Source organism: Rattus norvegicus, chromosome 9 (assembly GCF_021556685.1).
Source record: "Rattus norvegicus strain SHRSP/BbbUtx chromosome 9, alternate assembly SHRSP_T2T, whole genome shotgun sequence".
Classification (NCBI taxonomy): domain Eukaryota; kingdom Metazoa; phylum Chordata; class Mammalia; order Rodentia; family Muridae; genus Rattus; species Rattus norvegicus.
In genome coordinates this window covers 79,616,563-79,898,005 of record NC_141542.1, presented here as the reverse complement: position 1 = coordinate 79,898,005, position 281,443 = coordinate 79,616,563, and the positions used below count along the sequence as shown (strand labels likewise).

The 281,443-nt window shown below is 43.4% G+C and overlaps 4 protein-coding genes, 2 long non-coding RNA genes, 2 other non-coding genes and 1 pseudogene across 19 annotated transcripts; 4 read left to right on the top strand and 5 right to left on the bottom strand.

The window, feature by feature from the left end:
• Positions 1-105,154: 105,154 nt before the first annotated feature.
• On the top strand, positions 105,155-139,311 carry Cmklr2 (chemerin chemokine-like receptor 2). 2 transcript variants are annotated; one of them, NM_012961.2, is given in 3 exon segments: positions 105,251-105,374; positions 109,425-109,574; positions 136,365-137,892. In NM_012961.2, a coding segment is annotated over 1 exon segment (1,062 nt). In that variant the 5' UTR covers positions 105,251-105,374; positions 109,425-109,574; positions 136,365-136,394; the 3' UTR covers positions 137,457-137,892.
• A 1,007-nt stretch (positions 139,312-140,318) lies between these two features.
• Eef1b2 (eukaryotic translation elongation factor 1 beta 2) lies at positions 140,319-142,819 on the bottom strand. The gene is made up of 6 exons (NM_001108799.3): positions 142,665-142,819; positions 142,093-142,215; positions 141,457-141,583; positions 141,104-141,170; positions 140,615-140,740; positions 140,319-140,517 (listed from the first exon to the last, which is right to left on the bottom strand). Exons 1-6 carry the CDS (start codon positions 142,742-142,744, stop codon positions 140,363-140,365), a joined length of 678 nt encoding a protein of 225 aa, NP_001102269.1. The 5' UTR covers positions 142,745-142,819; the 3' UTR covers positions 140,319-140,362.
• Positions 140,855-140,986, bottom strand: LOC148003760 (small nucleolar RNA SNORA41). The gene has a single exon (XR_015630020.1). It is a non-coding gene; the product is annotated as a small nucleolar RNA SNORA41 (small nucleolar RNA).
• Positions 141,248-141,325, bottom strand: Snord51 (small nucleolar RNA, C/D box 51). The gene has a single exon (XR_015630015.1). It is a non-coding gene; the product is annotated as a small nucleolar RNA SNORD51 (small nucleolar RNA).
• A 446-nt stretch (positions 142,820-143,265) lies between the features above and the next one.
• Ndufs1 (NADH:ubiquinone oxidoreductase core subunit S1) lies at positions 143,266-177,462 on the top strand. Of its 2 annotated transcripts, none has more exons than XR_015628538.1 (19): positions 143,266-143,361; positions 147,968-148,033; positions 148,627-148,718; positions 149,417-149,524; positions 152,128-152,204; positions 153,140-153,221; positions 153,311-153,441; positions 154,403-154,588; positions 156,318-156,452; positions 157,275-157,389; positions 160,096-160,241; positions 161,049-161,177; positions 163,817-163,946; positions 165,101-165,261; positions 168,165-169,610; positions 169,726-171,456; positions 173,799-173,933; positions 174,035-174,107; positions 176,934-177,462. XR_015628538.1 is itself a non-coding variant. In NM_001005550.1 (19 exons), the coding sequence occupies exons 2-19, from the start codon at positions 147,973-147,975 to the stop codon at positions 177,023-177,025; spliced, it is 2,184 nt and encodes a 727-aa protein (NP_001005550.1). In that variant the 5' UTR covers positions 143,305-143,361; positions 147,968-147,972; the 3' UTR covers positions 177,026-177,257. The 2 variants fall into 2 exon arrangements, 1 of the variants encoding a protein (NP_001005550.1); NM_001005550.1 differs by having other exon boundaries at positions 143,305-143,361; positions 168,165-168,319; positions 171,281-171,456; positions 176,934-177,257.
• LOC148003759 (uncharacterized) lies at positions 157,296-160,096 on the bottom strand. Its single transcript, XR_015629153.1, has 2 exons — positions 158,379-160,096; positions 157,296-158,266 (listed from the first exon to the last, which is right to left on the bottom strand). It is a non-coding gene; the product is annotated as an uncharacterized LOC148003759 (long non-coding RNA).
• A 7,860-nt stretch (positions 177,463-185,322) lies between the features above and the next one.
• LOC148003758 (nucleolar protein 16 pseudogene) lies at positions 185,323-185,988 on the top strand (annotated as a pseudogene).
• Positions 185,989-197,035: 11,047 nt separating this feature from the next.
• LOC148003757 (uncharacterized) lies at positions 197,036-209,384 on the bottom strand. The gene is made up of 3 exons (XR_015629152.1): positions 208,879-209,384; positions 200,466-200,613; positions 197,036-197,379 (listed from the first exon to the last, which is right to left on the bottom strand). It is a non-coding gene; the product is annotated as an uncharacterized LOC148003757 (long non-coding RNA).
• Positions 209,149-276,030, top strand: Ino80d (INO80 complex subunit D). 10 transcript variants are annotated; one of them, XM_087566236.1, is made up of 13 exons: positions 209,149-209,617; positions 218,163-218,266; positions 228,386-228,477; positions 228,583-228,829; positions 236,040-236,770; positions 242,464-242,572; positions 247,382-247,606; positions 253,473-253,582; positions 256,301-256,434; positions 261,708-261,925; positions 262,666-262,823; positions 264,767-265,873; positions 270,810-276,030. In XM_087566236.1, the coding sequence occupies exons 4-13, from the start codon at positions 228,612-228,614 to the stop codon at positions 270,821-270,823; spliced, it is 3,024 nt and encodes a 1,007-aa protein (XP_087422362.1). In that variant the 5' UTR covers positions 209,149-209,617; positions 218,163-218,266; positions 228,386-228,477; positions 228,583-228,611; the 3' UTR covers positions 270,824-276,030.
• The last annotated feature ends 5,413 nt before the right edge of the window (positions 276,031-281,443 follow it).

The following is a 281,443-nucleotide window of genomic DNA, read 5'->3' as shown; positions in this document are numbered from 1 at the left end:
ACTGCAAGTAAAATAATTAGAAAAAGCACAGCCAGCTCCAAAACTGAGCACTTCATCAACTCGTTGCCGATACTGTAAGGAATGCAGAAAGCTCATTTAACTTTCTTTTCCTTTTCGGTTCAGCCGCTACAAATATTAGCAAGACACATTCTCGGGAATTTTCCTATGGAAATTCATTTCACCCTAATACGTTGCTCCTCGATTCAGACCTATGGCATCTTTGTCTCTCAATGGCTTTGTGTGGGTTCCCCAATTTCCTCTTTGCCCTTACACTCTGCTTTAATTGCACTAAAGATGTAAGTCAGGCTGGAGCGATGTCCCCACGGTTAAGAACACTGGCTGCTCTTCCAGCATCAAGTGGCCGGTCACAACTGTAACTCAAGTCCAGGGGATCCTATATCCTCCCGCAGACATATATGCAGGCTACACGCCAATGCACGTGAAATAATTAACAAATATTTCATCCAACTATTGCAAAACCCCTCTACTTAGTCTACAAGGGGCACAGGTATCGGAGGCCGAGGCATGTGGTTCCTGAAGACGTAACTCTGCTTTTCCCCAACAAGCAGGTCGGCCAGAAGATTTCCCCCGCCTCAACCTCCAACAACTCCCCAGAGCCCACAGTTGCCTCTAACCTGGCTTTGCCAAATAGTCCATAGCTTTTCTTTACAGCCATTTTTGTCTCAGAGAGCCAGGGAACAATCAGCGCCGTGAACTGCTGTTTTCTGGACATGACGTGGATGCCGCACACACTAACACACAAAATGCAAAAATGTAATTTTTATACTGAGCCAGCAAGCCGCATGGTGGCCCTCACCTTTACTCCCAGAACTGAGAGGTAGACGCAGGAGGGTCTCAGTGAGTTCAAGGTGAGCCTGCTCTACAGAGAGAGTTCCAGGACCGCCAGGGCTACACCGAGAAACCCTGTCACCAAAAACCAAAAGAAGGGCTGGAGAGATGGCTCAGCGGTTAAGAGCAAGAATTGCTCTTTCAGAGTACAGTTCCCAGCAGCCACTGCAGTGGCTCCGAATAGCCTGTACTCCAGTTCCATTGTATCCAATGCCCTCTGACCTCTGTGAATACCTGCATGTGCATGCTGCACATAAATTCAGGCAGGTACACATACACACACATAATAAAATTTAAAAACCAGTATGGATGTACACCATAGTATACCATAGGCAGTATCTGTTTCCAAATAATTGTAAGGGCGCTTTTTCCCCTTTGGCGACAACAACAAGACCTACTGTGAAAACCGCTGCAGGGTCTCAGAACTGATCTTCATTCACATTTGCCCTCGTACACACAGCCGCTGATGTCCTGCTCCTCCTCGCAAGGCTGCTGGCCAGTTTCCGGGCTCTCCCTCCTAGTTCTGTGCTCCCCACTCCATCTCTCCTCTGTGTGGGCTTCTGGGATTCTCAGGGGTGCCGAAAGGAGGGTCTTCCCCAGGCCCTGATATGGGGACAAAGAGGGAAGAGATGGCTAGCTGACCTAAAAATGCTCATACTCGAAACACACAGCTAAAGAACCAAGAGCGGTGCCGGCGATGCACGGAGCAAGCGCTGTCGAGCATCACTGGACTGCTGTCCAGATGCTTCCACAACCGCCTGGCTCTGCTGACCGCCCTTCACTCCTCTCACTCTCCTGATGGGTATGCCCTCAGATTTACTCTCTGCATCGCTTTTAACATTCCCTTCCACGTAAGGAAGATCTTAGCTCTTTCCTCTCCTATCCACGTGTACTGAAAAAAATCAGTTTCCATCGCTTTAATTATTTTTATAAGTGTTTATGTGTTGTGGGGGGACTAGACTCACTTGCGTAATGGTGCACTGTGGAGGCCAGAGGAAGTCCAGTGTCTCCTTCCACAGTGAATTCTGGGGATCAAGCTCAGGTTGTCAGGCTTGGCCATTATTGCTGAGACACTTCCAGGGCTGGGCTCCCTCCACAAGCTACAACACTAACTTGAATCTGAAACACCAACCTTCTAGCAGCCGGCATGAGAGGGATTGCCCCCAGGTCACCGCTTGGACGTTTAGTGTCCAATCCTCTGCCCAGCACTGTCATTCACGGTAGGGGTGCACTTTGACTCGCGTTACACTGGGTGTCTCTCGAAAGGCAACTCATGAACTAAGTTCTTCTTTGGAGCTCCGAGTGCTGAGTAGGTTCCCTCCCTAACCCTGAAATGTTTTTTTTTTTTTTTTCCTGAATCCCTGTGAGGGATTTCTGGCTTCTCCCTGAGAACATGAAATCAATTCAAAATCTTTGTTTCTGTAACATTTACCACTGCTACCTTAACACCATTCGTTTCCTTTTCTCCTGGTCAAACATCGAATTACAATGACCGTTCTGGGGCTCAAAAGTTATCCTTCAATAATGCACCTACAGAGAGACAGGTTCACCCAATCGAAATCTTCACCCAGGGTGGTCTGCTTACTCTATCTGGTTTGAAGAACGGGAGAAGTGGCTGAATACCCCAAATATCGTTTAAACTGTTAAGCTTTTGAGCTCTAGTTTCAAAACTAATTGTTCTCCGCGACAGCAACTCTGCCCTTGATCTTAGCCAAAAGGCCGGGAAGCGATCCGACAGCAACTATGTAGTTCATCAAACACCCTTCTCCACTAAACACAGACATGCACGCACCCATGCACTGGTGCCCTCCAACCCACGTACACACACGCTACCACTCTCCACTCTATGATCAGCTCTGCCAAGCCGATCCCACCACAGTACAAACTAAGCCCTTTATACCGTTGACGATGAATTTGAGGCCAACCAACTAAATTTAAACCTTCCTACTGCTACGACTTTCATGCCGGTCACCAAGGATTTCTCCAAAACCACGATAGTAAACGAAAATCTACGGAACGATTTAATGGAGTCGTTTTCTCGACAAACTTTTCATGATTTTTTTTAATTCATAGCAAATGTAGTCAACTATCGGGAGCGGGGATATCTTGAAATCTTCCGTTTGTATCAAAGAAGCCAAATGCGTCCCCATTTGTGAGGATGTTGGGGATCAAGAACTTTTCCCGGCTCCTGTAGAAGACTTGGCAAACGGAAGACCCGCTGAGGAAACATCCTCAGATATAGTTCAACGAAACTGATGGATAAATAGTTAAAATTATGGACAGACAATACAGACCTGCGCACATTATCTGGCATAACTAACAAAAATTTGGAAAGAACACTGGCTTAGAAAAGAATTCTCAAACTGTTGTTGTAAAAATAAAATAATAAAAAGTATGGTGTCTTTTCCGCCGCTAGGTCTACGCCGCGGTTTCTCAAAGATATCTGCTAGATATCTTTTTTTTTTTTTTCTTTTTTCAGAGCTGGGGACTGAACCCAGGGCCTTGCCCTTGCTAGGCAAGCGCTCTACCGCTGAGCTAAATCCCCAAGCCCTCTGCTAAATATCTTGGCGGAAACACAGCCCAGCCACACACTTTCCTACACTCAAACCCTCACATAAAACAACACACAACACAATAATCTTAGATCCAATCGGTAAGATAATTACCCACTTGAACATACAAAGCCCGGTACTATCCATCCCTTGAGAACATTCATAACAACCTGTAAATACACAGAGCAGAATCTGAACATCACCTGCCATGGCTTCTCCCCTCTCAGTCCCTCTCTCTCCTTCCAGTCTCCTCCTCTTCCTTCAAACTTCTCTCCCGCCCATCCTTCCTTCTCCTCCAATGACAGGCCTCCTTCTATCCTGTACCTGCCCCGCTTGTGACATCATCCTACGTAAAACAACCTTGGCTGTGGCTGCAACTGTTGCAAATGGTCTCAGATCAGAGCACACACCCATAAATGTACACAAATTCATGCACTTGTGTGTGTGTTTGCCATGAAAGTGTGCACACCCATATGCTAACATTAACTAACAAAACAACAGGACAGTAGATGATAGAGTTACTCCATACCATGATGGTAGTCGTTTACGAAAAAATTAAATAGAAGAGGTAGGCTTTGTGGCACTGCAAGTAAAATAATTAGAAAAAGCACAGCCAGCTCCAAAACTGAGCACTTCATCAACTCGTTGCCGATACTGTAAGGAATGCAGAAAGCTCATTTAACTTTCTTTTCCTTTTCGGTTCAGCCGCTACAAATATTAGCAAGACACATTCTCGGGAATTTTCCTATGGAAATTCATTTCACCCTAATACGTTGCTCCTCGATTCAGACCTATGGCATCTTTGTCTCTCAATGGCTTTGTGTGGGTTCCCCAATTTCCTCTTTGCCCTTACACTCTGCTTTAATTGCACTAAAGATGTAAGTCAGGCTGGAGCGATGTCCCCACGGTTAAGAACACTGGCTGCTCTTCCAGCATCAAGTGGCCGGTCACAACTGTAACTCAAGTCCAGGGGATCCTATATCCTCCCGCAGACATATATGCAGGCTACACGCCAATGCACGTGAAATAATTAACAAATATTTCATCCAACTATTGCAAAACCCCTCTACTTAGTCTACAAGGGGCACAGGTATCGGAGGCCGAGGCATGTGGTTCCTGAAGACGTAACTCTGCTTTTCCCCAACAAGCAGGTCGGCCAGAAGATTTCCCCCGCCTCAACCTCCAACAACTCCCCAGAGCCCACAGTTGCCTCTAACCTGGCTTTGCCAAATAGTCCATAGCTTTTCTTTACAGCCATTTTTGTCTCAGAGAGCCAGGGAACAATCAGCGCCGTGAACTGCTGTTTTCTGGACATGACGTGGATGCCGCACACACTAACACACAAAATGCAAAAATGTAATTTTTATACTGAGCCAGCAAGCCGCATGGTGGCCCTCACCTTTACTCCCAGAACTGAGAGGTAGACGCAGGAGGGTCTCAGTGAGTTCAAGGTGAGCCTGCTCTACAGAGAGAGTTCCAGGACCGCCAGGGCTACACCGAGAAACCCTGTCACCAAAAACCAAAAGAAGGGCTGGAGAGATGGCTCAGCGGTTAAGAGCAAGAATTGCTCTTTCAGAGTACAGTTCCCAGCAGCCACTGCAGTGGCTCCGAATAGCCTGTACTCCAGTTCCATTGTATCCAATGCCCTCTGACCTCTGTGAATACCTGCATGTGCATGCTGCACATAAATTCAGGCAGGTACACATACACACACATAATAAAATTTAAAAACCAGTATGGATGTACACCATAGTATACCATAGGCAGTATCTGTTTCCAAATAATTGTAAGGGCGCTTTTTCCCCTTTGGCGACAACAACAAGACCTACTGTGAAAACCGCTGCAGGGTCTCAGAACTGATCTTCATTCACATTTGCCCTCGTACACACAGCCGCTGATGTCCTGCTCCTCCTCGCAAGGCTGCTGGCCAGTTTCCGGGCTCTCCCTCCTAGTTCTGTGCTCCCCACTCCATCTCTCCTCTGTGTGGGCTTCTGGGATTCTCAGGGGTGCCGAAAGGAGGGTCTTCCCCAGGCCCTGATATGGGGACAAAGAGGGAAGAGATGGCTAGCTGACCTAAAAATGCTCATACTCGAAACACACAGCTAAAGAACCAAGAGCGGTGCCGGCGATGCACGGAGCAAGCGCTGTCGAGCATCACTGGACTGCTGTCCAGATGCTTCCACAACCGCCTGGCTCTGCTGACCGCCCTTCACTCCTCTCACTCTCCTGATGGGTATGCCCTCAGATTTACTCTCTGCATCGCTTTTAACATTCCCTTCCACGTAAGGAAGATCTTAGCTCTTTCCTCTCCTATCCACGTGTACTGAAAAAAATCAGTTTCCATCGCTTTAATTATTTTTATAAGTGTTTATGTGTTGTGGGGGGACTAGACTCACTTGCGTAATGGTGCACTGTGGAGGCCAGAGGAAGTCCAGTGTCTCCTTCCACAGTGAATTCTGGGGATCAAGCTCAGGTTGTCAGGCTTGGCCATTATTGCTGAGACACTTCCAGGGCTGGGCTCCCTCCACAAGCTACAACACTAACTTGAATCTGAAACACCAACCTTCTAGCAGCCGGCATGAGAGGGATTGCCCCCAGGTCACCGCTTGGACGTTTAGTGTCCAATCCTCTGCCCAGCACTGTCATTCACGGTAGGGGTGCACTTTGACTCGCGTTACACTGGGTGTCTCTCGAAAGGCAACTCATGAACTAAGTTCTTCTTTGGAGCTCCGAGTGCTGAGTAGGTTCCCTCCCTAACCCTGAAATGTTTTTTTTTTTTTTTTCCTGAATCCCTGTGAGGGATTTCTGGCTTCTCCCTGAGAACATGAAATCAATTCAAAATCTTTGTTTCTGTAACATTTACCACTGCTACCTTAACACCATTCGTTTCCTTTTCTCCTGGTCAAACATCGAATTACAATGACCGTTCTGGGGCTCAAAAGTTATCCTTCAATAATGCACCTACAGAGAGACAGGTTCACCCAATCGAAATCTTCACCCAGGGTGGTCTGCTTACTCTATCTGGTTTGAAGAACGGGAGAAGTGGCTGAATACCCCAAATATCGTTTAAACTGTTAAGCTTTTGAGCTCTAGTTTCAAAACTAATTGTTCTCCGCGACAGCAACTCTGCCCTTGATCTTAGCCAAAAGGCCGGGAAGCGATCCGACAGCAACTATGTAGTTCATCAAACACCCTTCTCCACTAAACACAGACATGCACGCACCCATGCACTGGTGCCCTCCAACCCACGTACACACACGCTACCACTCTCCACTCTATGATCAGCTCTGCCAAGCCGATCCCACCACAGTACAAACTAAGCCCTTTATACCGTTGACGATGAATTTGAGGCCAACCAACTAAATTTAAACCTTCCTACTGCTACGACTTTCATGCCGGTCACCAAGGATTTCTCCAAAACCACGATAGTAAACGAAAATCTACGGAACGATTTAATGGAGTCGTTTTCTCGACAAACTTTTCATGATTTTTTTTAATTCATAGCAAATGTAGTCAACTATCGGGAGCGGGGATATCTTGAAATCTTCCGTTTGTATCAAAGAAGCCAAATGCGTCCCCATTTGTGAGGATGTTGGGGATCAAGAACTTTTCCCGGCTCCTGTAGAAGACTTGGCAAACGGAAGACCCGCTGAGGAAACATCCTCAGATATAGTTCAACGAAACTGATGGATAAATAGTTAAAATTATGGACAGACAATACAGACCTGCGCACATTATCTGGCATAACTAACAAAAATTTGGAAAGAACACTGGCTTAGAAAAGAATTCTCAAACTGTTGTTGTAAAAATAAAATAATAAAAAGTATGGTGTCTTTTCCGCCGCTAGGTCTACGCCGCGGTTTCTCAAAGATATCTGCTAGATATCTTTTTTTTTTTTTTCTTTTTTCAGAGCTGGGGACTGAACCCAGGGCCTTGCCCTTGCTAGGCAAGCGCTCTACCGCTGAGCTAAATCCCCAAGCCCTCTGCTAAATATCTTGGCGGAAACACAGCCCAGCCACACACTTTCCTACACTCAAACCCTCACATAAAACAACACACAACACAATAATCTTAGATCCAATCGGTAAGATAATTACCCACTTGAACATACAAAGCCCGGTACTATCCATCCCTTGAGAACATTCATAACAACCTGTAAATACACAGAGCAGAATCTGAACATCACCTGCCATGGCTTCTCCCCTCTCAGTCCCTCTCTCTCCTTCCAGTCTCCTCCTCTTCCTTCAAACTTCTCTCCCGCCCATCCTTCCTTCTCCTCCAATGACAGGCCTCCTTCTATCCTGTACCTGCCCCGCTTGTGACATCATCCTACGTAAAACAACCTTGGCTGTGGCTGCAACTGTTGCAAATGGTCTCAGATCAGAGCACACACCCATAAATGTACACAAATTCATGCACTTGTGTGTGTGTTTGCCATGAAAGTGTGCACACCCATATGCTAACATTAACTAACAAAACAACAGGACAGTAGATGATAGAGTTACTCCATACCATGATGGTAGTCGTTTACGAAAAAATTAAATAGAAGAGGTAGGCTTTGTGGCACTGCAAGTAAAATAATTAGAAAAAGCACAGCCAGCTCCAAAACTGAGCACTTCATCAACTCGTTGCCGATACTGTAAGGAATGCAGAAAGCTCATTTAACTTTCTTTTCCTTTTCGGTTCAGCCGCTACAAATATTAGCAAGACACATTCTCGGGAATTTTCCTATGGAAATTCATTTCACCCTAATACGTTGCTCCTCGATTCAGACCTATGGCATCTTTGTCTCTCAATGGCTTTGTGTGGGTTCCCCAATTTCCTCTTTGCCCTTACACTCTGCTTTAATTGCACTAAAGATGTAAGTCAGGCTGGAGCGATGTCCCCACGGTTAAGAACACTGGCTGCTCTTCCAGCATCAAGTGGCCGGTCACAACTGTAACTCAAGTCCAGGGGATCCTATATCCTCCCGCAGACATATATGCAGGCTACACGCCAATGCACGTGAAATAATTAACAAATATTTCATCCAACTATTGCAAAACCCCTCTACTTAGTCTACAAAGGGCACAGGTATCGGAGGCCGAGGCATGTGGTTCCTGAAGACGTAACTCTGCTTTTCCCCAACAAGCAGGTCGGCCAGAAGATTTCCCCCGCCTCAACCTCCAACAACTCCCCAGAGCCCACAGTTGCCTCTAACCTGGCTTTGCCAAATAGTCCATAGCTTTTCTTTACAGCCATTTTTGTCTCAGAGAGCCAGGGAACAATCAGCGCCGTGAACTGCTGTTTTCTGGACATGACGTGGATGCCGCACACACTAACACACAAAATGCAAAAATGTAATTTTTATACTGAGCCAGCAAGCCGCATGGTGGCCCTCACCTTTACTCCCAGAACTGAGAGGTAGACGCAGGAGGGTCTCAGTGAGTTCAAGGTGAGCCTGCTCTACAGAGAGAGTTCCAGGACCGCCAGGGCTACACCGAGAAACCCTGTCACCAAAAACCAAAAGAAGGGCTGGAGAGATGGCTCAGCGGTTAAGAGCAAGAATTGCTCTTTCAGAGTACAGTTCCCAGCAGCCACTGCAGTGGCTCCGAATAGCCTGTACTCCAGTTCCATTGTATCCAATGCCCTCTGACCTCTGTGAATACCTGCATGTGCATGCTGCACATAAATTCAGGCAGGTACACATACACACACATAATAAAATTTAAAAACCAGTATGGATGTACACCATAGTATACCATAGGCAGTATCTGTTTCCAAATAATTGTAAGGGCGCTTTTTCCCCTTTGGCGACAACAACAAGACCTACTGTGAAAACCGCTGCAGGGTCTCAGAACTGATCTTCATTCACATTTGCCCTCGTACACACAGCCGCTGATGTCCTGCTCCTCCTCGCAAGGCTGCTGGCCAGTTTCCGGGCTCTCCCTCCTAGTTCTGTGCTCCCCACTCCATCTCTCCTCTGTGTGGGCTTCTGGGATTCTCAGGGGTGCCGAAAGGAGGGTCTTCCCCAGGCCCTGATATGGGGACAAAGAGGGAAGAGATGGCTAGCTGACCTAAAAATGCTCATACTCGAAACACACAGCTAAAGAACCAAGAGCGGTGCCGGCGATGCACGGAGCAAGCGCTGTCGAGCATCACTGGACTGCTGTCCAGATGCTTCCACAACCGCCTGGCTCTGCTGACCGCCCTTCACTCCTCTCACTCTCCTGATGGGTATGCCCTCAGATTTACTCTCTGCATCGCTTTTAACATTCCCTTCCACGTAAGGAAGATCTTAGCTCTTTCCTCTCCTATCCACGTGTACTGAAAAAAATCAGTTTCCATCGCTTTAATTATTTTTATAAGTGTTTATGTGTTGTGGGGGGACTAGACTCACTTGCGTAATGGTGCACTGTGGAGGCCAGAGGAAGTCCAGTGTCTCCTTCCACAGTGAATTCTGGGGATCAAGCTCAGGTTGTCAGGCTTGGCCATTATTGCTGAGACACTTCCAGGGCTGGGCTCCCTCCACAAGCTACAACACTAACTTGAATCTGAAACACCAACCTTCTAGCAGCCGGCATGAGAGGGATTGCCCCCAGGTCACCGCTTGGACGTTTAGTGTCCAATCCTCTGCCCAGCACTGTCATTCACGGTAGGGGTGCACTTTGACTCGCGTTACACTGGGTGTCTCTCGAAAGGCAACTCATGAACTAAGTTCTTCTTTGGAGCTCCGAGTGCTGAGTAGGTTCCCTCCCTAACCCTGAAATGTTTTTTTTTTTTTTTTTCCTGAATCCCTGTGAGGGATTTCTGGCTTCTCCCTGAGAACATGAAATCAATTCAAAATCTTTGTTTCTGTAACATTCACCACTGCTACCTTAACACCATTCGTTTCCTTTTCTCCTGGTCAAACATCGAATTACAATGACCGTTCTGGGGCTCAAAAGTTATCCTTCAATAATGCACCTACAGAGAGACAGGTTCACCCAATCGAAATCTTCACCCAGGGTGGTCTGCTTACTCTATCTGGTTTGAAGAACGGGAGAAGTGGCTGAATACCCCAAATATCGTTTAAACTGTTAAGCTTTTGAGCTCTAGTTTCAAAACTAATTGTTCTCCGCGACAGCAACTCTGCCCTTGATCTTAGCCAAAAGGCCGGGAAGCGATCCGACAGCAACTATGTAGTTCATCAAACACCCTTCTCCACTAAACACAGACATGCACGCACCCATGCACTGGTGCCCTCCAACCCACGTACACACACGCTACCACTCTCCACTCTATGATCAGCTCTGCCAAGCCGATCCCACCACAGTACAAACTAAGCCCTTTATACCGTTGACGATGAATTTGAGGCCAACCAACTAAATTTAAACCTTCCTACTGCTACGACTTTCATGCCGGTCACCAAGGATTTCTCCAAAACCACGATAGTAAACGAAAATCTACGGAACGATTTAATGGAGTCGTTTTCTCGACAAACTTTTCATGATTTTTTTTAATTCATAGCAAATGTAGTCAACTATCGGGAGCGGGGATATCTTGAAATCTTCCGTTTGTATCAAAGAAGCCAAATGCGTCCCCATTTGTGAGGATGTTGGGGATCAAGAACTTTTCCCGGCTCCTGTAGAAGACTTGGCAAACGGAAGACCCGCTGAGGAAACATCCTCAGATATAGTTCAACGAAACTGATGGATAAATAGTTAAAATTATGGACAGACAATACAGACCTGCGCACATTATCTGGCATAACTAACAAAAATTTGGAAAGAACACTGGCTTAGAAAAGAATTCTCAAACTGTTGTTGTAAAAATAAAATAATAAAAAGTATGGTGTCTTTTCCGCCGCTAGGTCTACGCCGCGGTTTCTCAAAGATATCTGCTAGATATCTTTTTTTTTTTTCTTTTTTCAGAGCTGGGGACTGAACCCAGGGCCTTGCCCTTGCTAGGCAAGCGCTCTACCGCTGAGCTAAATCCCCAAGCCCTCTGCTAAATATCTTGGCGGAAACACAGCCCAGCCACACACTTTCCTACACTCAAACCCTCACATAAAACAACACACAACACAATAATCTTAGATCCAATCGGTAAGATAATTACCCACTTGAACATACAAAGCCCGGTACTATCCATCCCTTGAGAACATTCATAACAACCTGTAAATACACAGAGCAGAATCTGAACATCACCTGCCATGGCTTCTCCCCTCTCAGTCCCTCTCTCTCCTTCCAGTCTCCTCCTCTTCCTTCAAACTTCTCTCCCGCCCATCCTTCCTTCTCCTCCAATGACAGGCCTCCTTCTATCCTGTACCTGCCCCGCTTGTGACATCATCCTTCCTAAAACAACCTTGGCTGTGGCTGCAACTGTTGCAAATGGTCTCAGATCAGAGCACACACCCATAAATGTACACAAATTCATGCACTTGTGTGTGTGTTTGCCATGAAAGTGTGCACACCCATATGCTAACATTAACTAACAAAACAACAGGACAGTAGATGATAGAGTTACTCCATACCATGATGGTAGTCGTTTACGAAAAAATTAAATAGAAGAGGTAGGCTTTGTGGCACTGCAAGTAAAATAATTAGAAAAAGCACAGCCAGCTCCAAAACTGAGCACTTCATCAACTCGTTGCCGATACTGTAAGGAATGCAGAAAGCTCATTTAACTTTCTTTTCCTTTTCGGTTCAGCCGCTACAAATATTAGCAAGACACATTCTCGGGAATTTTCCTATGGAAATTCATTTCACCCTAATACGTTGCTCCTCGATTCAGACCTATGGCATCTTTGTCTCTCAATGGCTTTGTGTGGGTTCCCCAATTTCCTCTTTGCCCTTACACTCTGCTTTAATTGCACTAAAGATGTAAGTCAGGCTGGAGCGATGTCCCCACGGTTAAGAACACTGGCTGCTCTTCCAGCATCAAGTGGCCGGTCACAACTGTAACTCAAGTCCAGGGGATCCTATATCCTCCCGCAGACATATATGCAGGCTACACGCCAATGCACGTGAAATAATTAACAAATATTTCATCCAACTATTGCAAAACCCCTCTACTTAGTCTACAAAGGGCACAGGTATCGGAGGCCGAGGCATGTGGTTCCTGAAGACGTAACTCTGCTTTTCCCCAACAAGCAGGTCGGCCAGAAGATTTCCCCCGCCTCAACCTCCAACAACTCCCCAGAGCCCACAGTTGCCTCTAACCTGGCTTTGCCAAATAGTCCATAGCTTTTCTTTACAGCCATTTTTGTCTCAGAGAGCCAGGGAACAATCAGCGCCGTGAACTGCTGTTTTCTGGACATGACGTGGATGCCGCACACACTAACACACAAAATGCAAAAATGTAATTTTTATACTGAGCCAGCAAGCCGCATGGTGGCCCTCACCTTTACTCCCAGAACTGAGAGGTAGACGCAGGAGGGTCTCAGTGAGTTCAAGGTGAGCCTGCTCTACAGAGAGAGTTCCAGGACCGCCAGGGCTACACCGAGAAACCCTGTCACCAAAAACCAAAAGAAGGGCTGGAGAGATGGCTCAGCGGTTAAGAGCAAGAATTGCTCTTTCAGAGTACAGTTCCCAGCAGCCACTGCAGTGGCTCCGAATAGCCTGTACTCCAGTTCCATTGTATCCAATGCCCTCTGACCTCTGTGAATACCTGCATGTGCATGCTGCACATAAATTCAGGCAGGTACACATACACACACATAATAAAATTTAAAAACCAGTATGGATGTACACCATAGTATACCATAGGCAGTATCTGTTTCCAAATAATTGTAAGGGCGCTTTTTCCCCTTTGGCGACAACAACAAGACCTACTGTGAAAACCGCTGCAGGGTCTCAGAACTGATCTTAATTCACATTTGCCCTCGTACACACAGCCGCTGATGTCCTGCTCCTCCTCGCAAGGCTGCTGGCCAGTTTCCGGGCTCTCCCTCCTAGTTCTGTGCTCCCCACTCCATCTCTCCTCTGTGTGGGCTTCTGGGATTCTCAGGGGTGCCGAAAGGAGGGTCTTCCCCAGGCCCTGATATGGGGACAAAGAGGGAAGAGATGGCTAGCTGACCTAAAAATGCTCATACTCGAAACACACAGCTAAAGAACCAAGAGCGGTGCCGGCGATGCACGGAGCAAGCGCTGTCGAGCATCACTGGACTGCTGTCCAGATGCTTCCACAACCGCCTGGCTCTGCTGACCGCCCTTCACTCCTCTCACTCTCCTGATGGGTATGCCCTCAGATTTACTCTCTGCATCGCTTTTAACATTCCCTTCCACGTAAGGAAGATCTTAGCTCTTTCCTCTCCTATCCACGTGTACTGAAAAAAATCAGTTTCCATCGCTTTAATTATTTTTATAAGTGTTTATGTGTTGTGGGGGGACTAGACTCACTTGCGTAATGGTGCACTGTGGAGGCCAGAGGAAGTCCAGTGTCTCCTTCCACAGTGAATTCTGGGGATCAAGCTCAGGTTGTCAGGCTTGGCCATTATTGCTGAGACACTTCCAGGGCTGGGCTCCCTCCACAAGCTACAACACTAACTTGAATCTGAAACACCAACCTTCTAGCAGCCGGCATGAGAGGGATTGCCCCCAGGTCACCGCTTGGACGTTTAGTGTCCAATCCTCTGCCCAGCACTGTCATTCACGGTAGGGGTGCACTTTGACTCGCGTTACACTGGGTGTCTCTCGAAAGGCAACTCATGAACTAAGTTCTTCTTTGGAGCTCCGAGTGCTGAGTAGGTTCCCTCCCTAACCCTGAAATGTTTTTTTTTTCCTGAATCCCTGTGAGGGATTTCTGGCTTCTCCCTGAGAACATGAAATCAATTCAAAATCTTTGTTTCTGTAACATTTACCACTGCTACCTTAACACCATTCGTTTCCTTTTCTCCTGGTCAAACATCGAATTACAATGACCGTTCTGGGGCTCAAAAGTTATCCTTCAATAATGCACCTACAGAGAGACAGGTTCACCCAATCGAAATCTTCACCCAGGGTGGTCTGCTTACTCTATCTGGTTTGAAGAACGGGAGAAGTGGCTGAATACCCCAAATATCGTTTAAACTGTTAAGCTTTTGAGCTCTAGTTTCAAAACTAATTGTTCTCCGCGACAGCAACTCTGCCCTTGATCTTAGCCAAAAGGCCGGGAAGCGATCCGACAGCAACTATGTAGTTCATCAAACACCCTTCTCCACTAAACGCAGACATGCACGCACCCATGCACTGGTGCCCTCCAACACACGTACACACACGCTACCACTCTCCACTCTATGATCAGCTCTGCCAAGCCGATCCCACCACAGTACAAACTAAGCCCTTTATACCGTTGACGATGAATTTGAGGCCAACCAACTAAATTTAAACCTTCCTACTGCTACGACTTTCATGCCGGTCACCAAGGATTTCTCCAAAACCACGATAGTAAACGAAAATCTACGGAACGATTTAATGGAGTCGTTTTCTCGACAAACTTTTCATGATTTTTTTTAATTCATAGCAAATGTAGTCAACTATCGGGAGCGGGGATATCTTGAAATCTTCCGTTTGTATCAAAGAAGCCAAATGCGTCCCCATTTGTGAGGATGTTGGGGATCAAGAACTTTTCCCGGCTCCTGTAGAAGACTTGGCAAACGGAAGACCCGCTGAGGAAACATCCTCAGATATAGTTCAACGAAACTGATGGATAAATAGTTAAAATTATGGACAGACAATACAGACCTGCGCACATTATCTGGCATAACTAACAAAAATTTGGAAAGAACACTGGCTTAGAAAAGAATTCTCAAACTGTTGTTGTAAAAATAAAATAATAAAAAGTATGGTGTCTTTTCCGCCGCTAGGTCTACGCCGCGGTTTCTCAAAGATATCTGCTAGATATCTTTTTTTTTTTTTCTTTTTTCAGAGCTGGGGACTGAACCCAGGGCCTTGCCCTTGCTAGGCAAGCGCTCTACCGCTGAGCTAAATCCCCAAGCCCTCTGCTAAATATCTTGGCGGAAACACAGCCCAGCCACACACTTTCCTACACTCAAACCCTCACATAAAACAACACACAACACAATAATCTTAGATCCAATCGGTAAGATAATTACCCACTTGAACGTACAAAGCCCGGTACTATCCATCCCTTGAGAACATTCATAACAACCTGTAAATACACAGAGCAGAATCTGAACATCACCTGCCATGGCTTCTCCCCTCTCAGTCCCTCTCTCTCCTTCCAGTCTCCTCCTCTTCCTTCAAACTTCTCTCCCGCCCATCCTTCCTTCTCCTCCAATGACAGGCCTCCTTCTATCCTGTACCTGCCCCGCTTGTGACATCATCCTACGTAAAACAACCTTGGCTGTGGCTGCAACTGTTGCAAATGGTCTCAGATCAGAGCACACACCCATAAATGTACACAAATTCATGCACTTGTGTGTGTGTTTGCCATGAAAGTGTGCACACCCATATGCTAACATTAACTAACAAAACAACAGGACAGTAGATGATAGAGTTACTCCATACCATGATGGTAGTCGTTTACGAAAAAATTAAATAGAAGAGGTAGGCTTTGTGGCACTGCAAGTAAAATAATTAGAAAAAGCACAGCCAGCTCCAAAACTGAGCACTTCATCAACTCGTTGCCGATACTGTAAGGAATGCAGAAAGCTCATTTAACTTTCTTTTCCTTTTCGGTTCAGCCGCTACAAATATTAGCAAGACACATTCTCGGGAATTTTCCTATGGAAATTCATTTCACCCTAATACGTTGCTCCTCGATTCAGACCTATGGCATCTTTGTCTCTCAATGGCTTTGTGTGGGTTCCCCAATTTCCTCTTTGCCCTTACACTCTGCTTTAATTGCACTAAAGATGTAAGTCAGGCTGGAGCGATGTCCCCACGGTTAAGAACACTGGCTGCTCTTCCAGCATCAAGTGGCCGGTCACAACTGTAACTCAAGTCCAGGGGATCCTATATCCTCCCGCAGACATATATGCAGGCTACACGCCAATGCACGTGAAATAATTAACAAATATTTCATCCAACTATTGCAAAACCCCTCTACTTAGTCTACAAAGGGCACAGGTATCGGAGGCCGAGGCATGTGGTTCCTGAAGACGTAACTCTGCTTTTCCCCAACAAGCAGGTCGGCCAGAAGATTTCCCCCGCCTCAACCTCCAACAACTCCCCAGAGCCCACAGTTGCCTCTAACCTGGCTTTGCCAAATAGTCCATAGCTTTTCTTTACAGCCATTTTTGTCTCAGAGAGCCAGGGAACAATCAGCGCCGTGAACTGCTGTTTTCTGGACATGACGTGGATGCCGCACACACTAACACACAAAATGCAAAAATGTAATTTTTATACTGAGCCAGCAAGCCGCATGGTGGCCCTCACCTTTACTCCCAGAACTGAGAGGTAGACGCAGGAGGGTCTCAGTGAGTTCAAGGTGAGCCTGCTCTACAGAGAGAGTTCCAGGACCGCCAGGGCTACACCGAGAAACCCTGTCACCAAAAACCAAAAGAAGGGCTGGAGAGATGGCTCAGCGGTTAAGAGCAAGAATTGCTCTTTCAGAGTACAGTTCCCAGCAGCCACTGCAGTGGCTCCGAATAGCCTGTACTCCAGTTCCATTGTATCCAATGCCCTCTGACCTCTGTGAATACCTGCATGTGCATGCTGCACATAAATTCAGGCAGGTACACATACACACACATAATAAAATTTAAAAACCAGTATGGATGTACACCATAGTATACCATAGGCAGTATCTGTTTCCAAATAATTGTAAGGGCGCTTTTTCCCCTTTGGCGACAACAACAAGACCTACTGTGAAAACCGCTGCAGGGTCTCAGAACTGATCTTCATTCACATTTGCCCTCGTACACACAGCCGCTGATGTCCTGCTCCTCCTCGCAAGGCTGCTGGCCAGTTTCCGGGCTCTCCCTCCTAGTTCTGTGCTCCCCACTCCATCTCTCCTCTGTGTGGGCTTCTGGGATTCTCAGGGGTGCCGAAAGGAGGGTCTTCCCCAGGCCCTGATATGGGGACAAAGAGGGAAGAGATGGCTAGCTGACCTAAAAATGCTCATACTCGAAACACACAGCTAAAGAACCAAGAGCGGTGCCGGCGATGCACGGAGCAAGCGCTGTCGAGCATCACTGGACTGCTGTCCAGATGCTTCCACAACCGCCTGGCTCTGCTGACCGCCCTTCACTCCTCTCACTCTCCTGATGGGTATGCCCTCAGATTTACTCTCTGCATCGCTTTTAACATTCCCTTCCACGTAAGGAAGATCTTAGCTCTTTCCTCTCCTATCCACGTGTACTGAAAAAAATCAGTTTCCATCGCTTTAATTATTTTTATAAGTGTTTATGTGTTGTGGGGGGACTAGACTCACTTGCGTAATGGTGCACTGTGGAGGCCAGAGGAAGTCCAGTGTCTCCTTCCACAGTGAATTCTGGGGATCAAGCTCAGGTTGTCAGGCTTGGCCATTATTGCTGAGACACTTCCAGGGCTGGGCTCCCTCCACAAGCTACAACACTAACTTGAATCTGAAACACCAACCTTCTAGCAGCCGGCATGAGAGGGATTGCCCCCAGGTCACCGCTTGGACGTTTAGTGTCCAATCCTCTGCCCAGCACTGTCATTCACGGTAGGGGTGCACTTTGACTCGCGTTACACTGGGTGTCTCTCGAAAGGCAACTCGTGAACTAAGTTCTTCTTTGGAGCTCCCAGTGCTGAGTAGGTTCCCTCCCTAACCCTGAAATGTTTTTTTTTTTTTTTCCTGAATCCCTGTGAGGGATTTCTGGCTTCTCCCTGAGAACATGAAATCAATTCAAAATCTTTGTTTCTGTAACATTTACCACTGCTACCTTAACACCATTCGTTTCCTTTTCTCCTGGTCAAACATCGAATTACAATGACCGTTCTGGGGCTCAAAAGTTATCCTTCAATAATGCACCTACAGAGAGACAGGTTCACCCAATCGAAATCTTCACCCAGGGTGGTCTGCTTACTCTATCTGGTTTGAAGAACGGGAGAAGTGGCTGAATACCCCAAATATCGTTTAAACTGTTAAGCTTTTGAGCTCTAGTTTCAAAACTAATTGTTCTCCGCGACAGCAACTCTGCCCTTGATCTTAGCCAAAAGGCCGGGAAGCGATCCGACAGCAACTATGTAGTTCATCAAACACCCTTCTCCACTAAACACAGACATGCACGCACCCATGCACTGGTGCCCTCCAACTCACGTACACACACGCTACCACTCTCCACTCTATGATCAGCTCTGCCAAGCCGATCCCACCACAGTACAAACTAAGCCCTTTATACCGTTGACGATGAATTTGAGGCCAACCAACTAAATTTAAACCTTCCTACTGCTACGACTTTCATGCCGGTCACCAAGGATTTCTCCAAAACCACGATAGTAAACGAAAATCTACGGAACGATTTAATGGAGTCGTTTTCTCGACAAACTTTTCATGATTTTTTTTAATTCATAGCAAATGTAGTCAACTATCGGGAGCGGGGATATCTTGAAATCTTCCGTTTGTATCAAAGAAGCCAAATGCGTCCCCATTTGTGAGGATGTTGGGGATCAAGAACTTTTCCCGGCTCCTGTAGAAGACTTGGCAAACGGAAGACCCGCTGAGGAAACATCCTCAGATATAGTTCAACGAAACTGATGGATAAATAGTTAAAATTATGGACAGACAATACAGACCTGCGCACATTATCTGGCATAACTAACAAAAATTTGAAAAGAACACTGGCTCAGAAATGAATTCTCAAACTGTTGTTGTAAAAATAAAATAATAAAAAGTATTGGTGTCTTTTCTGCCGCTAGGTCCATGCCGCGGTTCCTCAAGATATCTGCTAGATATCTTTTTTTTTTTTTTCTTTTTTTCAGACCTGGGGACTGAACCCAGGGCCTTGCCCTTGCTAGGCAAGCGCTCTACCACTGAGCAAAATCCCCAAGCCCTCTGCTAAATATCTTAGCGGAAACACAGCCCAGCCACACACTTTCCTACACTCAAACCCTCACATAAAACAACACACAACACAATAATCTTAGATCCAATTGGTAAGATATAATTGCCCACTTAAACGTACAAAGCCCGGTACCATCCATCCTTTAGGAACATTGATATCAACATTAAAATACACAGAGCAGAATCTTAACATCACCTGCCAAGGCTTCTCTCCTCTCAGTCTCCTCTCTCTCCTTCCAGTCTCCTCCTCTTCCTTCAAACTTCTCTCCCGCCCATCCTTCCTTCTCCTCCAATGACAGGCCTCCTTCTATCCTGTACCTGCCCCGCTTGTGACATCATCCTTCCTAAAACAACCTTGGCTGTGGCTGCAACTGTTGCAAATGGTCCCAGATCAGAGCACACACCCATAAATGTACACAAATTCATGCACTTGTGTGTGTGTTTGCCATGAAAGTGTGCACACCCATATGCTAACATTAACTAACAAAACATCAGGATAATAGATGGTAGAGATACTCCATACCATGATGGTAGTCGTTTACGAAAAAATTAAATAGAAGAGGTAGGCTTTGTGGCACTGCAAGTAAAATAATTAGAAAAAGCACAGCCAGCTCCAAAACTGAGCACTTCATCAACTCGTTGCCTATACTGTAAGGAATACAGAAAGCTCATTCAACTTTCTTTTCCTTTTCGGTTCAGCCGCTACAAATGTTAGCAAGACACATTCTCGGGAATTTTCCTATGGAAATTCATTTTACCCCAAAAAGGTTGCCTCTAGATTCAGACTTATGGCATCTTTGTCTCTCAATGGCTTTGTGTGGGTTCCCCAATTTCCTCTTTGCCCTTACACTCTGCTTTAATTGCACTAAAGATGTAAGTCAGGCTGGAGCGATGTCCCCACGGTTAAGAACACTGGCTGCTCTTCCAGCACCAGTAACTCCAGGTCCAGGGGATCCTATATCCTCCCGCAGACATATATGCAGGCAACACGCCAATGCACGTGAAATAATTAACAAATATTTCATCCAACTATTGCAAAACCCCTCTACTTAGTCTACAAAGGGCACAGATATGGGAGGCTGAGGCATGTGGTTCCTGAAGACGTAACTCTGCTTTTCCCCAACAAGCAGGTCAGTAGGAAGTTTTCCCCTGCCTCAACCTCCAACAACTCCCGAGAGCCCCCAGTTGCCTCTAACCTGGCTTTACCAAATAGTCCATAGCTTTTCTTTACAGCCATTTTTGTCTCAGAGAGCCAGGGAACAATCAGCGCCGTGAACTGCTGTTTTCTGGACATGACGTGGATGCCGCACACACTAACACACAAAATGCAAAAATGTAATTTTTATACTGAGCCAGCAAGCCGCATGGTGGCCCTCAACTCACCTTTACTCCCAGAACTGAGAGGTAGACGCAGGAGGGTCTCAGTGAGTTCAAGTTGAGCCTGCTCTACAGAGAGAGTTCCAGGACCGCCAGGGCTACACCGAGAAACCCTGTCACCAAAAACCAAAAGAAGGGCTGGAGAGATGGCTCAGCGGTTAAGAGCAAGAATTGCTCTTTCAGAGTACAGTTCCCAGCAGCCACTGCAGTGGCTCCGAATAGCCTGTACTCCAGTTCCATTGTATCCAATGCCCTCTGACCTCTGTGAATACCTGCATGTGCATGCTGCACATAAATTCAGGCAGGTACACATACACACACATAATAAAATTTAAAAACCAGTATGGATGTACACCATAGTATACCATAGGCAGTATCTGTTTCCAAATAATTGTAAGGGCGCTTTTTCCCCTTTGGCCACAACAACAAGAGCTACTGGGAAAACGGCTGCCGGGTCTCAGACCTGATCTTCATTCACATTTGCCCTGTTACAGACAGCTGCTGATGTCCTGCTCCTCCTGGCAAGGCTGCTGGCCAGTTTCCGGGCTCTCCCTCCTAGTTCTGTGCTGCCCACTCCATCTCTCCTCTGTGTGGGCTTCTGGGATTCTCAGGGGTGCCGAAAGGAGGGTCTTCCCCAGGCCCTGATATGGGGACAAAGAGGGAAGAGATGGCTAGCTGACCTAAAAATGCTCATACTCGAAACACACAGCTAAAGAACCAAGAGCGGTGCCGGCGATGCACGGAGCAAGCGCTGTCGAGCATCACTGGACTGCTGTCCAGATGCTTCCACAACCGCCTGGCTCTGCTGACCGCCCTTCACTCCTCTCACTCTCCTGATGGGTATGCCCTCAGATTTACTCTCTGCATCGCTTTTAACATTCCCTTCCACGTAAGGAAGATCTTAGCTCTTTCCTCTCCTATCCACGTGTACTGAAAAAAATCAGTTTCCATCGCTTTAATTATTTTTATAAGTGTTTATGTGTTGTGGGGGGACTAGACTCACTTGCGTAATGGTGCACTGTGGAGGCCAGAGGAAGTCCAGTGTCTCCTTCCACAGTGAATTCTGGGGATCAAGCTCAGGTTGTCAGGCTTGGCCATTATTGCTGAGACACTTCCAGGGCTGGGCTCCCTCCACAAGCTACAACACTAACTTGAATCTGAAACACCAACCTTCTAGCAGCCGGCATGAGAGGGATTGCCCCCAGGTCACCGCTTGGACGTTTAGTGTCCAATCCTCTGCCCAGCACTGTCATTCACGGTAGGGGTGCACTTTGACTCGCTTTACACTGGGTGTCTCTCGAAAGGCAACTCGTGAACTAAGTTCTTCTTTGGAGCTCCCAGTGCTGAGTAGGTTCCCTCCCTAACCCTGAAATTTTTTTTTTTTTTCCTGAATCCCTGTGAGGGATTTCTGGCTTCTCCCTGAGAACATGAAATCAATTCAAAATCTTTGTTTCTGTAACATTTACCACTGCTACCTTAACACCATTCGTTTCCATTTCTCCTGGTCAAACATCGAATTACAATGACCGTTCTGGGGCTCAAAAGTTATCCTTCAATAATGCACCTACAGAGAGACAGGTTCACCCAATCGAAATCTTCACCCAGGGTGGTCTGCTTACTCTATCTGGTTTGAAGAACGGGAGAAGTGGCTGAATACCCCAAATATCGTTTAAACTGTTAAGCTTTTGAGCTCTAGTTTCAAAACTAATTGTTCTCCGCGACAGCAACTCTGCCCTTGATCTTAGCCAAAAGGCCGGGAAGCGATCCGACAGCAACTATGTAGTTCATCAAACACCCTTCTCCACTAAACGCAGACATGCACGCACCCATGCACTGGTGCCCTCCAACACACGTACACACACGCTACCACTCTCCACTCTATGATCAGCTCTGCCAAGCCGATCCCACCACAGTACAAACTAAGCCCTTTATACCGTTGACGATGAATTTGAGGCCAACCAACTAAATTTAAACCTTCCTACTGCTACGACTTTCATGCCGGTCACCAAGGATTTCTCCAAAACCACGATAGTAAACGAAAATCTACGGAACGATTTAATGGAGTCGTTTTCTCGACAAACTTTTCATGATTTTTTTTAATTCATAGCAAATGTAGTCAACTATCGGGAGCGGGGATATCTTGAAATCTTCCGTTTGTATCAAAGAAGCCAAATGCGTCCCCATTTGTGAGGATGTTGGGGATCAAGAACTTTTCCCGGCTCCTGTAGAAGACTTGGCAAACGGAAGACCCGCTGAGGAAACATCCTCAGATATAGTTCAACGAAACTGATGGATAAATAGTTAAAATTATGGACAGACAATACAGACCTGCGCACATTATCTGGCATAACTAACAAAAATTTGGAAAGAACACTGGCTTAGAAAAGAATTCTCAAACTGTTGTTGTAAAAATAAAATAATAAAAAGTATGGTGTCTTTTCCGCCGCTAGGTCTACGCCGCGGTTTCTCAAAGATATCTGCTAGATATCTTTTTTTTTTTTTCTTTTTTCAGAGCTGGGGACTGAACCCAGGGCCTTGCCCTTGCTAGGCAAGCGCTCTACCGCTGAGCTAAATCCCCAAGCCCTCTGCTAAATATCTTGGCGGAAACACAGCCCAGCCACACACTTTCCTACACTCAACCCTCACATAAAACAACACACAACACAATAATCTTAGATCCAATCGGTAAGATAATTACCCACTTGAACATACAAAGCCCGGTACTATCCATCCCTTGAGAACATTCATAACAACCTGTAAATACACAGAGCAGAATCTGAACATCACCTGCCATGGCTTCTCCCCTCTCAGTCCCTCTCTCTCCTTCCAGTCTCCTCCTCTTCCTTCAAACTTCTCTCCCGCCCATCCTTCCTTCTCCTCCAATGACAGGCCTCCTTCTATCCTGTACCTGCCCCGCTTGTGACATCATCCTACGTAAAACAACCTTGGCTGTGGCTGCAACTGTTGCAAATGGTCTCAGATCAGAGCACACACCCATAAATGTACACAAATTCATGCACTTGTGTGTGTGTTTGCCATGAAAGTGTGCACACCCATATGCTAACATTAACTAACAAAACAACAGGATAGTAGATGATAGAGTTACTCCATACCATGATGGTAGTCGTTTACGAAAAAATTAAATAGAAGAGGTAGGCTTTGTGGCACTGCAAGTAAAATAATTAGAAAAAGCACAGCCAGCTCCAAAACTGAGCACTTCATCAACTCGTTGCCTATACTGTAAGGAATACAGAAAGCTCATTCAACTTTCTTTTCCTTTTCGGTTCAGCCGCTACAAATGTTAGCAAGACACATTCTCGGGAATTTTCCTATGGAAATTCATTTTACCCCAAAAAGGTTGCCTCTAGATTCAGACTTATGGCATCTTTGTCTCTCAATGGCTTTGTGTGGGTTCCCCAATTTCCTCTTTGCCCTTACACTCTGCTTTAATTGCACTAAAGATGTAAGTCAGGCTGGAGCGATGTCCCCACGGTTAAGAACACTGGCTGCTCTTCCAGCACCAGTAACTCCAGGTCCAGGGGATCCTATATCCTCCCGCAGACATATATGCAGGCAACACGCCAATGCACGTGAAATAATTAACAAATATTTCATCCAACTATTGCAAAACCCCTCTACTTAGTCTACAAAGGGCACAGATATGGGAGGCTGAGGCATATGGTTCCTGAAGACGTAACTCTGCTTTTCCCCAACAAGCAGGTCGGCCAGAAGATTTCCCCCGCCTCAACCTCCAACAACTCCCCAGAGCCCACAGTTGCCTCTAACCTGGCTTTGCCAAATAGTCCATAGCTTTTCTTTACAGCCATTTTTGTCTCAGAGAGCCAGGGAACAATCAGCGCCGTGAACTGCTGTTTTCTGGACATGACGTGGATGCCGCACACACTAACACACAAAATGCAAAAATGTAATTTTTATACTGAGCCAGCAAGCCGCATGGTGGCCCTCAACTCACCTTTACTCCCAGAACTGAGAGGTAGACGCAGGAGGGTCTCAGTGAGTTCAAGGTGAGCCTGCTCTACAGAGAGAGTTCCAGGACCGCCAGGGCTACACGGAGAAACCCTGTCACCAAAAACCAAAAGAAGGGCTGGAGAGATGGCTCAGCGGTTAAGAGCAAGAATTGCTCTTTCAGAGTACAGTTCCCAGCAGCCACTGCAGTGGCTCCGAATAGCCTGTACTCCAGTTCCATTGTATCCAATGCCCTCTGACCTCTGTGAATACCTGCATGTGCATGCTGCACATAAATTCAGGCAGGTACACATACACACACATAATAAAATTTAAAAACCAGTATGGATGTACACCATAGTATACCATAGGCAGTATCTGTTTCCAAATAATTGTAAGGGCGCTTTTTCCCCTTTGGCCACAACAACAAGACCTACTGTGAAAACCGCTGCAGGGTCTCAGAACTGATCTTCATTCACATTTGCCCTCGTACACACAGCTGCTGATGTCCTGCTCCTCCTCGCAAGGCTGCTGGCCAGTTTCCGGGCTCTCCCTCCTAGTTCTGTGCTGCCCACTCCATCTCTCCTCTGTGTGGGTTTCTGGTATTCTCAGGGGTGCCGAAAGGAGGGTCTTCCCCAGGCCCTGATATGGGGACAAAGAGGGAAGAGATGGCTAGCTGACCTAAAAATGCTCATACTCGAAACACACAGCTAAAGAACCAAGAGCGGTGCCGGCGATGCACGGAGCAAGCGCTGTCGAGCATCACTGGACTGCTGTCCAGATGCTTCCACAACCGCCTGGCTCTGCTGACCGCCCTTCACTCCTCTCACTCTCCTGATGGGTATGCCCTCAGATTTACTCTCTGCATCGCTTTTAACATTCCCTTCCACGTAAGGAAGATCTTAGCTCTTTCCTCTCCTATCCACGTGTACTGAAAAAAATCAGTTTCCATCGCTTTAATTATTTTTATAAGTGTTTATGTGTTGTGGGGGGACTAGACTCACTTGCGTAATGGTGCACTGTGGAGGCCAGAGGAAGTCCAGTGTCTCCTTCCACAGTGAATTCTGGGGATCAAGCTCAGGTTGTCAGGCTTGGCCATTATTGCTGAGACACTTCCAGGGCTGGGCTCCCTCCACAAGCTACAACACTAACTTGAATCTGAAACACCAACCTTCTAGCAGCCGGCATGAGAGGGATTGCCCCCAGGTCACCGCTTGGACGTTTAGTGTCCAATCCTCTGCCCAGCACTGTCATTCACGGTAGGGGTGCACTTTGACTCGCGTTACACTGGGTGTCTCTCGAAAGGCAACTCATGAACTAAGTTCTTCTTTGGAGCTCCGAGTGCTGAGTAGGTTCCCTCCCTAACCCTGAAATGTTTTTTTTTTCCTGAATCCCTGTGAGGGATTTCTGGCTTCTCCCTGAGAACATGAAATCAATTCAAAATCTTTGTTTCTGTAACATTTACCACTGCTACCTTAACACCATTCGTTTCCTTTTCTCCTGGTCAAACATCGAATTACAATGACCGTTCTGGGGCTCAAAAGTTATCCTTCAATAATGCACCTACAGAGAGACAGGTTCACCCAATCGAAATCTTCACCCAGGGTGGTCTGCTTACTCTATCTGGTTTGAAGAACGGGAGAAGTGGCTGAATACCCCAAATATCGTTTAAACTGTTAAGCTTTTGAGCTCTAGTTTCAAAACTAATTGTTCTCCGCGACAGCAACTCTGCCCTTGATCTTAGCCAAAAGGCCGGGAAGCGATCCGACAGCAACTATGTAGTTCATCAAACACCCTTCTCCACTAAACGCAGACATGCACGCACCCATGCACTGGTGCCCTCCAACACACGTACACACACGCTACCACTCTCCACTCTATGATCAGCTCTGCCAAGCCGATCCCACCACAGTACAAACTAAGCCCTTTATACCGTTGACGATGAATTTGAGGCCAACCAACTAAATTTAAACCTTCCTACTGCTACGACTTTCATGCCGGTCACCAAGGATTTCTCCAAAACCACGATAGTAAACGAAAATCTACGGAACGATTTAATGGAGTCGTTTTCTCGACAAACTTTTCATGATTTTTTTTAATTCATAGCAAATGTAGTCAACTATCGGGAGCGGGGATATCTTGAAATCTTCCGTTTGTATCAAAGAAGCCAAATGCGTCCCCATTTGTGAGGATGTTGGGGATCAAGAACTTTTCCCGGCTCCTGTAGAAGACTTGGCAAACGGAAGACCCGCTGAGGAAACATCCTCAGATATAGTTCAACGAAACTGATGGATAAATAGTTAAAATTATGGACAGACAATACAGACCTGCGCACATTATCTGGCATAACTAACAAAAATTTGGAAAGAACACTGGCTTAGAAAAGAATTCTCAAACTGTTGTTGTAAAAATAAAATAATAAAAAGTATGGTGTCTTTTCCGCCGCTAGGTCTACGCCGCGGTTTCTCAAAGATATCTGCTAGATATCTTTTTTTTTTTTTCTTTTTTCAGAGCTGGGGACTGAACCCAGGGCCTTGCCCTTGCTAGGCAAGCGCTCTACCGCTGAGCTAAATCCCCAAGCCCTCTGCTAAATATCTTGGCGGAAACACAGCCCAGCCACACACTTTCCTACACTCAACCCTCACATAAAACAACACACAACACAATAATCTTAGATCCAATCGGTAAGATAATTACCCACTTGAACATACAAAGCCCGGTACTATCCATCCCTTGAGAACATTCATAACAACCTGTAAATACACAGAGCAGAATCTGAACATCACCTGCCATGGCTTCTCCCCTCTCAGTCCCTCTCTCTCCTTCCAGTCTCCTCCTCTTCCTTCAAACTTCTCTCCCGCCCATCCTTCCTTCTCCTCCAATGACAGGCCTCCTTCTATCCTGTACCTGCCCCGCTTGTGACATCATCCTACGTAAAACAACCTTGGCTGTGGCTGCAACTGTTGCAAATGGTCTCAGATCAGAGCACACACCCATAAATGTACACAAATTCATGCACTTGTGTGTGTGTTTGCCATGAAAGTGTGCACACCCATATGCTAACATTAACTAACAAAACAACAGGATAGTAGATGATAGAGTTACTCCATACCATGATGGTAGTCGTTTACGAAAAAATTAAATAGAAGAGGTAGGCTTTGTGGCACTGCAAGTAAAATAATTAGAAAAAGCACAGCCAGCTCCAAAACTGAGCACTTCATCAACTCGTTGCCTATACTGTAAGGAATACAGAAAGCTCATTCAACTTTCTTTTCCTTTTCGGTTCAGCCGCTACAAATGTTAGCAAGACACATTCTCGGGAATTTTCCTATGGAAATTCATTTTACCCCAAAAAGGTTGCCTCTAGATTCAGACTTATGGCATCTTTGTCTCTCAATGGCTTTGTGTGGGTTCCCCAATTTCCTCTTTGCCCTTACACACTGCTTTAATTGCACTAAAGATGTAAGTCAGGCTGGAGCGATGTCCCCACGGTTAAGAACACTGGCTGCTCTTCCAGCACCAGTAACTCCAGGTCCAGGGGATCCTATATCCTCCCGCAGACATATATGCAGGCAACACGCCAATGCACGTGAAATAATTAACAAATATTTCATCCAACTATTGCAAAACCCCTCTACTTAGTCTACAAAGGGCACAGATATGGGAGGCTGAGGCATATGGTTCCTGAAGACGTAACTCTGCTTTTCCCCAACAAGCAGGTCGGCCAGAAGATTTCCCCCGCCTCAACCTCCAACAACTCCCCAGAGCCCACAGTTGCCTCTAACCTGGCTTTGCCAAATAGTCCATAGCTTTTCTTTACAGCCATTTTTGTCTCAGAGAGCCAGGGAACAATCAGCGCCGTGACTGCTGTTTTCTGGACATGACGTGGATGCCGCACACACTAACACACAAAATGCAAAAATGTAATTTTTATACTGAGCCAGCAAGCCGCATGGTGGCCCTCAACTCACCTTTACTCCCAGAACTGAGAGGTAGACGCAGGAGGGTCTCAGTGAGTTCAAGGTGAGCCTGCTCTACAGAGAGAGTTCCAGGACCGCCAGGGCTACACGGAGAAACCCTGTCACCAAAAACCAAAAGAAGGGCTGGAGAGATGGCTCAGCGGTTAAGAGCAAGAATTGCTCTTTCAGAGTACAGTTCCCAGCAGCCACTGCAGTGGCTCCGAATAGCCTGTACTCCAGTTCCATTGTATCCAATGCCCTCTGACCTCTGTGAATACCTGCATGTGCATGCTGCACATAAATTCAGGCAGGTACACATACACACACATAATAAAATTTAAAAACCAGTATGGATGTACACCATAGTATACCATAGGCAGTATCTGTTTCCAAATAATTGTAAGGGCGCTTTTTCCCCTTTGGCCACAACAACAAGACCTACTGTGAAAACCGCTGCAGGGTCTCAGAACTGATCTTCATTCACATTTGCCCTCGTACACACAGCTGCTGATGTCCTGCTCCTCCTCGCAAGGCTGCTGGCCAGTTTCCGGGCTCTCCCTCCTAGTTCTGTGCTCCCCACTCCATCTCTCCTCTGTGTGGGTTTCTGGGATTCTCAGGGGTGCCGAAAGGAGGGTCTTCCCCAGGCCCTGATATGGGGACAAAGAGGGAAGAGATGGCTAGCTGACCTAAAAATGCTCATACTCGAAACACACAGCTAAAGAACCAAGAGCGGTGCCGGCGATGCACGGAGCAAGCGCTGTCGAGCATCACTGGACTGCTGTCCAGATGCTTCCACAACCGCCTGGCTCTGCTGACCGCCCTTCACTCCTCTCACTCTCCTGATGGGTATGCCCTCAGATTTACTCTCTGCATCGCTTTTAACATTCCCTTCCACGTAAGGAAGATCTTAGCTCTTTCCTCTCCTATCCACGTGTACTGAAAAAAATCAGTTTCCATCGCTTTAATTATTTTTATAAGTGTTTATGTGTTGTGGGGGGACTAGACTCACTTGCGTAATGGTGCACTGTGGAGGCCAGAGGAAGTCCAGTGTCTCCTTCCACAGTGAATTCTGGGGATCAAGCTCAGGTTGTCAGGCTTGGCCATTATTGCTGAGACACTTCCAGGGCTGGGCTCCCTCCACAAGCTACAACACTAACTTGAATCTGAAACACCAACCTTCTAGCAGCCGGCATGAGAGGGATTGCCCCCAGGTCACCGCTTGGACGTTTAGTGTCCAATCCTCTGCCCAGCACTGTCATTCACGGTAGGGGTGCACTTTGACTCGCGTTACACTGGGTGTCTCTCGAAAGGCAACTCATGAACTAAGTTCTTCTTTGGAGCTCCGAGTGCTGAGTAGGTTCCCTCCCTAACCCTGAAATGTTTTTTTTTTTTCCTGAATCCCTGTGAGGGATTTCTGGCTTCTCCCTGAGAACATGAAATCAATTCAAAATCTTTGTTTCTGTAACATTTACCACTGCTACCTTAACACCATTCGTTTCCTTTTCTCCTGGTCAAACATCGAATTACAATGACCGTTCTGGGGCTCAAAAGTTATCCTTCAATAATGCACCTACAGAGAGACAGGTTCACCCAATCGAAATCTTCACCCAGGGTGGTCTGCTTACTCTATCTGGTTTGAAGAACGGGAGAAGTGGCTGAATACCCCAAATATCGTTTAAACTGTTAAGCTTTTGAGCTCTAGTTTCAAAACTAATTGTTCTCCGCGACAGCAACTCTGCCCTTGATCTTAGCCAAAAGGCCGGGAAGCGATCCGACAGCAACTATGTAGTTCATCAAACACCCTTCTCCACTAAACGCAGACATGCACGCACCCATGCACTGGTGCCCTCCAACTCACGTACACACACGCTACCACTCTCCACTCTATGATCAGCTCTGCCAAGCCGATCCCACCACAGTACAAACTAAGCCCTTTATACCGTTGACGATGAATTTGAGGCCAACCAACTAAATTTAAACCTTCCTACTGCTACGACTTTCATGCCGGTCACCAAGGATTTCTCCAAAACCACGATAGTAAACGAAAATCTACGGAACGATTTAATGGAGTCGTTTTCTCGACAAACTTTTCATGATTTTTTTTAATTCATAGCAAATGTAGTCAACTATCGGGAGCGGGGATATCTTGAAATCTTCCGTTTGTATCAAAGAAGCCAAATGCGTCCCCATTTGTGAGGATGTTGGGGATCAAGAACTTTTCCCGGCTCCTGTAGAAGACTTGGCAAACGGAAGACCCGCTGAGGAAACATCCTCAGATATAGTTCAACGAAACTGATGGATAAATAGTTAAAATTATGGACAGACAATACAGACCTGCACACATTATCTGGCATAACTAACAAAAAATTGGAAAGAACAGTGGCTCAGAAATGAATTCTCAAACTGTTGTTGTAAAAATAAAATAATAAAAAGTATTGGTGTCTTTTCTGCCGCTAGGTCCATGCCGCGGTTCCTCAAGATATCTGCTAGATATCTTTTTTTTTTCTTTTTTTCAGACCTGGGGACTGAACCCAGGGCCTTGCCCTTGCTAGGCAAGCGCTCTACCACTGAGCAAAATCCCCAAGCCCTCTGCTAAATATCTTAGCGGAAACACAGCCCAGCCACACACTTTCCTACACTCAAACCCTCACATAAAACAACACACAACACAATAATCTTAGATCCAATTGGTAAGATATAATTGCCCACTTAAACGTACAAAGCCCGGTACCATCCATCCTTTAGGAACATTGATATCAACATTAAAATACACAGAGCAGAATCTTAACATCACCTGCCAAGGCTTCTCTCCTCTCAGTCTCCTCTCTCTCCTTCCAGTCTCCTCCTCTTCCTTCAAACTTCTCTCCCGCCCATCCTTCCTTCTCCTCCAATGACAGGCCTCCTTCTATCCTGTACCTGCCCCGCTTGTGACATCATCCTTCCTAAAACAACCTTGGCTGTGGCTGCAACTGTTGCAAATGGTCTCAGATCAGAGCACACACCCATAAATGTACACAAATTCATGCACTTGTGTGTGTGTTTGCCATGAAAGTGTGCACACCCATATGCTAACATTAACTAACAAAACATCAGGATAATAGATGGTAGAGTTACTCCATACCATGATGGTAGTCGTTTACGAAAAAATTAAATAGAAGAGGTAGGCTTTGTGGCACTGCAAGTAAAATAATTAGAAAAAGCACAGCCAGCTCCAAAACTGAGCACTTCATCAACTCGTTGCCTATACTGTAAGGAATACAGAAAGCTCATTCAACTTTCTTTTCCTTTTCGGTTCAGCCGCTACAAATGTTAGCAAGACACATTCTCGGGAATTTTCCTATGGAAATTCATTTTACCCCAAAAAGGTTGCCTCTAGATTCAGACTTATGGCATCTTTGTCTCTCAATGGCTTTGTGTGGGTTCCCCAATTTCCTCTTTGCCCTTACACTCTGCTTTAATTGCACTAAAGATGTAAGTCAGGCTGGAGCGATGTCCCCACGGTTAAGAACACTGGCTGCTCTTCCAGCACCAGTAACTCCAGGTCCAGGGGATCCTATATCCTCCCGCAGACATATATGCAGGCAACACGCCAATGCACGTGAAATAATTAACAAATATTTCATCCAACTATTGCAAAACCCCTCTACTTAGTCTACAAAGGGCACAGATATGGGAGGCTGAGGCATGTGGTTCCTGAAGACGTAACTCTGCTTTTCCCCAACAAGCAGGTCAGTAGGAAGTTTTCCCCTGCCTCAACCTCCAACAACTCCCCAGAGCCCCCAGTTGCCTCTAACCTGGCTTTGCCAAATAGTCCATAGCTTTTCTTTACAGCCATTTTTGTCTCAGAGAGCCAGGGAACAATCAGCGCCGTGAACTGCTGTTTTCTGGACATGACGTGGATGCCGCACACACTAACACACAAAATGCAAAAATGTAATTTTTATACTGAGCCAGCAAGCCGCATGGTGGCCCTCAACTCACCTTTACTCCCAGAACTGAGAGGTAGACGCAGGAGGGTCTCAGTGAGTTCAAGGTGAGCCTGCTCTACAGAGAGAGTTCCAGGACCGCCAGGGCTACACGGAGAAACCCTGTCACCAAAAACCAAAAGAAGGGCTGGAGAGATGGCTCAGCGGTTAAGAGCAAGAATTGCTCTTTCAGAGTACAGTTCCCAGCAGCCACTGCAGTGGCTCCGAATAGCCTGTACTCCAGTTCCATTGTATCCAATGCCCTCTGACCTCTGTGAATACCTGCATGTGCATGCTGCACATAAATTCAGGCAGGTACACATACACACACATAATAAAATTTAAAAACCAGTATGGATGTACACCATAGTATACCATAGGCAGTATCTGTTTCCAAATAATTGTAAGGGCGCTTTTTCACCTTTGGCCACAACAACAAGAGCTACTGGGAAAACGGCTGCCAGGTCTCAGACCTGATCTTCATTCACATTTGCCCTGTTACAGACAGCTGCTGATGTCCTGCTCCTCCTGGCAAGGCTGCTGGCCAGTTTCCGGGCTCTCCCTCCTAGTTCTGTGCTGCCCACTCCATCTCTCCTCTGTGTGGGCTTCTGGGATTCTCAGGGGTGCCGAAAGGAGGGTCTTCCCCAGGCCCTGATATGGGGACAAAGAGGGAAGAGATGGCTAGCTGACCTAAAAATGCTCATACTCGAAACACACAGCTAAAGAACCAAGAGCGGTGCCGGCGATGCACGGAGCAAGCGCTGTCGAGCATCACTGGACTGCTGTCCAGATGCTTCCACAACCGCCTGGCTCTGCTGACCGCCCTTCACTCCTCTCACTCTCCTGATGGGTATGCCCTCAGATTTACTCTCTGCATCGCTTTTAACATTCCCTTCCACGTAAGGAAGATCTTAGCTCTTTCCTCTCCTATCCACGTGTACTGAAAAAAATCAGTTTCCATCGCTTTAATTATTTTTATAAGTGTTTATGTGTTGTGGGGGGACTAGACTCACTTGCGTAATGGTGCACTGTGGAGGCCAGAGGAAGTCCAGTGTCTCCTTCCACAGTGAATTCTGGGGATCAAGCTCAGGTTGTCAGGCTTGGCCATTATTGCTGAGACACTTCCAGGGCTGGGCTCCCTCCACAAGCTACAACACTAACTTGAATCTGAAACACCAACCTTCTAGCAGCCGGCATGAGAGGGATTGCCCCCAGGTCACCGCTTGGACGTTTAGTGTCCAATCCTCTGCCCAGCACTGTCATTCACGGTAGGGGTGCACTTTGACTCGCGTTACACTGGGTGTCTCTCGAAAGGCAACTCATGAACTAAGTTCTTCTTTGGAGCTCCGAGTGCTGAGTAGGTTCCCTCCCTAACCCTGAAATGTTTTTTTTTTTTTCCTGAATCCCTGTGAGGGATTTCTGGCTTCTCCCTGAGAACATGAAATCAATTCAAAATCTTTGTTTCTGTAACATTTACCACTGCTACCTTAACACCATTCGTTTCCTTTTCTCCTGGTCAAATATCGAATTACAATGACCGTTCTGGGGCTCAAAAGTTATCCTTCAATAATGCACCTACAGAGAGACAGGTTCACCCAATCGAAATCTTCACCCAGGGTGGTCTGCTTACTCTATCTGGTTTGAAGAACGGGAGAAGTGGCTGAATACCCCAAATATCGTTTAAACTGTTAAGCTTTTGAGCTCTAGTTTCAAAACTAATTGTTCTCCGCGACAGCAACTCTGCCCTTGATCTTAGCCAAAAGGCCGGGAAGCGATCCGACAGCAACTATGTAGTTCATCAAACACCCTTCTCCACTAAACGCAGACATGCACGCACCCATGCACTGGTGCCCTCCAACTCACGTACACACACGCTACCACTCTCCACTCTATGATCAGCTCTGCCAAGCCGATCCCACCACAGTACAAACTAAGCCCTTTATACCGTTGACGATGAATTTGAGGCCAACCAACTAAATTTAAACCTTCCTACTGCTACGACTTTCATGCCGGTCACCAAGGATTTCTCCAAAACCACGACAGTAAACGAAAATCTACGGAACGATTTAATGGAGTCGTTTTCTCGACAAACTTTTCATGATTTTTTTTAATTCATAGCAAATGTAGTCAACTATCGGGAGCGGGGATATCTTGAAATCTTCCGTTTGTATCAAAGAAGCCAAATGCGTCCCCATTTGTGAGGATGTTGGGGATCAAGAACTTTTCCCGGCTCCTGTAGAAGACTTGGCAAACGGAAGACCCGCTGAGGAAACATCCTCAGATATAGTTCAACGAAACTGATGGATAAATAGTTAAAATTATGGACAGACAATACAGACCTGCGCACATTATCTGGCATAACTAACAAAAATTTGGAAAGAACACTGGCTTAGAAAAGAATTCTCAAACTGTTGTTGTAAAAATAAAATAATAAAAAGTATGGTGTCTTTTCCGCCGCTAGGTCTACGCCGCGGTTTCTCAAAGATATCTGCTAGATATCTTTTTTTTTTTTTCTTTTTTCAGAGCTGGGGACTGAACCCAGGGCCTTGCCCTGGCTAGGCAAGCGCTCTACCGCTGAGCTAAATCCCCAAGCCCTCTGCTAAATATCTTGGCGGAAACACAGCCCAGCCACACACTTTCCTACACTCAACCCTCACATAAAACAACACACAACACAATAATCTTAGATCCAATCGGTAAGATAATTACCCACTTGAACATACAAAGCCCGGTACTATCCATCCCTTGAGAACATTCATAACAACCTGTAAATACACAGAGCAGAATCTGAACATCACCTGCCATGGCTTCTCCCCTCTCAGTCCCTCTCTCTCCTTCCAGTCTCCTCCTCTTCCTTCAAACTTCTCTCCCGCCCATCCTTCCTTCTCCTCCAATGACAGGCCTCCTTCTATCCTGTACCTGCCCCGCTTGTGACATCATCCTTCCTAAAACAACCTTGGCTGTGGCTGCAACTGTTGCAAATGGTCTCAGATCAGAGCACACACCCATAAATGTACACAAATTCATGCACTTGTGTGTGTGTTTGCCATGAAAGTGTGCACACCCATATGCTAACATTAACTAACAAAACAACAGGATAGTAGATGATAGAGTTACTCCATACCATGATGGTAGTCGTTTACGAAAAAATTAAATAGAAGAGGTAGGCTTTGTGGCACTGCAAGTAAAATAATTAGAAAAAGCACAGCCAGCTCCAAAACTGAGCACTTCATCAACTCGTTGCCGATACTGTAAGGAATGCAGAAAGCTCATTTAACTTTCTTTTCCTTTTCGGTTCAGCCGCTACAAATATTAGCAAGACACATTCTCGGGAATTTTCCTATGGAAATTCATTTCACCCTAATACGTTGCTCCTCGATTCAGACCTATGGCATCTTTGTCTCTCAATGGCTTTGTGTGGGTTCCCCAATTTCCTCTTTGCCCTTACACTCTGCTTTAATTGCACTAAAGATGTAAGTCAGGCTGGAGCGATGTCCCCACGGTTAAGAACACTGGCTGCTCTTCCAGCATCAAGTGGCCGGTCACAACTGTAACTCAAGTCCAGGGGATCCTATATCCTCCCGCAGACATATATGCAGGCAACACGCCAATGCACGTGAAATAATTAACAAATATTTCATCCAACTATTGCAAAACCCCTCTACTTAGTCTACAAAGGGCACAGGTATCGGAGGCCGAGGCATGTGGTTCCTGAAGACGTAACTCTGCTTTTCCCCAACAAGCAGGTCGGCCAGAAGATTTCCCCCGCCTCAACCTCCAACAACTCCCCAGAGCCCACAGTTGCCTCTAACCTGGCTTTGCCAAATAGTCCATAGCTTTTCTTTACAGCCATTTTTGTCTCAGAGAGCCAGGGAACAATCAGCGCCGTGAACTGCTGTTTTCTGGACATGACGTGGATGCCGCACACACTAACACACAAAATGCAAAAATGTAATTTTTATACTGAGCCAGCAAGCCGCATGGTGGCCCTCAACTCACCTTTACTCCCAGAACTGAGAGGTAGACGCAGGAGGGTCTCAGTGAGTTCAAGGTGAGCCTGCTCTACAGAGAGAGTTCCAGGACCGCCAGGGCTACACGGAGAAACCCTGTCACCAAAAACCAAAAGAAGGGCTGGAGAGATGGCTCAGCGGTTAAGAGCAAGAATTGCTCTTTCAGAGTACAGTTCCCAGCAGCCACTGCAGTGGCTCCGAATAGCCTGTACTCCAGTTCCATTGTATCCAATGCCCTCTGACCTCTGTGAATACCTGCATGTGCATGCTGCACATAAATTCAGGCAGGTACACATACACACACATAATAAAATTTAAAAACCAGTATGGATGTACACCATAGTATACCATAGGCAGTATCTGTTTCCAAATAATTGTAAGGGCGCTTTTTCACCTTTGGCCACAACAACAAGAGCTACTGGGAAAACGGCTGCCAGGTCTCAGACCTGATCTTCATTCACATTTGCCCTGTTACAGACAGCTGCTGATGTCCTGCTCCTCCTGGCAAGGCTGCTGGCCAGTTTCCGGGCTCTCCCTCCTAGTTCTGTGCTGCCCACTCCATCTCTCCTCTGTGTGGGCTTCTGGGATTCTCAGGGGTGCCGAAAGGAGGGTCTTCCCCAGGCCCTGATATGGGGACAAAGAGGGAAGAGATGGCTAGCTGACCTAAAAATGCTCATACTCGAAACACACAGCTAAAGAACCAAGAGCGGTGCCGGCGATGCACGGAGCAAGCGCTGTCGAGCATCACTGGACTGCTGTCCAGATGCTTCCACAACCGCCTGGCTCTGCTGACCGCCCTTCACTCCTCTCACTCTCCTGATGGGTATGCCCTCAGATTTACTCTCTGCATCGCTTTTAACATTCCCTTCCACGTAAGGAAGATCTTAGCTCTTTCCTCTCCTATCCACGTGTACTGAAAAAAATCAGTTTCCATCGCTTTAATTATTTTTATAAGTGTTTATGTGTTGTGGGGGGACTAGACTCACTTGCGTAATGGTGCACTGTGGAGGCCAGAGGAAGTCCAGTGTCTCCTTCCACAGTGAATTCTGGGGATCAAGCTCAGGTTGTCAGGCTTGGCCATTATTGCTGAGACACTTCCAGGGCTGGGCTCCCTCCACAAGCTACAACACTAACTTGAATCTGAAACACCAACCTTCTAGCAGCCGGCATGAGAGGGATTGCCCCCAGGTCACCGCTTGGACGTTTAGTGTCCAATCCTCTGCCCAGCACTGTCATTCACGGTAGGGGTGCACTTTGACTCGCGTTACACTGGGTGTCTCTCGAAAGGCAACTCATGAACTAAGTTCTTCTTTGGAGCTCCGAGTGCTGAGTAGGTTCCCTCCCTAACCCTGAAATGTTTTTTTTTTTTCCTGAATCCCTGTGAGGGATTTCTGGCTTCTCCCTGAGAACATGAAATCAATTCAAAATCTTTGTTTCTGTAACATTTACCACTGCTACCTTAACACCATTCGTTTCCTTTTCTCCTGGTCAAACATCGAATTACAATGACCGTTCTGGGGCTCAAAAGTTATCCTTCAATAATGCACCTACAGAGAGACAGGTTCACCCAATCGAAATCTTCACCCAGGGTGGTCTGCTTACTCTATCTGGTTTGAAGAACGGGAGAAGTGGCTGAATACCCCAAATATCGTTTAAACTGTTAAGCTTTTGAGCTCTAGTTTCAAAACTAATTGTTCTCCGCGACAGCAACTCTGCCCTTGATCTTAGCCAAAAGGCCAGGAAGCGATCCGACAGCAACTATGTACTTCATCAAACACCCTTCTCCACTAAACGCAGACATGCACGCACCCATGCACTGGTGCCCTCCAACACACGTACACACACGCTACCACTCTCCACTCTATGATCAGCTCTGCCAAGCCGATCCCACCACAGTACAAACTAAGCCCTTTATACCGTTGACGATGAATTTGAGGCCAACCAACTAAATTTAAACCTTCCTACTGCTACGACTTTCATGCCGGTCACCAAGGATTTCTCCAAAACCACGACAGTAAATGAAAATCTACGGAACGATTTAATGGAGTCGTTTCATGGACAAACTTTTCCTGATTTTTTTTTTAATTCATAGCAAATGTAGTCAACTATGGGGAGCGGGGGAATCTTGAAATCTTCCGTTTGTATCAAAGAAGCCAAATGCGTCCTCATTTGTGAGGATGTTTGGGGATCAAGAACTTTTCCTGGCTCCTGTAGAAGACTAGGCAAACGGAAGACCCGCTGAGGAAACATCCTCAGATCTAGTTCAACGAAACTGATGGATAAATAGTTAAAATTATGGACAGACAATACAGACCTGCACACATTATCTGGCATAACTAACAAAAAATTGGAAAGAACAGTGGCTCAGAAATGAATTCTCAAACTGTTGTTGTAAAAATAAAATAATAAAAAGTATTGGTGTCTTTTCTGCCGCTAGGTCCATGCCGCGGTTCCTCAAGATATCTGCTAGATATCTTTTTTTTTTTTTTCTTTTTTTCAGACCTGGGGACTGAACCCAGGGCCTTGCCCTTGCTAGGCAAGCGCTCTACCACTGAGCAAAATCCCCAAGCCCTCTGCTAAATATCTTAGCGGAAACACAGCCCAGCCACACACTTTCCTACACTCAAACCCTCACATAAAACAACACACAACACAATAATCTTAGATCCAATTGGTAAGATATAATTGCCCACTTAAACGTACAAAGCCCGGTACCATCCATCCTTTAGGAACATTGATATCAACATTAAAATACACAGAGCAGAATCTTAACATCACCTGCCAAGGCTTCTCTCCTCTCAGTCTCCTCTCTCTCCTTCCAGTCTCCTCCTCTTCCTTCAAACTTCTCTCCCGCCCATCCTTCCTTCTCCTCCAATGACAGGCCTCCTTCTATCCTGTACCTGCCCCGCTTGTGACATCATCCTTCCTAAAACAACCTTGGCTGTGGCTGCAACTGTTGCAAATGGTCTCAGATCAGAGCACACACCCATAAATGTACACAAATTCATGCACTTGTGTGTGTGTTTGCCATGAAAGTGTGCACACCCATATGCTAACATTAACTAACAAAACATCAGGATAATAGATGGTAGAGTTACTCCATACCATGATGGTAGTCGTTTACGAAAAAATTAAATAGAAGAGGTAGGCTTTGTGGCACTGCAAGTAAAATAATTAGAAAAAGCACAGCCAGCTCCAAAACTGAGCACTTCATCAACTCGTTGCCTATACTGTAAGGAATACAGAAAGCTCATTCAACTTTCTTTTCCTTTTCGGTTCAGCCGCTACAAATGTTAGCAAGACACATTCTCGGGAATTTTCCTATGGAAATTCATTTTACCCCAAAAAGGTTGCCTCTAGATTCAGACTTATGGCATCTTTGTCTCTCAATGGCTTTGTGTGGGTTCCCCAATTTCCTCTTTGCCCTTACACTCTGCTTTAATTGCACTAAAGATGTAAGTCAGGCTGGAGCGATGTCCCCACGGTTAAGAACACTGGCTGCTCTTCCAGCACCAGTAACTCCAGGTCCAGGGGATCCTATATCCTCCCGCAGACATATATGCAGGCAACACGCCAATGCACGTGAAATAATTAACAAATATTTCATCCAACTATTGCAAAACCCCTCTACTTAGTCTACAAAGGGCACAGATATGGGAGGCTGAGGCATGTGGTTCCTGAAGACGTAACTCTGCTTTTCCCCAACAAGCAGGTCAGTAGGAAGTTTTCCCCTGCCTCAACCTCCAACAACTCCCCAGAGCCCCCAGTTGCCTCTAACCTGGCTTTGCCAAATAGTCCATAGCTTTTCTTTACAGCCATTTTTGTCTCAGAGAGCCAGGGAACAATCAGCGCCGTGAACTGCTGTTTTCTGGACATGACGTGGATGCCGCACACACTAACACACAAAATGCAAAAATGTAATTTTTATACTGAGCCAGCAAGCCGCATGGTGGCCCTCAACTCACCTTTACTCCCAGAACTGAGAGGTAGACGCAGGAGGGTCTCAGTGAGTTCAAGGTGAGCCTGCTCTACAGAGAGAGTTCCAGGACCGCCAGGGCTACACGGAGAAACCCTGTCACCAAAAACCAAAAGAAGGGCTGGAGAGATGGCTCAGCGGTTAAGAGCAAGAATTGCTCTTTCAGAGTACAGTTCCCAGCAGCCACTGCAGTGGCTCCGAATAGCCTGTACTCCAGTTCCATTGTATCCAATGCCCTCTGACCTCTGTGAATACCTGCATGTGCATGCTGCACATAAATTCAGGCAGGTACACATACACACACATAATAAAATTTAAAAACCAGTATGGATGTACACCATAGTATACCATAGGCAGTATCTGTTTCCAAATAATTGTAAGGGCGCTTTTTCCCCTTTGGCCACAACAACAAGACCTACTGTGAAAACCGCTGCAGGGTCTCAGAACTGATCTTCATTCACATTTGCCCTCGTACACACAGCTGCTGATGTCCTGCTCCTCCTCGCAAGGCTGCTGGCCAGTTTCCGGGCTCTCCCTCCTAGTTCTGTGCTCCCCACTCCATCTCTCCTCTGTGTGGGTTTCTGGGATTCTCAGGGGTGCCGAAAGGAGGGTCTTCCCCAGGCCCTGATATGGGGACAAAGAGGGAAGAGATGGCTAGCTGACCTAAAAATGCTCATACTCGAAACACACAGCTAAAGAACCAAGAGCGGTGCCGGCGATGCACGGAGCAAGCGCTGTCGAGCATCACTGGACTGCTGTCCAGATGCTTCCACAACCGCCTGGCTCTGCTGACCGCCCTTCACTCCTCTCACTCTCCTGATGGGTATGCCCTCAGATTTACTCTCTGCATCGCTTTTAACATTCCCTTCCACGTAAGGAAGATCTTAGCTCTTTCCTCTCCTATCCACGTGTACTGAAAAAAATCAGTTTCCATCGCTTTAATTATTTTTATAAGTGTTTATGTGTTGTGGGGGGACTAGACTCACTTGCGTAATGGTGCACTGTGGAGGCCAGAGGAAGTCCAGTGTCTCCTTCCACAGTGAATTCTGGGGATCAAGCTCAGGTTGTCAGGCTTGGCCATTATTGCTGAGACACTTCCAGGGCTGGGCTCCCTCCACAAGCTACAACACTAACTTGAATCTGAAACACCAACCTTCTAGCAGCCGGCATGAGAGGGATTGCCCCCAGGTCACCGCTTGGACGTTTAGTGTCCAATCCTCTGCCCAGCACTGTCATTCACGGTAGGGGTGCACTTTGACTCGCGTTACACTGGGTGTCTCTCGAAAGGCAACTCATGAACTAAGTTCTTCTTTGGAGCTCCGAGTGCTGAGTAGGTTCCCTCCCTAACCCTGAAATGTTTTTTTTTTTTTTTCCTGAATCCCTGTGAGGGATTTCTGGCTTCTCCCTGAGAACATGAAATCAATTCAAAATCTTTGTTTCTGTAACATTTACCACTGCTACCTTAACACCATTCGTTTCCTTTTCTCCTGGTCAAACATCGAATTACAATGACCGTTCTGGGGCTCAAAAGTTATCCTTCAATAATGCACCTACAGAGAGACAGGTTCACCCAATCGAAATCTTCACCCAGGGTGGTCTGCTTACTCTATCTGGTTTGAAGAACGGGAGAAGTGGCTGAATACCCCAAATATCGTTTAAACTGTTAAGCTTTTGAGCTCTAGTTTCAAAACTAATTGTTCTCCGCGACAGCAACTCTGCCCTTGATCTTAGCCAAAAGGCCGGGAAGCGATCCGACAGCAACTATGTAGTTCATCAAACACCCTTCTCCACTAAACGCAGACATGCACGCACCCATGCACTGGTGCCCTCCAACTCACGTACACACACGCTACCACTCTCCACTCTATGATCAGCTCTGCCAAGCCGATCCCACCACAGTACAAACTAAGCCCTTTATACCGTTGACGATGAATTTGAGGCCAACCAACTAAATTTAAACCTTCCTACTGCTACGACTTTCATGCTGGTCACCAAGGATTTCTCCAAAACCACGACAGTAAACGAAAATCTACAGAACGATTTAATGGAGTCGTTTTCTCGACAAACTTTTCATGATTTTTTTTAATTCATAGCAAATGTAGTCAACTATCGGGAGCGGGGATATCTTGAAATCTTCCGTTTGTATCAAAGAAGCCAAATGCGTCCCCATTTGTGAGGATGTTGGGGATCAAGAACTTTTCCCGGCTCCTGTAGAAGACTTGGCAAACGGAAGACCCGCTGAGGAAACATCCTCAGATATAGTTCAACGAAACTGATGGATAAATAGTTAAAATTATGGACAGACAATACAGACCTGCGCACATTATCTGGCATAACTAACAAAAATTTGGAAAGAACACTGGCTTAGAAAAGAATTCTCAAACTGTTGTTGTAAAAATAAAATAATAAAAAGTATGGTGTCTTTTCCGCCGCTAGGTCTACGCCGCGGTTTCTCAAAGATATCTGCTAGATATCTTTTTTTTTTTTTTCTTTTTTCAGAGCTGGGGACTGAACCCAGGGCCTTGCCCTGGCTAGGCAAGCGCTCTACCGCTGAGCTAAATCCCCAAGCCCTCTGCTAAATATCTTGGCGGAAACACAGCCCAGCCACACACTTTCCTACACTCAACCCTCACATAAAACAACACACAACACAATAATCTTAGATCCAATCGGTAAGATAATTACCCACTTGAACATACAAAGCCCGGTACTATCCATCCCTTGAGAACATTCATAACAACCTGTAAATACACAGAGCAGAATCTGAACATCACCTGCCATGGCTTCTCCCCTCTCAGTCCCTCTCTCTCCTTCCAGTCTCCTCCTCTTCCTTCAAACTTCTCTCCCGCCCATCCTTCCTTCTCCTCCAATGACAGGCCTCCTTCTATCCTGTACCTGCCCCGCTTGTGACATCATCCTTCCTAAAACAACCTTGGCTGTGGCTGCAACTGTTGCAAATGGTCTCAGATCAGAGCACACACCCATAAATGTACACAAATTCATGCACTTGTGTGTGTGTTTGCCATGAAAGTGTGCACACCCATATGCTAACATTAACTAACAAAACAACAGGATAGTAGATGATAGAGTTACTCCATACCATGATGGTAGTCGTTTACGAAAAAATTAAATAGAAGAGGTAGGCTTTGTGGCACTGCAAGTAAAATAATTAGAAAAAGCACAGCCAGCTCCAAAACTGAGCACTTCATCAACTCGTTGCCGATACTGTAAGGAATGCAGAAAGCTCATTTAACTTTCTTTTCCTTTTCGGTTCAGCCGCTACAAATATTAGCAAGACACATTCTCGGGAATTTTCCTATGGAAATTCATTTCACCCTAATACGTTGCTCCTCGATTCAGACCTATGGCATCTTTGTCTCTCAATGGCTTTGTGTGGGTTCCCCAATTTCCTCTTTGCCCTTACACTCTGCTTTAATTGCACTAAAGATGTAAGTCAGGCTGGAGCGATGTCCCCACGGTTAAGAACACTGGCTGCTCTTCCAGCATCAAGTGGCCGGTCACAACTGTAACTCAAGTCCAGGGGATCCTATATCCTCCCGCAGACATATATGCAGGCTACACGCCAATGCACGTGAAATAATTAACAAATATTTCATCCAACTATTGCAAAACCCCTCTACTTAGTCTACAAAGGGCACAGGTATCGGAGGCCGAGGCATGTGGTTCCTGAAGACGTAACTCTGCTTTTCCCCAACAAGCAGGTCGGCCAGAAGATTTCCCCCGCCTCAACCTCCAACAACTCCCCAGAGCCCACAGTTGCCTCTAACCTGGCTTTGCCAAATAGTCCATAGCTTTTCTTTACAGCCATTTTTGTCTCAGAGAGCCAGGGAACAATCAGCGCCGTGAACTGCTGTTTTCTGGACATGACGTGGATGCCGCACACACTAACACACAAAATGCAAAAATGTAATTTTTATACTGAGCCAGCAAGCCGCATGGTGGCCCTCAACTCACCTTTACTCCCAGAACTGAGAGGTAGACGCAGGAGGGTCTCAGTGAGTTCAAGGTGAGCCTGCTCTACAGAGAGAGTTCCAGGACCGCCAGGGCTACACGGAGAAACCCTGTCACCAAAAACCAAAAGAAGGGCTGGAGAGATGGCTCAGCGGTTAAGAGCAAGAATTGCTCTTTCAGAGTACAGTTCCCAGCAGCCACTGCAGTGGCTCCGAATAGCCTGTACTCCAGTTCCATTGTATCCAATGCCCTCTGACCTCTGTGAATACCTGCATGTGCATGCTGCACATAAATTCAGGCAGGTACACATACACACACATAATAAAATTTAAAAACCAGTATGGATGTACACCATAGTATACCATAGGCAGTATCTGTTTCCAAATAATTGTAAGGGCGCTTTTTCCCCTTTGGCGACAACAACAAGACCTACTGTGAAAACCGCTGCAGGGTCTCAGAACTGATCTTCATTCACATTTGCCCTCGTACACACAGCTGCTGATGTCCTGCTCCTCCTCGCAAGGCTGCTGGCCAGTTTCCGGGCTCTCCCTCCTAGTTCTGTGCTCCCCACTCCATCTCTCCTCTGTGTGGGCTTCTGGGATTCTCAGGGGTGCCGAAAGGAGGGTCTTCCCCAGGCCCTGATATGGGGACAAAGAGGGAAGAGATGGCTAGCTGACCTAAAAATGCTCATACTCGAAACACACAGCTAAAGAACCAAGAGCGGTGCCGGCGATGCACGGAGCAAGCGCTGTCGAGCATCACTGGACTGCTGTCCAGATGCTTCCACAACCGCCTGGCTCTGCTGACCGCCCTTCACTCCTCTCACTCTCCTGATGGGTATGCCCTCAGATTTACTCTCTGCATCGCTTTTAACATTCCCTTCCACGTAAGGAAGATCTTAGCTCTTTCCTCTCCTATCCACGTGTACTGAAAAAAATCAGTTTCCATCGCTTTAATTATTTTTATAAGTGTTTATGTGTTGTGGGGGGACTAGACTCACTTGCGTAATGGTGCACTGTGGAGGCCAGAGGAAGTCCAGTGTCTCCTTCCACAGTGAATTCTGGGGATCAAGCTCAGGTTGTCAGGCTTGGCCATTATTGCTGAGACACTTCCAGGGCTGGGCTCCCTCCACAAGCTACAACACTAACTTGAATCTGAAACACCAACCTTCTAGCAGCCGGCATGAGAGGGATTGCCCCCAGGTCACCGCTTGGACGTTTAGTGTCCAATCCTCTGCCCAGCACTGTCATTCACGGTAGGGGTGCACTTTGACTCGCGTTACACTGGGTGTCTCTCGAAAGGCAACTCATGAACTAAGTTCTTCTTTGGAGCTCCCAGTGCTGAGTAGGTTCCCTCCCTAACCCTGAAATGTTTTTTTTTTTCCTGAATCCCTGTGAGGGATTTCTGGCTTCTCCCTGAGAACATGAAATCAATTCAAAATCTTTGTTTCTGTAACATTTACCACTGCTACCTTAACACCATTCGTTTCCTTTTCTCCTGGTCAAACATCGAATTACAATGACCGTTCTGGGGCTCAAAAGTTATCCTTCAATAATGCACCTACAGAGAGACAGGTTCACCCAATCGAAATCTTCACCCAGGGTGGTCTGCTTACTCTATCTGGTTTGAAGAACGGGAGAAGTGGCTGAATACCCCAAATATCGTTTAAACTGTTAAGCTTTTGAGCTCTAGTTTCAAAACTAATTGTTCTCCGCGACAGCAACTCTGCCCTTGATCTTAGCCAAAAGGCCGGGAAGCGATCCGACAGCAACTATGTAGTTCATCAAACACCCTTCTCCACTAAACACAGACATGCACGCACCCATGCACTGGTGCCCTCCAACTCACGTACACACACGCTACCACTCTCCACTCTATGATCAGCTCTGCCAAGCCGATCCCACCACAGTACAAACTAAGCCCTTTATACCGTTGACGATGAATTTGAGGCCAACCAACTAAATTTAAACCTTCCTACTGCTACGACTTTCATGCCGGTCACCAAGGATTTCTCCAAAACCACGATAGTAAACGAAAATCTACGGAACGATTTAATGGAGTCGTTTTCTCGACAAACTTTTCATGATTTTTTTTAATTCATAGCAAATGTAGTCAACTATCGGGAGCGGGGATATCTTGAAATCTTCCGTTTGTATCAAAGAAGCCAAATGCGTCCCCATTTGTGAGGATGTTGGGGATCAAGAACTTTTCCCGGCTCCTGTAGAAGACTTGGCAAACGGAAGACCCGCTGAGGAAACATCCTCAGATATAGTTCAACGAAACTGATGGATAAATAGTTAAAATTATGGACAGACAATACAGACCTGCGCACATTATCTGGCATAACTAACAAAAAATTGGAAAGAACAGTGGCTCAGAAATGAATTCTCAAACTGTTGTTGTAAAAATAAAATAATAAAAAGTATTGGTGTCTTTTCTGCCGCTAGGTCCATGCCGCGGTTCCTCAAGATATCTGCTAGATATCTTTTTTTTTTTCTTTTTTTCAGACCTGGGGACTGAACCCAGGGCCTTGCCCTTGCTAGGCAAGCGCTCTACCACTGAGCAAAATCCCCAAGCCCTCTGCTAAATATCTTAGCGGAAACACAGCCCAGCCACACACTTTCCTACACTCAAACCCTCACATAAAACAACACACAACACAATAATCTTAGATCCAATTGGTAAGATATAATTGCCCACTTAAACGTACAAAGCCCGGTACCATCCATCCTTTAGGAACATTGATATCAACATTAAAATACACAGAGCAGAATCTTAACATCACCTGCCAAGGCTTCTCTCCTCTCAGTCTCCTCTCTCTCCTTCCAGTCTCCTCCTCTTCCTTCAAACTTCTCTCCCGCCCATCCTTCCTTCTCCTCCAATGACAGGCCTCCTTCTATCCTGTACCTGCCCCGCTTGTGACATCATCCTTCCTAAAACAACCTTGGCTGTGGCTGCAACTGTTGCAAATGGTCTCAGATCAGAGCACACACCCATAAATGTACACAAATTCATGCACTTGTGTGTGTGTTTGCCATGAAAGTGTGCACACCCATATGCTAACATTAACTAACAAAACATCAGGATAATAGATGGTAGAGTTACTCCATACCATGATGGTAGTCGTTTACGAAAAAATTAAATAGAAGAGGTAGGCTTTGTGGCACTGCAAGTAAAATAATTAGAAAAAGCACAGCCAGCTCCAAAACTGAGCACTTCATCAACTCGTTGCCTATACTGTAAGGAATACAGAAAGCTCATTCAACTTTCTTTTCCTTTTCGGTTCAGCCGCTACAAATGTTAGCAAGACACATTCTCGGGAATTTTCCTATGGAAATTCATTTTACCCCAAAAAGGTTGCCTCTAGATTCAGACTTATGGCATCTTTGTCTCTCAATGGCTTTGTGTGGGTTCCCCAATTTCCTCTTTGCCCTTACACTCTGCTTTAATTGCACTAAAGATGTAAGTCAGGCTGGAGCAATGTCCCCACCGTTAAGAACACTGGCTGCTCTTCCAGCATCAAGTGGCCGGTCACAACTGTAACTCAAGTCCAGGGGATCCTATATCCTCCCGCAGACATATATGCAGGCTACACGCCAATGCACGTGAAATAATTAACAAATATTTCATCCAACTATTGCAAAACCCCTCTACTTAGTCTACAAGGGGCACAGGTATCGGAGGCCGAGGCATGTGGTTCCTGAAGACGTAACTCTGCTTTTCCCCAACAAGCAGGTCGGCCAGAAGATTTCCCCTGCCTCAACCTCCAACAACTCCCCAGAGCCCACAGTTGCCTCTAACCTGGCTTTGCCAAATAGTCCATAGCTTTTCTTTACAGCCATTTTTGTCTCAGAGAGCCAGGGAACAATCAGCGCCGTGAACTGCTGTTTTCTGGACATGACTTGGATGCCGCACACACTAACACACAAAATGCAAAAATGTAATTTTTATACTGAGCCAGCAAGCCGCATGGTGGCCCTCACCTTTACTCCCAGAACTGAGAGGTAGACGCAGGAGGGTCTCAGTGAGTTCAAGGTGAGCCTGCTCTACAGAGAGAGTTCCAGGACCGCCAGGGCTACACCGAGAAACCCTGTCACCAAAAACCAAAAGAAGGGCTGGAGAGATGGCTCAGCGGTTAAGAGCAAGAATTGCTCTTTCAGAGTACAGTTCCCAGCAGCCACTGCAGTGGCTCCGAATAGCCTGTACTCCAGTTCCATTGTATCCAATGCCCTCTGACCTCTGTGAATACCTGCATGTGCATGCTGCACATAAATTCAGGCAGGTACACATACACACACATAATAAAATTTAAAAACCAGTATGGATGTACACCATAGTATACCATAGGCAGTATCTGTTTCCAAATAATTGTAAGGGCGCTTTTTCCCCTTTGGCGACAACAACAAGACCTACTGTGAAAACCGCTGCAGGGTCTCAGAACTGATCTTCATTCACATTTGCCCTCGTACACACAGCCGCTGATGTCCTGCTCCTCCTCGCAAGGCTGCTGGCCAGTTTCCGGGCTCTCCCTCCTAGTTCTGTGCTCCCCACTCCATCACTCCTCTGTGTGGGCTTCTGGGATTCTCAGGGGTGCCGAAAAGAGGGTCTTCCCCAGGCCCTGATATGGGGACAAAGAGGGAAGAGATGGCTAGCTGACCTAAAAATGCTCATACTCGAAACACACAGCTAAAGAACCAAGAGCGGTGCCGGCGATGCACGGAGCAAGCGCTGTCGAGCATCACTGGACTGCTGTCCAGATGCTTCCACAACCGCCTGGCTCTGCTGACCGCCCTTCACTCCTCTCACTCTCCTGATGGGTATGCCCTCAGATTTACTCTCTGCATCGCTTTTAACATTCCCTTCCACGTAAGGAAGATCTTAGCTCTTTCCTCTCCTATCCACGTGTACTGAAAAAAATCAGTTTCCATCGCTTTAATTATTTTTATAAGTGTTTATGTGTTGTGGGGGGACTAGACTCACTTGCGTAATGGTGCACTGTGGAGGCCAGAGGAAGTCCAGTGTCTCCTTCCACAGTGAATTCTGGGGATCAAGCTCAGGTTGTCAGGCTTGGCCATTATTGCTGAGACACTTCCAGGGCTGGGCTCCCTCCACAAGCTACAACACTAACTTGAATCTGAAACACCAACCTTCTAGCAGCCGGCATGAGAGGGATTGCCCCCAGGTCACCGCTTGGACGTTTAGTGTCCAATCCTCTGCCCAGCACTGTCATTCACGGTAGGGGTGCACTTTGACTCGCGTTACACTGGGTGTCTCTCGAAAGGCAACTCATGAACTAAGTTCTTCTTTGGAGCTCCCAGTGCTGAGTAGGTTCCCTCCCTAACCCTGAAATGTTTTTTTTTTTCCTGAATCCCTGTGAGGGATTTCTGGCTTCTCCCTGAGAACATGAAATCAATTCAAAATCTTTGTTTCTGTAACATTTACCACTGCTACCTTAACACCATTCGTTTCCTTTTCTCCTGGTCAAACATCGAATTACAATGACCGTTCTGGGGCTCAAAAGTTATCCTTCAATAATGCACCTACAGAGAGACAGGTTCACCCAATCGAAATCTTCACCCAGGGTGGTCTGCTTACTCTATCTGGTTTGAAGAACGGGAGAAGTGGCTGAATACCCCAAATATCGTTTAAACTGTTAAGCTTTTGAGCTCTAGTTTCAAAACTAATTGTTCTCCGCGACAGCAACTCTGCCCTTGATCTTAGCCAAAAGGCCGGGAAGCGATCCGACAGCAACTATGTAGTTCATCAAACACCCTTCTCCACTAAACACAGACATGCACGCACCCATGCACTGGTGCCCTCCAACTCACGTACACACACGCTACCACTCTCCACTCTATGATCAGCTCTGCCAAGCCGATCCCACCACAGTACAAACTAAGCCCTTTATACCGTTGACGATGAATTTGAGGCCAACCAACTAAATTTAAACCTTCCTACTGCTACGACTTTCATGCCGGTCACCAAGGATTTCTCCAAAACCACGATAGTAAACGAAAATCTACGGAACGATTTAATGGAGTCGTTTTCTCGACAAACTTTTCATGATTTTTTTTAATTCATAGCAAATGTAGTCAACTATCGGGAGCGGGGATATCTTGAAATCTTCCGTTTGTATCAAAGAAGCCAAATGCGTCCCCATTTGTGAGGATGTTGGGGATCAAGAACTTTTCCCGGCTCCTGTAGAAGACTTGGCAAACGGAAGACCCGCTGAGGAAACATCCTCAGATATAGTTCAACGAAACTGATGGATAAATAGTTAAAATTATGGACAGACAATACAGACCTGCGCACATTATCTGGCATAACTAACAAAAAATTGGAAAGAACAGTGGCTCAGAAATGAATTCTCAAACTGTTGTTGTAAAAATAAAATAATAAAAAGTATTGGTGTCTTTTCTGCCGCTAGGTCCATGCCGCGGTTCCTCAAGATATCTGCTAGATATCTTTTTTTTTTTCTTTTTTTCAGACCTGGGGACTGAACCCAGGGCCTTGCCCTTGCTAGGCAAGCGCTCTACCACTGAGCAAAATCCCCAAGCCCTCTGCTAAATATCTTAGCGGAAACACAGCCCAGCCACACACTTTCCTACACTCAAACCCTCACATAAAACAACACACAACACAATAATCTTAGATCCAATTGGTAAGATATAATTGCCCACTTAAACGTACAAAGCCCGGTACCATCCATCCTTTAGGAACATTGATATCAACATTAAAATACACAGAGCAGAATCTTAACATCACCTGCCAAGGCTTCTCTCCTCTCAGTCTCCTCTCTCTCCTTCCAGTCTCCTCCTCTTCCTTCAAACTTCTCTCCCGCCCATCCTTCCTTCTCCTCCAATGACAGGCCTCCTTCTATCCTGTACCTGCCCCGCTTGTGACATCATCCTTCCTAAAACAACCTTGGCTGTGGCTGCAACTGTTGCAAATGGTCTCAGATCAGAGCACACACCCATAAATGTACACAAATTCATGCACTTGTGTGTGTGTTTGCCATGAAAGTGTGCACACCCATATGCTAACATTAACTAACAAAACATCAGGATAATAGATGGTAGAGTTACTCCATACCATGATGGTAGTCGTTTACGAAAAAATTAAATAGAAGAGGTAGGCTTTGTGGCACTGCAAGTAAAATAATTAGAAAAAGCACAGCCAGCTCCAAAACTGAGCACTTCATCAACTCGTTGCCTATACTGTAAGGAATACAGAAAGCTCATTCAACTTTCTTTTCCTTTTCGGTTCAGCCGCTACAAATGTTAGCAAGACACATTCTCGGGAATTTTCCTATGGAAATTCATTTTACCCCAAAAAGGTTGCCTCTAGATTCAGACTTATGGCATCTTTGTCTCTCAATGGCTTTGTGTGGGTTCCCCAATTTCCTCTTTGCCCTTACACTCTGCTTTAATTGCACTAAAGATGTAAGTCAGGCTGGAGCAATGTCCCCACCGTTAAGAACACTGGCTGCTCTTCCAGCATCAAGTGGCCGGTCACAACTGTAACTCAAGTCCAGGGGATCCTATATCCTCCCGCAGACATATATGCAGGCTACACGCCAATGCACGTGAAATAATTAACAAATATTTCATCCAACTATTGCAAAACCCCTCTACTTAGTCTACAAGGGGCACAGGTATCGGAGGCCGAGGCATGTGGTTCCTGAAGACGTAACTCTGCTTTTCCCCAACAAGCAGGTCGGCCAGAAGATTTCCCCTGCCTCAACCTCCAACAACTCCCCAGAGCCCACAGTTGCCTCTAACCTGGCTTTGCCAAATAGTCCATAGCTTTTCTTTACAGCCATTTTTGTCTCAGAGAGCCAGGGAACAATCAGCGCCGTGAACTGCTGTTTTCTGGACATGACTTGGATGCCGCACACACTAACACACAAAATGCAAAAATGTAATTTTTATACTGAGCCAGCAAGCCGCATGGTGGCCCTCACCTTTACTCCCAGAACTGAGAGGTAGACGCAGGAGGGTCTCAGTGAGTTCAAGGTGAGCCTGCTCTACAGAGAGAGTTCCAGGACCGCCAGGGCTACACCGAGAAACCCTGTCACCAAAAACCAAAAGAAGGGCTGGAGAGATGGCTCAGCGGTTAAGAGCAAGAATTGCTCTTTCAGAGTACAGTTCCCAGCAGCCACTGCAGTGGCTCCGAATAGCCTGTACTCCAGTTCCATTGTATCCAATGCCCTCTGACCTCTGTGAATACCTGCATGTGCATGCTGCACATAAATTCAGGCAGGTACACATACACACACATAATAAAATTTAAAAACCAGTATGGATGTACACCATAGTATACCATAGGCAGTATCTGTTTCCAAATAATTGTAAGGGCGCTTTTTCCCCTTTGGCGACAACAACAAGACCTACTGTGAAAACCGCTGCAGGGTCTCAGAACTGATCTTCATTCACATTTGCCCTCGTACACACAGCCGCTGATGTCCTGCTCCTCCTCGCAAGGCTGCTGGCCAGTTTCCGGGCTCTCCCTCCTAGTTCTGTGCTCCCCACTCCATCACTCCTCTGTGTGGGCTTCTGGGATTCTCAGGGGTGCCGAAAAGAGGGTCTTCCCCAGGCCCTGATATGGGGACAAAGAGGGAAGAGATGGCTAGCTGACCTAAAAATGCTCATACTCGAAACACACAGCTAAAGAACCAAGAGCGGTGCCGGCGATGCACGGAGCAAGCGCTGTCGAGCATCACTGGACTGCTGTCCAGATGCTTCCACAACCGCCTGGCTCTGCTGACCGCCCTTCACTCCTCTCACTCTCCTGATGGGTATGCCCTCAGATTTACTCTCTGCATCGCTTTTAACATTCCCTTCCACGTAAGGAAGATCTTAGCTCTTTCCTCTCCTATCCACGTGTACTGAAAAAAATCAGTTTCCATCGCTTTAATTATTTTTATAAGTGTTTATGTGTTGTGGGGGGACTAGACTCACTTGCGTAATGGTGCACTGTGGAGGCCAGAGGAAGTCCAGTGTCTCCTTCCACAGTGAATTCTGGGGATCAAGCTCAGGTTGTCAGGCTTGGCCATTATTGCTGAGACACTTCCAGGGCTGGGCTCCCTCCACAAGCTACAACACTAACTTGAATCTGAAACACCAACCTTCTAGCAGCCGGCATGAGAGGGATTGCCCCCAGGTCACCGCTTGGACGTCTAGTGTCCAATCCTCTGCCCAGCACTGTCATTCACGGTAGGGGTGCACTTTGACTCGCGTTACACTGGGTGTCTCTCGAAAGGCAACTCATGAACTAAGTTCTTCTTTGGAGCTCCGAGTGCTGAGTAGGTTCCCTCCCTAACCCTGAAATGTTTTTTTTTTTTCCTGAATCCCTGTGAGGGATTTCTGGCTTCTCCCTGAGAACATGAAATCAATTCAAAATCTTTGTTTCTGTAACATTTACCACTGCTACCTTAACACCATTCGTTTCCTTTTCTCCTGGTCAAACATCGAATTACAATGACCGTTCTGGGGCTCAAAAGTTATCCTTCAATAATGCACCTACAGAGAGACAGGTTCACCCAATCGAAATCTTCACCCAGGGTGGTCTGCTTACTCTATCTGGTTTGAAGAACGGGAGAAGTGGCTGAATACCCCAAATATCGTTTAAACTGTTAAGCTTTTGAGCTCTAGTTTCAAAACTAATTGTTCTCCGGGAAGCGATCCGACAGCAACTATGTAGTTCATCAAACACCCTTCTCCACTAAACGCAGACATGCACGCACCCATGCACTGGTGCCCTCCAACACACGTACACACACGCTACCACTCTCCACTCTATGATCAGCTCTGCCAAGCCGATCCCACCACAGTACAAACTAAGCCCTTTATACCGTTGACGATGAATTTGAGGCCAACCAACTAAATTTAAACCTTCCTACTGCTACGACTTTCATGCCGGTCACCAAGGATTTCTCCAAAACCACGACAGTAAATGAAAATCTACGGAACGATTTAATGGAGTCGTTTCATGGACAAACTTTTCCTGATTTTTTTTTTAATTCATAGCAAATGTAGTCAACTATGGGGAGCGGGGGAATCTTGAAATCTTCCGTTTGTATCAAAGAAGCCAAATGCGTCCTCATTTGTGAGGATGTTTGGGGATCAAGAACTTTTCCTGGCTCCTGTAGAAGACTAGGCAAACGGAAGACCCGCTGAGGAAACATCCTCAGATCTAGTTCAACGAAACTGATGGATAAATAGTTAAAATTATGGACAGACAATACAGACCTGCACACATTATCTGGCATAACTAACAAAAAATTGGAAAGAACAGTGGCTCAGAAATGAATTCTCAAACTGTTGTTGTAAAAATAAAATAATAAAAAGTATTGGTGTCTTTTCTGCCGCTAGGTCCATGCCGCGGTTCCTCAAGATATCTGCTAGATATCTTTTTTTTTTCTTTTTTTCAGACCTGGGGACTGAACCCAGGGCCTTGCCCTTGCTAGGCAAGCGCTCTACCACTGAGCAAAATCCCCAAGCCCTCTGCTAAATATCTTAGCGGAAACACAGCCCAGCCACACACTTTCCTACACTCAAACCCTCACATAAAACAACACACAACACAATAATCTTAGATCCAATCGGTAAGATAATTACCCACTTGAACATACAAAGCCCGGTACTATCCATCCCTTGAGAACATTCATAACAACCTGTAAATACACAGAGCAGAATCTGAACATCACTTGCCATGGCTTCTCTCCTCTCAGTCTCCTCTCTCTCCTTCCAGTCTCCTCCTCTTCCTTCAAACTTCTCTCCCGCCCATCCTTCCTTCTCCTCCAATGACAGGCCTCCTTCTATCCTGTACCTGCCCCGCTTGTGACATCATCCTACGTAAAACAACCTTGGCTGTGGCTGCAACTGTTGCAAATGGTCTCAGATCAGAGCACACACCCATAAATGTACACAAATTCATGCACTTGTGTGTGTGTTTGCCATGAAAGTGTGCACACCCATATGCTAACATTAACTAAGAAAACAACAGGATAGTAGATGGTAGAGTTACTCCATACCATGATGGTAGTCGTTTACGAAAAAATTAAATAGAAGAGGTAGGCTTTGTGGCACTGCAAGTAAAATAATTAGAAAAAGCACAGCCAGCTCCAAAACTGAGCACTTCATTAACTCGTTGCCGATACAGTAAGGAATGCAGAAAGCTCATTCAACTTTCTTTTCCTTTTCGGTTCAGCCTCTACAAATATTAGCCAGACATATTCTCGGGAATTTTCCTATGGAAATTCATTTTACCCTAATAAGTTGCTCCTCGATTCAGACTTATGGCATCTTTGTCTCTCAATGGCTTTGTGTGGGTTCCCCAATTTCCTCTTTGCCCTTACACTCTGCTTTAATTGCACTAAAGATGTAAGTCAGGCTGGAGCGATGTCCCCACGGTTAAGAACGCTGGCTGCTCTTCCAGCACCAAGTGGCCGGTCACACCTGTAACTCCAGGTCCAGAGGATCCTATATCCTCCTGCAGACATATATGCAGGCAACACGCCAATGCACGTGAAATAATTAACAAATATTTCATCCAACTATTGCAAAACCCCTCTACTTAGTCTACAAAGGGCACAGATATGGGAGGCTGAGGCATGTGGTTCCTGAAGACGTAACTCTGCTTTTCCCCAACAAGCAGGTCGGCCAGAAGATTTCCCCTGCCTCAACTTCCAACAACTCCCCAGAGCCCCCAGTTGCCTCTAACCTGGCTTTGCCAAATAGTCCATAGCTTTTCTTTACAGCCATTTTTGTCTCAGAGAGCCAGGGAACAATCAGCGCCGTGAACTGCTGTTTTCTGGACATGACGTGGATGCCGCACACACTAACACACAAAATGCAAAAATGTAATTTTTATACTGAGCCAGCAAGCCGCATGGTGGCCCTCACCTTTACTCCCAGAACTGAGAGGTAGATGCAGGAGGGTCTCAGTGAGTTCAAGGTGAGCCTGCTCTACAGAGAGAGTTCCAGGACCGCCAGGGCTACACGGAGAAACCCTGTCACCAAAAACCAAAAGAAGGGCTGGAGAGATGGCACAGCGGGTAGGAGCACTGACTGCTCTTCCAGAGGTCCTGAGTTCAAATCCCAGCAACCACATGGTGGCTCACAACCATCTGTAATGGGATCCAATGCCTTCCTCTGGTGTGTCTGAAGACAGCTACAGTGTACTCATACAAAACCCAAAATAAATTTATAATAATAATAATTACTATTATTATAATAAAATAAGCCGGCAAGATATTTCAGAAGGTAAAGAAAGGCACTGATGATCTGAGTCCCATATCCAGAATCTCTATTAATGAAAGGACAACTCCACTGCCCCTGAATTGTCCTCTAACGTCCACAAGTACACACTATTGAACGGGGCCCCTGTGCGCGGGCGGGCACGCGCGCGCTCTCTCTCTCTCTCTCTCTCTCTCTCTCTCTCTCTCTCTCTCTCTTTCTCTCTCTCTCTCTCTCTCTCTCTCAATAAAAAAAAATACAATTTAAAATATTTTTGTAGAGCTGGATTCCAAACTTCGCGGAGCCCTGCCCGCAGCTCACTGCTCCCGAACCCCGTTGGAGAGAGAGCTCACCTCCTGGACAGGTGGACACTCTTGAGACTGCAGAGCGGGAGAGACCACCAAAACTGCCCACCCCTGCCCACATTCCTGCCCAGGAGGAAACTGTACACGGCCTCTGAGAAACTGCAGATTAGTGCACTGGAGCTGTAGACCACCTGTGCCCGAGACACCACCGACACCACTGGAACCTAAAGGGACTGGATTAACAGTTCTCTGCACCCAAATCCCGTGGGAGGGGAGCTAAACCTTCAGAGAGGCAGACAAGCCTGGGAAGCCCGAAGAGACTGCACTCTGCCCACATTTCTGACGCCAGAGGAAAACACCAAATGCCATCTGGAACCCCGGTGCACGGGGCTCCCAGAAAGCGTGGCGCAGGTCCTCCTGGTTGCTGCCCTAGTGGAGAGCTCATAAGCAACACCCCACGAGCAAACTTGAGCCTCGGGAATACAGGTAAGACCAACTTTTCTGCTCCAAACGACCTGACTGGTGGTCTCAGGACACACAAAGGCAAAATTCCTCTAGGACCAGACACTTCCGGTTTTTAGCTAGATTCCAAACTTCGCGGAGCCCTGCCCACAGCTCACTGCTCCCGAACCACGTGGGAGAGAGAGCTCACCTCCTGGACAGGTGAACACTCCTGAGACTGCAGAGCGGGAGAGACCACCAACACTGCCCACCCCTGCCCACATCCCTGGCCCAAGAGGAAACTGTACACGGCCTCTGGGTTCCCGTGGGGGAGGGCCCAGGAGCGGCAGGACCCCTGCGCCTGAGACAACGCAGGAACCTGAAGGGACAGACCAGATAAACAGTTCTCTGCACCCAAATCCTGTGGGAGGGAGAGCTAAACCTTCAGAGAGGCAGACAAGCCTGGGAAGTCAGAAGAGACTGCACTCTGCACACATTTCTGACTCACAGGAACACACAGGAACTCTTCAGGCCCACAGGAACAGCTGAAGACCTGTAGACAGGAAAAACTACACGCCCGAAAGCAGAACACTCTGTTCCCATAACTGGCTGAAAGAAAACATGAAAACAGGTCTACAACACTCCTGTCACACAGGTTTATAGGACAGTCTAGCCACTGTCAGAAATAGCAGAACAAAGTAACACTAGAGATAATCTGATGGCGAGGGGCAAGCACAGGAACCCAAGCAACAGAAACCAAGACTACATGGCATCATTGGAGCCCAATTCTCCCACCAAAGCAAACACTGAATATCCAAACACATTAGAAAAGCAAGATCTATATTTAAAATCATATTTGATCATGATGCTGGAGGACTTCAAGAAAGACATGAAGAACTCCCTTAGAGAAACGCAGGAAAACATACATAAACAAGTAGAAGCCTATAGAGAGGAATCACAAAAATCCCTGAAAGAATTCCAGGAAAATGCAATCAAACAATTGAAGGAATTAAAAATGGAAATAGAAGCAATCAAGAAAGAACACAGGGAAACAACCCTGGATATAGAAAACCAAAGGAAGAGACAAGGAGCCGTAGATACAAGCATCACCAACAGAATACAAGAGATAGAAGAGAGAATCTCAGGAGCAGAAGATTCCATAGAAATCATCGACACAACTGTCAAAGATAATGTAAAACAGAAAAAGCTACTGGTTCAAAACATACAGGATATCAAGGACTCAATGAGAAGATCAAACCTAAGGATAATAGGTATAGAAGAGAGTGAAGACTCCCAGCTCAAAGGACCAGTAAATATCTTCAACAAAATCATAGAAGAAAACTTCCCTAACCTAAAGAAAGAGATGCCCATAAGCATACAAGAAGCCTACAGAACTCCAAATAGATTGGAACAGAAAAGAAACTCCTCCCGACACATAATAGTCAAAACAACAAACGCACAAAATAAAGAAAGAATATTAAAAGCAGTAAGGGAAAAAGGTCAAGTAACATATAAAGGCAGACCTATCAGAATCACACCAGACTTCTCACCAGAGACTATGAAAGCCAGAAGATCCTGGACAGACGTCATACAGACCCTAAGAGAACACAAATGCCAGCCCAGGTTACTGTATCCTGCAAAACTCTCAATTAACATAGATGGAGAAACCAAGATATTCCATGACAAAACCGAATTTACACAATATCTTTCTACAAATCCAGCGCTACAAAGGATAATAAATGGTAAAGCCCAACATAAGGAGGCAAGCTACACCCTAGAAAAAGCAGGAAACTAAATGTCTTGGCAACAAAACAAAGAAAAGGAAAGCACACAAACATAACCTCACATCCAAATATGAATATAAAGGGAAACAATAATCACTATTCCTTAATATCTCTCAATATCAATGGTCTCAACTCCCCAATAAAAAGACATAGATTAACAAACTGGATACTCAATGAGGACCCTGCATTCTGCTGCCTACAGGAAACACACCTCAGAGACAAAGACAGACACTACCTCAGAGTAAAAGGCTGGAAAACAACTTTCCAAGTAAATGGTTGGAAGAAGCAAGCTAGAGTAGCCATTCTAACATTGAATAAAATCAATTTTCATCTAAAAGTCATCAAAAAAGATAAGGAAGGACACTTCATATTCATCAAAGGAAAAATTCACCAAGATGAACTCTCAATCCTAAAAATCTATGCCCCAAATACAAGGGCACCTACATACGTAAAAGAAACCTTACTAAAGCTCAAAACACACATTGCACCTCACACAATAATAGTGGGAGATTTCAACACACCACTCTCATCAACGGACAGATCATGGAAACAGAAATTAAACAGAGACGTAGACAGGCTAAGAGAAGTCATGAACCAAATGGACTTAACAGATATTTATAGAACATTCTATCCTAAAGCAAAAGGATATACATTCTTCTCAGCACCTCATGGTATTTTCTCCAAAATTGACCATATAATTGGTCAAAAAACAGGCCTCAACAGATATAGAAAGACAGAAATAATCCCATGCATCCTATCAGACCACCACGGCCTAAAGCTGGTCTTCAATAACAATAAGGGAAGAATGCTCACATGTACGTGGAAGCTGAACAATGCTCTACTCAACGATAACCTGGTAAAGGAAGAAATAAAGAAAGAAATCAAAGACTTCTTAGAATTTAATGAAAATGAAGGTACAACATACCCAAACTTATGGGACACAATGAAAGCTGTGCTAAGAGGAAAACTCATAGCGCTGAGTGCCTGCAGAAAGAAACAGGAAAGAGCATATGTCAGCAGCTTGACAGCACACCTAAAAGCTCTAGAACAAAAAGAACCAAATACACCCAGGAGGAGTAGAAGACAGGAAATAATCAAACTCAGAGCTGAAATCAACCAAATAGAAACAAAAAGGACCATAGAAAGAATCAACAGAACCAAAAGTTGGTTCTTTGAGAAAATCAACAAGATAGATAAACCCTTAGCCACCATGATCAAGTAGAATTCATCCCAGGCATGCAGGGATGATTTAATATACGGAAAACCATCAACGTGATCCATTATATAAACAAACTGAAAGAACAAAACCACACGATCATTTCATTAGACGCTGAGAAAGCATTTGACAAAATTCAACACCCCTTCATGATAAAAGTCCTGGAAAGAATAGGAATTCAAGGCCCATACCTAAACATAGTAAAAGCCATATACAGCAAACCAGTTGCTAACATTAAACTAAATGGAGAGAAACTTGAAGCAATCCCACTAAAATCAGGTACTAAACAAGGCTGCCCACTCTCTCCCTACTTATTCAATATAGTTCTTGAAGTTCTAGCCAGAGCAATCAGACAACAACAGGAAATCAAGGGGATACAGATTGGTAAAGAAGAAGTCAAAATATCACTATTTGCAGATGATATGATAGTATATTTAAGTGATCCCAAAAGTTCCACCACAGAACTACTAAAGCTGATAAACAACTTCAGCAAAGTGGCTGGGTATAAAATTAACTCAAATAAATCAGTAGCCTTCCTCTACACAAAAGAGAAACAAGCCAAGAAAGAAATTAGGGAAATGACACCCTTCATAATAGACCCAAACAATATAAAGTACCTCAGTGTGACTTTAACCAAGCTAGTAAAAGATCTGTACAATAAGAACTTCAAGACTCTGAAGAAAGAAATTGAAGAAGACCTCAGAAGATGGAAAGATCTCCCATGCTCATGGATTGGCAGGATTAATATAGTAAAAATGGCCATTTGACCAAAAGCGATCTACAGATTCAATGCAATCCCCATCAAAATACCAATCCAATTCTTCAAAGAGTTAGACAGAACAATTTACAAATTCACCTGGAATAACAAAAAAAACCAGGATAGCTAAAACTATTCTCAACAATAAAAGGACCTCAGGGGGAATCACTATCCCTGAACTCAAGCAATATTACAGAGCAATAGTGATAAAAACTGCATGGTATTGGTACAGAGACATACAGATAGACCAATGGAACAGAACTGAAGACACAGAAATGAAACCATACACCTATGGGCACCTGATTTTTGACAAAGGAGCCAAAACCGTTCAATGGAAAAAAGACAGCATTTTCAGCAAATGGTACTGGTTCAACTGGAAGTCAACATGTAGAAGAATGCAAATCGATCCATGCTTATCACCCTGTACAAAGCTTAAGTCCAAGTGGATCAAGGACCTCCACATCAAACCAGATACACTCAAACTAATAGAAGAAAAACTAGGGAAGCACCTGGAACACATGGGCACTGGAAAAAATTTCCTGAACAAAACACCAATGGCTTATGCTCTAAGATCAAGAATCGACAAATGGGATCTCATAAAACTGCAAAGCTTCTGTAAGGCAAAGGACACTGTGGTTGGGACAAAACGGCAACCAACAGATTGAGAAAAGATCTTTACCAATCCTACAACAGATAGAGGACTTATATCCAAAATATACAAAGAACTCAAGAAGTTAGACCACAGGGAAACAAATAACCCTATTAAAAAATGGAGTTCAGAACTAAACAAAGAATTCACAGCTGAGGAATGCCGAATGGCTGGGAAACACCTAAAGAAATGTTCAACATCTTTAGTCATAAGGGAAATGCAAATCGAAACAACCCTGAGATTTCACCTCACACCAGTGAGAATGGCTAAGATCAAAAACTCAGGTGACAGCAAATGCTGGTGAGGATGTGGAGAAAGAGGAACACTCCTCCATTGTTGGTGGGATTGCAGACTGGTACAACCATTCTGGAAATCAGTCTGGAGGTTCCTCAGAAAATTGGACATTGAACTACCTGAGGACCCAGCTATACCTCTCTTGGGCATATACCCACAAGATGCCCCAACATATAGTAAAGACACATGTTCCACTATGTTCATAGCAGCCTTATTTATAATAGCCAGAAGCTGGAAAGAACCCAGATGCCCTTCAACAGAGGAATGGATACAGAAAATGTGGTACATCTACACAATGGATTATTACTCAGCTATCAAAAACAATGACTTTATGAAATTCATAGGCAAATGGATGGATCTAGAAAATATCATCCTGAGTGAGGTAACCCAATCACAGAAAAACGCACATGGTATGCACTCATTGATAAGTGGCTATTAGCCCAAATGCTTGAATTGCCCTAGATGCACAGAACACATGAAACTTAAGACGGATGATCAAAATGTGAATGCTTCACTCCTTCTTTAGAAGGGGAACAAGAATATCCTTGGCAGGGAATAGGGAAGCAAAGATTAAAACAGAGGCAGAAGGAACACCCATTCAGGACCTGTCCCACATGTGGCCCATACATATACAGCCACCCAATTAGACAAGATGGATGAAGCAAAGAAGTGCAGGCCGACAGGAGCCGGATGTAGATCTCTCCTGAGACACACAGCAAGAATACAGCAAATACATAGGCGAATGCCAGCAGCAAACCACTGAACTGAGAACGGGACCCCTGTTGAAGGAATCAGAGAAAGGATTGGAAGAGCTTGAAGGGGCTCGAGACCCCATATGAACAACAATGCCAACCAACTAGAGCTTCCAGGGACTAAGCCACTACCTAAAGACTATACATGGACTGACCCTGGACTCTGACCTCATAGGTAGCAGTGAATATCCTAGTAAGAGCACCAGTGGAAGGGAAAGCCCTTGGTCCTGCTAAGACTGAACCCCCAGTGAACGTAATTGTTGGGGGGAGGGCGGTAATGGGGGGAGGATGGGGAGGGGAACACCCATATAGAAGGGGAGGGGAGGGGCTAGGGGGATGTTGGCCCGGAAACCGGAAAATGGAATAACATTCAAAATGTAAATAAGAAATACTCAAGTTAATAAAAAAATTATTTTTGTAAAGGCAAGAATAAGTATATCACTCCTGGGAACATACCCAGAGAAATCAAAACTTAGACTAAAGGTGCGTGCAGGAGAGAGAGAGAGAGAGAGAGAGAGAGAGAGAGAGAGAGAGAGAGAGAGAGAGAGAGAGAGAGAGAGAGATCAAAGTATTATCCACAAGCGCCAAATAGGTAAAGAAAATGGAATATAAAACATGATTACTCAAATATAAACAAATCATGCCGTCTACAGGAAAATGCTTGGAATTGGAGATCATCATAATAAGAAAACTACAGCAGACAAAAAAAAATGCAAGGAAAGAAATTATGAGGAACAAAGGGAAAATAACTAAGCTAAACTAACCAAGAACAAGATCTCCTTACAGAAGCAGGATAGGGAGATGGCAGCCGAGTGGTAATGAAGCGGTCTTTTGGTTCCAGAGCTCAGAGGCAGCAGGAGAGATACAGTGAGACCCTGTCTAAAAATAATAGTTTTAAAAAGTGAGCTGCCAATATCTCGGGGAGGCTGAAGAGGCAAAGGCCAATTAATACTGTGCATCCCATCTCCCCCTTAGCTCATTGGCCATCTGTACAACTGTAACGCCCCGAACCCCCACCCCATGCTGAGAACTGAACCTGGGGTTTGCAAGCTGGGCAAGACTTCCACCACTGAGCTGGAGCTCCCTAGCTTCTAAGTAAATATTTTTACAAAGTGTTTCCTGGATGCTTTGAAAACACTCTGTAGGTGAAAGGAGTATTACTTCACTCTATTTTTCAAGTCCATGATGGGTTTCTGTTTGTTTGTTTATTTGCTGGTTTTTTTCCTTTAAAATGAAATCATTTGCTGTTTCGAACAAACAGAAAGTAAGAGTGTGGAAGCAGTGTCTTGTGTGTTCTTACCATTCTCTGAGCAGTGCGAGGACAGCGGTAGTGGATTTCACATCCTGTCCTACCAAGCTGTATGGACTGTTACTTTCACCCTGCCTCTGCATCCATTTTCAGTCTCAGCTGAACCTTTGTGCAGTTGCCAGATGTCCCAGCCCCTCAAGGTGACAGATAAAGTCCACTGCCTTATGCAGCCTCATCCTGGTGCCACCTCCCTGGGAGACAGCTGGACACAACCTACCTGACTTACCAACTGGCCCCCAAGTCCCTTAGAGAGTTCAGACCTCTGAACCATTCTGGCCACCTCTGTCACAGAACCTCAGTGGAACTCACCCACCAGCCCTAAGCCCCACCTAGAACTCCCATGGAACCCTGCTGGGCTAACACCCTGTGCCCCTCAGCCTATAGGTCCCCAGCAATCCCTACCCTGCTCCCCTCGGTCCCCTCCCACTGTGTGTGCCTCTGGTCTGGGCATAGCCCTTCTCACTGGCTTTGAAGGCTGTCTTCTCTGGGGTTTGTACTTATCACAGTGATCTGTTGTCCCTGCGCTTTGTTATTTTGTCTCCCCCCACCCCTCGGAGCTGAGGACCGAACCCAGGGCCTTGTGCTTGCTAGGCAAGCGCTCTACCACTGAGCTAAATCCCCAACCCCGTCCCTGCGCTTTGTTCTCCTGCCCCCTCCCTTCTCACCTGACCAGCACCCCACTCTCTTACCCCTAGGGCTCTCCCATTAGCTGTCACCCTAGAAATAAAGTGGATAAAAACCAGCCAGGAATCACGAGTATCTGGTAGTGAGACCCCCACAGATGTGGTGATGAGCCTCGGAATTGGGGCTTTGCGCTGGGGGAGAGAAGGCGATGCACATTCAGTGGGGACTGTGCTTCATAGTTTAAATTTTCATCTTTTCCTGGATTAGCAATATAACAAACACTTCAGACAACAGGCAGAGAGAGAGAGAGAGAGAGAGAGAGAGAGAGAGAGAGAGGCCACAGCTCTCAGCCACATAATCACCAGGAGGAAAAAAAATGGTACTCTGCTGTGCAGTGTGTTGCTAAGCAACAGTGTGCAGTAGCTTAGGCATATTCAATCTGTTTTCAATTTAAGATGTGTTCATCTTACAATGTGTTTATCAAGGTGTCACCTCATTATAAATCAAGGCTCATCTGCAAAAGTAAGTTCCCCCTGTGAAGAACACCTGATCACTGGTCTGACACTTAACCATTATTAAGACAGGCCACAGAAGTGTCCAGAAAAAGCTAGCTCCATGACTAGCTCCAAATCTTGTCAGCCCAAAACTGAGTCCCTCTTTCCTATGGCAATGAAATTAGAGGAAGGCGTGATAACAGTGTAAAAAGAGAGCTGCACACAGGAGAGTCGAGCATCGGAGGTCTGCCCTGACCCTCCTAGTAGCTCTTCTACACTCACGGGAATGAAGGAAAGCCCCGAAACTGTACTGCAAACTCAGGGCTCTGTCACTGAGGGTCTCTATGTAGCTTTCATGAAGCACAGCATAGCACCCCCTGTCCACCTTCGAGTATTCTGCTGCCCGTGTCATCATGAATCCTCCCACAGGGAAGAAAATGACATCTGTCCTGACAGGAACAGACAGACCACAGAGAGGAAAGACTGATGGCAAGGGCCCCCCTCTTCCCAACAGAGAGCTGGCCAGGTGGGATCTAATTGTCAGGTCAAGGGCTGAGGTATACAGGAAATTAATTCCCATAGCGAGGGAACAGGGAGCACGTCCCTGTACCCACGGAGTGAGGAGTTACCGCAGAACCATCCTTAGCCTGTGTTCTCTGTGGGGAATAAGCTCACACCAGCAATGAATGGCATCGCCATGGGACAATCAGTATGAAGATTGTGTGTCTATTTGGGACCGTCTTTCTCTTTGTCCCTCTGACCCTAATGAGGAGACCTTAGTGCAGGAGGCAGCTGGTTAGGAACAAGGACAGTCCGAATTAGAAACGGAGGCTGCGGCAGCTCACAGTGGGAAATATTTGATATGATCAGGAGCTTGGCAAATGTCCAATGTAAGGGAAATATACTTTAGCTGCCTGGAAATAAGCCATTGTAACGACTTTTCTTCAGAAAAACAAAAAGTGGCTCCTGGACAGCTGGGGCTATACAGAGAAACATTGTCTAGATAAAACACACACGCGCTCGCGCGCAAAAAAAGCCTCTGGTTTGGACACCAGGTCTGTACCCATTCTTTGCTCCCTCTTGACTGAAGAAGAAATAACGAAGATTGAGGTTTCTGGTGGGTAAAATTCTAAAACAAAACGAAACAAAAAATATGTTGGTCAGGCAACCCCAAAACCAAATATGTAAGAATATATATTTATGGGGGTTGAGGATTTAGCTCAGTGGTAGAGCGCTTGCGTAGCAAGCTCAAGGCCCTGGGTTCGGTCCCCAGCTCCGAAAAAAAAAAAAAAAAGAAAAAAGGAAGAATATATATTTATAAAATAAAAGTGTACTAAATGTCAACTTGGAATCACAATCCTGCAAATGAAATGTATTGAACATTTTAAATTGTACTCCTTGTACAATTTGATGAGCTATTTCCTGAGGAAAACTGTGCTCTTGCTCCTGGGTCTCTCTTAACTGTAAGTGTTCCTACACATTTTTAGTCATGAGTGTCCAGTTTTCCTAGCAAGTTTGTGTTGGCATGCTATGTACTGAAAACCTGAGCACATCGTGTACGTGATAGTAATATTGAATTGTGAGTTAAAGGCTTATTGACATTTGAAGATCCTAATTGTGCCTCCAACTTTTAGATTAGAAAGTCACTGGAATCTGTTCATAAAACAATATGGGGCGCTGGAGAGATGGCTCAGATCTTCCAGAGATCCTGAGTTCAATTCCCAGAAACCATTTGGTCACTCACAACCATGTGTAATGGCATCTGATGCCTTCTTCTAGAGTGTCTCAAGACAGCGACAGCATAATCATATACATAAAATAAATAATTCTTTTTAAAAATATGAGGACTGGAGAGATGGTGGTGGTGTTAAAAGCACTGGCTGCTCTAGGAGAGGACCCAGGTTCAATTCCCAACACCCAAAAGAGAGTTCACAACTATCCTTTTTGTTTTGTTTTGGGGTGTTTTGGTTTTTGCTTGTTTTTAGTTTGGGTATTTTGTTTTGTTTTGTTTTTTGTTTGAGACAACACAGGGTATTTCAGTATAGCCCAGGCTGTCCTGGAACTTGCTCTATAGACCAGGCTAGCCTTAAACTCTAAATCTGCCTACCTCTGCCTCCAGAGTACTGGGATTAAAGGTGTGCACCCACCACACCTAGGCTTTCAAACTAATTCCAGGGGATCTGACACCCTCTTCTAATATCTGTAGGCACCAGGCAGGGACATGGTGCACATAACATACATGCATACACACATATACACATACATGTACACACACATACGTACACACAGACACACAGGAAAAGCATTCACACAATAATTTGTAAAATAAAATAAAAATCTAAAAATTTAAAAAAATAATGGCTATATAGCTGTTCAATTTTCTGTGAAGGGCAAAGAAGTTGGCAGTGTAGGTAATAGCACTTGATAGAAGCTTGACAATCTAAGTTTGATCCCCAAAACTCAAAGGCAGAAAAAAGTGCCCACCCACACACATGTAAGTAAACCTTCACTAAAGTATGTAAAGAACTATGGACAAACTGAAGTCCAGCAAGGTTTCACAGGGCTGTAACCAGAGTAGCCAACACAAGAGGATAGAAGGTTTTCAAGAAAATCATGAGCTGAAATGAGACCAAGTCGCAGCAAAACAAAACGAAAAAAGAACAAAAAATATGCTCCAGCAAACCCCACCCAGGGTGTGTTGTGTGTACAAATTAAAATGTGTACAAATCTTTAACACAACCAAATGCAGTCGCATTTTCGGCTGCGCAAGAAAACGGGAGCAGAAAGTAGCACCGGATAGTGAAGACAGGAAGAGAGGAGACTGAAGCACACTGACGGTAAGCGGTAAGCTAAGCGAGGCAGCCACCACAGAAATCCCTGTGGCAGGTCTTGCAAACAAAGAACCTCACAAAAGGACAGACGCAGCTGCCGGCAGGACGAGACTCCAGGGAAGGACTGAAGGATCAGCGGACCACTCATAGAAGGAAAAAGGTTTCTGAGGACTGGGGGATGGGAAGGAGGATCCAGGGTTCATGGGTTACAGAGGTTCAGATTTACAAGAAAAGATAGTTCTCAGCATCTGCCATACAGTGTGACTGTGATCCACACTACAAACTATATCCTTGAAAGAAGCGAAGCAAGTATGGTAGCATCCATGTTGATGGTACGCACTACCCTGCTTTAAAAGGCCAGACGGCAACCCTACATGCGTTCTGCTTATTACCTTGTTTTGCCCTTTTATTCCACAGGACAGACAATGGAGGTTCTAGATTGTTCCTGCGAGCACCTGCTCTTCTCAAACTCTGGGTCGCTGTGTGATCTTGTGGGACTAAACAGCCTGCATCCTTACAATCATATATTGAAGACGGTCTTTCCTCTCGCAGCCACTTTCATAGTTTACCATAACTCAGCTGAGTCTGGGGAACATGATTAGATTGGCTCAATAATGTGGTGGTTTGGACCCCACTACATAATGCTCTCATCTGCTGGCTGTTCTGGGCTTAGTACCTGGTGCTGTGGACATCAGTGCTAACCCAGCCGCTGGTGGGAGCACACTTCCTGCTGATGGCTGCTATGAGTATCTTCTCTTGTTTTTTTTTTTTTGTTTGTTTGTTTGTTTGTTTGTTTGTTTTTTGTTTTGTTTTTTGTCCATATTGTCATCAAACTGGGGGAAATTGGGGAGCTGATTTGTTCTTGAGCTGAGTAAGAGTCCTGACAGAGACATAAAAACTTCACTTGGGGGTACAGTATACAACAGTGTGACTTGGTGTCACAAGCACATTTCCAGACAAAACTGTAGTGCACCGTACCCCAAAAGAATCCAAGATGAGAACTCTAGGGTATAAGACATTTGGAGAGTTCCAAGACAAGTTGATTGGGATGATTAGTGTCTCCAAACACATAGTTGGGTCATATTATCCCTCAAAGAGTTCCAATACAAAAGCTGGAGGTCTATGGGACCCCAGAGTGCTTGCGAGGAAAGGACTATTGCACACACTCTCATCCAGAGTCCAGGCTTCACTGAGACTGGCAATCAACACAGCAGTGTACCAGAGTACCTAGCCCAGTACCCAAAAGGGTTACTACAGTAAAAGTTTGACAGGTAACCCTAGATCGCTAACCACACCAGATCTAACCTCATCTGGGGAAGGGGATAGGAGCTGGGGTCCCCTTCCCCACAGCTCACCCTGTGCCTCACTTGCAGTTGTCTGTTCCCAAATTCCATCCTTTAGTTCTATTATACTAAACTACTAAAATTCGACAAGTAAACTGTTTTCTCCAATTTTCTGAATGGATGCAACAATCTGGTGGATGAAACAAGAAGGCAAGATCACCTCTGAGATATCTGGACTATAACTCTGCAAACTATGTCGGGGCACAGAAGCTTACAGCTGTAATTGTATTTCCCGGGTCTCCTCCCCTCAGAACTTTTCGCAGCACCATACCTGGCAGGGCTGGCTTAACTCCCACTATGCTGCAGGCAAGAGTTCTCTCGTGTTTTGTGAGCTGCAATGTATATGCTGGACCAGGGACCTCACTTTAGGGATCAAGCTTAATGTGGACTCAGGTATCTCGGTCTTAATCTCGTTTTTAAACAACCCCTGGCACACATCCCATAGGTCAGAGTTGTTTAGACAGCTCAGCCTTGTGCACCACTGATGCCTGAACTATTTAGAAGCTCAATAATTTCTGCTTTGTTTTGTTTAACATTTGCTTATTATTTTAATTTTTATGTATGTATGTATGTATGCATTTTGTATATTTATGTATTTTACACCCAGTCCCTGTCTGGCCAGGAACTCACTCTAACTCACTCTGTAGACCAGGATGGCAGTGAACTCACAGAGATCCCCACCCCCAAGTGCTGGGATTAAAGGTGGTTGCCATCTCATCCCATCGAGTTCCTGCGGGGTGTGTGTGTGTGTGTGTGTGTGTGTGTGTGTGTGTGTGTGTGTGTGCGCGCGCGCGCGCGCGTGCATGTATGCGTGCGAGCACAAGCGAGCTCGCTTGTGCATGTGCCTGCCCAATTCCACCAGTGCACTTCTGTACACCGTAACAGGCTTGTAGAAATGGTAATCTTCCTTCCACATGTGAATTCTGGACATCAAACAGGTAGGTGGTGAAACCATCTTGCTGGCCTTTTTGCGCTTTTTGTTGTTGTTGTGATTTCTGTTGCCCTATTTTGTTTTGTTTTGTTTTGATTTGGTTTTTTTTTTCGGAGCTGGGGACCGAACTCAGGGCCTTGCGCTTGCTAGGCAAGCGCTCTACCGCTGAGCTAAATCCCCAACCCCCTATTTTGTTTTTTAAGACAGGCAAAGTATTGTTTTGTGGTCTTCCTTGGTCTCAAATGACCAATCCTCCTGTTTCAGTCTCCCTAGCTTTTTGTATTACAGGTCTGTACTACAGCACCTAACTTTCAAAGTGTTTAACTGATGCTGGACGTACTACTTTTTGAAAAAGACTGTGTACATTCTGGTTAGTCTCAGCTAACCTTTGTCTGGTTTAACTCCTTCCTCCTGTTGTAAGCTACCTGTCTTACTGCCAACCACACCAAACACTTCTGACTAAAAGCTCCCCCTCTTAAGATTATAAGTTAGACATAAAAAAATAAAACTAGGGGTTGGGGATTTAGCTCAGTGGTAGAGCACTTGCCTAGGAAGCGCAAGGCCTGGGTTCGGTCCCCAGCTCCAAAAAAAAGAAAAAAGAAGAAAAAAAAAGAAAAAAAAGATAAAACTAAAGGGTAAAATATGTAAAAAGGTTCATAAAAGCTAAACTTAAAAGCTATGTATGTGCTCACTGTAATTAAAGATTATTTTAAAATGTCTAAAGTTTACAAAGGAAAGTGCTTGCTTTTGTTTCTAAGTCCCCAGCAAACTGCATTTTGTGCAACTGCTGCATCTGCCTTTTTCTTCCATTTCAGAGCACCTGCCATCTGGTTCTGAAACATCAGAATTAGTTTCTCTAAAAATCACTTTGTGCATATAAGCCTTTCTAAAGTGAATCCTGACGACTAGGATTTCTTCCGCTCCCTAGTTCAAGAAGTTCAGACAAAAAAGAAGCAATATCAATGCGCCCTCAGCCAGCGGCTGCTGCCTAGGAGCAATTACTAAGTTCAGAGCAGACAAAGAACCATCATCTGTGTCTGGTCTGGTCCCAATCACCATACCTCTAATCATGTCCTCCAGACTTGACTTAACCAGGTACAGTAAGACACACAGATATGAAAGTGATTAGTTTTATTTAATAGCCTTTTCCTCCTCCTAATGTGTCTGTCTGTCTCTCTCTCTCCTCTCTCTCTTGTCTCTTTTTCTGTCACTCTGTCTCTCTCCTTTCCGTGTGTGTGTGTGTGTGTGTGTGTGTGTGTGTGTGTGTGTGTGTGTTTGCGCACACATGCAGACAACATAGACACCAGAGGTCAATTTTGGGTATCATCCATCCTTTATCATCACTTCTTTTAAAAAGACAGTCATTCAGAGTCACTCTCTCTCTCTCTCTCTCTCTCTCTCTCTCTCTTTCTCTCTCTCTCTCTCTCTCTCTCTGTGTGTGTGTGTGTGTGTGTGGCCTGCTTCACAACACTGGGTAACAAGTATGTGGCCGTGCCCTGCTTTTCCATGAGTGCTAGGAGTCTGAACCAGGTCCTCATCTGTGTGCAGCTCGGTATCCACTGAGCCATCCTCTCAGACCCATATGCTCTTTCTTTCATATTTATATTTTATATTTATATAAATATTTTCATATTTATATATTAATATATATTTATATATTAACCATCTTGTGCTGATCTAGATCTGAGAAAAATAAAAAATAAAAATCATTGAAGGTCATTAAGCATGGTGATTTATAGAAAGGATAGGAGCAGGCACATTTCAGTACTGCCCCATACAGCCTCCACAGTCAGGTAACACAAAAGCCAAAGCAGACACAAGTCCTCATCCAGAGTTGAAAAAGCTACCAGAAAATTCCTACACTTGTAAGATGGCATACCTTGCTTCCTTTATTGCCATATTTACTGACAAGGGACTTAGCAGAAATTTAATAACAAATTACTTGATACAACTTGTTTTTAAGGACGCTTCCCCCCCACCCCCGTGTGTGTTTGTTTCTCACAGATTTTCCTCAAGAACCATGTAAGACAGACAAACCACTGTAAGCCCCAAAGCCTGCCTGTTTCTTGGAAACCTTGTTGAATTTATCCTGCTGAATTTAGTCACTAAGATTTCTTATGCAAAGCACAGGAGATGGCAATTCTAAGTTCACCCTCAAAACCACCAAAAGACAGTCATAATGGAAGCTGTCATGAGTTCACTGAGCTGAAAACATTTGCTTTTGCTTGCATTTAAATTTTTTAAAAAATTCTAAGTCTCATCAGGAGGTTTATCTAAGTGGAAGTTTCCCCACCAAACAAGCAAAAAGCCCGCTTTCCGTTCCCAGCACCGCATTACAACAGTAATAATGTTTTTGAAGAAACCAGGTTATTCTATTATTTCTCAGAAAATCGAACTCCATGGTGGTTGGGAATGAAGCTCAGTGGTAGAAAAGTGATCTATGCTCTGGATCGAATGCACCAGAACTGGAGGAAAAGTATAATCTGCTCTAGCATACTAACCTTAAAAATGGGACAGACGACAGTGTTCAGAATTTTCGTTTTCTCTTATATCAGAACACCAGCACTGAAATTCAAGACGGTACACATTCTCTTCCACCGAGTTTCCTTGTTGATAATGCGCGTAGACAACAATTGCAGGCCCTGAATTATCTCCCTACGATGGATTTGACGAAACAGCATTAAGGAGACATGTCATATTAGCTAATGGCTCATTTTGACCTTCCATTAGCACCTGGAGAATGAAGGTTCTGCCTTTACGAACCCATTCCCAGTATCACGCTTTGAAAATGCATGTTGTGTGGAGAGACCTGAGGGCCCTGCTTTGATGAAGTCCGACGAATACGAGGCTGCTGGGCACGCGGCGGGTGACTCCACGACTCCCGGCTCGGGCGTCGGGCTCGGCGGGCTAACGAAAACCAGCTGGTTTGAACCCCGCGCGTGGCCCGCTCGGCTCGGGACACTGGCTCCAAGCCTGATCTGGTCTCCAGCGGGCTCGCTTCCTCCCCGACCATGCCACGCGCCCCCCGGCACCCTGTGCGGCCGCGGCCACCTCCGTCACTCACGCCCAGAACCCGGGTTTCCCGCAGCCAAACCCACCGACTCTCCCCGAACCGAGCCGCTCCCGTTCCTCGAGGCTCAACCTCTTCGCTCTCCCGATTGAAGAAAACTCTCCTGCACTAAGGACGAATCCCGTCCACAATCTCTATAGACACCAATCCCCCACAGAAGGGGAGGGTGAGGGGCTGGAGGGTAGCTTCATTACTGAGGGCCAAGAGTTTAGTGGTCATGTATACCCACAGACCCCAGAACTGGATGTTTCCCCAGGATGGGAAACAGGTGGAAGTGGCTAGGCGCTCCTTCCACTTAGGTCTCAGCGAGCTGCTCCTCCAGCCTCCTATGTCTAACTTCCATCCTCTGTAATAAACCTATAATCTTGTAAGTAAACTGTTTTCTGATTACTCCAAGCGATTTTAGTAAACCATAGAACCTGAGGGGTAGTCATGGAAACCTCTGATTTATAACCCGGTCACATGCACAGGTAACCACTGTGGCTGGCGTCTGAAGTGGGGGGTTGGGAATGTTGCAGTCTTGGGGAACCGAGCCCAGAATCTGTAAAGATCTGTGCTCCCCAGGTTGGAAGGACAAGAATATAGTTGATTTTTGTACTACAACCAATATCTGAAGAGAATTGGAAAACTCTTGGTTATAGAAAAAAAAATCCCTAATCTGGTGCTAGGAGTGAAACAGAATATTCTGAATATAAAAAGAAAAGTGGCTTTTCCTATAGAAACTAAATCCCCACAATGAAATTAGCAATGTTTTCTCTTGTAGAGGCTAGAGCCATTCTCTTTTCCAAATTGAAATTTAAAAATCAAAGAGCATGTCCTTTCTTTTGAAATGCAGCAGCAGAAACCTGAATGGACCCCTGCTAGCCTTACAGAGAGAGTGGGGGAAAAGGGGCCTCTGATGCTTGGTCACCTTGGCAACGATTGTTTTAAGCTCCCCCCCCCCCTTTTTTTAAAGGAATTTTGAGGAAGAAGCCTTGTCTGGCTCAAACCGGTTGAAACCGCACACCCCCTCCCCTTACCCAGGAGCAGCAGAAAATGTCTAATGGGCATGAGCGTCCTTTTGACGTCAGAGGACCCAAAACCCACCCTCAGGTCATGCTAATGCAGCCATTTTCTGAACAGGCGACCTATGAAGAGCCCTGAAGTTTGCCTACGCACACGCAGACCACCGCAGGCACGGACCGCCAATTACTTCAGCTTTCCTTCCCTCCAATCACCTTTCCCCACACCTCAGACCACCGATTAGACCCTATCTCCAGGGGGCGGGTTTAGTCCTGAGCCCCCCACCCCTCCCCTGCCTGCCTGCCTCTTGAATTAAACCCTTTTAGAGAAATTGTCCGCTCAGACATGGCTTTCTCTGAACAGCCAGCAGAGACTAGCCTAGTTTGTATTACATTCGCGGGGTCTGACACCAAGATCAATCTATTACTATAGTTTTTATCTATTTCCACTTCCCTCCAGTTTCCTAATTTATTCTATTTATAGTGTCCTTGTATTTTCTGTTTTCTTATTTGTAGATATAAGTATGCTCTTTCCCCCCATAAAACTAGCATAGATATCAAACTAAATACAATGGTTATCACTATTCTGCACACTGATCTGGAAATGAAGCATACGAATATACCATTATGTATTTGCTGTAAAAATTATACAAGTGCCCGATGCAAGCCCTAGCTGAGGACAAGATCAAAAGTCTGCCATTATTCTTATGGCCATAATCAGTTCTTTCATTAGGGTGTATTATGGAAAAATTCAGTTGACTAGCACATGACTTGTTAAAATGTCCAATTCCAGCTAATTTAATGATCAATGGCTCTGATCAAATTATCTATGGCTAATTTGTCCACGTGGCTTTTTTTTTTCTTTCTCCTGTACTGGTGTGTATATAAGAGCTCTACCGCTGAGCCTAATTTGTGGTTTTAGTCACTTTTGCAGGGATTGAACCCAGGGAATCCCATGCGTTAGTTATGAAATCCACCAAGCAACAGCCCCAACCCATTGTGGTTGGTTTTTAATCCTAAAGAAAAATGTACATCAACTGAAATATAGTGCGCTAGTATTATGGGGAAGCTACACTATGCTGTTTCTTTCTCACCAAAGTAGGATATTTCAACCATGAGCTAACACCCTGACAGAGCGGGCTGTCCTGCACCACATGATTCTATACAGGAGTCTGTTTCTCCTGATGAATATCAGTACAACACACTGAGCTGTTCACTCAGCCTTTGGAGTCCAGCTGCCTTCAGAACTGATCAATTATCTGCTGCAGCAAGACAGAGATTCTGTCTGGGCAATAGCTGAAGTTTAATGAATACATTATGCACTAAATGCTTGGAAAATTTAAAAAGCAGAAAATGGCTGTTTTTGTAAGAAATTACTGAAGAGCACCCGATCGTTGTGAGATTTCACCTACTATATCCAATGAATAGTCTTCAGTCTTTCTTTTTTAATCAAGCTTTTAAGTTTAAACAATGTAATAATTTCATAAAAATAAAAATGAACAAAAAAGGAGAGCGTCTTGTGTGTCCCGGGCTAATCTCCCAGTGACTCTGCAGCTGAGGATGGTCCTGAATTTGAGATCCTTCTGAGGCTGGGACTGCAGGTGGTGATGAGGACTGAAGCCAGGCTGTGTGCGCGCACACTAGACAATCGCTCTATCACTGAAGTCCACCCCCATCTCCATGAGCATTCTAATAAAAGTTAAGACGGCACATATTCTCTACAGTTACTCTTTTATTCCCTTACATTGGCAAATACAATTTTGGGGAAATCTGAAGAAACCATTGTATGTAGTGTTTGATATATTACATTTTTTTCCTCCAAGACAAGCACTTTGAGTACATGCAAAATTCATCCTTTGCTAGTTAAATGCCCCCAAAGCAAAAGGCAAGAGAAGAAACTCTATATCAATAGGTGAGATGATATTTAGAAAGTAAAGGGAGCTTCCTAGATAAGGAACAAAGGTTGTTTTTAATATGTTCTAAAATTTACCAAGCTTCTTGGATAGTGACTATAAGGAATTATAATTAATCAGGCATGGGGGGCAGTTAATAACAAAAAAATCACTTCAAAGGCAGATAATTTTTTACAGTGTTTTTCTGTGTAGTCCTGGTTGTCCTAGAACTTACTCTATAGACCAGCCTGGTCCCGAACTCGAAAAGATGCTCCTGCCTCTTCCTCCCAAGGAGTGAAAGGCATGTGCCACCACACCTGGCAGTTTTTAATTCGTGGACCATGGGCATTTTGGCATACAAGAGAAGACAAGAACAGGTTGAGAAGGGAACCAGGGTGTGTTGTTCTCAGCAAATCCACTTGTTTCTGCATTCAGTTCCTCTTTCTAAAGGGATTAAAAGGGTGTTTGGTACCTGGCAAAGCTAGCGCCCCTCCTGAGAAATGTTTCATCTGTTAAACCACTCCCTTTGACTTTGGCAACAGGTAATTGGCAAACAGCTTTCATTTGCAGGGAAAGAGATAAAATTCCTCACCGTACCCCACAAACTATCATGAAGAGTTATCAACCACCACAAAGCAGTATGGTTATCCAATCATGAAGTGCTTATAACAAAACCAATTTCCAATTAAAGGAGGCAGTTTATGAGCAAGTCTAATTCCATCACTTACTCTATGTAAAGGAAGAAGTACCAACCTTGCCTAATGCCAAAGCAGCATTTAACACACCAAGGATACCTGATGTTCCCTGAGCACTTGGTATAATATACATCGCTAAGCAACTTCACTGAACTTTCTGGGCTAATTCTTACAACATTGGTAAGAGGTACTTCTAGGGGCTGGAGAGATGGCTCAGTGGTTAAGAGCACCGACTGCTCTTCCAGAGGTCCTGAGTTCAAATCCCAGCAACCACATGGTGGCTCACAACCATCTGTAATAGGATTTGATGTCCCCTTCTGGTGTGTCTGAAGACAGCTACAGTGTACTCATATACGAAATAAATAAATAAATCTTTAAAAAAAAAAAAGAGGTACTTCTAATCAGCTAAGAGGAGATGGGCAACTTGTCTTTTAATTGGATCTGATTGTGTAAATTATTTGTAATGGAGGAGCTATCCTCAACTCATTTAGTTATTATACCAAGTGATTGACTGACCGAATCATTAGTAATTTTTTGGTTTTGCATTGAAATATGTGATAGTAGAGTAATACTCAGGAGAGTAGTTTTGGACATCACTCAAGGGCACATGAGAGTGGCATTGCTTTTTTTGGTGTGATTTCTACTTGCTGTATCTGTAGCGAGTTAAACTTCATCCTGCTTGGAACTCTGTCACCTATGAATTCTTTTTCCGTGAAACCAAGGCACTATGGTGTTGCTGTTGCCAGAGTATCAACCTAACCCACTAGCGAGCCCAAGAGGAGAGTTAATGCTCAGAACAAAGGGTCTTCAGCCTAGCTACCTTAGCTTAGCTCTGGGCCCTGCTGATTCTCTGGCTTGGGCAAATTCTGAAATGCTAGCCAGATCCCAGCACATTAATATCAGGTGGCTCAAAACTGCCTATAACTCCAACCCACCAGGAGGCCCAATGCCTCTGGCCTCTGGATAGCACATGCACCTGAAAATACATGCACAAGCACACAGGTACACACACACACACACACACACACACACACACACACACACACACACCGAGTTAGAAATAATAAAACTAGACAGGCAGTGGTGGTGCATGTCTTTAACCCCAACACTCGGGAGGCAGAAGCAGGTGGATCTCTGTGAGTTTGAGATCATCCTGATCTACAGAGTTCCAGGACAGCCAGGGCTACACAGAGAAACCCTGTATTGAAAAACAAAAATTAATAATAATAATAATAATAATAATAATAATAATAACTAGTAGTAGTAGTAGTAGAGTAGTATATCTTTACATTCTAAACGCGGGGGTTTAAAAGACAGCTAATTGGTTGAGTGCTCACTGCTCTTGTAGAACACCCAAGGTTGGCTCTCAGAACCCTGGTGGCTCACAACCAGATCCAACGCTCTTTTCTGGCCTCTGCAGGCTTGGGCATGCACACCAATTCATGAACACACACACACACACACACACACACACACACACACACTTAAAAATTAATAATAAATTGTATGCTCTGCAGAGAAGACACACACTGAAAGCACAGGTTTGGAGAATTTATTAGAAAATCTCCATTTCTGATTTAAGTTAAATGTGGATTTTGTAGAGGCTGGGGAGATGGATAAGAGGCTAAAAACACAGGTTGCTCTTCCAGACAGCCTAGGTTCCATTCCCAGCATCCATATGGTGGGTCACATCTGCCTCTAACACAGTCCCAGGAGGTCTGATGCCCTCTCCTCACCTCTACAGCACTGCCTGCATGTGGTGCATAGACATAAAGGTGTGCGCGCATGCACACGCAGGCACACACACGCGTGCGCACACACACAGACAATTTCTAGTATACACTGGTGTTTTGACTGCATGTATGAGGGTATTGGACCCTCCTCTGGAACAGGACAGACAGTTGTGAGCTGCCATGTGGGTGCTGGGAATTGAGCCCAGGTCCTCTGCAAGAGCAGCCAGTGCTCCTAACCGCTGAGCTAATTTCTCCAGCTCCCCCCACCACCCCTGAAAGTATTTTTTAATGTCTATTTTATAGAAGAAAGATAGTGGTAGTGTTGCTGAGATCAGCACCATGAGAAATGTAAAGTTTTGTTATAACCTAAAAACTAATCTGCTTCATGACTGACAGCACTGGGAGATTCATCTTGGTACTTATTCATTGTGGTATCACCATTGTTTGGAACTGCCTGCTGGATGTAACTAGAAAATACATCACGCCTTATTTGGAAACTGAGATTAGAGATGTCTTATACTGATACTTTATTGTAATCCTAAAACAGCACCTGCCTGGAGGGTCCTTCTCAACACACTGTTGAGAACTTCAGGGCTTAAAAAGACAGTATTTAGATAGGACTCCATTCACTAACCATGGTGAAGTTACTATGTCTCAGAAACCAGTAAGCCTGAAGACCTTATGCTTGCCCCTAATTTCATCCTGTGCCATTCTGCCTGATTTCAGGCAGGTGTTGTGAATACATATGAATATAGTATACATACACATATTAAAAAATTAAGGGCCAGGCAGTGGTGGTTCACACCTTTAATAACAGCACTCCAGAGGCAGAGGCAGGAGAAACTGAGTTCAAGACCAGTCTGGTTTACAAAGCAAGCTCCAAGATAACCAGGGCTACACAGAGAAAACAATCTCAAACAAACAAACAAACAAACAACAACAACAATAAAACAGAACAAAATGAAAGTTAAAAATAACCGGGTGCATGTGTAGTGCCTCACACCTTTAGACCCAGCACTCAAGAGGCAGAGGCAGGTGAATTTGAGTTTGAGGTCAGCCTGGTCTACAGAGTGAGTTCCAGGCCAAGAAGGACAGTGCGCACATGTACGTACATACACACACACACACACACACACACACACACACACACACACTGTTTATATATATATTATATATAATATGTAAAACATTTTATATATTTTTAAATACAAATATTTGTATTCATATATATGACATCTATGTAGCCATGTCTACTAGTCACTATGTACTCCAGGCTGGTCTTGAATTTATGGACTTGTAACATTCTTTTTTTTTTTTTTTTTTTTTTTTTTGGTTCTTTTTTTCCGGAGCTGGGGACTGAACCCAGGGCCTTGCACTTCCTAGGCAAGCGCTCTACCACTGAGCTAAATCCCCAACCCCGACTTGTAACATTCTTCCTGTCTTCCTGTCTCTCCCTTCTGTGTGCTTGGATGTAACCACCTCCCACCCTTGGCTTCATGGTTTCATGCATTACTTTTATCATCTGAAAATGATAGAAATTAGTAATGACAGTTTGACAAAAATTACTCTAGCACCTGCAGTAGACAAACAATAACCATCTTTTTTTTTCTTTTCTTTTTTTCGGAGCTGGGGACTGAACCCAGGGCCTTGCGCTCACTAGGCAAGCGCTCTACCGCTGAGCTAAATCCCCAACCCCAACAATAACCATCTTAATCTCTTCTTGGTTTGCCCTCTTTATTAGAGAGGAAGAAACAATACATTCTTAGAATCTTACAGGTTATCTCTCTTACACTCTGGACATGATGGTTTCTTAAATCAGATGAGACAGAAGTCCTTTTTTCCCCTCCCCTTCCCTTCTTCAGTGTTTCAGCTTTAAAAAAGGTCACAAAAATCAGGCATGGTGTCTCATACTTGTATCCCAATATTCAGGAGCCGAAAACAGGAGGACTACCACAAGTTCAAAGCCAGATTGGACTACATAGTGTATTCTAGATCATACTAGACTACAGTGTGAAAACCTATTTCTGATAGATAGATAGATAGATAGATAGATAGATAGATAGATAGATAGATAGATGGATGGAAGGCATTCACAGGAGTTTTAATAAAAATAAATAAGTAAATAAATAAATATGAAGGCATCCGCAGGAGTTTTATATAGAAATAAATAAACAAACGAATGAATAAATAAATAGGAAGGCATTCACAGGAGTTTTATATAGAAGCACCAGCAGCGCTCAGGCACTTGTCCCTTAGCCAAGAGGCAGGGCAGGCCATGACAGCTGTGGATGGTTTGGAAACTGATGGCAGAGGAGGTCAGTTTCTACTCTCTATGACTCCTTGACAGAATCGGTGGGATGGGGGAGGCTAACAACTGTTGTGGCCGCTTCCCAACTCAGCAAATGGCTTCCTGAAAATAGAACTACGTGCACAGCTCTCCCTGTGTCCTGATCCTACAGCACAGCTCTCAAGTTCGCTTTGAGCACTCAGCCTTGAATCTGTTTCTTCAGCCCTCCAAGTTAGCAGTGCTTCTGTACTCAAGCCAACTTGAGTATTCGTTCCCTCCAGATGGACATATCATTGTGAAGTTAGAGAGAACGCCAAGGTCATCAACATTCTTCCTAACCCTCTCAGCAACAGGTGAGCTAGGAGCTCAATTTCTGGGTGGGGAATGGGCTGAGATGGAGTCCTAGGTCAGGGTCCTGAGACTTCTCACCAGCAGACCTACAACTGGAGCTCAGCCCAAGTGAATACAAACCTAGTAAAGTATGTATGCTAGCGTGGTCATGAGGACCCTCGGGCTGGCTGTACTTCTTCAAATACCGAATGGGTTGTAATCCTTAGAACTCACGAATCCCACTGAGAGTCTGACAAGACTATAATTTTTTTCTCCAGAAAAAGTTCACACTCTAGCCAGGTTCAGTGGTACACACCTATAAACTCAGCACTTGAGAGGCTGAGGCAGGAGGACAGTGAATTCCAAACTAGCCTGGGGCACATAGTGAGCTTAGAATACTCTAAGCTAGACCATAAAGTAAAACTCTGTATTTAAAAACCAGGCAAATGGGAAAGAATTGCACATTCTGCTTTAAGGAACTGATGTACTCAAGTTCAAAGCATCTTCAGTAGAGGACGGAAGCAAAGGTGTCACTGGGATTGCCCTGCATGTCCAAGACCCTCAGTTCAGACCCTGGGAGTTAGTGAACATAATCAACAAACATCTTTTCTCTGAGTATCACTGAGTCTTTTGTTTTGTTTTTTCGAGACAGGTTTTCTCTGTGTAGGCCTGGCTGCCCTGGAACTCACTCTGTAGACCAGGCTGGCCCGGAACTCACTCTGTAGGCCTGGCTGCCCTGGAACTCACTCTGTAGACCAGGCTGGCTTTGAACGCAGATCCCTCTGCCTCTGCTCCCCAAGTGCTAGGATTCAAGGTGTGCCACTGTATCACCTTAAGGTTCTAAAAGTCTACATGGCCATAAAGCAACTGTCAAGTTTTGTTTTGCTAAAGAACTAAGTCCCATGATTTCCCTAATGGGCTTGTTTGTAGAAATGTTACCTCTTTGAATCATTCTCAGCTCTTGACTCAGTGAGTGAGAAACACCAGACTGTGCCATTCTCCATTCCAAGGCTTGACCGCTTTCAACATATAATGAATGGAACCCTCAGCCTCACCCAGGGTCCGACAGCCTGATTGTTTTAGTGGGAAATGCCCCTTTCTGTGGTGTTAATCTATGAATACATGTTAGTCCAAAGGCCCAAACAGTAGTGAATGTGGGTAGTAATTGCAGAAATAGCAAATTCACATTATTAAGTCACATGAGCCTAGAGGCTAAAGATCATCAAAGTAGATGTCACCTAAAAGAATGACCTAGGTTTCATTCTCATTTCTGGTGTGGGAAATCCAACCTTTCCTCATTTCCTCTGGTCAGAACCTCTAACACATCCTTGAATCAAATTTCTATTTGCTGAACAGCAGTTGTATTTGCTGTCAGAGCCTCAGAAGCCAGCACTGAGTATAGCCTCAGACCCTTTCTGCTTTTTCTCCCTAAGGCACCCTGTCCATTCCCCATTCCAACAACATCAAAGGGAAAACTATGCGTCTGGATGTACGTAAATGTACTGAAAACCAAGGGCAGTGCAGTCACCTGTGCATTCCAAGAGCTCCTAAGAAGGACAGGGCACAAGTCACATCAAAGGACAGGGAATTTCTTAACTATTGCCACACAAAAAAGATGCTGGTGGAGGAGGAGTGTGGGGGAAGATGCGTTTCAACTCAGAATTTCAACACCATTGCTTTGTTTCACTTAGCTGTCCTACAGAGTAAACAGCCCATTGTTTTTCAGAGGTTAACAAGACTTCAACTGTGCCATGAGAGGCCTGATGCACTATGAAAGCACGGACTGCTGAAATTAGCTGCAACACCGGAAAAACAGAGATTAGGTGTTGAGGTTAAGGTGTGTTTGAAAAGCAGCCCCTGGGGAACTGTGCACGCAGGCAGGTAGTATGAGAGACACAGGCGTTGCCAGGAAACCAAAGCGAGGGGGTGAGTGAAGTAAGAGTCAGGGAAGAGAAGTTCATAAATGCTGTGTTGCTGAGGGGATTACTGCTGGGAGGGAAGATGGCTTAGGCCTGCTGGGGACCATCTGACAAGCTGCTAGGCCCTGCTTTGGAATAGCCCATTAGGAGCCTGGGAAGCTAGGGCATAGAGCTGCCTATTTGTCATCATGGATTGAGAAATGACACTGGGACTTTAAGCCCCTTTGAAAGCACTAGGGCCTGAGGCAAGGTTGGTCAAGGTGACTAGCAGTAGAAGAGACAGGTGACCTTAGAATGGGAGGCTGTGTATAAGACAGACAGACAGACTCTTTGGGGAGGTTATGAAATACTGGTTATAGGACACCAATTCCAGGCTCTAAACATTCATTCAAGTCTGCAACATGTACCAGCTCCCTACACCTTAGGAAGACGGCAGCAAAATAATGCTAGAAAGTGCCCACATCCCAAATCACAGTCACTGAAGAACTGAGGAGCCAAGAGGCTGGTGAGCCAGTCAGAGGTGATAAACCCTGTCGCATCCTCAATGATTCTGAATCCTCTTCTCACCCCAGCAAAGTGAATGATGGAACAAGTCTATTTTACCTTCACATTTACTGCAGGCCCTTCTCTTCCTCAGTGCACCCAAGTTGCCAGCAGAAAGAGCTAGCTGAGTAACACACCACCCGTGTGTCCTCGGCACCTTGCCACTCTCATCTGATACTTGCTATCTCCCCTTCAACCAAGCCCATGAGAATCTTTAAAATGGCTACTGTCTACCACACTGATACTTGCATATCTGTATGTACTGCTGGTCTGTTCACAACAGCAAGGAATTGACCCAGATGTCCATCAACAGGAAAATAAATAATAAAACATGTACCTGGTACATATATACAATGGAATTTTATTCATAAAGAAAAGTGAGCTGGCACTTCCTGTGTTTACCGGAAGTCCCACACCCGTGGATCCCGGCCCACAGCAGCTCTCTGCTCCCAAACCCCGTGGGAGAGAGACCTCACCACCTGATCAGGTGGGCACTCCTGAGGCTGCAGAGCGGAGGAGACCACCGGCGCTGCCCACCCCTGCCCACATCCCTGGCCCAAGAGGCAACTGTGTGGGGCCTCTGGGTTCCCGTGGGGGAGGGCCCAGGAGCGGCAGGACCCCTGCGCCTGAGACACCGCCGGAACCTGAAGGAAACAGACCGGATAAACAGTTTCTGCACCCAGATCCCGTGGGAGGGAGAGCTGAACCTTCAGAGAGGCAGACACGCCTGGGAGACCAGGGGAGGCTGAACTCTGTGCACGTCCAGACGCCAGAGGAGAACACCAGGCGTCATCTGGAGCCCTGGTGTGCGGAGGCTCCCGGAAAGAGCGGCGCAGATCTTCCCGGTTGCTGCCACAGCGGAGAGGACTTAGGCAGTACCCCACGAGCAAACTTGAGCCTTGGAACCACAGGTGGGACCAACTTTTCCCCTGCAGGAAACCTGCCTGGTGAACTCAAGACACAGGCCCACAGGAACAGCTGAAGACCTGTAGAGAGGAAAAACTACACGCCCGAAAGCAGAACACTCTGTCCCCATAACTGGCTGAAAGAAAACAGGAAAACAGAGTCTACAGCACTCCTGACACACAGGCTTATAGGACAGTCTAGCCACGGTCAGAAATAGCAGAACAAAGTAACACTAGAGATAATCTGATGGCGAGAGGCAAGCGCAGGAACCCAAGCAACAGAAACCAAGACTACATGGCATCATCGGAGCCCAATTCTCCCACCAAAACAAACACGGAATATCCAAACACACCAGAAAAGCAAGATCTAGTTTCAAAATCATATTTGATCTTGATGCTGGAGGACTTCAAGAAAGACATAAAGAGCTCCCTTAGAGAACAAGTAGAAGCCTACAGAGAGGAATCGCAAAAATCCCTGAAAGAATTCCAGGAAAACACAATCAAACAGTTGAAGGAATTAAAAATGGAAATAGAAGCAATCAAGAAAGAACACATGGAAACAACCCTGGACATAGAAAATCAGAAGAAAAGACAAGGAGCTGTAGATACAAGCTTCACCAACAGAATACAAGAGATGGAAGAGAGAATCTCGGGAGCAGAAGATTCCATAGAAATCATTGACTCAACTGTCAAAGATAATGTAAAGCGGAAAAAGCTACTGGTCCAAAACATACAGGAAATCCAGGACTCAATGAGAAGATCAAACCTAAGGATAATAGGTATAGAAGAGAGTGAAGACTCCCAGCTCAAAGGACCAGTAAATATCTTCAACAAAATCATAGAAGAAAACTTCCCTAACCTAACAAAAGAGATACCCATAGGCATACAAGAAGCCTACAGAACTCCAAATAGATTGGACCAGAAAAGAAACACCTCCCGTCACATAATAGTCAAAACAGCAAACGCACAAAATAAAGAAAGAATATTAAAAGCAGTAAGGGAAAAGGGTCAAGTAACATATAAAGGCAGACCTATCAGAATCACACCAGACTTTTCGCCAGAAACTATGAAGGCCAGAAGATCCTGGACAGATGTCATACAGACCCTAAGAGAACACAAATGCCAGCCCAGGTTACTGTATCCTGCAAAACTCTCAATTACCATAGATGGAGAAACCAAGATATTCCATGACAAAACCAAATTTACACAATATCTTTCTACAAATCCAGCACTACAAAGGATAATAAAGGGTAAAGCCCAACATAAGGAGGCAAGCTATACCCTAGAAGAAGCAAGAAACTAATCATCTTGGCAACAAAACAAAGAGAAGAAAAGCACACAAACATAACCTCACATCCAAATATGAATATAACGGGAAGCAATAATCACTATTCCTTAATATCTCTCAACATCAATGGCCTCAACTCCCCAATAAAAAGACATAGGTTAACAAACTGGATACGCAATGAGGACCCTGCATTCTGCTGCCTACAGGAAACACACCTCAGAGACAAAGACAGACACTACCTCAGAGTGAAAGGCTGGAAAACAACTTTCCAAGCAAATGGTCAGAAGAAGCAAGCTGGAGCAGCCATTCTAATATCAAATAAAATCAATTTTCAATTAAAAGTCATCAAAAAAGATAAGGAAGGACACTTCATATTCATCAAAGGAAAAATCCACCAAGATGAACTCTCAATCCTCATCTTCGGTTGGTTTATATACAAGTGTGCAATTTCTAGGCTTGAAAGTAAAATGATGCTATCTGGTGCTGGATAGAGGAGCCTTATTTTTTATTATGGCAGCTTGCTATTTTTGTAACATGGTGATTTGGTTGAACACAATAAAGTACAGTAGTAACTGATCTCCCCTTCTTCCTGGATGAGTGAGGAGATGATTAAATGTTGATGTCAGCATCCTTGAGCATATTCAGATGAGCTTCTGCTTCTGTTGAAAAGGATGCTGTGTTTGATTGTGGTCCGAAGCTTTGAAGCACTACTTGGCATCTCCTTCCTTGGAGGTCTCACTGTTTAAACATAACAGATTTGATAGCTTGTTGGTAAGGTGAGGTCCAGCTTGTCTCCACTAGGTCATCTTCATGTGAATCCGGTGGTTATACGGTTTTGTTCTAGGGATATTTCATTTTTTTAATAACGGTTTTAGCTGACATTCATGGAAAGAATGAATCCTTAGAACTGTGCCACTAGTGAAAGGAAATCCTGTCTAGAGTATGTTTCTTTACAAAGCTGTGTCACACCATCCTTTGGGCCCTCTGCTGGAAAAGTAGAATCAAGTCTCAAATAATGCCTTTTAAATTGTATCCTCCAGTATTATAGATGTAGGACAGTACTGTATCATACCTCTGTGGATGTAAAATAGCTTGTACCTGCTTTATGATACGTAGTAGTGACCGTGCTAGTAGTAGTGACAGAGCTGTTTTTAATGATGTTGCTCAGAATGTTTTCTTTCCAGATGATGATTGAGAAGCTAATTTAAAAAAAAAATGGTGCCAGGTACCACAAGAGTAACAGAACTGTGCTGTTTTCTCGGGTTTTGTTTTTTTACTTTTTTTTTTTTTTAATGGAGTGTGCTGGATGTCTCTACAGTTTTGTTCAGATGACTGCAGAACCTGGAAAAGCTGTTGCTGCTGTTGATGCATAACACACTGCTATTATTGGTCTTTTTATATAAATATAAATATATATATACAGATATATAATTTGAATTTTTTGAAACTTTAGCTGTGCTGTCAACTTTGGAAAAAAGTATCCCCGTTTACTGTGTTGAGTTGGCACTGTACAGAAATTAACAGCCATATTGGTCTAGAAATGTTGAACTTAAGTTTTTTCCATTTGTACAGGGGTAACACACTGTATTAAATATGTAAGGTCTTATCTACGTGGGTTTGATTACAAAAACTAATAAAGTATTCTCTAAATTTAAAAAAAAAAGAAAGAGATGTCTAATCGAGAGGCAAAGTGATAAATCAGAGAAATATCATCTCTTTCATGAGATCCTGAGAGCAGAGAGAAAAGAGGAGCTATGACAGAGAAAAGTACAGAGAGGGAGAGGTGGAGATGGAGCAGGAGGGGGAGGGGAGGGGGAAGAGAAAGTCTGGAGAGGGAGTGAGGAGCCCTTTTTACTTCCAGAGTTTTACAGAGAGAACAAGCTAGATACAGGTAAAGACAGAAGGGGAGCCAGGGACTGAGACTGAGGCAGGAGAGTAGAAGTGATTACTAGAGTTGTTTTGAGGTCAATCAGGTCAATTATGTGAGAAACAGAACAAAGCCACTTTGACACAGCTTTGAGCCTTTGAGAAATCTTGAGGCAGAACGGCTGAGTGGAACTAGCCAGAGTTCAGAAAGAACTAGGAAGGGGTGAACAGCAAGTATCAGAGACTGAAAACATTCGAGGCTTAGATTAGATTGTACGGAGGGAAGCTAAAAGCTTCTTGGACTAGGCGTAGGTTAGCGGACAGACGCAGTCAAAGTCCGATGACAATTATATCTGGAGAATAAAAAATACTTCTACCAAGCTGTGCATCGTCTTTGAGTTTCTTAGAGCGGCAGGAACAAGACTCAGTAGGAAATTTTCACTCAGTCTTTCTGTGAGACACGCATTAGTGTTCCTTTCCTTATAGGCACAAGTGGAATACAAGTTTAAAGGAACAAAATGCCCTCAAGTTCCAGAGCAGATGGAGACCCAATTTCACCTAAATTCAAGGCAAAGTTAGTCTACTGCTTTATCGTTGTTTCTTGTTAACTTTTCAAAATAACAAAATTTGCTTAGATAGGGTTATTTCGCTACTCAGTATGTTTTAACTGTTTTATTTTTTCACCAAGAACAAATTTACTTTTAGTAATGCAAAAGTCTATAGAAGGCTTTAAATACAATTTTTAGTTACTGTGTATTCTTCTAGAAAATAAAATTTCAAGTAGAATTGGTAAAGTGTGTTAAAAACAAAAAAAAACAAACAAACAAAAAAAAAGAAAAGTGAGCTATACAGGAAAATGTATGGAATTGGGAAATGTTAATTAAGTGAGGTAACAGTGACTCAGAAAGACAAATGCCACACATCCTTTCCAATATGAGGATCTTAGCTTCTAATTATTATATATGTGTATTTATGTGGGAGGGAGTGTGGGTAAACGTCAGAAAGCTAGAGAGTGCCCGTGAGGGGGGAAGGCTTTAATTGAGTGGGGGAGGGAGGGTGACAGAATGAAGGTGATCTAAAAGTAGAAAGGCAATACTGGGGTAAAGGGAAGGGGGACAGGGAGATGGCAAGAGGAAAAATAGACCCAAACTAAATATTATAAAAATGCCAAAAGGAGGGGCTGGAGAGATGGCTCAGTGGTTAAGAACATTTGCTGCTCTTGCAGAGGACTTGGATTCAGTTCCCAGCTCCCAAAAGATGGCTCACGGCCATTGGTATCTCCCAGTCTAGGGCATCTGATGACTTCTTCTGACCCCTGTGAACACCGAGCAAGCACATGGTACACCAATTCCCAGTCATTGCACTCATCCATAAAATAAAATAGACAAAAGAAGCTCATCGCCCATATATCGGTTTTAAAAGTGAATAGCAAACATATTTTTAAAGATAAAATAATAGAACTAAGGATGTAGCTCAATTATAGAGTGTTTGGTTAGCATTCACAAAACCCTGAGTTCATTCGTCCCCTGAATTCCACACAATGAATAAACTAGGTACAGAGGTATACACCAGTGCAGAGTACATACAGGAAGCTCAGAAATTCATGGCCATCCCTGGCTACATATGAGCTTAAGGCCAGCCTGGGTAATATGAGATCCTGTTTAAAATATAGGTGTATGAAATAGTAAAAATAGTGAGATTAGGGGAAACCGATTATTTCTTTCCTAGGGCTCTTTATTGGAGAAGTCCAACCCCTGGCACCCACCATCTTTCCAAGTCATATTCAAGCAATTTCAAACCCCAGGGTGGACCAAGCTCAGACGCCGCCACAGCTAGGCAAGGATCCCTGCTGTGACCTGCTGGAAGGATGAACAGCTAAGTGAGGTGCAGGAACCAGAAGCACCGTTTTCCCAGCCCAGGAATGTGGCTCTAAGACAAGGCCTGGCCAAAACAGCACTAGCCAGTTTCCGCACTGGACAAGTTAATCCCATTCTTGCACAACGCAGAGGGAACAGGGAGGGCTGCTAAGTGGGATGTTTGGGTGCCAAACACTCCAAGTTTAATCAGAGAAAAAAGTTCCAGATCCTGCCTGAAGATGGGGAAGGAGTCCTTAAATTTTATCAAGCTGGTGACTGGTGTTCCCAGAGATGGCTTAGGTCAAAGCGGCCAGCCAGCCACTCTCCTCCATTGCACCCTGAGGGTTAGAAAGTTCCACATGCCTCATCTTGCAAGCACTTCTGTGGTGGCTCCTTCTGCTCTGATTTTAGGACCTGTTGATTGAGGGAAAATCACTGGGACTCGAAGGGAAGAGCTGGGTATCATCACGATACCTAAAGGGATCTGCTTCTCACTTCCACTCCTGAGAAACAGCAGTGAGAACAGAGAAACCAGCACATCTGTGGCACACTGGAGGAATCACACTGGCCCGTGGCTTCACTCTGGGCCACGAGAGATGTTGCCACTAATGTCTTGTTAATCGAAGACTACTTTAAGAATCTAGTATTTTCATCCTGTATTAAAATTGTCCCTAAATCAGATAGGCCAAATTCTGTTGCAGTAACAAACTATGCCTACATGTCAACAGCTAAAAGTGGCTATAGTTTATCCCTACTCACCTTACCGCACAGTCACTGTACCCTGACTCGATACTCAAATGGAGTTTACTCCCCCCAGGGCCTGGAAGGAAGAAGCAGAGAGTCTCAGAAACGCTGCCTGTCTCTCCAGAAGGAAAGAGAGAGTTCAGTGTTTTTGAATGAATACTGAATTTTTAAGGGGGGGGGGTAGAGAAATCTTTTTTCCCTTTCTAAAGAATCACTTTCAATTTAAAGAAAGAGCCAACAAGGTAAGTCTTCTTAACCCTCCGTCCACTTCTAAATTTCTATGTTCCTATTTATTTTGTGAGTATATGGTCTTGTGAGTGCTTGCATGTCACAGAGTGAATATGGGGGGCAAAGAACACCTTGTGGAAGTTGGTTCTCTCCTTCTACAGTGTGGTTTCTGGGGACTGAACCCAGGTTGTCACACTCTGTTCGCAGCAAGCATCTTTACCCACTGAGCCATCTTGCCTGAAGTCACTACCAGGGTTACTCTCCAGCCTTTCAAAGTTCTCGTTCTTCTAAGGTCTTCCATTCTCTCTGGCTAAACAAGGCACGCATGTGCTCACAGAGACTGAAGCAACAAGCACGGGGCTCACATGGGTCTGCCATAGGTCCTCTGTGTAGACATTATAGCTGTTAGTTTAGTATGTTTATGGGACTCCTCCCAGTGAGATGGTTGGGTGTCTGACTCTTGTGTCTGCTTTGGGACTCTTCCTCCTGCTGGATTGCCACGTCCAACTTCATTATGACAATTTTTGCTTCATCTTACTATATTTACTTTGTCCTGTTTGGTTGTTATCTCTCAGAAGCCTGTTCTTCCCTAATGAGACACAGAAAGGGAGTGGATCCAGAAAGGAGAAGACAGGAAGTGAGGAACTGGGAAGAGAGAGGGAGACTATAATGGTACATTATATGAGAAAACAATGCTTTCTTTTCTTTCTTTCTTTTTCTTTTTATGGGAAGAGGGGTGGAGTTCTCTGTGTACCTGGCTCTCCTAGAACTTACTCTGTAGACCAGACTGGCCTTGAACTCAGGAGATCCGCCTGTCTCTGCATCCTGAGTGCTGGTATTCAAGGTGTGCCACCACCACGTGGCTTATTTTATTTTTTACTGGTCTCTTACTCATACCACAAATATGTTAGAGAAATCACTCTTCCTCTGGAAGGTTCCATATTTTGTACATGGCTGGCTGACTGTCTCTCTCAATTTCCTCCATCCCCTGCATGCCATGGAAAATGGCAATTACTTGATCAGACTTGCTTCTACTTATTTTAGGGAAAATGCTTTGAGATTGACGCTGTCTGCTTCCAGGATTGGTGAGTGGTTAACAATCTGACTAGGAAGTTCCCCTAAGCCTTTAATGTAGCTGCTCCACATCACCTGGCTCCATGATGGCCTCAGGATTGCATGAACTATCTAACTCCATCACTTTTTCTAGAATTATTGGGCAGATTTGCTTTTTTTTTTTAATGTAAAGCAATTATTTGGCCATCTTATAACACAGGGTGTACATGAGATTCAAGAAAAAAAATCCCTTAATTCTTTCCTAACTCTCAGGGTAATGAGAGTAAATGAATAATGGTGCTCTAGTGTCCCATGAGTTTGTCCGTAAACATCACCATACACTCATAGATTCTCAATATACTTAAGAGTGTAGTCACTATCTGTCTTGATTCCTGACCAGAGAGGCTCTCCACAGGCCACCCAGAGAGTGGCTCGGCAGGATGGCAGGATGGCAGGATGGCAGGATGGCGGGATGGCGGGATGGCGGGATGGCAGGATGGCAGGATGGCTTCTTTCTCTTGCAACACCTCAGCCCCCTTCTCCCTTCTTTCTTATGTTGTTGTTGTTATTGTTTTGGGGGGCTTCTCTGTTGTCCTGGCTGGCTGGAAATCAGTACACAGCTCAGGTTGACTTAGAACTCACAGCAATCCTCCTGCCTTAGCTTCATTCCTGCCTTAGCTTCATAAAATCAGGGATAGTCTAAGGTCTCCAGGGCTGCCGTAACCTGGGATCTCGGTGTTACTGATGCCTACCACTGCCAGCTCTCTATGACTTCCCAGGGCCTTGCACAGCAAAGCTGGAAGAGATATTTTTAAGAGAAAAAAAGTAATTCTGAGTTCATTTTTGTTTTTCTAATTCAAATTTAAGATTACGATGTGTTAGGTTACTTCCTTGATTTTTATACATCATCTTTTTGCTCTTACATGGAACATAATATCTTCATTCACATTCATACTGATGTGAACTTAGACTTCATTTTAGTTTTCAATAGAGTTATAATAAGTTTCAAAATAAGAATGCTGATATTCTTGGTAACAGTAACTCCTAGCTGCAGTTTTAAATTTCTCCACAATTCTTCTTGTCCCATAGGATATGTAGGCAAAATACTGTATTTTAAAGTCTCTTAAAGTAATTGTTTTTTTCTCATATGGAAAGGCTACCAACATGGTGTACTGCTAGGTTCATCAACATCAGTTTGTTTTCAGTTCCTAAAGGTTATTCTCTTCATTTGATTCAATTGTTTGTTTAGTAATGCAAAACAACTATGGTACAAAATCAAAAATTACATATTAAGGTACATTTAAAAAGTGTACCTCTCTTTTTCTTTTCTAGCCTGTATTTTTTTTTGTTACCTATGACACTTTATTTTTTTGAGAGAGGGTCTCATATGTCCCTTGAAACAAAAAACCATTCACACAGAGCTGGTGAGTTCATGCCTACTCTGTTGGGATTCGCTGGCTGCACCCACACCAACACCTCCCAGGAGATGGGAAACCACACTCTGAACTGCAAGCCTGGGTGCACTTCACTGACTGGACATCAGGTCCCTGGATGGGGCAGAGAGTCGTCCATAGCTTAGGTACAGCGCACAGGTACACAACTGCCTTCAGTTCCAGAAACTGAATGAAGAGGCTACAAACTATTACCTCTCAGTCTACTTAAGGAGGAGGACTCTTGAGCTTTTGGCTAGCTCTGTGACTTCCATGGGCTTCTCCATCACTATCAAGCTGACATCTTCCTGACTGACAGATTTCTCAAACAAGCTCATTCTGATAAACTCTAAAAGTGATTGTCCCTGCTTTCTAGTCCAAGAACAAACAACATTTTCTCCACCTTGCTTCCCTTGGGATGGCCCCTGTAATATCAGAGACTACGTACTGAATCATGGTGAGCCAGGGCCTAGATTAGGCAAACCAACCTATTGCTTTCTTTTCACCCCATCTTTACAGCAACTCTGTAAGGTAGAGTTTTTGAGCAGGTTTTTGTTTGTTTGTTTGTTCTTTCAAAAACAAATCCATGTTACCCCACCCAGTGAGACTCCATAGCCATGACATCGTGCATGATTAAGTGTTAGCTATTTTCAAGGAACTTAAAGAAGTGCCGTGTATCAAGTTTCTCTTTGGTTTGACAACACAGAACAACAAACTCGAAATAGGAGTGATCTAAGTACATAAGGGCTATAGCTCTCAGCTGACAAGAACCTAAGCACACAAGGGCTATAGCTCTCAGCAGACAAGGAGCTCCCCAGGGAAAGGTGCTGGTGAGGCCTCAACATTTCAGGGCTGAGCTCAGGCATGGTGATGTATGCCTATAAATCTCAGCAAGTGGGAGGCTGAGCAGAAAGAACAGTGAGTTCAAGGTCAGCCTACTCTATATCATGAGACTCTGTCTCAACAACAAAGAATTTCAAGGTTGGGTGCTTAGGATTCTGTATTTTTAAAAATAACTTCTCCTCAACCCCATTTGTCCTTCCCTTATATTTTCTAGGCTACAGCTCTGTCATCTGTCTTTTAAGGCAGATCTCCAAAGCTGAGCCAGGATTTCTGGAAGTCTCAGCTAGTATTTTCTACTTACACCTTAGTGGCCATTTTGAGCTCTTATGGAAGCTAGGGAATGTGATGTCTTCTCCAGTTACATTTCTGCACTAAATAAAATCGTGGGACTTAATAGTAAGGACGGTGGGGATAGATTTTTGTAGTCCCTGCCACCAGACGAATGGATACAGCAGCACCTTATCAGTGGAAGAGTAATGAGCAGAGTATGGAATTGGGAAAGTAATGGCTACAGCATAGATGCTGCCCTGACTTTGTGTGCTTTATATGCACGGAGAGAAACTCCCACCAACACTGCTGCACACCATTAGCTGTGTAACTAAATCATCATCCCAAACGACATCATCTCCTCCTCCAACAAACAAATGAAAGAACAAGTGGAGCAGAGCTGAAGGCGCATGCCTGGCACCCTTGCTCCAAGACTTGAGAATCCTCAGCGACATAGACCAGTCTGGGCTACATGAACTCTGAAACAACAACAAAAATGGAAACCAGAGTGGAAGAGTTTCAGAAAATGCTTCAGGTCACTCAGCCATTGCACAAATAAGAAACCTAGCTTAGAACCCGGGTCCCTGAGAGCCCTGTTTCGCAGTCCCTTCGTGAGGCTTCCCCTGGAGCTCTAATCATATCACCAAGTGGAAAGTTGAGCATCTGGTCTGGAGAGGGAAGGCCTCTGCTGGAATGTGGCTGGCGCCTTCTCTAGGGCTGTGCCCTTTATCACAGTGCAGTGTGACAGGAAATCTGACTCTGCCCCTCTCCCAGGAGGTTTTCCATTTGTGGCCAAGTGTACCCCACTCTTTGCATCTGTCTTCCTTGCATGCACTGGTACCGCGGTTAGGGTTGGGGGGGGGTATTTTGTTTCAGGTAAATTTCCAATAGTGATATATAATTCAACATCTGATTTTTTTTATTTAAAATTCTGAATTGTGTTTACTTCTATTTGGGAGGAGAAACTTTAAAAACCCATAAACAACTACCTTTACCCTTCCCCAAATCTTATCTACATGAATAATCACTAACAAACTTCTCTTTGTAAAAGCTTTTAAAGCAAGACACAAAAATGCACATATTTATAAGGTACTACATGTCATCTCAATACTGAGTAATGTCTAAAATGAGTTATAAACACGACCACATTCTATTTATCATTTCCTTATGGTAATAACATTTGAAATCCTTCCTTCTAGGTTTTTCATAGTTATATTACCATCAGCATTTTGGATAGCCCTGTTCTTTGCCATTAGCCCACCAACTTTTAAGTCACGCAGCTGTAACTTAGCACCGTCGGATTCATCTTCCCCATGCCCCTCTCCAGACTCTCCCAGCCTCCCGTAGCCACCGCTCTACAACATCCACTTTCTTAGATTCCACATATGCCTGAGATGACTCAGTGCTCAAGTTTCTGTGCCTGGTTTATCTCACTTGACATATCCATCTCCAGGTCCATCTGTATCATCACAAACAAGGTTTCATCTTTTCTTACGGCTGAATGGTATCCACTCTGTCACGTACCTCAGCTTCTTTCTCAGTGGGTAGACATATCTGCTGTTTGCACTGCTTGCCTAGAGAATACTGCTCCAACAGAGCAATGTAGATGCCTCTCTGACATAGAGACCGCCTTTCCTTTGGATGTACAGCCAGTGGTGGGATTGTTGGATTATATAGCAATTCTTTTTTTTTTTTAATTTTTAGCAGAACCTCCACACAGTTATAAATGACTGTATTAACATTACATTCCTATCAATAGTATGTAAGAATTCCTTCCCCTTTCTTCATGTTCTACTAGCCTTGGTCTTTTTGGAAGGTGTGTGTGTGTGTTGGGTGTTGGTGCTGAGGCTGGACTTGGCGTGTGCACTGAGGCACTCCTACTGAGACGAGAAGCATGCCACACTAGGCCATTCATGCTGAAGCAAGGTGATAGCTCATCGTGGTTTTGATTTTTATTTCCCTGGTGAGTCTTAACTGCGACTTTCGGAAAGACAGAACGGCAGGAGAGGAAACCAAAGATCAAGTTTGCTCTTTTGACTAAACTTTAAATACTATGAATTTGTGTGCAACACTGAGGACTCTCGGACCCCACTGAAGCAATCAACTCCAATTCTGCTGTTAATCGCTAGAGAACTCAAAGTTTTCTCTTTTTATTTCCATGCACTGTGTAAGTCAACAAAGTTTCTCCTCCTCCCCGTGCTTTCTGGAACTCATAAAACTTAAATGGGAGTAATAAACAGCTCAATGGCAGGGTAACACCAAATCACATTTTAAAAATATAGTCTTATTGTATTAAATGTCTCGTTACCGTAATTACAGTGCTTCAAGTGCAGTAGATAACACATCATATCATTATTTAATTTTATGGAAAAGCTTTCTAAAGTTGTTTGTTGACAGATAATATCAGATTCTGTTTCCATTTTGCCTAAATTGTAGCCTGTGCTAGGATTTTGTATTTTACTTTAATATTTCTTAAAATGTGCTTATCTTTTAGGATCCAGCTTTAGTACTTTATTTCTGTAGAAGATGGACCAGTAATTGCTTGAAAAGTAGTCTGACAGCATGAAACTTCTGTGTTACAGGGTGGCAATAAAGTTGCCACTTTTAAAAATGCCTTGAATAACATCAGTAGAGCATGGTATTATGTAGTCATTAAAAAGCCTATTTTTTTTCACTAAAGCACAACTCCCATCTAAAAGCATATTTTTGAATATGTAACAACACTGAGAAATGTTCATGGTGTAAGTGAAATGAGTAGCTATTCTCCATGATCACATTAATCTCACATAGATATTTAAAAAACATAGTAATACATCAGAATGTCACGATGCGGATCTCTTAAATGAAAGTGTTAGGGGTAAGGATGATTTGAATCTTCATTTTATTGTTTTTTCAATCTAAGTATTCTATGATAAGCATGAAAAATTGTAGCTTTACTTTTGTTTTTATTCATGCATATGTCTGTGTGTGCTTACAAACACACGAGTGCAAGTGTACATGGTGGTCAGAGGTATCAGGTCCCCTGGGGCTACCTCCTGTCGGTGGTGCTGAGAACTGGACAAGGGCCCTCCCTCCAAGAGCAGCACATGCTCCTAATCACTATGCTTTCTCTCCACCTCAGCAGACAACTTTTAAAATGGAGTCAGGAGGCTAAGGCAGGAAAATGCTAACTTTGAGAGGCCAGCCTGGACCACCAGAAAGACTACGTCTCACAAGCACAGTGGTTCAAGCTTATAACCCCAGTACCTGGAAGGCTGAGATAGGATGACTGCCTGTGTTCACTATATAGCCTAAAGTAATACATAATTTTTTATTTCATCACTTCTTTTTTTCTTTCTTGTGTGTGTGTGTATGTGTGTGTTCATGGGTCTGTGCTGTATACACAGGTATGTGCTCTTGTGTGCACTTTCAGACACCAGAAGACAGCAGGTGTCCTCCTCTCTCATTCACTACCTATTCCCATGAGCCAAGATCTCTCATTGAACCTGGAGCTGGACTAGTAGCCAGTAACTCCGTGGATGCTCCTGACTCTGTCTCGGAGCTGAACATACAAGAGTACAAAGCTGTGCTAGGCTTTTTACTTGGGTCCTGGGATCTGAACTCAGACCCTGTCACGTTTACATAGCAAGCTCTCTTACCACTGGACCATCTCTTCAGCTGTTTTTTCTTTCTTCTTCCTTTTCCTACCCCTCGTTTTCTTTTTTCCTCTGTGCAATAGCCCTGGCTGTCCTGGAACTCACTCTGTAGACTAGGCTGGCTTCAAACTCAGAGATCCACCTGCCTCTGCCTTCTCAGTGCTGGAATCAAAGGCCTTCCACACCACTCCCTGGCTCTTTTTTTTTTTTTTTTTTTTTTTTGAGAAGATTTTCTTATGTAGCTCACAATGGCCTCCAACTTGCCACCTTATGCCTTAGCTTCCTGAGCACTGGGGATACAGAAAAGTGCCATCGCTCCACCACTCTTGGATGTTTTCAAGCTGCTTCAGTGGAGAAAAGGGGTGTGCCATAGCATGGCCCTGAAAGACACTAGTACTTTGTGCAAGGTGCTTTAATCCCAGTGCTATGTAGTGCAAGCCAGTCTCAAAGTCAGATGCAGCAGGTGGGGGACTATCAAGATGACTCAGCAGGGAAAAGTTCTTGCTACACAGGACTGATGGCTGGAGTCTGGTCCCTGTGAACCTACCGGGAAGAAAGGAATCCACTCACAGCTCCTTTAAGACGTCCTGTAACCTCAACACAAGCTGCGGGGCGATGAGTGCTCTCCCAGTCCTTCTCCACCGCCCACTCCTCACACACTAAATTAAGTTTTGTGATCTGGAAAACTGCTCTTACTACACCTACAGTTTCAGATCCACAAGGTAAAACAGTTCCACACAGCTGTTTCCCGACAATGGGACTACTGAACTGTCAAACTATACAATTTTAAATGCCTTAAGACAGGGGACATGAAGGCTCACACATGTAGTCCCAGCGCTTGGGAGGCTGCAGTCGGAGGGTACCCTGAGTTCAGCTGCATTGTAAGTTCCAGGTTAGCCTGAACTATGAACCCACAACAACCAAAAGAAAACAAATAAACCATCAAAAAGGCTAAACGGTGTGGTGTGTGTTTTGATTGTTTAGCAATAATGTTTGTAGTTGGGGTTGGGGATTTAGCTCAGTGGTAGAGCGCTTGCCTAGCAAGCACAAGGCCCTGGGTTCGGTCCCCAGCTCTGAAAAAAAAAAAAAAAGAAGAAAAAAAAAGGTTGGAGTTGTCTCTTTGCAGTGAGGCTCAAACCTAAATGCTTATTCGTGCCAGGGAAGTATTCTACCATTCATACAGATTTCCTGCCGTGTGTGTGTGTGTGTGTGTGTGTGTGTGTGTGTGTTTTCTCTGTGTGTGTTTTCTCTGTGTGTGTTTTCTCTGTGTGTGTTTTCTCTGTGTGTGTGTGTGTGTGTGTATGAGAGAGAGAGAGAGAGAGAGAGAGAGAGAGAGAGAGAACAATCAAAATCCATAGAGTTCAATAAAATAAGGGTAGCAGAGCTGGGTATATCTAATTGAGATCACAAAGGATTTTAGAATATACCAGTCAGGAAAAAAGGTGCATTTTTTGGTTTGGGTTTTTTTTTGTTTTGTTTTGTTTTTTGTTTTTTAGTTTATGACAGTTAAAAAAGCGCAAACGAAGGTAACTCATGCTTCCTTTTGTCAAGGCCTCCCCCTCTTTCTCTCCAGGATATACATATAGAGATAGAGATAGAGAGACTGAGACAGAGACAGAGATGTTGGGGGTTGCTTTTTGAGATAGTTTTGAGGTAGTTCTGCCTGTCCTGGAGCTAGGCTGGCCTTGAACTCACAAGAGTTCCACCTGCCTTGGCCTCATTGGTGCTGGGTGAACCACTTTGTTTTTATTTATCAAAACAGAGTTTCTGTGTAGTCCTGACTGTCCTGGAACTCATTTTGTAAAGCAGGCTGGCCTCAAACTCAGAGAGGATGAACCAAACTCACCTCTCAAACCAAAATCACCCAGCTCACCTCTCGGCAGAGCCTGAAGACCACGCTGCATGTTTAAAACAAACTTTACTTAACAAACCCATGTATCATGTGCTTCATAGTCACTAGGGTAACTGCCCACAGAGCCCACACTCTCTTCCTCTGCCCTCACTTCTCTGCCATCTATTGCCTACTGTTACAATGAACTATAAGCTCTTAGGTCCAACTGCTTTGCATTTTCAATTCTTTTCTGTTAAGTCTCTGTGTATTGGACATAGATCTTTTCCTGTTAATCTCTTGGTTTTTTTAGTTCTTTGTAAATTGGCGATGGGATTGTTTTGTTTTTCTATTTTGAGACAGGGTCCACTATGTAGCTCTAGTTGGCCTGGAACTCACTGTGAAAGACCAGGCTGGGTTTGAATTCATAGAGATCCACCTGCCTCTGCCTCCAAGTTCTGGGATGCTCCCAGCATGGCCTTCAAATTGTTTATGTGGCATAGGATAACCTTAAACTTCTTTTTGGAAAAGGGTTATTTTATTGTTTCATTTATGTGAATGTGCACCTCTTCAAGAGTCCGCACCTGCACGTGTCATTGCAGGCCAGTAGAGGGCATGAGCTCCCCTGGAGTTACAGGTGACTGCTGGGAACCAAATGCTGGTCCTCCGAAAGAGCAGTAAGTGCTCTTAACCTCTGAGCCACCGTCCCAGCCCCTGTTCCTGAACTTCTGATCCTCCTGCCTCTATCTCCCAAGAGTTTGGTTTCAGAGCCCAGGACAAAGGACTGAGGTGACTATTTTATATCCTAAAGCAGACCTGGCCTCCAGGTTCTCCAGCTTCCCTCAGTCCCTACCTGGCATACCCTGCCCCCAACCCTGAACTTTCCAGCCCAGAGGATGGACTGCCCTTTCCCCTAGAAGATCTTCCTATATAATCCTGATATTTTAGTCTCCCTGCTCTCTGCTTCTCCCCTTCTCTCTCTTCCCCCTCCCCTCTGTCTCCCGTCTCATATCGACTTCCCTGGTCTCCTTCCTTGGGGCCAGTGAACTCACCCGAGAGCAGCTTCCCAATAAACCTGCATTTCATATAATCTAATCTGGCTTGAACTGGCTCATTTCTCCAGGGGAGAAAGAGCCTATCACCAAGAATTGGGACTGACAGGCACATGTGCCTTCTATGGTGACAGGGAACAGACATAGGGAACTCCTGTATGCTAGGCAGGCGCTCCTCAAACAGAGCTGCCTCCCAACTGTAAGCAGCATCTTTGGATGGCAGACAGCAAAGGCCAAGTCTCATTCCCTGTGTCCCTTCGACAGTCCCTGTGTCCCACTGACAACTGGAGCAAGTCATTTATTGTCACCTCTTGGAATAAAACATGTATGGGGGGCTTGAGAGTTGGTTCAGTGGTTAAGAACAGTTTATTGCTCTTGTGGAAAACCCAGATTCAGTTCCTAGAATCCTCATAACCATCTGTCTGTCACTTAGTTCCAGAGGACCCAATGCCACCTTCTGTCGTCTGCAGGCTCAAATGTGGTGCACATGCATGCATATAGGCAAAACACTCCTACATGTAAATAAATGTTTTTAAATTGCTTTAAAAAATATAGACTTTCCCCACTCTGAATTTCAGATATATATGATTATGATAGGAAATAAAATTTAAAATAAATAATACACATCTATAGTACAAGGAGAAAGGGAGAAAAGCCTCGTATCTCTAAAGCAATTTGCTGTTGTTGTTCTGTTGTTTAGTATTTCGTTGTTGTTTTGAAAGGAGGTCTAATTATGTAGTCCTGGCAGACCTAGAATTAAGTCTGCAGACCAAGCCGGACACACACTACAGAGATCCACCTGCCTTTGCCCCCGTAAAGGCTACAATTGGAGGCAGGTGTGTGCTATCTTGTCTGGCTTGTTTATTTGTTTGGGTTTTTTGTTGTTTATTTTTGAGGCTGTTTTGCAGTGCAGGCTGGCCTCAACCTTTTCATTCTCCTGGCTCCTTAAACATGTTTGTATGTGTCAACCCCCCCCCCCCATACTGCTGAATTCATCCACCCTACTTTCTAATAAATGGTTTTCCCATGGATCCCTTGGTTACAGAATCACAGTAATATTTTATGCAAATGATTTTCCTGAAGTCAATAACTGGATTTTAGGAACTGAAATATCTACAGAAAGTACAGTTCAGGCACCCACTAAATCCTGAGTTGCTCTTATTACTTCGTTCATTTGTTTTGTTGTAATTCAATGCTGGCAATCGGCCACTAGGTTTATTTTCTTCTTTTTTTAATTGAAAAAAATTATTTATGGTGTGCCAGTTGGGGGTTTGGGGGGTGGATCTGGAAGACAACTTTCCAGAGTTGGTGGTTATTACCATGTTTGGCAGGAGGTGCCTTAACCCCTGAGCCATCTTGCTGGTCCTATTTTATGTTTTGATTCAGTCTTTAGTTTTCACTCCTAGAAAAAAGTCCAAATAACTGGTAGTAGTGGTGTACACCTTTAATCCCGCCACTCTACAGAGACAGGCAGATCTCTGAATTCAAAGCCAGCCTGGTCCTACAGAGTGAGTTCAAGGACAGCCATACTATTCGGAAAAACCCTGTCTGGATAAATCAAACAAACAAGCAAAAGTTCAAATTTAGAGAAAATAAAATGTTTATCTATGGACCAAAAATGACAATTAACAAAGAAAGATTAGTAGATCCTGCACCCAGTCCTGAGACCAACCTGTGCTGCTCCTGCACCCAATCCTGAACCCAAGCTGCACCTATCTCTTCTTACTATTTTAAACTTAAAAACAAACAAAACAAAGCAAAATCAGAGCTAGAGAGATGGCTCAGTCAGTAAAATACTTGTGTGCAGGTACAAAGACTTCAGTTTGGAACCCTGACACCCAGTAAGATCCAGCATAGAGTATCTATAACCCAGTAATAATGGGAGCAGGATAAAATTAGTCTGGCAGAATCAGGACCCCAAAATACAAATTCTGAAAATGTCTTTACAGGAGGCCTGGAAGCCAGAGGAGAGTTCTGGTCCCTTGTTTCTTCAAGTGAGGCTCTGTGTGAACCTGTGAGGGATTCTGAGGAGTCCCCTGGTTCAGTAGGCCACACCTCACTCACCCATTACTGGCCTAACTCCTTTTTTTTTTTTTTTCTTTTTTCTTTTTTCTTTTTTCTTTTTTTCGGAGCTGGGGACTGAACCCAGGGCCTTGCACTTGCTAGGCAAGCGCTCTACCACTGAGCTAAATCCCCAACCCTGGCCTACTTCCTTTTAAAAGCCTTAGACTGAACCCAAATGGTTTCCCATTCCCAGAGAACTGCCCCTGCTAGAGTGAGCTCTGCCTTCTCTTAATCTTCCCCCTATGAATCTATAATAAATCACTCTGGCTCCTGGGCCCACCTGAGTTGGGAGAAAGACCTCCATTGAACTTAAAGATACCTTAGGTTTTCATATCACCAGCACTGGGAAGACAGATAATCCTTGTAGCTAGCTGAATCTGTGAACCCCAGGTTCATGTAGAGAACTGATTTTTAAAAAAAAATGGAGGCTGGGCACAGTTCTATACACCTTTAATCCCAGCAGATGGTAGGCAGAGGTCAATGAATCTCTGTGAGTTCAAGGCCACCCTTGTCTACAGAGTGAGCTCCAGGCCAGCCAACACTACTATAAAGAGAGACCCTGTCTCAAAAACCAAAATTAATAAATAAATGAAGGCTGGGAAGATAGCTCAGTGAATCAAGCATTTGTTGTGTACATAGTAGGACCCAGCATCCACATTAAGCCAGGTAGGTGTGAGGACCCATCTGTGCTTATGTACTGGAGCCAGGGAATGCTAAGTCTTAGAGCAAGTAGCTAGCAGAATAGCCAAAAAGGTATAGTGACCTTGCCTCGAAATAAAAGGTAGAAAGCAATCAAGGAAAGCACTTAACATCAACCTTGAGCCTCACACGCACTCTCATGCATATGTGCACCTCCAAATGCAAACACGCAGACACAGGGCCACGCACAACACACACATGCAGAAAAAAAATCAATGGCACCTGGGAAAGTCACCACACACCTAGGGGGCTAAAGCAGGAGGATTACTGCAAACTCAGAGTCAGCCTGGGCTACACAGACTATTTCAACAAAGTCTGGTCTAGATAGATAGATAGATAGATAGATAGATAGATAGATAGATAGATAGATAGATAGATAGATAGATAGATAGATGATAGATAGATAGAGATAGAGATAGAAGTAAAGCTCATAGTGATCACATCAGTAGTGCACAGTTTGAACAATAAAAGTGCTGACATGTGACATGTGACGAGAGCAGAAGGGCTTTATGGGTCTAATCACTGCGTTCAGTACAGTTCATCGAGGGTATCTAGGCGGACTGCTTCCGGTACCTCTGACATGACTGTTCCATAGCTAACCTCCTTAGGCTTGTTTTGTGAACGTCATCATTCTTTACAATGTGTTTGAGTTTTACGATGGTAACATCTGGGATATGCTTTTCCTTTGTTTTTATAAGCCAGGGTGGGTCTCCAACTCCTGATCATCTTGCCTCAAGAGCTGAAATTACAGGCTTGTTTGTGCTAAACTCGGCTCCGTTGTTTTCTTACTCTGAAGAATTCAACAGGAAGAGTGTCAGGGAAGGATGCAGGGTGGAGACAGCAAACTGCAATCCAAGAGTGAGCAGGGTAGGAGTGAGACGTGCCCGAGGGCAATGTCTTGTATAAAATGAGAGCTGTCACAACCTAGTCACACCTACTGCATCCTCACAGGGACTCTATCCTGGTGTACCCAGACGAGCTAATTCGTTTCATGGGGAATCAATAATCTAAGTGGCCATTAAAGCTGTCTTGATTTTTTTAATGTTGGGAGTAAATTCAAATTGTAAAAACTACAGTGTAAACGGAATGCAGCGCCTGTGATATGTCCCCCAGGCTGCCAATTTTCCCAATGAGAAATGCTAAACCAGTTAAACCAGCTACACCAGCCACACCAGAGGCTGACCAAATGTGCTTCACTTGAGTCCTTTTTCTTTCCGAAAATGTTATGTTTTGGAAAAATCCAGATACACTGACATCATATTTATAATTATGAGCGTTTAATGAGAAAAGTAGCATCATTTGAGTAGGTAGTTGGGAAGGGCCTGACTTTTTGAAAGAAGGCCAAGGATACTGTCACCTAACTGGAGTATAACAGATTTATTTAGCTACAGGCAAAACACATTTTCTTTCCCAGGGCAGTTGAGTTAGAAGATTTGCCTCCCTTGCTTACTAAGAGAGGAAATACTTCTTCCTCTACTCGGGGCAGCTGCAATCAGTTCTCCCAGAGAAATCATTAAACCTGAAGGATCCTAAGCACGGAGCCCGGAAGACAAGACGTAGCAGCTCGCCATCCAGCCTCCCAGCTTCCCCACCGATCCAGCACAGGCACCTTTTAGGGGTAAGTGTTTGTTTGCTCGGTCCCCCCACCCCCACACCAAAGCTTCACCCTCCCTCTCCACCACTCCTAGGCAAGTGAGTCAGACAGACAGTAGGTAAGAAAATCAATTTAAATCCTTTTATCTAGATCTTATTTGAATTGGCATTTGGCTTATTGTGAAGGCTTATTCAAATTAGAGAGAAAATAGAAGCTGGTCCCACATTTCCGAAGGGAATTAGAGCCTGTGTGTCTTAGAGAAAAAGATGTAGAGGCTGTCTGCTAGCCGCCACCTCCTGCCCGCCATCCTCCAGCCTCAGTTCCTCTAGGGAATAATAAAAATTAAAAGAAAGAATTTAGACAAGGCTTTGTCCTAGGTGGCCTTTAAGAATTCTTGGTTTAACTGGAATAAAAATGGCCCTGTAAGGCACGGCTGCTTGGCTTCTTCATGCAAACCCCTCGGGCCACTACATCCGTGTCTGTGAATCCATTTCTGTCCTGGGAAGCTTCGCACACTTCCAGCCTCACAGTACCATCAAATAAAGACCAGAAACCTCATGAAGCAGCAGGCTCAAGAACAGTGCTTACATGTAAGGTAGTTAGCACCCTGAATAACGGGAAAGAATTAAAAGGTGAGTCCCTTACTCGAAATCAACTTCTTTGTGAGAAACTGCCCCTTAGGCTGTTTTTCTTTCTTGCAAACAATTACAGCGTAATTCAGTTTGATCACAAACAAAAATTAACATGACCACCACTTATATTCTCCCAAAAGTCTATTTCTAAAATTGTCATCAGTACTTGGGAATTTAGAACTTTTTTTTTTTTTTTTTAACATTAGGCAAGAAAAGGAAAGAGTAATGACATCCTTCCTCAATCATATAAAAAAGAGGGAAACCAAGTTGCTGCCCCCACTTTTTTCCTAGTAGGACATGGAGCAGGAAGAAGAAAATGCCCACTTAAAATCAGTGCATTTGATCCCTACAAATGCACTTTCTAAAAAGATTTATGTATTTATTTTATGTACGAGTGCTCTATCTGCATGTACATCTGTGTGCCAGAAGTGGGCATCATATCACATTATGGATGGTTGTGAACCACTCTTTGGTTGCTGGGAATTGAACTCAGGACCTCAGGAAGAGAAGCTAATGAGCTGAGTCATCTTAACCACTAAGCCATCTCTCCAATCCCCAAATACACTTTTTTTTTAATAAAGTACAATATATTCTAATTATCGATAAGAAAAGTTTCAAGCATCAATGGAAAAGGTATTTTTATGGTGTGTGGGAGGGGAGGGAGGTTCATAATATGATAGAAGTGTTATGTTGTCCCTAAAGGAATGTAAGCATACATATATTCCCTTAAGAAGTTCCTTTAGCATAGCTCTAACAGATTTTGAAAGTAGTAAAAACTGCCCTAAAACCCTTCTGTCTGGTAGAAGCTATGGCTGCCTCTTCCTTCCTCCTATTCAATCAGTTCTGTACGCATCTCTTCCAGCAAGGAGATTCATACCCTGACAGGTAAGGTTTTTAAAAGAATGGTTTTAGTAATCAGGTTGTTTAGAACAAACCCCAAGCCATACCACCATCAAAAGAAGCTCTCTTTCTCTTTACAAACATTTATTTAGTGTGTGTGTGTGTGTGTGTGTGTGTGTGTGTGTGTGTGAGTGTGTGTGTGTGTGTGTGAGTGTGTGTGTGTGTGTGTGTGTGTATGTGTGTGTGAGAGAGAGAGAGAGAGAGAGAGAGAGAGAACGTGTGGATGGCAGAGGACAACTCTGGATTCAGTTCTCTGCTTCCACCACTTCAGTTCAGAGAATAAAGTCTGGTCATGAGCTTGGAGACAAATGCCCTTAACTACTTGCTAAGCCATCTCAATGGCCTCAAAGAGGCTCTCCTAACAGATCTCCAGTACACTGGCTTACCAACCTAACCAGTGTCCCAGACAACCTACAGGATGGCCACTGCATGATTAATATTTAAGGAGGAAAAGTCTCTAGTACATTTAAGCAAGTCAGAGGGGAAATTCAAAGCAGGATGTAGTGGCACACACTTACTTGAGAGGCCAAGACAATCATTTGAGGCCAGCCCAGGTAGTAGACTGAGCGAAAACGTGAGAGGCACTCTTGAAACATAACTAATTGTAAAGCTTACTAAAGAAGGATTTCTGTTGTTGTTTTGTTTCATTTTGTGATTTACCAGAGCAATTTAATTCATTGTATCTTGGGCTAATTTAAAAGCTAAACAAGCATATCTCAACTCTTGTTTTAGGTGGTAACTAGTACATAGAGATAAGATACACATTCTGGGTTTCACTGTGTATTGTGTGTAAATTATGCTTGACATATGGTATAATCCTTAATCCATGTCTATTCTCTTGTTGCTTTTTTCCAGTCTTTCCTACTGGTTGCTTCATGTTCTGTCACAAAACAAAAAATGTGTTAAGTAACTGAAACTTCTTGAAATTCTCCTAAAAAGCTCCTTTTATGGATAAAACTGAGCTTGTGTGATGACAGAACACAGGTATTCCCAGGAAGAAACACTGAGTAGCCTACAGCACTAACAATTACTCCCCCACTGCCCCCAGCAACCACATGAATCCATCAAATCAGAAGAGAAATATGCCAAGATCGCTCTGTATGCTTATCGCTGTACAATCAGGAGACTCCCTGGGGCTAGTAGAGAGTAGGGTCCTTCTAAACCCTAGAATCTAGGACAAAGGGAAAGGCTCTAAAAAGTGCCTCTACCCTCCACCTAACTCCCATCATAAAAATGGCATCTTGTGATTTTTCTAGGTTTGGTTCTAAACAACAAATACAAATCATGAGCTTCTGACTTTTTGTTCTGAGATACAGTCTCGATATGTAGCCCTGGCTTGGTATGTGCACTAGGCTGGCCTCGAACTCTTATGTATTTACCAGGCTCTGCCTGACTGTCATGCCTTGCTCATGACCATTTTTAAAGCTGACCTTTCAGTGGCCTAATAATGCTCAGTTTCAAATATCACGTGCTCGGGTTCAGGTCTTCAGTCTGAGCTAACAGCATTCAAGCTTCCTTACTTTTAGTCTCCATGCTACTTAACCCTTGAACTTCCGAACTGAGGCCTATCTACAGCAAAAGTACTTAAGACCAGGGCCAAAGAAAATGGGTGAGAAGGGCTCAAAACCAATTTTTCAATTTCCTTAGAATAAATGAAATTCTCTCACTCCACATGTAAAAGAAAATTTCAAATTTAAATTCCATCTCTTCACTAATAGAACAGACTGACCCTCAATTAAAAAAAAATAAAATAAAAATAAACAAACCTCAGTCTAGGGAGATAGTTTAGAGGGTAACAGCACTCACCACTAAGCTTAACAACCTGAGTTCAATCCTAGAGTCCACAAGGTGGAAGGAGAGAATGGACTCCTGCAAATTGTCCTCTGACCTCCATATGTACACCAAGTAAAATGTAATTTTAAAAAAATCTCTCCAATTAACTCTGTAGTTCCTGGTGCACTAAACAACTCCTCTCTGACATTTCCTGGCTTCCATTCCACTGCCGCCAGCCACTATAACAAGTCCTCTCTAGAGAGAGGAAGCCTCCAGTCACTGTTTCCTGCCAGCAGCAGGGCAGCAAGGGGGTGCTGATTCCCAACTGAACAACAAGAAAGCAGGAAAGGCTACAAAGATGGCTTGGGGAAGTAACCAACCCATACCCTATACCCCTGCTCACCCCCTTTCTGGAATACATGAGGATCTTTCTTTTAGAAAAGAAAACAACAACAACAACAACAACAAAACAACAAAAAGAAACCCAAACACTACACTTGAGGCTGGAAAGATGGCTGTGGCTGGCAGTAAAGAGTGCTGGGTGTTCTTCCAGAGGACCCGAGTTTGATTCCCAGAACCCACGTGGGGGCTCACAACCATCTGTGACATTGTTCTGGAAACCAACCCCCTCTTCTAGCCTCTGTCAGCACTGCATGCATGCATTGCACAGATAGACTTGCAAACAAATGGCCATGCACATATAATAAAAATAAGTAAGTCTTAAAAAGAAAAAACCTACACTCAAAGTCCAATATTTCTTTTTGCACAGTGTCATTTCAAAAGTCAAAGAAAACCTGTCTGGGGTGGCTAGAAAAGAGAGTGCAGCTTGAGTGACTGGAACACTCCCTCCATTTCAGTCTGGAGTTGGAGGTCATATTCAAACACCACAACAGCTTGGCCCCTCACAGAACATTAACAGGTAAGCACTTTAGGTGTTTGCTTTCCTCAACCCTACAGAAGATTTATTTACAAGGCAGCTTTTAGACCAGCTGGCAAATAAGAGAGACTCCTCAGACTTCATATTTCTGGTCTCGTTAAGTGTTTGGGAACAATCTTCTCAGCTTTGATGTATTAGCAACTCAAATGTGGGTTTTTAAGTAGCAGTAAACCCAGAATGCCATATACTGCTGTGAAAAGTTCACTGGACAGAAAGTACAAGTGCAAATCAGAACTGAAAACAAGTTGTTGTTTGTCTTTGTTTTTGTTTTTTAAGATTAAAGGACAGGACATTTTTCCTGCATTGATTTGATGTTTGCCACACTCCTACTGCCCATTCCTTTTGAAGACAGTATAATTATTTAAAAAACAAACACTTTTAAATAAATAAAAACATCTCACACCAAATTTAGCAGGACTCAAAGTCTATGATTCAATGTAGCTCTATACAGTGAGAACAGGCACTCAGAACAGACTGTGGTGCTTTTACCCCTCCCTCCCTCCCTCGCTTCCTTCCTTCCTTCCTTCTTCCCATCCTTCCTTTCTTTCTTTGTTGGTTTTTCAGGGTTTCTCTGTGTAGCCCCGGCTGTCCTAGAACTTACTCTGTAGACCGGCTGGCCTTGAACTCAGAGATGTTCCTGCCTCTGCAACCCAGGTACTGGGTTAAGGGCGTGCATGTCACCACAGCCCAGCTATGGATTTTAAACTTGTATTATCAAATATGTTTTATGTACTTATACACCACCAAAACAAAAAAATTCCATGACAGAGGCAGAACTAGAAACAAATTACCCTCACATTCTCTTCTCATGACACATGCACATCCATTTCCAGCATTTAGCCCTTCCTTGTCCCCTAATAGTTAGCCTTCCTTGTTCTCTTTTCTGTATGTTATATGTCTGCATATATATGTAATAGTGTACAATCCAAATCCAACCATTTTCTGCAAATCTTGTAATTTTATTTTTCTTTGGAGCTGAATAGTATTCTATTTTATATGAATACTAAACTGTCCATTCATTTGTTGATAGACAACCATGTTGATTCCAATTCTTTGGTATAATCAGTAAAGCAGCAATAAACATGGTTATTCAAATATTTGTATGATAAGTTATAGAGTTCTATGGGTATATGCCAAGGAGAAAAACAGCAGGTCATAGAGTGGTTTTATCTATCTATCTATCCATCCATCCATCCATCCACCCACCCACCCACCCACCCACCCATCCATCCATTTATCTGAGCAATCTCCAAACTGATTTCCATTAATGGCTGTAATAATTTGCATCCCCACCAACAGTGAATAAATAAGTTGTCCTTTCTATTTTCTCTTCAACATCTGTTGTTAGATGGTTAATGATAACTATTCTAACTGGAGTAAGATGATACCTCAAAGTAATTTTTAACAGCTTCTGTTGATTTTACTAGCACATTTCTTTCTTCTCCCTGTGCTTTTGAAATTTCATTATCAATTACAATCACCTCTTAAATTTCTTGGTCCCTTGGCTCTCTAAAAACAGAGCTCAGAAGCTGGAGGATGGTATGTCGTCCCTTTTTGGTTCTGTTTGCCTGGGTCTTCTCTTGGAATAAGAGGGTATGGTGTACCTTATTATTTATGGTTATGCTCTGCCACACCATTTTCCTGGCACACGAGGCACTCAGCAGTGTGTGCAAAGGTCATGCTCAGTCCCCATTTGAAGGCTGGGCAGTAGGAGCTGACCTCCAGCTGTGACCCCCCTAGGCAAAGGCTGAATCCACAGCCCTGCCAGCATTAAACCCTGGAATGGTGGATTAACACATCAGTCTGCTTCCAACCACCCCATGCCCTACATTAGAACCCTTGTGCCCCTGGATTCATTTGAATTAGTACTGAAGGATTAAAAAATAGAGGTGGTTACCAGAAGAAGGTTGACAACAACTCGGTTTCCTGGAACCAGAAGGCTTAGCCTTTCTCAGGTGCAACAGGGAGTGGTCGGGAAACCACCACTGAGTCTTCTCAGACCTAGAGGAATGAAACAAGGTAGAATCCAAGCATATCAAAATAAGGATTATCCTCCATATTTATTTTGCCCCCACCCTTCCACCAAGACTTTTAAAAATTGTGATTAAAACTACATTAAAGTCAATGACTATCAAGCCTGTGTTTAATCCCTGAAACATACTGGAAAGTTGTCTGACCACCACACAAGCATCATGGCACACATATACATGCTCATCTCACACACTCATATACACATCACATACACATACACACACTTTCAATCCTTCTGTCCTTCACAAGGGTTGAGTCAGACCATATCTGGCCTGCTATGAGGGGTCTTCATTTAGACAGACCTCTATACACAATCTCATGATGGGTAATGAGTTACTTAGTGTGTATGGGTCTAAACATGGAGCCCTCAGTATTACATGTTATTTTTTTTGTACCTGTTTTCTGCTAAGATTTTACCAAATGTGATAAAAATCTATACACATACATTTCAACTTGTACATAATTCTCTTTTTAAAATTGATTATAATTACTTTATTACTATGACTAAGGAAGTCAAAAAGTAGCTTTCAGAAGACTGCTCTCCCTACCCACAGGGTTTCAGGGATCAAATTCAGGCCCTCCGGTTACTGTGACAAACACTTCCTTGTCAATTCCATAATGCTTGTTGTTTTGGAGAGGTCTCCATATGTAGCCCTATCTGTCCTAGAACTCCCAGTGTTGACCAGGCTGATTTCAAAGACTTCCCTCTGTCTCCACAGAGTTAGAGTGAAAGGTGTGCACCAAACTCCACCACAGGGTTTCTCTGTGTAGCACTGGCTGTCCTGGAACTTGCTCTGTGGACCAGGCTGGCCTCAAACACAGAGATCATCTTAACTACCGCTGCCCAAAGTCTTAATATATTACAGTGAATTTTTAAATTTTATTTAACTAATTAAAATTTTAAATTAATGTATTAATTTCTTTTGAGTCAGGGTCTCACTGTGTAGTCCTGTCAGGCCTGGAAATCAGAGATCCACCTGCCTCTACTTCCTGCGAGCCGTTCCCAGCTTATGCACTGAAAATGTAAGTCCTGTAGCTGCGATTCTTTTTGAAGTAATAGTAACTTTCCAGCGTAGAAGTTGAAGATTTTTTAAGAAGATATCAAGTATTAGTGCCTTCAAATGTCAGTAAGCTGTTAATTTACAATTTAATGCCATCTTCATGACTTGCTAGATTTTTCGTTTGTTCACAGTACATTACCATAAGCCTATTAGGGAAATTGGACGCCCACAACCTAAGATGTGACAGAGCACCGGGGATTGTGACAGCAGGAGCCAAGAGCAAGAAAACAGTTCTCCTTAAAAAAAAAAAAAAGTATGGAAGTACAATTTAAAATGTTCAAAACATTTTAATTACAGGGCTGTGATTCCAAAGTGCCATTTAAGAATGCCATTCTTTTGTAAATATGAATTCTTTCCAATTTGATTTTGAAGTCACCTGACCCCTAACCTCCATCCCCTACCCCTCCCACACACACTTTAATAGGCTTTGTTTTGATTTAGACTTTTTAATCCACCTGAAGCCACAGTTCTTGGATTTGGTCTCTGGCCTGTAGCAGGAAAGCCATAGCTTCTTTCTCTAAGAAGTGCTGTCCCACTGTCCCAAAACACACACACACACACACACACACACACACACACACACTCAGACACACACTCACACACTCACAGTCAGACACATATACACACATACACACACTCAGACACATACATACACACACATACACACATTCACACACTCACAGTCAGACACTCACACACATACACATACACACACTCAGACACACACACATACACACACTCACACACACACACTCACACACATACACATACACACACTCAGACACACACACATACACACACACATACACATACACACACTCAGACACACACACATACACATACACACTCAGACACACACACTCACACACATACACACTCAGACACACACACACAGTCAGACACACACATACACACACTCAGACACACACTCACACACTCACACAGTCAGACACACACTCACACACACATACACACACTCAGACACACACACATACACACACACTCACACACATACACACACTCAGATACACACACATATACACATACACTCACACATACACACACTCAGACACACACACATACACTCACACACACACTCACACTCACACACAGTCAGACACACACATACACACACTCACACACACTCAAGACACACACACACACACACACACACCACCTTGTTTTGCTCTGTTGAGGATCAAACCCAGAACTGTGCATACTAGGAATACTAGGAACTAAAGAGGACTGTGGCCGTCCCCCTCCTTTTTTTGGCTCTGAGTAAAATCCTTAGAATGGCTTGTCTTTCTAGATGGTTAAAGTTTCTTGCCATTGCTTTGATTAGTTGCCTCCTATACTTAAGGTGATTAAAAAAAAAAAAATCCTTGTTGTCAACAGTCCCTCCCTCCATTTTGAGTTCCTATTGTCCCTGCTCTCAGCCAGCTGCCCTGCCTCCCTCAGTAAGGCGCCCTTATTAGCTAGCGTAAAGGATGCAAAGAGCTGCCCACACGACTAAGCTGAGGAAGGCCCTTCAGCTTCATTTCTTCTGTGGTGATTGCTTGGTCTCCTGTTGCGAGGTTATTCTCATGCTGGTGAGGGATAGTCCTAGGCTCCTTGGCTGGTAGCAGGCCTCATACACAGGAAGCCCGGGTTCAATCCCCACCCCAGAAAAGAAGGTGGGCGAAGTGAGTATCCATTTGAAGAGCAGAGTAGCTCAAACCTATATGCCAGACACCCAGAATGCAGAGTAAAGGAGGATTGGATGGCCAGGGTCTAAGACTAACCTGGGACTAACACAGTGAGATCTGTCTAGTCCCAATATGTCTCCCTGCTATGTGGTTACAGAGGACAGAGTTTCCTTGTATCCTTGCTATAAGAATCGTTTTCTGCATATCCTTAACTCTTAGCTTCACTGTGGATGAGATTAAAACCTGGAAATCTAATGCAGTTCTCCGGCTTTCCCGGCATAAGCTGTAAGGCCCATTTCTTTCCTTTGTAAATCTAGGGCCTCTTTGGGGTCTCATGGAGGGGCTCGCCTTGCTTCCTTTGGGAGAATTTACTTTGAGAATGACAACAGCGACACTTGGGGGTGGACAGGGCAGCAACAAGCAGCTGAGGCTCTGGGTAGCTTTTAAAGGCAGAGTGACAGAACCTCAGTGGAAGAGCCACCTCCCCCACTGTGGGGCACAGGGGAGGTCAAGGGTGGGGGAGGGTGAGTACTCATGGTCGCATCCTGCCAGCTGTGTATCTTCCTCTGCTTTGGTTGTTTCAGGGAGAGAGGCCCCAGCTCTGCTCTGGTAGGCCTCCTAGGGAGGTGGTCTTGGATGTTTCAGTGAGCCTTTCTGTTGTAGCTTGGCCTGAGATAAAGTGTCCAACCTGTGACTATGTGTCCTTCACAGGAGGAACTTGTTTATGCAGATAATCCTTGATTTATGATGGAATTACACCTCAATAAACACATTGGAAACTGAAAATATCTTAATTGAAAACAAATTGAATACACCTCACTTACTGAACATGGTTGCTTAGCAACACTGTGTGCGCAGAGTACAGCTTTTTTCCCTCATGATTGCATGGCTGACTAAGAGCTGTGCTTGCACTGCTCAGGATCTGAAGTGTTTGTGTCATATTGCTAGCTTAGAAAAAGACCAGAATTTAAAATATAAGATACAGTTTCTACTAAATGCATATGGCTTCCTCCCCTACAAACTGAAGCCAAAATTCTAAAGCTGATCACCTACATCTGGTTATGTTTGTCTTTTGTCCAGTTTATTTCCAAAGAGAAATCGAGCGAGGTCTGTGTGCATGCATGTCAGGTGAGAAGGGAGGGGGTAGGAGAACAAAACGCAGGGACAACAGATCACTGGGATAAGTACAAACCCCAGAGAAGACAGACTTCAAAGTCAGCGAGAAGGGCTATGCCCAGACCAGAGGCACACACAGTGGGAGGGGACCGAGGGGAGCAGGGTAGGGATTACTGGGGACCTATAGGCTGAGGGGCACAGGGTGTTAGCCCAGCAGGGTTCCATGGGAGTTCTAGGTGGGGCTTGGGGCTGGCGGGTGAGTTCCACTGAGGTTCTGTGACAGAGGTGGCCAGAATGGTTCAGAGGTCTGAACTCTCTAAGGGACTTGGGGGCCAGTTGGTAAGTCAGGTAGGTTGTGTCCAGCTGTCTCCCAGGGAGGTGGCACCAGGATGAGGCTGCATAAGGCAGTGGACTTTATCTGTCACCTTGAGGGGCTGGGACATCTGGCAACTGCACAAAGGTTCAGCTGAGACTGAAAATGGATGCAGAGGCAGGGTGAAAGTAACAGTCCATACAGCTTGGTAGGACAGGATGTGAAATCCACTACCGCTGTCCTCACACTGCTCAGAGAATGGTAGAGAACCAACCCCCAACCCTATACAGTCAACCTTCCCCCTATAATTCAATATAGGCCAGCATTTTCTCAAACAAAATAAAATCAAGGGCCCAGACAAAATGATTCAATAGGTAACTTCTGTTTGATCCTCAGGTTTCAGATGATGGAACCATGGTATTAACCACACATAGAATCATGGATACACAGGTACTACACATATATACACCACATACATACACATCGCAGTCACATATACCACTTACAAATACACCACCCACACACACTCACACACACATACGTAAAACAAAAGCTTTTACATTTCAAAATGGCTTGCAGCTCAAGATTCCCTCTATGTCAAACTTGTTATCGTTTCAGTTCCACCAGAAGGGAGATAGGGACCCTGGATGAGAAGAACATCAGGGTATATCGTATCAAGCAGATTTCACCTCCACTTTTCATGCTTCATCAGAAACAACTTCTCATTTTTAGTTTCTCAGTTTGCTGTAAATAAACCTTTATTTCTTAGTGGGCACCCCCAGGCTGTGGCCTTGTCCCTCCTCTCCCTTCTGCTTCTCTTTGCTTGCCGAGCTAGCCTTTCCTGTTGACTGTTTTGCTTCCCTGTGTAGTTTTGCAGGAGCAGATTTAGCTGAAAGCCCACCCCCTTCTTCGATGTTCCCTCCAGCTACACTGTGTTTAAGAGACAGGCATGAAGCTGGGCAATGCTGGCACATGTTTTTAATCCCAGCATTCAGGAGGCAGAGGCAAATGGATCTTTGAGAGTTCGAGACCAGCCTGGAACCTCAGAATCAGTTCCAGGATAGCAGGGGTGACACAGAGAAACCCTGTCTCAAAACAACAAATTGTTTAGGACATAATGGAATGGCTGAAAAACAGATGACACACATTTCTCAGGAGGAGAGCTAGCTTTGCAGATATTAAACACCCTTTTAACCCCTTTAGAAGGAGAAACTGAATGTAGAAACAAGTGGATTTGCTGAGAATGACACACGCTGGCTCCCTTCTCAACCTGTTCTTGTCTTCTCAGATATGCCAAGATGGGCATGCTGTAAATGCCTCTTCTCAAAATCCATCCAATAGTCTTTTGAGGGTTCATTGAGCTTCCCCAGGGCAGGCACTGTGCTAGGCTCAGAGTGCATTAAGGGAAGCAGAAGTACTGTGCTGGGGTTTAGGGGGAGGGGGAGGGCAGGTAGAGTCATCAAATGGGCATTCAGTGTGTGAGCACCAATCTCCTAGTGGAAGTGCAGAGCAAAGACTCTGGTGTAGACTGAGGCCTGGGTAGTACAGGTCAGGAAGGGTTTCTGTAGCCAGGGATCATGTAAAGACATGAGTGGCTCTTTTGAAGAGCTAGTGGTTTTCTCTTCCATTTCAGCACCACCAGAAAGTTTCAGAAAGAAAAGCTTAGGGAAGTAGATTGTATCATTAACTCATGGATGACATGCTCTCTGTTTATAGAAATTATTCTCTTACCCAACTGTACTTCAGCATTTCCGTTTGATTGTCAGTCTATCCTGTCAGAATATTATGAATGTATTTCAAACACTCATCATGCCTGTTTCCAAGTCTGTGGATTAAATCTAGGGAATTTCATTTGTAAGATGGACATGCTGCCCCTCACCTGTAACCAAACTTTTCACTGTTTATTTTGCCTAGACTAGCTTTGAACTCAGACCGAAGTCCAGACTGGTCTTGAACTTGTGATCCTCTTGACTCAGCCCAACAAGAAACTAGAATTACATGTCCTCTTAACCAGTCTGGCTCCATAATGCCTCTCATTCCGTTAGCTGAAAATCAACATTTCCTTATTGCCACCACTCGAGCACACATGAATACCATACTTATTGTTCTGTATTGTCACTAACCAAGAATATGGGACCATTTCAGATCGTGAAACTGAAAGAGCGTACCCCTAAACGGGGAGCCGCATCTCTCACTCCGATCTCGGGGTGGGGTGCCCCCAGGAATCACGAGTAGCCATTCTTGATATAAAAGCACGAGGTAGCTTTATTAACGAGATCCCGGGTCTTAGCGGGATCCCAGGTCGACACGTATCTCACACAGGAGACAGAGGAATCGACCCCGAGCCTCCAAACTCGGGGGTTTATATAGGGGCATTCTCGAGGTTACACATGATTCGTCATTTCAAATGGTGCACAGTTACTTTCAGCTCGAAATTACATCAGCAAGGAGTACGTGCTCTCTAGCAGCTCAGCAGGCAGGTAGGGTGGCTCATCTCACTCAGGGGGGGTGAAGGAAGGGGAGGGGGTGGCTACAGATGGTCAATGTCCTTGGGGCTGATAGCTGGTTTGGCAAGTCCTATCTCTGGCTCTCCCTCAGGCACGTCCGGCCCTGCACATCCGGACTCTGACAATGAGTAACCTTTTAAAAACTCTAGTTCTACAAAACGATCTTATGTAGATCTTGGACTAGTGAAGCAGCACAGCCCTTCCCAGCTGGCCTACCAACTTGAGTTTGATCCCTACAACCCATGCAAAGTTGCCCAATTGTCTTCTCACCTCTATAAGTATAGAGGCACACACGCAAAGATGCACATGCACACACATATACACAATTTACATTTTCAAAAAAGAATCTAAGACCATGAGTCTAAACTCTTTGTTCTTTGCTGGGAGGGACACCATGTCCACTCCCTGATTCAGTGGTTTTCAACCCGCCATTAGAAAACATGTATTTTCCATGGTCTTAAGAAGTGAGACCAGGCTGGGGATTTAGCTCAGTGGTAGAGCGCTTACCTAGGAAGTGCAAGGCCCTGGGTTCGGTCCCCAGCTCCGAAAAAAAGAACAACAACAAAAAAAACGGGCTGGAGAGATGGCTCAGCGGTTAAGAGCACCCGACTGCTCTTCCAGAGGTCATGAGTTCAATTCCCAGCAACCACATGGTGGCCCACAACCATCTGTAAAGAGATCTGATGCCCTCTTCTGGTGTATCTGAAGACAGCTACAGTGTACTTATATATAATAAATGAATAAATAAATAAAAAAATTAAAAAAAAAAAAGAAGTGAGACCAGCTCCTCTATCTATCTCCATGACTGGGGTTACCACGGGGAACTGTAGTAAAGGGTCACAGCACCAGGAAGGCTGAGAATCTCTGCCTAGCAGTCTCATTGAGAGAAGGGAGAGTTTCAAGCAATTTAAAATTGCTTGGTTTTGGGGTTGGGGATTTAGCTCAGTGATATATATATATATGTATATGTATATATGTACATGTATATATGTATATATGTACATGTATATATGTATATGTATATGTGTATATATGTATGTATATATGTATATGTATATATGTATATATATATCATATGCAATACATACATATAAAACACCATGTACATAGACAAAATAAAAGTCACAGAGAGATAAGGATTTATCTCAGGGGGCTGGGCATTTAGCTCAGTGGTAGAGCGCTTGCCTAGCAAGCACAAGGCCCTGGGTTCGGTCCCCAGCTCTGAAAAAAAAAAAAAAAAGAAAGAAAGAAAGAAAAAAGAAAAAAAAAAAGGATTTATCTCAGTAGCAGAATGTACCTAGCTTCCTAGCTTGTCCTGTAGGGCCCTTAGGTCATATAGACCGAGAAAGACCGAGAAGTTAGTAAATTAGAGGAGAATAAAATAGAAAATTATGGTAATAAATTACTTTGCGGCACCAGTTCTGAGCGTATGTATTTTGAGCTTGCATACCTGGAGATAGCACAGATGCAACAAATTTATGGTTCAGTTCAGATAAAATGGCCGCGAGCGAAACAAAGAGCTTAGTTACCTTTGCATAGGTCCGAGTTACAGAGTAGAAATAACCAGATGTGTCTCCAGTAAGTCTCAGAGCTAAACAGTGATCAGAAAATGCTTACTTACAGGTTCCTGTCGGCGCCTTCCTCAAAACAAGGCAGGCTTTAAAAGATGCCATAAAGAGGTGGATTTGGAAAGCATACGACTTAGATATTGAGTTAGACCCTGTTTTCCACCTCTAGCATTGAAAATAAAAGTTTCTGTTGATTGAAGGGCGCGTGTTTTTGCTGGTGGCAGGAGATTTGCCGCCGTGGGGGGGGGGGGTGGTGTCACGTGTTTGCGAAAGTGGCAAAGCGGCAAGCATGCGCTTTGGCGACACAAAACAGTTGGGTGGGGCCGGCCTAGCGCAAATGCTCTCAAACAACAGTGGGTTTGATTTGGTTTGATTTGGTTTGGTTTGGTTTGGTTTGGTTTTCCGAGACCTGCGTGAGCAGATGCCAGATAGTGACTAACAAACGTCTCCCACGCCAATTGAAAGACCACGGGGTGGGGAAGACCCCCACTCAAATTTCGAGGCGACACAACCCCCAAGAACTCTTGAGAAACCGGTCTTGATGTAATAAACAAAAACAATCCACTCACTGAGCTATATATTAGTGAATGATCCTGGAAGGGAGACTCTCACTCAAGTCTCGGGAAGTTGTGGACCCCAGACACACAAGAGACCAGTCTCAATTCAATACGCAGAGGCAAGGTTTATTTCGGAGCTCCGGTTTGACACGTATCCCACGCAGGAGACAGAGGAGTCCACCATGAATGGCTGGGAGAAGGGCTATTTAAAGGAAGAAGCTACAAGCCCCAGGAGATGAGGGGACATCAAAAGGTGTCTGCACCAGTCTTCCTGAATTTTTAACCATCTGTCTTCCTGAGTCAGATCATGTTGCTGAGTTTTGAGCTAGTTTAAAACTCTATCTCTCATTAGCAGCCGTCTCTTTCCCAATTCAAACAAACAAACAAAACAAAACAAACAAACAAAAAAACCGAGAAAGACACCCTCCGTTCCCCTCAGTGTTTTTTGTAAGTAGACCACAAATGTACGTGAATTACAAGCACAAGTATGTGCTCGTCTCTTGCAAACCGAACTATGGAGATCTAGCTGTGAGTGGAGATTCTGTTTCTTCCAGAGTTCCACAGCTGTTTGGGGCACTGTCATGTTTATAACACTCTCTCACAGATGTTACATTTTATGAAATGTGACTCATTCGGGTGGTACTGCATATCTTCAACTGGGAAGAAATCCCAGAGGGTAAATGGTTACATAAGTCAGCTTCACTCACAACCTGAAATATTTTAGCAAAATATTCTTGGGAGACAAAAAGAAAAGAAAAAAAAAGCAGCCTGATATTTCTATGCTTAAAACCGAAAGGCCAATGTTTTCATACTCGTATTTTAAAACTTGTTACTTTTGGCTTGTATGCCCATGCGTTTGGGTGTCGGGTGTTTGTGTGGAACTTGGAGGTTAGCTTGTGGTTAGTCACTTTTCTACTTCCTTTGTTGTGGTTCCAGGGATCAAACACAGGTTATCAGACCTCTTTGCATGATCCTTTTACCCACTGAGCCATCTTGCTGCCCTGATTTTAGATTCTTTTTTTATTACGATTGAGAGAAGGTTATGGGGGTATTTTTATTTGGCCAGATCTTGTTTGACTTGCAAATGTTTGCCTGAATCTCTTGTTTTGTGTCTTGGTCCTACCGTTTGTCCTACTTGCTTAAATAAAAAAATTAGAGACATTTTTTCCTCAGAGTTTAATTTTTCATGTTTACTATCAGTGCTTCAAGATGGAAGCTAAATAAATAATAAAGAAAAACATAAAAACCAAGTACAAGTGTTTTTTTTACGCACACCAGAGGTCATTGGATCCCATTAAAGATGGCTCCTCTGGAAGAGCAGTCCATGTTCTTAGCCCCTGAGCCATCTCTCCAGTGCACAAGTGTTTTGTGGTTTTTTTTGGTTTTTTTTGTTTTTTTTGGTTTTTTTTTTTTTTTTTGGTTTTTTTTTTCCGGAACTGGGGACCGAACCCAGGGCCTTCCGCTTCCTAGGCAAGCGCTCTAACCACTGAGCTAAATCCCCAACCCCGTGTTTTTTAATATATAAGAATTTACTCCCCCTCCAAAATGACCAAGTAGAACACAATTTTAGGAGATAACAATGCCATCAGCATAATTTACTAAAATGAAAAAGGAATGCCAATTGTGCACACTGGAAATTATGCAGACTATTTTACTATTATTGGGTAAAACTTTCCAGCTTCCAGAAACTTCCCCTCTTTCAAACTACAAATTCAAAGCTGCATAATAACATTAAACTACAAAATTCAGTTCAGAGAAATAGTGAATTGTTATTCAAATTTTGGCATTAAGAACGTTTTAATCTGTTAAAAAAATGCAATGAGTGTGTTGAAACAGGTGGGGGAAAAGGGACTGACAACTGATGGGTTCAACATGTTGAAAATACTCAGTTATACAAAGGCAAAAAAAAAGTCAAGAGAAAGAATGTATTGTAAATGACAGCCTTTCTGGGTCTGGATATGGTGTTCATGCTTATAATTGCAGCACTAGAAAGACTAAGCTGGCAAAAGAGTTTGCAGCCAGTCTGAGCTCTACAGAGAAACAAATATCCTGTACAAACATACATACAGGATTCTTTCTCCAAGATAGACAGATGTGCTGTTCTTACATTATAACATGAAGGAGGGCTTTTTGAAGATTGCTTGTTTATGGAAACTTTTATAAAACAGAATTATTGACTCTTCGTGATTCATCTTTTACTAAAGCAATATCATGGAGCCAATGTACTATTCTCAAAGCTCATCCATCATTTTGCTTCTCAGCCAGCTGGGAAAGACAGCCATTGAGCAGAATCATAAAAGTTCAGATTACAGTGCTAGAGAAATGCAGTAGCCTGCTTACCTAGCATGTGCCAATCCCTAGGTTGGAACCTCAGCAATGAAGAAACAGGGTACATGGCAAAGCCTTGTAAGCCCAGATGCCTAGAGGTCAAAACAAAGGCTATTTTCAATATGCAGGGCAGTTTTAACTATGTCATCTTACCAGCTCTGTGTTTCTTGTAAATTCTTCAATTTTTCTAATCTTTACTTTGCTACTATGAACATAGAGAAGAAAAGCTCATAATTTATGTTTCTTTTCACAGACCCTTGACTTGAGGAAAAAGGTAGTGAGAGCCCCTTTAGTGCATGTCTTAGTGCCGTCTAGAATGTCCAGTTCAGTAGCATTGAGCTCTGTGAACTTTTAGAGAACTTGGTCAGCACAGCACTGTTTGGTTTGTTGGTTGGTAGGCTCTTAGCTGTTCCAATTTTGAGCAGACGTCTTGTCCTGAAAACCAAAATTATCCTAGTTTGCTAATTTAAATAACTATTTTGTTGTTTATTGATTAATATAGATAAGTGTGTGTGTGTGTGTGTGTGTGTGTGTGTGTGTGTGTGTGTGTCCCCTCATGCTACAGGTTACTTATGCAGGTAAAGGACAACTTACAGATGTCAATTCTCCCACCATGTGGATCCTGGGATTGAACCCAGGTTGTCAGACATTAGTGACAAGTACTTTAACTTACTGGGCCATCTCACAAACTGAGAAATCCACCTCCTTCTGCCTCCTGCTTGCTGGGATGATTAAAGTACTTGTATCTCCACCACCTGGCCTAAGACCTGTTTTGGTTTTGTTTTTTGTTTTTTTGTTTTGTTTTGTTTTGGGTTTTTTTTGTTGTTGTTTAAAGACTTATTTATTTATTATATATAAGTACACTGTGTAGCTGTCTCCAGACATACCAGAAGAGGGCATCAGATCTCATTACAGATGGTTGTGAGCTACCATGTGGTTGCTGGGATTTGAACTCAGGACCTCTGGAAGAGCAATAAGTACTCTTAACCGCTGAGCCATCTCTCCAGCCCCTAAGACCTATTTTAAACAGGAATTTCAGTGACTACCTTTCTTTTCATTGCCATGGACTTTTAATGATAAAAATAATTAATAATTATTTTAATAATTTAATAATTAATTTAATAATTAAAGGTGTTTAATGATGGTACATCTCCATACTACCACAGGATAATTGTGAACAGTGGACAGGTTTCTTCAGCCTGTGCTTTTTTTTATGTGCCCTCCTGTTTAGTAGGAGAAAAAAAAAAAAGCAAAAGTATGTTCAGATATATTCTTGTATGAAAGGGAGAAAGAGTCCAAATTGCTGTCGGCTCTCCTCCTGCATTGTTGACTGCTGTGTGGGACACAATTGCTACTGTTACCACAACATGCTTTCCTTCCACAAGCTTTGTCAAGCTCACTTCTTATCACCCTGCAGGATGAATGGCCCTGTTCTGTTAAGTGACTTCTGTCTCAGTCTATTCTGCAGATTCCCTCCTTATTGTTTCTCTTCCTTTAAAAGACCAGCCCGAGTCTTGCTTTAGGACAGGAAGTGTCGGGGTTGGGGATTTAGCTCAGTGGTAGAGCGCTTGCCTAGCAAGCGCAAGGCCCTGGGTTCGGTCCCCAGCTCTGGAAAAAAAGAAAAAAGAAGAAGAGAGAAAAAAAAAGACAGGAAGTGTCTTGATGTAAATTAAACTAAGAATATAGGGGCTGCCAAGTCCGTTTCCACCCGAAATCTGGCATTTCCCCTGGACTGCTATAGATATCACTGACAGCGCGTGGCTGATAATCAAAACATGCCAAGTAATGTTGAAATAAAGAGTGTGGCTATGGTAGCACACACAGACACATTCTCATTGTGTGCCCTGGCTTCTTGGAAACCCTTCTTGATCTGCAGATTTCAAATCACAGTTTAAGATTCCAGATCTAGACAAGCTAGTTCTGTTTAGCATTTTTTTTCTTTAAGTTTTGTTTTCATTTTTTCTCTCTCCTCCCCTGTCTTCTTTGGATTGGGATCAAACCCAGGGCCTTGCTCACCCAATTCATGCACAGAAAATAAAATAACTAAATCTTAAAAACAAACAAACAAACAAACAACAGACATTTTAAAAAGGAAGAGGACACTGTCCAGAGGTGTATTTTCTTATAATTCTTTGTGAAGCTAAATATTGATATTTTGGGGGGATAGACACAGAAATCACCAACTAAAGCTACAGAAAGATAACACTTGTAAATTCCATACCAAGTCAATATTTTCACACTATGAAACCAGAAAGAAGACTGCAAGTTTGAGACTCGCCTGGATGTCAGAGAAAGTGCCAGGCTAGCTAGGGCTCATCCCTTGGCCTTCTTCCTGCTCAATGAGGAAAAGAGAACACAGAGAAAAACATGGAATATGTAAAACCTTCTTAGAACAAATAAATTCCTACTGTAGCTGGCTGTGGTGATGCACATCTTTATCTTTAATTCTAGCACTGGGGAGGCAGACGTAGGTGGATTTTTGTGAAGTCTAGTCTAGCCTGGTGTACATAATGTGTTTGAGGCTGACCACAGCTATATAGTGAGACCCTATCTCAAAAATGAACAATAATAAAAGAAACTCCCTCCACTTCCTACCTTCCACCATATTTCTACTGCTTTGTTCTAAGCTTGTAAGGATCCATCTTTGCAATTACTGAGCGTGCTTTGGGTCAAGCACTAAACAAGCCACTTTTTGAGGATTTCTTCACAGTAACTTTTATGAGTCTGTATTATGTATGTGTTTTTTCATACACACAAGTTGGGGGTTTGGGGATGGTTGTCCATGAAGGCCATAAGGGGATATTGGATAATTTAGAGGTAGTTAGAGATATTTGTGAGCTGCCTGATGTTCGGGCCGGGACGAGACGGCCCATCCTCTGATGACTGCAGTGAGTGAGTAAGTTCAACGGCTCAGGCTTCTCCCTAGCCTCACCACAGCTACCTTATGCTTCAGGATACAAAGGGTGAGAAAGCAGGCTTCAGAGAAGCAGGTGGTTTGTTCAATATGTCACAGTCAGGAGGCAGTTGGCCTTGGGTTTGAAAGTGAGGAGGGAGTTCAGAGCCTACTGTGTTGTCTGGTGTTTAAAGTACCCCTGTGTGCTGGTTGTTATAATACTTACAAAGTATTAGTCCGAGAAATTGCCCCTGACCCAACATTGAACAGTCACAAGACTGTACAAGCAAGGACACTAATTTCTGGGTGGGGCCAAAAAAGCAACTGGTGCATAAGTAGCCGGCGACATTCTTGAATGTGTGCTGCCCCCTCTTTCCCAAACTGTCCAAGCGAGGTATGGGAGACAAACAGGAAGATCAGTTTGCAAGTCCTTTTCTGAGCAGACTCTGATCTCAGCACAGAGTGGGCAGACGTCATTTCATTTCCGTTTGACTTCCTTTGCCTTCTTGTTTGGTTGGGGGTGTTTGTGTGTTTGTTTTGTTGTTTGTTTGTTTAAATGTAAAAAGAAAATCTTTTTCTTTCTCCCAATGTCACTGCTTCAACAACTAAGTAATAGATCTAAATTCTTCAAATTAGCTACATTGTATCCAAGATAGATTTTCCCAGCGCCAGCTCAACAGGAGTGTTACTGTGAAGGTTTTGCTTAGCTCAGCTCTTCAGTTGCTGCATTCCCGTCTTTCAGGAGTATCTCCCCCATCTGGACTCTAAGGCCTGCTAAGCCCCGTTCCACTTTCAGATTTCAAGTGTGGTAACTGTCTCCCTAGTTTCATTCAATTTTTTTTTTCTAACTCATTTCCCAAACTGCTACCAGATGATTTTTGACAAAAACAAAGATTTGGTATGTCATTCCTTGCTGAAAACATTTTTCCTTGCTCCCAACTGGCAGTGTAATAAAATCCAAACCCTTAAATGGAACATTCAAAGACCGTCCACAGAACACTCCCTCATGTTCTCTCTTGCTTCCATCCACACCAAAACAAGTCCACTTCTTGGAATACGCCAAAGAGTATTTTCATTTATCTTATGTGCATAGCATTAAGCAATAAGTGACACGATGATGTCTGAAGAAAACCCAACACTTCTCTATTAAAGGAAAGGGCATATTGAGATTGTAGTTGAAAAGGTACACACCAGCAGGGGCTGTCCTATAATACCAACTTCTGTGGAGACCTTTTGGTGCTGCTCATAGAGATTTTGGCAAGTACCTGTCACTGGGCTCAAGGAAGAAGGCTCAGATAAGAATATTCCCATTTGGGCTAATGCAATGATCAAGATAAGCACAGTCAAGGAATGTGTGACTTCCCCTTTGTCTGGATAATCCTGTTACACCCCCAGACCCAGCGACTCTGGGGACCTTATTGCTTTGTTTCATTGCTTACCTTGTCTGACCTCTTTGATCTTGACCTTGCTTGATCACTTTGTCTTTGATCTGAGAACTGACTGTATTCTTTGAATGAATGTACCTAGATCGATATAAAAGCAGACTGAGAAGAAATAGAGCTGTTCCAGCTTCAGAACTGGCTGGAGTCAGTTCTGAACACAACACTATGGTATTGTCTAATTGTCCTTGCTCCTGCCCTGGGGACTGACTGAACTGGCTTGGTGGAACTTCAATCTTCCATTCTTTTGTTGTTGTTGTTTCTCTCTCTCTCTTCTTCTCTCTCTCTCTCTCTTTCTCTCTCTCCCTCTCTCTCCTCCCCTTCCACCCTTCCTCCCTTCTTCCTTCCCTTCCTTTGTCAAAATTTAACAATGTACTCAGCCTGGAACTCACTATATACCCAGGTAGGCCTTGAACTCATTGAGATCCCCACCCCTCCCACCCCCACCTTTGGAGCTTCAGGGTTTTGCTATACACAACCTACAGCTCCTGTTTAAGCTCCTGTGGCAAGATGGAGACTGTAGATTCTATTCTCAGCATTGGAAACAGCACAAAAATGTCTTTGTTTCCCTTGGGTAAATAAACAGGGTATTTCGTAAACCCTTGGTATGCCTTGACCCCTTCCAAGGGACTGTTCACGCAAAGGGCGGCAGAATACTCTACTAGTGCCAAACATCTTGAGTACATTCTGGGGTGTGGTATATCGTTCATGTCTGATAATTAGTGAAGAAGAGGGAACAATGACATAAGTTACCCCCACCCCCACCCTGTGCCTACACGTGCAGCCACACGAGCACAGCTGAGCCTGCACACGCATGCTCTCTGCAGTGAAAAAGAAAATGAAAATAGTTCTTTCTCTGAGTATGGCAGCCCCCTGCATGCAATCCCAGCACTGAGGAGCTGGAGGAGGATCGGGAATTCAGGAGTTTGAGGTCACCCTAGATTACAGGAAACTTGGTCTTATCTTTATGGCAGCAAGCGTTTGTTGACAATTGACTCCTGGGTCATGAATCTGTGGCTTTCATCCAAGTTTCTGTCCTGTTAATATATTATTTCTTATTTCTTTTGCCATTCCTTCCAATTATCCTGCCATAGGCAAGATATACGTTCTTTCAAAGGCCCATGCTTTTAAAGCTTTTCTTCCTTCCTTCCTTCCTTCCTTTCTTCCTTCCTTCCTTCCTTCCTTTCTTTCTTTTTTTTTTTTCTTTTTCTTTTTTTCAAAGCTGGGGACCGAACCCAGGGCCTTGCCCTTGCTAGGCAAGCGCTCTACCGCTGAGCTAAATCCCCAACCCCCTTTCCTTCCTTTCTTTCTTTCCTTCTTTCTTTCAAATATGTGAGTACATTGTCACTGTCTTCAGTCACACCAGAAGAGGGCATCGGACCCCATTTAAGATGGTTGTGAAACACCATGTGGTTGCTGAGAATTGACCTCAGGATCTCTGGAAGGGCAGTCAATGCTCTTAACAGCCAAGCCATCTTTCCAGCCCTTTTATTTCTTTTCTTTTCTTTTCTTCTCTTTTCTTTTCTCTTCTTTTCTTTTCTTTCTTTAGGCAGAGTCTAACTATATTATCTTGGCTGGCCTAGAACTCTCTATCTACATAGACCAGGCTGGCCTTCCTCTAACTCACAGAGATCCACTTGTCCCTGCCTCTTGAGTGCAGGGGGTGGGGAGGGGGATTAAGTGCATGTCTTTCCATGCCTGGCTGAAGGCCCTTGGGTTTTTGTTTTTGTTTTTGTTTTTTTAATTTATTTATATGAATACACTGTAACTGTCTTCAGACACACCAGAAGAGGGCATCAGATCCCATTACAAATGGTTGTGAGCCACCATGTGGTTGCTGGGATTTGAACTCAGGACCGATGGAAGAGCAATCAGTGCTCTAAACCACCAAGTCATCTCTTCAGCTCCCAGGCCCTTGGTTTTAATACAATAAACAGTTTGCCATTGAGCTTCTCTTTTTCCAGTCAGCATGCACAAAAGTCAACATCATCAAATCTTCACCATCAAAGTAGATTACAGTTCACAGTCCCTTCAGGGTCTGTTAAGAGCACATCTCTTCCATGGTTTAGGAAAACCCGTGTCCCTCAAAGTTACAAACTCAACCTCTTGACCTGCACCACATAGTCTGATAGAAGGAAGCATTGTTTTTGAGATAACACAGGTCCCATGGTAGGATAGGATCTCCTCAAACTCCAGAAGTTCTGATCCTCCTGAGTGCTGAGATGTTGGTAACTAAAACCAACGCTTCCTTCCCTCTGCAGCCACGTTTTGTCTACTGCCACATGTCCTCTCCCTGAAATTCTCTGGGTCCCCTCACCTCCCTTGAGTCCTCTGGGTTTTATAGACTATTTGTCACTAGGCTTTCTGACAAAAGTCTTACAGTAAAACGTATTTATTCAGAAAAACAGTTTCAAGCTTTATCATCTACTCAGTCCCGACTAGATCAGAAGCCAGTGTGTTTAACTCAGTAAATTCCTGTCTGCTCCAGAACTGGACAGATGCTTGAATGTGTGAATAAATGTACCCGAGGAATGTGATCGCTTGGGCCATCACAGCAACTGAATCCCTGACTATGTCACTTCACATTCTCAGGCAACCAGACCGCGGCTGTCAAAGACAGTTTCTGCAGCTTGGCTCTGTCCCAAACATTTTCCACACGTTTCTAGCAGATTCCAGTGTCCCTGGCCCTGTCTACACTGCAGCTTGGTGGTTATTTTAGTGGCAAGTCAAATGTTTTATGATTATAAATATCTTTATTAGCTTTTATTACAGTCAGAATTATTTACTGACCTTCCAGCAGCACAAATGGTTTTAAACTAAAACAGTAGCTATTTTTCTATTTCCAGTCAGGCCTAAAAACCTCACTGTGACATTATTATGCTCTTCCAAATTGAGGAAACTGTACATCTCAGTACAAAGTCACTGCAATCTAAGACACTTGAGCTGCCTACTTAATAAAAACATTTCCTTTAAATGGGAGTTTGAAGACCTAGTGTCTGCTTGCTACCCATCTTTTCTTGTTCTTGTCCAGTGTAACTCCTTTATAGTGATTAGTTTACCCATGAGGTTCATTCTTACCTCCCTCTGCCTCTCAGAAGTCCACACATGTGCATACATGCATAAATACATGCATGTGCCTGTGTGCATGTTTGTGTTTATATTTGTCTTGATACAGCTCTACTTACTTAGACTAAAGGACATTTTAATGTCTTCCTTCATATGACTTCCCCCTTCTCTTTTACTCACCAAAAATGAGTAGATAACGCAACATGATGGGATTTACTACGTAAGTTTTTTTGTTTTATTTCTTAGAACATGGGTGTGTGTGTGTGTGTGTGTGTGTGTGTGTGTGTGTGTGTGTGTGTGTTTAAGTTGCACAGGCTGGCCTTGAACTCACACAGATCCCCCTGCCTCTGCTTGCAGAGTGCTGGGATTAAAGGTGTGTACCAGTACACATGGTTTAAGATTTTTAGGAATGTGAGTTCAAGGTTAGCCCTGGTCTACAAAGTATGTTACAGAGACTGTAAAGAGAAATCCTGTCTCAACCAAATGAATAAGATAAAGACATCTGTGGGGCTGAGTGGGGAAGAGGGCTCAGTATTTAAGGGCACTTGTAACTCTTGTAGAAAACCTGGATCCCAGGTACCCACAAGAAAGATGGCTCACAGCCACCTGTGCCTCCAGTTCCAGAAATCTCACACCATCTTCTGACTTCCATGGCATGAGGAACACACATGGTTCATAACATGTATATGCAGGTAAAACACTCACACACATACAATAAATACAACTATCTCTAAAAATGTTTAAAATCATATATGTGCTGGGAATGGTAGCACATGCCTTTAATCCAGCACTTAGGAGGCAGAAGCAGGAGAGTTCAAGTCAGCCTGGTCTACAGTGAGTTTCAGGACATCCAGGGCTACAGACTGAGACCTTGCCTCAAAATAAATAGGCATGAGGGACTGGAGAAATGGCTCAGCTGTTAAGAGTACTGGATGCTCTTCTAGAGGGACCCAGGTTCAATTTCCAGCACCCCCATGGCAGCTCACAAGTATCTTCTTCCAGGAGATCCATGACACCAGGCAGGAATGATACATATATTTATGTGTGAAGGCAAAATAAAATAAATCTTAAAAAAAAAAAAGGAGGCATGAAACTGTTTAGGGGAACAGGGAACTAAATAGAGGAAGGACAGATGTATTGAGACTCCATAGAGAAACAGAACCAAGAGAATTAGAACAGATTAAGGCGCTTTACTAGGTTAGCTTACTCAGTGCAATCAGAGTAGCTCAACAATGGCTTCCTCCTGCTGGAGACGCTGAGAAACCAGCAGTCTGAGTACCTCAACATCCCCAGTCCACAACCAAGGGCTGGGAGGATTCCTGGAGCCCTCTGGTCCTCCATCCATGCTGGCAGCTTGAAAATGCTGGCTCTGATATCAGCAAGGGACAGCAACACCCTGCAGTAACGGGGCAGATGAGCTTGCCCTGGAGAGCTGAGGTACTCAGGCAAAAGTGATCCTTCCTTCTTCCACCATCTTCTGTCTGGCTTGCCACTGGGAGACACTACCCACATTTAGGTGGCTCCTCTCACTTCGTATAACCTATTGTGAAAAGGCCAGGCAGAGTGACTCATGCCTCTAATCCCAGCACCCTGTGAGCTTGGTTCCAGACTGGTCTCCACAGTGAGTTCTAGGACAGCCAGAGATACATAACGAGTCCCTGCCTGGTAAAACAAACAAACAAACAAACAAAAAAAAAAACAAAACAAAAAAACCCAACAAAGTTTAAAAGGGAGGAAAGGAAGAAAGCCCCTTAGAGTAGCACCCAGCAGTAGCTGTTTGCTGATTCCAGATCCAGTCAGGTTGACAGGCACTATTCACTGTCACAGCCATCCTCCTCTTGACACTCAATCGAATTACCTTACATCACACCTAACTTCCAAACGAAAACAGTGCCAAAGCCACAATTCTGCCTCATGTGCTATGACCTACGCACCCAACTGAAATTGCCAGCTGGCCTTCCGCCCTAGACAAGATCACTGTAATTACCTCCTTGTTTCTACCAGTAGGCTTTTATCATAGCAGAAACAGGGATTTCTATGTAATACAAAGCAGAAAATATTTGCTTAAAAATCCTTCTTCAATGGGACTGCAGATATGGCTCAGCAGTAAAAACACTGGCTTCCCTTCCAGAGACCCTAGGTCGGCTTCCTAGCGCCCCACACGGTGGTTTACAGCCATATGCAACTCCAATGCTCCCCTTTGCCCCCTGTAGGCTCATACATGGTACATATGCAGGCAAAATACCCATACGTTTATATGTATATTTTTTAATTAAAAATAATTCTTTGGGCTGGAGAGATGGCTCAGTGGTTAAGAGCACTGACTGCTCTTCCAGAGGTCCTGAGTTCAATTCCCAGCAACCACTTGGTGGCTCACAACCACCTGTAATGGGATCTGATGCCCTCTTCTGGTGTGTCTGGAGACAGCCACAGTGTACTTATATATAATAAATAAATAAATCTTTAAAAGAAATAATTCTTCAACTGCCTACATAATCTAATCACAACCTCACTGAACTTCATTTTTTCTTTTCTCTTTTAAAAAAGTATTTATATTTTTATTTATTTATTCTGAGTTGGGATACAACATGACATGCATATGGAGGTCAGAGGACAAACTCCTCTCCTCTCCTTCTACTACTAGGTTCTGCGCTCAAACCCAGGTTTTTCTTCAGGATTGGCACCAATCCCCTTTACCTACTGATCCACTATTTTTTAAAAATAATTTTAAAATATATATTTTATGTGTTTTGTTTTGCCTGCATGTATTTATCTGAGCACTACATGTGTGCAATGCCAGCAGAGGCCAGAAGAGGGCAGCAGATACCACAAGGCTAGACTTGCCCAAAGTTGTGAGCCATGCTGTGGGTACTAGAATGCAATTGGGATCCTTTAGAACAGCCAGTGAGTGCTCTTAACCACTGAGCCATCTCTTCACCCTCCCACTGATGTACCTTGCTAGCTCCCTTTCCTTTATTACTATTGCCCAGCTTTTTAAATCATAGTCTGAAAATTTTCGAATTACATCTATGTAATTATCTATCTACCCACCCACCCACATTAGATCATGCATCATGGAACGCTTATAGATTTAAGAACAAGTTTTGGGGGGGCTGGAGAGACGGCTCAGTGGTTAAGAGCACTGACTGCTCTTCCAGAGGTCCTGAGTTCAAATCCCAGCAACCACATGGTGGCTCACAACCATCTGTAATGAGATCTGATGCCCTTTTCTGGTGTGTCTGAGGACAATGTACTCATATATAATAAAGAAATAAATCTTAAAAAAAAAAAAAAGAACAAGTTTTGGAAGACAATTCTTTCCTTCCACCATGGGTCCTGGGATTCAATTTTCGGTCCTTAGGTGTGGCAGCAAGTGTATTAACCAGCAACAGCCATCTTGCTAGCCAATCTTCAACTCCTTGTTGTGCTTGAGGATCTTACTGTTTCTGGACGCAGTAGGTCTGTGTTTGCTGTCGTCACTCCTCCAGTGACTTCCTGCTTCTTTCTCCAGTGAACTTTTCAACAGTTTCTTCCTGTCTCAATTACTGAAATCCAGGCATGCCTTTAATCCCAGTTCTTGGGAGGCAGAGGCAGGTGGATCTCTGTGAGTTCTGGGCTTCCCTGGTCTACAAATTGAGTTCTGTTATAGTCAGGGCTGTTAAATAGAGAAACCCTGTCTTGAAGAAATGAAAAATAAACAAAACAAAATAAACGAAAGCCAAAGCAAACAATCACAAAGAAAATTAGTCACCTCCAGTCACCTTCCTTTGCTCTACCCTCTCATTTTCTATGTCTTTACTGTCATTTAACACAGTACATAATTTTTTAAAACTTATTATTTTATGTTTTACTAAAAAAACAAAACCAAAAACAACCCTCAAAAGGTTCATTGAGATGGCTCAGCAGGTTAAGGGATCGATGTTTAGCCTGGTGAACTGAATTTGATCCCTGGGACCCACATCGTGCAAGGAAAGATCTGTTCCTCCTGAAATTTGTCCTGTGACCTCTATATGTATGCCATGGCATGCAGACCAACACACTAATAAGATGTAATTTACAGCTACTCATTTTTTTTAACTACATCTCTGCTAGAATCTAACATTTGGGGAGGGGGTGTGCGTCTCATTTAGTACTGGATCTGGAGAATGGTTGCTGATGTGTGTGTGAGGAAGGAGGATCTCCAGGATGAAGGCAGCCTGGCAAACATGCACACAGCTTAGGAAGGAAAGAAAAGGAAAAAGAGAGGAAAGGACTGCAGAGGAAGAAAGGATAGAAAGGGCTCTGGCCAAACATTCACAAGGTCCCAGGTTCCGTCCCCAGACCCACATACACCAGACATGACAGGGCATGCCTATAACCCACTACTCAGGCGGTTGAGACAAGATTGCTGCTTTTGAGGTCAGCCTGGGCTACATACATAGTGAGTTCACAACAAGCCTAAGAGAGCCAAACATTAAACAAACAAACAAACACCCCCACAAAACCTGAGATTGAACACTCAACACAGGAAATTTGATCCAATGTAAAATTGATTAATTTTTGTTGTGTTGTAAGGCTCGAAGTGAGTCTTAACTACCGGGAAACCTCCCAGCCTCCAAGTGAGACACAAGAATGGGGTTTGATGCAAACGCAAGAGGTTTAATTTCCAGTGTGTCAGGGTCGACCTTCAATCAGCTCCTCATGGCGAGTGACTGGAAGGCAACCCTGAATGGCTATAGCAAACAGGTTTTATACTTTTTGAGGTACAGGTTACATCAGCAATGTTTCAGTTTAAACTTACATGACATTCCTTCGAGCTCTATCTGGGACAAGAGGGTCAGGTGACTGTCAGTCAGTACATTCTGCGGATTTTCAAGAATGTCCTGTCCCTGCTCCTCCCGAGAACTTTGGGTGGAGAATGGAACTTGGCATAGCCTTGACCTGAGGCAGGAAGGTGGTACTTGGCCTAATCTTGACCTGAGGTGGTGGGTGTAAAGCTGGCGAAAGCCCTTAGGGTCCTCATAACCTACCTACTTCCTACCAGGCCAAGCCTCCTAATAGCTCTTATGTTTCAGTAAAAACTAGAGTCCTTCAGTGTGCATGTGTTTTTTCAAGACAGGGTTTCTCTATGTAGTCTGGGCTGTCCTGGAACTGACTCTGTAAACCAGGTTGGTCTTAAACTCATAGAGATCCACTTGCCTCTGCCTCCTGAGTGCTGAGATTAGAGATGTATGCTACTACTGTCTAGCTACTTTTCGTCATAATTACAAAAAAAAATTTCAAGTTAATTCAAAGGAAAGAAGTTGATGTGAAAATTATATGGTTATGCTGACATTTACTCCAAAAGATATCTTTTATTTAGGTGTGATGGCTTATCCCCATCTCTGACCATTTGGAAGACTGAGGCAGGAGAATTGCTGTGAGGCGTAAGCCAATCTAGACTGTACAGTGGGATACAAAGCCATCTACGAGCCCTACAGCGTGATAGCCTATTCCAAGAAGAGGAAGAAAGGCAACACCAGAAACTCAATGTCAAAATACAACAAAAGTAAAGCTATCTTCTAACTGAAAAACCATTTAGCTATATTGATATAGAACTCTGATTGCTGTATTTGCAATCCCATCATCCTTAGGGTTGGGCTCTTAGCCCTTAGAGTGTCTGCTTGGCCTATTCAAGGCCCCTAATTTAATTCCTAACATGACAAAAAAAAAATATCCTGGGCCTAAAATACATTCTGGTCAAAATCTTCAGTCTTACTGGTATCTTGGAAAAGGAAGGATCCAGAATGTATTTTTTCTCAAGCTAGAGCTTAAGAAGTCAGGACTACGATTACGGATCTGGAACTCACCACTGTGCAGGTATCCATCTGTTTCCCTTAGCATCTGATATAAACTAACGCATACTAGGAGCCTAATAAATGCCTGCTGAGTGTCAAGATTCTTTCAATGCACCATAATGGGCTACAAGTATTAAGGGCAGAGGACTTGACCTGTACAGTAGATCATTTTCCACGTAACAATTACTGAATCACAGATGAACTCTCAAAACCTTTGAGCCAGTGTGTGTAATCTGTGAGCCTGGGACTTAGACATCTGTAGTATAAACACAAGCCCTTCCAAAAAGAACCCATGTCTTAGTCATAAAATGTTGTACTTTTCAATTTATGTCTTGCATTCATCAAACTTAATTCTTAAGCTTTTCTTTTTCCTTTAAACATTATTTTTCCAGATTTCCTCACTCTCCACCTATAAGATCATCATGGAAGTCTCAAGGGAAATGCTATTTGAAGAACTGGACAACTACTCCTATGCCTTAGAATATTACTCCCAGGAACCTGACGCAGAGGAGAATGTGTACCCGGGAATCGTTCACTGGATCTCCCTGCTCTTATATGCCCTTGCGTTTGTTCTGGGAATTCCAGGGAATGCCATCGTCATTTGGTTCATGGGATTCAAGTGGAAGAAGACGGTCACCACTCTTTGGTTTCTCAATCTGGCCATTGCAGACTTCGTCTTTGTTCTCTTCCTGCCTCTGTATATTTCCTATGTGGCACTGAGTTTCCACTGGCCCTTTGGCCGATGGCTCTGCAAGCTTAATTCCTTCATTGCCCAACTGAACATGTTTTCCAGTGTATTCTTCTTGACAGTGATTAGCCTGGACCGCTACATTCACTTGATCCACCCTGGCTTGTCTCATCCGCACCGGACCCTGAAGAACTCACTGCTTGTTGTTCTATTTGTCTGGCTGTTGGCTTCTCTGCTCGGAGGTCCTACCCTGTACTTCCGGGACACCGTGGAGGTTAACAACCGCATTATTTGTTATAACAACTTCCAGGAGTATGAGCTCACCCTGATGAGACACCACGTTCTGACCTGGGTGAAGTTCCTTTTTGGCTACCTCTTGCCTTTGCTGACAATGAGCTCCTGCTACCTGTGCCTCATCTTCAAGACGAAGAAGCAAAACATTCTGATATCCAGTAAGCATCTCTGGATGATCCTGTCTGTGGTCATCGCCTTCATGGTTTGCTGGACTCCTTTTCACCTGTTCAGCATTTGGGAACTCAGCATTCATCACAATAGCTCTTTCCAGAACGTGCTGCAGGGCGGAATCCCTCTCTCTACTGGCTTGGCCTTCCTCAACAGCTGCTTAAACCCCATCCTTTACGTTCTAATAAGCAAGAAGTTTCAAGCTCGCTTCAGGGCCTCTGTTGCCGAGGTACTAAAGCGGTCACTGTGGGAGGCCAGTTGCTCTGGTACAGTGAGTGAACAACTCAGGAGTGCTGAAACCAAGAGCCTGTCTCTCCTAGAAACTGCCCAATGAGTATTTTGTGCCCAGAAAACCAGTGCAAAGTTTCTGTGGGAGCCTCATAACCAATCCTTTCAGATTAGGATTTGTTCCGATCTAAAATGATTGTATTTTTGTTCGGTTACGTTTTTGCATGGGTATAAAAGGCAGGATCTCTTCCTTGCAATTTAAATCATGTATCTTTCTGCCTGCCCTCTGGTGGCAATTCTGATACTGACACCCTAAAAGTTTCCCCCACTCTTTTAGCCTTCGTCTATTAATGTACGCAATATATGTATCAGATTAAATAATTTTTATAGTGTATACCACATCATATTAATCATCTCTGTTGAAAAACTATCAGGCTGACTTTTTTTCTGGTTTGCTTTTGAGTCATTTTGTGTGTGTGTATGTTAATGTATTTATAGATGTACATGTATGTAGACTGTAACTAAATCATTTTTCTCATGGAGACACTCTCTTTTTTTTTGAGACAGGGTTTTTCAGTTGTCTAGAGCTCACCAACCAGGCTAAAATAGCTAGCCAGCAAGTGCCAGAGATCTGCCTAGCTACACCTCAACGAGATTGCCAGTGCTTTCTCTAATGTGTGTTCCAGGAGTTGAACTCAGGTTGTCCTTGAATGCACTCTGGCTAAGGTGGGCCAGCTCCCCAGCTCCCTCATCATCACCTTTTCAGTCAAAAACAAAAAAACAAAAAAACCAAACAAACAAACAAAAAAAAAGCCAACCCTTTTGTTTGGGGTAAGGTCTCACTATGTATGCTAGGCTGGACTCAAGCTTCCATAAACTATAAAGTATTAGTTGGCTATGGATTTAAAACTTCCATTCCTGTTAACTGTTTATTTAGTAAGTTGCTTAAAACAACAATTTATTGTTAGTATAGCTCAATTCTGAGTTTCTGGAATATAAACAAGACAGGGTGATTTGACCCTGCTTCTTATGCTTGGAGCTTCAGGTAGGTAATAATGCTAATGGCCTTATCTTGGAATACTTGGGCTAGTTAATCAGTAGATCTTGTCCTTCCTCTTGTAATTGCTCCATGACCTCTCCGGGGGTCACCAGACTTCCAGCTGCAAGCCGCATGTGCTCTGCTATTGAGCCACATCCACAGTCCTCTTACAGGTTATGAATGTCATACACACAGCATTGTTTCCACCATATCAAATTGGCCAAAGCAAGACTAGGCTGGCTCAGAACGAAAGGGAGGGGACAGACTCTTTGCCCCTTTATGAAATATGTCTACAATTTTGTGTTCATTCTTAGTCCTCCAGAACATCATGGTTATGGAAAATTCTAGCTAAGTACAAGTGTGTAGATTACTATAAACATGTTTCCAGATGGTATAGATGCTCTTCAGAGAGCATGCACTGACAGCACAATTCTATCTTGTTCTTTTGTTTACAGAGACACGAGAATAAGATGAATAAAATGTACCTTTGTCTGTTCTCCAGAAGCCCTAGAATACCAAGTGGTGCCCTCTGCCGGCTCTCGTGACTCTGACAGGGCCCCAGCCAGCTCTCTTGGTTCTGCTACGGCCCCCAGCCTGCTCTCATGCTTCTGACATGCTCTGCAGCAGGCTCTAACAGTTCTGCTCTAACCCTTTCTCTGCTTTCAGGCTTTTGACAATACTGCCCTCTGCTGGCCCTCATGATTCTAACCTGGAAAAAACTTCTACTACTTTAGGACGGGTCTGTTGAAGTATATTCTCCTTAGTACATGTTTTATTGAATCTATGTATGAACGTGAAGCTTCCCTCACTGAAGGTAGTCAACATAAAACCAGACTGAGAGCAAGAGTACTGTCTGACTGAAGTAACTGAATTATTCTTCTAGAGTCCTATCTATAAAATACAGAAAACTTTGTTTTTAAGACAATGTTTCTTTGTATACACAACTCTCATGGACTTTATAACTCAGGTTGGCCTTGAACCCACAAGTCTGCATTTTTCTTCCTCCTGAGTGTTGTGTTTAAAAATGTGCACTACCACCACCTGGCTCACAGAACACAAACCCCAAACTTTAAAAATTATGGTAAATACATTTAGTTACTGTATGTACCAAATTTTTAACACAAAGCTGAAATGCTGTGATGTACTTTTTTTTTAAAGATGTTTTATTTATGTACATGAGTGGTCTATCTACACCTGCCTGTCAGAAGAGGGCATCGGCTCCCATTACAGATGGTTGTGAGCCACCATGTGGTTGCTGGGGTTTGAACTCAGGACCTCTGGAAGAGCAGTCAGTGCTCATAACCGCTGAGCCATCTCTCCAGCCCCCCATGCTGTACTTCTTGAGCAGTATGATCTCCCACAAATGTTTCCAACAAGTAGCTTTTAGCACACTGCTTATCCCAGCACTTTCCTGCAGCTCTAGGTTCAGATTTCCAGATTCAATGGAAAGACCTCCACACTTGACCACCTTATAAACCTATACAATGTTCCTCTCAGGACATAACGCTATCTTTAGGGATTGAACCAAATGGTAAGCACCCTCGGAGTCAGCTTAGTGGCCCAAGATTCATTCTGCTTTTCAAAAAGGTATTGAACACATCGGGTGACAATTAATTGCTAATTTTTTTTCCCCCGGAGCTAAGGACCGAACCCAGGGCCTTGAGCTTGCTAAGGCCCACTGAGCTACCACTGAGCTAAATCCCCAACCCCGCTAAATTTTTAATAACACATTTTTTATCTTCTTTTTAGTTATATCTATGACACGATACAGTGTTGGCTAAAAGGCAACTTCATGTTGGTCTGGATAACCATGGCCCAAGTGGTTTGAAATGCTGAGCAAAATTTCTCTTTCTAGCCCAAGTCCCCACCACTTCACCTTTTCTTCAAAACAAAGTATATCATTTCTCACAGCAAATGAAGAGTCAAGGGTTATCTTTCAAGCTTTTATTTAAGTGCACAGACTTAAGGATGATTTAGATTTTGTTAAAAGCAGCCACATCCATGGACTGTACATAGTCCTCAAAAGCAGTAATCTGCTCTTCCAGCATATCTGTTCCAACCTTATCATCTTCAACTACACACTGTATTTGAAGCTTTTTAATTCCGTATCCCACTGGAACCAATTTAGCTAAAAAAGATCAAGGGGTAAAAAAGTTAGGAAACTCTTTGTGATGGGAAAACTGAAGATGCCCAAATTCCAACCCCCAAACACAAGCATCACTTACAGGAGCCCCACACCAAGCCGTCCGCTTGAATGCTTCGGACACACTCCTCAAGTTTCGTCATGTCTGTCTCATCGTCCCAAGGCTTCACATCTAACAAGATGGAAGACTTCGCAACAACTGCAGGCTCTAAAAAAGGTGAAAAAATGAACGACACCTAAATACTCAACATTTTCACCATTAAGTCAAATCTGTTTGTTTTGAAACAGGCCACCTTCTTGCCAAAAACGTACACAACTCGCCTTGTGTCTGTCACGCATATTCCTCTTTCTATGTGGCTAAGAAAGAGGCATTAAATTGTGTAACAGTTTCTTTCCCACAGAGGAATGCTACAACTGCTACCATAAAGACAGCTGCAGACCAGTAGCTGTGGAAGATGTAAATAAAATATTGACCCATTCAATTTAACTGGGGGAAAACCCACTTTAAGGCCAAGCACTAGACAAAGGCATTCACATTACTAACAATGAAGATAAACCGTAAGTTACCCACTTTTAGCTTTCTTTGACTCATACTGAGCAAGGCGTTCTTCTCGTAGCCTCTTTGCGTCTTCACTTTCCTGTACAGAGAAAAAAACATTTCACAAAGTTGGTTATCTTCTGCTTAAATGTAGTGACAAGGTCATCACAAAAATGACTGGACATCAGAAAAAAGCAAATCCATCAGGAGCTCAGCCGAAAGATGGTGATTCGATTTTATTCATCATGTACCCAGTGATAAATTTTTAAAGGCAGACAATAAAGCCAAGGCAGGATCCATGTCCGGGCAGTGGCTACAGCACCAGTTAGTCATGCTGTAAAGACTGTCTGCCTTATCAATATACTTGTATAAAGAGAAAGGCATACCTCCTCATCATCAGATCCGAAGAGATCAATGTCATCATCGTCTTTAGCATCTGCTGCTCCACTTCCTGTGGTATCTGCCACACTGACAGGGCCATACTTGCCCAAAGATTTCTTCACTCCCGGCAAGCTTGAAAAACAAGCATTCTACAACATTAGGTTGGTGTCAAAGCTCTTTCTGGGCAAAACACACAATCTTCCTTTCCAGTAACTCACAATCTCTTCTGGTTACTTAACCTTAGCACAACCCCAGGTAAATGACCTGACTTTAAAGGAGACATAGTATTCAGTACTCAATGGTTTACTCTTCCAAAATGAACATCTGAATGAGATTCATTATATATCCCCACTTCCATTCTTTAGTTTTAGAAGAATGGCCAGGAATTAAATCAGCTACCCTCACAACCCAGTGGTGCCCCTCCCCCAGGTCAAAACACATTAATGAGGTGTGGGAAAATTGTAAACTGCAGCTGTCCATGTTCTACCTGTTCTGTGAGAAAATGGAGAACTTCAGTCTGTTGGCCTTAATTTAAGGTCACAAAGAAATTTGGTTTACACTAGGTCAACAATGCTAAAGCAACTTTAACCCCGGTCCTACTTTGCCATGCGAAAATCCAGGTAGCACAATGATACTTTTACCTGGCCTTTTCTTTTTCGTAAGATTTGATATGATTATACCAACGCAGAGCATGACACAGGTCAGCGGGTGGTGGACCAGAGATTGCTTCAAATACTGCCACATCGGCTTGTGATGGCACGTACCTGCAGGTAACACAAAAACAAGTACACGCACCTTTAAAAGAAAAGACACAAACACCTAACTGGTAAATGACACAGCCCATACCCGCCAAACTAACTACTAGTGGTAACTATTACAGGGCTAACCTAAATTGCTTCTAATCGGAAGTGCACAAAATATGTTTCAATCTGTACAAGCCAAGAATTCTCTACCACTTGGGAGAACTCAAAGGCTACCTCGGGCTTGCCACAGGTTTAAATTAACTAGTCAGAGGACGCGGAAGAACCGGCTGAACGTAGTTACACGGAGAGCAAGCATTATTTCAATTATTGCGCTGGCAGCCCCTCCAGGGAGGTCCTGCTCCAGTGGCATCCGAGACTCGGGAGACCTAACTCGGCTTCCCCTAGTTTCCGGCGACCCGCTTCCCTCCCGCCGAGCCCGCGCCACGTGGCCCCCGGGGCTCCCGGCTCACCCCTCAATGTAGCTCTTGTCCGCCAGGTAATCGTTGAGCACCTGGAGGCCGGCGGGGGTTTTCAGGTCTCCGAAACCCATGGCGTCGACTGTAACCGGGAGCGGAGGAAAAGAGCGCTAGAAGCCCGCGGCCAGCGCTGAGGGAGAAAAAGGGCCGGGACCCGCCGGAAAAGTCCTTATATAGAGACGGAGGCGTTTCCCTCCACTGCACCGGCTAGAGGTTAAAGGTCAAAGTACGTTACTAGTCTCGTTCCTTCACGTAAAACTGCGTCTTGTGAATTAGACGACCCACAGGTCGTCCGCGGGCTTTTCCTTGTGTTTGGAAGGAAATTAATAAAAGATGCATTTTAAAACGCCTACCTCCAAGGATTCTAAAACTAAAGGAAACGCCCCTTGAGGAGCCGGAGTTGAACGAAAGCATTCGGCCTCAAGGCCTCGGCTACTTCCGGCGGAACTGCAGGTCCAAGTTGTCTTCTCCGCTTTCTCCCGGCTCCCTCTCGTGCTGACGGAAATTGCCGAACAGGTCCAAAGAGGGGAGATTGTCGAATCTGGCTTTGTTGTCCCTCCTGGCTTTCCGTCCGCCAGGTCAGGCTGACGGAGTTAGCCGTGGCCGCCATATTGACTTAGCGGCTGGGTTTTGAGGGGTCAGGGGGATCCGGACAAATCAGCGGGACAACTTGGTGAGCTCTAGAGGAAAGGTGAGGACGCGTTTAAGAGAGAAAGTTGAAGTGCTTCGAGTGGTGTTTTCTTTCTTAGCAGGACTGTGTTCTTTAGGTCAAACAAGTCATTCTCCTCTTGTCCTTGACTGGGCACCACCTCCTGCCCCGCCACCTCCAGAACCCCGGAGAACCGGCAGGTGAAGGTTACTAGCCATAGTTTCTGGTCTGATGGAGCATAAGCAAGATGATCAGGAAACCTTTGGGAGTTCCGGCTTGCTAGCTACTTTCTCTCTGCAGGGGAAGACAGGAGATGGCCCTGTCTGGAGGAGACCGGTTCATTTCCCAGTGTCAGGAAAGACTTAAACATTAGGCGTCTCTTTAGTTGCTATCTTGAAACTGCCCACACTACTGTTTATTTTGTCCAGTTCATTGATGATGTTGGGTAGTATTTTATTCATTCCACTGACGGGGAGAATGACAAAAACTAAAAGCTCAGTCGGAGTTGGAGAGATAGCCAAGTGGTTAAGAGTGCCTTGTAGAGTAGATCCGAGTTCGGTTCCCACTGTCTCCGTCAGAAGGGGGACAACTGCCTTGTTACAGGGAATTTGCCACTCTTTTGGACTGTGAGCACCGGCACTTATAAATGCACATAACCACACAGAGACAAGCACATGCACACATAAATTAAAAGTGAATCTTAAAAAGTTAGCTCTGAGTCCCACTGCAAATCAGGAAGCTGCAGTGTTCTCAAGATTCATGTCTTAAGATGAAACAAAAATTTCTGGGAATCTCCTCCCCAGCCCCCACTGAGTTTTGCATCTTTGAATCTATTATTCTAAGCCAGAACATCAACGCCCTTTATTTTTATTAGTTACAGCCAAGATAGTAGAGATATGCCAGGGTGTGGTGGTGCTTATCTGTAATCCTAGACAGGGGAGGCTGGGACAGGATTGAATGGAGGAGTTTGTGCATGCTTAGGTAAGGACTCTACTGTTCCTATTTGATAGATACCATGTCTGAAATGCATATTCTGAAATGCATGCTGGTGAGATAGCTTAGTTGGTAATGATGCTTGCTAAGCCTGGCATCCATGAGTTAGGTCTCCAGGACCCACATTGATGGAAAGAGAGAACTGACTTTCAAAAGTTGCCTTTGACTTCCTCATGCGCCTGCCCCACCCCCTTGTGTGTATATGGTAACCTTCATCCAGTAAGTAAATGAATGTCAACAACAACAATAAAACATATACGAAGCTGAACATGGTGGTACATGTTGCTAATTCTGCCCCTTGCTTGGGAAGTGGAAGCCTGAAGTTTAGGAGTCCAAGTTGATCCTTGACTTCATAGCAAGTTTGAGGCCAGTCTGAGGTACATGAGATATATCTAAAAAAAAAAAAAAAAACAAAACCCACCAAAGTAAAAAAACCACAGCAAAACAACCTGTACAGTGCATAAGCCAGGTTATCCTCAGACTCTTTATGCAGTGCAGGCTGTTTTTGTGGGATGAGGTCCCATGTATATAGCTCAGACTGGCCTCAGACTCCTGATTCTCATGCTTTAGGCTTCCCAGTGCTGCAACCACAGGCATAGACTGCTGTGCGTAGCCTCATCAGTACCATTTAAAACAGAGATAGATAACTGCTCATTCTGGAATTTGGTGGCAAAACTACTTGGGGACTTGCTAGTCTTCAGAAAAGAGAAATAGCCAAATTTTTTGTCAAGGAACTTACAGTCCAGTAGCTAACAATATTGATGATTCACCTTCAGTTTAGTACTGTGGGTTTGTTTGTTGTATGTACTACGGATATAGTCCAGTGCAGCCTAAAGGAAGTGGTCCTGCATTAAAGCTACCTGCTCTGTCCAACTCTAGTAAGTAGAATAATAAAATATATACATGGTGTGTTTTTAATAAGAAAAAGGGCCACAAACAAAGATCGCTGTACAACTGATTGTTAATAGCCATTACTGATTGCCTTGCTGTTTTTACTGCAATTTTTTTCTTTGTTTTTATTATTGACCTAGTAATAATACCCTAAGAAACAGTGTAGATTTGCTCTATAGGTAAAGAACCAATACCTAGTAGATAACAGACTCGGTATCTGCAAATTCAGTTTGTAAACTGTAGATTTCCATTTTTAAAGAATTAATTAAATAAATTAAATTATAAGCTAATGAAATATTTAATTATATATCATCTATAATAACTACAGACTTTAATGTTTAGGATTCTGTTTTATCTGAAGTGGTAGTACATGCTTTTAATTTCAGCACTTAAGAGGCAGAGGCCTGTAGGTGAATCTCTGTGTGTTTCAGGCCAGCCTGGTCTCTACACAGCTAAAAGCCAGTTGTAGTAGCACATGCCAGCGTATGTTCAAGAAGTATAGACAGGAGGATCATGAATTCAAGACCTGCCTAGGCTATACCTTTGGGACTGGAAAGATGACTGGGTGGTTAAGACTGTTCTTTCAGAGAGGACCTAGATCTGATTCCCTAAAATTACAGGGCAGCTCAGCAGCTGTCTGTAACTCCAATTCCAAGGGATCTGATAACCTCTCCTGGCCTCCTTGAGGTGAATAGACATACATGCAGACAAAACACATAACAAACACTTTTTTTAATTATTAAAAAGGAAAAAAATCTGTTTTTTGAACTATTTTCTATTAGTACTGCTACTGCTGTTGAGAAACATTTTTACTGTTTTTTTAATGTTGATATACTCATCACTTTTTTTTTTTTTACTATCTTTAAAAGGTAAAAACAAACAGAAAAACAACATATCTGTAATCCCAGAAATTTGTAGAAAAGGATTTTAGAGACTGTGCTGCATAGTTTTATGTCTATTTGACACAAGCTAACATCATCTGAGAGGAGGGAACCTCAATTAAGAAACTGCTTCCTTCTAGCCCTCACTTCCTTCAGTGATGGATGACAATGCTAACCTCTGAGTTATCTCTCTGGCCTTTCATTTAAATTATTTTTTAGTCTTGGTTATTGAACCTAGAGCTGTCTCACACTTGGTACCACTGAGCCACATTTCCATCCTTCACTTTACTTTCGATTTAAAAAAAAACTTTAAAATAATTTATTCTCTCTCTCTCCCTCTCTCTCCCTCTCTCTCCCTCTCTCCTCTCTCTCTCCCTCTCTCTCTCTCTCTCCCTCTCTCCTCTCTCTCTCTCTCTCTCTCTCTCTCTCTCTCTCTCTCTCTCGCACACACACATACTCTCCCCCCCCCCTCTTTACTTTTGGAGACAGGGTTTTTGTAGCCCTGGCTGCTAGAACTCACTCTGTAGACCAGGCTGGCCTTGAACTCAGAGCTCCGCCACCCTCTGCATCCCAGGCACTGTGATTAAAGGTGTGCACCACCATGTTCAGCTTATTCTCTTTTCGTATATGAGTGCTTTGCCTGCTTGTATGTGTGTGCTCTGTGTGTGTTGGCACTTGCAGAGGACATCAGTAACAATTGTGGATGGTTGTGAGCCTTTGTTTGGGCCCTGGGAGCAGAAACCAGGTTTTCTGCAAGAGCAACATGTGCTCTTAAACTGCTGAGCCTCTCCAGTTAACCTTTTTATTTTTGAGTCAGGGTCTCACTAGATTATCCAGGTTAGTATTGAACTCACTCAAGGTCTAGGCAGTCTGGGAACATGGGATCCTGCTGCTTTAGTGTCCCAAGTAACTGAGATTAGGCCTCTAAAACACCCAAAGCAATGTAGAAGCATTGTTTTAAAACCTATTTTTATTAGCTTTTGGGAATTGGTACTGAAAGGAGGAAAATGCCAAGAGTTCATAGTGCGTTTAAGATAAAAGCATAACACAAGCAGATTGTAGAACTGTGAGAGAACAAAGATGCATCAAAGGCTTTTGACTTCTGAGCTACCTCGGAATATCTTAGGGTCATATATAAAATATATATCATGATATATATCATGAGAGAGTGCATACTGGACCTAGTCGTGGTAGCACCCAGGAAGCAGAAGCAGATTAATAATGAGATCTGTCTCAACAAAACAAAATCCCCAACGTACTGGTGGGAGATGAAGGCAGAAAGGTATTTTATGTATTTTAGATAGCTGTTAATGACAAAGAGTTATTCTTGCAACTTATTTTACTTTATTCTTAATTCTTTTTCTTGTATCTCTGCCTGACTTCAAACTTGCTGTAGCAGAAGATGTCCTTATACTTCTGATTCTGCCTCAACCTCCCAAATTCAGCGATTGCACACATATAATCTGGATTATGCTGTTCTGATATTAGAACCTAGAAGTTCCTCAGTGCTAGGCAAACACTCTTATACCAACTGAGCTGTATTCCAAGCTCTTACCACTTTGTTCTGATTATATCAAAACCGCCCTTTACTTTGTATTACAGAGCCCAAGTTTAGTGCTGGAGATGTAGCTCAGCTGTACCTTACCTATCTATGCAAGGACCCAAAGTCTGCTATCTGCTAACTACTTCTCAGTTGTCTGATATTGATACTGTATTGCTAGTGTTTCTGGGACTGCATATTATATGTACAACTTGAGGGAAAACATTGAATCCGAATATTCTCCTAGAATAATGTATGTGAAACCATAAAATAGTACCAGGAATTTTATAAGTAGGTGGGTCTTTTTCTTCTACAAAATTAATCTTTGTTTTATTGCTTTTAGCCATCATGTTAAGGATACCTGTAAAAAGGGCCTTGATAGGCCTTTCTAAGTCTCCTAAAGGATATGGTAAGTTTTTGTTGTATATTCATGAAATTTTTTTAGAGATTTATTTATGTATATTAAAGTATACTGTAGCTGTCTTCAGACACACCAGAAGAGGGCATCAGATTCCATTACAGATTGTAATCCACCACGTGGTTGTTGGGAGTTGAACCCAGGACCTCTGGAAGAGCAGTCAGTGCTCTTAACTGCTGAGCCATCTCTCGAGTCCCATGAGTATTTTTGATTATCTTTATAAATGCAAAAACCAAACCTAACAACCATGTGTTTGATAGAGTTGAGTTAAAAAAGCTTTTATGCTTATTTAGTGCTTGAAAAGTTTGTGTCTTAGCCAAGCCTTTAATCCCAGCACTCAGAATGCAGAGACAGGTGGGTTTCTGAGTTCAAGGCCAGCCTGGTCTGGCTGGGTCTTTCCAGGACAGCCAGGGCTACAGAGAGAAACCCTGACTGGAAGAAACAAACAAAAATGAAAAACAAAATTTGCATCTGGAAAGAGAAGACTAGTAAAAAATGATAATTTTTTATATTTAGCTAATTCATTAGGCTCTTCGAATTCAACTCGGTTAATTTGTTTCTCACCTTATTGTTTTGATAACCAGTTCGATCAACTGGCACAGCAGCAAGTAACTTGATTGAAGTATTTGTTGATGGTCAGTCTGTCATGGTGGAACCAGGAACCACTGTCCTGCAGGTAATGACTTTTGTGAATCTGTGTGTTCCCTGATTTATATTTAAAAATTATTTCCTTCATACTGTTTAGTTTAAATATAGAAATGTGTCCTGCAAAGCAAGTAAGTGAAGGATAGTATGTTATTTCTCTAAATTTCTCCAGAAATAACAAATTTGGTCATAGGCAGATGATGCTTTATTTTGACTGTGGGTTAATTTTTTTTTTTCTCATTTCTGGACTGTGGCAGACATAGACAGACATGAAAGCACTGAATGTTAGAAAAAAAAATTCTAGGTACAATGGAAAGTATTTTGGATAGCTGGGGGTTGGTAGAGATGTCAGAGGTAAAACTAAATCCTAGCCAGCCGTAAGATGTGAGATGAGGCAGTAACTCGAAAGAGAAAGTAAGTCTAGGAATGAAGCCACTGGGACAGGTTGACAGGGGAGCTTTTGTGGACTGTGGACAAAGCAGATAATGGGAAAGACTCACCACAGACTGTGAGGACTTACCTAATTCGTTATGCATAAAGTGGAGGGATTTATGTCCTTTGAGGCAGCTGGCAGTTTGGAATGGAGCAAGAGTTCTTGAGGAACTTATAAGGAGGGGGTTAAGATAAGTGGGTAATGGGGCAGAAATAATAAAAGATGTCTTCATCCTTTATGTTTCAGTAAGAACAAGATCCAAGGAAATTATTCTAAAGCTATATTTTGTCTTCTAGGCCTGCGAGAAGGTTGGCATGCAAATCCCTCGATTCTGTTACCATGAAAGGTTGTCTGTAGCTGGAAATTGCAGGATGTGCCTGGTAGAGATTGAGAAAGCTCCAAAGGTACACAATATCTGGCATTCCATATTATACTGTGGGAGGGAGAAGACTTTAAATCTTGCAGCAAACTTTATCTAGAATCATTACTGCTATAACTCCAATATTTTTTGTATGTAGGTTGTCTTAGTTTGGGTTTTATTGCTATGAAGAGAGACTATAACCAAGTCAACTATTATGAAGGCAAAAACTTAAGTGGGCTGGCTTACAGTTTCAGAGGAACTGTCCATTATCATCATGGTGGGAAACATGACAGCGTGCAGGCAGATTTGGTGCTATAGGAGCCAGGAGAAGACCGTCTCCTATAGGCAGTTTGCAGGAGGGTTTCTTCTGCACTGAGTCTGAGCATAGGAGGAGACTTCAAAGCGCCTGCCCACAGTGAAAGGCCAAACTCCTAATAGTGCCTTTCCCTATGGCCAAGCATCAAACACATGAATCTGTGGGGGCCAAACCTATTCAAATCACCACATAAGTGATTCATTTCAAATAAAATACATTGATGGAAATATTATATAAACAGAAATGCCATATAGCAAGTCTGGGAGTTCAAAATGGTTTCTTAAGCTGTCAGTGTCTTAAGACACAATCTTAAGATGCATGGTGAGTGTGTAATGTATACTAGAAGGGCTTATGCTGCACCGTTTTCACTTGACAAAGAATTATATAGAAAAAATTCACTTTAGGTTATGTAATTGCATTTTGATGTATATAGCTGTAGCCCAGCTACAAAGATGTGTGTGTATGTGTACATGTTCCTGTCTGTGGAGGGCAGAGGACAACCTCCAGTATCATTCCTCAGGGAGTCTCCTTTTCTTTTTCTTTTTTTTTTTTTAAACAGACAGGTCTTTCTGCTTATGCTAGGTGGGCAAGCTCCAGGGATATCCAGGGATAGCCTGTCTTTGCCTCCCCAAGGCTGAGATTATAAGCATGCACCGCCATGCCCACTTTTTTTTTTTAAACATGTATTTTATGTATGTGACTATACTGTAGCTGTCTTCAGACACATCAGAAGAGGGCATCAGATCCCATTACAGATGATTGTGAGCTGCCATATGGTTGCTAGGATTTGAACTTGGGACCTCTGGAAGAGCAGTCAGTGCTCCTAACCACTGAGCCATCTCTCCAGCCTCATGCCCAGCTTTTTGATATGGGCTTTGGGGATCAAACTTAAGTCCTCCTGCTTCTCAGACTTATATAGCAAGCATTTTACTTACTGAGCTATCTCACTAAATCCTAGGGCTCTTTTCTGGTCTTAAATTTTTTAATTTAAATGATACATATTTATAGCACTGGCTAGTATTAAACACAAAAATTTAAAAATTTTTAAATTTTAAAAAAGCCAGGTGGTAGATATACCTCCCAAGTGGGAGGCAGAGGCAAGCAGAGTATGTATATTATTTAGTCTGCCCATTCTTGGCCTCAAACTCCCTCAAACCCAGAGATTCACCTACCTCTGCTTCTGGCTACAGAGAGACCCAGAACAGCCAAGTAGAGAAACTCCATTTCAAACAACAACAAAAAAGTCCAATTTCAGAGCAGAATAAAAAATTGCTTTGACTAATAGACTATCCCTAAGGGGTAATATATTGTAGTTTCTTTGGGGATGCTATAACAAAATACCCAAGTCTCAATACTTTATGAAGTAAAGAGGTGTATTTAGCTCATAGTTTTGGCACCCCAAAGTCAAGCAACCACATTTAGTAAGCCTCTGTTTTTTTTGTTTTTTTTTTTTTTTTTGGTTCTTTTTTTTTTTTTTCCGGAGCTGGGGACCGAACCCAGGGCCTTGCGCTTCCTAGGCAAGCGCTCTACCACTGAGCTAAATCCCCAACCCCAAGCCTCTGTTTGTTATATGAGAAGAGGAAAAGCAAGAGACTGGGCCACCCTTTTTTGGGAACTAATCTCCAAGACCTAGTCACTGAGAGGCCAGTGTCACTCTCACATATCCCAGGTGCCTCTGACTAGGCACTGCTTCACAAAGGGGGGGGGGGGGGAAGACATGAACCACAGTGACATTTTATTTCTTTTTAAGACTAGTATGAATGGTCAGATTATCCTATTAATAGTTTTTAAAAATATGAAAAACATTTTTTTTAGAAAAGGTCTTATAAATAAAACCCTGGCCAGACTCAGTTGGCTTCAGACTTGCAGCCTCTGCCTTCTGAGATACCTATCTGAAAACAAAAATGATTTTGAAAGATAATCTTTGTTTTTATTGTTTTTTTGCTGTGTTTTGTTTTTTAATCTTTGAGTTAGGTCTCAGCCTGTCCTGCAGCTCATTGTGTCTCTCATGGTCTTATTTTGTTTCTTTTTTTTTTTTTTTTTTTTTTTTTAAAGATTTATTTATTTATTTTATGTATATGAGTACACTGTATCCGTCTTCAGACACACCAGAAGAGGGCATCGGATCCCATTACAGATGGTTGTGAGCCACCATGTGGTTGCTGGGAATTGAACTCAGGACCTCTGGAAGAGCAGTTGGTGCTCTTAACCGCTGAGCCATCTCTCCAGCCCCTTATTTTGTTTCTTAATGATTTATTTAATATTTTATGTATAGGAATGCTTATAACTACAAATAAATACAAGTATGGATTTCTCTATTGAAATTCTAGGTTGTTGCTGCTTGTGCTATGCCTGTTATGAAGGGCTGGAATATCCTGACAAACTCAGAAAAATCTAAGAAAGCCAGGTACTTTGTTGTTACTACTGTAGATTTGTCAGAAGGTGGTTGTGTGGCCCATACATGAGAGATTTCCCATCAGACCTTTTAAGAACAGCAGAAATGAGTACACAGTAGAGAAGGTCAGGTCTTGCCTGGAGTGTTATCAGTCTTGAGAACTTAACTTGAGATGAGTAGCACCAGGACTCGCTGAGTTGAACATGCACTGATGACACTTTAGTATTTGCTCTAATGCTCCGTGTGTATCTGTGGGGTTTGTTGATTAAACTTGCCATAGTGCTATAATTCCAGCCCAGTTTTTATTTCAAATTAAAAATGATTTTACTTATTTCATATGCTTTGGTGTTTAGCCTGAATGTATGTCTTTGTGAGGGTGTTTGATACTGGAACAGGAGTTAGACAGTTGTGAGCTGCCACATAGGTGCTTGGAATAAAACCAGGTCCTGGAGGAGCAGCTGATGCTCTTAACCACTGAGCCAACTCTCCAGCCTAAAAGTTATGAATTTAAAAAGAGGAGCATAGCAGCACATGAATTGGGTGGTTGCTTTCAGAAACAAAAAGCTGACAGTGGTGGCATGTGCTTTGGATCTCATCACTTGGAAGGTGTAGGCTGGAAAATCAGAGTACAAGGACACAGAATCCTTGGCCACATTGTGAGTTGGAGGCCAGCGGGCTTCATGAGACCCTGTCTCAAAAGAAATATGTAAATGAATAAACAAAGCCCTGAAAGTCATAATTTCCTAGGATCAATATTTAAACCCTTATGAACAAATTCAAACTGTGTTTAATACTACCGAATACTAATATGATAGCATATCTGGAAGTAAATATAAAGTTTATGCTAGCTGTAAAAAAAATTTATGAAGGTTATTGAACTAGCCTATAGGTTACCATTTTTAGTAGTAGCTTCTTATGTCACTTTATATATTTGATTTTTCATACAGAGAAGGTGTGATGGAGTTTTTATTAGCAAATCACCCATTGGATTGTCCTATTTGTGACCAGGGAGGTGAATGTGATCTACAGGTATCTAGAATAATTCTATAAATGTTTTTGATTGACTCATTTTAATTTCATTAGCAGCATTAGACTGACTGTCTCGTAATCTACTTAAGGACCAGTCCATGATGTTTGGAAGTGATAGGAGCCGATTTCTAGAGGGGAAGCGTGCTGTGGAGGACAAGAACATTGGGCCCCTGGTAAAGACCATCATGACTAGATGCATACAGTGTACCCGCTGCATCAGGTAATGTCTCTCTCCTGGAATATCACTGAGAAAAGAAATAAAAAAGGAAGGCTTGACTGTAATAGTGGAAGAGAAAGTTTATTGTAGATAAAGGGAGTGCACAGTCAGAGGTAGACGTACACAGCTGGCAAAGTGCAGAGTGAACATGACCCTGAGCCAGGCAGTGTGACAGGGGAGTAGAGATTCAGACCAAGAGGCCACGAGGGTAAATGGTAGATGAAAAGAGCCCAGAAGGACCCACATAGCAAAATGGCTGGGGGGCACCAGCCTCTTGGCTGGAGATGTTTAAGGGAGGGGGCCTGGTATGCTGGGTATGCCTGAGAGATGCTGGGAGGACCTGGGGCCAGGTGCACCTTGATATCTTAAATAGGCACCTGGGTTGGCCATTTGTCCGGGGTTTGAAACCTAACAATGCTAACTTAATGTTCATACAGTTTCATCAAATAACAGCACTGGAGATGATAGCCATTATTTAGTGGGAAAAAATTAGATTTTTTTTTTTTGGTGGTTTTTGGTTTGTTTGTTTTCTTTTTTCTTTCCTTTTTTTTTTTCCTTTTTCTATTTTTCGGAGCTGGGGACCAAACCCAGGGCCTTGCGTTTGGTAGGCAAAGCGCTCTACCACTGAATGAACTAAATCCCCAACCCCTTGTTTGTTTTCACATGTCCTGATAACATGACATATTTGCTTTCAGTTAATGCCAATTTCAGTTGAATTTAAAACTTTTAGTCTGGTATTAATTGTGTGATAATTTACTGAACCATGTGTTTTGTTTGATTTTCCGTTTGTGTGTTACACTTCAGTTTCAGAGAAACATTCATTTTTATTTGCAGACTGTATTCATCGTTGAACATATACTAATGCCTTTTAATGTTTGGAAAGTCATTGTCTTTGCAATTATGAAAAGGAAAAGTAATACTTTTTGCTGAGCTCATCCATTTGGTAATAAATTTTATTTTTTAGGTTTGCAAGTGAAATTGCAGGAGTAGATGATTTGGGAACAACGGGGAGAGGAAATGACATGCAAGTTGGAACATACATTGAGAAAATGTTCATGTCTGAACTGTCTGGGAACATCATTGATATCTGCCCTGTCGGGGCCCTAACCTCTAAGCCTTATGCCTTTACTGCCCGGCCTTGGGAAACAAGGTATTCATCTTTGTGGTGTTGACCAAGTTGCTTTTAAAAGATTTTATTTTGTGTGTGTATGACGGGTGTGTGTGGTGCAGGTGCCCCTGAATGTGTAAGCAGTTGTATTTGGAAGCTGAGACAACCTTTAGTGTCATCCTCAGGGACACTGTCTACTTTCTTTGAGGCACAGTCTCTTATTGGTCTGTAACTTACCAATTGGGCTAGACTGGCTGGCTCTGGATCCTCTGCCGCTCCAGCACTGGGAGTGCAAGCATTTTTACATCTTGATGAGGCTAGGACTCAGGTTCTTGACCAGGGCTTTACGACTGAGCCATGCTCCCATCCCTGATAATTTGTTTTTAAGTTTTATTTGGTGTGTGCCTGTGTTCATGCACAGGTGGGTGCATGCTAGTGTGCACATGTGAAAAACAACTTTTAGGATCAGATTACCTTGTTAAGGCAAATTTGTTATTTCATCATTATGCTGTATATGCCACACTGAGCAGCCCACAAGCTCTTGGCCTGTTTTTCTGTTTCCACCCTGTAGGAGTGCTAGGATTAGAAATTTGCACTTCATCTGGCTCTTGACATGGCTTTCAGAGCTCAAACTCAGGTCTTCAGCCTTGTCAGCAACAACCCTCCTGGCGTTTGAAATTGTTAGTTCACTAATTTTTTAAAATAAAATCTCTGTCATTTACTGCCTTAATTTTAATTGGTTTCGATCTACATTTTTATGTTTGCTTTAAGTTTGTGTGTGTGTGTGTGTGTGTAGACCAGATGTTGACATCAGGTGTCTTCCTAATTCCTTTCACTCAGTTGACTCAGCCTGCATTCCTGCTGAGCCTGAAGCTTGCCAATTGTTATTCTCTACTCTGACTAGCCAGTTTTCTTGGTCTCCTTACCTAACCCTGTATCTTCTACTCTCAACCCCTTTCTCAGCCTCTAGAGTGCTAGACTGAAATGTACTCCTGGCTTTTACACAGGTGCTAGGAATCTGAATTATTGTCTTCATGCTTGCATAGCTAGTACTTTCTCTCCTAAACCATCTCTCCAGCCTCACAAAACAGTTGTTTTTAGATTTATTTTATGTGTATATGTGTGGGTCTAAGTTATGTGTGAACACTGTATGTATGCAGGTGCCTAAAGAAGCCAGAAGAGGGCACTGAATCCTTTGAAATTAAAGTTGGATAGTGGTGAGCCACCATATGGGTGCTGGGAGCCAAACTCTGGTTTTCTGTAGGAGTAACAAGTGTTCTTAATTGCTGAACTATCTCTCCTGCCTCACAGAGAGTTTTTAATGCATTAAAGCTTCTTCTGTTTTGGTGTATAAGTGTATTTGGGGGATTTTTATTTTTGTCTGTTTGTTGGGCTTTGTTTCTACTGTCCGGAATGGTTGGTTTTTTGGTGTCTGACTACCAGCAGCCCAGGACTAATTAATTGTATTCACTTCTAATTGGCCTGTTAAGTAATGTTGTTAAAATATGGAGGTGCTTATATTTATTGCTGTTCTGAATTCCACTATTTTTAGAGATTTAGAAGGAGAGGTAGATCTGGTAGTATTTGTCTGTAATCCCAACACTTGGGATACAGAGGCTGGAGGATCTGTTCAAAGTCTTTTGAGGACAACGTGGGCTTATGAGACTTGCCTTAAAATATCAAAAAAGAAAAATTGATACGAAAATAACTAAATAACAGAAACTCTTCTTCCTCTCAGAATCAGCATACTAAGTGTATATTATTTTCTCAGAAAGACAGAGTCCATTGATGTAATGGATGCAGTGGGAAGTAACATTGTGGTTAGCACAAGAACTGGAGAGGTAATGAGGATTTTGCCAAGAATGCATGAAGATATTAATGAAGAATGGATCTCTGATAAAACCAGGTATTGCCTTTAATTTTTTGCAATTGATGTAAAAATCTGTGGTTATTTTTGAGATGTATTTTGTGTCTATGAATGTTTTACTCTCTGTGTGTACCACAGTGTTGTAGATGGTTGTTAGCTGATGTGGGGATTAGAACTGTGGGTGCCAGAAACGGAGCTCTGCCAGAATAAGTGCTCTTAGCCACAGAGCCAGCCCTCCAGCCCTCGGGGTCAGCTTTAATGGACATGTTTATGTTGCAAATTGATATAAACTATTGAAAAAGCTGAGTTTTTATAAAGAGAATGAAAAAACCAACTTGAGTAGTTATAAATGCTGGGCATAGCGGCACAAGCTTATGATCTAAGCTTCTTGGAGGATATGAAATTTACGGACAACCTGGGAGACTTAGACCTTGTCTGAGAGTAAAGATGCAAAGGGGCTGGACATGTAGCTGAGCTGTAGAACATTTGCCTAATATATTCCAGGCCCTGGTTTTGATCTCCAGTGCTTGGGGGGGAAAGGGAAGATTTTTTGTTTTTTGTTTTTTGTTTTTTTCTTCAAGATAACCTCTTCCCGTTTAGGTCTGGCTGTCCCGAACTCACTCTGTAGATTAGGCTAGCCTTAAATTTAGAAATTCTCTCACCTCTGCCTCCTGAATACTGGAATTAAAGGTGTATGGTAAGGCAGATGTATTTATTGCCACCATCCCTGTGTTAGGTATTTATTACTCTGATACTTTAAGTAATCTTCTACTTAAGTAACATTCATTACAGTTTTTAAACTTGAAAATTATAGTTGCTCCTTAGCAATATTCTATATATTGTGTGATTTCTTTTGTCTAGATTTGCCTATGATGGACTGAAACGGCAAAGACTTACCGAACCAATGGTCAGAAATGAAAAGGGGCTTTTAACTTATACCTCCTGGGAAGATGCACTCTCTCGTGTAGCTGGAATGGTAAAAATTGAAATGTAGATTAAACAGTGCAGTTATTACAAAACAGCTTTGCCATGAAGACCAGGCATATCTTTCAGTTTGTTTGTTTGTTTGTTTCTTTCTTTCTTTCTTTCCTTCCTTCTTTCTATTTGTTTTAGACAGGGTATTTTTTTGTTTGTTTGTTTTTTTTTTTTTTAAATTGTATAGCTCATGGCTGACCATGTAAACCAGTGGCCTTAAACTCACAGAGATCTGCTTGCCTCTGACCCTGAGTGTTGGGATTAAAGGTAGTATCACTACACCCATTCTTTTCTCCTTTCTTGCCAAGATTATAATTTGTCTCTAGTTGACATTTTAAAAATTTATTTATGTATATGAGTGCTTTATTTGCAGGTATGCCTGCATGACAAGAAGAGGGCATCAGATTCCATTATAGATGGTGTAAGCCACTATGTGGTGGCTAGGAATCAAATTCAGGACCACAGTACTCTTAACTGTTGAGCCATCTCTTCAGCTCTCTATTTGATTTTTTTTCAAGAGCCATATCTCAGATATGCTAGATACATTCTAGAATTTAACCCATAGATTCCACCTTCCACCTTGTTATGCTAGAGAAAAAGGTATAATTGTTGTTCTAATAGGACTGGTAGGAGAGAAAACACATAAGGGGTGTGGGACACCTAACCAAAATTTTGGTATCAGGATGCCTTCCTAGAGAAAGTGATTCTGGAGCAAATCTTAAGAGTAAATATGAGCTTGCAGAGAGCAAGGGCCTCCGGAGGGTCCAGGGTGTGACTCACTGGCACTGAGTGTGCTCGGCATGTGCACAGCCCTGGGTTTGATCACCAGTAGCCAGGATAAGGGGAAAGAACAGAATAAAGCTCCCTGATGAAAGACACTATAGGGGTTGGGGATTTAGCTCAGTGGTAGAGCACTTGCCTAGCAAGCGCAAGGCCCTGGGTTCGGTCCCCAGCTCCGAAAAAAAGAAAAGGAAAAAAAAAAAAAGACACTATAGACAAAAAGCAAAAGCTAGAGGGAAAGGGGGATGCTTTAGAAAGGTCAAATTAAAGGTAACTATAACTCCATGATTTCCATTCTCCAGAGGTCATATCGAAGCTGCTTATGTCTTTTTTTTTTTTTTTTTTTTTTTTTTTTTGTTCTTTTTTTTTTCGGAGCTGGGGACGGAACCCAGGGCCTTGCACTTCCTAGGCAAGCGCTCTACCACTGAGCTAAATCCCCAACCCCGAAGCTGCTTATGTCTTAAAGCACAATACACAGCTTCAGGCTGAGCTGGAGTCAGTCTCCTTGGCCCCACACACCACTGCTGCATCTCATGTTTAGCTGAATGAGCACTGTTAAGCTCTTCAGTCAGGTGTGCATTACTTTTTTTCTGCTTTGCCTATTGTTTGATATGTTTTATTGGTAAATTTGATAAAGTGTATAGTTATTCTTAAAATATAGGAAAACTTTAGACTATGTATAGTTTGGCTTTAAGAGTTTGTCAATAAAAAGCATTTAAAGCTTATAATCTGCTTGGAATCAACTTATTAGAATATAATTAAGCAGTTCATTGCATTCAAACCCAAAATATATTAAATTCCTTAACTGTAAGAGTATTTTGAAAACTAATAAATTATTTCAATAATCATATGCTAATTAAATTCACCAGAAAAAGTTTAAAATTTTGTTACTTGCTAATATTTTTTGACAAGAATGTCCTTTTAAATTCATGTTAAATATATATTTTTTCATTTTTTAATTGAAATAGCATTGTACCACTTCTCTTTTCTCCCTCCAGGCCCTCCTAGTTACCCATCCCTGAATCCCTCTCATTTCCCCCAAACTCTGAAGTTGATAGCCTCTGTCTTTTTATTGAAAAAACTTTTTCATTAAAAAATATATTTTTTATATTTATATTTTTATTATATACAAATTTGTATACATAAACAAATACAAGTAGAACCTCCTAAATCCATTTTTGTTGCTTGTATATATATGATTTCAAGGCTGACTGCTCTGTACTGGGCAACCTGTAAGGGGGTTCATTCCTGAGAGAAGCTAATTCTTTTTCTCTCAGTAGTCAGTTGCCTATAGTTCTTTGTCTAGAGGGGAGACTGTGAGAAATTTTCTCCCATCCATGTTAAAATGTCTGTTGGTCTTGTTACTCTGGTCTTGTTTATGCAGCCTTTCTTGGAGATACTGTTTCACAGCAGACTTCTGGTACTCTGGCTCTTAGAATCTTTCTGTCTTTTCCATGGTGTTCCTTGAGCTATAGATGCAAGAACCATGGTGTAGGTGTGTTTTTTGTGTCTGGGGTCCCTACAATTTGTTGATCTCTGCGTTGTTTCCAGTGTGGTCCCCCCCGCCCCCATTTGCTGTAAAAAGCTTTTAGATTTACTTTATGTCTGAATATAATGTCGCTGTCTTCAGACACACCAGAAGAGGACATCAGATCCCATTACAGATGGTTGTGAGCCACCATGTGGTTGCTGGGATTTGAACTCAGGAGCTCTGGAAGAGCAGTCGGTGCTCTTAACCACTGAGCCATCTCTCCAGTCCCCTACTGGAAACTTCTTTGATGTGGAGTGGTAGCTACACTAATCCAGGGAAGATGGCTGTGCATCCTGATACTCTTGATAACTGGAGAATGACTCATTTTATTTCTGAACAAAGTCATGGTTTTTGCTGACTGTAGGTTTCTTAGTGATGCCCTTTTCTCCGTTTCAGTTACAGAGTTTTGAAGGCAAGGCTGTGGCAGCAATTGCAGGTGGCTTGGTGGATGCTGAAGCCTTGGTAGCTCTGAAAGATTTGCTTAATAAAGTTGACTCTGACACCTTATGCACTGAAGAGATCTTCCCCAATGAAGGAGCTGGGTGAGAAACATTAAGCTGTGCTCAGCTGCTTATTTGGATTTCTTTTTGATTTTTGAGTCTTGTGTAGCTCAGGCTGGCCTTGAACTCTGTGTAGCAGAACTCTTGTCTTTACCTCCGAAACACTTAGACTGAAGATGAGTGCTACTGTTCCCAGCTATCATTTTCCTCTTAGTCACAGAAAACAGAAAACAGCCACATCCATAATAGCACTGTTCAGTTTCCTGACACACTGGGTTCTCTGACATACTTAACACACCAGTGCACTCTCACATCTGAGACAAAGCAAATAGCATGAACGTAGAAAGAGCCTGTCTGACAAGAGGGGTTAGCAGGGTGGTCAGGGACTCCCAGGGTAATGAGAAGTGAACATGATCAAATTAGACACCTCTGAAGGTGGGATTCTAACCCATCATCTGCAATTAACACATTGCTAATAAAAGACTTCAATACATGAAACCAAAAGCTAAACTTACAGAAGAATATAGTCCTTAATACATGTTGTAAGTTTAGTTTCATTTCGACACACCTGCCTGGCATCATGGTACATGTGGTATCTCAAGCACTCAGTAGCTGAGAGGACGACTGCTCAAGTTCAAGGCCAACTTGGGCTGTAAACAGGACAACAGTTACACACTTCATGAAAACTTGTACGTGAGAGTGCACTGGGATTTATGATCAGAGACTAGTCTGTTGGCTCTTGCATGTAGTAACTTTATGTATGTATTATAGCATGTATTAAGTTTATTTGCAGGGTTATATGTTATTGTTTGTTTTTCTTAAACTTGAGTTATATTTTTATATTTTTAGCACAGATTTACGTTCCAATTATCTTCTCAATACCACAATTGCCGGTGTGGAAGAAGCAGATGTTGTTCTTCTAGTTGGTACAAATCCACGTTTTGAGGCACCGCTGTTTAATGCTAGAATCAGAAAGAGGTAATTTAATTTAATCCTTATTTAATAAGAACCTTAAAAATATGTGATTGTTTTTGTTTTACATATGGAAATGATATTTTAGGTGATTCCTAATAAGTGCTAGTTGTAGTGATACCAGAGGAGAGGAAAATTCCTAACAGATTCATTCTTCCCTACCCCTACCTCTCTCTTAATGTACTTTGTTTATATTTATTTTATTTTATTTTATTTTATTTTATTTTATTTTATTTTATTTTATTTTATTTTGACGTGGTCTCATTACATAGCCCTGGCTGGCCTGGAACTCACTGTGTAGATCAGGCTGGTCTAGAACTGACACGAAATCAGCCTGCCTCTGCCTCTTGAATGCTGGGATCAAAGACATGTACCATCCCACTTGGCTTCCTTGTTACTGAGTGAGGATCTCATGTGACCCAGGCTAGTCTCTAGCTTACTACATAGTCAGAGTAAACCTTGAGCTCCTGATCTTCCTGCCTTTATCTCCAGTGCTGGCATTATAGGCATATGCAACGACACCTTGTTCTGTACTTGTTTTTAAACAAGGTCTTATGATATACTCACGCCTGCCCTTGAACTTTCAAACTGGTCCTTCAGCTTCCGCCTCTCTTCATGAATTATGGGCACGTTTGTTTGTAAACTTTATTTTATGTGTGTATATATGTATGCGGGCATGAGCATGCTGTAGTGCAGTGTATATCTGGTAACCAGAGGACAACTTTTAGGAGCTGGCTCTCCCCCTCTGCCTTCTGAGTCCCAGGAATGGAACTGAGCTTGTCAGGCTTGGTGGCAAGCACCTGCACCTACAGAGCAGTCTTATCAGTCCCACCCTCTGCTTTACTAGGGATTAAATTCAGAGCTTTTCTTGCATACTACATAAGCACCTGCCAGCTGAGTTGTATCTTTAGCCCTATCTTTTATAGCAGTTTTGTTCTTGTCCAGCATCTATCTAGAGTCACACACTACAATTAATGTCATGTCATTTCAGGCCCCATTTTTACTTTTCTTTTTAATTTAATTTTATTTTTTTTACTTACTTTACATCCTGCTCACTGCTCCCTCTTGGTCACCCTTCCCACAATTCTTCCATACCCACCTCCCCTTTTCTGAGGGGGTGGGGGCTCCCCTGGGCACACACACCCCAATCCTGACACCTCAAGTCTCTTCAAGGCTAGGCACTTCCTGTTTCACTGAGGCCAGACAAGGTAGCCCAGCTAATAGAACATATCCAAAGTACAGGCAATAGCTTTTGGGATAGCCCCTGTTCCGGTTTTTCAGGACTCAAATGAAGGCCAAATTGCACATCTGCTACATATGAGTCAGGAGGCCTAGGTCTAGCCCATTTATGTTATGGGCTTAGACTCTTATAGCCCCAAGGGTCCAGGTTAGTTGACTCTGCTTCCTATAGGGAAGTTCCTGTGCCCTTTGGGACCACAGTCCTTCCTCTTATTCTTCCAAAAGAGTCCCCAAGCTCCATCCACTGTTTAGTGTGTGTTTCTGCATCTGTCTGTGTCAGCTGCTCTTAGAGCCTCTCAGAGGACAACATGCTCCTCTCTGCGAGCATTACAGAGTATCAGAATGTTGGTGATTGGTGTTTGCTTATGGGATGGGTCTCAAGTTGGGCTGGTTATTGGTTAGCCATTCCCTCGTCTCTCCTTCATCCCCTTTCTTGTAGACAGGATAAAATTTGGGTAGAAGGTTTTGTAGGTAGGTTGGTGTCCTTGTCACTCCCCTGGAGTTCCCGCCTGGCTTTAGGAGGCGGCCACTTCATGCTTCATATCTCCCCCCTGCTAGGAGTCTGAGCTAGAGTCACTCCACAGACTACCTGCAGCCTCCCCCATCCCAGGTCTTTGGCTGGTCCTAAAGATGTACACCCCTCCCCCCATTTTACTTTTTTTTTTTCAGAGCATGGAACTTTTTTACTTACTTTGTAGAACACATCCCACATCTACTGTCTTTTTCATTGGTGTTATAGACATTTACAATAGGGCAGTTGTATTATCTGTCTAGATTATCTCATCTGGAAAGTGGTTGAGAGGGAAAGGGAGTGACTACTTCAGGATGACAGGTAAAATTAGCACTGCTTCAGACAAACAAGAATTAATGGCCACCACACTCACATAGTTTTGAAGGGTAGAAAGGCAGTAGTGGCGCACCTTTAATTCCAGCATTCTGGGGGGAAGACCCAGGCTTATCTCTTGAGTTCCAGGACAGACAGGACTGCACTGAGAAACCCTGATTGGAAAAACAAAAGCTGCAGTAGTTTGAAGGAGGCAGCTCCGCAGCACTCGCTGTCAGGCTGGGTGAATGACAGTTTATCTGTGGGCATTGGAGCACTAAGGGACTCCGCCGTTAGGTACCGAGGAGTGTGACCTACAGCTCAGTTACTCTAAGAGAGTTTTTGTTTTCATTAGACTCGTACTTAGGATTGCTACAAATTTATTCCCTGAATTATTTACACATTTTTACAACTCTTATTTTGAAAGGTATACATTAAACGATGTGTATTAAGAATAAATAGTCTGTGAATTCTTTTGCACTTCTGACAATTTGTGATTGTAAATAGAGGTGGGACTTGGAATTGTTGGGTCCAAAGGCTGTGCTTAACTTATTTGGCTCTAATACTTTTTTTTTTATTTTAGCTGGCTGCATAATGACTTAAAAGTGGCCCTAATAGGCAGTCCAGTAGACCTCACTTACAGATACGACCATCTAGGAGACTCTCCCAAAATTCTGCAAGACATTGCTTCAGGGAATCATGAATTCAGCAAGGTGCTTTTAAGTTATACATATCTACTGTATACTGTATATACTGTCTTTTAACTGTTACTATTATTTTAAAGTGCATTGCTGTTTTGCCTGCATGTATGTCTGAGTGAGGGTTCCAGATCTTCCTCAACTTGAGTTAAAGACAGTTGTGAGCTGCCATGTGGGTGCTAGGAATTGACCCCAAGACCTCTGGAAGAACAGCAGCCAGTGCTTTTAACCACTGAGCCATCTCTCTAGCTCCATTTTTTAAATTATTATTCTTTCTTGTAGATTTATTTATTCTTACTTTATATGTGAGTTCTTTTGCCTGCCTGAATGTAAATCTATCGCTTGCCAGCCATGTCTGGAGAAGTCAGGGTGTTGCGTGCCCTGGAATTAGAGTTAATAAATGGTTGTGAGCTGCCATGTAGGTTCAGGGAACTGAACTGCTTTGTAAGAGCTTCTGAGCCGTCTCTCCAGCTCCTTTAATTTATTGATTTTATACGAATGTGTGAGCTGTTTGTTTTTCAGTTTTACTTACCAGCCTTCCCCCAAGCCTATAGTTTCCTATCTGCTTGAGACTCACTCCTTTACTGTGGCATAGGCAAACACTTTACTACTTTAGGAATGCTCTGTGCTCTTCCTGCTTTCTCTTCTATTCTGAGTCTCTGAATGTGGGAAGTAGTAGGCGATGACACTTCAACACAATTTTTCTGTCATGTTTTAAATTTTTTATTTTTGTTTGAAGATGGTGTCTTGCTGTGTAGCCCTGGATGGTTTGGAATCTATTATGTAGATCAGGCTGGCCTGAAACCTAATGATCATTTACTTCTTTCCAAATTTTGGGATTACAGCCATGTATCACCACGCCTGGATCTTTAGTAGCATTTGAGTATCTCTAGGGACATTTCCCAGGTTGTCTGAGACAGGCCCATACTTACTTCAACCAAAGATTACTTGGCTAGGAGATTCATCCCCAATACTTACTTGTATAAAATCTGTTTTATGTGATATTAAGCTTTTTCATAGTAACATTTACAAGATATTTTATTCATTTAGATGTTGTTAAGTAAATTAATGATTCTTCATGTTAGATCCCCAAACTTGCATGTCAGTAGATGCAAATATCATTTAGTGCTTTAAGATCAACAGTTCTTTTTTTTTTTTTTTTTAAATAGGTCTTAAACGCAGCTAAAAAACCAATGGTGGTTTTAGGCAGTTCTGCACTCCAGAGAGATGATGGGGCAGCAATTCTTGCAGCTGTGTCCAGCATTGCACAAAAGATTCGGGTGGCAAGTGGTGCTGCTGCAGAGTGGAAAGTTATGAATATTCTGCATAGGTTTGTTACTCGTTTTATGTACTAGAAAATTCAAGTGGGGTGTGTGTGTGTGTGTGTGTGTGTGTGTGTGTGTGTGTGTGTGTAGATGTGTGGGTGTGTAGATGTGTGGGTGTGTAGGGGTGTGTGTGTGTGTGTGTGTTTGTTCCTGACTTGTCATGTTTATATGTACAAACAGCATTTAGAGATATTATTCCCATTGCAGACATGATATGTAAAATGTTTTGTTTAAGAAGAATGCAAGTTAGTAAGTGACAGGTGAAAATGTACGAAGCAGGGGAAGATGAGGGCAGAGTGGACAGTGAACAAAATGGCACTTATTTATTTGTATGGTAGTCAGAAAGTAAGTTTAAATGTGTGAGGCTTGTTTCCTAGAGATTTGCCTGCATACATGAAGTCCTGGACTCGTTCCCCAGGACAACATAAAACTGGACATAGTGATGTGCACTATAATTCCAGCTGGGGTAGAGGCAGGGGGATCAGAAGTTCAAGTCGTTTTCTACTGCACAGTGAAGTTGAGACCAGCATGGGATATGTAATACTTTGTATTTAAAAAAAAATCTGTATCATATTTTTTTGTCCTCTATTTAAAAATAACAGTGTATCCTCTGACTTTTGAGAATTTAGCTAAAGAGATTTTTTTTTGTAAACCTTCCAATTATGCTGATTTATTTAGGAAAGTGGTTATTTCATGGTCTGAAGATAATTGTTACTGCTCTTTTATTAGTTCCTCTTATGTAATTGTTTCTAGTTATATGGTTAATATACCATGAGTACAACTTCGTGTTGTGATTTAACTCATTTTTATTTCCAAATGAGAATTTTTATCTATAACTAGAAATCCTTCATGAACTTTTTTCTTTAAAATTTTTTTCATATGGTATATTTTGATATTATCTCCCTCTCCCCCAACTCCTACAAGTCCTCTCCCTACCTCCACCTCCCTATTCATCCAACTTAATGTTCTTTCTCTCAAAAAAAAAAAAAAAAAAAAAAAAAAACTGGGCTGGAGAGATGGCTTAGTGGTTAAGAGCACCGACTGCTCTTCCAGAGGTCCTGAGTTCAAATCCCAGCAACCACATGGTGGCTCATAATCATCTGTAATGGGATCTGATTCCTTCTTCTGGTGTGTCTGAAGACAGCTACAGTGTACTTATATATAATAAATAAATCTTTAAAATAAACAAAAAAATTAAAGCAAAACTTGAAAATCAGGATGAATGAATAAAAACCAATAAGAAAAAAAACCAAAAGACATTAGTAGTTATTTACTATAATAATTTATAACATTTCATTTTTAACATGGACACTGGATGGTAGTTTTTGATGACTTTAAAATAATTCTGTGACTAAAGTGCAGCTTAGTGGTATAAAATACGTACCTATCCAGGTGTAAGACTGGCATCCATCCTCACTTAGGAAGTTAAGCTAAGTAAGGAAGCAGTGATGACCCAGTTAACTGAATTTTAGAATAGCTTGTCCTTAGGTTATAAAGGTAGCATGGCTGGACTGAAAAAGGCTGATGTTTCAAGAGCTATTTCAAATGTTTCTGCTGGTTTTAGGAGGGTTGTTATTTTGAGCTTCTTTCTTAGATTATCTTCACTGAAACAAATAACAGTTGTAGGAAGCAATTCCATAAGGGTATATTCTAGTCTGTATATAATGGTTTTCCTGTCTTTTCCTTCCCCTCTCCCTCCCTCCCTTCCTCTTTCCCTCCCTCTGTGTGTGTGTGTGTGGCAGGGGGTGGGGAGGAGGTGTTCTTTTGTTTTGAGAAAGTATCTCACTGTGTAGCTGTCTGTCCTGGGATTCACTGTGTGGAGCAGGTTAGTCTAGAACTCAGAGATCCAACCAGCCTCCTGAGCACTGAGGTTAAAGTTGTGAGCCATGTGCCCATCATGCCCAGCACTTTTTGTTCCCTCCCTTCCTCCCTCCCTCTCTCTTTCCCTTCCTCCCTCCCTCTCTCTTTCCCTTCCTCTTTCTCCTTCTTTCTTTGTTTCTTCATTGTTGTTGTTGTTTTATTGTTTTGTTTTTTTGGGTTTTGTTTTTGTTTTTGGTTTTTTTTTTTGGCAGGTTCTTACTGTCTTTGGAAAGCTTTGAACTTGCTGTGCCTCTGCCAGTTGACCTCATACTTGCAGCCTTTCTCCTAGCTCTAACCCTTATATAGCTGTAATCACCAGCCTCGTTTCTACTTGAATTATTGTTTTAACAATAGTTTTTAATTTCTCCCTTTTACTTTTTTTCCTTTTTAAAGATAGGATCTTGCTATGTAATCCATGACTTACTTTGAATGCACCGTGTAGCTCAGACTGGCCCTAGACTGAACATGACCCTCATGGTCCTCCTGCCTTTGCTGGGATTATGGTAGTGTGTTACCATACCTAGCTCCCTTTTGATTTTTAAATTCTGTGACTTTGTTCTAAAACATGTTTGATTTACTGTAAGTTTTAGGTCTTACTGTGTTGAATTTAAGCCATTTACAGTTGGTTTTCATAATTACTTCATTGCATATTAATTCATAAAATCAGTCTCAGGAGGAGGAGGATGTGTAGCTCACTGTTACAGTGCTTGCCTACCACCTACAAGAGTCTAGTTCAGTCTCCAAAACCACAGGAAAAGGAAGAGAAAGCCAGATATAGTGGCCCGTGACTTTAATTCCAGCCCTTAGGAAGCAGGAGGATCTCTTTGCGTTTGAAGCCAGCTTGGTCTCCAAAGTGAGTTCTGGGACAGCCAGGGCTACACAGAGAAATCCTGTCTCAAAAAGAAAAAGAGAGGCACTATACTGTGTATCTTATATTTCAGTGGTAAGAGTTGAGTATAAAAGAAGCTACAAATTATTCCTATGTAATCACTCAAATTGCTTATACTTAAATGCTGCACGCATTTGAAAATCCATAATTGTTGTACAGGATTGCAAGCCAGGTAGCTGCTTTGGACCTTGGCTATAAACCTGGGGTAGAAGCAATTAGGAAGAACCCACCCAAACTGCTGTTTCTTCTGGGAGCAGATGGAGGTTGTATCACCCGGCAGGACTTGCCAAAGGATTGTTTCATTGTTTATCAAGGTAAGTAGCACCATGGCACTAGAAACAAAAGAGAACCATACGTGGTGTATATTAAAATCTATCTAATACACACAACTTCTTGTTTGAATAACTGTCTGACTGGATAAAAGCTCATTGAAGTGTCATTGGGTCTGCAACTTGAATATGTGATTTTATTTGCAATTTTTTAATAATAAACCTTTTTTAAAAATCAAAACAAATAAAATCTGTTTGTTAACCAGATATACCTGTGATCCTAGCCCAGGATGAGGATGAGACAGGAGGACAGGAGTTTGAGGCAGTTCTTAAACCTTTCATAGGTGAACAATAGCCACCTTCCCAGCGGGCATCTGGTGTACACTTGTGAGTCCTGTCCTTGGGAAGGTGAGGTAGGAGGAGGAATATAGGTTTGCGGCCAGCCAGAGCAAGCTGAGCCTCTGTCAAAATACTCAGCATGATGACTCAGTAAAGTCGTCTTATGGTGACAACAGTAATAATGCTGTGTTAGAAGAGCTGGAGTCCTGCAGGATCGGCTTTGTTACCTGTTTTTGAAGCAATGTCTCATGGAGCTCAGGTTGAGTGCTAGTTGTATACATAGCTGAGGATGATTTTGAACTCCTGGTCCTGCTCCACCTTCCACGGGATTATGGGCATGTATATCATGTCTGACTAAACTGTAAAATGTAATTTTACACTTGGATTCTGAATTATAGGACATGTTCTTGCTGCTGTTGCTTGTATAGAGGCTTGTTTGGTTTGATGGTTTCTCTGTAGCTCAGTCTGTTCACGAACTTGCTCTGTAGACTGGGTGGTCTGAGCTTAGAGATCTCACTGCCTCTGCCTCCCACTCCTGCCTCCCATGTGCCACCACCATGTGCCTGGCTTTGTTTAGAGGCTTTATCACAGGGCTTGTGCATGTGTGTTTTCATGCTTGGCAAGGCCTCCCCACCTAAGCTAACTCTCCAGCCCTTGGTTGTTGAGAGAAAGATCTTAATATGTAGCCTAGGCTGGACCTGAACTCATGAGCCTCATGTTCTGCCTCCTTGTCCTGGGGATTCTAGGTGTACACCATGTCTGGCTTAAGTTATGTTTTACCAGACCTTAGTCAAAAGACTAAGAAACAAATAAGTAGGTTACAGGTAATGTAACACTCTGACTTTTTTTATTTAATTCATTCTTTTGAACTCCCACCGGTAAATGTAATTCAGTTCCCCTAGAGTAAATGGTGCGTTGTATATTCCTGGATAATTAAAATGAAACTGCAGCACAAGCTTTAATTGTATTGTATACATGGATATAATTAATTTATGGGGTTGGGGATTTAGCTCAGTGGCAGAGCGCTTGCCTAGGAAGCGCAAGGCCCTGGGTTCGGTCCCCAGCTCCGAAAAAAAAGAACCAAAAAATAAAAAAAAATTAATTTATAATAGATGTTTTATTTCCATTAAAATCATTATACAAGGACTAGAGAGGTGATGCAGCAGTTAAGAGCACTTAATACTTTTTCAGAGGACCAGGTTTGAATCTCAGCATCTACATGGTAGCTCACAATCTTCTATAATTCCAGGTCAGGGGATCTCACGACTCTTCTGGCCTCTGTGGGTACCAGCACTCATGTGGTGCACAGACATACATGCAAGCAAATAGACGTACACATAAAATAAATTTTTAAAATAAAATCATGGGGGTGAAGTGATAGCTCAGCTGTTAAGAGCACTGACTGCTCTTCCAGAGGTCCTGAGTTCAATTCCCAGCAACCACATGGTGGCTCACAGCCATCTGTAATGGGATCTGATACCCTCTTCTGGTGTGTCTGAAGACAGCTACAGTGTGCTTATAAAGAGAATAATAAAAACAGCTGAAATCAATGTATATTTTGACTATAAATCAATTTTCTTTAAAATGTATCCTATCTTACAAAAACTGTCAAGTCCCAAAGAAATCCGGGACAAGTAAAAATCAAATAAAATCATTATATAAAATTTTATGCCAGGTGTTGGTGGCATACGCCTTTAATCCCAGCACACAGGATCAGAGGCAGTCAGTTCTCTGAGTTCCAGGATAGAGTGATTTTGAGCACAGCCAGGGTGAAGGAGAGAAACCATGTCTCAACAAACAAACACACACAGAATATTTTATTATATCTTTATATAGTCAGTTGATAGAGAAAACTTGGGTGGACTACTCCTGTTGTAGTGCGAGAAGTCAGTTTGATGTACGTACCATCTCTTTTTTCTTTTTCTGTCTCTTGAGGCAGAATCTCTTGTGGTCTAGTCTGACCTTAAATGTCACTGTGGGGCCAGTGTGACCTTGAACTCCTGACCCTCCTGCTCCTACCTCCTAAGTGAGGAGACTACAGGCATGTACCAGCACCTCAGCTACTATAATGTATATCTTAATAGGTCTTTCCTCATTGAGTTTGGCAAGACAGGGTTCCTGTGAGAAGGTGAACATTAACATGCCCAGCCACTTTCATAGTTTATAAAGAGTATAGTTCAGGCTAGGCAGTGTGGCACAGAGGTGACACACACCTCTAAGCCCAAACTCTTGGAAGCAGAAGCAGATGGATCTCTGAGTTTGAGGCCAGCCAAGTCTACAGAGTGAGTTCTAGGACAGCCAGGGCGACACAGAGAAACCTTGTCTCAGAAAACCAACAACAACAACAACAACAACAACAACAAAAAGATAGTTCAGTGGTAAATTGCATAGTTTGCATGAGGCCAACATAAATAAAAAATAAAAATAAAGATGGGAATTCACAGAGGAACAGGAGGTCTACTGTCTTCATATATTATAGTGACAAGTGAGTGCTGGGTTGGTTGTCGATGTGGAGACAGGTTCTGAGGCAGGGTCTTGACTAACTCATCCTAACCTCAAGCTTCTCCTGCCTTGACCCCCACACTGAGATTACATATGTGTACCACTACTTTGGGTTTATAAGTCCAGTTTTTACTAAAGTGTGGGTTGTTGTTTTTCTCCTCACAGGACATCATGGTGATGTTGGTGCTCCCATAGCTGATGTTATTCTCCCAGGGGCTGCTTACACAGAAAAGTCTGCTACTTACGTCAATACTGAGGGCAGAGCTCAACAAACCAAAGTAGCAGTGACACCTCCTGGCTTGGCAAGAGAAGACTGGAAAATCATAAGAGCTCTCTCTGAGGTATTAGTTTTGAGGCATTTCTTTGAAGTCTTTTTGTTTGTTTGTTTGTTTGTTTGTTAATATTCATTAAGCAGCTGAGGATGTGGCTCAGTTGAGGGCTTGCGTAGCATGTATGAAGTCCTGAGTTCTATAAATTCTTTTTTTTTTTTTTTTTTTAATTTTATTTTTTAACTTGAGTATTCCTTATTTACATTTCGAGTGTTATTCCCTTTCCCGGTTTCCGGGCAAACATCCCCCTCCCCCCTCCCCTTCCTTATGGGTGTTCCCCTCCCAACCCTCCCCCCATTGCCACCCTCCCCCCACCAGTCTAGTTCACTGGGGGTTCAGTCTTAGCAGGACCCAGGGCGTCTCCTTCCACTGGTGCTCTTACTAGGATATTCATTGCTACCTATGAGGTCAGAGTCCAGGGTCAGTCCATGTATAGTCTTTAGGTAGTGGCTTAGTCCCTGGAAGCTCTGGTTGCTTGGCATTGTTGTACATATGGGGTCTCAAGCCCCTTCAAGCTCTTCAGTTCTTTCTCTGATTCCTTCAACGGGGGTCCTGTTCTCAGTTCACTGAGTTCTATAAATTCTTGTATATATCTTGTAATTCGAGACAGAACCCAGGGCCTCAGCAGGTACTAGGCAGGGGCTCTGAGCACATTTTCATTCCTTAAGGCATTAGTGATGCTGCTTACGGGGTAATGGACATGTTAAATGCTTAAAGTGATTTTCAAAATCAAGGAAAAATTTTCTCTAAAACGAGGGAGGAAGGGTTTGCATAACCTGATTGTGTAGGAAGTAAAGTGTTCAGAAAATGAAGAATCGAAGTTGGTACTTTTATTGTAGAGTAACAACAAGCTAGAAGTATTGATGGTTAGCCTAACATCATCTCTGTAATCCTTTACTTCAGGACTGTATTCTTTTTTTTTTTTCCGGAGCTGGGGACCAAACCCAGGGCCTTGCACTTGCTAGGCAAGCACTCTACCACTGAGCTAAATCCCCAACCCCCCATCAGGACTATATTCTTGCTAAGTATTCTCTCCACTACAGACAACATTCTGCAGATAAGTTATTAATGTGGTAACATCTTTAAATTAGAATTTTTGACATCTATATTCTATACATGACACTTCCTTGAAAGAATCTGTCTGGATTGGAGAGACGACTCAGTAGTTAAGAGTAGTTAACAGGGGCTGGGGATTTAGCTCAGTGGTAGAGCACTTGCCTAGGAAGCGCAAGGCCCTGGGTTCGATCCCCAGCTCCGAAAAAAAAGAACCAGAAAAAAAAAAAAAAAAGAGTAGTTAACAGTAAGGGCTGTTTGCTCTTCACAGAGGACCCGGGTTCAATTCCCAGCACCCACATGGTGGCTTGCAATGATCTATAATTTCAGTTTTAGATTTTTTTTTTTTTTTTTTTTTTTGGTTCTTTTTTTCGGAGCTGGGGACAGAACCCAGGGCCTTGCGCTTCCTAGGTAAGCGCTCTACCACTGAGCTAAATCCCCAGCCCAGTTTTAGATTTTTTAAAAAAACGTTTATTTTTTTTTTTTTTATTCTATATAAGTATATTATAGTTGTCTTCAGACACACCAGAAGAGGGCATCAGATCTCACTACCGAGCCATCTCTCCAGCCCTAGTTTTAGGAGATTTGACACACTTCTCTGGCCTCCTTTAAGATTAAGCATGCACAGGGGTTGGGGATTTAGCTCAGTGGTAGAGCGCTTGCCTAACAAGCACAAGGCCCTGGGTTCGGTCCCCAGCTCCGAAAAAAAGAAAAAGGAAAAAAAAAAAGATTAAGCATGCACATGGTATAAAATTATGCACAGAGACAAAACATATATACAAATAAATAATGAATAAAGGAAAAGGAAAAAATGCCTGTTAAAGATACTAATAAGAGATTGTTTTCTTTCTAGTAATACTGCATTATTTAATCATAGTTGCCATTATGAATTGTTTTGTTCCACTTTTTGGTGTGGAGATTGAGCACAGTCTGATGTGCTTCCTAAGTCCCAACCCTGATTTTTTTTTTCCCCCCCTCAAGACAGGGCTTCTCTTTATAGCTCTGGAACTTGTTCTATAGACCTAGTTGGCCTCAGATTCAGAGACCTGCCTGCCTCTGTCTTCCAAGTGCTAAGATTAAAGGCCCAGGCCATCTCAGCCTGCTAAATCACAGCTATTTATTATATTGAGTCATGGGCTGTACATGCTGCCCATGTACAAGATTTGGAGGTTTAAAGGGCTCTGAGGGAATCTCTTCTCTCCTTGCACTATGTGGGTCCCAGTGATTGACTCAGCTCTTCAGGCTTCTGACATTGTTTAAGTAGCAGAGTTGTTTGTCATGGTGGATCTGATCTGTTGTAGATTGCAGGTATCACTCTCCCATATGATACTCTGGATCAAGTGAGAAACCGTCTCGGAGAAGTCTCTCCTAACCTGGTTCGATATGATGATGTTGAAGAAGCTAATTACTTTCAACAAGCAAGTGAGCTTGCCAAGGTAAAACCTGCCTGTGTGCAGCTTTCCTAATCGATGTGTTTTAGCATGATAGTACTGGTTTTCAGTATGATTCTGTGATTCTGGTCTCTCTTTTTTTCCAGCTAGTAGACCAGGAATTTCTTGCTGACCCACTGGTTCCACCTCAGCTAACTATAAAAGACTTCTATATGACAGGTAAGTTTGACTGTCACCTACTCACAGAGAACCAGAGGACTTCCTTTAGCTTTAAAGCTTCTTTTGATTGGCAATATTTGCTATTAACCTAAAGAACCTGACTTTTTACATTTATTTACTTGTGCGTGGGCAGGGACACACCATGAAGAGTGTGGAGGTCAGGACAGTTTGTGGGAATCAAACTCAAGTCATTAAGCTTGGTGACAAACTCTTCTGTCCACTGAGCTGCCACCTCGGTAGCCTCTGGTCTGAAATTGTTAACCATCAAAACTAGTATAATTTGGGGTAGATCTGGGTCTCAAGGCTCATTTTGTACATGGTAAGCATGGACACTATATCCCCAGTTCTCTAGCATTCTGTGTATTTCTGACATGGAAGCAAAGTTTGAACACCCAAAAGGTTTTAACAGATTTTAAATGTAAAATCTAGTATTATATGGAAAATCATTGAATAGAAATTTAAAGTACTAAAAAAATTCAAGGTTTTCTGAAAATTATTGATAAAATATTCAAAACATTTAAATGTTTTGATATATTAAACAGGGCTTCTGGTGTAAATGTTAGAAGGCTTTTAAGAAATGTGGACTGCCATTCATTTTCTATAGCTTTGACAACAGTTGAAAAAGGTTTGCAACAGTTGCTATGTAAATAATTTCTTACCTAAAAGCACATAGGAGCATAAACTTGTTTGTTTTTCTATTTTTAAAGATTTTGTTTATTTTATGTATGTGAGTATACTGTCACTGTCTTCAGACACAAAAAGAGGGCATCAGATCCCATTACAGATGGTTGTGAGCCACCATGTGGTTGCTGGGAATTGAACTCAGGACCTCTGGGAAGAGCAGTCAGTGCTCTTAACCTCTGAGCCATCTCTCCAGCCCCCCTTGTTTGTTTATTTAAAACAAGGGGGTTTAATGTAGCCAAGGTGACCTTAAACTCTGTGTCATAACAAAAGATGACCTTGAATTTGTAATCTTCCTTTTCCCACTGCCAAGTGCTGAGACTACAGGCCCACACCACCACAATTTTTATGGTCCTAGAGACCCAGCCTAGGGATTCCTGCATGCTAGTTCAGCATTCTACCAACTGAACTACATCTCATAGTCTTAAATTATGTTTAATAGTTTGTTTGGTTTTTGTTTTTGTTTTCTGTTTTATACCCTTTTAAAAAAAAAATGTGTATAGGTTTTGCCTGCGTGCATGTCTCTGTACCATTTGTGTATCTAATGCCTGAGGAGACGAGAAGAGGGTTTTGGATCCCCCAGGACTAGAGTTATAGACAGTAGTAAGCCTCCATGTAGGTGTTAGAAACTTGATCCCAGTTCTTTTCAAGAGCAGCAAATGATCGTAACTTTTGAGCCATCTCTCAGACTCTGTTGTATACATCTTTAAGTTAGCATTATTATTAATAATCTATTAGTATTAATAGATTATTTGAGGGAGGTGATAGAAGTGTTAAGATCAGGTCCAGCAGGATGGCTTATTGTGTAAAGGAGCTTGTCAGTAAACCCGACTCCACAACACAGAGAACCAACTCACAAAAGTTGTCCTCTCTCTGACCTCCACAGAAACACTGGACATGTGCATGCACACACACACACACACACACACACACACCAGTGCTACATTTCTAAACAGTTTTTAAAATAAATATAAGTTGGGATCATTGTGCAATATACAACCAAGCACAAAATCTCAATGAAATATTACTATGACTTCTAGCTTTTGAGTGGTGGAAGTAGGAAGATTTCCATATATTCAAAGATGGGCAGTTTTTTCTGGTAATGGTGGGTTACACCTGGAGTCTCAGTACAGTACTTGGGCGTCAGTTGATTAAGGAGTTCAAAGTTAAACCATACCACATAGCAAGACTGTTTTGTTTTTTAAGATTTATTTACTTTATGTATATGAGTACACTGTAGCTGTCTTCAGACATACCAGAAGAGTGTATCGGATCCCATTATAGATGCTTATGAGCCACCAAGTGGTTGCTGGGAATTGAACTCAGGACCTCTGGAAGAGCAGTCAGTGCTCTTAACTGCTGAGCCATCTCTCCAGTCCAAGAGAAGGTTTTTTTATGTAGCCCACAATGGCTTCCAATTTACTATCTTCTGCCTTAGCTTCCTCAGTGTTAGGATACAGAAAAGTGCTGTCACTCTTGTATTTTTTTTATTCCAGGCTAGCTAAGCCAAGCTACAGAGTGATGCTCTTAGTTCCCGGTGCCATCCCATGGAGGGTTGGATTACTAACATGTGCCTGAACAGATCACACTCAGCTTGGCTGGCCCTTACCAGCCATGCTATCTTGACAGCCTCTGGTGGGCTTGGGGTTTTTTGAAAATACTTCTATTTCTTGTAGCCCAGGTTGACTCAGACACACAGTAATCTTGCTGCCTCAGCTTGTGAAGTGATGGAGGACTGTGAGCTTGAGCCACATCTAGCTGATAAACTGAGTGTGTGATGTCTATTTTTTTCTTAGATTTTTAAGAATTTCCTATCATTAATGTTTCATACTGGCATGTTATCTAGTTCTTATGTGATTATTTAATTACTGCTAGAGATTAAAAGCATATAACCAGAAAGTTATGTTGGTAAATGGGAGGTAGAGGCAGACAGATCAAAGTTCAAAGTCACAGTAACAAAAATTGGCATTGGTGGCTCTTCCCTGTAATCTCAACAATTGGGAATCTGAAGTAGGAGGATCACCCCAACTTTGAGGCTAACTTGGTATACTATTGACTTCTGGTCTGGCCTGAAATCTAAGACATTGTTTCAAAAACAACAAACGAAGTTGTATTAACAAAATGCATATTCTTAATGTCTTTCAGATTCAATTAGCAGAGCCTCACAGACAATGGCCAAGTGTGTCAAAGCCGTCACAGAAGGCGCTCAGGCAGTAGAGGAGCCATCCATATGCTGACACATCTATCAGGGACCCTGTTTTGCTACGGACAGTAAATGGACATTGGTGTAACCCTTATAAGTTAACGTTTTCCAACATGAGTCTAAATGATGTAATATTTAAAGTTAGACTATGCTTATTTGAAAATGGTGTTGCACTTATCAAAAATCTTGGCAGTTTAAAATTTATGTAAGTGTGTGCAAGCATTAAGTAGTTTAATAAAACTATCATTTGTTCTTTCATGTTAAAACACTGATCTGGCTGGAGAGATGGCTCAGTGGGTAAGAGCACTGACTGCTCTTCCAGAGGTCCTGAGTTCAAATCCCAGCAACCACATGATGGCTCACAACCATCTGTGATGAGATCTGATGCCCTCTTCTGGTATGTATAAAAACAGCTACAATGTACTCATATAAAATAAAATAAATCTTTAAAAAACCAACCATACAAAAAAAGCTGATCCTTAAAATGTGAAGGTTTTTTATTTGACATAGTTCATTGGTAGAGCAGTTGCCAAGCATGTGTGAGACTAAAGATTCAACCCCTGAAGCTTAATGAAACAATATAGATCTTCCATTCAGTCCCCACATTTTATGCTGAAGATTTATGGGACAGCAAGATGGCTCAAAATGGGTAAAGGTGCTTGTTGTCAACTCCAACTAACTTGAGTTTTAGCCCTGGAACCTATATAGTAGAAGGAGGAAATTGAATCCTACATATTCCACACATACAAATCTAGCCAGCCTGGGTTAAGACCCTGCTGCAAACTGGGTATGGTGGAATACCCCTTTAATCCCAGCACTAAGGAGGCAGAGGTAGGACGGATCCCTGTGAGTTCGAGATCAGCCTGGTCTACAGAGTTAGTTCCAGGAAAGCCAGAGCTATACAGAGAAGCCATGTCTGGAGTGTAACAGTAGCAGGGAGTCTCAAAAAAGGACTTTTAAGTTTTCTGTTGAAGTAAGTTAATAGAAATGTAGGACTGGAGAGATGGCTCAGCTGTTAGAAGCAATGGTTGCTCTTTGAGAGAACCTGGGTTCAATTCCCACCGTGAACACAGTGGCTCACAATTGTCGGTTATTTCAGTTCCAGGGGATCAGATATCTTCTGGTCTCTGGGCATCAGGCATGCAAGTGGCACATGCAGGCAGAGAACTCATATACATAAAACTTAAGAAATAATTGAAAAAATTAAACATTTCATTATTAACTTAGGAGATGATCCAAAGTAGGTTTTGTGTTGTTTTGTTTTACCTGCAGATTTGAGAATTGAACCAAGGCCTAAGCAGGCCGGGCTGGTGTCCTGCCATGGCATTACAGCCTCAGCACTGGGTTTTGTTTTACTTTTTCCAAAATTCTTTTCTTTTGTAATTCTCATTTATTACTCTTTGCACTAAAAGCTCCAACTATAGAATGCCATTTTCCTGGCATAAGAAAAGTAGGGTTTTAGAGTAGTGGTAGTGTGCCATCAATACTTTAAAAGTGGTTCAGGGCTGGCTGAGTGTTGGACAGTGACCTAGTGTGTGTGAGGCCCGAGGTTCTCTTCCCTGCACTCAAAATAATTGTACGAAGTCTGTCATCTTAACTTTTTCACAAATACTTGTTCTTAGTGATAAGTCCTAAAGATATGCACTTTAAAGTATTTGGTTAGGGGTTAAGGGCTTACCTCAGTGATAGAAAATATATGTGGCCCGAGGTTCAAACCTCAGCACGTGCAAAAGTACTTTTCTAAAACTTAGCTGCCTGAAAGTGTAAACTCTTTAAGGGTTTGAGTCCATACAGTGTCCTTCAGCACTCTGCACTGCTGGCTACACACGAGAGGACATAACCCCAGCTCTGTGTTTCACACAGTGTCAGTCTTCAGTGAAGGGGATTCTCAGTGGAGAGGGCCTGGATATGGCTAAGGTGATCTGGCAACTTTGGACTGCCCTCCAGGAACTAAGAATAAATACACTTAGATCCCAGTGGCAAGAGTGGTGTAAAGGTCTTGCCATGGTTCCCAAACTTAGATTCATGGAGTTTTGCTTCTAAGAGTAAAATAAAATTTTCACCCCAAGAGGGAAACTGCATGCTAGTGCTAGAGGACTCTGGGAAGTGTGTACATGGAGACAAGTGGTCTTTTGTTTGTTTGTTTGTTTTTGGGGGGAGGCATTGTTTTGGTATGGTTTTCTCCTTCTCACCTCAGCCTCCTATAAAGCTGGCACTACCTGGTCATGCCACCATGATTATCCCTGACTTACTAAAGCATTTCTTGCCAGATCAGATCTTGTTTAACTTTGGAAGAGTTGGACATTTTTTTTTCTTTCTTTTTTTCGGAGCTGGGGACCGAACCCAGGGCCTTGCGCTTGCTAGGTAAGTGCTCTACCACTGATCTAAATCCCCAACCCCGAGTTGGACATTTTTAAACATTGTTTCTTCGTTTGTAAGCTGAGGATAAAATTTATAGTAACTACAGGTTCAACCCCACAGTTAAATCAGAAAGTTTATAAAACTTTTGGCCAGTTCCTGAGAGCTCAGTAACTGAGGGCTGGCTCCATTGTAAAGCAGACTCAAATGTTACTGGTTGCTGCCGGAGGCTGTAGTGAGAGCCTGCCAATGAGTCCTTGATCCTGAACTGAAAGTCACCATCAGGGACTTGAGTTCCTAGGTTGAGCAGTAATCATGCTTTCTATGACCTCTACCAGGATTATATTTTCCTACAAAAGCGCCTTCCTCTCCCAGGATCTAAGACATTTAATGAATCCTCCTGTGGTAGCCCAATCAATAATGCTACTACCACAGCTTATGAAAATTAATTTATAGAGGTTGGGGATTTAGCTCAGTGGTAGAGCGCTTGCCTAGCAACCGCAAAGCCCTGGGTTCAGTCCCTAGCTCCGGAAAAAAGAAAAAAAAAAGAAAGAAAATTAATTTATTACTTAGACCTTCTTTGTTTATTTTGATGAAAGTTTTTAACAGTTGTAGTGTAATTTACTGCGTGGTGTGTGTGTCTGTGTGTGTGTCTGTCTGTCAGTATATGTGTATGTATTTTGCCTGTTTTATTTTGTGACAAGATCTTATGTATCCTAGACTGACTTCAAAGTCACTATGTAGCCAAGGACAGACTTAACTATTGAATCTTTCTCCTCTGTCTCTTAAGTTCTGGGACTACAGTTTGGGCCGCCAGGCTTGGTTTCTGAGAGCAAAACCAAACAGTGCGTGCAGAACAAGAAAACCATATGCTAGGTACTGAAGTAGAGGGAACTGCTGAGTACGTACTCATGTATGTGTGTCAGTGCCAGCATTTGACAACAGCTTGCCAGCCCATTAGAGCCAGAATCACCTCACCAGCAATTAAGCTATCAATTCAAAAGCTATAGCAAGTTTAACAACCAAAGCATTGTGGGTTTTTTAAAGGATAGCATGGGAGTGGACATAGCGGAAATCTGGAGACATGTTTAATAGCACTTCCTGCTCTTACGAGGACCTGAGTTTGGTTACCAGCACCCATGTGGCAGATCAAAATTCTGTAATTCCAGGGCATCTGATGCCTTCTCTGGCCTCCTCATGCACCAGACATGCTCATGGTACATATCCATACAACACAGGCAAACACATAAGTAATTTTCAAAAATATTAACATGGGGCCAGTAACAACGGAACTAATAGGTGCATGCCATCAAGTCATGCAACCCACATTTTGGAAGAAGAGAACTGACTTCTACACATGTGCCAAGGCATGTGCTTACACACACAAACGCCCAGATGCATTAATTTTAAAACATGTAAGATGTCAACATGGAGCAGGTGTGGCACACATCCAACACTTAAGGCGAAGTGGGAGGGTCCTATGTTCAAGGCCGTCCTGGAACAGCACTATAAGGAAAGGAAGAATAGTCACTGGACAGTTAGTTCTTCCCATAGGCATGGAACATGTACCACACTTAAGCAGGTACTTAAGTAATGAAAGCAGTATAGATTATAAAATGAAATCCTTTAAGTCTAGTTCCTATAAATATTTTCTTATTCTATACTAAGCTTCATTGCTCATGTCCAGTGTAAAACCTGCAAACCTCTAGGTGAGTGAGTGTAGGATAAGATTGAGACCCCTCTTAGCGTTTAAAAATATTTTGTTAGCATGTATTACTTACATATAATGAGTTTCACTGTGACAGTTTCATGCTGTATATAAAGTTTCATACCTCCTATTACTCTATCTTGTCCTCTTACTCTCCCATCGACCCTCTCTCTAACTAGTTCCTCTTCTACTTTTATGGTATTAGCACACACGCATGTGTGTGTTTGTGTAGTATGTGCACGCCTTTGTTCAAAGAAACCAGAGGAGACACCACGAGTCCTCTAACACACTTGTTCCGTGCATCTAGGCTGCCGTCCAGCAAGCCTCATCAGTCCTTTGTCCCCACCTCCACAGCACTGAGCTCATGGGTAGTCAGGGTCTGTGGTTGTGCAGCAAGAACTCTTTTTTTTTTTTTTTTTTTTTGGTTCTTTTTTTCCGGAGCTGGGGACCGAACCCAGGGCCTTGCGCTTGCTAGGCAAGCGCTCTACCACTGAGCCAAATCCCCAACCCCACAGCAAGCACTCTTAACCACTGAGCCATCGCTCAGCCTTAACCACTGAGCCATCACTCCAGTCTCAACCACTGAGCCATCGCTCCAGCCTTATCTGTTAAATAGATCTAAAGAAAAAATATGTTCGTTTTGATTCCCCACCAAGGAAAATCTTGCTTTGTAGCCCATGCTGCCCTCGAAGTTCCAGTCTTTCCAATTTTGCCTCTCAACTGCTGGAACCACAGGCCTGTACCACCACCCCTGGGTCAGGTCAAGTCAATGGCTTCTTAGGAGATGGTTCTCTGGTGGGTGGGTGTCCTATGGATGTGTGATCTGGGTTACTGCAGGTCAGTATTATCTCATGAGAAGTAATACTCCTCAATAAAATGCGTAACACTGTAGTTTGTATACAAGAGTGAAGTTGCTCCATTACCATTTTATTGGACTTAACTGCAGTGTGTGTGTGTGTGTGTGTGTGTGTGTGTGTGTGTGTGTGTGTGTGTGTGTTGCCAACCAGCTTTTTTATGTGAGTTCTGAGGCTTGAACTCAGATCCTCATATTTGTAAAGCGGGCACTTCAGTGACTGAAACCCGCCCTAGCCCCTCTTGTATTTAGCAAGATAAGTAAGCCCCTGCCAGAAGATGGAAAGTCACCTTAATGCTGAGATGAATGTTATTCCGTGAACAATAAAAATAAAGCAGGATTTCATGGGGACAAGTTAGGGCCACTGAACCTGGTGAGACTTCTCAGACTTTAGAACTGCCCTGTGGTCCTACTAGTAGAGTGGACTTGCCTCACTGCTAAAGAGCAGAAACATCTATCTGTTTCTGAAGTTCTGGACTAGCGTTTAAACTAGAAGGAACAGGTCTGACTCTCATCAGTCTACTTCCTTGCCAATGAGAACTCTCATTGTGCGTGCATGCATGTTATTTTTTCACTCAGAAGCAGGAACATCACAAGTTCCACACTAGTCTGGGTGACAGTTTTAGAAATAAGCAGTGAACTGGTGAGAAGGCTCAGCAGGTAAACGCATTTGCCACCAACCCTGAGTTTGCCCCCTGGGACTCATGGTGGAAGGAGAGAACTGCTCCCTGAGAGTTGTCCTGACCTCCATGTGCAGACCACGATGACACCTGCACACTGCACATACATACTCAAATAAATGTGCTTGGTTTGGTTTGGGGTTGTAGCCCTGACCGATCTGACTCATTGTATAGATCAGGTTGGTCTTGAACTCAGAGGTCTGCCTCCCTCCGACACCTCAATGTTGTGATTCAGGGTGTGCACCACCATGTCCAACTTGTAATGAAATTTTAAGCCTTTTTTTCCCAATGCTGGGAGAAAGGTATTTATCTGAGGTGTGTCATTGCATAGGTAAATAATCCTAGAGCAAGTCACTTCCTGTAGCTCTTCAAACTATAATGCCCATAAAGCAGAAACTGGACATTTTTGTTTGCTTAGCAGGAAGTACACAGCCACGCCTCTATGGGGCAGGGCTTGTTCTGCAAGTCTCACGGAACGGTCAGTTAAGAGCTAAGTATCCCTGGGCAGCATTGGTCCCTTGGGAATTAGCTTTCCTTTTCAGTAACTAGAATGTGTCCTCTGTGGTCCACACCCTTCACTATCAGCCAAGTATTTGTATGTAATATATTCGGACCATCTCTTTTCAAACCTTTGTTCTCTGTGGATGGGAGAGGCAGCTTGTCTCACCAGCAGTGCCTCTGGTGGCTTCCTTCTAATGTGCTCAGCGCATACTTTCCACTCATGTTGTCATCTCATATATTATGTAAGTGATCGTGGCCAGTAGTAGGGGTACACACCTGTTAATCACAACACTTGAGAGATTGAGGTAGGAGAATCAGGTCATCCGAGTTATCCTCAACTGCATAGAGTTTGAACCAGCCAGGGGTATGCACGAGCCTCTGCCTAAGTAAATAAATAAACAATAAAGCAAATACCTAAAATCTACCTTTTCTACATATGTGCTTAACTTAGGTTCAGCTTATAAAATATCTTACTCTTTGGTAAAAATGGAGTGAGTCCCCTGGCATAATCAGGTAGTAGGACAAACAGCATGATTTTAGGAAAATCTGACATTGTAGAAATCACTGGGTACCGAAGGAGATATCTAATCTTTTGTTTTTATTTTATTTTTGTGTGTATGAGGTTTTTGCCTGTATGCATGTATATGTGCTATGTGCACCCAAGGCAGCCAGAAAAGGGCCTCAGATCCCCTGGGACTGGGGTTACAGGTTGTTGTAAACCACCATGTGAATGTTGGAAGTTGAACCTTGGCCCTCTGGAAGAACAATCACTCTTAACCTCTGAAGCATCTCTAGTGCCCTCTAAGTCTTAAGATATTTGGTGCCAGGTATAGGAGCACACTGTAGTAATGCCAGCACTCAGGAGGCTGACAGGAAGGAGTGTAGGAGTTGGAGGCCAAGCAGGAGCTATGTAATGCGTTCCCAGCCAGCCAGGGATGTATAATGAAAACCATCCACACAGCTAAAAGTCCCCTGATAAACTTTCTGACTGGGGGGTTGGGGATTTAGCTCAGTGGTAGAGTGCTTGCCTAGCAAACGCAAGGCCCTGGGTTCGGTTCCCAGCTCCGGGGGAAAAAAAACAACAAAAAAAAAATCCTTTCTGACTGGACTTGGTTCTTCCACTATGCTTTTGCCATCGCCCTGTAAGTACACATGCAAAAGAAGCAGTCCTAAGAGACGGAATGAGAAGCAACCTGCAGTGGGGTAGAAAACCTTTGTGCTAGACCCACCGAAAAGATCCCTAGGGGCTTTTACTGTTCTAATACAACACCCTGCTCTTACCACTAATAGTTTAAATTAAGGCCACTAGGTAAGGACTGTGCTTACTCAGTGTTACATTCCAGGAAGTATCTGGCATGCTCTTAAATGGGAACAGTGATGTTAACTTTGCTCTTCAAACCTGGTGCCAGTGTTAATATAATGAGCAAAATGCTTGCTCCCAGAATGAGGTCATTTCTCCTAGGCATTAAATTGCTGGGTAAGGGACTGGGTGAGAAATTGGATTAAATAGGCTCTTCTGTCAGGGAAAAGGTCATTCCTCCCTCACTGAGAGCTCCTCCCCCATGCCTTCTGATTCAGCATGGTTCCATAAAATCAAGTTGCCTCTGCTAGTCTCTGATATAGGCTAGTTTATGTACACATAGCTGACCAAAAGGATCCGCACCTCCATTCCCTACCATCCACTATCTAAGTCTAAGTCCCATGGTTAGTCCTTAGACTTCTCCTGATTCCTCTTTATCAAGCTAACACATCAAAGATGTTGGTCACCCTTTTCTTTCCAATCCAAATGATAAATTCATTATGATTACAACGTCTTGGTTGCTAAGTAGGTTTGACCAAATCAGTGATATTCTTAACTTTGATTAACTATGTTGCACCTTATATTTTTTTTCCTGGTAAAGCACCTGCCTTGACAGTCCAGGCTTTGGGTTCAATTCCTAGCTCCAGAAAAAAAGAACAGACATGTTTTTCTTCTGGACCAGTTATCATACTCATTAACTTTACCCATTCAATCACTGTGATACTGATCAGATGACTCACTTCAGCTTGGCAGCTGCTCAGTGAGTCTCATACAATGGTTGTGGTATTAACTAGTAAGTGATACAATGCAATTTTGCCATATAACACAATTTCTTGGTCCATTTGAATACTACTTTTGATTTCTTTAAATTTATAATTTCTTTAAATTTATAATTAAATTTAAATTTAAAATTGATAGAAAATCAGTTGTAGCGGGCATTGGGGACTGAGACTATTAACACGAGGCTCTGAGAGTGTGATTCGGAGTTTGAGCTGCTGGTGCAGAAGTTTGTGTGATGCCCAAGGCTAATGGAAAGACTCGGAGGCAGAAGTTCAGTTACAACGTCAACGGAAAGCGTCAACGTCTGAACCGGAATGCTCGTCGTGGAAGGAAGCTCCACGGATCGAGTGTTCCCACATCCGACATGCCTGGGACCACACCAAATCCGTGCGGCAGAACATGGCGGAGATGGGGTTGGCCATGGACCCCAACAAGGCAGTTCCCCTCCGTAAGAGGCCATGGAGGTAGACACCGAGGAGAGACCCAAGGATCTTGTTCGGAAGCCCTATGTGGTAAATGACCTGGAGGCAGAAGCCAGCCTCCCACAGAAGAAAGGAAATACCTTGTCTCAGGACCTCATCGATTATGTTTATTACGTGGTGGAGAATCACGGGAGGACTATAAGGCCATGGCCGAGAGAAGAAAAATTACTATCAAGACACCCCAAAACAGATTTGGAACGAGATCAATGTCTATAAGCGCTTTTAACCCAATGGAATGGCAAGTCTTCATGGATTCTTTGCAGAATAAGAAGATAGAGGTAGACTGAGTAGTGCACACCCGGAGACCTAGGTCTGGTGGCCCAAAGAAACCAAACCCAGGCTGTAAGGCAAGGGATGTATAGTTTCAGATGATGCTGGGAAAGTCCTATGGAATCAGGTTTTACATGCACACTGTCTCTGCCTCTTCCCCTGCGCCCCTCCTTCCTGCTGGAGAAGGAACTCCGTTTTGTTTTTTGAGAGAGCATCTCTCTAATAGCCTTATCTGTCCTAGAACTCCCTCTGTAGACCAGGTTGGCCTTGAACTCAGAGATCCACTTGCCTCTGCTTCCCAAGTGCTGGGATTAAAGGTGTGTACCACCACCACCTGGAGGAGAAGGAACTCTTTCAAGGCCATGGTTTGTGTTGTGTTGGGAGCTTATAGAAAGCCAGGGCCTGCTGTCTTGTGTTCAGAGGAGATGCTCTATTTCAATGTATTCTGTACATGATAAAAAGAGTTTTACCTGTGTAACATGATTAGGTGTTTCTGTTTTGTTTGACACTGGGCTTCTCCGTGTAGCCCTAGGTGGGATTAAAGGCACCCCTGTGTCGTGTTTTTGCGTTTACTCTGCCCAGCTAACTCTGGCGTTGCCCCAGGGAATGTTATTAGCGCAGATGGACCAGCAGCCCAGTAGCAAGTGTTGCAGCCATGGGCTTCTGTAGGCACTGCCTCCTCCTCCTCAGTGCTCCCAGCCTTGGGTCCCTCCAGAGACTTTCCAGGAAGCTGGGCGTGACTGTAGAAGGCCAAGGACCTAGGCCTTTGCTCACTCTGTGTTGCTTTTGTTGGCCATGGTTTAAGTCAAACATCAGGGACCCAAGCCTGCCTTCTGGGACTGGCAGATTGCCAGGTACTACTCTACTGTGTGCCACTCCTGGGCTTTCCAGGACATGGCCATCCTTGGTGACAAGCCTGTTGCAAGCAGTGGCCTGAGAATGTGAGGTCTGTTCTCCAGCAGGATCGTGGGCAAGGGGTGAGTGGGGCCTAACTATCCTCAACTACGAATGACGTAAAAACCTCCAGTTGCCTGTATTGTATCTTCAGCACTCTTGAAAAAAAAAGTGTGCTTTTATACATTGCCAAAAAAAAGAAAGAAAAAGAAAATCAGTCGTAAGCATTAGCAACAGCAACCCAGAGTAAATTATGTATAGTTATATATGCTCATAAAAATACTTTCAAGGAGCTGGAGAGATGTCTAAGCAGTTAAGAGCACTGGCTGTTCTTCCAAAGGACCTGGGTTCAAATCCCAGCACCCACATGGCAGCTCACAACTGTCTGTAACTCCAGTTCTAGGATATCTAACACCCTCATACAAAATACATGCAGGTAAAACACCGAAACACATAAAATAAAAATAAATCATGAAAATAAAATACTTTTGCCAGGTGGTGGTTTATGTACACCTTTAGTCCCAGCACTGGGGAAGCAGAGGCAGGTGGATTTCTTTGAATTCAAGGCCAGCCTGGTCTACCGGGTGAGTTTCCGAAGAGCCAGAGCTACACAGAGAAACCCTGTCTTGAAAAAATAAAAATTTGGGGCTGGGGATTTAGCTCAGTGGTAGAGCGCTTACCTAGGAAGCGCAAGGCCCTGGGTTCGGTCCCCAGCTCCGAAAAAAAGAACCAAAAAAAAAAAAAAAAAAGTGCAAACAAGTAAAAAACCCTACAGACTTGTTCTGAAGGGCTGGGTTGGTGACTCAGTGGGAAGGAACACCCTCTGAGTAAGCGTGAGAACCTGAATTTGAATCCGACAGTCACTTAGCCGGCCACACACTGCTGTACCCCGTACGTGTTTGGGTTGCTGCTGTTTACTGCTCGTCAGGTAAGCTCTAGGTTCAGTGGAAGGTGTTTCACAGCCATAAGACAGGAGAGAGGACATACACCCTCCCTTAGTCTTAAGTGTGCTGTATGTCAGTGCGTCCTCCACACACCACATGCACAAATAGACACACGCGAAATTTCAATACATTTTTAGATTATGTGTATTTTGACTTGTAAGAGATATTTTGCAGGTTTTCTATTTTCTAAAACTTTAAATAATATTCCTTCTTACTATATTTCAAATTTCAAAGAAATTAATTTTTTTTCCTTTTCACATTGTATGGGGTTTTGTTTTGCTGTTACTTTGCTATGCTTGTTTGTGTGACATAGGGTCTCACTTTGGAGAACAGACCAGGCTGGCCTCAAACTCACAAGAGAAACTTGCTTGTCTTTGTCTGGAATGCTGTGACTGAAGACATTCCATACTGATTTTGATCTGTTTTGTTGTTTTGTTTTGAGACAGGGTCTCCTACAGCCCAGACTGGCTTTGAACTTGCTCTGTGGCCAAAGACACCCTTGGACTTCTGACTGCTGTTTCCATTTGACAAGTGCAATGTCATAGGCAAATCGCAGCACACCTGCTTAGGATTTCTTCTCCCTCGGCCTCCCTCCCTCCTCCCCTCTCCCTCCCTCCCTTTCTCCCTCCTCATCTTTCTTTTTCTCCTTTCTCCCTCTCCTTCTTTCCCCTCTTCCTCCTCTTCCTCAGCTCCCTCCTCCTCCTCCACTCTCCTCTCCTGTTCTATTTTTGAAGAATGTTCACATCACGTAGTTCAAGCTGACCTTGAGTTTTAGCAATTCCCCTGCCCCAGCTCTTGCATACTCAGATAAACAAGTGCCTCCACACCTTATTCATTCCATTTTTTTTTTTGTTCTTTTTTTCGGAGCTGGGGATCGAACCCAGGGCCTTGCGCTTCCTAGGCAAGTGCTCTACCACTGAGCTAAATCCCCAACCCCCATTTTTTTTTTAAATGTAGGATTGGGCTGGGTAGATGGCTAAGACTTCCACAAAAGCATGAGGACCCCAGTTCGGATGATCAGAGTCCACATAAGTGCTGGGTGGGTATGGTAACCACCGGTAACCAGCCTCGGAAGGCTAGAGACAGCACCCAGGTTCCCCCAGGGCAAACTGTTAGCAAGACCAGCCATATCAGCCAGGTCTGGGTTCCACTGAGAAACTTGACCTTACTGAACAAGGTAAAAGAGCCCTGACATCAACCTCAGGCCTCCATGTGCATGCTTATACACACATATTCTCTCACCCCTGCACACGTGTACACATATGTACACCAAATGCAAACACATTAAAAGAAAAATTACATGCAGGACTGGGAGATTTGCTTTAAGAATATGGGTGTGTGGTAGCTCACACCTTTAATGTCAGTGCTGCAGAGGTAGAAAGATCTCTGTGAGTTCAAAGCCAGCCTGGTCTACAGAGCAAGTTCTAGGACATCCAGGCCTACACAGAGAAACCCTGTCTCGAAGGGATAAAAATCTTAAAGAAGTAAGAAAGAAAAGAAAAACAGTATACTCTTGAGGTCCTAAAGTAGGAAAACACTTTTCCATATATGAAACATGTTCTCCCATGTAGAAATAACTGTTCTAGGGCCAGAACTAGGGAGCTTAGTCGGTAGGGTACTTGTTAGCATGTAGGAAACCCTGGGTTCAAACCCTAGCAACTGGGGTTGGGGATTTAGCTCAGTGGTAGAGCGCTTGGGTTCGGTCCCCAGCTCCAAAAAAAAAAAAAAAAAAAAGAAAAGAAAAGAAAAGAAAACAAACCCTAGCAACTGCTTAAACCTGGGCATGGTGGTATACATTCCCAACTTTCAGGAGGATCAAAGTTAATGTGCTCCTCAAGTACTTAGCAAGCTCGAGGCCTGCCTAGGACACGACGCCGTCTCAAAAACTGCCTTTGCACATCAGCAGGATTCTGATGTAGATCTAAGTCTGCACAGCACTTAGTCTATTTCTGAGATTTTCACCCTGCGTATTTCCAGTCTGTTGAAATTACAGTTTTTCAACTATGACAAAGTTGGGGGAAATCACTAAGCTGTGAACAGTTTAAAGAGATCGTGACATCCAGCACCACTTACTGGGTGGCAATGTGATGATAGATCCATCATTCATGTACTCAGAGAGAGAGAGCTGTAGGATCAGTTCTCTAAATGGGAACCCTAGCCCTATCATTCTGTTAGACGGTTTTCATCACTGTGACAAAAATACCTGAGAAACAGCCAAAGAGGAAAATTCGGTTTTGATTTTGTTTCCAGTCCATTGTATCTGGGAAGGTGTAGTGGGTCAGTGCTATTCATTCATGGCCACCAGGAAACAGAAGGAGAAATGGCTTCCTTAGGCCCAGAGACACTGGGTGGAGCCATCCACATTGAAGGAGGGTGGTGCTCCTCACAAATCTGATGTGCTTTGCAAATCTAAGCACATCTAATGGAAGCACATCTAATGTAGCCAAGTACGGAGAAGTTCAGTCGGCAGTGTGTTTACCAAGCATGCGCATGGCTCTGGAGCCCATTCTCAGTCTTAGTAAGCATCAGCCAGCCATGGTAGGTAGTACAGTGCCTACAATTACAATCCCAGGTCCTCAGAGTTAGAGGCAGGAGGATCAGAAGGTCGAGGTCTAGCTGAAGAGATGGCCCAGTGGTTAAGAGTCCTGGTTACTCGAGGACCCAGGTTTGATTCCTAGCATGCCCTGGTGGCTCACAACCATCTGTAACTTCAATCCCGGGAATCCAGTGCCCTCTTCTGACCTCCATGGGCACTCAGCATGCACATGGCCTACAGACATACATGCAGGCAATACACTCATAACAAAATGTAAATGCTTTTAAAAATGTTCAAGGTCGGGCTGGAGAGATGGCTCAGCGGTTAAGAGCACTGACTGCTCTTCCAGAGATCCTGAGTTCAATTCCCAGCAACCACATGGTGGCTTACAACCATCTGTAATGGGATCCTATGCTCTCTTCTGGTGTGTCTGAAGGCAGCTGCAGTGTACTTCTATAGCTAAAATAAATAAATCTAAAAAAAAATATAGTTCAAGGTCATCCTTGGCTGCATAGCAAGTTCAAGGCCAGTCTGGGATACAGGAAGACCTGTCTCCAATGGAAAGTTAACCGTCACTGTACTCCATTACCTGTGAGATGGCAATGCTAGGATAATGTCATCCACAAAGTAGTTATTGCTACTTTTTATTTTTGAGACATTCTTTGGACACCTGAAAGCCACTATGTGGCCAAGAGAACTGCAGCAATGCTGCTGCCTCAGCCTTCCCAATGCTGGGGTTATAGGCTTGCCCCACCAAGTACGGCTGCTAGTATCATGTTCAGCATTAGGCAGTTCTAGGAATTCCACATTTGTAAGTAAGTTTGCTGCCTTCGAGACAGGGCCTCCTGAGGTAGCCCAGGCTTTCTTTGAACTTGCGACACTTCTTTCTCAACCCCCTTAGTGCCGGAGTGACACATAGGCACCACTGGGGATGGCAGTAGGACCTCCACTTTAGCTTTCCTTCTCCTCTGGGACTCTTGGGTACTTTAGTGCCTCACCCAAACTAGGTATGTGTTCTACCTCTGAGCTGTGTCTCCAGCCCTTTTAAAGCGATTTTCTCTGACAGAATCTTACTAAGACTGGCCTGGCATCTAGAACCTTCTTGCCTCATTTCCTGAAGACCTTGGATTACAGAACTAAACCACAGATTCACCCACAAGAGTCTGATCTTTAAGAATGAGAGTGGGGGCTGGAGACTTGCTCAGTGGGGCACTTGCGGCTATAGCAGAGGACTCCGGTTTCGTTCCCAGCACCCACACAACAGCTCACAACTGTCTGTAACTCCGGTTCTGGCAGATCTGACACCTTCCTCTGAACCTCCAAGGATACCAGACACTCCGGTGGTACACATACGCATGCGCAGGCAAAACTTATACGCATAAAATGTAAAACAAGTCTCAAAGAACGGGAGCAGACACTGAGAATCCTGTGGCTATACAAATGTTTATTTTATGGGTTTCGTCTGCATGTGTGTGTCTGTGCCTAATGCCCTCTGAGTTCAGAAGACGGTACTGGTTTCTAGAACTGGAGTTGTGTGACAGTTGTAAGCTGCCGTGTAGGTAATGGGGGTTGAACTGGGTCCTCTGCGACAACGGCAAGGGCTGAGCCATTTCTCTAGTCCCAGAGTGATTCCTAATGCAACCAGTGGGAAGCTCAGCACTAAAACAGAAAGAATTAAATAACTTCCTTCTGTGTGTGCAGAGGGGTGTGGGGTGTCCTCACTGCATAGTCCAGGCTGTCTTTGAACTCTTTTCAAAAAGACTGACTGATTTTATTTTTCTCTCCTCCATTTTCAAACTTCTACCACTGGATTCAGGTATCCAGACCTGTACAGCAAGCCCCGTTGCCTACTGATAATCTCCTTAGCCCTTTTGTTGAGACAGGGTCTCCTGTGCTCTCGGCTGGCCTTGGGTCCTCCTGGTCCTCTCGTCTCCCACTGCCCACCACCACCGCTGTTGGCACACAGTGCTTTACACCAAGTACCTATTTCGTGTCAGTTGAAACAATGAGGGGAAACTCCACTTATAAAACTGCTCTTAGGAAGGCTACTTTAGCTACTCAGATGATCCTGAGATTAAGCTACTGAAAGCAGCTTTTCTGTCTTTTAAATTATGGTTTGTTACATCTCACTGTTTGTCACCAATATTTACGACAGTGCTTTCCAAAGTCAGATATTCAATAAACATTTACTCAATGAATAAGTGAATAAAGAGTAAGAATGCATTACGGCCAAGAATAGGATGAGAACATTTATTTATTTTTAAATGTTTTTCTTTTGAGATAGGATCTTACTATGTTGCCTAGTCTGACTCCAAAATCTTCAGCAGACGTGAACCTCTTTTGCGAGCCTCCTGGGTTATTGCAGCCACTGCATGCATGACTATGCCTGGCTTACATGATTTAACTCTTTTTTTTTTTTTTTTGTTCTTTTTTTTTTTTTTTTTCAGAGCTGGGGATCGAACCCAGGGCCTTGCGCTTCCTAGGCAAGCGCTCTACCACTGAGCTAAATCCCCAACCCGATTTTACTCTTTTTATGTGGCTCTAAAGATGTAATTCCCAGCCAGGGATGTGTGTGGGGTTTACAAACCGCTCTTTATACAGCAGAGTAGCACAGTAGGGTGGATTAGAATCATTAATTTTACAGCTGGGTAAAAATCTGTGCTGCTGGTACAAACATGAAAGAGAGGAACAGACAGATGGGTTGACAGTTTTCATTGTTGCTAGAGGACAGAATTGAAACCAGTGTCCTGCCAGGGGGGAATTAATGACTTTTACTTTTATTAAAGATTTAGACAAATGCACAAATACAGTTTTTTTAAAAGCACCAGGCACAGTTGTGGCTACTATATGTAATAATTATATAATATTATGTATTATACAACACATAATATAATAATATTGCTATTATTATATTAATAATATATTATAATATTTTATAATAGTATGTATAATATGTGTATTCAGTACTTGGCTAGTTGAGGCAGGAGGATTACTGTGAATTTGAGGTCATCATGAGTTCCCGTGTAGCCTGGACTAGAGTGAGAACCTCTCTCCAAACAAAACACAACAATTAATTGTTTGGTGCTTGGCAGAGCGTTTGCCTTGTGTGTATGAAGCCCAGAGTCTGGTCCCCAGCACCGCACACACAGGGTATGCCCGCACATGCCTAGTATCCTAGCAATTGGGAGGTGGAAACAGATGACTAGGAGGTCAAGGTCATCCCTAGAGGGGGCTGGAGACCCTATTTAAAGAAACAAGCAAAAGAGTGTGGCGCTTATTCTCAGTGTAGAGTACTTGCTTAGCATTGTAGGGATCCCTAGTTTAATCTACAACCCCAACAATATCACTTTCTATACAGGGCATGGTGACACATTGCAAGCTTGGGCCACATAGCAGGGACTCCATCTTAAAACAGAAAAAATAGCTTTATGATAGATTGATCAATTATCTCATTAGTCCAAATATGTTCATGTGGGAAGTAGAATAGCAGCTCTCAAGGGTGCCATGCTTGGACCTGTGAACAGGCTTGCACAGCAAAAGACATTTTATACATGTTAATACATTAAATGTCTTAAAATGGGGAGATGACCCTGTATGGTCCAGGTGGGCCTCAAACCAGAGTCCTTAGAGGAAGGCATCTAGAACAGAGTCGGAGGGAGACTGGAGGATCTGCTGCTGCCGCCTGTCAAGGTAAAGACAGGAACGCTACTGAAGGAGGGCTATGGGGTATTCCTGCTGTGTCTGGGAATGGGACGGTCCTAAGACCTTTTGTTATTGTTTGCTTGGACTAGCTAGGACTAGCTGTTGTGACCAGGAGGGCTTCCTGCCAAGTGCCAAGATAAACTGTGTGCATAGTAGGTCATACATGAAGGTGTGATGGAGGTCACCACACCTCTTACTAACATCGTAATTTTAGCCAAGTAAATACTATTTTGGAGTTTTGTTTCCAGAATGACAAGCTAATACATTTGTGTTGGCTTAGGCCATTAATTAAGCTTGTGGTAACTTAAGCCAGGTGTAGAGACACCTACTTCTAATCTCAGGATTTGGTAGGCTGACAACAGACTGAGCATTAAAGCAAGCCTGAGATACAGCAAGATTCCCTGACAAAGCAGAGCACACGTAATTAGCACATAGAAGAAACTAGCATACAGTGAGCTCATACAAGAAAAGACACGTATTGCAGAGAAATAGAGCATTTGCATAGACACAAATATCTCCCTCAAAAACTTAATTATGCAACAACTTCAAGATTAAATACAAAATGTAGTTAGTAGTAAAGTGTAAAGCCGTGTGCTAGAGTGATGGCTCAGCGGTTAAGAGCACTGACTGCTCTTCCAGGGGTCCTGAGTTCAAATCCAAGCAACCACATGGTGGCTCACAAGCATCTGTAATGGGATCTGATGCCTTCTTCTGATGTGCATGAAGACAGCTACAGTGTACTAATACACATAAAATAAATAAATATTAAAAAAAAGTGTAAAGCCCTAAGCAAAGCCCCTTGTCTTCAGAATGGCCGTTGTAGGTATATAGAAGTTCACCAAGATGTATAGCTTGGGACTGGACAGGTGTTTAAGTAGCTTCCTCCAACCAGGTGTGGTGTTTTTGTGACTTAATTAGAATAAAGCGATTTTGCTTAATGTGCATGTTGGCCTGAATGTATATATATGTGTGTGTGTACCATGTACATGCCTGGTGCCCAAGGATGTCAGAAATGGGTGTCAGATCCTCTTGAATTGGGATTACAGATGGTTGTGAGCCACCCACCATCCTTATGCAGGATGGGAAGGAGTGGGCAACCAGAATTTTACCAACTTCGCTAGTGATGATGATAACACTGACCACTAGTTAAAATATTGCTTTCTGGATTTCTCCACTACGAACTTGGTTTTTTCCATTTATGATTAACAGGTTTATTTTTAGAAAAATAAAAGCATGGGGCTCGTACTGCTGCTGCAGGGGTTCAAGTTCAGTGCCCATGGCTTAACACCACCAGTGAAAACAACTCTAGAGGAGACAGCCATTTTCCCTCCCTCCCTTCTTGCCCCATCCTCTTCCTTTCTTTGAAATAGGTCTCACACTGTGGTCTCAGCTCATACTCTGGGTTGGACTCAGATTTGCGGCAGTGCCTAACTTCAGGCTTCCTTCCGGGTGATGGGATTACAGGAGTGGGCCACATGCCCAACTTTATGCTACATTGTGAACTTGAGTCTAGAAGCAGAGAAAGTGTGAGGACTGTTTGCAGTGGGGGTCAATGACTTTGTAGATGGGGGTCATGTGACAATCATATGGAAATATACTCTAATAGCTTAGAGGGAGTCTCACCTGCCAGCCAACAGGACAGCCATTCAGTATATAACCTCAAGGAATTGACTGGTACCTAACCTTGATGAGAAGGCTGTCCAGCCCACAGAGGTTTTGCATTGTGATTTCTAGGTAGGTGCAGAAGTCACTCGTAGTTCTGACCACCAGAAGATAATAATAAAATATGAGATATTAAGTGAGATAATAAATGGGTGTTGCTTTCAGATGCTAAATCTGTGGTACTTGTTATGGAGGCACTAGAAAATGATATAGTTATTAGTAATACATTGGCATCACCTGCAGGTCATTACATCTGAGATTCTTGCAGAGAATATTCCAACCCTCGTCTAATCATAAAAACAATCAATCAATCAAACAAACAAACAAACAAACACAAAAACAGTGGGGAAAAACCAAAGTAAGAGACATTCTACCAAATTAAGATCAGTACTCTTCCAGAGTGATGAGGTCAGGAAAGACAGGAAGGACTGAGTAACTGGGGAAGCATAGAGTGTGAAACTGAGGAGCTCTGAGGTAGACTGCTAACAAAATACAGGAATGCACAAGTCACCTAGCATTGGGAGAGGCAATGAGACTTAAACCACCTGCTAGAATTTGGTATCTTCCAGTTGTTTTATTCCTTTTGTAAACCTCTCTCTCTCTCTCTCTCTCTCTCTCTCTCTCTCGCTCTCTCTCTCTCTCTCTTCAGGGGTTGGTTCTCTTTCTGCCTGCTGTGTGGATTCTGGGGAATAGACTCAAGTTGCTGGACCATCTTGCTGGTGTGTCCAGTTGTTAAGGTGAAAAGAACTATACTGAGAGATGGCTCAGTGGTTAGGAGCACCTACTACACTTGCAGAGGACTCATTCTGTCCCAATCCCCACACAGGGCAGCTCCCAATCCCCTGCAACTCCAGGCCCAGGGGATTCTGATCCTTGAGGGTACCTGAACTCTCCTGCACATACCATTATCTGTAATTAAAAATAAGTATATATATGTTTTTTTTTGTTTTTGTTTTTTTTTTTTTTTTTTTTGTAGCTCTGCTAACCTGGAAGTCACTACGTAGACCAGGCTGGCCTCAAACTCATAGAGATCCGCCTGCCTCTGTCTCTGTGCTGTGGTTAAAGATGTATGCCACTAGGCCCAGTAAAAAGAACTTCCTTCTTGAAACAAGAGTGTTTGTAGTGTGCTGAAACATTCCTAGCTGACAGCTGGTGAGATGGCTCAACGGGGAAAGGCACCTCACCACCTGAATGTGATCCCCATGTGGTGGGATAAAAATGACTCCTTAAAGTTGCCCTCTGACCTCCACATCCGTGCCATGGCCCATGTAAACACACACACACACACACACACACACACACACACACACACACACACACACACACAGAGAAACATTAAAAAGAACTGGAAAATATTCCCGTGACCTTGTCCTATTGCTTAATATGTGTGTATTAATGTCCTATTTTCATTTACTACAGCTTTTCCCCGACTTGCTTTGTACCTTTGTTTTGTTTTGTCTCGTGTTGTTCAGGCTTGGCTTTAAATTCTGTAGGTTGCTGAGGGTCACCATGACCTCATCCTCCTGCCTCCACTTGCCGAAGGCTGGGATTATGGAGACACAGCTGCTCTGTTCAGTAGGGTGGTTTGATTTTGGAAGAGCTGGTGTGCTTCGAAGGACAGCATATGCTGGGCACGTTAGGGTCCACCTCAGCATTTGGGAAGCAGAGACAGCCTGGTTCAACTGTTGTTCCTTAATGGTATAGATTATGAAGAGTACCTGTTAATGAGAATAATCCAAAAGGGAAAATTAGAGCAATTAATACATTTGTGAAGGATTTTTTATTTCTTTTTCTTTTTTTTTAAAGATTTATTCATTTATTATATGATTTATTCATTTATTATATATAAGTACACTGTAGCTGTCTTCAGATACACCAGAAGAGGGCATCAGATCTCTTTACAGATGGTTGTAAGCCACCATGTGGGAATTGAACTCATGACCTCTGGAAGAGCAGTCGGGTGCTCTTAACGTGAAGGATTTTTTAAAAAAGCTTTATTAGTTTACTAAGTGTAAGAGTGTCGCCATTGTGTTGCCTGTGTTCTCCTTCCCCACAGGCCTCTCTACCCTCAGAGATCAGAAGACCTCAGAGCCTCTGGAACTAGGGTTACCTCTGAACCTTCACGTGGTGCTGAGAACTGAACCTTGACTCTTAACCACTGAGCCATCTCTCCATCCCCAGCCCTAAACAAACAGTTAGTGTGTATGTATTGTATAAGAAACATATACATGCTCTCTGTCCTTGTTTCCTGACACAAAGCCTCTAAGCCCCCTCATAACTTCCAGATGACAGATGTGTGTACCTCCTGTGCTGATATTTGGCCATTGTCCCTGGTCCACAGAGTTCTGAAAGCTCCTAGAATTCCTGGGTCAAAAGAGTATCTCTCTAATGAGTGACTCTTGAACTGCCCCCAAACAGCTTAGGAATAAATAGAGACCAGAAAGACCAAACCTTGATCAGAGGCCTGAAAACTTTGCTTACCCCATGGCCCCAGGGAAGGATAGGGGCAGGAGATGGAGTTAATAATTAAGCATGTCTACGTGCCTGACCATCAGTATTCCACATGCCAGGGTATGAACGCATCCGGGATGGAGGACACACATTGGAGCTCAGAGGGTGATGTGTCCAGAAGCCACCGAAACCCTGTGCCCCTTCAGCTCTTCCACAGTCCTGGTCATCTTGCTCTTCTGTTTCGATGTTCTAGGGTTAGACTTGATAATAAACCATGGGTGTTGCTGTTTGGATACGCAGTTCTGGCAAATCATCAAGCTAGAGGTTGTAGGACAACCTGACTTTGGCCACATGGATAGAATTGGGGGTAGCCTGAGGACCTGATGCTTGGGCCTAGCATCTGAAGTGAGGTTGTCTTGTGGGACTGAGCCACTAAACTGTGTGGTCTGATGATGACTCTTGGTAATTGGTGTCACAGTGCCACTTTTGACTGAGCTGTAGGACACTCTGTTATATCCAGTGAGTTGGGAGAATTGGTTGAAATGAGAAAACCCCACAGATGCCCAGAATGTTTACATGCTAAATTTGGTTACTCCCTCCCTCCCTCTCCCTCCCACTTCCCTCCCCTCCCTCTTCCCTCTCCCTCCCTCTTCCTCCCTCTCCCCCTTTCCTCTTCCCTCTCTCTCTCTCTACCTTCTAGGCCTTGTTCTATTGCCCAGACAGACTTCAAACTCTCGGGCTGTAGTGATTTGGTGCTTCAGTCTCTAGAGAATTTGGGGCTACAGGCAGACACGCATGTGTCGCTGCAACCAACAGTATTAGAAATATTGTTTGGGCAGAGAACTCAGCAAACAGAACTATAAATACACAAATTTTTCTCACTGCTTAAAAGAATCTTTCACATTTTCTTATTGCTCTTGTGACGGACTCAGTTTCCTTCCCAGAACCTACATGTTGGCTTACAACTGTTCTAACTCCAGCCTCAGGAGCCAGTGCCACCTTTTGGCTTCTGAGGGCACTCGCACTTTCATACACATAGATAAAACACTTTGACACATAAAATAAATATATCATTTAAAAAATATTTATTATATGTAAGTATACTGTAGCTGCTCAGACACAAGAAGAGGGCATCAGATCCCATTACAGATGGTTATGAGCCACCATGTGGTTGCTGGGATTTGAACTCAGGACCTCTGGAAGAGCAGCCAGTGCTCTTAACCACTGAGCCATCTCTCCAGCCCAAATAAATATATCTTTAAAGAATCTTAATTTCTCTCATCTCAGCTAAGATAGTTCTGGAAACAAGAGAACAGTAGCGTACTACTCCAGCAGAAAATAAAGATTCCATATTGGAACACATATGTACTCTATATATATATGTATACACACATATGTATTTGATCTGAAGAAAACAGAAATTTCCTTCTAACAATAGCAACAAAAGACAAATAGCCTTGGAGAACAGTTACATGGCATTTTTTAGAACAGTATCTGGTATCTTGCCATTCTACTTACCTTCTCCCACTCCCAACCCCACGTGGTTTGGAACATAGTTTCCATGTGTATCTGATGATGACCTTGAAAGTTCAGATCTTGCCTTTAGCTGCTGGGATTATCGGTGCAGACTGCTACACCCTGCTTATACAGTGCTGAAGATCGAACCCGGGGCTTTATGCATGCTAGGGAAACACGTTCCCAAGAGAACTACATCCTCAGTCCTACTTACTTTGACATGGAGTTACGCTATGTTGGTCCAGCTGGTCTTGAACTTTTGAACTCATGGTATTAGCCTGCCTCAGCTTCTTTCCTACTGGGATAGGTGTGTGCATTGCCATGCTGACATGAATTGTTTTCTTAGTTTGTCTCAGTGGTAGACACACTTAATTGTGATAACTTATCTGACCACTAGTAACTACTGTTGTATAAGGCAATCGGATTTATTGCTCTTAAATTTTATTTATTTATATTTTATGAGTATGGGTGTTTTTCATACATGTATGTCTGTGTACCACATGCTTGCCTGGTACCCACAGAGGCCAGAAGAGGGTGTTAGATCCCTTGGCACTGGGAGTTACAGATGGTTGTTAGGCACTGTGTGAGTGCTTGGAATTGGACCCAGGTCCTTCGGTGTGTTCTCAACTGCTGGGCCACCTCGCAGTCCTGCTCTTGGGCACAATGGTACTTGCCTTTGATTACAGAGCTAGTCAAGTTAAGTTGGAAGGGGTCCTGTGATTTTGCAGCCTGTGTGGGCTACGCAGTGAGTAGCAGGCTACCCAGAGCCATATAGTGTGATAATCTTGTCTCAAAACCAGAAACAAATAAATAAATTTTAAGGAACAGTGCTCCCTACCTCCTCAATACAGACAAAGTGGCTAACATTTGGCTCCAGGCTGGCCCAACGGCCTTCTCTGAGGTTGATGTTAACATCATCCTGGACAGGGCAACAGGAAACACCTGTGTATCCTACCACAAACGGAGGTGACCCATTGTTGCGACATCTGAAAGATAAATTCTGTTGGTAGTAAATTACATAATTGCTCCTAATATATTTGGAATAGACATACAACTTCTGTGGAAACAGAAATAGTTTATGACTATGGGAAGATTTACTTTTATTTTCCCAGTTGAAAGGTTGGGTCCCCATCATATGTGGTCATCTGTCACCCTCAACCCCACAATGATTTAAAGGAAACTTGTATAATGAAAGACATCCCTCCATTTTTTTTGTTATGGTACAGAGACATAACATAGTGACAGCAACTCTCAGGAAAAAGAAAAAGTTACCCTTTAAATCAGAGCCCACTTGTGCCTTTTTAAAATAAGCTATGCATGACTGGGGCTTGCTGTATGAAAAGTGCTTCGTTTGGGGCTGGGGAGATAGCTCAATTGGGAACAGCAAAGTTCTCATCTAACAGGCACGAAGCCCTGGGTCCTAGCATCAGTTCTGCATAAACCGGGCATGTTGGTTCATGCCTGCAATGCCAGGATTCTACACATAGAGGCAAAGGGATCAAAAGTTCAAGGCTATTCTTGACTACAAAGAGGGTTCTAGGCCATCATGGGCTATATGAACATGTCTCAAAATAAAGCAAAAACAACATCTTTAACACCTTTTTTTCTCCTTCTCTCTCTCCAGCATTTCCTTCTTTCTTTTTTACACATTTCTCTTTAGATCCAAGCATTATTTTTTTTTAAAATGATTCTTAATTTTTTTTATTTATTCATTTATTATATATAAGTACACTGTAGCTGTCTTCAGATACACCAGAAGAGGGCATCAGATCTCTTTACAGATGGTTGTGAGCCACCATGTGGTTGCTGGGAATTGAACTCATGACCTCTGGAAGAGCAGTCGGGTGCTCTTAACCGCTGAGCCATCTCTCCAGCCCCCCCAAGCATTATTTTTGATTTGTAGATAAGCGATGTTGAGAGAATCTTCTTTCATGGACTTTAGTATCGACCCATGTGCGTGTAGACTTCCTTTGATGTGCCAAATATCAGAAGAAGAAGAAAAAAAAACCCAATCGAAAGGGTGGGCAGATTTATTTTGGCTCACTGTTTCAGAGGTTTCTAGGCCATCGTGAGGCAGAGCATCATGGTAGATAGATATATAGGAGTAAAGCTGCTTACATCCAGGCAATCAGGAAGCAGAAGCCTAGAAGCACAGCTGGGGACAAGATACATTCCTCAAACGCACACCGTCAGTGGCCCACTTCTTCCAACAAGCACCCAATAATGCCATCAGATTATGAATTATCGGTGGATCAGTCCACCTACAAAGACAGAGCCCTTATCAGCTAATCACTTCCTGCAAGGTCATCAGTGGACAAAAAGCCCAGTGTAACATGATAGGTATGGCCACAACACCTATTTCATTTGATTTTCCACAAGAAAAGCTCTTGCATTGCTGTGTTTCTTTTTCTCTCATCGATTCCATGTATTTTGTTGGCTCCTTCTTGTGTCTGAAGCAGGGTGACCTGAACTGCATGGACACACTACATTTTGATGAGATGTTCTAGATAGGGACACATCCTGATTAGTCAACAAATTCTCATGGATGTATTTAGAGCTGCCAACAACTCTGTCTGTGTGTGTGTGTGTGTGTGTGTGTGTGTGTGTGTGTGTGTGTGTGTGTGAGAGAGAGAGAGAGAGAGAGAGAGAGAGAGAGAGAGAGAGAGAGTGTGAAGGGGGTGGTTCTGATGCTAAGGTCCTGTTCCCCAGTTGGTTCAGTAAAGAAGGTTGGGGCCAATTGTTGGGCAAAAGGTAGGCGGGACTTCTGGGTCCCAGAAAAGGCAGATTCAAGGAAGGAGAGAGGGTTTCTGCCATCCTTTGGAGGGAGAAGGACACAGCAACCTTGTGAGGTCTTGGGGAGCTGAAAGCTGTGGCCACTGCTGTAGGCAGGCGGCCAGGGATGTTTGACAGGGGCTAGGTGGCACTAGCCACTGAAGTTTAGGGCAGGCAGAGAGATGGAGATAATAAATTGGTAAGGGCACAGTTTTCTAGGTGGGAGATCTCAGTGCCCAGCAATTGTGCCAACAAAAAGGAACATGTGTGTGTCTTTTGTCCGAGGATTCAAGGGAAGTCAGTTAGGGGCTAGTAGCACAGCCGTCCCGGAGCAAAGGCAGTAGCATAAAACTACATGCAACATGTGTGTGTGTCTGCTGTCTGTCTGTGTGTGTGTGTGTGTGTGTATGGGAATGCTCGTCATACACAGGGGCAAGCGTTAAATTTAAGCCAGTAATCTTAAGGTTTCCTCAGGCTCCTCAATTCCTTGGATTTAAATCTAAGTCGAGAATGGAGAATATCTGTCTGTCGGTCTGTCTGCCCGTCCGTCCGTCCGTCCATCCGTCCATCCATCCATCCATCCATCCATCCATCCATCCATCCATCTCATGTGTGACAATGCCACACATTTCACCCTTAACACAACAGCAGTGTTTCACTTCACTTTCTTTTGACCCAGTCCAGAAGCACACCCAGACACACTATGTTAAAGCCACTTTTGACACCAGTGTTGGGGATCAAACTCTAGGCCTTGGTTATGCTGGGTAACGTTCTGCCCTGTCACCTTTAGACAGAGATGAAAGCATAACAAGGAGTAGTAGAGGACCAGGTAACAGAAGGCTGAGTAAAGCTTAGGGGAAATTTACCTGCTCTTGTCTTGTTTCTTTCTTATTCTGATTAGAGGAGAACTATTTGTTACTGGATGGCAGTGTTGGAGGCATGAGTGCTACAGTGTACATGTGAAGGTCGGAGGATAGCTTTGTGGAGTCAGATCTCTCCTACTACCTTTGTGTGGGGGCCAGGGATTGAACCCACGTTGCCAGGGTTGTGCAGCGTCTTTCTCTGCTGAGCCACCACACTGTTTCTCTTCCTGGTTTTAAGTCTAAGAGAAGAGGCAGACATGATGGCTAATGAATGCCTGTAATCATAACACTTGGGGGTCTGGGACTGAAGGATTGCCACAGTTTCCAGGCCAGTCTGGTTTACGGAGTTAATTCCAGGCAAGTCTGAGACCTTGTCTCTCTTACTAGAGCAAGACAAAACAGAATAAAACAAAACACAACACAAATATCTATAACATCATGTGACACCTAGGAGCTTCACTGCATGCAGGATAAAGGGGAATGGACTAGTTTGAGTCACTGAGGTTTCCCTTTCTTCTGTACTACAATCGTTTCTGCCTTTGACAGTCTTCTCCTCTGAGCTATGATCATAGTTAATCTTCATCTTATGCACAGGATTTACCCCATTTCCCCATACTACTGAACTCTGGCCATCTATTAGAGCGGTGTGATGGGGACTCTGGAGCACACAAGTCTAAATTTATTAGTGGCTGTGTTCCACAACATCTCTAAATTACTTGTCTGGAACCTGGGATTTATTTTCCCATGGAAATAGTGGTTACATTCCCAGCGGGTCTACAAAAGCTTGTTTAGCCAGAAATGTCATAGAAATGAAGTGTCACCTTTCTGCTAACCCCTGCTTATTATCCTGAGGTCTCAATGGATTTCTCTCCTTACGACAATATTTAACTAACCAGCACTCTGGGGACACTTTTTTTCTTCTCATTATAAATTACAGAAAAGATTGACTATCATTGCTAATTCTTCCTAAATTCAACCTTTAATCTTGTTTTGAAGCTTTAATAAAAAACAAAAACAAACAAACAACAAACAGAACCTAAAGATCACTTAAGATGTGACTTGTGGTAGAGAGTTATTTTCTTAACACTGGGAGAAATAATGTCCCCCAATGTGACACTGTCACATTCTCTATCTATAGCTTGGAAAGGGCCTGCTCTTAGCACAGTCATTGGTCACCTAGTTCTGGAAGGGGACCTGTTGTGTTTTGAGGAGACTTAACACAAATAAACCAGCAGCCCTCTCAGGAACTCTCAGATTCCTTTCTTGTTTAGCATAAGATCAGGTAACAGTCCTCAGGTCTGAGTGGTCCTGGATAAGTGTTAGAGTTTAGATTATCTGTATTTTGACTACATTTGAATCAGAGATATCTATCTATCGATCGATCGATCGATCGATCGACCGACCGACCTACCTACCTACCTACCTAGAGTAAGGGTTTCACTAATTATTTCTGTATATACACCAGGCTGGCCTTGAGCTTGAAGAGATCTGTCTGCCTCTGCCTACCTAGTTTCTGGGATTAAAGATGTGTGCCACCATGCCTACGAGTTTAATATACCTTAAACTTGTGTATTTTCTTTCTCTCTTTCTTTCTTTCTCTCTCTCTCTCTCTCTCTCTCTCTCTCTCTCTCTCTCTCTTTCTTTCTTTCTTTCCAGACATTTCACACTGAAATAATCTAAAGCTATCACATATCTACTCTATTCAGAAACAGTTTCTTGCAAGACCCAGTGACCACAATAAAAGCCAAATCTTTGTTTTAGGTAGAAATAATATCAATCACCATTTCTAAAACAGAAAGGCTGAGAGTGGAAGAGTCCATGGTCATGTTAATATAGAACTTAGGCACACACCTACCAGCCACTTATTCACCTCAGGGTTTGGGGGTCAGCTGCCTAGGCTGGGGTGCAGTGGATATTGATAGGCACAGCCTCTCAACTGCAGTCATGGTAGGGAGAATGCCACACAGACTCTGAACTTAGTGCAAACTTCAGGTCTGTGTGGTGCACCAGAGCAGTCAACACGGGGCACTTATGCTGCCCAGCCTCTGTAGTAACTGCAACTCTGTGCTTGGATGATACCCACCCTTCCATTCAACCAAGGTCTCTGGAACTGTCCATCCTCCTGCCTCCTGCCTCAGCCTCCTCCTACTAAGAGCACAGGCATTAGCTATTGCGGTCTGTTTGGTATGGAGTCTGCTTTTAGAAGTGTTTGAATATGCTGGATATGGTAGCTCATATTAAAAAAATGGGGGATTTGGGGGGGGGAGGGGAGGGGTCCAGACCAGAAGTCTGGTCAACCTGTGTTTCCAGAAGAAAGAAGAGAGAGCAATGGTGGTATACGTCCATGATCCTAGTACGTCAAAGACAGAAGGATCAGCTAAATATAAGTTGAGGTTAGCCTAGGGTACCTGAGACCCCCATCTCAAGAAAGAAAACAGCACAAACAACCCCCCAAAAGCTCCTGCAAAACAAAAATCTTAATAAACCCAAATAACAATTTTTATTGTCAGTGGTTTCTTTCTTTAAAGAAAAAAAACTGGTGATTTTTGTCAGCAACTATTTGCCAAGAATGGCCTTTTTATTTACAGATGAATTCTAATACATTGATCACAATTAATCTTTTACTTTAAATCTATAATGTCTAAATAAGATTTTTTAAAATTAATTTTTAAGTAAGCATACAAAATAATTGTTACATTTCCATACATATATATCACTGTTTAAAAGAGACCTTTTTTTTTTAAAGATTTCTTTCTTTCTTTTTTTCTTTCTTTCTTTCTTTCTTTCTTTATCTATTTATTTATATAAGTTCACTGTCCCTTTCTTCAGACACACCAGAAGAGGGCATCAGATTCCATTACAGATGGTTGTGAGCCACCATGTGGTTGCTGGGATTTGAACTCAGGACCTCTGGAAGAGCAGTCGGTGCTCTTAACCACTGAGCCATCTCACCAGCCCAAAAGAGACCTTTTAAGGACAGAATATAGTTGTCATTTTTTTAAATAACTTCACTATAATATTCACAATGAACTACTCTGTTTTTACTAAATACTAAAACCACTAGTAGCAAAAGGTAGATCTAGCAAGATGTCACGATGTATATAATTATAACACTTCAGAGGCTATGGCAGAAGGATTTTGAGTTCAAGACTTACTTTGGGCTACATAGGGAGTTCAAGGCCAGCCTAAACTCCAGAGAAAGAAGATTCCTCAAAAAAAGGGGGGAGGGGAGGACAGTGGTATATATCTTTAATTCCAGCACCTAGGAGGTAGAAGCAAGGGAATCTTTGTGAATTCAAGGCCATCCTGGTCTAGTTCCAGACCAGTCAGGGTTACATAGTAGGACTGTCTCAAACCAAACCAAACCAGTGGAGAGATAAATAATACATACATTAAAGAGTCTAGCTGGTCAGTGGCAAGTGTCGTGGTTGGGCACCACTGGCCTTTAAGAAGCCCAGGACAGGGGTTGGGGATTTAGCTCAGTGGCAGAGCGCTTGCCTAGGAAGCGCAAGGCCCTGGGTTCGGTCCCCAGCTCCGAAAAAAAGAACCAAAAAAAAAAAAAAAAAAAAAAAAAAAAGAAGCCCAGGACAGAAGTAAAATGGGTCTCTGAGTTTGAGGCCAGTCTCGTCTACAGAGTAAGTTCCAGGACAGCCAGGGCTACACAAAGAAACACTGTCTCACCCCCTATACCCCTTATCTCCCCCAAAACCCTAAAAATTATTAACTTTAATGAAAATGCAGCTTCAGCTCTTGAAAGTGGAGATCCACCTAAAGTTAAGGTACACAAAGGAAAAACACACTGCGGGCAAACATGCTTCTCAGGCTCACCAGGGATCTGTGATGGACACTTACTTTCTTGTTATTGTGCTTGTCACTGCGCTTTATGTCTGAATGTGACAGAACAAATACTGGGCTGGGTGGTGTGGGGTGACTAATGCTGGCACTTGAGAGGCAGAAGGCTCCGAGTCCCATGCTAGCCTGAACTACATACGGAGTCCAGTGCCAGCTTGTGTTATACAGCAAGATCCTTTCTCCAAACCAAACCAAAGCAAACCAACAACAAAATATGAACAGCACACAACCTCACAAGTAAGGTCTCCAAGAGGAGAGGAACTAGTTAATTTTAATGCCTATAGTTTTCCCCATCGATGAAGGAGAAAAACTCACAGGTTTTATATTCAAATTTAGATGATAAAGTCCCTCAGACAAATAGTATCTGAACTCATCTTAAAGTTATAACTCAGAAATAGGCATTTTAAACACCAATTACTCCTAAAATGCTTTGCAATGAATTTTAACCACTTAGCTATCTTCCCAGCCCCTGCAATGAATTTTAAATGAAAACTCCTCATCCCCTTGCAGCATACAAAATGCCTGGCCATCCCCTACTTCTAATGCCTCCCTCTGCCAGCAATTCTCTACTGCGGCTCCACCAGAGTCCGTGCCAGTCTGCGGGAGGACCTGGCTGTCTCCCGTGCCCAGTGCAGTTTACTTTGATCCTGTTTATATGCTAAAGTTTGTTCATTAAGGGAAAAAAAAGAAGAAAGAAAAGGAAAAAGAGGGGATTCTGGGGTTGGACAAATGGTAGTAAAGAGCACTGGCTGCTCTTCCAGAGAACCCAACTTCAAGTCCCAGCAACCACGTGACAGCTCACAACTGTCTGTAACTCCAGTTCCAGGCGATCCAACATCTTCACACAGACATATATGCAGCCAGTGTACATAAAATAAAAAATTATATATAAAAAAGTAAATCCATGACATCCTTGCAATGTATAAAATCGTTCAACAGGCTGACCCTACACTGAAAGTTCTTACCATTTCAACGATAGGGAAAGAAACACACCCCTCAATTCTGTGTTCCAAGAAGCAGACAGCCATAGATGCAATGCACCAAAGATTACCTATGCAAACGAACATTAAATAATCTATGCAAACGAAGAGAAAATAACACAGATGGAATTCTAGATATAATTCTTTTTTTTTCTTTTTTCTTTTTTTCGGAGCTGGGGACTGAACCCAGGGCCTTCCGCTTGCTAGGCAAGCGCTCTACCACTGAGCTAAATCCCCAACCCCCTAGATATAATTCTTAATATATGATTTTACTTGAAGAAAATTCAAGGCATCTATCTTTCAATCTGTTGCTAGGTTTACAGGAGTCATCTTCTTCTTGGGCCAATAGATTAACAGGTTTGCTCTGCTGTACTGAGAGTTTAAATACACAGTACTTCTATTTGCACCGTGAAAGAATAAACAGCTGGATTATGCCTTTCTGGGCAGTCAATAGGTTTTACTTACATTACTTTGAGAGAAGACAAAAGCCATCTCTTTACAATTGATTCGCTGAAGCCTCAGCTCCTCAGATACCAAAACCACAAAATCTTAACTCTAACACATGAAAACAGAAGTACGAATCCATACAACATAAACGAGCACTGAATTAAAGACAATACCGTGACCTCTAAGTCTCTGTAGTGCCAATTTACAGACTGGCCACCAGATACAGAACTTGGACCTGCCATAGAGAAAAATCATTATTAGCCTGAAAGAAAAAAGTAAGCTGCCACTGTCACCCTCATGGAAAAAGTTAACATGGAAAACAATAATATCGTAAAACCTGTGTCTTGTAAAGCTTTCTTTCCATCAGAAGGTGCAGAGCCATTCCCCACCACGGAGCACATGACCTTGCTTCTGTTTCTTCCCTGCTTTTCCTCAAGTATGGACTTTTTCCAGAGATGAGAGGTAGAAATTTGTACTTTCTCCGGAGCCGGTGCACTTCTCCTCTTGGCACCTCTCTCCTCTGCCTCCAAGATGGTAGGAAAGTTGTCGTTTCTGAGGGCAGAGAAACTGCTGTGTGGTGTTATGTCCTCGCAGCGCCTGTAGTAGTGCTGTAGGAGGCTGCTGCCTCTTCTAGTGCAGGCGGGCAGCCCTGCCTTCTTGGCTGGAGAGTATATTCAGGGATTTCCCCTTAATGATCACCGACCCTGGGAGCACTTTTTAGTTTCCAAAATAAAAATATGACCCTCACCCCGCTTGTTAGACAGGGAAAGAGTCTTGCTGAAGCCCAGGGAGGGAGCAGTATCAGCCGAGCTTCCTAGTTCACTGCCAGCACCTCTCTGATCTGTCAGCTTAGCCGAGGGAGAGGGGGGGTGGGGGGGGAGGAAGGAGGAAAAAAAAATTAAAAAAAAAAAAAAAGCAGCTGAAAGGTAAGCAGAGGCGGCCCCAGGCCCGGCCCACATCCCCGGGCTCCCGTAGGGCGGCGGGCTGGGCCGCGCAAGCAGGGCGGGCGGCGAGCGCGCTTACGTGAGGCCGGGGATTCGCCGGCCCACGCCAGGCCGCGGGCGGAGAATGAAAGGGTGAGTGGGGCCGGCGCTGGGGTGGCCGGGAATGGGGCACCGGGGGCCTTGGGGACGCCCGCGGGCAGCGACGGCGGGGGTTCCGGCGGCGGACTGAGCGCGGGGAGCAGTGCGGCCTGCGCGGGCCGGGCCCCGGGAGTGCTGCGGAAGGGGGGCGCCTTAGGCCTCGGGCCCCGCGGCGGCCGCGCCCTGCCCCCGCGCCTCAGGCCTCCCGCGCCCCTGGGGTCCCCCGGGGCCTCGGGGCGGGCTGGCGGGCTGCATCCTGCGCTGGCCCCAGGCTCTCCCGCGGGACGGAAGGCCGGGCAGCGGGGACCGGGGCGGCGGGGCCTTGGAGTAGGGACTGTACGGCAGTACCCCGTCCCCGGGCATCGCGCTGACGGGGCCCCCGGATTCCGGTAACTGTTGGGTTTATTTATCCCCGCTCCGCGGCGCTTCGGGCGGCCTGGCCGGGGCGGGGCGGGCGGCCTGGCAGGCGTGGGGTGGAGGGGCGGCGAGGAGTCAGGTGCAGCCGCGGCCCGGAAAGTTTCCTTTTAGGCCCGAATTGGGGGCTGCCTTCTCTCTGGGGAGCCCCGGTCCTAGCGCCCGGGGCCCCCGAGGGCGTGGGGGAGAGCACTCGGCTGGCTCGAAACTCTTTGCCAGTTCCTGTCCGTTCAAGGTACTCCGCCCCTGCACCCCTCGCCCGCGCCCCACCCCACTCCCCGCGGTCCCCGACGGGGTTGCCAACTCCAGCCCATTCCCCAAGAGCTCCGGGGCCCCGGGAGAAGCCTTCTCTTCCGGTTTGGAAAAGTTTTCAAGGGATTTTTCTTAGCTTTATTAGCGACTGGGCGTTCGGGGGCGGGAAAGGCTGGAGGTAAATTCAGGTGCTGTTTCTATTGCAAAGTCTGTGTCCATCGGCCTCCCCTCCTTTTTTTCTCTTTTAAAAACCCGGTACCCTACCAAAGAGCCGTGGGGGGTGCTACTTGTGCCTTTATTACCCCCACCTTTTCTCCCGGACTCCTTTGGGTCCCCAGTCCACCTCTCTGGACAGCTCCGGCAGGAAGGTAGGAAGTAGAGAGCAGAGAGCAAACTGTCAGGGAGAGAGGGGCAGGACCAGGCAGGCTTCTGGAGCAGTCCCCTGCCCTCAGTTGTAGGACTTTACCCCTCTTAGTTGGTCACTTGTCCGGTTAAAACCGACTCAGAAACTGAAGCCATGGGGGAGACCACGGCTGACAGACGGTGCAGAGCGTTCAAAATTGGGAGGAAGGAACTGGAGGGCTGGGCGGCTTGTGAAGTAAGGTGTACCTGCAGTTTAAGGAGCAATGACTGATTTGTTCTGATACTATTTGGATTTATGTGGTGTCCTTAGGTGTCACTCTAGAATAGAAACCATGGCGTTTTATGGAAACTTAAAGTTATATTGCTACAGCTGGGGGGCTCTGTGGAGGAGCCCTGTGAACTAAACATAGTTTGGCTTTGGCCTACCCTGTAAACGAACTCAATTTTTGGTTCTGTTTTGGTGCCATCAGCCCTGAAACTTTTTTTCTCTTCTTTTTCTTTCGTGTAGTAAACTTAAGTTTCCAAATCAAGGATTTCTTTCTTTTCGAGGATAGGCTGTTTTTCAAGGCTACAACTGACCACCTGGGTGTTGTTTTATGTTGAAATTGCAATGTATCTGGCCCCTCCACTCCCAGCCCTAGTGTGGGCATGTGTGGAGAGTTCATTTGACTTCTTTTATTAGTTCTTATTTTAACTCCACACTTCTCTCAGAGCTTGGGGCTGTGTGTGTGTTTGTGTGTCTGTGTGTGTGCATGCATGCATGCACACGCTGGTGCTCATGTGCCTTGCTTAGTTGCAGGTTGGAGGTGTGGTTGGCAGAGGTGGTCCAGTCTACAGGGCAGTTAGTGAAAAGCTGCTTGTCAGTTGCAGAGCAACCGGGTAATGCGTGACTTGGTCGGCACTGGCTTCTGTCAGGCATCACACTGAGACTCCTTACACGGTTCTTACCAAGAATCCCTTGCTTTTTGTCTGGCTAAAATAGAGCTCTGTTTTTAGATATCCAGTCATTTAGAATTGTTCCTAAGAAAGTCTTGATATTTGAAGATGGTATGGATTTGGTATCAAAATGCAAATTACTTGTAATGGTTGTTTTATCATTATTGATTTATTGAAATTGCTTATTGACTAGGGTGTTTTCATGTATGTGTGTAGCAAAAACCCTATTTCTGTTATCACTGTCCCTTATTCTTAGAGCAAACTGCATAGAAAAATCATTCTAAGTCCCCTTTCCGAGCATATTTTAAAAGTTGAAAGAAATCTTGATATTTTGTAATATGTTTAATGCTTATCATCAACTTCATTTTCTTGGAGTTTCAAAGTCGTATTTGTAAAAGTACTGAAAGCTTTATGATTTTTTCCCCCATCCTGTCCCAAAATGTTTAATTCTGTGCTGTAATACACTTGGGGGCTATTTTATTCTTGAAGAAATGGTAGATTTGATATTTTAAAATTTAATTTCAAATTAATAAGAGACTTTATGAGAACATAGAGAATTAGTTTTAAATTGAAAGAGAATGTCTTTTCCACTATGAGTTGTTTTGTTTTAAAAGTAGATGTTTAGCCTGGCAGAGGTGGCACACATCTTTAATCCCAGCACTCAGGAGGCAGAGGCAGAAGCAGAAGGTGGATCTCAGAGTTCAAGGCCAGCCTTACAGAGAGAGTTATAAGACAGCTAGGACTCCACAAAGAAATCCTGTCTCAGGAAAAGAAAAGAAAAAGTAGATGTTCATTTATATGTCTGAAATAATCAGCTTTTTTCTGAAAGATTTTATAAAGAAATTTGTGTATCCTATCTCTGCTGTTCTTTTTCCAGAAAGTTATATTGGTGTTATTTAAATTTTTATTTGTATGTGTGTGTGAGTGTGTGTGTGAGAGAGTGTGAGTGTGTGTGTGTGAGAGAGTGTGAGTGTGTGTGAGAGTGTATGTGTGTATATGTGTGTGTGGGTGTATGTGTGTGTATGTGTAGGTGTGAGTGTATGTGTGTATGTATGGGTGTGTGTGTGTGTGTGTGTGTGTGTGTGTGTGTGTGTGTGTGTGGTGTTTTTGCCTGAAGGTGTGTACGTCTGTGCACCTTGTGGGTGTTATGCCTGAGAAGGCCAGAAGAGGTGTCAGATCCTCTGGAACTGGAGTTCCAGATACTTTGAGCAGACACAATGGTGCTGAGACCAAACCCTGGGCCCTTTGATGAGCAGCAAATGCTCTTGATTTCTGAGTCCTCTGTGTGGTCCTATTGCTGCTAATTTGAAAGGATTGAAAATTTTAGTTTAGATAGACTTAAATAATTTGAAGTCTTAGCACTTCAATAAATTCATCCTTCCCTAAGATCTAGGCTCAGCTGAGTTTCTAGGTCTGCAACAGGGTTTGGGATACCGGAAAACCTGGCCATCTGCATCTGAAGACAGCTTCTTCCCACACCTGGTAACTTGTAGCAGTAGGTGAGACTGACTGGGGGCAGCACTGGATGGAATCTAGGGTGAATACAGCTCTGTTCTCAAAGCACAGCCGCTTCCACTGCATCATCAGCTGTGGCTGTACCCAGAGGCCTCTGGGTAAAGGCTGACTTTAGACAGTACGCCTGGCCATTTGAGAATCAGGAGAAACAAGTTAAAATGTTAGGCCTCCTGCTTTTCTGTCCTTGATTCAAGGTGACAGACTGCTTGGTAATTGTTTTGCACTTATGTGATATCTATCATCTATCTATCTATCTAGTTAGATAGTTAAGAGGAAGGGTCTGTTTTGGAGGCAGGGTCTCACAGCCTGGAAGTCCTTTGGTTAGGCTAGCCTTTGATTTACAGTGATCTCCCCACTCGTGCCTTCTGAGTGCTGGCCTTATGGATAGGTACTACAATTCTCAGTTGTGAGTTTTACTCTGAAACCGCATTCTTAGCCAGGGGTGCAGTGGATGCCTGTAGGCAAGGGCTAGAGAAGTGAGAGCAGAGGATCTCAAATCTAAGGCCAGCCTGGCTATCTAATAGAATGACCCTGCTACTCCCCGCCCCCAGTCCCGCTCAGGAAAACCCACAACTCTCGGTGAACTCTTGCTGTCATGTACATGGTTGGATCGGGCTTTGGGTTGGGCTCTGATTCCCTTTCCTCTGTATTTTTGGTTTCTTTGTCAGGAAACAAAAATAAAATTCTTTGCTATAGGATTAGTGATTTTTCTATCCTATGTTCTATAGTAACACCATCTAAGTAACACCTTGTTTGATTGTTGTTTTTCTTACTAAAATATATATTCCTAGTGTGTTTGGGGAATTGACCTATCCATCCCACCCAGGGTGATAGCATTTTAGTGCCTTTCTATTTTTATCTGAGTATGTGTGCAGCACAAACAGAAGCTTGGAAACTGAGGAAGGGATGACTTGTGGGCTTTCAGATGGTTAACGTTTGGGCTTTAGAATTAAATTGGTCTTTAATCTTAGTGATGTGACTGACACCTTAGAATTAAAATCGGTCTTTTAAAGATGTTACTGTATTTTATTTACGTAGATGTGTGTGTCTGTGTATGCCACAGCATATATGTAAGGGGTCAGAGGACATCTGGTGGGAGTCAAGTTTTCTAATTTCACCAGATGGGTCCCAGGAACTGAACTCAGGTTGTCAGAATTGACAGAAAGCACCTTTATCCACTGAACCATTTGGCAGCCCCTAAAACTTACCTTACCTTTCAAAAGAAAAATAAATCTTAAAAGATTTTCTTTTGCTTAGTGTGGTGGCACATGCCTTTAGTCCCAGCACTCAAGAAGCAGAGGCAGGAGTATCTTGGTGAATTTCAAGCCAGCCTGGTCTACTATTTAGTGAGTTCCAGAGCTTAATAGGGAGAGCTTATCTAAAATAGTAATACTAATATTTATGATTTATATTTATAGATAATTTATACATTTTTTTTTTATCATTATTTTAAGAGACAGGCTGGAGAGATGGCTCAGCAGTTCCGAGCATTTGTTGCTCTTTTAGGTAACTAGAATTTGGTTCCTAGCACCACAGTGGTGGCTCATAAGCTGCCTGAGACTTTAGCTCCAGATGATCTGATACCCTCCGGACTGGAGCAGCAGCATGCACACATTCATACACCCACACATAGATACAGTCTTGTCCACACAATAAAAATAAAAAAGTAAGGCACTGGAGAGATGGCTAACAGTGTGAGCTGCTCTCCTAGAAGACCCAAATTCTGTTCCCAGCTCCTGCATGACTGCAACTCTAGACCCTGAGGATCAGACACTACCTTCAAGTGCACATACCCACACATACTCTCATGATTTGAAATAAAAGGCTATTGATTTTATTAATCTTAGCTGCAAGTTAGGACTGGTGGCTCAAGTCTGTAGTCGGAGAACTTGGGAGGCTGCATCAGGAATACTGAGAGTTCAGGGTCAGCCCAAGCTGCAGAGTGAGTTCAAACCAGCCTGGGCCAGTGTGAGACTCGTCTCAAAGAAACAAATATTCTGTGTGCCAGTGAAGTGGGCGCCCGTCTTACCTGCCCTGTAGAATGACTGTGGAAATGAGGCTGTGTCCTTTCAGAATGGTAAGTTTGCTTTGTTCCTTTAATTTTCTGTTTCCTTTTTTTGGTGGCACCAAGTTTTGAACCCAGGGCCTTGTGAGTGCTTTGAATTTGACATCCTCTGTGTCTGTGCCCCTTAAGAATAGGGTTAATTTTGTGGCTTTGAAGGCCTGGGTAGCTTGTGGCCACGGTAGGCAGACTCTGGAGTGGCCTGAGAAGATGACAGGAGTCTTTGAGGAGGTGTTCGTTCACTCCTCTAGCAGGTCAGCTGCCTTTGTTCCTAGCCTGATCACACACACACACACACACACACACACACACACACACACACACACACACACAGCTTTACTTGTTTTGGTTTAAAAACAGAGTCTGCAGCAGTAAATATGACTGAGTGGAGATTTTAGGTCTGTAATGTTACTTTTGGGTCACAGGTACAGGTTATTGAACCCAGGGCCTCTAGCTGTATGTCTAGGTAGTCGCCCTCCCTCTACCCTTCCCCATCTCCACCCTAGTTTGGTGGAGGAGAAAACTGAGCATATTTTACTGCCTAGAATGATGAGAAGTGGGTTAACCTGGAGGTTTCTTCTGCTCTGGCAGGGAGGCCTTTCAAGGGCTTTCTTTGCACGGGTCTTTCTGCCCTAAGCTAATGGGAGGAGTTAGGTATTTCAGGAGGTGGGGCCTGCAACTATGAAGAAGTGCCTAGGGACAATAAATAGAGTGTTCTCTGTTGCAGATTGTGGTTCTGTGTGGCCTTGGAGCGAGGGAATGTGGGATAGTGCAGACTTGTTTCTCTGCTGGTAAGGAATTTGGGTCTCTGTGAATCTTGAAAGTGACCTGGAAGGTCTTTGGCCAAATACATTTACTTAAAATAGAGTGGGTCAAGAGTCGTAGTTGTACAGAGTAGGTGGAGAAAAGGAGGGTGAGACTGGATGGCCAGTGAGGCATCCCCAGGACACATGGAAGAGGGTTGGAGCTGAGGTGGCTGAGAACCCCACAGCAGAAGGTGGCAGAGGCTGTTTAGAGGGTCAGCTGGCCTCAGGGTGGCTAAGTGGAGTGCAGCTGGGTGAGAGACATGCTCTGAGGGCAGCCAAAACGGAAGGAAGAGGTAGATCTGACCGTAGTGAATCTCAGGAAATGAACATGGATTTGTGTACGTGACAGTCTGTACATTGGTTTGGAAATCTGGATACAAATGAAAAGTAAGATAAAAGTAAGATAACTCTCTAGAAATACCTTGTGTGACTCAGACCTTTGTGTGTGTAACTTAGTGATTTTATAGATGAAACAGATAGATCATAAAATAACTTGGTCTTGAATGCGTATTTAGAACTTTCAACTAGCTGCTGACTTGAAAATATTTTGTGAGAAATTTTATAGTCTGAAAACTTGGAAAGTCTTGGAAGTAGGGCTTGATTTCAATTTTTAATTTCTTTGTGTGTGTGTTGAGAGAGGGTTCATATAGCTGGATGGTCTTGAACTTGTAGTCAGCATCCCACCCAGCTTCTGGTTTTTGTTTTTTGTTTTTTGGTTTTTTTTTTTGTTTGTTTGTTTGTTTTGTTTCCTTTTCCTTTTGTTGAGACAGTATCTTACACTAGTTCTAGCTGGCCTAAGTGAGTTCGCAGACTCGAATTCACAACAATCCTCCTGCCTCAACCTCCCTAGTGTTGAGAATAGTATAGGAGTAACAGCCACCACACCTGTGAGGTCTGCTTTTTTTTTTTTTTTTTTTTTTTTTAACCTCGGTAACTTGCAGAAACTTGTTTGCCTTGGAGCCCTTAGAAGAGCAAAGTTTGCTGAAGTCTGCCTGTGGTCCACTTCTGCCCCACCTTAGACCTTTCTTTCATCATGTGCCGCTATAAAGTGAAATGAAAAGAAGCTTGGCCAGCGTTGCAGTCTGAGTGTGGAGGCAGCATTGCAAGTCTGAGTGGGGAGGCAGCATTGCAGTCTGAGTGTGGAGGCAGCATTGTAGTCTGAGTGTGGAGGCCAGCGTTGCAGTCTGAGTGTGGAGGCAAGGGCTGGGAGGCCAGGACAAAAGAAAGTGGTCCAGAATGTCAGATGCTCCAGAGAACTCACGTAGGAAGAGTGGATGGATTCAGTAACTGAAGAAGCTTTGGTTTCAGAGTCTTAGAACAAGAGAATCTGAGTTTAGCCACAGCTTAATTTTTCTCCTTAGTGGTCTTGCAGTGTACGATTTCTGCAATAATTGTGACCTGGGCAGGGGTTCAGGAAGCATTTGTTGTAAAGAATTATTAACTGCAGCTGATGACTTCTAACCAAATCAGTCTGCGAATGTGTTTGTCTGTGTGTGTGTGTGTGTGTGTGTGTGTGTGTGTGTGTACAAGCACACATGCATAGGAATTACTGGAGAGTCTAATCTAGACCGTGTGTGCTAGTGAAGAAACGATGCCCCTGGAACCAAACATTGTTCCAATAGGGTTTTGTTTGTTTGTTTGTTTGTTTTGTTTTTGCTTTTTGAGACAGGGCCTCATTATGTAGCCCTGGCTGTCCTGGAACTTACCATGTAGTCAGACCAGCCTCCCATTCACAAATGCACCTGCTTCTGCTTCTCAAATGCTGGGGTTAAAAGGCATGTGTCACCAAGCCTGGCTTCTGCTAGTGTTTTCTCTCAGAAGGAAATCAATATCTTAGTGCTCTTTACAAAGCTAGACATTTTTTGGATGTAGATTTTAAATGTGGAGCATAGGAGAAACTTGTCAGAGTGTTCTGTAACTTCAGCCCCAAGGAGGTTGGAGGGTGGGCATTAGTGGAGAACTACACCCGACCATTAGGAAACTGCCAGCAACTGGGAGAGGGCAGCCCTGTAGATTGGAGATGAAAATGATAATACTAATAAACTATTGCTTACTGCTTCTAGTAGTAGCTAATGTTAAGTGTTAATTTAACTATGTGCTGGACACCGTGCTAAATACGTGTTCTTGAACTACCTAATTTAATTCAGCTAAGCAACTCAGTGAGGTACATACAGTTATCTTCCCTTTACAGATGAGAAAATTGACCAGATTTGAGCCCCATCCCTGATTCCTCCCAGAGGCAATGAGTAATCTCTCCGCTGCATAAACTACCCTTAACCCTTTCAAATAAACCAGGTAAGGGCACTTAATTTAAATTCATATTGGGCGTTTATTTGTACACCTGCCTTTTGAGGAGTCTTGGGGTTTTGGCATGTGTTTGATTATGACTTTTATTTTTGGGAGATAGGTTTCTCTTTTAGTCTTAGCTGTTGATATATTTTCATCTGCAGTCAAGCTTTATTACATTTTATATTAATGTAGGGTGTTGTGGTTATGAATTAGTATAGTCTATTTAGCTACTTTGCTTTTTTCTTGATCAAATTACACTCAAATTCACTTTAGAAAGACCAAGTAAAAGAAAACCTGATAGCTTAAAGTCTGTAAGTGGAGACTGTAATTTTAGCAGTGGTCACTCTTGGATAATATTGTTGCTGTCTGCATAGAGTTTGTTAGAAAACAGACATCCCAGGAGTTTACATTCATTCTGAGTTAGAATAGCTGTGCATTGTTAGGTCTGTGCTTTAAAGGTGGTAGAATATAAAATTACAGTGGCGGTCCGAGATGCTGGGGAGTGATGTGAACACTGAAGCAGGTGTGCTAAAAGAACAGTAGTGACAGGGAGAAGCTCCACATGGAGGGGACACAGTGGTCCAAAAAGAAGAGTGCTCAGATCTTGGTTAGTGTTTTGTGGTGCTTTCCCTAAAAGGTTGTCTTCTTCCTTGTGGCCAGTGTCTCTTTCCTCCATGTTGTCAAGAAAGAAACTAACAGTGAGTTATTTTGCAATTAATTTTAGACTATAGCTTCAAGGAGGACTTTTATGTTGTTTTGAGACGGTCCTACATATAGCCCTGGCCGGCCAGGAACCCAGCTGTGTAGACTTTGAACTTGGTTGACCTTTGAACTTGAGACCCTCCTGCCTCTCTCTCCTGAGTGCTGGGATCAAAAGTGTGTACTACCATGTCTGCCCCTGCCCCCAGCCTTTTTAGGAAGTTTATTTTTGTCTTGTATTAAACAGTAGAGCTTAGTTTTAGCCTTTTGCCATCATGGATTAGAAAATCTAATAGCATTTATGTCCCCACAACCCCCAACCCTCGTGTGATGCTGGATTTGAACTCAGGGCTCTGAATAACTCAAGCAAACCAATGTATAACCCCAATCCTTCAAAAAGTTTGAGGCTTCCAGTTTACATAGCTTTCTCTTGGTATTTGACTATGGCTGTAGGAAGTCATGCAAACTTTGAAGTACCAGTGTTTTTAAGAACTATTTAAGGCCCAGGAGTATAGGTCTAGCATAGATGAGGACCTGGACTCAAACCTCAGACACCAAAGAGGGGCTATTTAATGATTGCAGCATATGTTACATACACACTTTGAGTAGACAGCATGGAATTGAGAGCCACTGCTGAAGATGTGACCAGCAGGTAGGAGCAGTAGGAGTATTCTTGCAGAGGAGCGAGTTTGGCTGTCAATGTGACGTTGGGTGGCTTACACCTGCCCATAACTCTAGCTACAGCAGCTCCACAGACACCCGTACTCACACGTGAAGCATAATTAAAGGGCACCACATAGAAGAGAATGGGAAGACCTGGTCAATTATTCTGTGCAGATGAAGCTGTCTGTTCTGGGTCTTGGTGAGCACAGAGTTGTAACAGCCCACCCCAAGTATGTAGTTCTTTTGAACATATCTCATGATGGGTTAATAATCCTCTAAAGGAAGAAGGTATGCTTCTTACTGTTAGAGCCACTGTAGCTACTGGAGAAGTGATCTTTTCATGGGAGCTTAGGAAATCAGTTCTTGACATTGAGTCTAAAAGCATGAGAAGTTCTTTAGTAACATGTTGATTAAATATAAAATTAGAAAGCAGGACCTCAAGCCTGGCCAGATAGCTAAGAGGGAGAAGGCATTTGCTGCTAAGCCTGATAAACTGAGCTTCATACCCAGACCCCATATAGAGGTCAGAAGAAGAGAACTGACATACAAGGAGACACACACACACACACACACGCACGCACGCACGCACGCACGCACGCACAGACAAAGACACAGAAAGACAGAGACAGAGAGACAGGCATGATGTCACACACTGAGGTCCCAGCACTTGAGAAGTAGACAGAGGAAGATTAGAAGTTCAAGATCATCCTTGATTACATAGAGACTTCCAGGCAATATTGGGCTGTGATCTTCTCTTAAAAAGTAAAGCAAAACAAAGCAAGAAAATTTTAGAAAATAGGTATTTATTATAAAAGTAATTATATTGTAAACAAATTACATGATAAATATTTTATTATTTTGATTGTTATTATGGGGTATTAAAATACTTTTTTAAGGTATATTTGTTTGTGTGTGTGGTCCTGGGGATTGATTGAATTCAGGCTTGGCAGCAGCAAGTACTTTACCTTCTGAGCCAATTCACTGTTCTCATTAATGTGTATTTTACTACACAGAATATTTTTATTAAGTGGAACTTTGCTGTGTATACTAGGGTGACCTCAAACTCCTAGAGATTTACCTGCCTCTGTCTCTCAAGTGTCAGGATTAAAAAAGCATGAGCTACTGCACCCAGCCTTCCATACAGGATTTTTTTTGTTGATTTTTTATTTATTTATTTTTTTGAGATAGGGCTCACTAACTGTAACTGGCCTAGAACTTGTTATGTACATCAGGCAGTACTCAGAACTCATATAGGTTGTCTACCTCTGGGTTAAGCATTTGCCTATACAGAATTTTCTAAAGTTATTTAGAAATAACTTTGACCATGGTAGTACACCTAAATCTATGTTCCCCTCCTCTAAAGCAACTGAAGAAACAAAAGGAACTCAGTGTATACTGACTGCACAGCATCACAGCCAGGAACTCAGTGTATACTGACTGCACAGCATCACAGCCAGGAACTCAGTGTATACTGACTGCACAGCATCACAGCCAGGAACTCAGTGTATACTGACTGCACAGCATCACAGCCAGGAACTCGGTGTATACTGACTGCACAGCATCACAGCCAGGAACTCGGTGTATACTGACTGCACAGCATCACAGCCAGGAACTCGGTGTATACTGACTGCACAGCATCACAGCCAGGAACTCAGTGTATACTGACTGCACAGCATCACAGCCAGGAACTCGGTGTATACTGACTGCACAGCATCACAGCCAGGAACGCAGTGTGGATGAGTGGTCGCAAGTGTAGTGACCTCGAGAGGATGTCCGAGTAACCACCTCTTCAGCACAGTAAGGGGAGTGGCTCTCCACTGGTACAGCCTGAAGACAGAGCCAGCAGACCCGTGCTTGCAATGGCTGAGTGGTCTGTGTGGTGGGCTTTCAGGCTGGTGGAGAAGGTGGAGCTTAGTTGTAAACTGGAGCTCTTCCATTTTGTAAGACGGGATGGAGGAGAAACTGGTGGCAAGGAGTTGACAGTTGATCATTTCTGTCAACTGAAGAAACATAAAGCCTAACTTTCCTTCCCCTGCCTCTGCCATGTGGGTGCTGTGGAACTAGCTAGCTAGCCTCAAGGGAAGAGTTTTTGTGATGAACACTTCCAGAAACAGCAGAAAGGTGGAAAGTGTTTCAGTAGCTCTCTGTGGTAGGAGGTGGAGGTGAGATGTTGCTCTTCCAAAAATGGAGAAAAGATGGGATAAAAAAGCTCAAGAACTAATATTAAGACAAAAGGCCTTAAAGATGGGCTGGTGTCTGAGAGGTCAAAATAAGAATCTCCCCATTGTACAAATGAAAAATCACTTTTCTGTTATTGTCCTTTCAAGATAGGGTCTCCATGTAGCCATGGCTTTCTTGGAACTCACTTTGTAAACCAGGCTGGTCACAAACTCATAGATATCTGCCTGCCTCTGCCTCTCAAAGTACTGGAACTAAAGCTTTGGATACCTGGATATCTGGTTATGAAGGTCTCTTTCAAAGCAGTGGATGACGGGGACAAACAAAGAAAAGTAGAGAGCCAAGTGTAGTGGCTCACCTGGTAATGCTAGCACTTGAGAGGCTGAGGCAGGAGGATTACATGAGTGTGAAGCCACTACTCTGGCCTATACAGTTTAAGGTCGACTCAGATGGAGGATGATAGATGGTGACCTGAAGTAGAAATTTAAAGGTTTTTTAAAAGTCAGTTGTGTTGAATGGCGTTTTGCTGGGACAAACATGTGAAAGAACATTTTGATGAAGTGGATGGAGGAAAAAGGCTAAGACAGACTCGTGAAGGAATTATGAAAAGATGTTCTGCTAAAACAAACATGTAAAAGGACATGTGATGAAAGATTCTTTGGTAACGACACATGGTGAGACAAAACCCATAAGGAACACCTGATGTTTGGAGGGAGAATAAATAGAACTCAAAGGACAGTGAGGACAGTGATGGAGGCTGAGCTTGGCATGCTTACATAACTATACAATGCTTGTTGGTCTCATGTCTTCACTGATCTTCCCTTTGCTGAGAGAAGCACAGCTCAGAACATCTCCCCTTATATCCCTCCTGGTCCCTCCTGCTGACTGCCCAGGCTGAGGCCTGTGACTCTGCTAGGTAGTGCCACCACTGCTGATTCATGTTTGCTGTCCCAACTCTACCACACTGGACTGCTGGTGAATTTGTGAAGTATTGGCAAGTGGATTGAGCTGCTGCTGCTGACTTGTAAACCAAACTGCCAATAATTTCCAGACAACACGATGAGAATTGCTCCAAACAACCATTTCTCAACAGGTCCACTTCCTTCATATCCTTTCTTTCCCACTACCTCTGGTGCATGGTGGACTAGAAGGGAGGGTAAAGCATTTAAGAACCATCATTAAAAATAAGCTTTAAGGGCTAGGAGAGATGGCTCAGTGGTTAAGAGCACTGACTGTGCTTCCAGAGTTTCTGAGTTCAATTCCCAGCAACCACATAGTGGCTCACAACCATCTGTAATGAGATCTGATGCCCTCTTCTGGTGTGTCTGAAGAGAGCTACAGTGTGCTCATATATAATAAATAAATAAATCTTTAAAAAAATAAGCTTTAAAAAAATTAAAGTTACAGGGACCCTAGAAACCTAGCTCATTAATACGTGAAGGTGTCAGTAGAACAAACAAGGTAGAAAAACTTCAAAAACAAAACAAAACAAAAAGGTTTTTTGAAGGCTGGAGATCTGACTCAGTAGTTCAGAGTACTTGTTGCCAGTACTCTGGTTCAGTTCCCAGCACCCACATAGTGTTTCATGGTCATAGTCACCTGTAACTTAAGTTTCATCAGATCTGACCCCTCCTCTGACCCCTGTCAGCATGCACATGTTACACAAATACACATGCAGGTGAGACATTCATATACATAAATAATAAATCTAAAAGAAGTTGTTTTTTCTTGAGACAAGGTCTTGCTCACTATGTAGCACAGACGGGCTTTGACTTTTAGCCATCCTGCTTTCCCTGATGCTGGAAATACAGGTCTGAGCTACCACACCTGGCTAGGAAGGAAGTGGGGTGTGGTGGCTCAGGCCTGCTTATTTTCTCTTTGTGCTGTGTGCATGTAGGCGTACACAGTCATGTGTACACACTCACGTGAGTGAACGCAGGTGCATGCTCTGCTCTGGGTGCATATGTGACCACAGGATGACTCTGGTGTAGGTCCTCACCTTCTGCCTAATTTGAGATAGGGTCTCTTCTTTCTTTTGCTTGTTTTTTGTTTGCATTTTCTTTCCTGCTGCCCTTGCCAGGATAGCTGACTTGAGAGTTTCAAGGAACCTTTCTGTCTCTGCCTCCTATCTCCTGTTAGGAGTGCTGTGACTACAGATGTTTGCTACTGCATGTGGATTTTCGTGGATTCTGGGTTTCAAACTCAGGTCTTCAGATTTAGGTAGTAGGTGCTTTAACCATCATCTTGACCATGTAAATGACTTTGCCAGAGCAGAACTTGCCAGAGCCTGCTCTTTCCCCTGCAGTATGAGTTCCAGGGGTGGAGCTCATGTGCTTAGGTTTAGTGACTAGTGTGTTTACCCACTGAGCCATCTTGACAGCCCCAAGGGCAACTTTTTAAGAAAATGGTAGACTAGACTTGAATTAATTTGAGAAATTGGGTGATGGATGAATGGCACAGAATGTGAGAATTCAAGTCATTTGTAGATTTGCTTTCAGATTCCTGTCTTAAGTACCCAGACTTTTAGGGCAAGTAGAATTTGTTTGTTTTGAGACAGTATCTCTTGTGTACCAAGCTAGTCTGTAACTGACTATATAACCGAGAATGCTCTTGAACTTCAGATCCTCCCACCTCCGCTTGTGAGTGCTAGGAATACAGGTATGCACCAGCGGGGCACACACACACACACACACACACACAGAGAGAGAGAGAGAGAGAGAGAGAGAGAGAGAGATAGAGAGAGATAGATACACTTTGCTAGGGATTGACTCCACAGCCTTCTTCTTGGACAACCATTCTCATTCCACTCTGGAGCAAGCTTGCTGGTTGTCTGTCTGTCTCTCTCCCTCCCTTCTCTGTCTGTCTGTGTCTGTCTCTGTGTCTGTCTCTGTCTCTGTCTCTGTCTCTGTCTCTCTCTCTCTCTCTGTCTCTCTCTCTCTTTCTTTCTTTCTTTCTTTCTTTCTTTCTTTCTTCCTTCCTTCCTTCCTTCCTTCCTTTCTTTCTTTCTTTCTGAGGTCTCTTGGTACCCATCAGTGGGGCTCTGGATTTCTGAGGCCTAGAGGATACTGTGGCCCCAGCTTCCTATCGATGTGGCCCAGCCCTGACTCCGTGGAGCGTTCGAGCTTCCTGGGCTGCATCCATTCTAGAAGCAACAAAAGTTACTTTAGATCAGTTTGTCTGTCTTTCATCCTAATAAGGTGAAAGAGACAGCTCTTGTGTCTGCTCTACACTTGTGCATGACTAGGTCTGTCAGTGCATGTGTTTTATTGCTACACTAACAGTTTGGATTTGCTTTGTCTTTGTGAAGTCTGAGACCCTGACTCTGCAAATTAGATTCATTTTATTGTTATAGTGTACGGTGCCTTATGATCCGCGTTTTATCTTCCTGTGTAGTGAATGTTCTTTCCCGAGGAGCGTATAGCATCTCTTGTTCTCTGGCAGATGGAAAGACAGTTCCTGCATGCCATACAGTTAATATTTGTGAATAGCTTATCACATGTTAACCATGCTCCTTAGCTCATCCCTGTGTTACCACTGGGCCCTCAGAACCTAGTGATGATACTTCTCCTGTTACCCTGTTTTGTGGATGAGAAATCTGAGATCCTGAGAGGTTAAATGTTCAAGACACAGTAAGTGCAGGTTTTGGACTCGAACATTGATTTGTTCTGGTGCAGTCATTTGTGTATTACCCTGTCATTCGTGTGAGGAATTTCTGTGTAGTCAGCTCCTCCTTCACTCTGCGCTTTCTTACCTCTTCTAGCTTGGGTTCTTGTAGAGCCAGGAACTAACTCCAGCCTTGCACATGCTGAGCATCTCCCACCCCGGGCCACACTGGCAACAACAGAGTTTGTTTCCTTTTTCTTTTAAGACAAGATCTCATGGCCTTGAACTTCTCCCATGTCCTTATTCACTGTGCTGATTTTAGGCCTAGGTCTAAAAGTCTTACCATGCACATTTTTATGTAGTGCTGGGATTAAATCCTGGGTTTTGTGTGAACTCTGCCACCTGAGCTACATCTTCAGCCACACTCGAGTTCTTTTTTTTCCTAGGTAGGGGATTTCTCCATGTAGTCCTAGCTAGCTGTCCTGGACTCACTTTATAGACCATACTGGTCTTGAACTCACAGCCATCTGTATGTCTCTGCCCCCCAAGTACTAGGATTAAAGGCATGAGCATTATTTTTTTAAGATTTATTTACTTATTATATATAAGCACACTGTAGCTGTTTTCAGACACACCAGAAGAGGGCATCAGATCCCATTACAGATGGTTGTGAGCCACCATGTGGTTGCTGGGATTTGAACTCAGGACCTCTGGAAGAGCAGTCAGTGCTCTTAATCTCTCCAGCCCCATATTCATGTTTTTAAAGGAAAAGATAAAGCTGAAGTCCAAGCTGTCATCCACCATCTAGGTGACTTTGAAAGCGTTGATGAGACTTGGATCTCATGAATTACATTCAGCCCGTTGGTATAGACTGCAGTGTTATGTAAGTGCTACATTTGGTCTTCCTGTGTGTCCTAGTATAGCAGATACTACGTCATTTCACTTTTCCTTTTCTTAGGGAGTATTGGGTTAGAAGATCCAAACCATGCTTAGTCCTTGTGTTTGGCTGTTGAGGAACATTGAACTGATGGATGTAAATGTGGCTGACTAACTCAGACTTGTCTCAAGGAGTTCAGGTCTGCATGGGATGGTTTTGGCACACAGAATGTTAGAAAAGCAGTGGCAGTGCATTATTTTACGTGTGTGTGTGTGTGTGTGTGTGTGTGTTCTCACAAGAGTGCCATGGCGTGTGTGTGGACATCAGAGGATCACTTTCAGGAGCTGGTTCTCTCCTCCCACCCTGTGGATCCTTGTGATTGAACTGAGATTGCCAGGCTTGGTGGCAGACTTTGATCAGAGTCAACTTCCCAGCCCAGAAATAACATCTTTTAAAAAACAGATTTTGTTCTGTTTTATGTGCACATATGTGTATGTATGTGTATATTTTAATTTTTCTTTTAGGCATGTGTGGTATATGTGGATATATATATGTGTGTGTGTGTGTGTGTGTGTGTGTGTGTGTGTGTGTGTGTGTGTGTGTGTGAGAATTCATGCATGCCTCAGTGTACAAGCCTAAGGCTGATGTTAGGAGCCTTCCTCAGTTGATTTCCCCTTATATATCAAGGCAGGGTCTTAGGTACACTACTAGTCTCACTAGCCAGTTTTCCTAGGGATCCCCCTGTCTGCCATTCAGGCATAGGGATTACGGTGGGTCCTCACATTCACCTGGTATTTTATTTTATGAGTTCTGACAGCTGAACTTTTGTCCTCATGTTTCTATAGCAAGTGCCAATGAGCCAAATCCCCAGCCCGTTTTTTCTTTTTTTCTTTTGTTTTTTTATTTTTGTTTTAATTAATACTTATGTAGTCTATGCTGGCCTGGAACTCCTACTCTTCTGGCCTCTACTTCACAAGAACTGGCATTTTACAGATGAATACCGTCACATCTGACTTATTTATTTTATCATTGTCTATGTGTGTGATGTGTGTGGGCATGTTTGCTACAGTGTGCACATGGAGGTCCGAACAATAGGAAGGAGTCAGTGAATCCCCGCCACACTTGCTTGTGTGGGTCCCAAGGACAGAGCGTAGGTAACCAGGCTTGCACTGTGGTGCTTTGCCCACCAAGGCTATCTCACCACGGCCTGCTCTCTCTTCCTCCTCCTTTTCCTTTATTTTTACTGCATTTATTTATTTTGTGTGTGTGCTTTGTATACATATACACCATGGGTGCCTTTACCTGAAACTAACTTGTTTCTTTATAAATATGCTCTTCCTGTTCACCCCTGGATGACATGGCTAGAAATCTATGTAGAACAGGCTGGCCTTGAATTAGACATAACCCTCCTGCTTCGTTTGTCTTTCCAAATGCTGGGATTATAGGTGTGTGATACCATAACCAACTCTGTTTTGTATTTCGTACAAACTTTTTTTTAACAAATTGCTAAATATTTTGTCAATGAGACAAAAAATGTAGTGCTTTGTAAGAAGCTATTTTTTGAAAATTTGTATTTGTTTGTTTTACGTGTATGGGTATTTTGACTGCATGTGTGCCTGTACACCACATGGGTGCCTAGTGCCCTCAGAGGCCTTGGGACTGTAGTTACAGATCATTGTACGTTCTGGGGATTGAACCCACATTCTCTGGGAAAACGGCCAGTGTTCTTAACTGCTGAGCCATCTATTCAGCTCCTACTCTTTCCCCCCTCACTTTGAGACTGAGTCTTACTTAGTGCAGGCTAGCTCAAACTTCCCTCCCAAGTGCTGGGGTTATAGGCGTTGACCTTGTGGAAATAACTTGATAGAAGAGGCTGTAGCTTTGAGGCACTCTGAGCTAGTTACAGAGTGAATGTGATTTGGTCCAATTTTGGAGAGTGAGATAACACATTTTATAATTTCCCCTTTTCCTGTTGGAACTTATCCTTGGAATATTAGATTCGAATCAGTCTATGATATTAGGAAGGGTGACATGGAGATACTTTATGTTCTGGTTGAGCTGGTTTTGTTTATGTCTGTGTTAATGAGGCCTTTGATATTTTGTAGACAATCTGCTTCTTCTTGATTGAGCAGCATTCCAAACTGTGGTACCCCTGGGCTCTCTTCACATTGCTGTGGTGCAGAAGATTTAAAATCAGGTATGGCTGAGAGGCCACAAGCCCCTCAGTGAAATTCTCCATTGAGTCTACCGCACACTCTGATTTGTTTATCATCTGGGTTTCTTTTTTGTGGTGGCCTTTTAGCTGATGTTCACAAGGAATAGAGTCACGTGATGTATGAAGGGAAACATATACACTTCTCTGAGGTTGACAATAAGCCCTTGTGCTCATATAGCCCCAAACTGTGCAAGCAGCGGCGACTCAACGGCTACGCTTTCTGTATCAGACACGTTCTGGAAGACAAGACTGCCCCCTTCAAGCAATGTGAATATGTGGCCAAGTATAACAGCCAGCGCTGCACCAACCCCATTCCCAAGTCAGAGGATCGCAGGTAAGAGCTGCATCAGATCATACCATTCCTTGTCCGTTCTCTCCCTTTTCTCTCTCTGATACTGTTTCTTTTCAGTGGGTTAAATTTTAGTGTTAATTCCTGGGGCTGTTCCAAAAAACCTTGGAGTATTTCTGGGCTTAAGGGCTTAAGAAAGCAGTTTCTTTTAAGTAAAACAGGATGTTTAGGGGGCATTTTAAAGTATGTTTAGGTATTTTCTTCTTCTTTTGTTTTTCTTTTTTTTTTTCTTTTTTTTGGAGCTGGGGACCGAACCCAGGGCCTTGCGCTTGCTAGGCAAGCGCTCTACCACTGAGCTAAATCCCAACCCTGGCATTGTTTTCTTATGTGACCTTTTATGGTTAAAAAGAATCCCACTTACATTATGCTTATGAAACTGTATTTTCACTTTTTAAAAAAGAACTTAATTATCCTCTTTATATTTTTCTTGCATTTTCATATTTCATTTAGCAAATTGTTTTTAGTGAGAAAAAAAAGCTAATCCTTTCTAGTTTACAGGTCACCAAATAATGTCACAGACTGTCAGGGAGCAGAGGTGCTGCAGAGCTTAGATGTCATTTGATCAGTGCGAGGAGGGAGGTCACTTGGTCAGTGCGAAGAGGGAGCTCATTCGTGAGCTGGCTCTGTCCACACAGCAAACATTCCCCACGGGTGGTCGATCACACTAAAGGGGAGCACTTGGTGCCTTACCAAAGCGCTCCACAGTTGCAGGTGTGTGCAGCTCCCTCCCGGATGGGGGTGCATTACAGAACCACTCTAGCATTATTAAAAGTTCTCTGAGACAGCACTGCCCTGAACATTCTGCCTCAGGCCTGAGAGACTCTTTGCTCTCCTCTTGGTATACCTCTCCTGTTCTTCATATGCTGTCTGTCTGCATCCCTTGACCAAGGGAGATGTACCACAGGTGGCCACATACAGTATGTGGAAATTTCTAGTGCAGATACTGACCACAGAGTTAAGCCTAGGGTTCAAGACTTTAAAAAGCAGTCTGCAACCTGAGTGGAGGAGTGTCCAGCTCACCACACTTTGATGAGCCAGGCCTGAGCCAACTGTGGAAATGGGGCAGGTTCTAGGACAGCTGTGGTCTCTGCCGGAGCAGGGTGTGTCAAGGCGTTTGTCTGAGAAAGAGCAATTATGGGCATCACACCTTCCATTAACGATCTTAGGCTTCTTTGCTTTGTGTCTTAGCAAATGAACGCTTTTCCACCTCAGTGGAAGTCAGACTCAAGTCTTTTTCTTCTCCTTGTCCATTCCCCTGCAGTGGCAATGGAGAACTCCTCAGGGTGCAAGTCGAGGTAGAGCAGGGTAAAGGGTTTGGCTTTGGGATACCTTTCCTGGGGTCATTACTACAGAATAATGATGAAAATCTGGCGCAGGTGGTGGTGCTGGAGTCATCCTGAAAGGAAGCAAGAGACCCACTTTGAGTTACAGGAATTCCCTGGAGGTCAGAATAGGCAGGGCATCAGCCACAATGTCCGGAAGCAGCCAGGCTTCACTTAGAGTCAGGCTGGCTCCTTAGGAGAGCGCTGCAGTTACAGAAAGTAAGGCTGGAAGGGGCGTGGACAACCTGGGACTTTATAAGCTGCACTGCAGAGTTGCCCTTTGTGGCTGCGGGTGCTTAATGATCGCCCTGCCTGGCTCCGGGACTGCAGCTAGACTCTGCCCACCCCTCCTCGCTAGCTGTAGTTTTACTTTAAGGGCAGACTTTTGTCACTAGGATATTTGAATTTATACTTTAAAAACATTGTGCTGTTTTTTTTTCTTTTCTTTACATTGTGCTATTTTCAAATTTATATTCCATTCATTATTTAGTTGCTGCTGCTGCTTCTTCTTCTTCTTCTCTTCTTCTTCTTCCTCTTCTTCTTCTTCTCTTCTTCTTCTTCTTCTTCTTCTTCTCTTCTTCTTCTTTTCTTCTTCTTCTCTTCCTCCTCCTCTTCCTCCTACTTCTTCTTCCTCCTCCTCCTCCTCTTCTTCCTCTTCCTCCTTTCTCCTCCTCCTCCTCCTCCTCTTCCTCCTCCTCCTCTTCTTCCTCTTCCTCTTTCTCCTCCTCCTCTTCCTCTTCTTCCTCCTCCTCTTCTTTCTCTTCCTCTTCCTCCTCTTCTTCCTCCTCTTCTTCTTCCTCCTCCTCTTCCTCCGCCTCCTCTTCTTCCTCTTCCTCCTCTTTCTCCTCTTCCTCTTCTTCCTCCTCCTCTTCTTTCTCTTCCTCCTCCTCCTCTTCTTCCTCCTCTTCTTCTTTCTCCTCCTCTTCCTCCTCCTCTTCTTCCTCCTCCTCTTCCTCCTCTTCCTCCTCCTCTTCTTCTTTTGTTTTTTTGTTTTTTTTTTGGAGACAGTGTTCCTGAGTAGCCCTGGCTGTCCTGGAACTCACTCTGTAGAGAAGGCTGACTCAAAACAAAGATTCTCCTGTCTCTGCCTCCCGACCTAGCACTGGAGTTAGAGGTGTACACTACCACCTGGCTCATTGTGCTATTTTTTAAGAAATGAGTTGTACTTGGTTATCTTTTATGTTTGTAGGAAAAATACTTTCGTATATAGTTTCTTCATACTTCTTTTCATTCTCTAGATCAGTGGGTTTTTTTTTTTTAAAGATTTATTTATTTATGTGTATACAGTGTTCTGCCTGCACGTATGCCTGCAAGGCAGAAGAGGGCACCGGATCTCATAACAGATGGCTGTGAGCTACCAAGCGGTTGCTGAGAATTGAATTCAGAACCTTTGGAAGAGCAGTCAGTGCTCTTAACCTCTGAGCTATCACCCCAGCCCACAATGGTCATTCTTGAACACAGCTTTAGGTACTATGTAAGGGTAGGAAATTGGAACTGTTTTAACACACACCCTCCTTCTGCATGTTTGTCCACATTCTTTAAGCATATGTCAACCTGCATAAACTGGCCAGAAAAGAATGGTGCATTCTTTATGTTGAGTATTCTTCAGTTTTAGTGTGAAATGAATGATTTCTGTCGGTAGAGAGCCTACCAAAATGAGCACACAGACAGGGGATTTGGGGTTTTTCTTGTAGATTTCTGGTGAGCACATGTGGCTCCGATTACAATGCCTGAAAGTCAGAACCATGCCTAGAGGAGTGGAGCAAGGAAGAAAATGTTAACCTCAGGTGTGCAAGGGACCTGTGCATCGACACTCAGCGAGCGCTTGGTTTTTGGGACTGAGGGGTAATCCCTACCTCTGCCTGTGATGGGGCTGCTTCGCTTGGTCACTTGGCTGCATTGCTGCAGGGCCCTCACTTGGGTTTTCACACACGGCACCCCTGGGCCGCCTTTCTCCTGAGCCACAGCAGCTGCCGTCCTAAGATCTGAGGAGTTTCTGAAGCATCTGTTTCACCTGTCTGACTCTTTTCTTTTTTGAAGAACAAGAAAAGAAGGGAAAGGGGTTTTGCCTCTCTATATTGAGAGAAGTACTAAGTATACATTCTAATTCAAAACTATCCCATGACTGCGTAACTGCAAAAGACTTTTGCTGTTTGTTGTTGAAATATTTAATCATGACCTGGGGTTTCTACACCACTTACACCATTTAGTTCCCAGATATAAAAACACACATGGCCTTTTATATTTACAATAAGCCTTAAAATGGTACAAATCTGGGCAGCTGCCTACCCTCCATGCTGTTAGAATCTACTTCCCTATCTGTAACCCCGAGTTATTACTGTGTTTCATCTGGGCTGCTCTTAACTCCAATTGGCCCCAGGGCCACGTTTTTCTTTATTCCTTTCTCCCTCTGCTTTCTTCCCCTCGTGGGTCCTCGCCAACCCCAAGCTCCCAAAACCCAACCCCCCCCGCCCCGCCTATGTCTGTTCTACCCAGCAGTTGGCATCTTTATTTACCAATCAGAAATAACTTGGGAGCACGGTCACTTAGCATTTTACGTGTGGACTCTCTCAGCTGTGGGGCAACCATTAAAATACAAGTAGCATCAGGCCAATCCACTAAAGTTGGTAGTGCTATTTGCAAATAAGTTAAATTAGAATTAGAAAGAGGTTAATATTCATGTTGTTTCAAGAAATCCAGGTTGAATTCATGTAATAATATGTTTAAATTTCTATATAAATGTTACTAGCTAAATCATAATTATTTAGAAAAGTTAATCATTTAAAAATAAGAATTCATTTTTGTTAATACAATTACTCTTTGAACACTGAAGAATTTGAGGTGATCTTATTTACTGTCCTACAAAACAACAAGCTTTAGTTGACAGAGTTGGCTAGGTGTGTTAACTCATTCCAACAGTCCCAGTCCTCAGGAAGGTGAAACAGCATAGGCTATGCACAGCCTTCGCTTACTCTAGCCACTGGGTGAGCACTATCCCAGCTGCAACCTGCTTGCTTAAAATCCCTCTCTCTAGAGGCTGTTGACATGGCTCTGCTAGTGAAGGCGCTGAGGACCTGGGGTCAGTCCCTGGGAAATCACATGGTGGAAGGAAAAAAACAACTACACACACACACACACACACACACAGGACCATACAGCAAGCTGACAATAAGCACTTGAGCTGCTTTTCTTTTCTTTCTTTCTTTTTTTTTTAAAGGCTTATTTATTTATGTGAGTACATGAGTACACTGTTGCTGTCTTCATGCACACCAGAAGAGGGCATCAGATCCCATCCCAGATGGTTACGAGCCATCATGTGGTTGCTGGGAATTGAACTCAGGACCTCTGGAAGAGCAGTCGGTGCTCTTAACCACTGAGCTATCTCTCCAGCCTCAAGCTGCTTTTCTTAGAAAGGGGAAATTCTTCCTAATTGAACTAGAACATTTTCTTAGTTCTGCATGGCATTTAACATAAATATATAAATAAGAATTTGTCACTTTGTCTGAGGGAAGGATTAATTGATTAGGAATTTGTGAGCTGCCTAGCATTAGTGTTGGGAATCCAAACTCTGGTCTTCATGATTGAGTAGCAAGCATTCTTCACCACCAAGCCATCTCTCTAACCTTGACTTCTAACTTAGAATACACAATTCTACCTTACTGTTCTTCGGTGAGAAACTAATCTTTTCATCAAATGCTGAAAACCATTTGTTTTGTTGTTTTTCGATGTTGGATACTGAACCCAGACCTTTGCTCTACCAGTGAGCCACCCATCCTCCTAGCCCTTTCTTTTTTTTTCTTTTTTTCTTTTCTTTTTTTTTTTTTTCAGAGCTGGGGACCAAACCCAGGGCCTTGTGCTCGCTAGGCAAGCGCTCTACCACTGAGCTAAATCCCCAACCCCCTCCTAGGCCCCCCCCTTTTTTTTTGAGTTAAAACCATCCCTGTATAACCTAGGCTGGCCTCAAACTTGTTATCCTCCTGGCTTGATATTCTGAGTAGCTGGAATTATGTGTGTGCCACTGTATGTGACTACTATGTTTTCCTCTTGGATTATTGTGTTTTGATCCTATGTTTCAAGTAGCCCAGATTGGGCTTGAACTCCCTGTATAGAGGAAGGTGACTGAATTCCTGATCCTCTTGCCTTTACCCTCCAAGTGCTGGGGTTCAAGGTTGCTGCACATACCTAATACTGCTGCTGCTGCTGCTGCTGCTGCTGCTGCTGCTGCTGCTGCTGCTGCTGCTTCTCCCCCTCCCTGTCCTCCTCCTCCTTCCTTCCTTCCTTTCTTCTCCTTCTCTTCTTAGTTATTAGTTTTTCCTTACTGCCCTCAGCTTAAGATTCTCTTTTGTTTAAGACGAATGGGGGGTCTAGCTCAGAATTGCCAGGTCTGCTAATTTTTGTGGAGAGATGGTGTTTGCCACAGTAATTGGTTCTGTCTTCAGATAGCTTTGGGGACCCTGACAGATGGGTGTATCTCCCTTGGAACTTCATAGTGCACATTATTATACATAATGCTTTGAGAAGTTTTTCAGCAGAAACAAGCAACAACAAAGTCATTATGTAATTTTGGTTAAGCCATAATTTTCCAAATTGACATAAGTGTGGAATACTGTTTTGATGGCATACTTATTAGTATGCTCTGGGAGCTCTCTGAAGAATACGGATCGGAGGATATTCTGTTTCACAGACCTGACAGGTTTTCAGAATAGTTAGTTGTCATAACAGGGACTTATTTTCTCAGTATGTATTGTAGCCTTCATAGTGTTTAAGTGACAGCGACAGCCTGCCTGTTATTGAAGATTAACGAGGGTCATCATGAGCTGTGATTTTAGTCCCTATCTCAGTTGGGTCACTTCTCCCTTGGAAAGTAGTTTTGGACAAATTAACTTTTATAAATGTAGCGTATTTATCTGAATGAAGGTCATTATTTCAGTGCCTACTTCGGCTTAGTGCTGGAGGAGACAGTGTTTGTTCTTCTCTGCCTATCTAGAAGCTCATTCCACTAATCATGCTTAGTTCCCACCGTGTGTGTGTGTGTGTGTGTGTGTGTGTGTGTGTGTGTGTGTGTGTGTGTGTTATGTTATTAAGCTCTTGGTGAATCTCCAGGAACTTAAGTGGGTTGGAATATATAGCTTTCTTGCATAAGAGACTTGTAAGTAATCTTCAGACTTGGGATGAGTTAGTTTGTTTGCTGTGAATACAGAAGCTGTGTGAGACAGTGGTCAAGTTGCTGTCCAGGCCACTCGCCAGTGGACAGACCTGACTTTGTCTGGCAACATCTGTACTTGAGCAGCTCACTTATGTGTCTGAAAATCACATCGGTTTGAGTTAGGGATAGCTTGAACATGATGACAGTTAGTGCTTTCCATTTATTTTTTGAGAGAGGGTCCTTCTGGGTAGCCCAGGCTAGTCTTGAATTACGGTCCTCCTAAGTGTTGGCATTACAGGCTTGTGCTCCCATGCTTCCAGCTGGCTGCTACTTTTGTTTGTCTCTGTTTTCAAGGCAGGGTTTCTCTGAATAGACTTGGCTACCCTGGAACTTGATCTGTAGACCAGGGCCTGCTCTGCTAGCTGTGAACTCAGAGATCCACCTGCCTCTGCCTCCCGAGTGGTGGATTAAAATCATGTGCCACCACTACCTGGCTGGCTATAATTTTTTTGATGTGGTTTTTAAAGATAGAGTCTACAAGCTAGCTAGCTTTGAACGTCTGATCCTCCTGCTCCACCTCTTAAATGCTCAGATTACAGACCTGTGCCACCTGGCCCTGGCCACTCATTTTTAGTGTATTTGTAGTCACATTTTGCAGTGTGTACTATTTTGTTCTGATTTACGTATGTGTGAAGAGCATCTTTCATGTTAGTGTGCGTTTTTGCAGGTACTGCAACAGCCACTTGCAGGTACTCGGCTTTATCCCGAAAAAAGAGAGGAAGAAAAAGAATGACCCGGTAGATGAGGTGAAGGTCAGGCACCAGATGGACGCCATGGCATTTAGCCTGACGGTACCTACCCTGGCCTTGAAGATGCCCAATGGACTGGATAGCATGTCCCTCTCTCCACCTGGGGCAAGGGTTCCTCTCCACTACCTGGAAACTGAGTTGGAAGACCCCTTTGCTTTCAATGAGGAAGACGATGACCTAAAGAAAGGGGTGACGGTGAGAAAAAAGTTGCAGAGCAAATTGGCTCAGAACCGGCAACGCCAGAGAGAGACAGAGATTTTAAAAGTTCGGCAAGAGCACTTTAGCACCCCTCCCACACCTCCACAGCAGCACGCCCACCTGTCACCTCTACCTACTTCTTTAAAACCTCCAGCGCCACCACAGGGCTCAGTCTGCAAGTCACCTCAGCCTCAGAGCACCAGCCTACCAATGCAGGGAGTGGCCCCCACCACACACTCTATAGCACAAACAAGGCAGGCCTCTCACAAGAGGCCTCTGCCCCTCCTTCCCTCCAGTCGAGCTCCCGTCTCAGACACCCCCAGGACTGACCGAATCCTCATGAAAGCCACCGCCTTCTCTCCACACTTCTCTTGTATAAGCCGACTGCAGAGACTGGTGAAACTGTGTACCCAAAAGCATCAGCTGGACGCGGATCTGTTTCCTCACTTAGGTGAGCTGGCCTCTCTTCCTGAAACTGCTGCCAGGAAATGTGTCTGTCACAGCTACTGTATAGTTCAGCAGGGAGCATGCGTTCAGATAGTTGGATGAGTAGATACAGCTCTGAATTGACCATTTATAATTTTGTTACAGCTTCCGAAAATTAAATTCTTGAAATTTTAAGTTGTTTTTGACAGTTTCATGTCAAAATACACGAATGTATTTTCATTATATTTAATCTCCCCATTGCCTTTTCTTGTCTCCCTCTTCCAGTGAACCCTTTTCTTACAAGTTCCTTTTCTACTTTGTATTGTTTATATTTTTGTTTTGTTGCTGATAAGTTTAATTAGTTTTGCTTCCTGAGCATGTAGACAGACAGTCATAGCTTTCATTAATGGTTATAGCAGTATATAAAAGGATGGTTGTGTTTGCAGCCTCTGTGCATTCGTTGAAGTTCTGAGTGTCTTAGAGAGGGCCCCGATATGTTACATAGGCTAGCCAATTCTCAGCTCAGGGCATGCCGGTTCCTCAGCCTCAGTATATTTTGTTATACTATGTGGGCCAGAGACACTGTTTCATTGTCTCAGTGCGGTAGCATCATTACTATCTGCTGATGGGTTTTCTTTCATACTTGGTGAAAAAGCCAAGCACAGTGCCATATGACTATTATCCCATCACTTGGGAGGCAGAGGCAGGAAGGTTGTTCTAAGTTTGAGCCAGCCTGATCTACATAGTGAGTTCCGGGACAGTCAGGGTTTTGTAGTGAAACCCTAAAAACCCCATTAAGAAAGTCTCATGGTGTTCATGTTCAGGACTCAAAAATAAGAAAATATAAACAAAACTTATTATTTTATTTTTAATTTAATGTATTATTTGTGTATGTCTGTGCATGTGTATTATAAGTATTAGTATGTGTAGAGTTCAGAAGAATGGCTTTAAGGAGTTGTTTCCCCCATTTCATCATGGGATCTGGGGATTAAATTCAAGTCAGGTTTTATGATAAATGCTTTTACCATTAAGTCAGAGAAAAGTTCTGAATTTTTTTGTCTGGTTGTTTTTGTTTTTTTTGGTTTGTATTTTGATTTGTTTTGTTTTGTTTGTTTTTGAGAGAGGGCTTTTCTGTGTAAACCCTGGCTGTGCTGGCACTTGCTCCATAGACCAGGCTAGCCTTGAACTCAGAGATTCTCCCACGTCTGTCTTCTGAGTACTGTGATTAAAGGTGCTCTACCACCGCCTGCTGCTAGAACACACACACACACACACACACACACACACACACACACACACACACACACACACACACGAGATTTATTTTATTTATTTACATTATTATAGAAGTGTTCTGAAGACTGAATGAGATCTGACTGGGTTGTGGTTAACATAACTGGTGGTAAAAAAAAAAATCCAGAGGAACTATGTTATTCCATTCTGTAAAGCTACGTAAAGAAGAGGACCTAAGCAGGAGCATCAGTGCACTCGCTCTTTGGTTATGAACACGGGTAGATGTTTGCCTGGTTGGTGTAAGTACAGGTGAAGTACATATCTTACCAGGCTTGCCTACTCACGGAGAATGGGAGGGGCAGGGGGTGTATTTACTATAAATAGAGTAGTGGGCTTTCTTTTATAGCTCTAAATTATTTCACCTGTTATTAAATTATCTGAGTAAAAGTTCTGGATTAAAGTAAGCAAAAATAATAAAATAATCCCAAAACTATTAAATGCCCATTTGTTATGACCTTGGTAAACTCTTTAAAGTAAGTTAAATTAAGTTCCAGTTATACATACGTACTCACAACCTAGTTTATATTATTTTAAACTATTGTAGATGCATAGCTATACGGCAAAGTAATTACTGTCACATCTTTAATTTTTTCCTTAACTATAACAAACAGACTTGCATGAATCATGTGGAGGAAAGGGTGCACGTATGGTGTGCACATGAAGATCAGAGGGCAGCATAGTGGAGTCAGTTAGTTCTCGCCCATCTACACTTGAGTCCAGAAACTGAACTTGGTCATCACGCTTGTGCAAAAAATGTCTTGACCCTCTGAGCCATCTCAGCTGCCTTTTTCCTTTTCTTTGTGTAGGAAATGTATGTATGCAGTAACCATGGGCTTTCCCACCCATATCCCAGTTCCTGAAATAACTACTCTGAGACTTAATTATATGAATAAACACCCAGGCCATGAGCTTGGGCTTGCTCTTTGACGAGCTTGTGACTTGATTAACTTGATTAACCCATTTATTCTATTCTGTGAGTGCTACATGACTGGTTACCTCTTCTCAGCTTCATGCTGAGTTTGGGGGTGAATCTCTTTTTGCCCTAACTATCCCAGAGTTCCTCTCTCCCTACCAGAACTGCCACCTCCTATTTCCTGCCTCAGCTCATTTGCCAATAATTTTTTTATTGACAGGTGATGCTTCTGTTCAGTACAGAAGAAATTCTCTCTACATGTATGTATATACATGTATATGCAAATGCACTTGATTGTAGAAGCCAGGCCTATATTGGATGTCTGCTAGCATTCACATATACACACATCAGTAGAAACAATTAAAAGAAAGAAAACATGATATTGAGGGGTGTGGACAGTAGGCACAGCTCACTTGGTGGTGCTTGCTTGGTAGTGAGACCCATGCATGGGTTTGATCCCCAGTATTGCGTAAACCTGGTGTAGAGTTGCTGTTGTAAAATTATAAAAAATAAAAAGCTGTCTTTTATCTACTCTAGGTCCGGCAGGCACCACAGTGCCCCAAGATATCTGCTAGACATCTTAATTCTCAGTCAGCAAAGCCTCTCACCCGCTCTGCTCCACCCCATATCACGCTGCTGAAGGCCTCTCTCTGAGCCTGGCAGCAATCTCTCTACCTATCTAGTTCCCAAGGCAGAAACCTATCAGGTTTCCATGCCAGAAACACACATCTTAAATCGCTACATGAAAGAACACACAACACAATAACCTCTGATCCAATTGACAAGATATAATTGCTCACCTAAACATACAAAGCCCTGTACACATCCATCCCTTAAGAACAGTCATAACAGCCTGTAAGGGTACAGAGTGGAATCTTAACCTCAGCCTCCATGTTGTCCCCGGCTACTCTCTCCCAGTCTCCTCCTCTCCCCTCAAACTTTTCTCCCGCCCATCCTTCCTTCTCGTCCAATGACAGGCCTCATTCTATCTTGTACCTGCGTCACCTGTGACATCATCCCACATAGGGAAAATGCCTGTCTGTAATCCCAGTACTTGGGAAATGGAGGCAGGAGGACAGAGTTTAAATTCATCTTTTATACACAGTGAGTTCATGGCCTCCTAGGCTACATGAGAGTTTGCCTTAAAACTAAAATAATCTAAGCTAAGATAAACTCAGTGAAACAAAAGTAGTTTATTCATGTTGCACCTAGAGCAATCTCAGCCTTTCTTCACAGAGGAGCTTCGTGAACATGTCCTGTGTAGTGATTCAGTATGCTAGACAGTACGCAGGGCTGAGATGTAATAAGGCAAATCATTTTTAAGTAAAACTCTCTGTAGCCCTGTGAAGTATGACAAAGTGACAGCCACCACCGTCACGCCCACATCACTGCTGTCAGCCATCCACTGGCCTATGTGCAAGCAGTACCTTATCCATATTTCAAAGTAATGTTGACATGCAGAACTCAAAGTTTTAGGAACTCTGGGATTTACTAACAATATTTAGCAATATAGCTGAATGTTTGTTTGTATGTTTTTTTAAAAAAGATTTATTTATTTTATGTACATGAGTTCACTATTAGCTGTCTTCAGACACACCAGAAGAGTGCATCAGATCCTATTACAGATGGTTGTGAGCCACCGTGTGGTTGCTGGGGATTGAACTCAGGACCTCTGGCAGTACAGCCAGTGCTCTTAACCGCTGAACCATCTCTCCAGCTCTTATTTATATGTTTTATGAAGCAATATTTATCTGGCATGTATTTTCTGATAGCTAGAGCTGTTTACACATAATTTGTATTTTTGTAAAGCCTTCCCTCCCCTTTCCATGTTTCAAATATCTGTAAGACTTTTTTTTCTTTTTTCTTTTTATTTAATTATTTGTTTTTTTTATTTATTTCATTTATTTATTTATTTGGGGTGTGTGTGTGGGTGTGTGTGTGTGTGTGTGTGTGTGTGTGTGTGTGTGTGTGTATACGTGTGTACCAGTGTAGTTTGGAGAGTTGTTTCTTTCCTTCCATGTGGGTTCTGGAGATTGAACTCAAATGAGTCTTGACCAAAACCACCCTTACTTCTTAAGCTACCCTGCCCACTCCCTGATTGTTTGTCCTTGAATTCAGAGTGTTCTTCTCTTAGTCTTTTGAGTGCTATGCCTGAGTCATTTTTTGAACAGAGTAAAGTTTACCAAAAAAAAACATTTAATGGTTTTGTGTGGTGTGTGTGTGTGTGTGTGTGTGTGTGTGTGTGTGTGTGTGTGTGTGTGTGTTTAAATCCAAGCGTATTAGAGAACCAAGGCTCTTTGGAGAAAACAGACACTGTAGTGCTCTCTGGGCACTCTTTGTAGTCCACATTCAAGTTAGTGAGAGCACATTAAGAAAAATCCATTCTGTGATTCACACTATGGCCAGTCCAGGGCTGGTCCTAAAGGTCTGCTTGGAGGACAGTTACATTTAAGCAAGAGAAACACATCCACATTTATACTGCTGACAGACTCCCATAGACACTCACTTTTTCTTGCCTGGCTATATAAGTTACTTTTTTCACTCCTCTCCTTTTTCTCCTGAGACAGGGCCTCTCACTGTGTAGCCCTGGCTGGTCTGGAACTCAATTGTAGATCAGGCTGGCCTCACGCCTACAGAGATCCACCTACTTCTACCCCTGCCTCAGCCTCCTAAGTGCTGAGATAAAGGTCATGAGCCACAATGTCTGGCTTTTCTTATCCTTTTTTCTTTTTCCTGGTGTTTGTTTGTTTGTTTGTTTGTTTGTGAGTCAGGGGCTCTTGAATCTCAGACTGGTCTTGAACTCTGTAACTGAGGGTGACATTGAATTTAAGATCCTCCCACCTCCGTCTTTCAAACACTGGGATTACAGGCATGTGGCACTGTACTTGGGTTTAGGTTGTTGGGGATTATGCCTAGTGCTTTGTGTGTTCCAGCCAAGCACTTTCCAGGGAAGTTACAGCACCAGCTATGACTTGGATGTTTTGTTTTTAACATTGACTTTTTTTTAACTTAGTGTATGACATTTTTGATATTTGAATGATTTTATCTTTTATGTATTGGGAGCTCAGTCTCTTTGCTCGTGTTGTTTCCAAATGATTAACAGAGTGCATTATGAAGCCCATTCTTGAAGTAAGCATAACCTTACTGTTAAAATGGTGGGGTTTTAAAAGCTGTGAGTGTATATCAAATATAAGAATAGAAGTGAAGTTCATTTGGAGGCCATCAAGTACACTGTGCTATAGGCATTACTTATGTATTTTAGACTGTTTTTGTCTGGATTTTATTGTTTTAAAATTTCTTTACATTAATTTTTATTGATGGGGGGGTGCCACTGCACAGGACAACTTGTGGAAGCTGGTGCTGTTCTACCATGTGGGCCCCTGGGCTTGAACTCAGGTAGTTAGGCCCGGCAGTGATTGCCTTGTTATTGATGAGCCATCTTGCCAGTCTTTGTGTAAATGTTAAATACATTCAAGTTCTGTCTAAGCTGTCGTCTGCACTGTCTGCTGCAGGGCTGGACTGGTCTGAGGAGAGCGGAGAGGAGCTGGAGGATTCAGATCAGGCTTCACCATATCAGGTCGCATGGTCCGTCCGAGAAACCCTCAGACAGGAAAGACACACGTAAGCTGTCCTTTTTGGTTTTAATCTTGGATATGTAGCAATTTGCCTTTCTTCCTGTCTGTTCCAATGTTTTTTATTAAATTTTACTATGCTGTAATTAAGTTTAGTTAGTCAAACTTAATTCAATTTGGGAATAAATGGATTATATTGTTTGAGCAAAGTTAACTTTGATGTTTTCTTGCTAAATATGTTTCTCTATCTTTCCCACTTGCCAATGTTTAATATAACAGAATCGAAAGGAATCTTGAGGGCTGGAGAGATGACTCAGTGGTTAAGAGCACTGACTGCTCTTCCAGAGGTCCTGAGTTCAATTCCCAGCAACCACATGGTGGCTCACAACCATCTGTAATGGGATCCTATGTCCTCTTCTGGTGTGTCTGAAGACAGTGACAGTGTACTCACATACATGAGATCAATAAATCTTTAAAAAAAAAAAAAAGAAAAGAAAGAAAGGACTCTTGGAGATCATCTTATAAAAGTGGAAAACATACCCAGAAAGCTAAGGCACTTGATCATGATTACTCTGAGGGTCAGCTCGAGCTCCACCATGCTGCAACTTGATCATGGTCACTTTGAGGGTCTCCATGAGTCCCGTCATGCTTCATATCCCACGCCTGTGATAACTAGAAATAGTGCTTTGTACTTCACTCGTCTTGTGCTAAGTGCTTCTGAAGGTATCTTCTTAGTTGAACTCAGCCTATCAAATGCTGGCTCAGTGTTCTTAGAGCCTTCATCAGTGTTTCCCCAGTGTGCTTTATAAAGGAGGTATTTGTCAGAGGTCTGTAGACAATGAGTGTGCATCTTCTTAGTAACAAATAGTGCAAAAATGAGTTTCTTTTATTGACTTCTTTAGCAATATAAAGAAAGAAGTTGGTGCCCTGAGAACAAATAGAGTGACCTGTTTGTTGGGGCTGGAAGATGATTGCTGTAGACTGAGCTAATCCTTTCTTTAAAGACTTGGGGTCGACATAAATACCCAATGAAATAGAGACCAGCTCATTTGACATCTGACACAGATCCATCCCTGGAAGTTCGCAGCCTCCTAGGATGGACATAGAGTTTATCTTATGCCTCTTGAATTTGTGGTAGATTAGTACAACAGGACATGGAAAATGATTCTGTAGAGACTGATTATAAACCAAGACTACATGGAAGCAAATTATAGTCAAAAGCTTATTTGCTCATGGGACTTGAGCAGACGGAATTAGTTGGGTTTTATTAATAGGAAATGTCAAGAAGTTGCAGTAGTACACGCATTGTTTCTGCTCTTGGGTTTGATCTCCACTGCACTGTTTCTGCCTCACTTAGCCCCGAGAGAATGTTGGGAACTGCAATCTTTACTCACTCAGGTTCCATTTCATGCTTCAGGGTGGCTGCCTACTACTGCTATGCTCTTTGAGCACACAGTAGGGTTGCCATGCTTAGTTTTGTAGTTACAGAGCCATCAGGCACACATCATGTCCACTAACTTGACTTCAGAGGTTTCCGGTCAGTTCTCCAGACGGCGACTTAACCCGAGGGAGTGCTCTGCCGAGATTTTGAGAGATGAATGGTGGTAGATGGAAGCCATTTCTATTTAATTCCTGTGACAGCCTGAGTCTCAGTTTGGGGGTGGATTCTCTCAGTTGGAAGCAGTATGCGTTCTGTCTCTGCCTTTGCTCTTACAGAATTGCCACAGTGACAGTGCCCTTTGTTGTTTGAGGCTCATGCCTGCCTCAGTTCTTTTCCTCTGTGGCACATTTCACATGCCTGGCTGCCTTGATGGCCGCAAGACCCTGCTTTTCTAGTTTTTACTTTCCTTCTTTTAACAAATAATACATTACCTTACTGCTTGCCTGGCTTTAGTGTACTATGTGCATGCATGCGTGTGTGTGTGTGTGTGTGTGTGTGTGTGTGTGTGTGTGTGTGTGTGTGTTTGTACATGCACAGGCCTCCTGTGTGGAAGCCAGAGGAGAATATCAGGTGTTCTACTCTAGCTCTCTCTGCCTTATTCCTTTGAGGTCAGGTTTCTCGATGAATCCGAGGCTAGTCTGGTTGTCACCAAGTTCTGGCAGTCCCCATTCCCACCTATTAGGGTTATCGGTGTGTGTACCATGCCCCAGGCCCTTTTTTAGATTCGTTTCTTTTATCGTATGAGTTTTGAGTCTGCCTCCACTACATATATACCTGGTACCCAAGGAGATAAGAATGGGGCCTTGGATACCCTGGAACCGGAGCTATGGGTGGTTGAAAGCCACCCTGTGGGTCCTGGGAGTGAAAACCAGGTATGCTGTAAGAATAAAGCGGTTTTTAATTCCTGAGCCATCGCTTCCTCTCTTCACTCCCATCCTCTTACATGGGCTCTGGGCATCCACTGAGGCCTGGAGCTTACCCACTGGGTATTCTGACTCACGAGGCCTTGCTACCCATTGTCTGTCTCCCTTCCTTCCTTCCTTCCTTCCTTCCTTCCTTCCTTCCTTCCTTCCTTCCCCCCCCCTCTCTCTTTCTCTCTCTCTCTCTTTCTTTTGTGTTTGCTGAGACAAGTCTCTCTACATAGCCCTGGCTGTTCTGGAACTCACAGTGTATACCAGGCTGGCCTCAGACTTAGAGATCCTCCTGAGTCAGCCTCCTGACTAGCTGACTACTGGGATTAAAGGCCAGCACCATCATGTCTAGCTATTATTCATTTTCTTAAATACCTGTAAAGATTCTTCCTTATCTTTGAAATAAAGTTCAGCTTTCCTCCAGCTTCCTCACTGGGAACTGACTCTCTCTACTCCGTGAGTGCTCGACTGCTGAGCTGTGTGCCAGCCTTTTCTTTACTTAGTTTTGGGACAGGGTCTTGCCACGTTGCTCAGGCTGGACCAGAATTGACTCTACAGGTCAAGATGGCCTTTAACTTGGGAGCCTCCTGTCTCAACCTCCAGAGTAGCTAGAAATACTGGCCAGTGCCACCAGCCCTGGCACTAAACTCTTAGATTTGGCATTTAGACTTGGAACTTCAGCTGTCCTCACTCCCTCTATTCTATATCCTTCTTAGCCCAGCTACTTACCATGTCATTTCCCGTCCTGTCTCCATGGAGTGTCCGTCTGTGTGAGGTCTCCTGATGTCTGTCCTCAGTACGGATGCTTTCTTCAAGGCTAGTGCTCCTGCTGTCTTCTTTACAGACTGAGCCTGTCATTCAGCAGTGGGCATCAGTGACACCTTTCCATACCTCTGCCACAGCTTACAGTCGTCATACTCACCCATACCATGTTTATAGCACCCATCGACCCTGCTAGAACTCTGCAGTGTAGACCTACAGTGAGCTCTGAGGAACAATTGAAACATAAGTTCATTCTTAGACTCGACCTCATAAGCACTCACCAGCAGATCTGCAGTAAGGCCTGGGAACCTGACATTCTAAGACACTCCTAGATTTTCCCTCCCAACGCACTCTGACTAGTAGCTTTGGCTAACCTGGAATTCACCATGTAGTCCAAGCTAGCAGTGAATTTGGGATTGCAAACTTATGCCATTTGTGCCACTGTACTTAGCTGGACACCCTACCCCTTAATCTTTGTTTTCTGTTTTGTTGGTTTGTCTATTATTATTTTTTTCAACAAGGCCTCACCATGAATGCCATCCTAGCCCTGAATTCAAGGCAATCCTCCTGCCTCTGTCTCCTGAATATGTCACCAAGCTGAGTTCTCAGATATTTTTTCTGCCTTGTGGTAGAGCTTTGAGCCTTTGGTCTCTGCTCCACTCACTGTGTTAGTTACTGGTTCTGGCCTCTTTTGTATTAATCCATCTGGGAGTGAATTTCTCTTGTGTAGATCTCATTGCAAACTCGTTTCCACTTGCTTCTCCTGTGGTAGTTAGCATAATAGACACACAGTAGATGTTCAATAAATGCAAAAATTGAGGTATGAGCCTTTAATTTGTGTATTTATAGTAGAAACTATTCTGTAAAGGACATGTTTCTAGGAGATATTCTAAACAGACGTTTATAGAGTAGCTTGCTGTGGGCTGATATGGAGTAAAATGCCACCCTCTAACAAAGCAAAAACATACTGAGCCACAGGAGACAGGCAGTGTTAACGCCCGTTTTCTGGGAGTTGCACTGTAGTGTTTCCTTATAATAGAAGATAAAGAAGGTCATGTGCCATCAGTGTTCAGGTCATGTGCACTATTCATAACAATAAAAATGAGGTCATATTTGTCCTCTACAAAAGTTGACATTTTGTCCTTGGTGCTGGTAAGCAATACTGAGCAAGTACAATACAGCACGGTTAGCTTAGAAGTACCCTCAGCATCCTTTCCAGCAAACACTTAAACTGGGATCAGCAGTCAGTCACATTAGCATGGTAGGAAACTGTAACGCTGGCCTAGGAAGCAGTTTGGATGCCTCTGTAGCTACCATGGCAGGCCCATGGTCCTATGCCATATGTGCTTTAAGTGAGAGAAGATCCCATAAAGCAGAATGTAAAGTGTTTTAGCTCTTGGTAAGGGCTGTTGGAAGTGACTGCTGTGTTTCTGAGGTGACTGTTGTCAAGAAGAGACAATGTCCGCATCCTCAGGGAGCAAAGATAAAGAAATGCTTGTCCTTTCTGCCCTACTGGGTGCAGTAGAGCCTGTAGAAGGCCGGCCAGGATGAGCCCCACTGCCCCGCTGTTGCTGGAGTCTTGTGCTTATCTTCAGCACTACTGGAATTTCTCCTGGTGTATTGTGTGTTCTCATGCCACAGAAGTGTTGAGCATAACTAGTGTGTATCCACTAACCCTTGTTTGTCCCCTTTCTTACGTGAACTTCCCATGTAATCAGTTTCCCCTTTACCCTGCCCTTTCTAGGTCAGATGACGACGATGCGGAGAGCAGGAGCTCCAGGGTGACCCAACTTTGCACTTACTTTCAGCAGAAATACAAGCACCTCTGCCGCCTGGAGCGTGCAGAGTCGCGACAAAAGAAATGCCGGCATACGTTTAGGAAGGCGCTGCTGCAGGCAGCCAGTAAGGAGCCCGAATGTACTGGTCAGCTGATACAAGAACTTCGGAGAGCTGCGTGTAGCCGAGACAGGTTAGAGCTAGAGCTACGAAGGCAAGGCCTCCCTTCTCAGGCCTTGTCTCCCGCTATGCTTCATTCACCTTTGAGGGATGGTTGAGGCATTGTGTGAGGTGAATACACATTAAGTCTCAAGTAGTTGAGTGCCATGTTTGGTTTTGTTAAGAAGGAGTTGCTACCTTGAGCTGACAGAGAAATGAAAGCATTTACTGGTTCTTGATTCCTTGAGTTACATTAGAATTTATGACTTAACAAGATTTGAGAATGTTGTTTCTCTTGCTTGTTAGCTTTGTGATTCTGTGTCATCCAGACCAGCTTCAAACTCTGGATCCTCCTGCCTCAGCCTCCTGAGTACTGAGATTATAGCAGACACCACTTCATCTGACTGACAGTGTTGACTATCTTAGAAAAACAAACAAAACCAAAACAAATTGCAATGCTTACAATTTTCCTGTTATTTAAATTAATGATTGTTGTCTTTAAAAATTATATCTTTTTCTAACCATAACCTAGTATTTTTATTGTATAGTAAAATAAATTTTACTTGTATTAGTTATGCTTTCTTTTAATTGCATATTACCTTGTGTTCACAGTAGTTAGTTGTATTTGTTTTGTTTCTCTTGCTGTCTTACTGGCTCCATAGGTGAATATGTAGTACACACCCAGGCTGCCCTTAGACTTGTGCTGCCTATTCTGTCTCAGAACACCGGGATTCCAGGCATTTGCCACCCAATCTAGGAAAACAGAATTTTTAGTGACTGTATAATATAGGTGTCACTCTTTAGACCTTTTCTGTTTTATGTATTTAAGTTAAAATTAACCTGTATTGTTGAAAAGTTCTTTGTTGGTCTGTTCCTGTAACAACTTGGACGCTTGTTATTTGTTAAAAACACGCCTAGGCCATAAGCGAGACCTCCTCCCACTAGGTCATAACTTATTCACTTATGCTATTCTATGTCTGACATGTGTGTAGTTACCTCTCCCCAATTTTATACATCCGATATCCTCAAGTCTCCGTCTATAGTACCTGAACTTGACTCTATCCCAGAGTCTGTCTGTCTGTCTGTCTGTCTGTCTGTCTCTCTCTCTCTCTCTCTCTCTGTCTGTCTGTCTGTCTGTCTCTCTGTGGGATGTCTCACTTTCTAGTCCTGCCTCAGCTTATTGGCCATCAGATTTTTATTGATAGGTGATGCTTCCACATAGTACTCAAGCTTCTCCCTACATCATATACCTGTAACTCCGGCACTGTGTGTGCTGAGAGCAGAAGGTTGTGAACTCAAGTCCAGAGAGCTAATTAAGACCACATCATAAACAAGCAAACAAACCCCGCACAAAACAAAAAGGTCTGTATCTGGTTTTTCTTCTCAGAAATATACCATGGCCATTCTCCTAAATTCATTTGAAAATACAGTTTAATAGCATTTGTATAATGTGTTAAAATATGAATATTAGAAATCGCTTTTATGCTGTTTTGATAGAGAAAATTTTATAATAATTAAGTTATATATTTTTTAAAAAATGGTTTTTGGTATTTGTAACCAAAAAAATTAAGTAAAATTTTCTAGTCTCATATATAGGATTTTAAAATATATATACTTACCATAGTTATAACTATCTTTTAGTATTACTTGAAATACACATTTAAAGCATTGAATTGAGTTAAACTTTTTTTTTTCTGGAGCTGAGGACCGAACCCAGGGCCTTGCGCTTGCTAGGCAAGCGCTCTACCACTGAGCTAAATCCCCAACCCCGAGTTAAACATTTTTTAACATCTCACTTTAAGGAAATGTCTTTGTTTCTCGTTTCTTTTGTGATGAAGCAGTCGTGTTGACTTGGCTGTCTTAGAACTTAATATATAGTCCAGGCTGGCTTTAACTAATACCATCTCTCCTTCCCAGTGCTAGAGTTCAAGCATATGCCCCTGCTGCCCAGCTAAGGAACAGCTTTTCAAATCTAGAATATTCAGTTCTGATTTAAAAATATTATTTTAAATTTTTATAGTTTTAGGTAATAACTTTAAGTCTCTATTTATATGAAAAAATAAGTTTATATACAAAAATATGTTACTGATTGCACTATTGAATATTGAAATATTAGTTTATATACTCTTAAGTCTTCTATTTTACTCATGAGTCACTTGAATACGTTTCCCAATGCACACAGTAACTGCTGTGAATACAGAAGCAATGATCTGAGACCTCCAGTTGATGAACAGATGAGTAGAATTTAACATGTGGAGGCCTATTCTCTATTCGACAGTTTACTCAGTTCAACAGTTGTTTCCTATGGCTTTATAAGTCTGTCCACTGAATAATATCAGTAGAAATTATATCTGCAGCATAAAGCAGCTATGTACATAAGCTTTGTATACCTCAGTTCTGATACTTGATAATGATCTTGTCAAAGATGTAAGGGTCTATACCATGAGATTGAGGCAGTTTGGTACTGTAAAAAACTCTCACTTTTTTCCTTTTCGGTAGTTCTGTAGGCTTTAACCCAGGTATCACAGTGCACTAGGAGTCATCCCTCCAGCTTTTCTCTGACTCATAAGTAGTTTTCAGAACACCTCCCAAACCAACTTCAGTATCAAGTTAGACTGCCAGGGCAATGTAGCTTAGCAGTTGAGTATTTCACCAGGAAGCGTGAGGCTCTAAGTTCAAGTCCTATTACTGGTGAACAAAACAGACTGGCAAACCAAAGAGAACCTGTCCAGATGGTCCCTACAGCCTTCACACAGACTCAATGTCATTTGTCACCCATGATTAATGACACATTAGTAATTCTCTTTGCTTTATTAGTGCTATTTGGATAATATTGTTTTTAATACCATAGTGACTGTAACTTATCTGTAGAGATAATGAAATTCTGACCTTGGATTTATGAGACAGATGGGTAAACTGAGAGGGAGAGGGAGAGGGAGAGGGAGAGAAGAGACATAGATGCAAACTTGTAATCCCAGAATTTAGTAAATAGGCTCAGGAAATCAGTCATTCTTAGCTACATAGTGAGTTTACTTAGACCAGCCTGAGTTACATGAGACTGTTTTGTTCGTTTGTTTGTTTGTTTGTTTTAAGAAAAGAAAGAAATGAGGAAATATATTGCACATTGGGCTTGGTAGACAGGTCAGTAGATTATTAAAGTGTTCAGTGAAATTATGTTTTATATTGAGTGCCATGTGGTATAAAAATCTAGACCAAGCAATATGGGGCATAGCTGTTAGTGTAATACAGCTTTTCTTATGAAAATTGTGCATTTTTATAGGCTAACATTAATAGTATAAACATCTTTTCTAGGGGTAGTGGAAAATATATTGGCAACATGAGCTGAAGTTGCGGGTCAGTCATTGAGGGTTTGTCTATATGCTCCTGGTGTTTAGCATCAATCCCAGCACCAACAAATAAAATTTAATATTCTTTTTGTTTGTTTGTTTGTTTTGAGACAAGGTCTCACTGTGTAGCTTTGGCTGGCCTGGGATTCTTTATATAGACCAGGCTGACCTCAAACTTAAGGGCCAGCAAGATGGCTCAGTAGGTAAAGGAATTGCCTGCTTCCTGAGTGCTGGGATTAAAGGCCCATGCCATCCTTCCCAGCAAGATATTAGATATTTCAATCATCTACTTTTCTACCCCTGTGAAGTCTTTTTCTACTTTTAAATTTGTGCTACTCAATTTTAAATTTTGAGTGCATGTGTAGAGAGGTGGCAAATTGCAGGTATGAGTTCTCTCCTTTTACCATATGTGTTTTGGGGATCAAACTTAGACTCTAGATTTAGGGCAAGCACTTTACCTGTTGAGCCATCTTGCTGGTCCTTAGTCTTTGTTTATTCAGAGAGTCTCATAGCCAGAGCTGCTCCTCCTGCTTCCAGCACCTTCCTAGTGCTACTGCTATGGATTTGCCTCCCAATGCCTGCCTTACATAGTGTTTATGATTGACCTAGAACCTAATGCAGATGTTGCTTACAGATGAGATAGAAGTTTAAATGCTTATATCACAAGTGGTCTAAATTAAGATAGTATTCAAATAATGAAGCATGGAATTGCAAACATTTAGCAAGCCTTATAAGTATTTCAAAGTGAGCACATTTTGAAGGATGTATAAGGAATGTATGAAGGATGTACGAAGCTTAAACCATTTCAGCATATTCACATCCCCTTTCCCATTTGACACTCAGGTGTTTGTAAAGATAACTTTTATTCACCTGATGTAATTGTCATCTCCAAGACTTATTGCCTCTGTCTGCTAAGGTAGGCCTTGTCCTGGAAGCTGCTAGCTTCTGTACAGTATAATCTAGACCTAGAATGTTTTTAGCCTCTGAGACTGCTAAATAAACTTATACTTTCCAGTTCTCTTTGAACTCTGGCTGGGTGGTAGCTGGCCAACTCCAAATTCTTCTCCAAGCTGACTGATTCAAACCGGCTTCTCTCAGCTTCTGACCAAATTGTTCTGCTTGGCCTCATACTAACTTTGGCAATTTCTTCTAAACTTCTGACTCCTTTCTCATTCTCTGGCTTGTGTCTTCCCCTGTGTCTAGCATGTTCTTTCTTCAACCTGTCTCTACAACTGTCACAGTAAAACTACCTTTTCTCTTTTTCCTCTCTCTGTTCTCTGTTAAGTAGCCTCTCTTTTCTCTCTGTTCTCTTGAGAGTTGGACATATCCTATTCTGTCAAATCTTTTTCTGATTCTTTACTTTGTCTGTTACTCAATTAGACATCACTTTGAAATATAAATACTTCCTTCTACAAACTAATTTTACCTTCATTGTTTGGTATTAAAGGTATTACTAAGAATGTACCAAAGGCATGTACTATATTCCAGCCAGAGAGATTAAAGGTTTGCGCTAAGGTGCATCTGTATTCTAGCCATATTGCTAGATTAAAATCCCTCCTCAGTTGTCTTTGTAGACTTACTGTTTATTAGCACTAGGTGGCCAAATGGTCCTGATGATAAGAGTAGAGACCGATAACCAACTCAGCTGACTACTGTGCACCCCTCCCTGTTTTCCATGAATGGTAAAGTTGTGTCGGGTCTCTGCTCAGGCAGTCCTGCCAGCTAAAGGTGCTTGCTGCCTCTGCTTTTTAAGTGGGGAAGAGAGGCAAGGCTTAAGAGAGTCCGTGTTAGTTGTCACATAGTGAAGAGAGTCCGTCTGCTTCATGGTCTCCTTCGACCCACAAGCTGCACATAGTGGCTTATGCTTGTGATCCCTTCCCCACACATCTGTGTGGGGAGTTTGAATGAAGCAGGATTGCTGTGAGTTTGAGACTAGTCTGTGTTGGATAGTTCTCTCTAGGTTAGCCTGAGCTACTTAAAGAGACCCTGTCCTCCAAAGCCAAAACAACAAAAGCCAAAACAAAACAAAGCACCAAGATAGACAGCCTAATCCCAGCACTCAGGAGGTAAGGGCAGGAAGCTAAGTGTATGCTACAGAGAAAGACCCCGTCTCAGAAAACAAGAGGAAAACAAATGACCAGAGAGGTATATCTGAAAACCACTGTGATATAGCTGTTTGCCTTGAATGTTAGTTGGTCAGTAAAATAACACATTTGATAATTGTAATATCTGCTGACTTTACCACATACTTGTGTTTTAACTGTGTACAGTAAAGATAGTTAGAATATGCATGTTCAAGAAAATTTATCCTGGGGGCCATGGAGATGGGCAGTGGGTAATGGTGCTTGCCATCCAACTCAATGACCTGTGTTTGATCTCCAGAACTTACATGGAAGAGAAAAGAACCGACTCCCGGGAGTTGTCCTCTGACTTCCAGGGCTTTGCTGTGCTTATTCATGGCTGCACATACATATAAATAATGAGATCAGCATTAAAAAGCTTACCCTGAGTTGTTAGAGCATTTAAATGAATTTTATATTTTTCTGTCTGTAGCCTCAGCCAGACCAAGTTGAAGGAGGTGGAGCCAGCAGCTTGCAGTGGAACAGTGAAGGGTGAACAGTGCACAAACCAGGCCCTGCCCTTCACCAGGCATTGTTTCCAGCGTATCCTTTTAACTCAGTAAGCAGCCGTTGAAGGTACTAAGCCCTGGTGGGCTCTGTGCTGGTTTTATTTTGTTTTTTCGAGACAGAAATACTGTGTAGCCATAGCTGTATTAGAACTCAATCTTAGACCAAGCTGGTGTAGAACTCACAGAGATCCACCTATTTCTGTTTTGCACCACTACTGCCAGGCTGTGTACTTTTACCCCCAGTGGTACTGGGAGTGGAACAGAATCTTCTGCATGCTAGGCAAATGCTCTCCTGCAGTATGTCATTGTAAAATCAAGTGGGTGCTCCCTGCCTCCATTCCTTTTGAAGTAGAACTTCATTATATAGTTGTAGTTGGTCTCAAACTCATGTTTCTCATGCCTTGGTGTCCTCACTGTTGAGATTCCAGGTGTACACCACCATGTCTGGCCCAAAAAAAAAAAAAAAAAAAAAAAGAACTTGTAAAATAAAAGCTATTATCAGAATAATTTTTAGATAATTTCTAATTTCATATAGTCTTGAATAAATTCCTTATTATGTCATTGTATATTTTATTTTCATTACACTGAGTTTGGCAAGGAGAGATTGGTGAGCACATCATCTTGTGCTCTTTTGCTGTCTCACAAATGGAGAAGGGACAGGCATTTAATTCTAGTTGAGGACCTGTGCCAGAGTGAGAGCTTGGACCTCTACACAGAGCAGCAAAGCAGGTGCTGTATAGCTGACGTGGGATGCTTCTCACTAAAGCGGAGTGCTGCTTCTCTAGGTGCTTCTAGCTTGGGGCCGCTGTGATTGTGGGAAAACAGCACTCTTTTTGTTGTTTTGAGGCAGGGTTTCTCTGTGTAGCCTTAGCTGTCCTGAAACTCTCTTTATAGACACAGCTGGCCTTAAACTGTGGCTCTTCCTGCCTCTGCCTCCTAAGTGCTGGGATTAAGGGCTAGTGCCACCAGATCTGGCACATTGTTTGTTTGTTTGTTTGTTTATGAGACAATATTTTAGTAGTCCCAACTGTCCTTTAACTCACTGTGTAAAGTCAGTCTTTCTTCTCACCTTTACGTGTACTCTCAAAATGGAACTATGGTCAGCAGGTTTGCTAAGAAAGCTCCTTTGCCCACTAAGTCACTTCACTGGGTCACTACCCTCATCTTTATTAAATATTAAAACTGAGTACCATTGAAAATGCTTGTATTTGTTTTCATCAGACAGGCTCTTGCTGTATAGCCCTGGTTGCCCCTAAGCCTGTGGCAGTCATTCCTCACTCTCCTGTGGGCTGAGCTTATAGGCTTATGTCATCACACCTAGCTGGAACATTTTACATTAGCAGTCTCTGATTTGCAGTCTTAATTTTGTATGTATTTATGTGCGGTATAGTAAAGTAGGATATAACCCTACTGTTACTATGTTACTTAGCTGGCCTGAAACCTGATTCACCCTCTCAGATATGAGGGTTACAGGTCTGTAATTGTGTTCAGGATGAATGTTTTCTCTCTCTCCCCTCCCTCCCTCCCTCCCTCCCTCCCTCCCTCCCTCCCTCCCTCCCTCCCTCCCTTCTTCCCTTTCTTCCCTCCCTCCCTCCTTCTCTTTCTTCCCTTCCTTCCTTCTTTCCTTCTTCCTTCCTTCCTAGAAACAGGGGCTCATCATGTCTGGTTGGCGTCACACTCTGAGGCTCAGTGACCTCCAGACCCTCCCACACCTGGCTCCTACACATACATTTTGGGCCTCCTTTCTGTCCTTTACTTTGAGTCTTACTAGGCTCTTCTCTAACAGTTTATATATAACAAATATAAATTAAAAAAAGGGAAACCCAAATGTACATTTTAAATAGAAAATAAATCTTTGCGTTTGTGTGTGTGTGTGTGTGTGTGTGTGTGTGTGTGTGTGTGGTACTGGAAATTGAGTAGAAGGTCTCATATTCTGCTTACATGCTTGCTGACAAGCCCTGCCCTCAGCCCAGAGGTCTGGCTAAGAAGATGAACTTTTCTTTGTCTTTTGAGGTGGTCTTACTCTATAGTCACGAGTTTAAGGCTAGCTTAGGCTATATAGCAAGACCCTGTCTAAAAAACAACAAACAGAACAAGAGGCCCTAGACATTTCAATTTTAAATAGGGCTTTCAAATTAATTTTCGTCATTAATTTGAGTTTTATTTTGGTCCTGTAAATGTTAATAAAAAATTCAACCTTGGACAGATGGGTTTTTTTTATTTAAATTTTCATTCTCTTTGTTGAGTATCCTAAGATAAAGTTTTCTTATTAAATGCTGATTTTAGAAGCTGGGGAGGTGGCTTATCAGTTAAGAGCACTTGTTCCTTGCTCTTCAGAAGGACCTGATTTCCATTCCCAGAACCCACACAGTAGCTTACAACCATCCATTCCAGTGCAGTTGATATTTGGTATATGTAAGAGCATCCAGGCACGACACTCATACATAGATAAGATAGAATACCTAAGAGAAAAAAGTCAGTTGCTGACTTTACAACATCTTTTTAGCAGGGATTTCAGGAAGGTTTAACAAGAAAGTGTTATTGTTTATTCACAGCGTAGAAGTTGATTTAGAATGGCCGTAAGGAGATTTGCCTGAGCGAGCGCCTGTTAGCTAAATAGTCCCTCAGAATTTCCCCTGTTGATTGATAGAGACAGGGTAGTACTTGTAAAACACGAGGGGAGTGACACTTTATTCAGATACAGAAGAGTTAAATGATTTGAGTGTGTTTTCTTCCTGACTACAAACCCCAGACATCCTCTTGAACCGTTCTCAGCAGCTGTTCTCCAGCTGCACTGCCAAGTTTGCAGACGGACAGCAGTGCTCTGTGCCAGTGTTTGACATTACACACCAGACGCCCCTGTGCGAAGAACATGCCAAAAAGATGGTAAGTTTAGCATTTATGCCCTGCAGTTGGGGCTTTCAAACTGCTGATGACTGTTTCCACTAGGAATAAGACACTAATGAAGTTCTGTACAAACAGTGGTTTCAGTACTGGAAACACTATGTTGTGTTGCCTTTGACTAAAAAATTTCAAAATAGTGTGTTGACCTCTTGAATTTGAGGCCTTTTTCAAAACCAAACCAAACTCCCAAGTATTTCAAAGAGTACTTAGTACAGTTTGAATATCTCTAATCCAAAAACCCAAAATCTGTGCAGTTTTAAGATGGCATGACACTCAAAAAGTACATGTTTTGGAGCCTTCCAGATGCTGGTTTTTAGATCTCTGGGGTAATGATTTTTCATATGCAAATTATATGCAAATATACAAAACCTCAAAAACACTGCTGGTCCCTCAGTGTTTCAGATGAGAAATACCAAACCTGTTATTATTTAGATAAGATGCTTTTTAAAAATCATCCATTCGTATCTTTATGTCTCATTCATAAACACACACAGTAGTATAGTTGTAGTTTCTTATACATAGCAGGTTTTACACACCATCTTCGCCTTCAGTTTTTTTTTTTAATATGCAGTTCTGGGAATCTCTGGATATTCAATAAAGTTTAGGCAAAATACCAAGCCTTTCTATAATTTTGTTGAACTTAATTATTGCTTTTGTTAATGTTAGTATCATGAACCCTAATTAATTTAGAATAATTTGAAAGAGAGACACATTTGAATTAGTCAAATTTTTGAATTAGATAATTATTTAAAATGGGTTTGATTTGGGGTGAAGCTGTAGCTTAGCAGTAGAGTACTTGTCTGACATGAATGAGATTTTGCGTTTGAGGCCAGCATGGAAAACAAACTCCTCAAACTTGAGCTGTATTTTCATTTATCAAGCAGCTGTCTTGAGATACTGTGCTGTGTACCTTCTGGACCATAAGGCCAGAAAGGCAAGGTGCAAGGTATTCTCTGAGCATGGTGCACTTTGAGCATGCATTGGTATCAAGGACCAGGCAGCTGGTTTGCAGCTCTGGCTTTGCCATTAGCTAAGGGTCCAGTTAGGCAGAGAGGCTGCCTTTCTGGTCTGTTCCCTTGTTAACACACTGGCCTTACCAAGATCTTCTTTTTGGTTAGTTCAGTTTTAGGATCACGTTTTGAAAACTTTGAATACTGTCTTAGGGTTTCACTGCTGTGAACAGATACCATGACCAGGGCAACTCTTATAAAAACAACATTTAATTGGGCTGGCTTACAGGTTTAGAGGTTTAGTCCATGATCACCAAGGCAGGAGCACGGCAGCATCCAGGCAGGCCTGGTACAGGAGGAGCTGAGAGTCTTACATCTTCATCTGAAGGCTGCTAGCAGAATACTGACTTCCAGGCAGCTAGGATGAGGGTCTCAAAGCCCACACCCACAGTGACACACCTACTCCCACAAGGCCCCGTCTCCCAACAATGCCATTCCCTGGGCCAAGCATATATAAACCACGACAAATACTAAACTTCACATAGAAATGTTGGATTTATTTTCCTTCTAGGTTTTCAAGACTAGGGTTTCTCTGTGTAGCCCTGGCTGTCCAAATACTCAATCTGTAAATTAGGCTGTCCTTGAACTCACAGAGATCCTCCTGCCTCTGCCTCCCAAGTACTTATTTATTTATTTTTATTTAATTGAAATACATTTAAAAGATGGGCATTTTTCTGTTTATTTGGGCTTTATATGAATGCAGAATAATTTTCTGGGTTTTGTTGTTTTTGTTTTTAGGTAGGGTTTCACTCTAGCTCAAGCTGGCCTGGAACTTATAAAGTATGTGCCTTAGCTACCCCTGAGTATTAAGATTATAGGTGTGAGAGCCAGCACACCCAGCTTCCCGCATGCTTTTGTATATCTATACCTGTTTGTGTGTGTGTGCTCTTTCTCAGTTCTTCTCACTCTTGTTTTTTGAGACAGCTTCTCTCGCTGAACCTGGAGCTCACTGATTGGCTTAACTGGCTGCTCAACCAACTCGAGAGATGCATGCCTCTGCCTCCCCAGTGCTGGAGAGATAGATGCCTGGTGCTGAGCCTGGCTCTGTATGTGGACGCTTGCAGTCTGATGCTTGAGCGATACCAGCTGGGTCACTGTCCTAGGCCTCTGTGTGTTTTGGATTGCTGTGTAGACCTTGGTTGATGGCTCCATAGATCCTTGTTGATGAGGGCCCAGCAGCTTTCAAAGCAGCACAGGACTCAGTTCTTCATGTCGGTGTCCCCTGCCATCCCACATACATGCAAGACTAGGATCTGTTAGTGACCTCCCAGGGATGAATGTGGGCCTTTTCCCTGCTGGTAGTGGAGGTTTGAGACAGGTCTTCTGTCCCTGAGGCTAGCCTTGATCTTGGTATCCAGCTGAGGATAACAGTGAACTTCAGATCTAACTTCCACCTGATGAGTGGTAGGATGATAGGCCTACCATCACACCTGGTATCCTATATGCTCAGCGAGCATTCTTCTATATCCTCAGCACTGGCTTTAAAAAGTAAATCTACAACTTCAGAGTCTATACTTAAGTTTACATGAAATAATCCTTTCAGAATTTTTGATTTTGTGCTTTCCTTGTCTTCCCTGATTTAAATTTGATCTAATGGTATTAGTTTCCAAACACTGCTGTCTGCAGTCCTTTTAGCTATTTAGTTAAGAGCTGTCCCAGGATTCATAGACTAAAGAATGGTATCAACTATTTAAACACTGTCTTATATATCACCAGAAAAAAAAATGTTGCCAGTTGTAGATACAATGGTTTTTCTTAAGTTATATAGCTATTAAAAGAGCCTATTAAAAGGCTATTTAGGGGTTGGGGATTTAGCTCAGTGTTACAGCGCTTGCCTAGGAAGCGCAAGGCCCTGGGTTCGGTCCCCAGCTCCGAAAAAAAGAACCAAAAAAAAAAAAAAAAGGCTATTTAGAGGGCTGGAGAGATGGCTCAGTGGTTAAGAGGTCCTGAGTTCAAGTCCCAGCAACCACATGGTGGCTCACAACCATCTGTAATGGGATCTGATGCCCTCTTCTGGCGTGTCAGAAGACAGCTTACTGTATTCATATACATAAAATAAATAAATCTTTTTTAAAAAAAGGCTGTTTAGATACAGATTTCTAATTTTCCTCCTCCTCATCTCAGCTATATTATTTGACATGCAAAAGGCAGGTTTTTCTTTGTTCTGAAGCTATAATACAACTTAATGTACTTTGTTTTCCTCCTTTACTGGATTGTTACTTTGAGAACACAGCCTGCTGTGGTTCATTCTTGAGTATTAGTGTCCGTCTCACTGTCATCGGTTCCATACCCTGCTGCTCTTTGTGCCTTTCTGGTACACTTTGTGTGTGTGCATAAGTTGTACCAACAGTGTGCATAGCTGAATTCAAGCAGTGACAGCATGAGCTGTAACCATGTTTGATACGTATGTGTGTAATGCCTCCTGTGACCCTCATCTCGATGGCAGTAAGTGTAAGGTGTCAGCAGTCACAAGCACTCTTCTGTTGCAGGCAGGGTATCAAATAGACATTGTTGGAATACAGTGTCTTACAACGGGAGCTATCACAAAGCTCTGCAGAGTGACTGGCTTATTTATTTATTTTTTTTTTTCCCGGAGCTGGGGACCGAACCAGGGCCTTGCGCTTCCTAGGTAAGCGCTCTACCACTGAGCTAAATCCCCAACCCCGTGACTGGCTTATTAACAGTGGAAATTTAGATCACACACTCAGGGATGCAAGAACTCTAAGGACAGGACTGAGTTTGGATGCCAGCACCCACATGACAAGCTGGACATCTCACAAATGCCTTAGGGACCAATACGCTCTTCTGCCCTTAGCATGTGTGTGCACCTGTGTATACCTGTACATACATTCGTGCAGACATGCACACAGATTGGTAAATAATGGAATAAATTGTTTAAAAAAGAATTTCAGATGAGCCCTTTGCTTTGTATTTATTTTATTGAATGCTGATGTGGCCTCTGAAGGGATCCCTATTTATTGCCTTGCATTTGGCTCTGAGATGGGAACCTTGATTCCTGTTCTGAAGGAACCTTGACATCTACTTGTTCATCCCTGTGCATTGCTAGAAGGCCGGCATCTCTTAACATGTTTGTCATGTTTCTTCCTCAAAAGTGACTCCTCTAGTTGGAAAGAAAAGGAAGGAAAAGTCTCCCTGCCTATTAAAGTTTAAAGTCACTGAATTCAGAATCATGTATGCTCTAGTTCCAAGCTCCTCCACCAGTTAGCTTGTCAGTCTGTCCTTGTTTCTGCTGTTTCTTTTGGCCTAGGATGGTCCCTTCCCTTACCCATCCTTGTCTTTAAAATCTGTTACTCATCTTCTGAGGGGTGTATTTATGCCTCTTTTTCTTGATGCTTCTTCATGGCAAGAGTAAGTGTTTGGAGAACATAAACTATCATAGTGTCTCATTTGTTTGTTGGCTTTGCTGGAGATCAACCATTGGCTTTCACATACTAGGCAGTGTTCTGGGGTTGGGGGAGGAGACAGGGGAAAGATCAATGTGAACTGTGAATTCAGTTAACATTTTTGTTCATTTATTATATATAGTTTTAGGAAGCATTAAGAGAGCATTTCTGATAGTTAAGTTTTTCCCAGATAACCTTAGGGTTGTCAGATAATTATCTATCTCTGTGTGTATGAGTGGTTTCCTATATGTGAGTGTATGGACCACGTGAGTGCTTCATGCTTATAAAGGTTAGGCAAGGGCGTCACTTCTCCTGGGCCAGTTGTGAGCTGCCAATGGGTGCTGGGAATGCAACCCTGGACCTCTGGAGGGTCAGTCTGTGCTCCTAACCACTGAGACTTATTGTTATCTGCAGCCTTAGATAAATTTATTCTGACTGATGCACAAAAATTATCATTAGAATTATGTGATGTTTCCATATTATACAATATTTAAATTGGGTAAAACATATCTTTCAAATATTTAACTCTTTTTTTTTTTCTTTTGAGACAGGGTTTGGTGTAGCCTGGGTTGATCTTCCAGTTGCCTCCTTCAGGTGCCTATCTAGAGTACTGGCGTGCACCACCACACCTGGTTTAATGTGATATTGGGGCTCCAGCTCAGGGCCCTGCACATGCTAGGCAGGCAGTGTACCTACATTTCTTTTGAGTAAAAGCTTTAAGCTTTCTTCTGGTCTTGAAATATATAGAGAATTGCCATTCGCTAGTCACCCTGCTGTGCACTAACCTAGGAGTTAGTGAGGGGTAGGGTAGGTTTTTAAAAATGCTTTATTCATTTTAAAGGATAATTTCCTGAGAGGAGATAACTCCCGTAAAGTTCAGCACCAGCAACAGAGGAAACCTAGGAAAAAAACAAAGCCCCCTGCACTTACCAAAAAACACAAGAAGAAGAGACGGCGTGGACCTCGTCGACCCCAGAAGCCCATCCCTCCTGCAGTGCCCCAAGGGAATCTCAGCATGCCCACCAGCGTCTCACTGCCAGTGCAGGCCTCCCAGATCCGGTCAGTGGTGCCCTAACCTACCACAGCCCTTGGGTATCTCAGCTTAAACCCTTTGAACAGTGTCATATACAGACTTTACCAGTGTCTGACTAAGTCTGTGTTATACATTTATCAATGCCAGTTTTTCATTAGAGCAAAGAAAATAGTGCTAAAATTGATAATTTTATTCACTCAGGTTCTTCTGTTTTAACTAAAATTATACATGTTAAAATAGAAGTATTTAATTAGGAATATGAGTTTTTACAATTTTGGCAGACTTAAATATTTTGATATAATGATGTCAGTTCACTCCTGTCCATTTATTTCATTGATCAGTTTTGAAATTTTACTAAAACATAGATACCCTAAATAGTGATTCATTTTACTACTTTGAAGTGAAAGTACTGTCTAGTAATGATTGTCTTAATCATGGGTAAAGGCTGTAGGAATTCATGGCTACAGGTAGTGAGGTGGGTCTTTCTGCAATGTCCTGTGTTCCAATTTCCCTCTCATGCAGTAAGGGAAAAGAATTGTTTTGAGACAGAGCCCTGTGTATTCCTAGACATCCTCAAGTCTCTGTGAGACTGAGAGTGAGCTGACTCTCTGGTCATCAGTTCCCAAGTGTGGGGATGAGCCGCTGCCATGGCTGGAGAGAGCGGCCATCTCTTGTGTTTGCACTGGATGCTTAGAGAGTGAGGGATGTGCACCGAGGACGGGTGACCTGCATTGTAGGTGTCTGGACGGCTACTCTGTCTTTGCAGAAGCCCTTCCACGCCAGAGCTGAGTGCTGACGAGTTGCCGGATGACATTGCCAATGAGATCACTGACATTCCGCACGACTTGGAATTGAACCAGGAAGACTTTGCAGATGTCCTGCCGCGGCTGCCGGATGATTTACAAGACTTTGATTTTTTTGAAGGTATGGTCAGTGTTTTACTCAAGGAACTGATTTAGACATGGTTCATAAGAAGAGAAATGAGTTTTATTTTATCTTTCCACATAATTCAGGCTAACCTTGAACTCATAATTCTCCTGTCTCAGCTCTGGCTTACTGGGATTATGCCTGGTGTCACTGAACCCATCCTAGAAATAATAGTAATAATAATATTGCTGTATGTGACGTGTGTAACTGTGTAGAAGCATGCATGAATGTGGAGGGTTGGGGACAGCCTCTCCTCCCATCCTTACCTGGGCTCCAGGGTTCCATTCAGACGGTTAGGCCTGTGTGGCATGTACCTTCCCCCACTGACCCATCTTGCTGGCATTTTACTATTCTTATTTTTAATAAAATAGCCCTTTGCAGCATATCTGAAATGTTTTCCCTGACATAACATTCCCATCACTATAAATAGAAGACTTGAACATCCCTCCAGCCGTTTCCTCTTCAGAAGGTGGGCAACCTGAATTTAGGTAATCATACCAGATACTTAGTATATTTGTACTTTAATAGCAATTGAATTTTGTTCCACTAAAATGAGTAATTTTCCTTGATGTTTTGACAGTGCTATTCAATATATCTTTTATTTGTAAAGGAAAGTTTATTAGAATCTTTTTACAGCTTGCCCTGTCTTTGGAGCCTGGCACAGTGGTCCAGGTCTGTAACCCAGCAATGCTGGGATTAAAGGTGTTCCCACCGTGCCTGGCCAAGGAGGACAGGACAGACTCTAAAGAGTAAACCAAGCATCCTTTGTAAGGTAACTCATGGAACTGGAGAGATGGTTAAGATCACTTTCCTCTGTTGTCTAGGACCCTTTTGGTTGTCCTTATGAGGCTGATCACTCCAGCTCTCAGGGATCGGACACTCTCTTCTGGACACCACGGGTATCGCACTCACTTGTCACAGGCAAACATAGATCATAGACACATAATTAGAAAGAGTAAATCTTAGAAAAGAGGAAGAAAGTTAACTTTGGAAAGAAACTGAGCATTTACCATTACTTTTTGTTCTCATCTCCAGTTGGAAGAATCTAGACAAAGTATTATATACCTGTCTTGTTCTATACAGCCTTTGTTTCTTTATGTTAATGACACTAATATCATTTTAGGTGAAAAATATGTATAATCAAATGGACATTGGGTTTTTAATTGGCAGCCTTTTAGACTTCCTAAGAAACTAACACTGAGGGCGGGTGAGACTGCTCAGTTGAGTGTTTGCATTCTCCAGAGGACCCAAGTTCAGTTCCTAGTATCCATATTGGAACCTGCCGCTGTTTGCACCTCCAGAGCCAACACCTTGGCCTCCACAGGCACCTACACATGTGTGGCCAGAGTTCACATAGACATAAACCTGCTCATAAATAAACAAAAGAACTCAACGGAGCCAGGCCTGATAGCACACGCCTTTAATCTCAGCACTGGTAGGCAGAGACAGACATATCTCTATGACTTTGAGGCCACCCAGGGTTACATGGTAAATAAAATGTTTGAAAACAAACAAATAAACAAAACATTTCACATGGTAGATTTCTACACATAAATAAACAAGATGGCAATTAAAATCCCAAGAGAGCTGATGGATCAATATTTCATTGTCCTGCAGATCAATATTTAATTTTTTTTCTAGTCCCATCTCAAGAAACGTTTCTTTTCACAAAGGATTTTTTTTTCTTTTTTTTTTTTTTTTTTTTTGAGACAGGGTCCTCCTGGAGCTCTAGCTGGCCTGGAACTCACTCTGTAGACCAGGCTGACCTGGAACTCAGATCCCCCTGCTCTGGCCTCCTAAGTACCGGAATTGTAGGTGTGCACCCCCAAACCTGGCAAGAAGGACCCCTGTGATAGGATAGCGTGAAATACTCAGACGTGTGACTTGCTGTGTAAGTTAGTTGTCATAGCCACTGATTCTCATGACTTTGGTTGATGCAGGAAAGAATGGAGACCTCCTCCCGACCACTGAAGAAGCTGAAGAGCTTGAGCGGGCCTTGCAAGCTGTAACTTCTCTCGAGTGCCTGAGTACAATTGGGGTACTTTCCCAGTCAGACGGTGTGCCAGTCCAGGGCTTGTCAGATAGAGGGATGGGGGTGTTCTCCACGGGTACCGATGCTTCGGGAATCCAGTCCTTGAGTCGAGAAGTAAACACGGATCTAGGGGAGCTACTGAACGGACGTATAGTACACGATAGCTTTTCTAGTCTAGAGCTGGACGAGAACCTACTCCATTCTGCTACTCTGTCCAACCCACCTACACCCCTGGCAGGGCAGATCCAGGGGCAGTTCTCTGCCCCAGCCAGCGTTGGCCTTACTTCTGCCACTCTGCTCAGCCAGAGTGCACTTGGGGAGAGAGCCTTCCCAGGACAGTTTCATGGACTTCATGATGGCAGCCATGCCTCTCAGAGGCCACATCCTGCCCAGCTGCTGAGCAAGGCAGACGACCTTATCACCTCACGACAGCAATACAGCAGTGATCATTCACACTCCTCACCCCATGGAAGCCATTATGATAGCGAGCACGTGCCGTCGCCCTACAGTGACCATATCACCTCTCCCCACACATCTTACTCTGGTGATAATATGGCAGCTACCTTTTCAGCAGAGATGCCCATCATGGCCCAGCACTTGCTCCCCACCCAGCTTGAGGTGCCACTTGGAGGAGTGGTCAACCCCAGAACTCACTGGGGCAATCTCCCCGTCAACCTTGGCGATCCCTCTGCATTTAGCAACCTCCTTGGCGCGGATGGACACCTTCTTTCCACTTCCCTCTCCACGCCACCCACCACATCCAACTCAGAGACCACACAGCCTGCCTTCGCCACCGTTACCCCAAGCAGTTCCAGTGTGCTTCCGGGGTTACCACAGACCAGCTTCAGTGGCATGGGGCCTTCTGCTGAACTAATGGCCTCCACCTCTCCCAAGCAGCAACTCCCACAGTTCAGCGCAGCCTTCGGCCACCAGCTGAGTTCTCACAGTGGCATTCCTAAGGACCTGCAGCCCAGCCACAGCTCCATAGCCCCTCCTACAGGCTTCACAGTAACAGGTGCCACCGCTACAAGTACCAATAATGCATCTCCCCCCTTCCCCACCCCCAACTGAGCGAGTCTGTGTGCTTGCCGGAACCCGGTGTTTTCTATCTTTGTTTCCTCTTTTGCACCCCTCTCTCCTTTTCCTACAGAAGATTTAAAAATGACAGTGGGGATTAGAGGGACGCCCCTTCCCGGTTCAACAGGTGGCCGTGCAGTGGACCTTGCGTCAGTGTTCGCGCGTGCTCCCTAGCACTGGTGCTCATTCCCTCCTGGCGGTCCGCTCAGCCTGGCGGGTCACTCGGCCTGGCAGGCTTTTTGGTGGCTCAGCACAGTGACTGGGTAGGATTGATTATTTTATTTTTTATTTTTATTTTTATTTGTTTTTATTTCAGCAAGTCCTAGAAGTGGAAGATACCTCAGATTACCAGTGCCCTTTACTGTCTCCTACTGTTGAGATAATGCTTCCCATTCTCTAGCCAGGTTTTACATAGGTTGTTCTGGATGTTCTGTTGAGATCCTGTGTAGTAGGTGGTGTGCGGACACAAATCAAAGCTCTGACTTAGCACCAACTGCCAGACACCACAGGGAGGCCAGGATGCCATTCCTAATTATGATACATTAGCTGAAAAGAACATGGTCTCTTAACTGCCTGTGCCTGCTTGTTCATTCGTCCTGTGTGTGTGCTGTGCAGTGCAGTAGCTGTCGCTTGTGGCTTGTCTCTCCTCACTCCCAGAATAAGCATAGGCCCTTCCCCCTCCTCCTGTCTCATGCCTTGCAAGATTCGTCCTTCCTTCCTACTGAGTTGCTAAAGCATCCTGAACAGAGAGGGGTGGTCTCAGAGTGATAGCGCCTTGCTAAAATCAGCCTGTGAGGAAAGGAGCCCAGAGGCGGAGCTCACATCAGTCATGGGGAGTGTCGTGACCCCCACCTCTCTTCTATCATGTGCATTTGTTTCAGATTCCCCACTCATGGAACACATTTGTAAGTAGTAATGAAAAAAATGTTTTGGTGTGCAAAAGCAGGCTACACCAGAGAGATTCGAAAGATGACATCTCGGCCTGTTTGGTCCATCATTGGCTCCTAGTTTTTACATGTTTACAGTTGTGATTCTTTGGTGAGATTTGTGAACTGTGGAGGACACCTGTAGAACCGTGTACCAGTTGTGAAGTGATGTGTAATATCAGAAGGACACACATTTTAACAGTTCTGTCAAAGCAGAATTTGGAAATTAGACATAATTTGACTCACCTTAGGTACTTTTAAAATAATTTAAGTAAAATTGGAAAATTTTTTTAACGTACCAAGGCTTTAGGGTAAAAAATCTTGTTGGGTAGTGCAGTAAGTTGGTGACTGTGAAGTGATGTGAGGGTTTCCTCTTGCCTGCCTTCCCCTCCCAGCGGGGTGGAGCTTCATTTTCTGCTCTGCTCTGCTCTGCTGATGGCTCCCTGCCCCTTCAGATATCGTCAGGTGTCTACATCTGAGCTCCACCTGATTTACATGCAGACACTCTTAAAAGTGAGGCAGCATGTCTCTAAATGACGTGTGTGGTACAGCAATCCTTTAGTCAGGGACTGTCTGATCCTAATTCCTTCCTGCGAGTTTAAGGTTGGGACGTATTTTCCTACTTCTTATGTGTGTGTTCCTCGTGCTACTTCTGACCAGGTCTTCCTGTTGAAGGCCTTGCAAAGGAATGATGGTGGTTACCAGGCATTATGCAGACACCACGTGCCTGAGCTTTGGAGAGAAAGTGTCACATGACCAGATGAAATCATGATCTGACCTATTTTGTATTTACTGAAGTTGGGGAGGCAAATATGTTTGTAATATGTTTCCTTTTTTTCCTTAAAAATAATGTTAGTTAATTGGAACATTTGTTTTTAATAGCTTTGCCTTTTTTTGCAAATTGAGAAAATCCTAAATTATAAATTATGTCACAAAGCAAAATTATATTTGGTATCACCATGAACTTCTCTCCTGAATTGTGAGAACAGCTTTTTGACTGTTTGATCTGTGAGCCTATGTCAGTAGCTTTTTTATTTTAGTATGCTGTAATAGAGTGAGAGTGAGTGGTTACCTCACCTCAAAAGTGTCATTTCGTTTGTTAGGCTGTTCTCACATCCCCACTAGAATCATTTTAGGTAACTGAATTCCCAGAAAATGCATTTTGTCTCCAGTGTGCATCGACTGAAGACTGTAGCAGAGCCACATGGCCGTCTCCTTATCGGCTCCTCTTTGCCAGGGAGAGGGAAGTCGTGAGTAGTCAATTTGGACTGCCACTGTCTGTCTGTCTCTGTGTTAGCTGCTGAAACTCGTTTAGTTGTCAAACTGAGTTTGCAGGAGGTTGCACCTTTTATTGTTTGCAGTTTTCTGTTTATGTGCATTTAAAAGCCCTTCTTCGCTTTCGAGTAAGGAGGCTTGAAGTGATCAGGAATGTTGCCAGTTACAGCTTCACGCCAAAAATGTTGAGCAAGCTCCCTTCTGTTCAGATGCCCATGATGGTTGCTGAAGGGAGGGCAGTCTTGGAAATACTGATAATGGACTGAATAATTAGCAAAAGCACACTTTCCTTCCGTCTCAGAACGAACATCCAAGCCTGTAATTTGCTTTTCTCTTGGTTTTTTTGTGAGCTCCCTGTTAGAGGAATATCTGTTTCTAAGCCCAGAGGTGTCCACTTTGTCACCCCTCTAGCTGTTGAAGCAATTCTAGTCTCTTAGTAGTAGGTGGGTATTAATATGCAAAGAAAGTTCAGCATCTTTTGTAATGCTTATATGAAAACGTAGCACTTATGGTAAGGCAATACTGGAATCAAAAACAAACCCTGCACAGGCCCTAATGGGATAGAAGCTAGTATTAGTGTAGTGTTGAGTACATGAGGGACAGTAACAAAGAAGGCTCACTGTGTCTCTGCGGGTTCTGGGACCATTTATAAAGGCCAGTTCATTGTGTTACTGTGACTTAACTTGTGAAGTTGCTGCCGTTGATGACTGACTATGTGCTCTGAGAATATGAATGTCAGCAACTGTAATCTCTGGTACCTGAAGGGAAGATGGGCTTTCTCTCCTTTAACTGCTAATGTTATTTTAGTGAAAGTACTCAAGACATTGTTTTTTTCTTCTGTAAAAATGGCTTAGCAATGTTCATACCTGGGTAGGTTATACAGCTAGTGAACAATTCAGGATAGTAAATGACAGTTAGAGGAAGCCCACCAAGTAACAGACTCTGCAATGGACACATCTTGTACTTATCATCCCATAGTTGAAAGCAGAGATTTTCTCTAGTGAGCCTACTGTGTGAGGTATTCCTGCTTATAAATGACAGCAGTTCCCTGTTGGCAGGTAATGTGATCTAATGTCCCTCTGTGAGAAGATTTTGGTTTGATGAGAAGCAGATAGTTATTAGAGATGGAGTTGGAAAGTGATTATTTTATATTGCCAAATAACTGTTTATAAGATGAATCTTTTAAAGTAAAACCAGACTGTCACCTGAAGGTTAGGGAATCATCCCTTCTGAGAGTCACACTAAAAACTCTTCCAAAGTTCATTCTCAGTCCATCCATGCTCCCGGTCCACATGGCAAAGTCAGTTCTGTGTTTAGGAGGGAGCCATGTTCAGGCATCCTGAATATTTAGTTTCTTTTACACGAAAGAATAGCTTTCTGTTGGCTTCTTGCATTGCTTGTTATAAATAAGGCATTAGAGCTGAGTCACTCACACAGAGGTGAACCCCTTACTGTGTGTTCCTTGACCCTGCCCCGCTGTGCGCTGTGCGCTGGCATCCTGGTCAGCGGCGGGTGGCGTGTGGGCGTCCTCTTCAGTGCCTGTCTGAAAGCATTGCCTTCTCTAGTGCAGTTCTCAGCATGGCTGTGCGTTGTTTCACACTGCAGAGTGGGAGTGAGGATATTAACACTCAACTCCTTAATAGGTTTGGAATTCATTATACTTTTAAAAGTATTTACTTTTTAGTCTCCTTTTTAGACTTAAAAAGATTAAGTTCTATACTTTATCTGACATGTGTAGGATAATCTAATAAATGGTTTGTTGAATGGTCAACACAACTCTGCAGTATAATGAGGAGATTTAGAAACATCTTTGAAAGATAATTTAATTGGAGTGAGTGTTCTCTCGTATTTTTTTTTCTTTACTGCTACCCACATTGTTCTATGGATTCTTCATGTCAAGAGTACTTCATGGGAGACAGTCATTCATGAAAAGACATATTTTTCCCCCTTTCAACAAATAAAAAAATAACTGACTTCTTCCCTGAAATTCAGAAAAAAGAAAAATGACTTCTTAATACTTTGGCTTCTTTAGCCTTCCCATGTTATTATATTTGTGGGACCCAAAATCACAGTTTAATTAAAGTAGTATTTACATGAGATCTTTCAAAATGTTTATAATACAATGCGGTCTCTGAGAAAAGCAGAGGCAGATGCCTGTTGAGCCTTTCCACTGGCCAGTGAGTGAGTGAGTCAGGAAGGCCTGTGTGGGATTAGCCCTGCCTCTCGTAAGGCCCAGTGTGTGGATGCGTGGTTGTGAGTAACTGTAGGAACCTGTGGTTCTTTACTCCAGTGTTTGTGCTTGGCTGGCTTCCCCTCTTGCACTGTGGTGTGAAGCAAGTAGAAGAGATGTGGCATTTCAGAGATTTGTTGTGACTTTATTTACCCTGTGTTTCTGAGTATCAGGAATGTTTTGAGTGCTTTGAAGAGCAGATCAACATGGTCTTTGGCTGACCTAAAGCTAGTCTAGAAAGCAGTCTTCTGAGGTGAAAGCTGCTCGACTCTTGATGGCTGGCGGGCAGCATGTTTTCTTCTCTTCCTCCCTCCCTCTGCCTTTTGCACGCTCTTCCCCGTGCTGCAGTGTGCGTGTGCCGCACTCGTCTTGGCCCAAGAGTGGTAGGATTTTCATTCGTTGGTTCTCATTGTTCTTATGTGTTTGTTTGTTTGCTTTTTAAGCTGGGGACCACTGACCTAAGCTCTATATGCACCCCAAGTTCCCCATGGAGAACGCTTCAACATGCAGGACGGAAGGCACCAGTTACAGCTCAAGGCCACACCGTCGCTTTTCCTTGGGGACTTAGGCTGATTTGCTTGGAACTGACCCCAGCCTGTGTCATGTAGTCCAGGCGGCTCCAGCGGGTTAGTGCTGACTCGGGGGAGAGCTTGACACCTGCCGACAGTGTGTGCCTCTGCTCCAAAGGGTTGAATCAGTTCTTCTCAACGGTGATAGCTCTTCTCACTGTCTAGTGTTGAGTATGTCTCAGGGATTCCTTGCGGAAATTAGGGCAGTTTTTAAAATAAGGAAATAGTTTTAAAGGAAACTAAAGGTGACTCCTCACTGATGAGAGCTCCAGAAAGAGAAAGCGTTTGGTTTCACAGCCCGTGGTGTCTCGCCGAGGACTTCCTTTCTACTTCAGGCTCTCATCTCAGCTTCAGCTTACAGAATCCTTTCCCATCATGCACAGCTTTAAAACTTTTATTTAAAACTTCCTTCCCCAATGAGCTTTCAGAATACTTATTGTAGATTTTAAGAGAAAAGGTATATTAATTTATGCTATTAACATCACCTCATAAATTATAAGTTTTATACTAAAGCTGTATTGAGTGTAATGAATTATGTTGCCTATGTGTTTTAATAGCTTAAAATTATATATGAGCTTCTTTTTATTTTTATTTTTATTTTTTGACAAAACAAACTAGTGACGCACCTTCTTACACTGGATCTCTGCCGTGTCAAGGTGTAACGCTGTCCTTGCTACCTTGCAGATACATAAAGAAAAGGATAGCCTGGGGCCTCGAAATGGAGACCACCCTAGACCACTTACTATTGTGTATAGAGCTGTTGAGGGTCATGTTCTCTGCACATGATCTGTGGTTTACACTTAAGATGGCTAGACACTTAGTTACAGGGTAAGTAGAAGCAAATAGATCAAGTAAAACGCCCACTACTGTAGCTGGAATTTGTAAACTTAAGTTTTTAAGACCTCTTATTTCCTATGGATTTATTCTTTAATTTACAGTTTATTCTGTAAGTTGAGAAGTAAAATAGAGAAATTAATAAATCTAGATGTTCTCAGTGTCTCATTCAGGAACGTTTTACCCCTCCTCACTAAGGAATTCCCACTGTGACTTAAAAATAGAGGTAAATTACTTGTGTGCATGTATGTGTCTGTGTTTTTACACAAATGCAAAAATATACATCGGGGGCACGTGTGTGAGATATGAATGTGTGCTTGTGTAAAAATAGAAAGGTAACCGAATGTATTATAGAAATATGATTTATTTAGCTGAGGGTATTAGAGTTATTTTCCCATTGTTTCTATTTTATAAACATGCCATATTCTTGGCTATATTCTGTTCAAAGGCTAGCTCTGATATCACGCGCATTTTCTATTAACTTAGGCTGTTTTTAAAAGTGACACGAGAAAAGAAGCAGATTCTAAGACCAGCCTTTTAGTTATGAGCATAACGACGAGAGAGCGAGAGCGAGAGCGAGAGAGAGAGAGAGAGAGAGAGAGAGAGAAAGAGAGAGAGAGAAACAGACCTAGATAGGTAACAGCTCATATATCTTTTGAAGTGATGGGACCAGAGATTTGTTGAAATATTATGTCTAGTAAATTTTCTTCATATTCCAAGTAATAAACTAATATGTTTTCTTGGTCAAGTTCAGAAAACATAGGCCTTGATAAGGAAGCTTTGAAGGGGCTGCTTGTTGAAGGAGTTGGTGGGCTCATCTCCCCATATATACTTCAAAGCTGGTATGATTTCAGTTGTTTGCAAAATATTTTTTGAAACGAAATTGTGCCATTGGTTGTGGAGTAGAGCATCCCAGCTCTGTCCTCTGGCTGTGGGAAAATCATGCTTACCTGACTATGTGGAACTAAAAAGACAGACACATTCCTGTGTCCTGGGAGCTTTGTCATTCTCTGTGTGGTCCTTCCTGGAACACCTGGTGATCTGAGACGGTCAACAAGGGCCAAGTGCTCCATCACACTTACTTTAATATGAAGGCGCTGTACTTAGAAATGCCAGGGCAACTCCCAGGAACACACTTGAATTGGTAGTTGTCTTTGGGGCCTCAGTTACTTCATCTTAGATCCAGACAAAACCCAGGCAAGCTCTCCATGTTGTTTTTCACACTTGTGTTTTTGTAGCATCTCCCTGTTTCATTCACTCTTGCTTTCAGATTTTAAGAAACCTGCATATTTCTTGTACATATGCATGCAAGCGAAAGAAGGGAGTTTGTACTGATGCCATTTCTCCCTTCAGTTGCTGGTTAATGGAATTTGCTAGAATCAATTCCCCCTTATTGAAGGGTGAAAACAGACCCTTTGTGTATATCTGTACAGAGATGTGTATATGGGATGTGGTGGCACTTTGCTGAATGTGAACTTGCCTTGTCAATGGAAAGATTGAAAAAGTATTATGTTTATTTATACATTTGTATAAATCTATATATACACGTATGTATATGTGTGTGTATAGATAAAGCTATATACATATATTTCCCTAAAATGTGTGTGTGTAATAGATTAACAGCCCTTGCTAAGCAAGATTATGCATCTGTGGGAATTCTGGGTTATTCTGCCAGCCAGTGGAAATGGCCACAGTGTAGAGCACATCACCAAGCATGCTGACGTGGGAACCCTTTGGATTACAGTCACGATTACAGATTAGTGCTCACAAACCAATCTTTGAACTCTTCTTTCTCAGATTTCTGCTAGCTATTCTCTCATTACTTAACAATCACACATCTTTGCCAAGTTGTCTGTTGTCCAAGTGCTGGAGATTGGCTCCTGAGGTGGCCCTGTGCTGGGCATGTGAGAAGCCACGTCCTTGGGATGATTTAGCTCTCTCACTAGACACCTGGGCATGAATGTGTCAGCTGTCACTCAGGCCTTACCAACGACACTTCCCCACGGTATACAGCTTTCAATTATGTTTTCTCTGAGAATTGGGTAGTCATCAAAAATAAAAAGCCAATGTTCAAAAACTTAATTCTCAATTTCTTAACCTAGGTAACTTTGGAGTATTTTATTTACATTGAAAAATGTAATTATGACTTTATGATTGATATTAGTGTTAGGTGTATTTCCACACTTATCATTTAAAGAGTTTGATTTGCTTTGTGTTTTAAATATAACCATTTACCACTTGAATTTTAACAAAGTACACAGAGTCACATGGAAGCCTCTTGAATTCTATAACTGACTCTTGTTTCTCATGATGAAATGCTCTAATGAGTTCTTGTGTAATAATTCTGCTAGATTTCCTTTTGACTTCTCTCACAGTTGTGACATTCAGTTTTAACTCTGCTGCAGCTCTCTAGAAAACTTGCACCCTTCTATATCGTGCCTTTAAAGCTCTTATGCACACACAGAAGTGTATATATACATGTTGGCGCATGTGTACATACACTTTGGTATATACTCACACAGTATGTCTCCAGGATATATTGTGGGAGTGGACATAGAGATATTCAAAGGCAATGAAATGTTGCTCTCTAGATATATATGTATATAAATAGTGTTGATATAACTGTACATACACGTGTATATGTATGAGTTCTAAATGGCAATCTTTTACATTTAGCAAAATGCTGCCCTACTGGAATATTGCCACTGCAATGGCACTTGTATGTAATGATTTAAAAGACATTATCAAAAATTATTTAAAGAACATTAAAGGTCTCATCTAAAGACAGCCACACACTATTTATTTAGCTTCCTATTCCTGTGATTGTTGTGTTTGTATAACTGTAAGGGAGACTGTCATTTTAAACTCACCACCTGTGTAGGAGAGATGAGATTCACTCGGGGTACTTTGTATCCCCTCTCTCTGAAACAGTGATGTGTCACAGTCCAGCTTGTTTATCTCAGTTTTAAAGCAGTCCTAGTACTGCCATTGGTGTGTGTCACCCACCATGTCCTCGATCAACTTACTTCACCAATTTGCCTCTTCCTTTCATTAATAAATAATGATCATTTCGATCAGTTTGCCTGGGGGAAAGCTAACTCCTCTCTTGCTTCAGGGAAATAGATCATCTAGCTGTTGTTCTGCCTTGTTCAAAATTCACCATAGAAAGAGGGTGGTCCTCATAACGCTGTCTTAAGCATAGTTTATTTTTCATTTATTTAAAGATCTTACTTTTTTTTTTTTTGAAAGTACTCTTAAGTTGCATGTCCTTGGCATAGATTTCATTCTTACTGCCCTTCCCCACAGGATATTTTTCATAGTCCATCAGTTTCCCATACCAAATGCAAGAACATCAGGACAAACTGTCAATACTGTTGCTGTTCGCGAGGGGCTGGCAGCAGATCACACCTGGAATTTAGAGGGAGAGAAGGTAGCCGGATAATCCTGAGCCCTGTGAAGTGGAGCGTGGAATAAGGGTACTTCTAAGGAAACATTTCAGGGTAGCTCACTGGAAATTGATATCAGAATCAGCCTTTAACAGCCTGGCAGAGGGATGGTACTAACTACCCAGCGTGCCCAAGTGTAAACAAACCAAGCTGCAGTGGGAAGTCAAAGGTGGGAGGTAGCCATTGGAAACCAGGAACAAAGTAACTGCACGGTAGCAAGGACTAGCAGTCTGTTCTCATCCACCTTGGCACACCGAATGCTCCATACGCCATACATTCAGGACATAGGCAGGAGGACAGCTGCTTAAAGGGGACTTACAAACCAAGCACCTTCTCTTGTGTCTGTGTCATGGCTGCCACTCAGTTCCAGGCATGTACACCGGGAGCAACTAGTTTCTGCAGAATACAAGAGGAGGCTGGCAGGCTTTGGAAAGGCCTTTCCATGGCGTTGCCTGTGATTTCAGTGGGGAGGACACATTTGGGGAGATGGCTGGGCTTTTGGTTTGTGATTTCCCTTTAAACAGGAAGAGATGGTTCACACTTTCCATATATATATCTCAATGAATGTACTGTATTACTGTTTTAAAAATTTGATGAAATAATAATGGATTGGTCTCCTTTTGTTATCTGGTCCTTGTTTAATTTGTTTAAGGGTTTTTGTATACAAAAGTTTACATTTTTATGTATATTTTTCTTGTGTAAAAACTGATGTAATATGTGTATAAAACACTTGTATGTATTATCTGTATATAGTGTGACAAAATGATTTTTCTTTCTTTCTTTTGGTTGTATTAATAAATCTTGCTGTGAAGTAACCTTGCTTTTACTAATTTCTTGACCTGGATAGTGATGGATGTTCTTGATCTGGGGTAAGTACTTTTCCATATTTGTTTCTAGTCTCTGAGACAGGTCCTTCTGCATCCCAGACTGGCCTAACACTTAGTGTGTGGTTCAGGTTGTTCTCAAAGTTGCAGTTCTCTCTTTCCTCAGCCTTTCACATTGCTGGGTTACACGAATAAGCTACTATGCCCAGCTAGGGTTTGTTTTTATGATACTAAAGTTTTACCATGTACCTCTGGATGGCCTGAAACAGTGTATTCAAGCTGGCCTCTGACCCTGTCACCTAAGTACAGGGATTACAGATATATACCATTATACACAGCTTCCTTTTAACCCTGCTCGAGACAGGATCTCTCTGTGTAGCCTTAACTGTCCTAGAACTCGCTCTCTAAACCAGGCTGGCCTCAAACTCACAGAGCTCTGCCTGCCTCTGCCTCCTGAGTGCTGGGATTAAAGGTGTGCGCCACCACCACCTGGCTCCTTCTTTTCTTTCTTTTTTTCTTTTAAAGACTTATTTATTTATTTCACGTATGTGAGTACACTGTCACTGTCTTCAAACACACCAGAGGAGGGCATCAGATCCCACTACAGATGGTTGTAAGCCACCATGTGGTTACTGGGATTTGAACTCAGGACCTCTGGAAGAGCAGTCAGTGCTCCTAACCACTGAGCCATCTCTCCAGCCCCTGGCTTAAATATATTTTAAATCTATTTTATCAATAGTTCTAGGAGATATATTCACGATCTTTATGGCTCGCCTAACAAATTACTATCAAATTGGCTTAAGCTATATTTAAGCTTGAAATTATATTGAAACCACTATATATTACAGTGGGATTGCTACAGTCTAAATTTATTTTATTTAATCAGAAGCTCTTTTCTCTCTTCCTCCCACCCCCCCCCCTTTTTTTTCTTGGTCTTTTATGTATCCCAGTTCAACTGGAACTTACACTGTGTATCCCAGGTCAGTTGGAGGTCACACTGTGTAGCCCAGACTGTTGATAAACTAACAGTTCCTTCCTTGGTTTCCAGATGCTGCCACCATCACAGACTTGCATGTCTCTTCCTTCATGTTTCTAGCTTCAAAACAAACAGTAACAGCTTCATACTGTGTACCCCAAGTTAAAAACAATATAAGAGATAACTACTACAATGACTTTAGCTTGTGGAAGCCACTGGATTCAATCCCCAACAACACCAAAAAAACTACAATCTTGGTATCATCAGAGTTGAACTGGTAAAAGTTTTCTAAATTGGAATGGTTCACTGCTTGGCTTTGTCTTTGGTTGCTGAGGGAAACTATGAACTATTCAAACAAAAAATAGTAATTGTCCAGTCACACGCTCATTTCATGGAGGTGCACATGCATGTATACTTTGATTTCTTTAGTTTCTAACCAATGTATGTTTAAGACACATTCTGAAATCTTATTTTCCTGAAAACAATATTTTGAGGCCAAGCAGGTGCCCAGCGTGCTAGTGAAATAACCCACATGAGCAAGAGACCCGTGTTTACTCTGCTTTTGAAGTCATGGCCTAGGAAATTATGCCCAGTGGTGAGCCAGCTTTATAGCTCATTTAAAACTCTTACTTTTTACTTCAGGAGGCTCTTCTCTGTGCTGCTGGGGTTTGAAGCAGGAGCTTCCTGTGCTCTGGTCAATGTCTCACCATTGAGCTGTATCCCAGCCCAACTGCTGCTCTTCCAGATCCTGGAGGCAGCCTTTGAGACTAGATGGCTACATTCCTGCTTAGATTTTTAAAAAGAACTCTAGCCTCCAGGAACACTGATAAAGGGCAGGACTGAGGTCCTGTGGATTTCCCAGCAAAAACAAGAAGAGGTGAGTGATGTTGTGTCAGTACTTGGAGTGGACAGGACATCCCAAGTGTGAGTCCAGCTTGAGTGATGCTGAGGCCTTGTCTTAACAAAGACTTAAAGTGATAATGACGCCCGGGACAAAGGAAAGATAAAATATCCTTTCCCACCTAAGACTCTAGCTTTGGAGTTGAGTAGACAAAGCTTGAGCTGCAGATAGAGTGGGTAGCCAAGTGACAGGGGAAATTTGGCTCAGATGAGAGGCCTGGGTTGCAGGATCCAGAGGAGGAAGCAATGTCAGTAGACTTCAAGTTGTCTTTATATGATCGGGGGAAGAAGGTAAGGATAGCTTAGCTGTTTGTGATGCAGCCCTGCCGCCTGTTTTATTGAGCTTCATCTTAAAAGTATTGATTTTCTCCGAGTTTCATACTCACCTCTAGCTGCTCACAGATCCACCTCTCCCTCAAGTTCATGTCAGCTTCAATAACCCGTGGACTCTAATTGTGCTCCCGTTATACTTGTGGGTATGGGGCTATCCACTGGAATGTGCCAACTACTAGGAGCTACATTCTTAAAGACAAACGTTTTTCCCTCCTCCCCTAGAAGCCAGCAGCTGTCCTTAGCTCCCCAGCTAGGGGTGTGGGCTCCTGAGCAGCTCTTTCCGAGTCCATGCTAGCTGTTGTTCAGAAGTGTGACCTCTGTGCTAGTCCTTCCTGACCTCTGGCTCTTACACTCCCTGTGCCACCTCTTAAGACTGCGTTGGTCCCTGGGCTTTGGAGAAGGGGTGTATGATGTCCCTTTTCTGCCTGGCACTTAAGCTCTGCATTTGACTAGGTATGAGTTTCCTGATTTAAACACCATCTACTGCACAGGGAAAGATGCACTAATCTGTAAGGAGAAAGATACAAATTTACAGGGCAGTTTAATACTATGTCCAGTTACCACATTAATGGATCAGAGATCTCCATGTTAAACCCAAAACTTCTACAAGGATGGGGAATATACTTCAGGATATAAGCTTAGGTAGTAAGGAGTTTCTAAGTGTGATGTAGTCATTCAGGAAGTGAGGTAAGCAACCAATAAATGGAACTCCATGAAATTAAAAGGCTGTACTGCAAAAGACACTTAAACAACTGAAGAAGCAGCCCAGAGAACGGGAAACGCCCTCTTTCACAACTATGCATCTGACAAAGGATTCACATTTATAACATACAAGGTATCAAAATACAAAACAAAAGCCCAGTTAGAAAGTGGATATGGTAATCCATTTATTTCATTTACATTCCTGAAAATAACTTGATTAATTACTCCTCTTCAGTTTTCTGGCTTGTAAATTATGGAACTGCTGTTAAATTCTACCAGGCTGTCTCTCTTCTCCAACATAGAAGTAAGGATGTTTAAAAAAAAAAAAAAAGCACTTTCCTCTTACCGTCTCTTAGGGGGACTTGTAGGCAGGCCCTCCTCCCCCTCCTCCTCCTCCTCCTCTTCCTCTTCCTCTTCCTCCTCCTCCTCCTCCTCCCCCCCTCGTCCTTTCTTCTTCTTTCTTCTATCGTTTTTACAGTCCAGACTTTATACCCCTCCCAGTACACCCCCTGACTGTTCCACATCCCATACCTCCCCCACCCTGTCTCTACAAGGATGTCCCCAGCCCCATCCCACCAGAGCTTCCTGTTCCCTGGGGCCTCTAGTCTCTTGAGGGTTAAGTGCATCTTCTCTGACTGAGTCCAAACCCAGCAGTCCTGTGTGGTATATGTGTTGGGGGCCTCGTATCAACTGGTGTATGCTGCCTGGTGGGTGGCTCAGTGTCTTGAGAGATCTTGTGGGTCCAGGTTAATTGAGACTGCCTCCCGCCTCTCAGCTTCTTCCAGCTTTCCCCTGATTCAACCACAGGGGTCAGCAGCTTCTGCCCATTGGTTGGGTGTAAATATCTGCATCTGACTCTTTCAGCTGCTTGTTGGGTCTTTCAGAGGGCAGTCATGGTAGGTCCCTTTTTGTGAGTGCTCCATAGCATCAGTAATAGTGTCAGGCCCTGGGGCCTCCCCTTCAGCTGGATCCCACTTTGGGCTGTCACTGGGCCTTCTTTCCTCAGTCTCTTCTCCATTTTTGTCCCTGTAATTCTTCTTTTAGACAGGAACAATTATAGGTCAGAGTTTTTGACTGTGGGATGGCAACCCCATCCCTCCTCTTGATGCCCGTCTTTCTACTGGAGATGGGCTCTAAAAGTTCCCTCTCCCCACTGTAGGCTTTCATCTACATCTGAGGTCCCTCCCTTTGAGTCCTGAGAGTCTTTCACCTCCCAGGTCTCTGGTATATTCTGGAGGGTGCCCCCACCTCCTACCTCCTGAGGTTGCCTATTTCAATTCTCTCTGCTGGTCCTCGGGGCTCCATATTCTTCTGCAATGACCACTTGTCATTTCTGGACATTGTTCTAGTGTCTATATCCTGACAGTTTCAGTATGCTTGCCCATCACCTGTTTATAGTAAATGTTACTAAATGTAGTTAGTGTGTTGAAGAAGTCAACAAACACGAGGACTGCAGCCTTGAGACTGGGAGAGAGGACTCCATGGGAGGTCATATAGCAGTGTTAGGGTATAAATATGAAGCATTCATGGTTTTCTTTGACCCTAGCTGGTGATGCTATTTGAGAGGTGGTGGAGGCTTGAGGGGGTGTAGCCCAGATACAGGAAGGACAATAGGGTATGCCTTGGAAGATTATGCCTAACCCCTAGTCCCCGTTTTGCTCTCTGCTCCCTGTCCCTTACACCCAGCACCATGATGTTCTGTTCAAGTGCATAGGTCCCAGGCACCATGAGCAGAGAGCAGTCTGAAACTGTCATCCTCCCTTACAACAGCCATGGAGAAGTAAGACAGAAGATTGATCATCAGAGTGTTTGTTGCTGTGCCTCTCTGACTTTGTAGTCTTTAAGCCTTTAAAATTGATTTGGGGAGCAATTTGAAAGAACTTGGAGGAGTGGGCTGTACAAGCCTAGGATGCTCTAAGCTGAGCTTGGTGGTTGTTCTTGGAATCCAGAAGTTTAGAAGGCTGACAACAACCAAGACTGCTTAGAAGATTTTAGGTAGAAATAAGGTTCTATTGCTACCTGGACTGGAGGTCATCCATGCTAGAGTCTAGCAAAGTGTGTGTGTGTGTGTGTGTGTGTGTGTGTGTGTGTGTGTGTGTGTGTGTGTGTCTCCATGTAAATGTTCATGCCTGAGGCTAAGGCTAAATTTAAAATAAAGGACTTACTTTGCAAAAGGTATTTTTAAAAAAGAATTATTCATTTATTTTACGACTACACTGTAGCTGTCTTCAGACACACCAGAAGAGGGCATCGGATCCCATTCCAGATGGATGTGAGCCACCATGTGGTTGCTGGGAATTGAACTCAAGACCTCTGGAAGGGCAGTCAGTGCTTTTAACCGCTGAGCCATCTCTCCAGCTTGCAAAGGGTATTTTTAAGACAAGGTAACATTTAGGTCCTCACATGGGTATTGGTGGCTGATTTCAGCCAGGTTTCAGTGAAAACTCAGAGAAAAAGAAGAGCAGGGGACTTGTAAACTGTGTAGTTTGAAAA

Bases quoted from the DNA above. Each gene is read 5' to 3' on its own strand.
- Ndufs1 (NM_001005550.1), top strand. From the start codon at position 147,973: ATGTTAAGGATACCTGTAAAAAGGGCCTTGATAGGCCTTTCTAAGTCT. The intron at 165,262-168,164 runs GTTTGTTACTCG...ATTGTTGTACAG, and splicing joins GTTATGAATATTCTGCATAG to GATTGCAAGCCAGGTAGCTG. The intron at 173,934-174,034 runs GTAAAACCTGCC...CTTTTTTTCCAG, and splicing joins AAGCAAGTGAGCTTGCCAAG to CTAGTAGACCAGGAATTTCT.
- Eef1b2 (NM_001108799.3), bottom strand. From the start codon at position 142,744: ATGGGTTTCGGAGACCTGAAAACCCCCGCCGGCCTCCAGGTGCTCAAC. The intron at 140,741-141,103 runs GTGGGTAACTTA...CACCTTTTTTAG, and splicing joins TGAGTCAAAGAAAGCTAAAA to AGCCTGCAGTTGTTGCGAAG. The intron at 140,518-140,614 runs GTAAGTGATGCT...GATCTTTTTTAG, and splicing joins CGGCTTGGTGTGGGGCTCCT to CTAAATTGGTTCCAGTGGGA.
- Ino80d (XM_087566233.1), top strand. From the start codon at position 228,612: ATGTATGAAGGGAAACATATACACTTCTCTGAGGTTGACAATAAGCCC. The intron at 242,573-247,381 runs GTAAGCTGTCCT...TGCCCTTTCTAG, and splicing joins CTCAGACAGGAAAGACACAC to GTCAGATGACGACGATGCGG. The intron at 253,583-256,300 runs GTATCCTTTTAA...TACAAACCCCAG, and splicing joins CACCAGGCATTGTTTCCAGC to ACATCCTCTTGAACCGTTCT.
- Cmklr2 (XM_087564776.1), top strand. From the start codon at position 136,395: ATGGAAGTCTCAAGGGAAATGCTATTTGAAGAACTGGACAACTACTCC.